Here is a 266,247-nt window from a genome sequence, read left to right on the forward strand (position 1 = left end):
CTTCCCTCATGTCACGTCTCTGAATCTGATCTGCTCTTCGCATGCGCAGACGTGATTAGATTCGGGACACACCCTACAGTGGTATGGCCTTACAAACCCTATTCCCCCACACCCCCACTATCATGACCCCAATTCTACTTTACAAATCTGGCCAGACCAGAGCATGTACACGGGTACAGATAAGAGCTAGAAACATGGGGAATCCAGGACAGATAAACCCCTCAGGACCAATATTGAGAGTAGCGATACCGGGAGGGTAAGGGTAAGGTGGGGGGAGGAAAGGGGAACCGATCACAATGATCTACATATAACCCCCTTCCTGGGGGATGGGCAACAGAAAAGTGGGTGTAGGGAGACATTGGTCAGTGTAGGACATAAAAAAAATTATAAATTATCAAGAGTTTGTGAGGGAGGGAGGGTGGGGGAGAGAAGGGAAAATGAGGAGCTTATATCAAGGGCTCAATAGAAAGAAAACGTTTTGAAAATGAGGAAGGTAACATATGAACACACGTGCTTGACACAATGAATGGATGTGATAAGTGGATGGATTGTGATAAGAGCTGTAAGAACCCCCAATAAGATGATTGTAAAAAAGAGAAAGAAAGAAACCCCCTGGCATGCAGTTCCATCGGCACTTCTGGGGTCATCACGGGTAGACACTGACTAAGCAGGCAGGACTTCTGCTTTGAGGTGGCAAAGAGCAGGGCTTGCATGTGGGTGTGTGCAGATCACTAGGGCATCTTCAAGGGCAGACTCAGGCTCAGTAGGTCTGTGGTGGGACCAGGAGGGTCTCCTTGTGACAACAGTGGAGAGGGAGCCAAGGGTCCTGGGTTCTCGACCTGCCTCTGCGAGGATACCTCAACAACCCTCTTCCCATCTGTGGGTTTAACCCCCCCCCCCATTCACCTCCCAAATGAAGGGTTTGGACTCTTATATTTTGAGAAGTGAACGTGGGATTTGCCAGAGCAGGAGGGAAGAATATGTCCCATGACAAGGAGGCTGCGTGAAGAAATAGTTGCAAAGAACAGGGTGGCAGCACAGCTCAGCCCCTCGGGCGCACTGCGCAGTGAGTGCAATCTGAGTCGGTGCTTGTGCGATGCCAATGGCCTGTGCTCTCCTGCCAGTCTGGTGGTTGTGGTTCACACTCACCGAGAGGCAGCACAGAAGAAAAGGTGACCTGCTTCCGTTCAGAGGCAGCTGGGACAATGCGATGGAGCGGTCTGTGCCCTAAGGCACGAGCCAGGGTCAACTGGATGACATCTAACAATGTCACAGCATGAGTGAGGCCCCCTGGATTTGCAACGTGGAGCTTCTGGGGCTTACGGAGCAAGCCCTGGGATATCTAGGTTTATTTCATCTCACAAAAGCTCCTCTCCATGTAGACCAAATAGGCCATTCTTACTAGGTTTGCTGCATACCTGAAGCACTCCATACCCCAGCAACAACCACACAGTGACAGGTCTCCTGACTGCCGGAACGGTGCTCTCTCTGCGTCCTCAGAAAGGATTAGGGACCAAGGAGGCCTGGTGCCTGGAAGCGGCGGCTTGGGAGAGACTGTGCAGTACATTGACGGTGTGCCAAGCTGTTCCGGTAACATGAGCTTACACACGCAGTGTGCCTAACAGAACACTGGAATGTCAGCACCGAAGGGGCCCAGCAGGCCTCCAAGGTTCAGAGAGGCTGAGGGGGTGGCCTTGGCAAGTTGGCATCTGGATACTGGGTCTACAGCCCTCAGCAATATGTGTGTGGTCGCCTGAGAGACAGCTGCCCAGTCTGTGGAACGGACCCTCCGCATGTCCACCTTCCAGGGCTGTGTCTCAAAAAAGACCTGTCAGAGAAAACAGGCCTTGGTCCCAGAGATCCTCCATCAAAAACCCACAGTCAGGCTCCAGAAGAGGTGGAAGGGCCCTGAGAATCCATCTTCATGGATCTGTCTGATCCCAAAGGCGTGCATGCCAGGGATGCAGGGCATGTGAGGAGTGTGGAGCTGAGGCTCGAGGGACATCCTTCTTCCATGCTGTTGCAAGCAGGGACCCAGGGGTGGGAACTTAGTGACTGAGTGGAGAGTCGGCTACATTCACACTGATGGTGGTGCCTGCTGGCACACTGGCTGTATCTGGCAACATGTGGGGCTATGGAGACAACGAGGCGGAAGGGTCGTTATTGCTCAAGAGCAGTTTTCCTGGCTCAGCCCCTGGCTCCAGCTGAGATCTGGCTGTCTGCCTGTAGTCTGGGTCCTCAGCAGCTCGCCTCCACCCATTCAAGAGGGCCTGGCAGAGTTTCCAGAGAAAAGATTGGGATTCACTAGCCTGTTCCATACACGTGGTGAAGTCCTGGGGGGTGCAGACCAGTCTGTGAGGGGCACGGTCCCATGTAGTGACAGAAAGACAAAGCATTCTAGGGACAGAGACAAATATACCTATTCCAGAGACCAGGGACTATGGCCCAGTGCAGTGACCCAGAGTTTTGTTGTTATTAAGTGCCATCAAGTCAGTTCTGACCCATAGTGACCCTACGCGCAATAACGAGACACTGCCCGGTCCTGCGCCATCCTCACACTGGTCCCTACGCTGGAGCCCGTTGGTGGAGCCGCTGTGTCAGTCCATCGCCTTGAGAGCCTTCTGCTTTTCACGGCCCCTCCGCCTTACTGAGCATCAGGCCCTTCTCCTTTGAATATTCCTCGCCAGCATTAGAAAGAAAACACATGGATTCTTCTTTGGTCTTCCCAATTCAATGTACTACTTTCCCATGAATATGAGGTTAGTGAAAATGCCATAGCTTGGGTCAGGCATATCTTAGGCCCCAAAGTAACCTCACTGCTTTTCAACATTCTAAAGAGGCCTTGTCTTGTGCATCAGTTACCCAACGCCATGCAGCTTTTGTCCTCTTCATTGTTACTGCCGTGAGCATTGGTTGTGGATCCAAGCAAGATGAAATCTTTGACAACGTCATTCTTTGCTCCATTTATTGGTTCAGTTCTGAAGCTTTTGTAGCTTTTCAACACTGAGTTGTAGTCCATAGTGAAGGCTGCGATCCTTGATCTTCATCAGCAAAAGTGCTTCAAGTCCTCCTCACCTTCAGCAAGCAAGGTTGTGTCATCTGCATATCACAGGTTGTTAATAACCCTTCCCCCAAACCTACTGCTGCATTCGTCTCCATATAATCTAGCTTCTCTGCTGATTTGCTCAGAACACAGATGAAACAAGTATGGTGAACGTATACGATTCTGACACACACCTTCCTTGATTTTAAACCATGCAGTATCCCCTTGTGCTGTTCCCATAACTGCCTCCTCATCCGTGGACTGGTTCCACACGACCCAGGAATTCCCATTCTTCTCAAGGTTACTGATAGCTTGTTATGATCCACATAGTCAAATTGAATATCCATGTAGCCATATTAATTATGACACAGTCAATAAGACACAAGTAAACATCTTTCTGTCTTCTCTGCTTTGAGCCAAGATCCATCTGACATCCGCAATGCTACCCCTTGTTTCATGTCCTCTTCTGAGTCCAGCCGGAACCTCTGACAGCTCCATATTAATGTACTGCTGCAGCCGTTGAATGATTGTCAGCAAAATTTTATTGGCATGTGATATCAGTGATCTTGTTCTATCATTTGAACATTCTGTTGGGTCACCTTTCTTTGGAATGGGTACAAATATGGATTTCTTCCAGTCAGTTGGTCAAGGTGCTGTCTTCCAAATTTCCTGACCTCGCTTTAAGTCCATCGGCTTGTTGAAACATTTCCATTTTACACCAATTCCTCAGCTTTGTTTTTGAATTTTCAGTATATCTTCAATGACTTTGATATAGTAGATGGCAAATTCTAAGATTTGTAAAGTACACCACCCCCAAGATTAGCTAATATTAGGGGAGACTGAATCAAAATTCAAAAGATCCCGATTGGCTGGAACTAGGAACCAAAACTGTTGCTGCGTGTCACCGTGTTGGTTCTGACGTAAAGGGACCCTAGGTTCAAGAGAACAAAACCTTGCCCAGTATTCGATTGTCCTTAAAATTGTTGCTATGTGCTATCCCCTTGTTGCAGCCAATGTGTCAATCCCTCTGACTGAGACTTTTCCCTCCTTTTCACTGACCCCTACTTTACCAAGACCTGCTCCCTTCTGATAACACTGTGGTTGTACTTCTTCCAAAAGAAATTTGTTTTTTTCTGGCAGTCCATGATACAGCAAAACCCCGCCGCCAGCACTCATTCGAAGGATCCCTCTTTCTTCAGTCTTCCTTATTCATGGTCCTGCTTTCTCACATCCAACAGGCAACTGGAAACACCATGGCTTGTCTCAAACACGCTCTAGTCCTCAAGGCAAAGACATCGTTGCACTTTTACATGTTAGACGTTTTTCACAACAGCCTAATGCAATTCATCATTTGATTTTTTGACTGATGCTTCTAGAGGTGTTGATTGTAGATTCAAGTAATATGAAATCCTCAATGACTTCTATAGTTTCTCTGGTTTTGTTTTTATGATGTTGTCTATTGGTCTAGTTGTGGGGATTTTTGTTTTCTTCATGTTAAGATATCATTTTTATTGAAGGCTGTGGTCTTGGCTCTTCATCAATAAGTACTTATGTCCTCTTGGCTTTCAGAAAGCAAGGTTGGGCCATCTGCAAATTGCAGGTTGCTAATAAGTCTTCTTCATATAGTCTGCCTTCTCGGTGCATCTGTTCAGCACACAAATTCTAGTCAGTTGGTCAAGGTGAAATGGAGAGTGAAAGGCCATCACCCTGACCCATATCTTTCCAGATTTTAAATGTGCAGCGCTCCGTTGCTCCCCTTGGTCTATGCATATGTTTCACTGGAGCCCAATGACGTGCTCTGGAGTTCCTCTTCTTCATATTGGTGCCCATAACTTGTCCTGGTCCACACAGCTGAATGACTGTGCATAATCAATTAAACAGCTAACCCCTCGCTCGTATTCTTTGCTTCCATCCAGGATTCGCCTGGCATAAGCAATGATATTTCTTCTTTTTATGTCCTCTTTTATATGCAGCTTTCCAGTAGAATGGAAGAAGGAATGTGTGTGTGGCAGGAAATAGGTAAAAGAGAGCTCTTATCATCAGAGTGGGGATAAATAATCTATAAAACAGCAGAAAAATTAAGAAATGGCAATATAACTCAGAAATGTGCCAATAAATATAAATAGTAACAGACACAATAGATTGGAGGCAGGACATAGGTTTGAGAGATTAGAGAGTTAGCACTTTCCTATTAAGCCCTCTAGAATTATTTGATTATAAAAAGTATACACATGCAAGGGAGAGGGGATTCCTCAATTTGATAAAGATCATCTACAAAATCCTACAGCTTACACCAGACTTAATGGGAAAAACAAAAAACCAAATGTCTTTCACTCTGCGATCAGGAACAAGCAAGGGATGTTCTCTATCATCACCCCTTTCCAAGATCATACTAGAAGTACTAGCTAATGCAATAAGATAAGAAAACAAATGAAAGACGGATTGTGAAGGAAGAAATAAAACTGTCTTTGTTCACAGATTTTTTTTTAAGGTCAAAAATCCCAACGAATCGACAATGAAACACCTGGAACTAATAAGCAACTGCAGCAGTGCTACAGGATACAAGGTTGATATGCAAAATTCAATTGCTTTCCTATATATAATCAATAAATAAGTATGCTTTATCATAAGACCCAAGTTTACTTTAGTTCACATACAAAAGAAATACTTATGTACTCAAATAAACGTACTCCAACATACATACTTCACACTTATGGACATGGTTAGATTCCAAAAACAAGGATGTTAAGTGAACATCAGCATTATGCAAAAATGGAAGATGACAACACCTGATCACAAAACAGGGGCTGACCAGAGGATCACATAACTGCCAAATGACATCATTATTTAACTACGAAGCCACTAAGAGGCATGGGACAGTCTGGTTGACACAAAGCCTTAACTATCACGGTCGACATTTCTCTCCCCCAGTATCTGTGTTCGATTCTGCCTGATATAGGTCGTTAATGTCCAGATAGTAGGTAATTGATTGTTATGAGTGCAAAACGTTAGTTAATGAGATCGTCGATACATGAGGGTCAGGTAGGCATATGCATCCCATCTGTGTGAGGAAAACGAAAATGCCCTAGAGGGAAGGCACGATGGTTCAGCCACTTTGAAAGATAGTCCAGAAGACAATTTCTTATAAGCACAGGCTTCCTAGGAACCACACCATTAGTTATTTGTCCAAGTGAACTGGAACGTTTATCCACACAAATGTTTATAGAAGCCTTACTCATGATTGGCAAAAATTGGAAGCAATTAGTTCAATAGGTGAATGGGCTGACTGTGGTACAGCAAGATCATTCCCAACGTGTGTGATACTGCCCCCTGCAGGGCACTGGAATGATCTAGGGGGCTGCAAAGACAGACGCCTACACTTTTATTCTGGATTAGTGTTACAGTACAAATGCTTTTAATTTCCGGGGGGCACTGAGTAATTAATTTTTTCTGGAAAGGGAGCAGTGGGTCAAATAAACTTGGGAACCGATGAACTAAACACTGGAGTAGTGTTCACTGATAAAAAGAAATTAGTCATCATGTACAACAATAGCTCCATTTTAAACAACAGAACACATCCAATGTTGAAGAGGGTGTGGGGAGTCTGGAGCTCGAACACACTTCTGGTAGCATGGTAAACACGTGCAGCCATTGTGGACAGTGATGTGAAACTACTTGAAGCAACTGGAATAGAAATCACATGCGACCCAGCAATGCCTCTGCTGGGTATATGTCCCGAAGAAGTAAGAGACATGAGAACAGACATATGCTCTCCCATGGCCATCATAGCACAGTTCTCAATGGGAAGAAACTGAAAACAGTCCAGATGCCCATCAGTAGAAGAATGGATAAAGAAACCCTGATGCACACACAATGGAATACTATGCACCCCTTAAAAAACCAGCGGTGAAACCACGAAGCAGCTCATGACATTGGTGGCTCTGGCAACCATTATGCCAAGTGGAGCTAGTCAATCACGAAAGGAAGTATATTGCATGAGAAGGATGAACACCAAGACACAGGCAGGCATCTGTACTCAGGTCACGTAGTCTTCGAATCTGGTCTCCCGAGCAACGAGGTGACAATGCCTGCATAATGTTCATGATCCACATATCACCACCTTATTGGTATATTTTAAAAACCACTTCATTAGAAGGGAACTCACCTCAGCTGTGATCTGTTTCATATGTTGTGGGGACAGGGAGAAGACCAATCAGTTCCTGCATTATAACGTTGTTCCACAGTCACTTCAAACCAATAGACACCCTACAAGGGAGCTCAGTTAACCTTAATGGAAACTCAAATCCTAAAGGTTGCCAAAGGCTCAAGGGGAGAGCAGGAGTGGGGAGGAGGGATTAAATGAAGCAAAGTACAGGATATTTTAAAGACCATGGGTTTATTCTGTACTCTCTCTCTCTCTCTCTCTCTCTCTCTCTCTCTCTCTCTCTCTCTATATATATATATATATATATATATATATATATATATATATATATATATATATATAAAATCATTTTATTGGGGGTTCATACAACTCTTATCGCAATCCATCCATCCATCCATCCATCCATCCATCCATCCATCCATCCATCCATCCATCCATTGTGTCAAGCACATTTGTACATTTGTTGCCATCATCATTCTCAAAACATTTTGTTTCTACTTGAGTCATTGGAATCCACTCCTCATTTTTTCCCTTCCCTCCCCGCTCCCCTCTCCCTGGTGAACCCTTAATAATTTATAAATTATTATTTTTTCATATCTTACACTGTCCGATGTCTCCCTTCACCCACTTTTCTGTTGTCTGTCCCCCAGGGAGGGGGTTATATGTAGATCCTTATAATCGATTCCCCCTTTCTACTCCACCTTCCCTCCACCCTCCCGATATCGCCACTCTCACCACTGGTCCTGAAGGGTTGATTGGTTCTGGATTCCCTGTGTTTCTAGTTCTTATGTGTACCAGTGTAAATGCTCTGGTCTAGCCAGATTTGTAAGGTAGAATTGGGATCATGATAGTGGGGTGGAGGGAGGAAGCATTTAAGAACTAGAGCAAAGTTGTATGTTTCAACATTGCTACCCTGCATCCTAACTGGCTCATCTCCTCTTTGAGACCCTTCTGTAAGGGGGTATCCAGTTGCCTACAGATGAACTTTGGGTCTCCACTCTGTACTCCCCCTCATATAAAATGATGTGATTTTTTTCTTTTATGCCTAATACCTCGTGGTCACAGGCTGGTGTGCTTCTTCCATGTGGGCTTTGTTGCTTCTGAGCTAAATGGTTGTTTGTTTACCTGCAAGCCTTTAAGACCCCAGATGCTATATCTTTTGATAGCCGGGCACCATCAGCTTTCTTCACCACATTTCCTTATGAACCTATTTTGTCTACAGTGATCATCTGCATGATATTTTAATAGTGAATGCATAACATTATGCATTTAAAAAACCCTTAGAACAGTATAGCACAACCAGTGAACCTTAATGCAAAGGAGGGATTTATGTTAATGATCGCATATCAATACTGGCTTATCAATTATAATACATGTACTACACTAATGCAAGATGTTAATTAATAGGAGAAGCCGTGTGCAAGGGGAGGAGGCCCACTGGTGCAGTGGGGTAAGTAGTGGGCTGCTAAATGCAAGGTTGATGGGCTCCAACCCACCAGCGACGCTGCAGGAGACAGATGAGGACCAGGAGTTACAGCCTCAGAAACTCCATGGCTAGTTCTACTGCACCCCACAGGGTCGCTGCGAGTCAGAATTGCATCAACAGCCATGGGCTTGGTCTTTTGGGTGGCTGCACAGGTGAAAGAGGGGCATATGGGAACACTGCATTTTTCTATGCCGCTTTTCTGTGAAACCAAAAGTGTTCTGAAAAATAAGATGTATGAACAAAAAAGACAGGAAGATACACAACGTATACCTTTAACAAATGTGAAGACTAAATTAAAACAGCAACAACAAACATCTCCCTTTTGTCCTAGTTAGGATAGGTACCTCAGAAAGGGGAAGAGAAAGAAAAACTAAATGATATTTCACTCCGCGTTGACTTTGATTCATTTATTCCTCCTCCGCTTTTCTCTCTTTCTCTACATTCGGTCTCCCCCCACCCTCCATGATCTATCTCAACTTCTCTTTATATCCCCCCCACCCCCTTCCTGGCGTAATATTCAGATGAAGCATCCTTATAATGATTACTTATGATGTTTATGGAATACAATACTTCCTGTTCTTAGTTCTTAATATTAAAGTATGTGTGGAATGTTCCTTCTCCTTTCCAACTAAAGCAAGCAGCTGTATATTGTTTTCTATCAAGGTGAAGAAATTTTTCCAAAAGGCTCTCTTATTCTTGATCATCAGGCCTAACCAGGTTCCAGATCTGGATGATCTCTCTCTAGGACTCTGTTCAGACTGATTAAACCATGGCAGCGGTGGGGGATTTTGAGCCACAAGACAGGGGCAGCGGTGTGAATCCACCAGGAGAAAGATGTGGCTGTCTGCTCCCCGAAGGTTATTGTCTTGGAAGCCCTACATAGGGCCATTGTGAGTTGGAATCAACTTGATGGCAGTGGGTTTACTCAGGGTGCCCAGGCCCAGATAGCTCAGTGGTGAACAAAGGATCTCTGTGTTGAGTGGAAGTCTGTCTTTTTTGTTTGGATACTTCAGAAAAAACTGTAACACATTTCCCCAGGATAGCTTGTGATACTGAAAACGAAAATGGATTGAAGTCTTCTTTGGGCTGAGCACTGCCCTTTGATACTGGTTTTTCTACCCTTCCACCAACCTGCTTACCGCTTTGGGGACCTTCTGTTCACTCACTGCTGGGGAGTCCACCCCAACTCCAGTGATCATGCAGGATGGGGAGAACGTCTAGGTGGTTTCGAAGGCTATACATCTTTCTAGGAGCCTGCCACATCTTTCTCCTGTGGAGTGGCTGCTGAGTGTGAATGACTAAAACTTTGTCTTAGGAGCTATGTTAGTCTGGGTAGACTAGAGAAACACTCATGCATATAAGAAAGAGCTTTATAGACAAGAACAATTGAATATTGAGAAAACATATCAGCCCAGTCCAGATCTAGTCCGTAAGTCCGAGATTAGTCCATATGTCCAATATCAATCTATAGAGTCCTCTTCAGACTCAGGAAACACATGCAATGACGCTGAATGCAGGAAGATCACGGGCCAGTAGGTGGAAAGTCTTGCAGATCCAGTGGTGGTAGAAGCATCTCAGTGCACGCAGGGGTCTCCACTTGGCATCTCCAGCTCCAGGGCTCTGACTGCATCAGCGTAGCTCCATCAAGCTCGTCATCAGTAATGTCTTGCAGGGAGTGAGTGTGTATCCCATGTCCAGTGAGCTACATATCTCTATAGCACCTCCAAATAAGGTCATCAAGCTGCAACCTGATTGACAGGCTAGACTCCACCCCTTCACAAGTTGACACCAGATTATGTAACAACCACAGGAGTCTAGTGATTAATCACTGCAAAATTAGGTCTCTTGTGGGAACCCTCTAATTTGGATAAAACCTTTCAGTCAGAGGCACGTAGAACTGAACGTAGTTCATCAGATGTGATCTCATCAAGACAAAGGTCTGAAGCTCTGTAACCTCCACTTTTCTGCTGACTATGCTTCTATTAATGGAACCTAAGTTTTGAAATAACTTCCCCCTAACTTTTTTGTTTTTGTTATGATTTGGGAAGAGCAGATTCGTTTTCCATGTAACAATCTATACTTTTTTTTCTCTCGTGACGTTAGTTACATAGATCTAACAGAACTTTCTCCCACTGGGCTCATTTCCATCCTTCGTTCTTTCCTGCCCCCTTTTGTCTTCAGAGCTTTGATTTTGGGAAAAACCTACTTTTTTTTGCCTCATATGGATGATTATACCAAGGACTGTGTTCTTTATGGGTGTTACTGTTGACTCTATAGGTCTGTTTGTTGCTTGATTGGCCGGTGCACTCCTGGGGTGGGTTCAGTTCCAGCTCAGAAGGATGTCTAAGGACCACAGTTTCTAGGGTCCTACCAGTCTCTATCAGACCAATAAGAATGGTCTTTTTTATGATTTTGAACTTTGACCTACATATTCTTTCACTCTGCCCAAGACCTTGGATTATAATTCCAAATCAAGGCAGTCATTGGTGGTAGCTGGGCACCAGCTAGTTCTTTTGATCTCAGGGCTGTGACTCCTGTGATCCATTAGTCTGTTGGACTAATTGTTTCCTTGAGTCTTTGATTTTCCTCACCCTTCTTTGCTCCAGATGCGGGGAGACCAAGAGTAGCACCTTAGATGGTCACTCAAAAGCTTTAAAAAAAATTTTATTGGGGGCTCTTACAGCTCTTGTAACAATCCATATATCAATTGTATCAAGCACATTTGTACATATGTTGCCATCATTATTTTCTAGACATTTATTTTCTATTGAGCCCTTGTCAGCTCCTCTTTCCTATACCCCACCTCCCCATCCTTGTAACACCATTAGTAAATTATAAATTGCTATTATTTGCATATCTTACACCAACTGATGTCTCCCTTCCCTGCAGTTTCTGTTGTTTTCCCCCGGGTGTGTGTGTGTGTGTGTGTGTGTGTGTGTGTGTGTGTGTGTGAATCATCACGATCGGTTCCCCCTTCCTCTCTCCACCTTCCCCCTGACCTCCTGGTATCGCTGCTCCCATTCCTGTTCCTGGATTCTGTGTGTCATGGGCTTTTAGCTCTTACCTATACCTGTCCCCATGCTCTGGTCTAGCCCACAGTGGAAGGCAGGACTAGGGTCATGATAGTGTGGGTGAGGAAGCCTCAAGGCACCGGAGGAATATTGTGTGTTTCATCGGTGATTTGTGCACCCCGATTGACTCCTCCCTTCCCTGTGACCCCTCTGTGAGGGGATGTCCCATTGTCTACAGATAGGCTTTGCGTCTCGGCTCTGACCTCCCTCATTCTCAAAGATATGGTTTTTTTGGTTTGACCAAACCTTCTTGGGTTTGGCATTCTGATACCTGTTACCCTGTCCTGGTGACACATGGTAGCACAGGCTGATCTGCTTCTTACAGGTGGGCTTGTTGCTTTTATGCTAGATGGCTGCTTGTTTAACTTCAAGCTTTTAAGACCCCAGACTATAGCTTTTGATAGCTGGACACCATCTTCTTTCTTCACCACATTTGTTTATGCACCCATTTTGTCTTCAGTGAAGGTGCCAGGAGGGTGAGCATCACAGAATGCCAGGTTGTTAGAACAAAGTGTTCTTGCTTTGAGGGAGGCAGGAGCAGAGGCTGAAAGTCCATCCACAACTTACATGTATTGCCATATAAATATATGTACATGGGCCAATACCTCTATTTTTATGGATTAATGTATCACCATATGTGCACACCTATGCTTATACCTCTATCCATATCTTTGCTTCCTAGATCTTTCCTGTTTCCTTTCACCTTCCTCCTGCCCCACCATCACGCTCGCCCTACTTCTGCCTCAGTGATTCCTCTCAGCTAGATTGCTGTTGCTCCAACACCCCCAGGAGCTCTACGTCCTTGTTGTTGATTTTAATTCCCTAGTTTTTCCCTGTTCTCCCCCGAGTCCCTCCAGACCTTTGGTCCCGTTGCTTTCTCCTCAAGCTTGCTTCCCATGCCTATCAATAACAGAGACCATACAAAAAGAAAACAAAAGATTGAAAAAAGAGAAAAACAAACAAAGAAACAGAAAAACGATACATCATTTCAGGTCTGTCCGCTGACCTTTATGCTGTCTCCCCACTGGTCCTGGGGGAGTGCCAGGAGCTGCCCCTCCTGGTCTGAAGTCCATTTGGGGGACTCTTCAGGGGCTTTGGGTCTGTTCTTTTCACCTGTTGCTGCTCTGCTCTGTTCCCTTCTTGGTTTGCCCCACTGTGGGGGAGGGAGGTGTTCAGACCAGACTAACTCCCTGCCGTGTGTCCCTAGTATTGTCCTCTGTCGCAGTATGCTCCAGTGAGGGGACAACATGTCTTGAGCTGTTGTCAGCCCTACAATCTCTCTGTGGCTTAGCAGCTCCGTGCAGGGACATCGTCCTCCAGGCTTGGTGTACTGATATGGGATCTAGACTGTCCATTTCTCCTTTTCCTTCGTGGTTTGCTTCCATGTGAGTGTTGCAGGCTGGCCCATCTCCCCAACCTGTGTGTGTAGTGTTGTCCTCTGTGTCACATACACCTAGGGAGGGGTCAGTTTTCTTTGATTGGGGCTGGCCCTGTAGCCCTCATGCATTTCTCCATGTGGTAACATTGCCCTCAGGGTTTGGTGCGCCATGGTGGGGTCTGTATGCACACTCCCAATTCTGTGGAGACATAGTCAATACTCTCCCCCTGGGTGGGTTATAGCTTGTAAGACCCCAGTTGTGCCCACCTCCAACTCTTGCAGACTCACTCAAACCTCAAAGGCATCTAAAATGCTAGTTCTATTTTATTTTTCATATATGCCTTGAGAAGACTGTATCCTATAGCCTACACTTAAAACCAAACTCACTGCCATCAAGCCAATTCTGGCTCAAAACAACTCTGTAAGACAGAGTAGAACTGCTCCCTAGCGTTTCTGAGGCTTTAAGTCTGTATGGGAGCAGTCAGCCTCATCTTTCCCTCACAGAGCAGCTAGGGGCTTTGAACCATCAAGCTTACAGTTAACAGTTCAGTATGTAGCCCACGACTCCTCCAGGCACCTTCAGCCTATACTTAAGCAGGTCAGTTTTTCTAATATTGGTTCCTGTTTTACATTTCACCCACAACCATGTCTTCTGAGTTTGGTCCAAAGTCTCCCTATTAAATTAAATTATTTTTTCTCACTATGTTTTGAGAGGTTTCTTATAATTTACTGTGTGAATGTGTTTGACTCAGATTAGAATGAGTCCATCCTCCAAATCCCCAACACAGTTTCAATCATCCCAGCTCTATGACAGACCTTTTGAGAGCTCTTGACTTTGTATCCCATTCTCAGAACCCTGGTCATTGGAGTTGACAATTTGAGGAGCTCCAGGCAAGCCCTGCTCCTGGGTCACTGCCTGTGCACATGACAGGAGGGACTCTCCTCTGCAGAGAACCTGGACTAGTCCACGCAGCCTGTCATCCCCACACTTTATAGGAAATGCATGGAAACGAGCCAAGCACGTCTAGATGAAGCAGATGTTGGGTGGATTCCACAATGGCTGAGGAGCAGGGAACTTGTGTGAGGCAGAAGACCTTGTTCCCTCTGTCTTAGACTCAGAGCCAGCTGTCAGCAGCTGGACACTTGAGAGAGAGGGAGCCATATCCCGATTAGTGCTCCTTTTGTCATGGGTTGTCAGCTCTGAAAATGGTAACAGTTCCTAACATTTGTAAAGAGCTCTAGAGTTTCAAAGTGCCTCCCCTCACAATAACCCGTGTGCAGAGAAGTCCAGGAAGGAGGAGCCCAGTTTTATACACGAGGGGACTCATTCCAAGAGGCTCCAAGGGCTTGCTGTGTTCACACAGCCTCTGAGGGGTGGGGGCTGTCCTCCGGGCCTCTCTCCGTGGTACCATATGACACCTCTAAGACTTACCATCAGCAGGTGCATTTGCCACCTACTCTGTGCCTATCACTGAGTTAGATATCTGTGGTAGTTACATATTCTGGTGTTAACTTGTAAAGGGGTGGAGTTTAGCCTGTCAATCAGGTTGCAGCTTGATGGCCTCATTTGGAGACTCAAAGGAGATAAATAGCTCACTGGAGGCCAGATACACACAGACTTTCTGCTTCTGCTGACAAGACACATGGAGCTACGCTAGAGCCCTGGACCTGGAGGAGCCATGTGGAAACCCCTGCCAGCGTTGAGACGCTTCCACTGCCACTGGATACACAAGACTTTCCACCCACTGGCCTGTGATCTTCCTGCATTCGGCATCAGTGTATGCGTTGCATGAGTCTGAAGAGGAATTTATAGATGGGTATCAGACACACGGGCTAATTACGGACTTATGGACTTGATTTGGACTTGACTGGGATGTTTTCTCAATATGCAATTACTCTTTGATATAAAGCTCTCTCTCATACACATGTGAGTATCATGGGTTTGTTTCTCTAGTCTCCCCAGACAAACACAGTGCTGAAGGAAGGGCGCACGTGGTCCCCTGGCCTCAATAAACTCATTTGCCAGTTGTATCAAGTTGGGTCTGATCCATGGAAGACAGAGCAGTGACAGCGTGAAACTGTCCTTCATGGAGTCTTTAGCAGGCACCCCCCCCCAGGGCACCCCGGGAAGGGCGCCATCCTCCAACTCTGCTGTTAGCAGCCAAGCACCCTGGCCATTGGCACCTCCCAGGACACCCTCAGTGAGCTCTGGGCAATAGAAGGCACTGTGTTTAGGCCTGTGAGCTGGTGGAGCAGCCCCGGCCTGCATTAACGAGCCAGAGGAGAGAAAGACTGGTCAGCGGAGCAGCTTCAGGGCAGGGTTGTGAAGGGTAAGTTGCCTTAGAGCAGTGGCTCTCAACCTGCCTGATGCCGCGACCCTTTCACACAGGTCCTCATGTTGTGGTGACCCACCAACCCTACCATTATTTCCGGTGCTACTTCATCACTGTCATTTGGCTACTGTTATGAATCGTCATGCAAATATCTGATCTGCAGAATGTATTTTCATTGTTACAAATTGAACATCATTAAAGCATAGAGATTCATCACAAAACAATATATCATTATATATTGTGAAATACTTATTTCTAATGACAAAGAAATGAAGTTTTGTCTTGCAGCATGGTGTAGCATGTGTAACAGTCTTCACACTGGGTACTTGCAGGTGGGCGTATCTGCATGTGGGCGGACTCACCTGGAGACGGAGTGGTGTCTTGGTTCCTAAGACTATCAGGAATATGTGTTTTCTGATGATCTTAGGTGACCTCTGTGAAAGGGTCATTCAGCATCCCCCAAGGGGTCGCGACCCACAGGTTGAGAACCGCTGCCTTGGAGCATCTGGGGAAGTAGGGAGGGGGAGGGAGGAGGTAAATTTTCAATAGGTGGAAGTGGCTGGGAGGGCAGAAAGGGGTGTGGCCTAAATGCAGAGGGAGGAGTGTAGGGACAGATGCAAGAAGACAGCTGGGCCAGGAGGTAGTGGCAACGTGGGCATGGGCCGTAAGCAGGGAATTGATTTGGGAAGCCTTGTGCTAGACCCTCCACTCCCCCATGTTCACAGCGCTGCACAGCGGGCTGGGGTGCAGGGACAAGCCGGACACCGTCCTCCATTAGGAAGGACAGGCAGCAGTGTGCTCAGGTCCTTTCATTTTGTCTAGAATTACCACTTTTAATGGTAAATTAGGTGAAGGTATACATTTCAGATCATTATGTGTGTATTCAACAATTTGAACAACGTGCCAAATCTCCCAATAGCTTCCCTTGACCCCTGCCCCGTTCTGCCCTTCTCCCAGTTGTAGGAGATGATACTTCCCTGCCCGGAAGTTAACACTTGTCTGCTCTTCAGAGCAGTGTTTCCCCAAATGGGCAGCACCACCCACTGAGGATGCTGGAATGACCTGGGGGTGGGGGTGGGGCTGCCAAACCAGATACCTACACTTTATTTGGATTATGGACCATTGCACCAAAGTTTTTAATTACCAGGGGGTGTTGAGTATTTTGTTGTCATTTTTCGAAGAAGGGGCGGTAGGCTAAATAAGTTTGGAAATCTGTGTTCTAGTTCATTGTTTCCCCTTCCCGCTCTCCTCACACTCCTGGTAACTACCGCAGTCTGTTTCTTTGGTATGAAAACCTTTCTCTCTATTTAAAAAATAAAAGTAGTGATTTCACAGTGATTTCATGCTACATTTGTTTGTTCTTCTGTGGTTGACTTACTTAACCCAGTATCTTTCTCACCACTAGCAGCTCAATTTCAGCTCTCGGTGAATCTGTGGGACAGGGTACAACTGCCCACTGTGAGTTTCTGAGACGACAGCTCTTTAAGGAGCAGAAAGCCCGTTTTCCTCCTGTGGAGCAGCTAGTGGTTTGTAGCCACATTTGTAACCACTAAGCCTCCAGGGCTCCTCACTCCACACACTGACCTGGAAATCCAACTATGTCATGATGTGAGTCATCATTACGCTTTACCTATGCATGTGACTGTTAGGTGCCATCGAATCGGTTCTCACCCACAGCCACCCTACGCACAACAGAGTGGAACACTGCGCCATCCTCACAACTGTTCCTGTGCTGAGCTCGTGGTTCGGGCCCCGTGTCAATCCAAGCGTGATGTCCTTCTTCAAGGACTGGTCTCTCCTGACAACATGTCCAAAGTATGTAAGAGAAAGCCTCGACTCTAAGTGCACCTTGGCCTTACTTTTTTCAAGACAGATCAGTTTGTCCTTTTACCAGTTCACGGTATTCTCAATATTCTTCTCCAGCGCACAATTCAAATTTGTCAATTCTTCTTCTGTCTTACGATTCACTAACTTTCACATACATATGAGGCACTTAGGTCAGGTGCATCTTAGTCTGCAAAGTCGCATCCTTGCTCTTCAATACGCTAAAGGGATCTTGTGTACCAGAGTTGCCTAATGCAACGTGCCTTGTGATCTCTTGACTGCTGCTCCCATGAGTGTTGGTTGTGGATCCAAGCAAGACAAAAATCCTTGAGAATTTCTAACTTTTCTCCATCTATCATGATGTTACCTATTGACCCAGTTGTGAGGATTTTGGTATTCTTACATCGAATCATAATCCATACTGAAGGCTGCAATCCTTGATCTCTATCGGCAAGTGCTTCAATTCTTCCTCACTTTCAGCAAGCAAAGTTGTGTCATCTACTTATAAATCAAAGATTGTTAATAAGCCTTCCTCTTATCCTGATGTCGAGTTCTTCTTCATTTAAGCCAGCTTCTTGGACTATTTGCTCAGAATATAGATTGAAGAAATATGGTGAGAGGATACAACCGTGAAACACACCTTTTCTGATTTTAAATCATGCAGTGTTTCCTTGTTGTTTGCACAACTGCCTCTTGATCCATGTACGTGTTCCTTTAGAGCACAATTAAGTGTCCTGGAATTCCCATTCTTCTCAAGGTTATCCATAGTTTGTTGTGATCCACACAGTCAAATGCCTTTATATAGTCAACAAAACAAAAGCAAGCATCTTTCTGGTATTCCCTGCTTTGAACCAAGATCCATTTGACATCAGCAATGATATCTCTTATTTCATGTCTGTGTTAGACTGGATAGACTAGAGAAACAAATTCACTGACACTCATATATGTATAAGAAAGAGCTTTATATCAAGAGCAATTGTATATTGAAAAAACATCCCAGCCCAGTCCAGACCAAGTCAGTAAGTCTGATATTAGCTCATATGTCCATTACTAGTCCATAAATTCCTCTTCAGACTCATGTAACCACTTGCAATGATGCTGAATACATGAAGAGCACAGGCTGGTAGGTGAAAAGTCTTGCAGATCCAGTGGCAGTGGAAGCATCTCAGAACTGGTGCCGGTCTCTATGTGGCTCCTCCAGCTCTGAGTGTCTCAACAGCAAGAAAGTGAAGCAGAGAGAGACTGTGGCCCGCCTCCAGGAGAAAGAGAGGAAGTTCCCAGAATCCTCATAGAAGGCCACACCCACAAGGAAGCATCTGTGACCTGATTGACAGGCTAGATTCCACTCCTACACTTATTTATCAAGTTGACATGAAATTATGTAATGACCACAATGTCCTTTTCTGAATCTGGTCTGAACCTCTGGCAGCTCCCTGTTAATGTACAGCTGCAACTGTTGGTGAATGACCTTCAGCAACATTTTACTGGCATGTCACCATAACAGTGAGATTATTCTGTAGCGTGAGGGTTCTGTTGGGACACTTTTTTATGAATGGGTACAGATATGGATCTCTTCTAGCCAGTAGGTGTGATAGTCACCTAATCTGGTGTCAATTTAAGGATTAAGAGTGTAGGGGTGGAGTCTAGGCTGTCAATCTGGAGATAGCCAATGAGACTTCTGTGTGGGCATGGCCTTCTCCTGAGAATTCTGGGAAATCTGGTACTTCCTCCTTGGAGGCGGAAGACACTTCTCTCTCTCTGCTACTCCCTGGAAGATATTGCAGAAGACAAGCCACATGGACACAACCAGACCTCTGAAGTCGGAAAAGCCACAGAGAGACCCCTGCCAGCGCTGAGATATTTCCAATGACATTGGACCCAAAGACTTCCTATCCACTGGCCTGTGATCTTCTGCATTCGGCAGCATTGCATGTGTTTCATGAGTTTGAAGAGGACTTTATAAATTGATATCGGAAATATGGGCTAATATGGGACTTAGGGACTTCATCTGGACTGGGCTGGGAGGTTGTCTCAATGTTTAATTGCTCTTGTATATAAATCTCTTTCTTATGCACATATGTGTGTCCATGGATTTGTTTCTCTAGTCTACCCCGACTAACACAGTAGGCCAAGTAGCTGTCTTCCCAATTTCCGGCCTTCATGAGTAAGAGCGTCCACTGCTTGCTTCTTCAGCTTGTTGAAATATTTCCATTGGTGTTCCAGCCATTCCTGGAGCCTTATTTTCAGCTAATGCTTTCAGTGCAGTTTGAACTTCAGCACTATTGGTTCTTGCTCATCTGCTACCTCCTGAAATGATGGAATGTTGACTATTTTTAATACAGTGACTTTGTATTCTTTCCATTTTCTTTTAATGCTTCCTGTATCATTCATAATTTTGCCATAGAATCTTTCAATATTGCAATTTTGAAGCTTAATTTATTTCTTCAATCCTTCCAGTTTAAGATAAGTTATGGGTAGCATCCCATTCTGTGCATTTTCCAAAGTTAATTTGCCCGTTCTTTGACTGACGAGGACTAAGGTGCTGCCATAGAATTGTTTTTCAAAGTAATTAATTATTTTTACCACCTTAGCTCACTATTTCCTTAAGCCGTTTTCTGTGGAACAAGCCCGCTATTCTCTGTGTTCAACTAAGGAACACTGGCGGAGGCTGAACACCATCTGGGCGAATCATTGCGCTCACGATTTTAAGGCTCTGATGCGTCCTGAGGTGACTGGACACCCATTGCTTTGACAGAGAGCCCCCTTCAAGGACTGTCTCGGAAGATCTCGTGGAACGAGTGCACTCGCCGTCACTGATTTCATCCCATCTCACAAGGGCCCTGAACTGTGGGGCTGTTATCTTATGTCCGATGAGCACTCTGAAGACCAAGATTTAATGATGTGCTCAAGGTCACGTCAATAAGGAGAGTCCGATCAAAGTCCAGGGCTTGATACCATAAATACGAGGCTTGACCCGTAGTTCAGCCTTTCAAAGGGGGAGCTGTTCGATGCCATCAAGTCAGTCCTAATTCACGGCGTGGAACACTGCCTGGTCCCATGCCAGCCTCAGGATTGTCAGTCCATCTTTTCAAGGGTCTTTCCTCTGTGTCACTGCTGGTTATATGCCTACTTCCTGCACTCAGTTGTTGGTGCTTTCAGAGTAAACACCACCCTGGAACCATCTTTTAAAGAGGCAAGTGTGTTTCTGTTCTACCTACAAAGCATGCATAATTCTTTGGGAGGAAATACAGACACGACAGCAGAGGGTATACAAATGACAAGGGATGATCTGATGAGGCACAGACCCTCCCAGAGGAACTGGCTCGGCTACTCCCCGATCTGGGGCCCCTGTCCTCAGTTCAAGAGCCCTGGTGACTCAGGGCTTAAAGTGCTCAGCTTCCAATCAAAAGGTTCAAACCCACTGGCTGCTCTGTAGGACAAGGATTTGGCCATCTGGTTCTGTCAAGTTCACAGCCTTACAAACCCGATGGGACAGTTCTACTCTGGCTTTAGGGTCACGATGGATTGGAATCAACTCAATGGCACTGAGTTTGGTGTGCAACCCCATGAGCCAATAGAGGTATCCAGCCTGCAGCCGCTTGACCCCCTGATTTGTGATTCACTAGCTCCATTCTCTCTCTTCACTAGTCTTGCTCCTCTATAGAACACAGACTAAGACACTAGGCTTAAAATGTAGTGGAGTATTAGTAGTGTAGTGGAGCATTAGTGGTGTAGTAGAGTATTAGTGGTGTTGTGGAGTGTTAAAGGTATAGTGGAATATTAATGGTGTAGTGGAGTATTAGTGGTGTAATGAAGTATTCATTGACTTGTTAACTACATCAATGGTTCGGGCCCACCAGCTACGCTGTGCAAAGATCTGAAGTCTTGGAAACCCAAAGGGGAAGTTCTACTCTTTCCTAAAAGGTCACCATGAATTGGAATTGATTTCACTGTGTTTGAGTGTTTTGTTTTGTTTTTTCAGTACTAGAGAAGATATAGAACAAGTGGAACCCTAATAGGGAGTGTCGATGGATACAACCATTTGGAGAAATTGGGCGCCCTTTCTACTAAAACTGATGTAAGGCCATCATCTGACTCAGTAGGTCCACTCCGGGTACACACACCCATATGTTCCCTGGAAGACACGAAAAGCCTGGGAACACCCCAAGGCCATCAGCAGTAGGAAGGACAAACAGATGGCGGTATAGTCACACAGCAGGATTCTCTCAGCAATAAGAATGAACTGCCCTATCAACACGGAGCCAGCTCACAAACACCGCGTTGAGGGAAGGAAGACGCATATGGTGGGTCCCATTGATGTGACATTCAAAACCAAACCAAACTCAATGCCATCGAGTTGATGCTGACTCATAGCGACCCTATAGGACAGTGTAGAACTGCCCCTGTGGATCTGCATCACGGCAACTCTCTGCTGGAGTATAAAGCCTCATCTCTCTCACACCGAGCTGCAGCCGGTGACAGGGAAGGGGCTCAGAGGTATGTTTGGATGTGCTTGGGATATTCTGTTCTCCATCCAGGTGCTGCAGATGCACATCTATAAGTTTGTGTTTGTTAAAGCTTGTATAATTTATCTCCTTAAAAAATAAAACTCTTAGAAAAATTCCTAAAAAAACCAATTCCCTACACCTGGTTCCTTTGAGCTGATTGCGACTCTTGGCAATCGGTGAGTGTGGGGGTAGACTCAGGACTGGGGTCTCAAACGGGTGGTTCTGTGGCTGGGTTTTCCAATGCAGATCACCAGGCCTTTCTCCCAAAGTCCCTCTGGGTGGGTTCAAAGTGCCAACCTCTCAGTTAGTACACTCACTTACCAGCAGCTACTGGGTTTAAAGGGATATCCGTCCTGCAGTTTTCCAGTCCACTTGTTCTATATCTGTATCGTCAATCATAGATGGCACCACAGGGGCTCCTGCCCACTCTTCTCTGTCCCAACCTTTCCCTTCCCTTACGATAACATGACCGACTTCCACCAAGTCAGTTTGTACCCAAGTGACCGTTATTGAGGATTTCTGGGATTGTAAGTCTTTATGGGAGCAGACAGCCTCATCATTCTTCCAAGCAAAGGCTGGTTTGAACCATCAAACTAAAAAAAAAAAAAAGTTTTATTGGCATACACTTCACGAATCATACAATGTAATCATTCCATCAGAGTAAGAAGATTAGTGCAATCATCTCCATAATTAATGTCAGAAATTTTCCTTTGTTCTCATCGTTGGTGGTTGCCTGCCCCTCCCCCCGCCATTCTCCCTTGCCATGTCCCTAGTCAGTTACCCATCCAGTTACTATAGCTGTCTCTATAGCTCTACCTATCCCGGATTTCATGTACAGAAAATCATACAAAGCACAGACAGGAAACAAACAAACAAGCAAAACCCACCAATAATGACTGAACATAGCAAAATGTCAATTGAAAAGAAATCAGAAAATATTGAAAGTGAAACCACTTTAAAATGGGTCAAAAGGGAGGTCAGATATTACGGGATTGCATGTTAACCTGACACACGTGCCGGGCTTGGCCTTACAGTGCCCCCTGCCTGATAGCACGGCTATTCCCATTCCTGGGCTCTTGAACCACCTCCCTTGCTGTTAGCAGTCCGATGCCTAATCCACTGCGCCTCCCAAACCCAAACCCACTGCCACCGAGTTGGTTTGACTCAGAGCAACGCTGCCTAGGGTTTCTGAGAGTAAGTCGGTGCTGGAGCAGACAGCCTCCTCTTTCCCTCATGGTGTCTGGTGTGTTTGAATTCCTCTTTAGACTCACACAGCCTCACAATGATGCCAAATGCAGGACGATCTGGGGCCAGTGGGTGGAAAGTCTTGTGGATCCAGTGGTGGCGGAAGCATCGCAGTGCTGGCATGGGTCCCCAGGTAGCTCCTCCGGTTCCGGGGCTCTGGCTGCATCAGTGTAGCTCCATGTGGCTTGTCAGCTCCAGGTGTCTGCTCTCCAGTGAGCTATTTATCTCCTTCGAGCCTACGAATGAGGTCATCAAGCTGTGACCTGATTGACAGGCTAGACTCCACCCCTTCGCAAATTGACCCCAGATTATGGAACTGCCACAGTCAGATTGCCTAAGGAGCCCTGCTGTCAGTGAATGGTATGTGTTGGTATTTTTTCCCTCTTCATTTTAAAAAATTAGATATAATTCACATATCATGCACTTGCATAGTTCAGTCATATCTGAAGAGTTGCATTGACATTCAGAAGTTCTAGTGTATCCTCTCCATTCTGTATTCTTTATTTGCTTCTCACTTCCCTTCAACCTTCCTCTGCCTGTATCACTGATAAGTCATCCCATCAATTATGGCTCTATACATCTACCTCAGTTGTGCTTCACCAACTGGGACACAAAAAAAGAGATGCTGAAAACAGTAAATAAATATATTTATATAAAGACCATCAGCAACATTCAAATAAACCAGAGTGGGGTGGGGTTTGGTCTGTGTTGAGAAAGAAAAGCACAAAATATTTAAAACTAGAACAAATCCAGAATGGATAGCTCCGTCCCCCATAATCAAGTTTGCAATAGTCTCTGTGTGAGAGCATGCTTATGCTCACCCCTTGTCTGCGGTCAGAGGGTATTTACCAAAGGCTGAATCCATGTAGGTAGCCTGCAGATGGACATTGGGCTCCAACTGTCATCCATAGCCTTCTGAAAGTTGAGTGTTCATGATTTGAGCTCTGATACCTTTCCCTCTGTGGTGTTTGGGTTTTGCTATTTGCCATCTTTGGATCATACAGGCTGGTTCTTTGGATTTGTCACCTTGGGATCACATGTTAGTTTAGTTGATGCCTCATTTAGATGGCTGCTTGTTTGAAGACAAGTCTTTAAGACCCGGACACTATTCTAGTCCATAGCCAGGCACCCTCTGCTTTCTTCACCACACTTTGCTGGAGCACCCTTATCTTTAGTGATCTCTTTATGAGGGTGAGGATTGAGCAGGACCATGTCCAAAGAACTAACTGTTCTTGGATTGGGGCTAGGATTAAGTGGGAGCCCAGAATCATGCATTCACTTGTCCAGGGGTTATATAGGACTCTCATTCACGTTAGAAGTCTTGTTTGTAGGGTTAGGGTTGAACTGCTAACTCAAGATCAGTGAGCTGGGGAAAGACAAGGCTCTTTGTTCCCACCTTAGGAACCACGTACAGTTTGGGTATCTCTCAGAGTTGTTGGAGAGGTTGTTAGAGCTAAGTGCCATAGGGTCGATTTGAACTACAGTTCAACTGCCCATAGGAATTTCTAGGTTGTAAGCTTTCTGGGAGAAGGTTTGGGGTCTCCCTCCCATGACGCCATTGGGTTCCCAAATGCCACCCTCTAGACCAGCAGCCGCATGCTTCATTGTCGCACCACTAGGAGGCCTTTCGTGAAGACTGAATGAGTTAGTATAGGAAAGCACAGGGGACTGCCAAGATGGCATGGACTCCGTCAGCCTCTGCTGCCCTGTGTTGTGATTACCCAGGAGTCTCCGCGTGGTGTAAGAAGGAGCCCTGGCAGCCTAGGGAGTCGTGCGCTAGGCCGCTCACCTTCCAAGCTATCAGCTGCTCTATGGAAGAAAGAGGAGCATGCTTTCAGTTCCTGTAACAATCACAGCCATTCCACACTGTCTCATGGAGTCGCTCTGAGTCAGAATCAGACCCATCGTCGGTTTCTCTTGGGTGGTCCAAACAGTCAGCGTGCTTGGCTCAAGGTGGGAGGCTCTAGCCCATGCAGAGGCACGTTGGAGGAAAGGCCACAGGGTCACGATGGCGAAAGCAACTACTTAAAGCCCCAGGGAGCACAGTTCCCCTCTGTCACCCAGCTGGGGTCACCACGGGGTCGTCACAGACTTGGCGGCCACTGGTTTTCTTGTGACATAACTGCCTCCTGTCCTGCCTCTGTCAGATGGCGCTTCATGCTGGTGCCGCTTCCTAGGGCCTGTCTGGAGCCCCCTTACTGAAGTGCCTCAGCCTCTTCTGACTTGGTTTTGGGTTGGCAGTTGCACCACGGGGAGAGATGAACCTTGGCAAATGACTCCCGTGTCCAAGGCGTGACCTTGAAGTATTGGAGCTGACAAGTACTGAGGCCTTTAATCAACAGCCGGGAGCCTACTTAGGAACACAGCCCTCCTTCGGAGCTCTGACCTTGGGGAGCCACCCACCTACACACACACACACACACACACACACACACACACACACACACACAATGCACCTTACCCACCACCATCAGCACTGCTCCCACCTGAAGCCCACTGCCCCCTTACCAGTTTGGAAAGCTCTTATTTTCGCCTCTCTTTCAGGAGGGGAATCCTGTCCAGGGCAGTGGGCTGGTCTCCCACTCCCACGTCCCCAGCTCTGGCACCGCACAAGAGACTTGTTGATTCTGCTGCTCAGTCTTGCTGCTGCGTTGGGCTGTGCTTGACTTTGGAGAATTCATGTTGAGCCCATAGGACATTCTTTGGGAGAGGCCCTGTGTGGACAGCCCGTGTCCTGGGGGAATTCTCAAGCCAAGTTCGGTGAATGAATTCAGCAATGCCAATTCTGTCCTATGAATAAGTTTACAAGCCTGGTTGCCTTGGACGGCTCGCAAGATAGGTCGAGGCCATTCTGCCAGAAAAAGAGTTTGGGGCAAGACCAGTCAGTGCCTTTAGAATAGGCCCGTGGAGCCCCAAGAACAGGGCTCGCTTCTAGGATCTGAGCCAGAGGAGCATTCCTGAGCTGAGCTGTAATGCAAGAGCCTGACCACGAGAGGGGGTATGTGTCCCAGGCGCCACTGCAAGGGCTTTGGCCGTGGCAGTTCCTCCTAGAACTTTTTATAAAGACTCTAAGCCAGAGCAGCTGCAGTTCCCATCTCAGTCAGTACCTAGCAGAGCGGCCGGTGCCTCTACAGATCGTCTCCTGAGCGCTTCTGCTGCCTGCAGCTCACCACGCAGCCAACACAGGGCTCAGGGCCCGCAGCTGCACCAACCCCAGCTGCTGCCCCTAGGCCGAAAGGTTGAGTCTTACCAGCTGACCTGGAGAAGTGACCCTGTGTGGTCCCTCCCTGAGACAAGTTCCAGAGAGCCCCCCCCCACCTACTTTCTATGACTCCTTCTGGATCTGGCTGGCTGTGGAGACCAGCTCTGAGGGGTGGCCTTTGCCCCAGTGTGGCACCAGCAGCAGCAAGCGCTCCGTCCACCATGGGCCAGGCCACGAACTAAGGAGACCAGCCCCACGCCTCACTCAGCAGTGCGCTGCGCAGGTGAGTCGGAGCAGACTGGGTGACAGCCTGTTGCAGGCGGGCGGGAATCTCAGCGTGTCAGAGTCCCCGCTGTCTGACCCTCCTGCTGCCTGGGTCGCATGGTGACACCCTATATTTGGGATGTTAGAGGGGACCTACTTCAGGGCGAGCTCTCTGCCTGGCTGTCACCACCAGTCAAGAGCTTATGCAGGCAGCGGTGGCACAGGTGACAGAGTGAGGTTGGATCAGTACCAGCTACCTGTGCAGTGTGTGTGTGTGTGTGTGTGTGTGTGGGAGTGCACGCGCACGCACGTGTGTCCACGGGTGGAAAGCGCCAGAGATGGTGCTAGAACATGTGCACCTCATAAGCTTTGGATTATGCACCGGAAGGTTAACTAAGTGTAGTTTGAGGGTACAAGGGGCCGACAGCCTATTCAGGTGATTCCCCCACTCGGTTTTGGCGAGCTTCACACGAGGCATGCCAAAGAGCAGCAGCGTTCCCTACAGCATGCGACCCTAGCACCCAGATGAACCAGTTTAGGAGCAGAGGGGCCTGGCGGGGCTCCTGGCGCCTGGAGAGGGGCTCTGAGAGTCAGGGTCCAGATGTCCAGTCTGGGTTGGAGAGAACCCTGCGCAGCCTTGGCGCCTGCTACTGGCTAGGCATGAAGGGGACCTCTAGGGCCCGGAGCCCCAATTGCAGCTGCTTGGCAGGACTGGAAGACACCAGGACCTTGACTCTTGGTCTCACCTAGTTCCATCACCAATCCCTGGTGACGTCATTCACAAAGCTCTCCGGCGGGGATTATTATCTCAGCAGAGGCTCTCAGTGCCCCTGAGAGGTTGGCAGACAATGATGCCCTGTAAGTGATGAGCCTGCGGTAAGGAGCCCAGCTGATGGGGCCAAATTTTCCTAACTAACGACTCGTGGAGCCAGCCACAAACCACTTCCCTCAGTTTGCTCATGGTTCACGCAGGAGGCTCCCAGAGATTCACTGGGTTGTTCAGCTCAGAGATGCTCAACCCACGACAAGCCTGCCGGCCTCTTACCCTCCCACCTAGGCCCCCAGCACCTTGTGTAAAGTCACCTGGGAACAGTGAAGACATTCCTAAGGGATCAGTAAAGTGACCCCTATCCTGTTCACAGGAACACCCGCCCCCCCCACCAGACCTCTTTGACTGGAAACACCACAGTGCAGGCCCTTGGTTTTGCCCACAGGACACATTGGCTTCCTTTCCTCTGCTAAGGTTTCCTGGGCCTCTCCTTTGGAGGTGGGGGGGTTGGGGAGGTGATGGGGGAGTGGGGGTCTCTCCCACCTCCTGCTGGGAAGGTGGGCTGGCTCTGAGATGCTATTTTTCACTGGTTTTGGAGCCTTTGGGTGGTCCCTGGATGGGGCAGACCCGTGCTCCTGGGCTGAGCACTCACAGCTGAGCCAGTGTCCCGCGTGGGAAGCCCTTGCCCGGTGTCTGGGCCTTTTCTGGCCTCCCGTGCCTGAGGCCTCTCCAGGTCTTGGTTGGTGGATCTTGCGAGTGGAAGTAGACCAAGTCGCCTCTGAGGGCCTGGGCGGGGAGCACGAGTGCCACCACACTCAGCAGTCACTGTGCCTGAGTACAAGAGCTTGCCCAGCGGCTTCTAAGACCAGCGATCTAAGGGTCCTGCCCCCACCTCCCCAAGCGGGTGTGTGTGTGTGGCTGGGTTAAAAAACCAAACAGCCCCAAATCAAACCTGGGGCAGACAGAGCAGTTCTTACGTTTCCTTTCCAAGCACCAAACAGCAGAATTGGCCACACGTTTTCTAAACTCATCTTACCGCACAGCTGCTGCTAAGCCCCAAGCCCTCTCCCCAGGGCTCCCAGGGACCAGTGGGGAGGAGGCCCGCCCCCAGGCACACTCCCGATAACAGGCCTTCCATTCCAGCCCCCATCCAGGAGGATGGACAGACAAGGAAGGTGGAAGCCAAGATGAGACCACACCTCACCCCCCGCCCCCCACATGCATCCCTGAGCATGCTCCCCCCTGGCAGCTGCAGCAGTTCTTTGGCAGAGGGAGTGGTCAGGGCATCAGCAAGCTGGCCTCCTGCTTCTAGCTCAGGAGGAGAGAGGCCTGAGGGAGGGTGCCACACACAGTGAGGGGAGCGAGGGCGGGCCCTGCTGTACGCATTGGGGGATGCTCTCAGGGCCCCACCAAGGTCCTGGCTGGGTGGAGCGCTTGGACGGGTGAGTGGTGATTAATAAACGTCCACACGTGGCTGGGACACCACCAGGGCAGGACAGAGAAGCTGGGTGGGGAGGTATCTCAGAACTTCCAGGACAGGGAGGAGAGATCCTGGCAGAGCTGTGGACTCCCTGCTTCAGCCTCCTCCCTCCTTCAGCTACGGGCAAAGCCTACAGACCAGAGGGGCACCAGGACTGCGCGTGCACACGTGTGTGTGTGTTCGCTTGCACACACGTGGGAGCGCGCACATGTGCATGGCATGTGGCATCTCATGGCTGGAAGAAACAAGCCCCTAAGTCCCGTCCCTCATGGGCATTGTTATTGCACAGGTCAGTTCTGGCCTCTCCTCAGCCCTGATGTCAGAGGGCTGGCCGGGGGCCCAGGAAGATGTGCATTTTGCTGTGAGACGCAGAGTGCTGGGGCCAGCCCCCTTCTTCCTCCCCACCCCAACCCCCAATAGGGAACCAGACCATGCCTTGCTCCCCCGCCTCTGAAGAGGAGCTGATTGATCCATTCAATCAGTGAGCATTATTCCTCATGCCGCCACCTGCCAGGTGCCAGCCCCTGGCTCTGAACCGGCCAACCCCAGGCCAGTGGCCCCCTCCTCCTAAACGCTTTTCTCCTCCAAAGAATTCCTTGCTTTAAAAGAATGCATTATTTTGGTAAATATCATCCAAATAGCGAAAAGGCCTAAGAGGTGGACCCAGATACATTCACAGCTGGAACGGAGACGGAGTAGGGACGAATTCCCAAAATCATTGAGCGTGGCTGTAAGGAAAAAATAAGTGTTTCGCATTTCATGTAAATAAATAGCTTACAACTTGGCTTGAAAAATGGATTTTTTTCCCTCATTAAAAAAAGACTGGGCTTATTGGTCTGATAGAGACTGGTAGAATAGAACCCCCAGGGCTGATCCTCAGCCACCTTTCAGGCTGAAATGGAAACACTCCCCACCCCCACCCTACCCTTCACCCCCTTGACTCCATGTCCAGACCCACCCCAGCACAGGGAGGCACATCGCTCCACCACGGGAGCTCCACAGGCAGCCTGGCCCGGGAGTTGGAGAGTATGTTCCCTTGGGAGATGCAAGCACCGGCCGGGGACAATCGTTCCCCCAAAAGGTGTTTACCAGGAGGTTTTGTTTGACACTAATTCCACAAAGTCTCCATGGGGAAAACCAAACCCAAACCCAGCAGACTGGAGGAAGTCTGAAGTCCCATAATGCCTTCCCATCAGAGGATGGCCTTCCCAGCCCTTTGGGATGCTCACCGAGGCCCCCTGGTGCTCGGGTCCGGAAGGCAGTGCTCACACTGGTGTGTGGACGGCTGGCTCTTTTGGTCTTAGACCAGCTTGGCCCTTTCTGAGGCCACAGAGCTATTTCTGGAACTGATTTTAATGGCACCCTGTGGTAGATCACAAAACATAATGAGCTGCCCTCCTCAGGGCATCACCTGGGCACCACGACCCTCCCCACTTGGAGAGCCGGAGGGGCCACGTCCAGAGACTGCCTGTGCCTCAGTTCCAGGGAGAGGAGTCCTGTGAACCAAGCCCCTCTGACAAGGCCAGCCCAAACAGTTCTGGTCTCAGCGTGCTGGCTGGTGGACACCCCTGGAGGAGTCACCTCAGCTCCCCTCAGTGTCTAGCTGCCCTCCTTTCTGACAAGGCGAAACCCCATCTTCCACATGCCCAGAGCTTCTGCGGGCTCAGAAATCGCTCTCTGCTTGGGCCGGCAGAAGCTATTCCTACCATCCCTACCCAGCATGCCTTCGCCTGTCCAGGGCTCTAGTCTTACCCAAGAGCTGCTGAAAGGAAGGGGTGCATTTCAAGATCAGAAAGACCCAAAGTGCCCTGGCTTTCCCAGGCCCCGAGGAAGCTGAGGAATGGTGGTGGTAGGAGATGGGTGGCAGTAGGGGATGGGTGGCGGTAGGGGATGGGCACCTTAGTACCCCCAGGATGGTCCCTCGGTCCTGTTGACGAGATGAGGACCCAGGTTCAGGATCAGGTCGTGGGAGTGGGTGCTTTGTTTCAACCATTGCTCTGGGTTTTTGCCTACTGTTCATTCTCTTTTGATCTCCCCTGCCTGTTGCTTGACCCTCCTCCCCTGTGCTCCTCTTGGCAGCTGCAGGACAGGATGGAGAACAAAGCCGTGTACTTGCACACGGTGAGTGACCGAGACACCAGCTCCATCTTTGAGGAGCCCTTTGACGGCAGAAGCCTCTCCAAGCTGAACCTGTGTGAGGATGGTGAGTTCCTTGGGCCCGACCTTTGGCTGGGCTGGAAGATCTTCCCTGAGGGCAGCAAAGAGCCCTGTCTGTCCACCCAAACTGGACGGTGCTGCCTCCTAAGAGTCTGCATATTTTGAATCTCATGCTTTGTAAGGGTCTTTACCATGTTTTCTCATTCATCCAAGAAACTTGGGGGATCAGCGAGATGGGCACCCATCTTACGGGGGAGCTGGTTGAGGTTGGGAAAAGCATCCAGGGTCACTCAGGGAGTCGTTGAAATAGTCAGGTTCCAGCACTGAGTCTCCCGGGCAATACTCTTACTTCTCTACCATCTTCTCGGAGGTTCTGGTCAGACAAGGCCATCCAAACCAGCCATCCCAGTCCTCTCAAATGAGCGTCATGAGCAGGGAACATATCCCTCTAATGTGCTCAGCTTCTTCCCCTTGGGCCTAAGGAGCCACACCAAGGGGAGGGATTGCCCATTGCGGTGACCTAGAAAACGCAGGTCTTTGGGGACTGGTTATTTGCTAAAACTCTGGAGCTTTCCCTGATGCCGCTTCCCCAAAGGCACTCGTGTTAGGCTGGGTTGACCAGAGAAACAAATCCCATGACATGCATATATGTGTAAGAAAAAGCTTCTATCAAGAAGTAGTTACCTTTCACGAAAACATCTTGGCCCAGCCCAACTCAAGTCTGTCAGTCAGATTCTAGTCCATCAGTTCCTCTTCAGACTCAAGCAGCCACATGCACCGAGGCAGAGCCAGGAAGATCGCAGGTTGGTGGGTGCAGTCTTGTGGATCCAATGGTGATGGATGCGTCGCAGGGCTCTGGCAGGTCTCTGGCAGGTCTCAGAGTGGCTCGCTGGCACGATGGTGAAGGCCGAGAGAGAGAAGCCGACCTTCAGAGAGCCATTTATCTTGGTCCCACCTCCAAAGGAGGTCATCGAGCTGTAACCTGATTGACAGGCTAAACTCCACCCATATCTTCTTATAGGTGCCATGCTGGTCCCCCCAATTTAACTATCACAGCACTCAACCTGACTCTCCTGTGCCCATCGCAGTTTGACACTTAGGGGGTGCTTAGTAGATGCCTGCTGATTAATGACCTCCTCTTGACAATGAATATGGGAGGAGAGAGCATTGCCCCATTTGAAAGAGGAACACAGGAAGAGGCTTAGGGCAGGGTCTTGTATAGCCCTATGGTCATCAGAGAGATCCAGGTTTTACTTGATTCTACTTCCTATCCAGCACTGGAGTTGGAGCTGGGTGGTGTAGTGGTTACATGTCGGGCTGTTTTCTGCAAGGTCGGCAGGTTGAAACCACCAGTGGGTCTGAGGGAGAGACGGGGCTTTCTACTCCTGTCAAGAGTTACAGTCGGAGAGGGGAAACAATGAGGAGCTGAAAGCAAAAGTTTTGAGAATGATGCTGGCAACAAATGTACAAATGTGCTTGACACAATGGATGTGGATGGATGGATTGTGATAAGAGTTGTACGAGCCCCCAATAAAATGATTTTTTAAAAAAGAGTTACAGTCTTGGAAACTCCCAGGGCAGTCTACCCTGTCCTATGAGTTAGTACTGACTTGATGGCAATGAGGTTTGGTTTTAATCAAACACTGGGCTTGCTTTACGCCACTCTGCCTCCGTCTTTAATTTACTCAAAAAGCGAAATGACTCTCTGCATGCCCCAACATTGACTCTCCTCCCAAAAGGGGCTGCGTGTAGGAGGGAAGCTGGACTCTGGCAGAGGGGGGATGGCAGTCTTGGCAGGTAGATCTAGAGACCAGTGAACTGGATTTCTAACCAATCTGCCGCCTCTTCCCATCTGGGACCCGGTCAGTTGCAGGTCTCGAGTGGCTGCACCGTGCCAGGGATGCTACAGGGGTTCCAGTGGCTCTGGGCTGCACGGGGTTTACACTCCAGGGTAAGGGACTGGCGTGCGAACCAACCATCTATAGTATAAAGCGGCTTCAAACAGCAGGTGGACAGATGAAATGAAAATCTTCTTTTCCCTTTGATCCATTTGTAACTTGTTCAAGTGTTTATGATGTTCTGCTCTCTGTTGCGTTGAAGTTTATCTGTGTCTTATTTTGTTGCCACTGCTGGGCTTTCTTGTCTTTGGCATGATTTTCTTTCTGTGAAACCCAGGGTCGGTAAACCTATAGAGACAGTAGACAGAAGAATAGATCCTTAGTGTGTTGACAGGAGGCTTGGGAGTCAATGACAATGGATGCAAGAATGAAGAAAATGATCTAAAATTGATGTGGTGATGATGGTGAGACTCTTTTTAAAAAAACATTTTATTAGGGACTCATACAACTCTTATCACAATCCATACATATATATACATCAATTGTATAAAGCACATCTGTGTATTCTTTGCCCTAATCGTTTTCAAAGCATTTGCTCTCCACTTAAGCCCTTTGCATCAGGTCCTCTTTATTTTCCCCTCCCTCCCCATCCCCCCCTCCCTCATGAGCCCTTGATAATTTATAGATGATTATTTTGTCATATCTTGCCCTATCCGGAGTCTCCCTTCACCCCCTTCTCTGTTGTCTGTCCCCCAGGGACGAGGTCACATGTAGATCCTTGTAATCGATTCCCCCTTTCCAACCCACGGTGAGACTCTTTTTAATATAGCTAAACCATTCCATTGTATCATCCATGGAGTAGATGTCCATGAAGTGGTTGTAAAAAGCCACGATGGCATTCTTGCATGAACTTGGTGGAGCATGCTCATCTGTTGTGGTTGTGGGGTGCCACAGCATTGGTCCGGACCTTTCGCAACCCCGTGCATAACAGAAAGGTCCCACACCGTCCTCACAACTGTTCTTATGTTTGAGCCCCTTGTCGCAGCCACTGTGTCCATCCATATGAGAGGGTCTTCCTCTTTCTTGTTGCCCCTCTTCCAAGCATGATGTCCTTCTTGAGGGGTGGGTCTCTCTTGACATGTCCACTGTACGTTCGACAAAGTCTCGCTCTACTTGCCTCTCCTGCCTGCACTTCTTCCACGGTAGATTTGTTTTTTGTTTTTTTTCTGGCAGTCCATGGTACTTTCAATATTCTTTGCCAGCATCATAGTTCAATTTCCCTCTCATATAAAGGAGATAGAAATATGTGTGATCATTGGAGTCGAGCCAGGAGAAGGCATTCTTGAAAAGGCTTTGAAGACCGAATGAGGTTTGATGGGAGAGGTGGGGAAAGGTATTTCTCACTGGATCACTCCAAGCCAGAGCGATGCATCTCTCCTGGGAAGAGAGGAAAGACCTGAGGGATTGGCTCCCTGGTCCCTGGCTTATGAGGGAAGAGATCCAGCCCCCTACCCACTGACACATTAGCCAAGAGGACTGGCTTCACACAGTAGAAGGGGGACACCCAGAGAGGAGTGTCTGGGTTAGATGCCCTGGGACCCGGCAAGGCTGGGAGAATACAGAGGTGGGAGAGCTGGGGATGGGTCTACTGGGCCCCTGGGCCCTCTTCCCCTCCCCTCATATTACTCTGTTTGTCTGAACCCCAGGAAGGAAAAGCTGAATGTAATGGAAGGACTGACAGTGGTGTCCTCAGCCACTGCTTCCTGAGCTCTCCAGCGGTGGGGACCCCACTTTGAGGGCAATGGGGGACATGGGGCCTGGTGCAATGGTTAACACCCTGCTGTTAACTGAAAACATGGAGGCTCACGTCCACTCACAAGGCCCTTGAGAGAAAGGCCTGGCAATTTACTTTAAACCAAATTGGCCTTTGAAACCCCAGTGCTCCCCTGAGACCCACGGAGCCACTTTGAGTTGGAATCAGCTGGAGAGTATACCAGAGGCATGCTGGACACGGGGGAAACCAAGTGTCGAGATGAAGCCAATGGCTGAAAAGCGTGTGAATCAGTGGTTTGACTTTCATCTGTTTTCATCTCGAAAAGGAAAACCGGCTCCCATTTCCTGTTTCCATTCATCCTTCTTTCCTAGCTTCCCCTGCCCTTTGGAGCTTTGTCCCTAAGCAGATGCAGCCCTTTGGGTGTCCCATGGCTGGTTCTCCTAAGGCAGTGGCTCTCAACCTTCCTAATGCCGCCACCCTTTCATGCAGTTCCTCATGTGGTGGTGACCCCCCAACCATAAAATTATTTCCATTGCTACTTCATAATTGTCATTTTGCTACTGTATGAATCGGGCGACCCCTGTGAAAGGGTCGTTCAACCCCCAAAGGGGTCGCGACCCACAGGTTGAGAACTGCCGTTGCAAGGTGTGCTACCTCCCTGATGTAACTATTTGCCTTATGGACTGAACGCTGAGCCAAGAGGGGAGAGTTTAGTTCTACAGCTGAAGTTTGTCTGAGCACCATCATCTCTGGTGTTCCACCAAATATGCATTCTTTCAGAGGCCGCATGGACAGCAACCTTTTTTGACCAGCCTCACTCTCCTCGTCCCCATCGCCTTCAACATGAGTCCAACAGGAGCTTTCTGCTCATGTGCCTTTGTGTCTTTCTCCTGGAACATGCTCCAGCCTCCCCAGCACACCCCATATTCTCCACCTCCCAGCACCCTAATCATTCTTTGAAGTCCCATCGAATGCTAGAGTTGCCCTGTGGGTCGCTCCCATCACGGTAGGCCATCCCTTACTCTAGGCCTCAACAATCTCATCTCTAAAGTGATCCTCTGTGTTCCTGCTGGATATGGGCGTCAGGTGGGAGGTGAGGCATTTTACAGTGAGGCATCATGTACTGCTAGGTAGCATGGTTACTGATTCTTACCTGACTTGTACCTTCGTTGAGGTTGGGGAATTTGTTTTACTCTTCTTTGACTTCTCGTGGTGTCTGGTGCATGGTAGGTGTTAGCTGGTCAGTAACTTTATGTTACCTGGTCAGTAAGTTGTCCAAGGCCACTCAGCTCTAATCCCGTTCTCTATTCTTGTGATTCAGGGCTCTTCCTTAGGAAACAACATGGACACTCCTAGGGTGGCTGGTGCCAAGGGCTAACTCCTCTTACTTTGGGATTCTGAACTAACTGAGACAAAGACCAGGGGCCAAGTGGGAATTAAGATATAGAATCTACCTCATCCCTGTGGTTGTTAAGTGCTGCTTGGTTCTGATTCATAGTGACCCAAGTACAACAGAACAAAATAGTGCGCAGTTTGAACCATCCTCGAGCCTGTTGCTGTAACCCCTGAGCCACTCCATCTCCTTGAGAGTCTTCCTCTTTTCCGGGGCTCTCCACCGAGCATGAGGTCCTTTTCCAGGGACTGGTCTCACCTACATGTCCAAAGCAGGTGAGGCAATGTCGCACCATCCTCATTTCTAGGGAGCATTGTGGATGACTTCTTCCAAGACCGACTTGTTTGTTCCTCTGACACTGCACGGTCCTTTCTATATGTTGCACCAACACCATGATTCAAGTGCATGGACTCTTCACTGGCACATGCAGATGAGTGCTTTGAAAATGCCATGGCTCGAATCAGGGAGCTCTGGTAGTGTAATGGTTATGCGTTGGGCTGTGGTCCGTATGCTTGGCAGTTCGAAACTACCAGCATCTCCGAGGAAGAAAGATTGGACTTTCTATTCCCGTAAGCAATTAGTCTCGGAAACCTATAGGTGGTTGCTGTGAGTCAGCGCTGACTCGTTAGCAGCGAGTTTGGCTTGGTTTTGAGTCAGGCACCTCAGTCCCCAAAGTGACGTCCATGGTCTTCAACACTCCAAAGAGGTCTCATGCAGGAGATTTGCCCCAGGCAATATACTGTTTGATTTCTTGACAGGTCTTTGTGCATTTCATTGTACGGCTCTACTTTGTCTTCTCAAAGTCCTTTGAGATGTTCTCCTCAGCTCGTTTGCTTTCTCTTTCTTCCATGTGCTTTAGCTGCTCGTCATTCAAAAGTAAGTTTCAGAATCTCTTCTGACACATGCTTGGGACTTCCCTTCTGTCTTGTCTCTTTAACGTATAATGATTTTGATGTCTGGTCTTTGGTCACTAGTGTTCAAGGCAGCCATCTGTTCTTGAGATGGTATCTAAGTGTAGGTGGGATAGACACAAGGTTCCATTTTAGTTCACGTGGACTTTTTGAATGCTCTTCAGCTTCAACCGGATAATACATCTGAGCCCTTAACGATTTGTTCCCAGTTGGCCACGAGTCTTATTTTGGACAATGATGCGAGCATCTCCGTGTCTCCTCCCACAGACACGATCCATTGGATTCCGTGTCTTCTACCAGGCATGATTCACAGGTATCATCACTTGCTGTTGCTGGAAAAAGGAATTTGTAGTGAAGATGTCATTGGTCTTGCAAAAGTCTATCGTGCGACCTCCATTTATTTCTGACTACTGTCCTCCCGCTTTTGCTGCCAGATTTGTCCCATCCCCAGTAATTATTAATGCATTTGATGGCATGTTGATCAATTTGGGCCTGACAAAGTAGGTAGAATTCTTCACTTTCTTCATGGTAAGCTCAATGGTTGGAGTGTAAAGTTGAATAATAGTATTAATTGGACATATAGCTCTAAGGCCCATGGCTATTAGTCTGTCAATGACCACATTGTGCTTCAAGTTAGAACTTGAGAGGAAGACGCCGAGGCCATTCCTCTTGGGTTGGTGGTTTCTGCAGAGTAAGCCATTGGACTGTCTAAATCATTCCCGGGAAGGCTAATTCCAAGGATATCACTTGGACCTGTAGCTTATTATGACCCATCCCAACTCCAGCCCCAGAGAGATGTTCACGGGGAGGCTCGCTTATGCTCACTCTCTTGTTGAATGCAGACCAGCTCCTAGGAGAACCTGAACCCGGGCACCCAGCAGAGAATCAGGGACAGCTGATGCCAGCTTATGGCCGCCTCCTCAATCAGATGGAACCACCCTTCTTTGCAAATGTTGAAGAGCTGAGGATTTCCTAGATGTTGGATTTAGGGAGAAACTCCTGAGAATGACAGAATTTCCCTGGGGTAACTAGAAGCAGGGGCAGGAAAAGCAAGAGAGGTGGTGTCTGGGAGGGGGCAGGGAGAGGGGAAGAGGGATCAGCCTCTCCATGGTGCTCTGCAGGGACTTGTGAACCAGAAAGTTTCCAAAGCCGAAAGGAAGCCCCCATCCCAGCAGTCTAGTTACAGCCATGCCACCTCTTCCCAGGACTTGATGTTTTTTCCTTATTTCTTCTCCTCTTTTGCATCGCCCTCGCTTCCCATTCTCCCACCATTTCTTCTCCACCCACTGTTTTATCCCATCCCACCTCTCACCAGGGCTGTCACGTGTCTTGGTGCCACGGTCCCCTCCCCAGGGGACGTCATGCTGTAGGTCAGATCCCCATCCTCCCAGGACGTCTGTGGGACCTGTCCCTCTGCCATCTCTCTGGAAGCTGACTCTTGCTGGTCTTAGACCCCCACGCTGGAGGTTAAAAAGGCCTGATGGGCAGCGAGTGGGCCTCCTCACCTCCCTGGACCACAGCAGAGTAAGCTCCACCGAGGCTGGTGGAAGGGCGAATCCCAGGAGCAACTTTCCCCTAGCCTTCACCCAGACACTCAAACAAGGGGCTGGCTGTAAGGACTTGCGTTTCCTTCCTCCCCCACCTCCCCGCCCCCTCCCACCTCCTGGCTCTGTGCAGCTGTGGCCTCTGCAGCCAGATGGATGCCCTCGGGAGTGGGTGGTGCTCTGGCCAGGCCTGGCCCCTCCACTGGGCGTCCCCAGGCCGGAGCGAGGTGTAGGTGTCAGAAAAATATTGCAGTCATGCCCAGTCCACGGCCTAAGCCCCTCTGCTGCTCCTGGCGTCACCCACTCGGCCGCCCGTGGGAAGTGCGGGGAGCTAACAAGTTCCACATGCTCCTTGCAGCTGGGGGACACCCGCTTGCTGAGCTGAGGAACCCGGTTGGCCATCCCTGTGTTTCTTCCCCCATAAAATTAAATTATTCTCTAAGGGGAATCCCCACATCCACCTTCTCATCAATCAAAGCCGCGGGGCTGGCTCAAGAGCCCGAGTGAAATTTCCTGGCTTTGCCAAGCATCACCACCCCTCAAGGTTTGAGAATCCCACCTGGGAGCAAGAGAGCAGGGGGGATGCTAAGCGTTTCAGGCCCCGGTACAGTCCGGGATTTGCTCTTGCTGAACCTGAGCCCCCAGAAGCCCTGGTGAGGCAAAGAGTACGCATGGGGCCGAATGGTAGTTAGCACCCACCCCGCACCTCTGTAGGACAAAGGCACAGCGGTTGGCCCCTGTCAAGGCTGTGGTGGCTGGGTGCCATCAAATCGGTTCCAACTCATAACAACCCTGAGTGCACAGAGCCAAACAGCCCCCGTCCTGCACCAGCCTCACAATTGTGCCCACGTGTGAGCCCAGCCCAGCACTGCAACCACAGTGTCAATCCACCGCCTCCTCTCGTTATACCAAGCACGATGTCCTTCTCCAGGGATCTGTCACTCTCGATAACATGTCCAGATTTTGTCAGATAAAGTCTCACCATCCTTGCCTTCAAGGAGCATTCTGGCTGCACTTCTTCCAAGACAGATGTTTGTCCTTTTGGCAGTCCATGGTACTTTCACAATTCCTCGCCAGCACCGTTGTTCAAATGTCCCTCATGGGCCTGTTAAGATTGCAGCCTAGAAAACTCTGTGGCACAGTTCCACTCTGTCACATTAGGGTCACAAGTAGCCAAAAGCCATGCAACCCCAGAACAACAGATTGGCGAAGGAAACACAGGTAGAATTCTTGCTTTCCATGTGGGAGAGCAGGTTTAGTCTCCCCGCCAATGCATCTCATTTGTCGTTACCACCTGTCTGTGAGTGGGGGCTTGTGAGTTGCCATGAGGCTGAATATGTTTCGGGGGAAATTCAGTCCAGGCAAAAGTGGACGAGGAAGAAAGACCTCCTTCTGAAAACCAGCCAGGGAACCCGGATGGGTAACAGCAGTCAAATTTGCGGCTGTTCACGGGGCTGGCACAGGACCGGGCAGCATTTGGCCTGTTGTGCCGGGGTCACCACGAATCAGCTCGAAGACAACTAGCGACGGTTCTTATAGAGCCTCACAGGTTGCCTCATGGAATGGCAAAAGCTGGAGTTCCAGTGCTTTGGAAGAAACTCCAAAGGCCCAGAGGTGGGAAGGATGGACTGGGTTAGCGGGGGAGATAGGAGCAGCGAGGAGATGGGAGGCAAAGAGATGGGAGGCAAGGAGATGGGCGGCAGGGCCTTTGAGACCTTGCAGATCATGGCGGATGGAGGCTTGGGCTTGTCTCTCAGTACATGCTTTACAAGAACTCTCAATTCTAAGAATAGGGAGACTCAGCATCGAGGGAAGAAAGGAGTTGGGGGGCGGGGGCGGGGGAGCAAACCGTTGTAATCATCCGGGAGAGACATTGCTGTGTCTCAGAACAGGGTGATTGCGGCGATAAGGAGGGAGTAGGTTCTGGGTGTTCGTTTGTCGATGAGAACTGGCTGAATTGTCTGAGGGATTGGATGTGAGGAGTGAGCAAACAAGATGGGGGTCCAGGAAAGGCGCTTGGGTGCATGCCAACGAGGAGAGGTCTAAGTCAGGGGATGGAGGGGCAGCGGGCAGTGGAGACGAAGAAGGGCCATGCACTGAAGGGAAAACAAGAGCCTCGGGTCCTGAGTGAGGTAATAGAAGAGAGGAGAGTGGTCACTGGTGGCCAGCGCTGCCCAAAGGCCTCTGAGTTGAGCCACGGGAGGCCAGTGGTGCGTTTACGGGGAGGGAGGGTCAGTGAAGTTGAGTCGGGGGAGCCCTGTTGGCGTGACTTCCGAGAGGGAACAGAACAGCCAGATCAGAGCTAATGAGGACGCCGACACACTGTGTAGCCAAGGACACTGAGCATTCTGTACAAACGATTGTTAAGTGTTACCAATTATGAGATAGAACTACTCATGTACAATTTTACCCCAAAACACACTATTTAAAAGCCAAAAGATTAAAAAAGAGAGAGAGCGAGAGATTGAGAATGGGAGGGAAAGAGTTGGAGCCCACGAAATCCTCTTTTGAAGTCTTGCGGTAAAGAGCCGAGAAATGCAGGGGAACCAGCAAGATGGCGAGAGAAGTTTTTGTTTTATTTTTTAAGGTAGAAGAAATAGCAGTATGTCTTATGCTAATAAAGTGAGTAGAGTTACATGGAGCAAGAGAGGACGGGGTCTTGTAGTATCAGGGTGTTGGCTTTAGCTAGGAGCAGAGGCAGCTCACCTTTAGTGACTAAGGCATTATGAGTAGACATACTCTGTTTACTTAGGATCTACTCTGTCACATGAGGGTCCTGATTACTATAGCCCAGACCCAGGTCAGCAGTGACATGGTGGTGGGCGTGTCCGGAAACTCTCCCCTTGTGGCTTCTGTGTTCTCTGTGAAATGGAGGCGGAGGTGAGAATCACGTGAGCATATGACCAGAGTAAGGAAATGCAGCATACTCACTGGTCAGCCTTAAATACACACTTGGGCTTAGCGGTCAGGAGCATAAAGTGAGGCCGGTCAGCAAGGCGCTGTGTTCTTCTCTTCCAGCTACACTCATGCAGGGTGAGCGTTGAGCTGCAGTGTTAGATTTAACCCGGGTTACTTTGCTTTAAGGAGCATGAGGAGGCAGGAGCCGGGCACAGGAGCCGAGGGCATATTGATGCTGTTCTTGTCAGCTGCTGTTGAGGGGGCGATGGCTCATGCCAACCCTGCGTGCCACAGAATAAAATATTGCCGGACACGGTGCCATCTCTGCACAATATCGACAGTGTTCTGTTGTGCTTCACAAGAACGTAAGGGGCCAGTTTTCAGAAGCAGATTGCCAGGACTTTCTTCCTAGTCTCCCTCACTCTGAATGCTCCACGGAAACTTGTCCAAAATGAGTGGCCCTGATGGTATTTGAAATACCTGTGGGCTAGTGTTCAGCAGCACCCAAGCCACCAGAGCCCACCAAGCTGTCAGGCAGGTGGTGGTTAGGGCGTATGGAAGGGAGCTTGTAATGGAAATCATTCATAAGAAGGTAAGTGTGTTAGTCTGGGTTGACTAGAGGAACAAATTCATAGACACTCATATCTGTATAAGAAAGAGCTGTATATCAAAGAGCAATTGAATATTGAGAAAACATCCCGGCCCAGTTCAGATCAAGTCCATAAGTCTGATATTAGTCCATATGTCTTACAGAAGTCCATAAATTCCTCCTTAGACTCATGCAGCCCCTGCAGGAAGATCACAGGCTGGTGGGTAGAAGGTCTGGTGGATCCAGTGGCAGTGGAAGCATCTCAATGCAGGCGCGGGTCTCCACGTGTCTCCTCTAGCTCTCTGAGTGTCTCCACCGCAGAAAAGGGAAAGCAGAGAGAGGGGGTCTGGCCTCCAGTGAGCTATTTATCCCTGCCACGCCTCCAAATGAGGTATCAAGCTGATTGACAGACCAGATACCACCCCTTTGCTCAAGTTGACAAGAGATCATGTAACTGCCACAGGAAGTAAGGACCTGAGGGGTGGGAGAGGAGAACAGAAGTAGAACCAGTGGCTTGCAGGTCCTAGTGAGTTGGTTACACGATGTATTATCAGGGAGCACTAAGATTAGGAATCTAGATGGTATGATAGAAAGATAACTATGATTAAGAAAAGGCTATAATTATTAAAGACACTTTAGAACACAGAAGTTCCGTAGAAATGAAACTTGAGGCACATATTGCTATGAGGTGCTGTGATTCGCAGTGACCCTGGGAACAAGAGAACAAAACACTGCTCAAGGAGAAAGAAACCGTTTTGGAAATGTTGATGGCAACATATGTACAAGTGTGCTTAATTCAATTGAATGATGGATTGTCATAAGACTTGTAAGAGCCCCCCCCAAAAAAATGTAAAAAAAGAACAAAGCACCGCTGCTCCTGCACTATTGGCACGATCGTCACCTTATGTTTGTGCTCGTGCAGCCGCCACGGGGTCAATCCATTTGCTTGAGAAGCTTCCTCTCTTTCGCTGGCCTTCTATCCTCCCAAGCCTGATGGCCTTTTCCAGGGACTGATCCCTCCGGATACAATAGGTGAGATGAAGTCTAGCTCTTCTCATGTCTAAGGAGCATCCTGGTGGTTCCTGCTTCAGATGTGGGTTCGCGCCGGCAGCCGGGTGCGTTCACTCATCTTCACCAACACAGTCTTTCAAATGCCTCAGTGCTTCTGTTCTCCTTTTTAGTTGTGCAACTTTTACCTGCATGTGAGGCCACTGGAAATGCCAGGACTTGGGCCACATAGGCAATTAAATATTTTCTAGTAGCCACATTACGAAAGTAAAGAAGTGAAATTAATTTAAATACAATAAAGTATTTAACTTAACATATCCAACATTATTTCCACCTTAGTATAAAAATCATAAAATTAATATAAACAACATATATTTGATACATCATATATATATTTCCTTATATTGGGTATTTAAAATCCAGTGAGTATATTGCATTTATATTACTACCCATACCAGGTTGAAACAGATACATTTCAAATGCTTGAAATGAAAGGCTTAGATTCACACAGGCCATTGGGTCGATTCCGACCCATAGTGACCTTGTAGGATAGAGTAGACTATTCCTTAGGGTCTCTGAGACTGTAACTCTTTACAGGAGGACACAGCCTCATCTTTCTCTCAAAGAGTGGATGGTGAGTTTGAACTTTGGATCTTGTGGTTATTGGCCGAATGCTTAACCTAGAGCACCATCAGGGTTCAGGTAGGGTAGAGGTGAAAATCAGAGAGGAGACGAGGTCAAGGAAGAGATAAGACAAGAGATTTAGGGAGAGACAATAAGTCAGATGAGAAGGCTTGACTGATGAATCCAACAAGGAAAAACTGTGCCATCTACCAGGGCTTTTGAGGGAAGAAGGGGAGAGAAAGGTCTGGACCTGTGTGTGAGGGGAGTGGGAAAGCAAAATGTATAGTTGGAAGGGAAGGGCAAGGGAAGCAGAGAGGAGAATCGGGCTGTGTTAGACTGTGTTAACCAGAGAAACAAATCCAGGGACACTCACATATGTGTAAGAGAAAGTTGTATATCAAGAAGTAATAATAGATCAAGCAAACATTCCAGTCCAGATCAAGTCCCTAAGTCCAATTCAACCCGTAAGTTCTGACACTGGTCTATAAAACCCTCTTCAGAGTCATGCAGCCACATGCAATGAGGCAAAATGCAGGAAGAACACAGGTCGGTGGGTGCAAAGTCTTGTGGATCCAATGGAGGTGGAGCGTCTCCACGGCTTCCACAGGTCTTAACATAGCTCCAGCAGCTCTCAGAGCATGGCTCTTCAACAGGAAGGTGAAGCAGAGTGTGGGCCACCTCAAGGGGAAAGAGGAAGAAGCTAGTTTCAGAGAGCCTTTTATCTTAGTTGCCCTCCAATCCAACTGTGACCTGACTGACAGGCTAAACTCCACCCACATGTTCCTGCAGGAGCCACGTTGACACAAAAAAACTAACTACCACTTACATTTTAATTAGAATTAGGAAATAAATGGTTTAGAACAAGGATTGGGAAATAAAAGGTTTTGCTGATGACTGACTAGGGATTTCAGGGGCTGAAACCTTTTAGAATGCTGTTTCCCTTCTGCTTCCTCTTTACCACCTGTGTGGGAGCCCTGAGGCTCCACGCTTGGAGGGGCTGGACTCGCTGACCCTGTGCCCATTCTTTTGGGGTTTGTCTGGAGGGAAGCAATCCTAGGCTGGAGAAGAAAGCTTGTTTCAGCTGCTCCTTGAACCTGTGAGCTCCTGGAAGCTTTCCATGTACTTGCTAAGGTTACTATCAGTGAGTTAGGTCATCTGCCTTTCAGACTCAAAGTATTCATTTTCCCCAGATACAAGAAACCCTGATGGAGGCCTCTCAATGGCAGCAGTGAGTTTGAGCTTGAGTGTTTGAATACACTAGTAGAAGTTGGTTGGGGGAGATGGAGTTAAAAAAAAAACACCAAACTACTGCCATTGAGTCAATTCCAACTCATTGTGACCCTATGGGACAGGGTAGAACTGCCCTTGTGGGTTTCCAAGACTGTGACCCTTTACAGGAGTAGAAAGCCCCATCTTTCTCCCAGAGACTGATCAGTGGTTTCGAACTGCTGACCTTAGCAGCTCAATGTGTAACCCACTAGGACATCAGGCCTCCTTATGTCCAAAGAGTAGATATGACCACTTAGAGATTGCCCTGTGAGTGATGAGGGAGTCCTGGGCCTCCTGTGGCTTTCCGTGGGACTGATGCACCCCAGAACGTGATGCGGTTGGACTGTGAGTGCATACTTGATTATGAAAAGTTTCAGGCCTAGGTCTCCAGGCCACCTTTTGCCACGTGGGCCAGAGGGGAGGTAGCCTCATGGGGGAGCAGCAGGAGCTCCGAGGTCACTTTGCTCACAGAGGTCAGGCGTGCAATGAGAAGTGATGCTAGCACAATGTCTTCCGTTGGTTGAGCACAATGGTCTAGGCAGGCCCTGCGCTTAGTCTCAGAATCATCATGGAAGAAGCCCTGATGGTGTCGTGGTTAGGCGCTGGGCCGTAATACACCAGGCCTGCAGTCGGAAAGCACTAGGGAGAAAGACGGGCCTTTTCTACTCCCGTAGCAGTGACAGCATTGGAAACCCACAGGGGCAGTTCTACCCTGTCTTCTAGTGTCGCTCTGAGTCGTCATCGACTCCATGGCAGCGAGTTTGATTTTATGCATTTGCTCTTTATAGCTCCCTCGGGCTGCTAACCATACAGTCAGCATCCAAAGCCAGCAGCAGCCACTCCACGGGAGAGAGGCGAGGCAGTCTGCTCCCACAAAGATTTACAGCCTTGGGGACCCTGTTTAGGGATGCGAAGCAACTCGATGGCAGTGGGTTTGGTTTTGGTAGCTGTGTCATTAATTTTGGTTTGCAGATGAAAGAATGAAGTTGTAGGTTTGGTGCAGTGTCCACGGTCACCCAGCGAGTCAGAGGGAGATCCTGGATTTGAGTTGAGGTCGGCTCGGTCCTTACACGCTATCCCTTGGTCCCAGCTCAGCTCTCTCCTCCTGCCTCAGGCCTGGAGTCCCTGTACAACTGGAGGGCTGGTCTAGTGGCAGCAAGGGACTGGAGAGCTGGGGGATACAAGGTTGTGGCCAGCATGTGGATTCTTAGGGTTTATGGTTTCAGAGGTGGAGCACTTCTGGGCATTGATGAGGTTAGGGTGGGGCCCTGGGAATAAACGGCGTAAAGGCAGGAAACAGATGGAATGAGTTATGCTAAGCAGTGCTGCTGGCAGGAAAGAGATATAAATTCAAATGGGTATGGACAAGAGTCTAATGACAGGGTCTTAAATGACTTCTGAGGGAACCCTGGGGTACTAACCCTAAAGGCTGATATCGGATCAGAGAAATGCTCCACCCCCACCCTCTCCCCCCACTACCTCCTGGGGCTTCTGGTCTGTCGTCTAACCAGGCCATCTTGGTCATAATCAAACCACGAACCAAAACAAAGCTAAACAACACACCAGTTGCTGTGGAACTAGTTGCCTCTGACTCACAGTGGCCCCGTGTGTCAGAGAACTTTGCTCCATCGGGTTTTCAATTGTGGGTTTTTCCACAAGTAGACGTTGTTGTGGTTGTTGGTAGGTGCCATTGAGTCAGTTCCGACCCATAGCGACCCTGTGCACTACAGAACATAACACTACACGATTCCGCACGATGCTTAAAATTGTTCTTACCTTCTTGCAGCCCCTGTAGCAAGCCATCTTGTTGAGGGCCTTCCTCTTTCTCACTGTCCCTCCACTTGACCAAGCATGGTGTCCTTTTCAGGGACTGGTCTTGTCTGACCACATATCCAAAGTATGTAAGACAGAGTCTGCCATCTTCGCCTCTAAGGAGCACGCTGACCCTACTTCTTCCAAGTCAGATCACTATGTTCTTTTAGCAACACATGGTATTGTTTATATTTGTTTTCCAGCACTACAATTCAAATATATGGATTCTTCTTCTTCTTCTTTATTTCATGTTCAGTGTTCACGTGCCTATGAGGCAATGGAAAATACCATGGCTTGGGTCAAGCACATCTTAGTCTCAAAGTAACATCCTTTCTTGTCAATACTCTAAAGAAGTCTTGTGCAGCAGATTTACCTAATGCAACTTATCTTTTGATCTCTTGACTGCTGCTTCCATGAGCATTGATTGTGGACACAAGCAAGACAAAATTCTTAACAACTTCAACCTTTTCTCATGACACCTATTGATCCAGTGTAAAGATTTTGATCGTCTTTCCATTGAGTTGTAATTCATACTGAAGGCAAGTGCTTCAAGTCCTCCTCACTTTCAACAAGCAAGACTATGTCATAGCCAGGCTATTCTTCCAAGGTACCTCCAGGTGGACTCAAACTGCCAACCTGTCAGTTAGCAGCTAGAAGTTTTAACTGTCCCAGCCAGAGACTCCAGTTTTAGAAGACCCAGCAGTGCTGACAGTGTAGAGCTAGCCTTTGGTGCCCCCTACAGACATGCTGATTGGTTGCTTTAAGATCCCACCGAGAGCTAACAGGGAGCTTCTGATGGCCTCGCCTGCTGCGCAGGGTCCTAGAGCCTGCCCATTGCCTGGGACCTTCCCACTTTTCCCTCTCTGGCATGAGCTTCAAGTTCAAGTTCGTCTATCTCAAGAAGTCCACCCTGGGCGGAAGCTGGGCGGGAGCTTCATTGTCAGAAAGACTTCACTAAAAGGGGAAGAGTGAGGTGGTAGGAAGACTGCCTCGGGTCTTCCACTAAACCCTCGGAGCAGGTTACTTTCAAATTCAGAAAGTACAGGCATGCTAGCCGACAGTGAAGGGATTATGAAGATGAGACCTCCTAGAGGCAGGAAGGGGAACGTGGCCATAAGGAGATCTGGAAGGAGGATTGAGGGCATGGGGAAGTGGGCAAGCTGTGCTGTCGGGGAGCCACTAACGGAGCCTGCTGTTCATCAGTGAGTCCTGGTTTGCAGAGACAGCCTTGGTCCATGCCTGCATCTCCTGCATGCTGACGAATAGCATCCTCTTCACTGGGGATGCTTCTCTCCAGGTGAAAGTGATCTCATCCTTTGTCCACAGTAAAAGCGAACTGGACCTTATCACTCAATTGTCCTTGGCGGTCATCAAGCTAGCTCTGACTCACAGCAACCTATTTTTTAAAAGAACAGAACTTGGCCCGGGTCTACGCCATCGTGGTGAGTCCACTGTCTGAGTCCCCTGCTGTGCCTGTGTGGCATTCTGTGTGTCTCCCCTAGGATCTCCCTCATGCCCTCTACTTTCTTAAGCATGGTGCCTGAGATAGTTTAGTGTGCCAAACTGGCCAATAAACACATGTGAGGTTAATTGAAGGGTGGAGGGATAAATGGCTCAGTGAGCCTCACCTTTTTAGTTCTTGGGTCTCTTGCTTTATGGAGCTGCCTTAGCCAGTTCCCTGCTTCAACTGGCAAAGCTTACTTCCTGCAAGACATCCCTGAGGAGAAGCCACATGGACCTACCCCAATGCAGCCCTGGGCGCTGGAGCAGCCATGTGGAGACCCCTGCCAGTGCTGAGATGCTTACACATTCAATGACTCGGCTTTCCTCCTGTAGTCGGCATCCTTGCATCTGTTTTGTGAGATGGATGAGGACTTTGTGGATTGGTGTCAGACATATGGGTGAATAGTGGACTTGTGGGTTTGGGCAGCACTGGGTTGGGATGTTTTCTTTGATGTGCACATAACCTTTCTATAAAACTCTCTCTTATACATGAGTTTTTGTGGATTTGTTTCTCTAAAGGACCCAGAATAATACAGGGACCTTTCTAGAAATTGGTCTTTCCTCCTGAGGTGCCCAAAGTAAGTGGGCTAAAGTGTCCATCCTCGCTTTTAAAGAGCATTCTGGGTATGTTTTGTCTAAGACAGGTTTGGTCATCCTCTGGCATAGTCAGTGATCTTTACTGACACCCCAGTTAGAATGTTCTTCTGCCTTCTTTTTTCATGGTGGGGTTTCTGCACGCAGATGGGGCACTGAAAAGATGTTGGCGTGACTTGGGTACTCCTTTGCCATCCACGAGACAGCTTTGATTTTTCAAACTGGAAAGAGGTTCCTTTGCAGCAGATTTGCCCAAGAAATTATTTGATTTCTTAGGTGCTCTTAGCCTGGAGGCTGATTTGGGGCTCTGAGTGGAATGAAGTCCTTGAAAACCGCCCGCACCCAACAAGTGTTGTCCTGGCACCTTAGTTCCCTGGTCTAGCAGACCTCAGTTCACTCTGCCGAACTGGGGCTACTCCATCTTCCCTCCCAAACTACGGTGATTCTCCAGTCCTGACCCACGGTGTCTATTGAAATGTAACTGTTAAATCTTCAGGATTGTCAGCCTTGGTCTAGTGTCTAGGGAGAGGGGTTCTTGAACATAGAGCTTCACACCACGGATCCCGGAAGTGGCTCATCGACATAATTTAGAATAGCATGTGTTTCTACTGAGTGGGACTGAGAGGAATCTGTCTACTTAGTCCATGATCAGGGCAGCCTGGGGGATCCCTGGCCTGTTGGATGTGCCTTTTCTCTCCCTTCTGGAATGAATCCACGAGTTACATTTTACGGTGATAAAATAAAAATGGGAAAATAAGAAAATGTTATTCTTGCTACTCTATTTCTAGTCAAGTTTCCAGAACTACCAAGAAATAAAAATATTTGCAGTCCACATCTTAGACTGGAGGAGATGATGAAACATTTTGGGGGGGTGGTGGAAACTCCATCACCAGAGGAACTCTGGACACAGAACAGTCAGAGGGCACAAAGGGAGCTTAAGTGGTGGACACAGGCGGTTCCTGTCTTGGACTCCCTGGCCTGCCCTCTCTGCCTCAGGACCCCCAGCAGAGGGAAAGCAAACAGGCAGGGAGTTCTCCGGACTGCAGGCGGGACATAGCAGCACTCGCCTGTTGTGTTCCTCACTGGGACCGGTTGCCTGTAGGAACGGGAGCTTCCTTTCCCATGGCTGACGGAGATGGACAGCAGAGCTGGGGTTGGAAGTCAGCCTTCTGAACCACATTCTGAACTAGAACTCAAGAAACAGCCGTGGAGTGGACAAACAGTCCTGGTGCTGGTTCTTCCCCTGGCACCTGACTGCCAGTCAGCAGTCATTACTCATACCATCCATCATCCCTTCTGCAGTGATAAAATGTCCAGCGCTGCGGCCCGCCTTGGCAAAAGTCACCTACCCTCTTGAGCCTCAGCTTTATCAAGTGAAAACTGGGACTCATCGTAGCTAGCGTCCCGATTGTGGTAGTGCTTGAAGAGGGCTCAGCTCCGAGCCGGTGCTGCAGAAAAGGTAGCCAGCCTTCTGCCGTCATGTCTCATTGTTGGGGTTCCCTGTGCCTTAAGCAGGGGGCACATAGACAAACCACTGGCTTGGAGTGCAGTAGATTGGCGCTTAGTTTATTAGTGTCACTTGCCTACAAACAGTCAGGGGATGTTAAATGAGCCCTTGCTGATCTCTAGCTACACCGCCTTGTGGGATCCAGAGGTGAATGAAACACAGACCTTGTCCTTGAGTTGTTCACCCTTGGAAAATCTGCCTTTCTGCTTGTTGGCTGACGGGTGCAATCCTGTTCAAAGCATTAGGCTTGCTGGTTTCCAGCTCAGTCCCGTGCAAGTGTCATGGGCTGGAGGTCTTAGCCTTCCAGTCTCCAAACGCGATCCCCAGATGGCTCCTCTCGCTGCGTGGGTGCTGGGAGCTGAGGCCGTGAGATGGGAGGTGCACAGCCGGTGCCCTTCACTGGAGCAACCTCTTCGTCCAATCAGAGCAGATGACGGTTGGAAGAGGTTGCACCGGCACTCTAGAGAAAAGAGCATCTGAAAAAGAGGGTAACAGAATCCTGCAATTCCACATTGGAATCGTCATCCGGGGACATATTGCCTGTACAAGAGGCCCGGAGGTGAACTGGGAATCTTTTTGAGAGCTATCCAGGACCACTTGTAAGCAGAGCATCTTTTGACCGGAAGTTAAGAGCTTGGGTCTGCTGCTGTTTGCCTCTCCATATTGCGAAAACTCTTCTTCCCAGCAGTGGACCGTCCGTCCACACACAAACACAGGCAGCCTCCTCTCCCCTCCTCGCCGGGCCTGTCTCTCCATCACTGATTCCCAGCTGCAAGATCAGAGGCACCCAAGCCAGCTTCCCTACCCTGACTCCCAACTCCTGCTCAGAAGAAGCCCTTCCTTGTTTGCAAGAATTTTCTGCTGAATAATGGGGAGATAGTGGTTGAGAAAAATAGCAAACATTGCAGAGAAGTTACAAAATTGCCAGATCTCTCTGGAAGTACAAGGAAAAACTGTCCTAGGTTATCATGAAATCTTAACCGCAGTCACTCAGACTATCCCTTCCACTGAGCCCTGGTACTGTGGTAGGTTAGTTGTTGGGCTGCTAGCTGCAAGGTCAGCAGTTCAAAACCACCAATTGCCCCTTGGTAGGAAGATGAGGCTTTCCATTCCCATAGGGAGTTACCATCTCAGAAACCCAGAGGGGAAGTTCCGCCCCGTCTTACAGAGTCACTATAAGTCATAATTGACTCAATGGCATGCAGTGAGTGAGTCCCTTCCGCCATCCGTGCTTCCTTAGAAATGTACAGGAAAGTCTATGTGAAGACCAGCCTCCTGCCTCTGGTGCCTAGAGGACGTGGGGCTGTGGAGCTGGAGTCCGGCAGGACCAGGGATGATTGGTGTTCACTCCCCTGCCTCCACCACTGCTATCCGTTTGTATGTGGCTATGATGATGACATTTCAAATACCGGCAGGTTCGCCTGTGGTGGACGGGCTTCAGTGGAGCTTTCAGATGAGATTGGGAAGAAAGGTCTGGAGGTCCACTTCTGAACATGGGCTCTTGAAGAGTCTTTGGCTCACAATAGAATACTGTCCACTACCAAGTCACTCACTGCCATCAAGTTGATGCAACTCCTAGCGCCCCATAGGATAGGGTAGAACTGTCCCCCTGTGAGTTTCTGAGATCAATTAAGAAACACAGATTGTTCAAGCCTACTGCTTGCTCCATAGGAGGAAGATGAGGTTTTCCTGTTCCTGTAAAGATTGACAACCTTGGAAACGCTATGGAGGAGTTCTACTCTTTGCTGTCAAAGGTCGCTCTGAGTCAGGATCGACCTGATGGCAGTGGGTTTTTATAGTACGGGGAGATGAACCCACTAGGATGGAGGGAACTCAGACTACACAGTGGTGGACATGAGGGACAGAAACATAGGAGAAGTCATGAAGAAGGCACTGGACTGGCCAGTGCTTTGCTCTGCGGTACATGGCATTGCCATTGTGGTTGCCAATGGCAACTAACAACCGCGTACTTCATTGGTTATTCAGGATCCTCCTGGATTCAAGGTCAAGCTTGATGGGTGGGCCCTATGGACCGTTTCCAGGCCTCATGCCCTCCTTCTTCCCTGTACTGATGGAGGGTAAACAGAGATGGCCTTGAAAGCTAGAAAGAAGAGGCCACCTCAAAGACAAAGAGTATTTGGGGGCTACCTATTACAATGGACAACTCGAGTGATGAGTATTCACAGTGGGAAGGAGGAGGCTCATAAGGAAGGTACCCTCAGGCAATTTTTATGAAGATCCTTGGATTAGATACTCCCCAAGTTTCTTCCCAACCACAAACCCCTATCTTCACCTGCTGTTTATGAGCTCCGGGACCAAAGAGAACAAAAAGAAAGTGACTGAGTATGTGTTGTTATTAAAACTCAAGTTGATGACCATTGAATAATTGCATCTGATTTTTTTATACTGTTCAGACACAGTATCTTTGGAAATAAATAAATACCATTCTTATCAGATCTGATGCATTGAGTAGATTTTTGATGGGACAAAAAGAAATGAAAACAGATAACTCCCCAAATATTCTAACATTCTTATTAAGAGATTTAAATATTATATATATATATATATATATTTCCTCCAAGACATTGGAAACTCTTTTCTCAAGGAAGGGAGGGCTACATCAATGCAGGGGACAGCTTCAGAATGCTTTCTGGTGGCCTCACAGTCAATATATGGCAGAGGTAGGTTTGCAGCCTACCCCGATTGAGTCCAAAATGGGTGCTTTTCAACCTGAGAGAAGGCGAAGGATGCCGACTCACCTTGTTGTCACCCAACCCGGAGTTGATGCGACTCATCGGAAGGGACTCATACACAACAGACCACAAGCTCTGCTGAAATCTCTTCAGCATTACAGCCACAAACGAGCCTCCGCTGGCAGATGGCGGTGGCTGTGCTTAAGGTGCATTCACCTGGGAGTGAACCCGGGTCTCCCACGTGGAAGGGGCAAACTCTGCCCCGGAACCACCGTTGTCCCCCTGACTGGCCTAGAAGAGAAAGAAATCAGGGGCCAGAGATTCTAAGGTTCCCATCACAGTGTGACAGTGGTGGTGGTCGTGGTAGGGGGCTCTCTTTCTGGTCACTCTCAACTAAACTCCCTGGGGCTGCTTAGTTTTGATATACACTTTCCTCTCTGTTCTTTAACTTCCGCCGTCAAACATCTCCCCATCTCCAGCATATAGTGTTTTGGTAAAAAGCCCCTTGGCCATTATTGAAAGGAACCCCTGCACAAAGCCTAACCTCTAGGAATAATAAAATCATCTGAGACAAACTTTTTTGAGTGTACTATTCAAAAACTTCCTTTAAAAATTATTTATTTTATTTTTTTATTTTAAATGGCGTTGTTGGGTATAATTAACTCATCGTGTAGTTCAACAGTTCAATCATATTAGGAACGTTTGCATTCATAACCACAATGAACTTTGGAACATTTATTCCTTCTTGTACCCATTACTTTTGACTTCTCCCTCACTGCCACATCCCCTTCTGTGACCCCAGGTAAATATTAATCCTGATGCAGTTTCCTAGATTCACCCATGTTGACTTCCCTATGCAGAAAAACATACAAAATAAAGGCAAAAAGCAAAAAGGACCTGGTCACGATGACCAAATAAAACATAAACATCTCCATAGAAGAAGCAGAGAGTATAAAGCAAATTCAAAATGGGAGACCTAATGGCAAGGTGTTATATTCCAGCTGAACTATGGCTGCTAAAATCCACTTTACAAAGGTCTTTTTAAAAACTTTGGAGTCAATACCTGTATCCTTCCATACTTGAATCACATCGAGCAGTGTTGTACAGTTGCTGCCACAGTCCGTTTCCAAACATTCTCTTTCTTTCTCGACTGCTTGACACCAGCTCCCTTTACCCCCTCCCCCCACCCCACTGTACCCCACCAGAAGCCCTTATTCTACTCGCTGTCCCTATAAGTTTATTAATCTTGGGATTCATATATTGAGACGCAGAAAAACATATAACACCAATGCAAGAGGATAACACCCCAATGATAACATATCTGGGATAAACCCCAATATGAACAAAGAGAAACCAAAAATATACAGGAAATGTTGAAAAACAGATCCGGCCCAACGTGAATCAGAGGGGGAATAACTGACAAGGTTTTCATGGTTCAGGTCAGGTCTGTCCCTTTGATCTTCTGCAGTCAGCTCTCCAGTGCGCTCTGTTTTGTAACCACTTTCCTCCCGTCCCTCTACTATGGGCAGAGGGAGATCACCAGAGGCCTAGTTCCTACGTAGTTCCCACAAATGAGTCCTGGACTCTCACTGTCATTGATAGCCTTCTACAAACTGGATTGTCATAATTTAGGCTCTGGTGCTGTTCCCTCCTTTGACTTTGGATTATGTCATTTACAATCCTTTGGTGACTGATGTTGGTGTGCTTCTTCCATGTGGACTTACTTGACATCTCTCTTCGATGTCTGCTTGCTTGGAGACAAGACATTAAGACCACAGGTGCTATTTTATCGAATAGCTGGGCAGTGCCTAATTTTTTCACCACATTTTGCTATCGCACGCATATCTTCTGGGTCCCCTTCCTGAGGGTGCGTATCGAGCAGGACCGTGCTATAAGAACTAATTGTTCTTAAGTTGGAAGTAGGATTTAGCATCTGTCCCAAATCCATTCCTGGGTCTGTTTTTTGTGTTTTTTCTTTAATTTGTCTGCCTTTGGCTCCCTTTCATAAATTTATTTTTTAAGTAAGGCAAGTTATTTTAATGGTAAGACTCCTCATTTATTTTCCAAGAATGTGTCTTCACATTCTTGAATATGACAAATGCTTTACTCCGGGGCCAGGCACCTCTGTGCATAGTTTTGTGTTTCCTCACTGAAGAAGGTTCCTCCCAGGTCTTCTGATTCAGAACATCCAGAACTGGGGCTCAAAACCCAGACCAAACTAACTGCTATCAAGGCGATGCTGACTCATAGTGACCCTATGGGACAGGGTAGAACTATTACGGGTTTAGAAAGTCTTGTCTTTCTCCCATAGAGCATCTGGTGGTTTTGAACTACCAACTTTAGGGCTCCCAGCTGAATGAGTAACCACTATGCCACCAATGCTCTAAGGTGGGCTCAGGCCTCAGTATGTCTAAGAAAGCTCCATGTGGGATCTCAAGACTCAACCAAGAGTGATTTAAGGTATCAATCGTGTTCCATTGAATGGTCCCCTACAGCTTACCTACATGGGTGGCAAGTGGCAATTGGAAGTCAGGGATGTATAAGGAAAGGCAAATTTTTGTTGCATCTTACAGGGAAAAATTTTTCCAGAAATATGTTTATGCAGTCGACCAGAGTTTGTTCATTGCTTGCATAAGATGTTTTTTGGGGAGTGCAAATTTAAGAGACAATTTTACACCAAAAGTAAATAACTTATGCATGTTTTTGCTCTTGTATTTGTTCAACAAACTTTCTTTTTTGATATTTTCATGGTACTGGACATGGTGGGAGGGTTAATGGGTAGAGATTGTTTAAGAAAGCACACCCTGCCCCAGAGGATCTGACAGACTGGCAGACAGAGATGTAAATAGACCATTTAAGAAAGGAGGTTAGTCCTTGAGAAGTGTGTGAGTTTTCAGCATGGGTCTTTCTATGGGCTAAACAATCCTCCACATACTATCTGTCAGAGCATTCTTCACCTTGACCATCTAGAATGTTTGGATGTGCTTTTCTATAAATGGAGGATCCTTGACTTGCTTCAAATTGCCTCTTTCAACTCGCCATTTAGTTGTGATCTTCATTCCGTTGAGTAAAACCAGTTTAAACAGTGGCCCTATGTAATAGAGTGGTGCTCCAGAAGACTTTAACTGATGCACAAGTATAAACGTGCTCTTTCTACATGTATTATTTTTAATGTATAGTTGGGAAAAACAAGGTTTTCACTAAATGATGGTGATATAGAAGGGCCCTCTAAAATTAAATTTAGGGTTGAAAAAATGACAAAGGAGGATATGAAGTCAAGAGCCCATAGATTGACTAAGAATGGGGAACCACCCACCCGACAGCTTCCGGCCAATCATCAACATACGATTGTACCAGGCTGAGATAGATGCTCTCCGCTTGGCATTCTGGGCTCTTTCTCCAAGTCTCCTTGGATTCATTTTTTCAGTTTTGATTTTCTCTCTTGGAACCACTGGCCTTGCCTTCCTCTCTGAGGCTTCTCTGAGGCTTACCTTCGATTCCCCTGGATCTTTGAAGAGGGTGTGTGTGTGTGTTTGCTATGTTCCCCTCAATCTTGCCTGGTATGTGACGGTGTCTGCAAACAGCATCCACGGTTAGTAGTTCTGTCTGGCACTTCCTTTTGAACAGTTCCCACACGGAAGAAGAAAATCTTCTGGAAGTGAGAGTCCTCTCATTGATGTTGTGATCAGGTGCCATCGAGTTGATTTTGATTCACAGTGAGCCCATGGGCTAGAGCAGAACTGCCTCACGGGCTTTCCTAGGCTGTAATGACCCCACGAGCAGATTCCCTAAGGCTTTCTCCTCGGAAGCTGCTGGCTGGGTTTGAACTGCCGACCTTTTTGTTAGCAGCGGAGCACCTAACTGTCAGGTCACTGGAGCTCCTCTTCCAATTTATGTCATTAGGTGCCGTCAAGTCAGTTCTGACTCATTGAGACCCATGTACAACAGAATGGAACACTGCCTGGCCCTGTGCCGTCTTCACAGATATTTACATATTTGAGCCCATTGTTGTAGCCACTGTGTCACCCCATCTCATGGAGGGCCCTTCTTTTTCTTGCTGACCCTCTGCTTTACCAAGCATGGCGTCCTTTTCTGGGGACTGGTCTTTCCTGATAGCGCAACCACAGTACATGAGGTGAAGTGTCACCATCCTTTCATCTAAGGAGCGTTCTGGTTGTACTTCTGAAACTTAAACCCAAACCCAACTCACTGCTATGCAGTCAATTCCGCCTCATAGCAACCCTCGAAGGCAGGGTGGAACTATGCCTGCAGCTTTCTGAGATGGTCCCTCCATGGGAGTAAGGAGCCTCATCTTCTGGAATAGCTTTGTGTGTTCTCTTGGCGGCCTGTGGTACTTTCAGTATTCTTTGCCAGCGCCATAATGCAAGTTCTGAAGGCAACGGGAAGTACTAGGGTTTAGGGGAGGCACACCTTGGTTCTCAGCATGACATCCTTGCTCGTCAGCATCTCAACACAGGGTTTCGTACAGCAGATTTGCCTAAAGCAATACGTCATTTGATTTCTTGAACACTAGTTCCACGAGTGTTGCAATGGACAGTAGCTGGAAATGGAGTGCTAAAAGAGAAAGGCAGCATATTCGGAAAGGTCTACCCTTCAAAGTTCTGAGACCACCTCAATGGAGAACGAATCCCAGATCTATATCACTTACTTGAGCCGTACGTCTCTTACCCACCTACTTCACTCATCCTGGTATGATAGTTCCTTGTTCATGTGCTTTATCCCCCCTTTGACTGGGGCATCTAACAGAACAATGACCCTGCCCAGTCTGTCATGTAACGGGCAGTCTCCGAGAGCCCGCTATGTGTCAGGAGCTGGTCTAGTAAATGAGAAGTCGGCAGTAGTAACACTGAGGCCTCTCTCTCAGATGTTGCATCAGCTTTGCATTTTCCAGTGTTTGTCTTAAGTGTGTTGTTGTTGTGAACTGTGGTAACATCGGCCTCTGATGCCCAGGGTGACATCATGCACGAAGGGAAAAATACTGCTTAGTTCTGTACCATTCCCTTAATCATTTGCAGATGGGACCACTGTTCCCCACAAGATTAACATTGCCTTATTTTTGGAAGTAGATCTCCAGGCCTTTCTTCCTCGTCTATCTCACTCTGGAAATGCCACTGAATCCTGTTCAGCATCATAGCAACGTCCAAGCTTCCCTTGATGGATGGGTAGTGGTTGTGCATGAGGTGCATGAGCTGTGAACCCAAACCAGGTCTTCTGGGTGGAGATCAAGGATTCTACCAGTGAGCTCACAATGTCCTCATATCATAAATGTATGTGCTGTCTATGAGTACGTAACACATTAACCCCAAACTTATTGGCTTAAAAACAACCATTTATGATCTTGCACACTTTCTGAGGATGCTATGAGTGTGCAAGTAAAGTCAAGATTTGGTTTTTTTATAGCTAAAACTTTTTCTCAGAATATACTTATATGTAATTTAACCTGGGAAGGACCCAAGAGCATTTCTCTGGGTAACTCAACTCAAGATTTCCCATGAGACTGCAATCAAGAGATTGGCCAGGGCTGTAGAATAGGAAGGCTTGATTGGGTTGAAGGATCTTCTTCCATCCTCACTCACGTGGCTATTGGCTGAAGACCACACTACTCTACTATGTGGGACCTTTCCATAGGGGTGTCCATGACACGGCAGCCGATGTCCCCCCAAAGTGAAGGATCCCAAGAAAGACAAAGGAAGCAAGAAGGAATCTACGATTCCTTTAGTCCAATCTGTGAAGTGAAATGGCCTCACGTCCACCCTCTTCTACTGGTCAGACTAACTAATCTTGATAGAAAGTGGAAGGAGGCTGTCTGAGAGGACAGCGATCACAAAGGCCATCTTCATGGCTGGCTGTAAGGAGCCCTGGTGGCGCGATGCTTAACGTGCTCAGCTACTAATCAGAAGGCTGGCAATTCAAACCCATCACCTGCTCTGTGAGAAAGCAATCGATGAAGTCAGAATCGACTGCCTTCATGAGTTTCTTGTCTTTTGTTCAGAGGTTGTATACAATGAGCAGTGGGGATTACATGAATGTATGTGAGGATTTATTCCCTAAAATTAATGAGCCAAAGCCCTCTCTCTCCTTCTGTGTTTCCTTGAACAAAAATGAGCACCTGCTCTGCCCTCTGTTGATTGATTCTATTATGTTGGAAAAGTTTTTAATCTTCTACCAGGCTGGTAAGTAAGTAGACTGATCACCCAACCCACATGCTGCTAGTGACTGAAAAAGTAAGAAAGTTCTTAAATATGTTTTTGGCATCCTTCGGAACTTGTCTTTTCCCTGAAGTGTCTTCCTCCCCTTGCAATCATCTCCCCGAAGCATCTTGCCAGAACCATTCATGGTATGATTTTTCAGGCTATTTGTGGAAATTCTCTCTTTGAGACTATTATTGTGCTCTATTTAAAATAGATTTTGTTTAAGGTACAGAGTAATGGAGCCTTGCTCAGTGAATGACGCTCTATCAGAGGGAGATCTGTATCATGTGTGTTGGCTGACAAGGGGTTCTTGTCCTGGGGAGGGACTCACGATTCAATAGATGCCTCAGGTGGAGCGGGAAGGAACTACTTGTTTAATAATTGGAAAAGAAATAGAACTGCGTCCCAACCATTAGACCTATTCTTACCGAGCACCTTATTAAGAACCACTAATGACCTAGCAAGAGCCACTCAGTATCAAGCTCTCAGCATTGACAGCCACGCCATGCTGCTTCTCCTTTCTGCTGTGCAGTCCCTGGATGGTGCCAATGCTGAATGGACTAGGCTGCTAACTGAAAGGCTGAAGGTTCAAGGCCACCCGAGGCACCTTAGGAAAAAGGCTCATGAAAAAAATCAATCCTTAAGAACCCTGTGGAGGCCAGCTCTGCTCTGATACACAGGAGTCAGGATCACCTACTGGTTTGGTTATTCTGTCGTGAGGTTAAAGAGGAAGCCAGGCTCCAAGCAGGAGGGAAGACAGCAATCATGACAATATCTAGTATTTGTGTGGTCTTTATAGGCTGTGCCTACTCGTCTGAGCCTTGAGGGAAACAGACTTTCCCTTGGTAAGTGGTAACCAGATAGTCAGCACCTCTTACTAAGAGGGAGTGGGGTGGGAGAGAAAGGAAATACTAAAAACCACTTATGTATTTAAGGAAAAAATTATAGATCCAAAAGTGTGGCCAGGAGCAGAAAATTCTAGAAAAGGAGATTTAGGTTGAGTTAGAAAGATGTGCTGCCTTCAAGTGTTACTGGGGAAGCAGGTCATTCTCATCTACATTTGCTAACAGTTAAGCATCCATGAGAATGGCGATGGAGTGAGCATTTCTTGATAACTTGTTCTGAATTGATGCTGTTGTTGTGAGGAACCATTGAGCCAGTTCCGGTCCATGGCGCCCCTGGGCACGACAGAAGGAAACAGTGCTCAGTCCTGCGCCATCCTCCCCAGGCTTCCTAGTCTTTATTTTACTTAACATTGTATTAGGGGCTCATACAACTCTTATCACAATCCATACATATACATACATAAATTGTATGAAGCACATCCGTACATTCTTTGCCCTAATAATTTTCAAAGCATTTGCTCTCCACTTAAGCCCTTTGCATCAGGTCCTCTTTTTTTTTCTTTTTCCCCTCCCTGCTCCCCCTCCCTCATGAGCCCTTGATAACTTATAGATTGCTATTTTGTCATATCTTGCCCTATCCAAAGTCTCCCTTCCCCCTACTTCTCTGCCGTCCATCTCGCAGGGAGGAGGTTACATGTGGATCCTTGTAATCGGTTCCCCCTTTCCAACCCACTCACCCTCCACTCTCCCAGCATCGCCCCTCACACCCCTGGTCCTGAAGGTATCATCCACCCTGGATTCTCTGTGCCTCCAGCTCCTACATGCACCAGTGGACAACCTCTCCTCTATCCATTCCCGCAAGGTAGAATTTGGATCATGGTAGTTGGGGGGAGGAAGCATCCAGGATCTGGGGGAAAGCTGTGTTCTTCATCGGTACTACCTTGCACCCTGACTGACCCATCTCCTCTCCTAAACCCCTCTGTGAGGGGATCTCCAGTGGCCAACAAATGGGCTTTGGGTCTCTACTCTGCACTTCCCCCTTCATTCACTATGGTATATATATATATATATATATTTGCATGATGCCTTATACCTGGTCCCTTTAGCACCTCTTGATCGCACAGGCTGGTGTGCTTCTTCCATGTGGGCTTTGTTGCTTCTGAGCTAGATGGCCACTTGTTCACCTTCAAGCCTTTAAGACCCCAGACACTATCTCTTTCAATAGCTGGGCACTTAAGCCCATTGTTGCAGCCACGGTGTCAATCCATCTCCCCGAGGACCTTCTTCACTGCCCCTGTACTTTACCAAACATGATGTCCTTCTCCACGGACTGGTCTCTCCTGACCACATGTCCAAATATAGGTGATGAAGTCTCACCACCTCTGCCTCTAACGAGGACCGTGCCAGTCCTGCTTCCAAGGCCGATGGGTCTGTCCTCTGGGCAGTCCTCTGGGACTCTCTGCTCCCCTCTGGCACCACAAGTTGAATGCTGCGATTCTTCTTCGGTTTTCTTTATTCAGCATTACATCGGGCTTGAAAACATTGTAGAAGATCCATTGTTTCTATATCTGCTGCCAGCCCATTTCTACTTCTGTGCCTCTCTCATGGGGAGTGTGAAACTGCTCAGAGTCAGGGGATTCCTTCCAAACCAGGAGGGGGGTGGGGGGAATGGGCGTATACATTTTGAAAAAAGTTACTCCATTGGAAAAAAAAAAAGAGCAGCCCGCATTTTGGAGCCGTTTTAGGCATGCATGAAAATCATGCAAAAAGTGCAGTGTTCCACGTACTCCTTCTCTTCCACCTCTACCGCTTCCTGTACTATTAACATCTTGCAGTAGGCGGGCACATTTGGTACATTGGATGAACAAATATTGATACAATCTTAATAACTGAAGTCCTTAATTTACGTTACATAGTTTGTATGGCCAACCTCGATGGTTTCACCGAGTGCATAAGCATCAGTATCACGCACAATCCTTTTGTCCAAATGCCTCGTGTCCCAGCTCATCAACCCTCCCATTTCCCCCATTGCCTGAGGTTCTCCCATGCCCTGCAGCCTCAGTCCACAAAGGGGCGCTGGGAAATAGACTCCCCAGTTGGTCACAGGCTGAAGGCTGTCTTGAAGCAGTCCACTGGAAAGAGCTCTGGGTGTCAGGCTACTAGGGCCTTGACCCAGGCATTGCCCTTAACTAACATTGGACCTACAGTGCATCCATTGGCCTCTGAGGGGCGGATTCCTGATCCATACAAAGCTTGGGCTGAATGGTCCCTGAGGCCCAACACACTGCTGATCCTCGCTGTTTGCTGGGAGCTGGGGAGTCTCCTTTTATTCCCTAGCATGAAGTGATTTTGGTTTCCTAAAATCCCTAATTGCAAATTGGTGCCTAGTGCCAGATCCATTGTGCAGATATGTCTTGTTTACAGTCTTAATGTTGCTTTTGTTTTTGTTCTTTTTCTGAATCAGTTGCCAACATTTAAAACTAGGAAGGGTTCTCATAACTGCTCCTGGCTGGTCTTGAAGATCTTAGATCTGGCAACCTCCAGCCCTCCTTCCCACAGAGCCACCTGCCGTGGGCGAGCCCGGCTGGGACTGTGGTTCACCATGGGCCTGTCCAGCCCCCTGCTCTTGTGGCCGGCCCCTTCCCGGCCCCTATCGACGTTTGAGTTGGCGAGTCCTGTTCTAAATTCCCTCCAGAGTTCTCGACCACCTGGGACAGTGAGTGACATTGTGTAAAGGACACAGTCAAACCTATTTCCACTGGCCCAGGAGGCTGGATCTGTATGAGCTCATGAGCCTGGGCATGTGCCTGTTGGGCTTGTTCATGTGCTTGGGGCGAGCTGGGCACCCTGTAATGGGCCACGTGGTGGATCTGCAAGGTGCCCCAGCGGGCTGGCAGCATCATAGGTGTGCTGATGGTGCAGGGCTTGGTTCCGGGTGTGCAGGGACATGCCCCAAGGAGAGGGGAAGCCCAGTGAGAAATAAATTAATTCAACGTGTGGGGCTTTCAAGTGCGCTTTCTCTTCCTCTTTTGAACCTCTCTGTAGGTCCATGCCACCGCCGCAGAGCAGGAGGCTGCTGCAGCCAGTTGGGCTCCCTGTCGGCGCTCAAGCACGCAGTTCTCGGGCTCTACCTGCTGGTCTTCCTGATCCTCGTGGGCATCTTCATCCTGGCAGGTAAGAATAGCCCTTTCTCTGCCCTGGGCTTGAGGGGCGAGGGAGGAGGACATTGGAAGCGAGAGCGGGTGGGCCTGGGAGAGCCAGGGCCTCAGTTCTTCATGCGCACTGGCACAGAGACCCAAAGGCTGTGCTTCTACTAGCGCCCATTCATCCTCCGCCGGGCACTGGCTACTTCCTGCAGGCTGGGCACTTGCAGAGCCTGTGTGGATTGGGTGAGGCACTGGGCCTCCCTGGCCCTCTGGGCTGTGGGTTCCCCAAAGCTGCCGGCAGTCATCTGAGACCGTTGTCCTCAGATGTGACGGGTATGCGGTGCTCTGCTGCGGAGGTTGTTTGGGGAGAAGGGTGACGTTGCTCCAGTCCAGCCAGGCTCCTTCCTCCAGTGTCTGTCTGCACGACAGACAGGTGATAGACTGGGGGTTAGAACATGTGCTCTAGCCAGGGATAAGCAGAGCCCGCTGACTCAGGAAGCGGTCACACTGGGGGCTTGTGACTGTGCTTTGGGCAGCCCAGCTCATCATCCACAGAGAATCAACCCTATGGCAACAGAGACAGGGAAGCTGTTGGAGACCGAGGTGGTGGTCTCCTGCCTCCCACCTTTCTGATGGAGGTCTGAGGGCCTGATAGAGTAAAGCCAACAGCCCGGTTCCCATCCACCGATTGCGTTGAATATAAGTGGAAAGAAAATGTTTTGAAAATGATGATGGCAACATATGTACAAATGTGCTTGACACAATGGATGGATGGATGGATGGATGGATGGATGGATGGATGGATTGTGGCAAGAACTGTAAGAGCCCCCAATAAAAATGTAAGAGCCTCCCTGATTTAAAAAAAGAAGAAGAATCAACCATGTAAGATCAAAAGGACAGGGAGAAAGTGGGAACAGATGGCCAGGATCAACATGCTTCCCCACCCCCCACCCCTGAGAGGGACAAACAACAGAAATGTGGGTGAAGGGAGACAGCAGCAGGTGTAAAATATGAAAATAAGAATACAAATTACCTAGGGTTCACGAGGGTAAGAGGATAGGGGAGGGAGGGGGCAAAAGAGGCGCTGATACCAAGGGCTCAAGTAGAAAGAAAATGTTTTGGAAATGATGATGGCAACATATGTACAAATGTGCTTGATACAATTGATGTATGGATTATTATAAGAGCTGTAAGAGCCCCAAATAAGATTTATTACAATTATTTAAAAGAAAAAAATAATATAAGTAAGTCTTAGTGTTCGGCTCAGAGCTAGGGCTGGGCACAGAGTTAGACGCCATGCATTGGCTTCCTCGGGGAGCGCCTGAGGGCAAGGCAGGGTCATGCCAGGAGAACCTGTCTCGAGGCAGAGTGGGATGGGGACTGTGATCGTTGTAGACCCATGCTTTGGTGACACAGAGGAGAACCGTAGACTGAAGGGTGGGTGGTGTACGGAGAACAGTGAGGTTAATTGAGTGAGGCTACCGGCCAGGCCAGGCTGATGTCCTGCTCAGGGTGGGGTCCTGAAGTTGACACTAGGACAGAAATCTGACCCATTAATGAAAACCCAAGGCAGATGCCCAGAGCCTCCCTGTTCTTGACTCACTTTCAGTCAAGTGGGACTAGTGACTTGGGTTAAGTGACCAACATCCCACTTTTGATGGGACAGTCCTGATTTTTAACAATTTCCCCCCTGTTACACAGCGTTTTTTAAAAGTCCCGATTTTTGGAAAGAATGCATGCCAAGCTAGGGTACACAGTTTTCGGCTGCCATGTGGCAATTTCACCAGGATATGGGTTTTATCAATGGTGCCCCGCTGGTGTCCTGCTTTACCAATGTTAAAATCTGGTCACCTGACAAGTACTTGGGCCTTCTGATGGGTCGTTCCGTGCTGCCTTCACCCTGAGATTTCCACACACAGGGCTCAGAACATAGACAGGGGTGGTGCCTCTACCACCAACCATTAACGTGGGGACTGGCCAACAATAGCAAGGAAAGAAACTCATGATTCATCTCAGAGACCAAGGGATGGTGTCCAGCAAGTGCCATCAGCGGCCAAGCCAGCCAGAGGATGATTTGAACATATTCTTGGGCTGCTCAGTAAGAGATTGGGATCTGGGTTTTGTGGGCTTGGCTGCTATAACCATAACACATTTCCAGAATGTTTGGAAAGTGTTTCAGGCCAGCATGATTGATGGCTATGGTGTTACAACCGCTCCTCCAAACAGGAACATGCAGGTGGCGCAAGGCCTGAGAGCAGAGATGCCAGGCTGGTGGGGGCCAAGGGCAGGTCTCTGGAGCTCTGAAGGGCCAAGGGCAGGGCTGGCCACCAGGGCAGAGCCAGTCTTGTCCCATGCCTGAAGGACTGCCTTGTGGAGAAGGGTTAGAACTTGGAGGGATGGTGATGTACAAAGACAGCTCTCCTTTCAAGTTACAGGCGAGTTTTGTTTTTCGCACAGCTGTGCTATCCAGCATGGCGCAGAACAGTTCTTTCCCTAGCTTGGAAGTTGACTGGGATTGACAAGGACATCCGGGGCATTCTAGAAAGGAGAGTGCAACATGGTTTCCCATCATCGTACTTCCTTCATTGTGAAATATGGAAGCTTGGAGAGGATTTGATTCATTGTAATCATCTTCAGCCCTCAAGTTTCCAGATACCAAACTGCCTTTGTGCCATTCAGCGACACAGGTACGATGAAACAGAGCATCCTATTTGGGGGCTCAGCTCTGGCCACTGTCACCTACCAGGTTTCTTTATCTGGAAAACCAGGTTGGCCTCAGAGATTTGGCGAGGGAGGCAATGAGAGGGTATAACCAAAAGTATCCAAGGAGCGGACTTGGGAATGTAGTGGAAAAGACAGGCTCTCTAAGCAGCCCCTGCTTATCACGTGGTTGTTGTTGCTGTAATGTTGACACGGACCCTATGTACAACAGTACAGGAGCATCGCCCATTCCTGCCCCATCCTCACAATTGTTATGTTCGAGCCCGTTGTTGAAGCCACTGTGCCAGTCCATTGAGGGTTTCCAATTTTATTTCATCGACCTTCTACTTTTCCAAGTATGAGGTCTTCCTCCAGGGCTCGGTCCCTCCTGATAAACAAGTCCAAAGTATGTCGGATGAAGTCTCCCTACCACACTTCTAAGGAGGGTTCTGGCTGTACTTCTTCCAAAACAGAATTGTTCATGTTTCTGGCAGTTCATGGTATATTCAAAAAAAATTTTTTAACCAATACCCTGATCCAAACACATCAGTCCTCTAGTCCTCCTTCAAAACTGTCCACTTCACATGCATGTGAGGCATAGAAGAGAGCCTGGTTTCAGTGAGGCACACCCTAGTCCTCGACCACTTTTTAATAATCAGTTTTACTTGGACACATCCAAATATCATACAAGCCAAGAGTTCAATCATATCAGGAAAGCTGTACAATCGTTACCACACTCGTACAGCTTGCTATTGGCTCCCAGTTTCTCCCCAACCTCCCTGCCATCCCCTCGGCAAATCATTAATCCAGTCTCTGTAGTCACCCATCCCGGATTTCATATAGGGGGAAAAATCATACAGGAACAGAAAACAAAGAGTCAAAACAGCTAACTGCATAACCAAATAGAACAGAGAAAAAAAAAACAATTGAAAAGAAAACAGAGGGGAGAGTGGAGGGTGAGTGGGTTGGAAAGGGGGAACTGATTACAAGGATCCACATGTGACCTCCTCCCTGGGAGAGGGACGGCAGAGAAGGGGGGGAAGGGAGACTCCGGATAGGGCAAGATATGACAAAATAACGAGGTATAAATTACCAAGGGCACATGAGGGAGGGGGGAAAGGGGAGGGAGGGGAAAAAAAAGAGGACCTGATGCAAGGGGCTTAAGTGGAGAGCAAATGCCTTGAGAATGATTGGGGCAGGGAATGTATGGATGTGCTTTATACAATTGATGTGTGTATATGTATGGATGGTGATAAGAGTTGTATGAGTCCCTAATAAAATGTAAAAAAAGAAAAGAGGAGAAAAAAATGATTAGGGCAAAGACTGTACAGATGTGCTTTATACAATTGATGTATGTATATGTATGAACTGTGATAAGAATTGTATGAGCCCCTAATAAATTGTTAAAATTAAAAAAAAACAGAGAACATTAAGAACTAGAACTTTAAAATGAGTCAAAGGAAGACCAAATGATAAGGTGTTCGATTTTAAGCTGACTACATCAGCCATAATCCACTTTCCAATCCACTCTGCATGATAACAAGGCTACTCACATGCCTGCTCGCTAAGGGGATTCACCTAGGGCTTAATACACGTTCAGGTCCCCTTGACTTTTGTTTTAACTCGTAGAACTTTTAAACTGGTCAGAAGGGGATCACATCAGATGTTTCATTTTAACCTGGCGATACCTGCGTTAGTCCTCTCTATACCACTCTCTGTCTGCTAACATGGCTATTCACACCCCTCATCAATGATCACAGGGACGTCTCCAGAGGCTTAATCTATGCTCATTACACTTTACAGAGATCTTTTGCCCAATCCAATACATTGTTCGACTGCTGCTTCCGTGCACATTGCTAGTGGGTCCGAGTAAATTAGACTCTTTGACAATTTTTTTCCTGCTTGATTGTAGGTAAGGAATTTCTTCTGCTTTGCTCTGATTGAGCCATCCACTACCAATGAGTCAATCCCAACCAATAATGACATTGTAGGACAGAATAGAACTTCCTTGTGGGGTTCCCAAAGCTGTAGATTTTTAAAAAATCATTTTCTTGGGGCTCATACAACTCTTTTTTTTTCATACAACTCTTATCACAATCCATACATGCATTCATTGTGCCAAGCACATTTGTACATCTGTTGCCCATCATCATTCTTAAAACATTTGCTTTCTACTTGAACCCTTGGTATCACAAAGCTGTAGATTTTTTATAGAAACAGATGACCTCAACCTTCTCCTATATAGCAGCTGGTGGGTTTGAACCACCAACCTTTTGGTTAGCAGCTCAACACTTAATTCACAGTCCCACCAGGGTTCTTAGCCCTGTTTGAAGACCTGCAGCAGTAGTGGAGACACCCACAGGTGGAGACACCCACGAGTCAGTACAACCTGAGGGTCTGTTAGGAGTGCTTTCTAACTTAGGCAGCACCTGCTCTTCAGTGCACCTGCAAGGTCACCTTGTATAGGAAGAGTTCAGTCTGAACACCTCTAAAACTCCACCACCTCTCTCTTAACAAGTACCTGTCTATCTTACAATAGGACGACAAGATTATTCACTACAACCAATGATCATATCTGAACCCTGAATGGGACAACTCATGTTACAGCCACTTCCTTATATATCTCAACATCTGATAGGTGTATAAATAATCACCCTTAGAATGCTCTGCTTCTATAAAATGGTATTATAGTAATATTTAAAAAGCCTTATGTACCCTGCCTGAGACTTTCCTGAATTTATCTCTAGACCCCAAAATTTAGAGTAAAAGACAAATGCTTTCTATGAATGTACCACCCCAGGGCCATTTGTCAGAAGAATAACCCAGCCATCACTCAAATAAGTCCCCCAACTGGACTTTCTTACTTCCATCTAACCCTAATTCCTGGCCAGTATTCTCCTCGGACCTTTCCTCTGCTGTTCTTGCACCATCATGGAGTTCAAGTCCGTCATCTCATGGCCATCCATCATGTCCTAAGAAGGCTGAAACAAACCCTTCTCTGCTTTTCTGTCTTCGACCACACTTTATGGACTGATGGCTTCCTGTGACATTGCATCTTGTTCTTGGGTCATCGTTGGGCAGCACAAATCATTGGGAGCCAGATAATGAACAAGAAGACTGAGATTGGATGGTCATTTGTATAGGATGCCCTGAATCTCTATGGTGAGGTTAAAGAGTCGGTGAAGTTTGGTCTTAACCAGCACTACTGGACACTCACTGTGGTGACAAAGTGTGGTCATCAGGAGCCATGTCTCCTACAAGATGCCCACCTCTTCCCTCCTCTTCCCTGTCATGGGTCTATTGATGAGTTTGAAACAGTAGAAAGGGGGAAATGTGGCCCTAATTTGGGAGGAAGCAATGTAGCTGGTGGTAGCTGGACCAGGGAGTTTCTGGTGAAAAATGGGGTTCTCTCAAATCTTAATTCTTTCTTGACAGCAGCAGGCAGACAAGGCTTTCATCGTCATCAAGTGCTTTGAGCATGTACAATCACTTAGTGGGTACAGACAGGGTCACAGTCAGGCCTGGGAAGAAGAGTCACGAGCACTGGGAGCCTTCAAAGTCATAAATGTATACACACATTTGGACAGTATTGAGTAGCTTCTGCTGTGTTCCAAGTTATGCTTGATCTCTGAGGGTGGGAGTGGCTGGGGATGGCCTCATCTATAAGAGAGCTGCAGACCACGTATTCCATGTGCCATTTAATATATCTTTTCTCTGCTCATCTCGTTTCAAGCAGGCCTGTTCCTAGACCACCATCAGAGATGGCCTGGTGCTCAGAGCCCACATCCATTGATAATGCAGACACCTGATGCTGTTGGTCCATCTTGGAATTAAGAGCGATAGCATCAGCCTTTCTTAGGAGACTGTCTCACACTGCCAGGATCATGCTTGGGCGTTATGGACCGATGCTGTTGAGGACATTATTCATTCATTACATCACACAATGTCAACTTTGTGAGGCATGCTGGAGAGATTATTTTCTGTGCTAGAATTTGTCTTTACCTTGCGGAGACTGCAAATTCGAAGGCAAATAAAATTGCTTTCAAGGAGGTAATGGACAATGAGTCCATTGTCATCCCCTTGTAAGATGCGTGAACTTGAAGGGAGTTAAAGTAAACCCTGTAGACAGATTTGTAGTCCAGCTAGAGCAAGTGTGTCGATGTTACAGAGAGCGTTTTTACGTTTGTCTCTTTCTTGGCTTCATTTAGTGTCTGTACGTGTTCTTCCTAAGTGTCTTTTATGTATCTGTGTAACTATCTTAACCCCTTCTGGAACAAAACGCACTCACTGTCATCGAGTCAATGCCGACTCATAGCGACCCACTAGGACAGAGTAGAACTGCCCTGGGAGTTCCCAACACTGTAACTCTGTATAGGAGTAGAAAGCCATGTCCTCCTCCCACAGAGCAGCTGGTGATTTTGACCTGCTGAATTTGGGGATCACAGTCCAACTCATAACAATGATGGGTTTATGGACAGTTTTGTCCCCCTTCCCCCCACTTAATATTGCCTATTCTGTTTAGGTCTTCCAATGCATAGTTTCCAAAAATATGTAAATGGATGACTGTATAAATGGCAGGCACCAGATTAGAACAGAGCTTATTTGGAGTTGGGGAGGGAGTGGGTGATAAATGTTTCATCCAGTATCTAATAACATGGCAGACATGGACTCTTCTTCACCCAAGGACATTTACCTAGGAGGAGTAACTACGAAGTTAATATAGTAATACACACCCCTTATACAGGGACTGACATGACAGGACAAAATTAAGGCAGGCAACATCATGTAGCACTTTATTACTGGTAAAGAGCGTGGCCTGTGGGGGACATGGGCCAAGTGACTTAAGCTTTCCGTGCCCACGTTTCCTTACCTGAATACGGGGGAAATAAGTAACCCCTGCGGAGTCCCTCCTTGGCGCGAGTGGTTAAGGGGCTTAGGTGCTAACCGGAAAGATGGCAGGTTGAGTCCCTCTAGAGGTGTCTCCAAAGTCTGGCCTGGCGATCTTTTCCTAAAAACTCAGCCCCCAGGAAAGCTTGGAGCATTCTACTCGGACACATATGGAGTTGCCATGTATCAGCAACTGGTACCAATGTCCCTGTCTCATTGGTTGTCGTGAGTGTTACACAGATCCACTAACCAACATACTTACAACAGAGCCTGAGCACACGGTTAGCTCTAGGGAAGTCTCAGCTGCAATTGCTATTGATGTTGCTAGTACTTCATTGGTTTTCTCTGCAACCATGTAAGCCTGAAACACGAACTGGGAGTGGGAAAAACTTGGATTTACTTCCCACTCCTCCGTTAACACTGGAATCCTGGACAGACATCACCTTAGCTCTCGGAGCCTTCCTGTGCTCAATGGTAAAGTGAGTGGAACTAGATCAGTGTTCTTCACCCTTTCTCGACCATGACCTGGTGGTGTGGTGGGTTAAGCGTTGAGCTGTTTACCACAGAAGTTGAAGCACTTCTGCTTCTGGAAACATGACAGCTTAGAAACTGCCCGACTGAGTCACAGTCGACTCAATGGCAGTGAGTAATGGGAAACCATCGTAGTTTGAAACAAACAGGGCTAAATAATAGCTTCATTATTTTGTGTGTCACTCAAGAACTATCTCAAAGATAGCCATATCTGCCTAAGGGCATGGGCATTAAGGCCCAACTTCTGGGCTGAAATCCAAGGTGTGGTATTAAATGGCTCTATCACCTGGGGGAGAAGAATTTAACCTCTCAGATCCCCAGTTACCTTTAAAATAGGATATTAATGGAACTTACCCTGCAAGGCTGTTGTGAGGGTTAAATCAAGTTCTTCATGAAAAATCACTGCCTAGCTGAAGGTGCCTACCTATTGAAACACATAGTGTCCGGGGACTTAAAGGCTTGAAAGTAAACAAGTGGCCATCTATCCCAGAAGCAACAAAGCCCACATGGAAGCAGCACGCCAACATGTGTGATCGTGAAGGGCAGAGGGGACCAGGTCTCAAACAACAAAGGCAGGGGGGAAAAATCACATCACCGTGAATGAGGGGGAGTGCGTGATGGGGACCCAATGCCCATCTGTAGACAGCTGGACATCCCTTGCAGAGGGGTAATGGGGAGGAGATAAGTCACTCAGGGTTCAGTGTAGCAACAATGAAACTCAAAACCTTCCTCTAGTTCTTGAACGCTTCCTCCCCTCCCAATTATCATGATCCCAATTCTACCATGCAAACCTGGTTAGACCAGAGGATGCACAGCGGTGCAGTAGGGATCTGGAAACACAGGGAATCTAGGACGGATGAACCCCTCAGGACCAGCGGTGGGAGTGGCGACACCGGGAGGGAAGGGGGTGTAGAAAGGGAGAACCGATCTTGGGGATCTATGTGTAACCTCCTCTCTGGGAGATGGGCAATGGGAAGGTGGGTGAGGGGAGATGCCGGGCAGTGTAAGGTAAGATAAAATAATTATTTATAAACTATTAAGGGTGCCGGGGAAAGGGGGAAGCAGGGAGGGAGGGGTAAGGAAAAAAAAGGAAAACAAGCTGATTCCAGGAGTCCAATGGAAGGCGAATTTTGGGAATGATGAGGGCAACGAATGTATAAGAGTGCTTTGCTCAACTGATGTATGTATGGATTGTGAAAAGAGTTGTATGAGCCCCAAATAAAAGATTTATTAAATTTTTAAAAAAAGAAAGAAAACTCAGTGCCTAGCACAGAGTAAATGGTTAATAAAGCAGAGCTGTCCCTGTTCCTGCTGACCCCTCAGTGTGACTTACCTGCAGAACAGCAAAGGCCTGGGGGCCTGCTTGTGTGGCCTGAGTGCCAGTGGCCAGGTCTGCAAACAGAGCCGTGCCTGGCGTGGTGAGAGGGTATGTGACTACGTACCACATGTTTTCAGTCAGTGCACAGGGAACCTTGAAACTCCCTTTGCAAGAACATGGACTTAACGCGACAGCATAGCCCTCAATGAACCAAGAAACAAGACGGTGTTCCCGGTGTTTCCAGGGCCTGGGGGACCAGTTACTGGAGAGAGAGGAAGCGTGTGCTCCAGCTCCTCGTGCCAGCTGCACCCAGGGTGCGGAGACTCTTAAGGCATCTCAGAGGATGTCTCGTGCGACCTTCCTCCCAACCAAGAACCCCTCGCACCACCTCTCAGGCAGATATGGCCCCTTCATGTCTCTGTGGCTTTGATGGCGCCTTCAGCCCTTCGTGGGGTATTCTGTTTCTACGAAGGACAGCTGCAAGTGACAGAAACTTCATCTTGTCTTCTCTGAGGACCCCAACACACTCTTTCTTTCTCATTTGTCTCGCAGAACTAACTCATAATACGGCTTTCTCCTCTTCCCGTGATTGTTGCTCAGGGGGCAGGAAATGCCAGGCTAAGCAAGCACCTTCCGAAATAGGCTCTTACTTGACCTGGTTCTGAAATCTTAGCATACTTGTGTGTGTATTGTAACACTTGCAGCGTTCTATTGAATGCATCTGTTGATGTCTCTGCTCTCCTGCTAGGCTGAAGGAAAACTTTCCGGATAAGGCCGTGTACTCCCAGTAGTGTACTTGAACAACCAATGCTTGAACTAAACTGAATCCCTCAACACAAGAGCCATTCTCCTCCCTCGTCTCCACCCGATATCCCTAGTGAGCAGCACTAGGGTGGGCTGCCGAGAGCACAGTGTGTGGGGCCGTGGCCCCGCCATCCCTATTGTTGCAGCCTGAATTTGCATCAGCCTTTCTAGTGGTGACTTCTAGTGACACACGACACCATATCCAAACACAGAAACACCTCACTGCCATTCTGACTCACAGCGACCCTAGGCACAGGGTAGAACCACCCTGTGGGTTTCCAAGACTGTAACTTTTCACAGGAGTAGAAAGTCCCATTTTTGCCCACACAGGAATACCACGCACCCATTAATAAGCACGAGACTTCCACCCCAGTCCAACCCCAGATCTCTGTCCAAGGAAACATTTCCTAGTGAGAACTCCTCCAGTCCAGCATGAGTTCAGTTGGCTCTCGGTTTTGTTGTTGCCTTAACTCAAATGCAAATCGTTTCATTATCCCCAGTCAAATGTCATCACATCAGTTCCAGCCAAGCATTGCAGCCCGCTGGATCGGTTTGAATCTGGATTCAGCTATCTGTCATGTTAGCTTTCCCTTTCTGCCCTGTGTCATCAGTCATGTCCGAGCCACATCCCACCCAATCCCTCTTCCATAGCCTGCTGCCACGTGTGTGGGTCCCAGGAAGATAGGGCCAAGGCCACATGAACCAATGCATGCACGTCACTCCCTGTGTCCTATGATGCTGGTTAGGTGGGGTCACCTTCAAGACTCTCCAACAGTTTTCTTCCTTCAACTTACACTGTATACACACACCCTAGGTCCCACCCTGGCTCTGTTGAAGCTTCCTAGCACAAAGTTTTCCTCTGCCCCATCTCAGCTGAGAGGGGTATAGAAGAAAAAGGACCAAGGAAACACTGACACCTAACTTCTCCACCCAACATCTCAGTGCCCATTACAATGGTCCTCTCACATCTCTCTGCCTTGGATGGCGCCTCCAGCCATTCCTGAGATGAGAAAAGTGGGGACAGTCAACCATTAATTATAGTGAATAGAGCAGAGGAGAGGAGTCCTGGTGGTATAATAGTTACAAGTTGGTCTGTGATCCCCCAAGGTCAGCGGTTCAAAACCACTAGCTGCTCCTTGGGAGAAGGATAGGGCTTTCTACTTCCATGAACAGTTACAGTCTCAGAAACTCCAGGGGCTGTTCTGTCCTATCTACAGGGTCATTATGGGTCGACTTCAACTCAATGGAAGTGAGTTTGGTTTTTGAGTGAGGGTAGGAAAGAGGGCTGAGCTCAGCTGGGTCCTGCTGGAACCCATGGCTTACTTTTGTAAATAAAGTTTTATTGGAATGCAACCACATTCATTTGTTTATCTATTGCCTGGCTGCTTTTGCTCTGCAATGCTAGTAATTGCAACAGAGACTTTATTGCCTGCAGAGTCTAAAATATTTACTATTTAGATTTTCAGAGAGCTTGCTGTCCTCGCCCCCAAGTTACACTGACCACTAATTAGTCCTTTAATCCTTCACCCCCAGATTATGCTTTATAGTTTCCTGAGAGCTTCCACATACAGTATGTCATTTAATTCTCAGGACAAGCTAAGGAATCCAGAAAGAGTTCACAGGTGAGGGGACTGAGTCAGAGGTGTTGTCCGGCCTGCTCTATGGTCACACAACTAGTGAGTTATGAGTCTGGTTACTAATGTCAATTCAGGACGTCTCTTATCCAGCACAGGAACCATTGTGAGGAAGGCAAAGGACTAGGCAGCACTTCATTCCATAATGCAAAGGGTCGCTATGGGTCGGAACTGGTAACAACAAGTTCCCTAGAGCCTCTGGACCCAGTAGGGAAGTAATTGGCTGCTGGAGTCTGATGGCCGCGGTACGAATCTGGATTTTGCCACTTCTCGGTGGTTCAGAGGTAGGATTCTTGCCTGCCACATGGAAGGCCCGGGTTTGAGTCCTGGCCAGTGTACATCATGCACAATTCTGCCCCACTCATCTGTAGGTGGGGGCTGACCTTTGCCAGGATGCTGTGCAGGTTTCAAGTGAGCTTCTAGATTAAGGCAGATTCGGAAGAGAGACATGAAGATCTGCATCAGAAGGGGAAACGCTGTGGATCCCAACATTCTGATGTGCATGTGGTTGCCTTGAGTCGGAAGCCACCCCAACGGCAGCCAAACAAACAGAAAACTCAAGCTCACTGCCGTTGAGTTGATGCCGACTCATAGTGACCCAATAGAACAGTGGAGGAGTGCTCCAGCGAGTTTCCAGGGCAGTGATCCTTTACGGGAAGTGGGAAGCCCCCTCTACCTCCTGTGGAGTGGCTGGTGGTATCGAACTGCTGATTGCAGCTGAACCCATAACCGCTGTGCCGCCATAGTTCCTTAGATGTCAGCCAACAGCCACTATAATACGCGACTTTGGCCATTGAGTCTCAGTGTCCTCGTCTGTGAAAGGGGAGGGACAACACTGTCTATTTGAAAGCATTGTGGTGGGAATCAATGAATCCGTGTCAGCTGCCTAGAATAGGCACGGATCGAGTATTATCAATGTTTGTGATGTAATTAGAACCCGGTATAACTCCTGAAGATTATGATCAGCCCGTCTTCCTTTCACTGTTGTGCAGGAAATATCAAGAAGGACTTTCAAGTGCTTTGATGTCTATCTCAGGAGTCAGGACTGGAGGAAACCATAGAAAGGCACCCTGTAGGACTCATGCTACGAAAAAAGAGCTTTCTTACCTAAAAACGGGCAATGGGCTCAAATGAAGGCTTTTGCTCCCTTCCACGACTTTCTCCTCTCCCTCTCAACTGAGCCTTTGCACCTGCTCAGTCTACCTTTCCTCCCGCTTCCAGGTACGCTCCCCCACTCTGTGTGCTCAGAGCTCTCCAACAGATCTGCCCATTAACCGACGGCTTTGTGTTTGGACTGAGATTGAAGGCGAGCAACTAACAAGTCCTTCTTCTCCGCCCTTTTTAGAGAGAAGTTCTTGGGCTTTTTTGCAATGATCCTGTAGACTCTGTGCCTGGGCTGCTGCCATGCCTGGAGCTCTGTTGCATCAAATTCAAAGCAAAACTTGCTGAATGCCAACCACGTGCGTGCCTGGCACTGTGTTAGACACAGGCAGGTGCCACGAGGAATACAGATACATGTGTGCCTTGAAGATTTTATAAGCCGGTAGGACAGAGATAAGTACAAAGAACTAGGAAACAGTGCAGAGGCAAGGACAGACGTTCCGAAACCAGGCAAACCTACACTCCAAATTTCAGCTTGTGATCTGGGGGAAATTATTTGAGGCCTCCCTTCAGGCTTATAAAACTTTCCCTCCCCCCAATTAAACAAACCAAACAACATTAAGATGGGGAATTACAAAAGATTAGATCTCAGTATTGTGAAAATGGAGTGAGAGAGTCCAAAGTGGGTTGCACGATCCATGGCAGGACCCAGATCGTGTCTGGCCAGCCAAGGGGGAGCCTCCCCATTGGGCTTGAATAAACATCTCAAGCTCAACATGTAAAAACAGTCTCGATTGTCCTTCCCAAACCCGACCCTCACCCCCCGCCCTAGTCTTCTTAATCTCTGTGAATAATACCATTCTCTGTGTCGACCAAAACCCAAGAGATCTTCTTAGATTTCTTTCTTTCCACCACCAACACCCAAAATCCAAACTCACTGTCACTGAGTCATTTCTAACTCATGGCGACCCTTTAGGCCCGGACAGAACTGCCTTTGTGGGTTTCTGAGACCGTAACTCTTTTTGGCATCAGAAAGTTTCATCAATCTCCCGAGGAGAGGTTGATGGGTTTGAACCACTGACCTTGTGGTTAGCAGCCAACTCCGTAACGCACACAATCAGAGCTCCTGGCCAGGGTTAATAAATAAAAATGCAGAACGCTCAGTTAATGGACTTCAGATAAACAATGAATAATATTTAGTAGATCTCAAGTACTTGGTGAGCAGTCCCAGGAAGAAGGTTGGAGACAGAACTCACAGAACCAGTCATTCTCATGCCCCACCCAGTCCTCTTTGGTGGTGATGGTGAGAGGTGGCACTCTTGGGGCTCTGGTACCAACTAGAACTGATGGCCCCGTTGCTGTGACCTCCAGGCAGGCAGTGGGATTGCTTTTGTTAGGACGATGTCCAGCTTCCCCTCCACTCCCCTCAACATGGAGGAGCTCTGATTTTTCCCAGACTCCCTTTACATGTGGGCAACCCTCTGCTTCAGGTGAAAACCGGTGGGCGCTCTCCTGGGCCGTTGTCCTGCTCCCATGCCCAGCCCACCCATTCACGGAGACCCCTCTGAGCAACCCAGGAGTTCAAGGAACTGGCAAGGGGTGGCCTCTTTCCGTGTTCCCTTCTCACCCTGCTCCTATGGTCAGCTCCCCCAGTCTCCCTCCTCAGGAAGCCCCGGGAGAGAAGCAGGCCCGGGACCTCCCACCAGCCCTCTAAGTGGCATATTCCACAGTTTCTGCAGATAATTTCTGTACAAGGGGAATCTTTGAAAATGTGCAGGGTCCTTCCTCCCTGCCCCCCTGCACTGGAATCTGGATGACCAAAGGAGAGGCCAGAAAGGAAGGGAGGTGTGATGTAGAGGATTGTGGCTTAGGAGGAGGTGCCTGGTGGCACAGTGGTTAAGCACTCAGATGTTAACTGACAAGTTCGTGTTCAAACCCAGCAGCCGCTCTGCAGAGGAAGCTGTGCGCAACGTCTTCCTCCTAACGAGCACAGACATGGCAACCTTGTGCGGCAGTTCGACTTGGTCCTAAAGGCCCAGAAATCATGTCACAACAGCGGGCTTGGTCTGCGGCTAGCGGAGAACAGAAGTGGGGACTGTCTGGCCCGTGAGCTGTGTAAGGCCTGTGAAATACTCAATGCCTGCTAACATCACACGCCTCTCCAGAGAGGCAGTTCCAGCCGTCGCATTCTCATTGGGATTGAATCGATTCTGGCCCATAGTGACCCCGTTGGACAGGGTGGAGCTGCCCCTGTGGGTTTCTGAGACTGGAACTCTTTCCAGGAGTAGAAAGCCTCATCTTTCTCCCACAAAGCAGCCAGTGGTTTCGAACTGCTGACCTTGCAGCCAGCAGCCCAACTTGTAACCCCTGCATCTCCAGGGCTCCTGGGCATCACATGAGAGGAGAGCTAATGAAATGTTTGACCCAAGATAGCAGACTCATTCTGAAGGTGGTCATTTGAACCGGCCCGTGAACGATGTTATAGATACCAAAATGGTCCTTGGCAGAAAATAAGGCTCCCCACGCCTGGTCTAGAAGGAGGATCCCCTGGGTGACACAAATGAGTAAATGCTCAACTGCTAATGGGAAAGTTTTCTGTCCAAGCCCACCCAGAGGAGCCTCCGCAGCTAGGCCTGGTGCTGGTGACCAGCGCCGGGAAGGCCACAGCCGTGGGAACACCCCGATGGTGGTTCTCTGCCGTGTGTGGCATTGTCACTAGTCAGAGTCCACGGCCCGGTGGAACTTGGGGACGCATGGACAGCTGGAGCCAGGCGGAGGGAGCCGAGGAAGCGGCCTTTCCACAAAGTCGCTTTGTTTCTCCTCCTCGCTGTTGTCAGTAACAAGGGTCCTTGGTGAAATGTTGACAACGCATACTTTTCCAGAGTTTTGGAAAAACGGCATCTTTCCGGGAAGAGTCCGGGGCAAGCATCCTTCTTTATCCATTCACACGGATCCCCTGCCCATTAGACTGAGCCAGTTCACACGAATAAACAAACACGTTTCTGCGAGGATGTCAATGTCCCTTCAGGACCCATAAAAGCAGTTTATCCCCTTTGGCTCCAAAACCCCACTCCTGGGAATTTGTCTCAAGGAAATGATTAAAAAGAAGGAAAAATGGCATACATACAAAACCCTTAGCAATATTACCGCTAACTCTAAACTGGAGGAAAAGCCTGAAATGTCCAGCCTTAGGGGTTGTTTAGTTAAATGACAGTAAATCAACACAAAGGAATATTACACAGCCATTTAAAGGAGGATGATGGACTTGGAAAATGTCCGTGAAATACTGTTCAAGGGAAAGAGCACCCAGTTACTGTGGGGGCACAGTGATGCAGTCACGTCTGTATATAAAAGGAGCATGGGGCAGGAACGCGGAGAAAGGAAAACAATGGTGGAGGGAGGCAGGCTTATTGGGACACATTTTTCTCTCTCAATTTCCTCTCGTGTTTTAATAAGCCCTCCTTAACTAAAAAAATCAAAACAAAACAAAAATCCATGGGAATCCTTCTCTAACTGTGAGAATTCAGCCCCCAGGGTCGTTCTGACTGGCCTGGTACTAAGGACACCGTCCACCATCAGGGAGGGAAACTCGATTCTTCTCGTTCATTTTCTCCAGGCCCGCCTGGTGCCGCCTCCAACTGGCTGGAGATGGCTGCCCACCAATGCTCCCCTCCCCACACCCCACCCCCTGCCCTGCCCGACACTCCTGGCACAGATGGCGAGGCTGGGCGCGTTCCCCAAGGCACACAGCAAGGGAGAGGCAGGGCTGCAACAGAAACCAGATCTGGGAAGCATTATCTTGACCTTCCCTTTGTAAATGATGTGGAGGCCAAGGGTGGAGTGTCTGCCAGGCTTCCTCACGCCGTCGTGGTGGTATGAGGACGTGCACACAGAGCTTCTGGTACATCACAAACGCGCCCCTATTTCCCTGGACGATCTCCCTGGGCTGCCAGTGTCACATAGACCCCGCATGGTTTCTGTGTGCTTCCTGGGCCTTAAAAGCCATTGCTTTACAGGTAGTTTCTTTTTCATAACTTCCACCTTGTTTGGGGGGCCTTGCTTCAGACAAGAAAACCTCTTGGGGTCTTTGGCTCTGTAACACACAGGGTCATTCTGAGTTGGATGGCCATATGGGGCCTCCTGGGAGATGAAAGTCATCGTGCACCTGACTCTGAGTTCCCCGCTTCAGTTTTGTCTGGGCTAACGCTCCCGAGCAAGCCGCTCTGTGACGGGATCCACTCCTGACGTGTCCGTTTTCATGGCCTCAGTCATGTTCTGACAACTCCAAGGCCAAGTCTCAACCCCTTTCTACATTCACAGCTGCCTTCCAAAGAGCTCCATGCACCAGGGCTCCCGGCACTGCCACCGCCACCGCCACGGATCCTAACGTACCCAACCTCCCTTACTCCTCACCGCGGTTAATTACAACGGTTGTGGATTCGAATAAATGACAGCCACTATCATGTCTTGCTAATTTAGAAGAGTCTTTCTTCGGTTATAACCAGACTGCTAGAATCTATAAGCGATTCTCTGATTGCAGTCCCAAGTCCACATCTCAGTCCATCTTTAAGGTCGAAAAACTCTTATCCCCTGTCTAGGGTTCAAACAAGCATGACAACAGAATCAGAAGGTAAAATTCATGGATTAATTGTAACTTCAAGAAGTGTAAGCAAGCAATACAAGGTACATTCCTTATCATGCAAGAAACAATACCAAAATTGATTATAGCATCCAGGTTACCATAGCAAAATTATATTGTAACATCCCAGTTATCATGACAAGATTAATTACCCCATTCAGATGACAACATCCAAGGGACCAATATTGAATCAGAACAGATGATATATCGAAGACTAATCGAAACTAATTGTAGTGTCCAGAACCTGGGCACATGGGAATACATTCTAAAATCAATCACCAGCAGAGACTTTCCCATAAGGGGAGGGAGAAGGGGCAGGTCGGTTAGCAATCAACTTTCTGAGATGGGAGGGAGGAAGGGCAAGTTATTTAGCAGCTTACAAAAACGGAGTTTCTTTTGCTAGTATTGCCTCCACAGCCACCTACGACGTAGAGTCCATTGGCAGAGGTACGGGCTTGTCTTTCTTTTCCAAGATGGACTGACAGTGTGGCTGCAGCACTGGCCTCTAACACAAGGACAATTGTGAGGTGGGCAGTGTTTGCTCTGTGGTACATAGGGTCCCTACCTGTGACCCTCTGGCACCTAACGACCATGCATCTTTTCTTTAACCACATCTTTATTGTTGAACACTGATGTTTCCAACGCACTGTCTGAAAACAAGACTGAACAGGACAGTCTGTTCATGGAAAGACTGTTCTCTGGCTGGTCAAGTAGAAGCCCAGAATCCAGGAGTGAGCGAAAGGTTGGCTCAGGCACCCATTGAGGGCTCCGAGATGGGCAACAGACAAGATTTCCGGCAGCCTGGTCGCTTTGCCTCTTAGCTCTGCATTCCAGGGACGTCTCAAGATGAAGTCCTTTCCTGACCCTTCAGGGCGTCTCCCAGGTGCTTCAACTCCCTGGCTCCACAGGTCCCCTCTCCTTAGACCTCTCTGTTCGACAGTACCGTGCCGCCCCATCCCACCCGGTATCTTCTCTCAGCCTCCTCTGTCCCACTTGGTCAGTCCTCGGGCCATCTGGGTTACTCTGAATCAGAGTGCAGGAAGAGAGAAAAAGTCGAAGAAAAACAGCCCTCCCAAGTCCTGCTTCAGGGTCAGACATCTGTGTGCACCATGCCTTCTGCCCTATGAACGTGACCTCCACTGACCGGTGCATTGTGTGTGAAAGAGTTCCGGTCGCTTTTCTCCTCGTGGCTTATTACAAAAGGCCCTTCTTCTGTTCATGTGACCTGTGTATGGTCCCCAAGGGACCTGGGTATGTGTCATGGTGAAGGAGGGGGGGCGAAGGGAGAGGGAAGCAATCTCTTCTGCCACTCAGTGTTTCTCTCTCATAAATGCTTGCACAGAAGCCATGCTCATGACCGCCAATGCTTTCCTTTGGAGAGATTGCTGAGGTCGTCAGGAGTAGCGATGGGTTAGCGTGTATGCGTGTTCTTGAAGCTTTACGGAAAGCTACCGATGTGCAGGCAAAGACCCGTGCTTTCCTTATTTGGACACTGTAGATACCAGGGGCGCTTAAAAATGTTCATGAAAAGATGGGATTAAATGGCTTGGAATGTTTCTATGAACTTTTTGGAGCCCCCTCTCCTGTGCAAAGGGCTTGTTATTAGTGGGTCCCTAAAACAGGTCAGGTTGCCTGTGAGGAACAGAATAGGTAGCTTGGCTGCACCTTGGGCTACTAGCCTGCAGGCTCAGGAGCTGGGGAAACAGTGCTTTTCTGGGTCTTCATTCCATGCCCATGGACGGTGGCAACAAAACATCCAATGCCCGGCCACCTTTCCAGGGACTAAGTCCCTACAAGCTGCTACCTCCACCCAAACCATCATCTTCCGAGTCTGCTGCTCAGGATATAGCTCCCCAAGAAGTGAATGTGCACTTGACGTCACGCCTATTGAAAAGTTTCCAAAGAAAGTCCTCTGGCTTCCGGTTCCCTTACCGAATCTTGGACTGCCTCCTTCCATGGGGAAAGAGGACAGAACTGGCTTCCTTGGTTGGACTCATGCGACCCACTCCTTGGCTCCCCTAGATCAGTGTGGCCCTCTGGAAGGCTCGAGGGACATGCTTTGAGGCCGTGGTTTGCTCTACCGTTTACCTTACCCTGGGGCAGTGGTAAGCAGCTGCATTGTGGAGGAACGTCCCTGGACTGGTGGTTCTGCCTTCGGACTCTAGTCCCCATCACTGTCGTTGCCTGTGTGACCTTAGATGAGACGGTATTTTCCTATGAGCCTGGAGGACGCAACCTTTCACACAGCGATGGGTCAGTGCTATCAGAAACGGAGGAAACTCCTGTCTACTGTGGGGCTCCTCAGAGGTCGCATCAGAGGACTGTAGGTGGAGATTTCTGGATTATACTTTCAAGGTCCCATTAAGTCGGAAAAATTTCATCATGTGAAGAAACCACGGGGCCTGCTTTTTTTCATCTCTTTGTTATTGTTGGAACTCACACCCACTGCCTTTGAATTGATGCTGATTCTTAGCAACCCGGTATAGAGGGCAGGGTAGAACTACCGTGTGGGTTTCCGAGATGGCGACTCTTTATGGGAGTAGAAAGCCTCATCTTTCTCTTGTGGGGTGGCTGGTGGTTTCGAACCACCGACCTTGCAGTTAACCACCCAATGCAACACCACTAGGCCACCAGGACTCCAACTATGACAATCCTGGGTGTGCAGACTAGATAGAACTGCTCCCCAGACTTTTCAAGGCTGTGACCAATGAGAAAGCAAATCACCAGGCCTGCTTTCCAGGTGCCTCTAAGTGGGCTCAAACCACCAACCGTTACAACTCGTAGTGGAGCACTTCACCATTTGTGCCATCTGGGGACATGTTTAATCTGACGCTTGCATGAGAGCTAGTCGTTTAGATGCATGACTGCCCTCAGATCTGTCATCTCCTTCGGGGCAGGGACCCTATTTTAACACCTGTAGTTCATCGATGTCCCCTGGAGTTCAGCATTACGCAGGCTTGGGCGCATATCCCATTCTGTAACTCTTTTAAGTCTATGATTCAGGACAAATGGACAGCCTCTGTGCCCTCCCTTTCGCAGGCCTGTTAACCTGAGATTCCTCAAGCTGGCCGCTGAGTATCGTGGTGACCTTTGCGATGATGTTTGACGTGTCCACTGTTCCCCTTGGAAAGCAGCGAGTCGCATGCTGGGTATAATAATGGTAGCTAATATTAGCGTTGGGCATTACAGTCCACAATTGCTTCCCCCTCCCCCAGCCCATAGAGCTAAGCACTCCAAGGGGCATTTCATAACCGAGCTCCGACGGATTGAGTTCATGAATGGTCACTGGTAGCACACATTCCAACGAAAGCCTTAGCGTTGGGTTTCTGGGCGTCCTGAGGAGGGGCGATGTTGGCACTACCTTAGGCCCATGCAACTGGACCGCCCGGCCTGGTCCCAACACCTCCCCTCTGCCGCTCAGGTGGCCATGCCCCTTCCTACAAGAGGAGAAACGCTCAGGACTAAGAAAATCCACCCAGCTGGAGACAACACCCCAGGGACCTGGGGCCTGCGACCTGGGACGGTGGGCTCCCTGCCCTCACATCCCCAGACTTTCTCCAAGGTCCCCGGGCCCTCCTCCTGAGGGCAAACCACATCACCTGCCACAGGTGACCAACGGGGAGCTGTGTGCCAGTGTGGAGGTAGGCGTGGAACTTGAGTGCACAGGCGGGGCGTCCACGAGCAGACGTGTCAGGCCCGCTCTTGTACACGGCAGAACGAAGGGCGCGGAGGGGTGAAGTTCTCCTCAGAAGACTGGATGGGCCTGGCCCTGGCCCTGGGTAGGCTTACGTGTTCCTGGCACCTCCGAAGGTCTGTCTCTCGTCAAGGCCCAGACAAGTGTGATTTTATAGCAATGAATCTGCTGGTATCACTGCCTCAGCCCGGGGGCTGGCCTCCAGTTGGCAGTGGAGATGGGCTAAGTCCTTCCACGTCCCCGGGGGTTCTGGACCTCCCCTGTGGCAGGCACTCGGCAACGAGGCAGCCACTAGTTGGTGTTGCCTGGGCTTTTTCTTGGCCATGAGGCATGGTGTTGTGCTGAACACATTTACCGTTCCTCCCTGGGGTGCCTGCTCGGGACCTGGGGGAGCTCTCTGAACTTGCCCAAAGACAGTCCGCTCTTTCATATGTGACGACTCTGAGCATTGAGGAGCCCGGCCAGCTCACCCCGTCTGCAGGGCTTTCAGCAGCAGCGTGTCTTTCCTATGGCTGAAGCAGCGGGCTCCTTTGAGCTACAGTCAGACCCGTGACCGTGGGCCCTCCTCTCTGACTCCCCTTGAAACCCAGCCCCAGTTGTTGCAAGCAGGCCCGTTTGTTTCCATAGGGAGAATGTTCTGGGGGTGGAAATGGCACTTCCCAGCAGGGGGTAGCTTCACAATGAACCAGTTTGAGGCCCCGCTTTCAACCGACTGTGGTGAAGCTGAATGGAGGTTAGTGGTACTGATAGTCTGCACGGAACTCTGGTGGCGCAGTGACCAACCTCATGGCCAGTCGTTCGAATTCACCAGCCACTCCACGGGAGAAAGATGAGGCTTTCTACTCCTCCCGTAAAGAATTGCCATCTCAGAACACCCCACCCCCACCTCGCCCCGGGGCAGTACTACCCTGCCCTTCAGGGTCGTGCTGCGTCAGAGTGGACTGGAGGGCTGTGAGTTCCATTTCGGTTGGTCTGTGCCCTCGTGCTCTCCTGCCTGGGTCAGTGGCGTGGGGAGATCCCCACTCCGTGCCAGCTGCGTGCCCACCGTTGTGCAGCCACGGTGGCACAGTGATTATGCGTTGGGTTGTGATCGGCGTGATCAGCATGTTGAAACCACCAGCAGCTCCCCGGGAGAAAGACTGGGCTTTCTACTCCCGTAAACTCTTACAGCTTCGGAGACCCCCAGCGGGTGCTGTGGGTCAGCATTGACTCGATGGCAGTGAGACGAGGCAGAGGCCAGATATGCCTCCACGCTCCATCCTTCGTTTCCTCATTCTGACACCAGTCACCCCTGCCACGGCCCCCTAGTCTCTGCTGGGTTCAGAAATGATGTGCAATGGCCACAGCCAACGCACAGACAAGATTCACCATTGGGGTTTACTAGAGAAGCTAACAGGTGATAACACGTTAAAGATATAGTTCTTTTTTGTCCAATGCCTCTTTTCAGCTATGCTGGCAGGCCTGTCTCTCTCTCGCTCTCTGGTCCTTGGCCTCTCAGCCCTGTGGTCGCTTGGCCAGGAAGCCAACCAGTGTGCCTCCCCTCTCGGTGCAGCCGCAGCTCTGTGCTGCCTCATGATCTCAGTGCTGTGGCGCTGGCACCTCTGGTGCCTCCGCCAAGGCACTCACACATGCCCACTGGTGCCTTCTTCCTTCGCTGCCAAGGGCTTCTCTCTCCTTGCTTCTGAGACGGTTCCATCTCTGATACCCAGTGTAAGGGCACCCCTGAACCAATCTTCCCTATTAGGGCGTCACACACCTGTTGGGCATGGCCCCACCCAGTCATTGATGGCCGTTACAGAGACTTGGGAAGGAGAGCCGCTGCAAGTATCTTCACATCACCACACTGTCCCTTGGAGTGACCTGGCCACTCCGGTGACCTGATTCCGGAGCTCCCCAGCTCGTGATGCCCCAGAGGCCTCACCTCCTACCATGGCAACTACCATCTCTGCCTCTGGCATCCTTATATGCTGTCAATTTGATTCCTCCTGGAGAACGGCGGCTCTGTCGGGGGTCCCAGGCTGGCACCTACACGGGAGCTGAGCTCCAGGTTGTCTGTCCCACAGAGTGCCTGGTGCCCTCAAACCTTAACCTTTCGGTTGACAGTGCCTGGTGCCCTCAACCCTTAACCTTTCGGCTGACAGCTCGGTGCTTAAGCGCTCACTGCACCACAGTACTTCTCCATTATCCCCCAGCGGTCAGTGTGTTTTCTGTCACCCATCTCACAGGGGGGTGGGTGACGGGTTGCCCTGATGCAGGATGTTGCTTTGAAGCTATGCCACCTGAAGAAAGAGTCACCAATTTCTGGAAACCAGCCACTGAAAGCCCACAACACAACGTGGTCTGATACAGTGCTGGGAGCTGAGCCCCAGGTGCGAAGACCCTCAAACAACACGGTGGCCACAGCAGTGGAACCGTGGGCTGACTGAGGCCCTAAGCGGTTGATGATTCTCAATAGGGGCAATAAATAAGTCGTCATTAACTTTAAATGGTACTGGTGGCTCGAGTCAGAGCTGGAACTTAGAGTCTGGTTTCCTACTGTTCTTGGGGGGCCAAGAACCGCCCCCCCAAATTCACATATATTAAATAGAGGTATTTTTATTAGGCTTTAAATAAAACTAAGACTTGATCTCAGAATAAGGGACACCATCAGCATGTGGACCTTCTCAAGGCTGCAATGGAGTCCGTGGATTCACAGCCACAGGGTTCCTTACGTGGGATCAGAGGCCAAGGACCATCAGCAGCAGATCGTGCAGGGCAGCTGACCACTGTGAAAGGCGGTAAAGCAGAGCGGGGGAAGGACTGTGACTGGGGCACATGCACAACTGCAGACCTAGAACCCTTTCCGGATTGATTCTGGGGCTCACTCCCGGCCACGTGGCCCGCAGTCCTAGTCACCAGGACCCCAGCGTTTAGATCACTTGGGGTTATTTGTATAAATCGTTAAGAGCACACTCTCCCAGCAGCATGAGGGCAAAGTGAAGACCTCCCAAGGCTTGCCTCACACCCTCTGCTGAGCGCAGGGCTGACCCCGGCTAGGCCTGCCCCGGGCTTGCCTATGTGGACACGTGGTGTTGGTTTACTGGTCAGAAAGAACTTGTGTCAAAATTGAAAATGGAGTTAGTGCTCCCATCACAACCTAGTCTCCTACAAACAAAGTACTTTAGGGCAGGGGTTCTCAACCTTCCTCATGCCGCGACCCTTTCATACAGTTCCTCCTGTTGTGGTGACCCCCCCCCAACCATAATATTAGTTTTATTGATACTTCATAACTGTAAATTTGCTACTGTTATGAATCAGGTGACCCCTGTGAAAGGGTCATTCAACCCCCAAAAGGGTCGTGACCCACTGGTTGAGAACCACTGCTTTGGAGTTTTAGCTCTAATACACTAGTCAAGCACCCGCCCCACTAGCCCCATTGTCCTATACAGTCTCTGCCTGCTCCCACTAAGGGCATGCGGCTTATCTTGATACCAGAGCTCTGGGACTGGGCAGGAAGGGGCCCACTAGCATGTGATCCCCAGGCCTAGAATCTAATCTTCTGAAGTCTGTCCACCACAAGAAATAGCTAGGGACATGGAGGTGTCCTGGAATGAGGGACAAGGAGGGTGATTTCCCACAAGGAAGGCTCATATGAAGCCAGGTCTTCGTTCCACCCTTCTGTGCTCGTTGTACATAGCACAGTCACGGGATTTTCATGAGATCTGCTTTATAGTACATGGTATACACACGCAAACACAAAATGGGGCTCTCATACCTCACTGCAAATTGCTCGGACTCTCCAGTAGAGACTTTTCCATTTCTTTGATAAAACTGAGGGTGATGGGAGCATCGCCCCACCCCCACCCCCACCCCACCCTGCCCCGTTCCTTCTGCGGCCTATTATTGCTTTCAATTGAGCTAGGCGTTTAGGGCTGGGCTATTTTTTTCCTTTCAGTCTTGGAAAGTACCCCACAGCTGGAGCAGCCTGCTTCCAGCTGTTTGCTTTTCCTCCTTGGAGAAGGGCTGGGACGCTTCCCCACCAAGTCCCCCGGGAAGGGAATTGAAGGCCTCGCAAGTCCCCAGGCACACAATCCCAAACGTGGAAGGCCCCAAGCTGAGTTCTTCCTCCCCAGTGGCATGGCCGACCTGCCTACCCAAATAGCAGTTCAGTCCCAGGCTCCCCATCTTTTTTTTTTTGTTGAGAACATGGAGGAGGGGTGAGAAGAGTCCAGCCCATGGGCTCCAGGCCAGGTCCCTAAAACTTCAATTGTGAACATTGATTCTGCCCCAGGCAGCCTACAGATCATTTGGTCTTGGGTGGGACTGAGCGTGAGTAATTGCTTGCATCCAGAATGACTCCCTCCCCCAAGTCGCCACCCTCTCTCTGAGTCCAGAGACCCAGCCCAGAGACTTAGTCCATCTTCCTGTCCCTCATCCCACCCCAGCCCCTCTCTCTCCCCCCCCCCTTCCCCAGCTATGGATTGAAAAATTGGTTTGCACTTGAACTTCCGACAGGAGGCTCTGACCACCTGGGACCTCTGTCTGAGGGGCGGAAGGAGAGGTAGAAAGGAGACTAGAAAAGAAAGTCAAAAATGAAGGGGAGGAGGCCTTATAATTGGCCAACCACAGCACAACTGTGATGTGGAAACAGAAATGGGCCCAAGGTAGGGTGTCCCTAGGGATGTAGGTGCCCAACCCTCCCTGTCCCCACACCGCCCCCCTCCCAGCAACCTTCCTGAACCTGAATCTCAAGGCTCAGGTGGTTCGGATGGGCAACAAGTTTCAGAGCCACTGCACATTCCATTCACTGGACAGAAGGTGGGAGAACAGGGCCCTCATCAGATCCTCTCTGGCCCTGGCACACTTGTCGGTACCTGTCATCACCAGCCCCCCACAACTGGTTATCAAACCCGACAATCAAACCGGACCCCATTCTAGTGGGTAGTGCACTCCAACTCACAGTGAAACCACGCGTTTCAGAGAAGAGCTGCCATGCGGTGGGTTGTCAGTGGCTGTTGTCATGCGGTGGGTTGTCAATGACTGTCACCTTACACAGCACATCTCCAGGCCTTTCTTGCCAGGTGCTACTGTGTGGATTCAAACCTCTCCCGTTTCTGTCAAACTCACTGTCATTGAGTCGATTCAAACTCATAGAGATCGTGTAAGACAGACTAGAACTGCCTCTGTGGGTTTTCCACACTATAACTCCTTATAGGTGTAGAAAACCTCGTATTTCTCTCACAGAGTGACTGGTGGTTTCAAACTGCTAACCTTCCTGGTAGTGGTTGAACATGTAACCCAGTATACCACTAGCGGAAAACAATCATTTTTCACCATTAAAAACACAAAACACTACCATCAAATCAACACTGACTCATAGCGACCCCCTGTGGGTTTTGAGACTATAACTTGACAGGAGTAGAAAGCCCAGTCTTTCCCCCAGGGAGCTGCTGGTGGTTTTGAACTGCCGACCATGTGGATCTCAGTCCAACTCCGACCTTACATAGGTCCTGGCTGCTTTGTCTATTACAGCCCTTTACTCCTTTAGTCAATAATTACTTTCAACTCTTTATATTGCTCAAGCATAACAGCATCAACAAGCAGGATAGGAATTACTCATAGTCTGTTTTTCTTGTTAGTCGGTGCCACTGAGTCCGTTCCAACTCAGGACCCTGGGTGCAGTGTAACCCTAGCCCGTCCTGTGCCGGCCACACCATCCTGCCTTGTTTGCGCCACTGTGCCCCTCCATCTCACGGAGGGGATTCCTCTTGTCCCGGACCCTCTACTTTCCTAGGCAGGAGGTGCCTCTTCAGGGGCCGGAACCCCTCATAACGTGTCCGGAGTACGTGCAGCCAAGTCTCACCGCCCTCACCTCTCAGAAGCTTTCTGTTTGTGCTCATTGCAAGACAGATTGGTTCACTTTTCTGGTGGTTCTTTGTGTATTCAATATTCTTTGCCAGCATCATAATTAAAAGGAATAAATTCTTCTTCAGTCATCTTTATTCATGGTCCAACTTTCACATATGTAAGAGGTTATCGAAAATATCGTGGCTTGGACCGGGCACACCTTATAATCCTACCATCAAACATCGGTCATTTTCAATAATTTCATTTTTTCTTTTAATCCCTATGTTTTTGTGTTGACTTTATATTTTTTAATGTAATAAATTTTATTGGGGGCTTGTACAACTCTTATCAAAATTCATATATACATCCATTGTGTCAAGCACATTTGTATATTTGTTGCCATCATCATTCTCAAAACATTTGCTTTCTACTTGAGCCCTTGGTATCAGCTCATTTTCCTTCCCTCCCTCCCGCTCCCCCCTCCCTCACGAACTCTCGATAATTTATAAATTATTAATATTTTGTCATATCTTACACTGTCTGATGTCTCCCTTCACTCACTTTTCTGTTGTCTGTCCCCCAGGGAGGAGGTTATGTGTAGATCCTTGTAATCGGTTCCCCCTTTGCACCCCACCCTCCTTCTGCCCTCCCGGTATCACCACTCTCATCCTGAAGGGTTCGTCTGTCCTGGATTCCCTGTGTTTCCAGTTGCTATCTGTACCAGTGTACATCCTCTGGTCTAGCCAGATTTGTAAGGTAGAATTAGGATAATGATAGTGGGAGTGGGGGGCGGGGCAGAGATGGGGGAGGAAGCATTTAGGAACTCTAGGAAAGTTGTATGTTTCATCATTGCTTCATTGCACCCTGACTGGCTCATCTCCTCCCCTGACCCTTCCTTCAGTAAGGGAATATCTAATTGCCTACACATGGGTCTTGGGTACTCAATTTGCACTCCTTCTCATTCATAATGATTTGATTTTTTGTTCTTCAATGCCTAATACCTGATCCCTTTGACACCTCATGATCACACAGGCTGGTGTGCTTCTTCCTTGTGGGCTTTGTTGCTTCTTGGCCAGATGGCTGCTTGTTTACCTTCAAGTCTTTAAGACCCTAGATGCTATATCTTTTGATAGACAGGCTCCATCAGCTTTCTTCACATTTGCTTATGTACCTGTTTTGTCTTCAGCAATGTGTCAGGAAGGTGAGTATCAGGGAATGCCAGTTTAATAGAACAAAGTGTTCTTGTATTGAGGGAGTACTTAAGTAGAGGCCCAAATGTCCATCTGCTACCTTAATACTAAACCTATAAATATATGCACATAGATCTTTTTCCCCATCCTCATATGTAAATATTTTTACATATGTACATGCCTGTATTTAGACCTCTATAAATGCCCTTTGCCTCCTAGCTCTTTCCTCTATTTCCTTTTACTTTCCTCTTGTACCACTATCATACTCAGCCTTCATTTGGGTTTCAGTAATTCCTCTGTTACATTACCCTTGATCACCCCCTACCAGGCCCCCTACACCTTCCTCACCACCAATTTTGGATCACTTGTTTTTCCCTTGTCTCTGGGTTTGCTAACACCCTCTTCCTTTCCCCCTACCTCCCCCTCTCCCATGTTCCCTCGGAAATGTCGGTCCCATTGTTTTCTCCTCTAGGTGTTCATCCAGCCTATCTTATTTAATCAGACCTGCGGAGATAATAACATGCACAAAAACAAGACAGAGCAAAACAAAGCAACAAAAGAAAACAACAAAAACGATAACAACGACAACAAAAAAAGAAAAGTCTGTAGTTAGTTCAAGGACTGTTTATTGGCCTTTAGGAGTGTTTTCCAGTTGAGTCTGATGGGGCACCAAGCCTTGGCCCCAAAGTCTATTTTTGGTGTTCCCTGGTGACTTCATTGCTCTGTTTCCCTTGCTGTTCTGTTGCATGCCCTTAGTGTTTTGCCTTGCTGTGGTGGTATCAGATCGGGCACAATTCCCACACTGTGTCTCCAGTGTTGTCCCCTGTAGGGCTATGAGTCAGTGAGGATATCGTGTCTCATAGTGGGGCTGGCCATATGGTCTTATCTGTGGATTGACTGCTCTAAGTAGGAATATCATCCTCAAGGCTTGGTGGGCCAGGATGTGCTCCACTCTCTCTTCTTCCCCCTCCTTTGGCTCCTGTGTGCTCTGATCAGGCATGTCCCTCTCCCGGAGCTGCAGCTTCAGTGCTGTCCTCTGAAGTGAATTCTTCTGGGGGAGGGGGAGCTGTCCACTTCTAGGTTAGGCTCAAATATTCATTGCAAATGCCAAATGAAACTCACAGACAACACTGACCATAAAGCGGTTTATTAGGGGAGTTAATAGGTGAGCATCAGTCAGGATCAGCAAGCAGTGAGGATAGATACCGTCCTCAGTCCACAACAACAGCACCCCTCAGCCAACAGTCAAATCTCTTTTGGGTCCTCAGTCTCCGCCATGTGGTCCCTTGGCGTTTGCCTCCATGGGCCAGGAAGCCAGCCTGCTTGTCACTCTGCCCTACAGTCCCTTAGCCTTGGGTCCCTTGAGGAGCAGGCACCCCCTAGTTTCAGAGCAGCTTCTCTGAGTCTCTGTGCCACCATTTCTGGGGCATCTGGTCTCCATGGACTTCACTATTTCAGACAGATATCTTGGACGTACTCTTCCAAACAGTCCTTCGATCTTTCTCTGTGTCCCAGATGGCTCTTCTCTACTGAGGAATGGCTTTGATGGAGGTGTGGTTTGCCTTTTAAGTGACCATACTCCCAAGAAGAACAAGGATGATGTCTTGTGTCACACCCTCTAGTTAAATAAAGATATGCCCATAAGGGAACCAAGGTGAGTATTGGTTCATATCCTCTATTAAGGTGGGGATCCTAAAGATGCCTTTAAAGAAACAAAGGATATAGCTTGGTTCATACCCACCACGAAGATCAGGTCTTAATCCCATCCTGATCCCATCCTTTAGTCTGGTGTAGAATGCCTTCCAAAGTGGAATTACAGCCACAGATGTAATCATAATATATCGCGTAGGGAATTATGACTCGAAGGGCAATATTAATGGATTGTAACTCAAGAGCAAAGCATTTGTGATAGAGCTTTTCCTTTATTTTGGATTATTCCCTCAGGGTAAATTCCTGGGAATGATGTTACTGAACATGATTATGACTTTTGATATAGTTGGCCAATTGCTTTCAAAAAATATTTCACATTGTTATCAACAATAAGTAAATACACCACTTGTTTTTTACCACAACCTAGCCAGCACGCCGAGACAGGGTCCCATCCAATTTATAGACATTTAATTTTGTTTTACTTTCCATTTCTTTGGTAATGATGATGATTGGCTGTATCATCTCTTAAGGAAACTGGCTCCTTAAGCTGTTGGCCTGCTTACCTATTTAATGTCAAAACAGATCTTGCTGAAGCATCTATTACATCCCTTAGGCATCTACTATCATGCTTAGTGTTCTGGGGTGACCAAGCCAAATCCCCAAACCTCCAGGAAGAATCTCATTTTATTCATCGTCTATTCCTTGGTGTCCAATCCATTGTTTTTGCATATTTCGTGTGCCCAATGACCAGGTCGTCCAGAGAGACCAGTGCCTGGAGAAGGACCTCGTGTGTGGCAGAGGGGTGGCTAAAGGGAGGAAGGCCTGAGATGAGATGCACTAACACAGTGGCTGCCACCACGGGCTCCGGCAGAGGAACGATTGTGATGATGCTGGTGCAGGAGCACACAGTGTTCCTTTGGTTGTGCTCGAGGTCCCTGTGGGTTAGAACGGACTTGGCACCTAACAACAACAACATGTGCCTCATGAAATTTTGGTGGAGTGTCGTGGAATCCCGGATAAGATGTTTTCTTTTTGGCAGTTCACAGAGAGTTGCAAAGATGACAGAATTCAAAGGAATGCCCGAATCCACAATGAGCCTAGAACCTGGAGAGCAGGAGGCCCTGTACTGCCAAAGGCGACAGCTAAGCTTTGACAACCATTTCCAGGCAATGCTTAGGATTGACGGCAGTGTGTGCAGTATGAGTAAATATGTGCAATGGTTGTCCCCCTAAAGCAATTGTAGTCACATTGTCGTTGCTAGGTGCCTGAGTGTCGGTTTCAACCCATAGTGACGCTATGCATAACCTGAAATATGTAGACAATACAACCCAACTTGCTGACAACCAAGAGGACTTGAAGGATTGACTGATGAAGTTCAAAGACTTCAGCCTTCAGTATAGATTACCCTCAGCATAAGGAAAACAAAAATCCTCACAAGTGGGCCAATAAACCACATCATGATAGACTGAACACATCATGATATTAAAGTTGTCAAAGATTTCATTTTACTCAGATCCACAATCAACACTCGTAGAAGCATCAGTCAAGAATCAACCAACCAATTGCATTTGGGTAAATTTGCTGCAAAGCATCTCTTCACAGTGTCCAAGAGCAAAGACATCACTTTGAGGACTAAGGTGCACCTGACCCGAGCCGGGGTGTTTCCAGTCACCTCATATGCATTCAAAGCCTGGCCAGTGAGTAAGGAAGACCTGGGAGGAATCGATGCATTTGAATGATGGTGCTGGAGAAGAAGATTGGAAGTACCATGGGCTGCCAGAAAGAACGAACACATAAGTCTTGGAAAACTTACTACCAGAATGTTCCTTAGAAGTGATGGCAGTCAGACTTTATCGCACATCCTTTGGGCATGTTATCAGGAGATACCAGTCCCCGGGAAAGAAAATCATTCTTGGTACAGTAAAAGGTCAGTGAAAAGAGGAAGGCCCTCAAGGAGATGTATGGACACAGTGGTTGCAACAATGGGCTCAAGCACCACAATTGTAAGGGTAGCATTTTGGGGGCAGTGCTTTGTTCTATGGTACTCTGGGCCACTATGAGGTGGAGGGGGCTTGCCAACACCTCATAACAACATAATGCAATTATAAGTATGTATATAGGTCCTATTCAACTTTCTCGATGATCCAGTAATGCGTTTTATATCAATTTATTATCCTGATGCAGGATCCTGTCCAGAATCACACACTTAGTTATTAAGTATCTTTCTTCTTCTTTTATCTAGAATAACTCCCAATCTTTCATTGGTTTTTATGGCCTTTATATTTCTGAAGCCTACAGTCCAGTTACTTGATATATTGCCCCTTCATTTGTGTTTGCTTGATTGCGTCCTTATGATTTCATATAGGATAAATATTCCTGGCAGAAATACTTCATTAGACCTGCTCAGTGGGCATGTGTCAGTCTGTCCCTTGATTGGCCAAATGAAACTTGGTTATGGTCTATAAAAATAATCTTAATTTCCTTAGTAATTTAGAAGTGATCTTCAGGGGGATACTTTGATACAATATAAATGCATTGTTCCTAAGCAAACATTCATCTACTGATTTTGTTGTCATGTACTGTCAAACCAACTCTGGCGCATGGCAACCTTATGTAGAACAGAAGGAAGTATGGTTGTGCGGTGCTATCTTTGTGACTGTCGGTACAGTTGAACCCACTGTTGTGGCCACCGTGTCAATCCATCTCCTGGAGGGTTTCCCTCATTTTCACTAACCCTCCACTTTTTCTAAACTCAATGTCCTTTTCTGGCAACTGGTCTTTTCAAGTGACATGTCCAAAGTAAGCAAGCAGAATTCTCCCCATTCTCATTCCTAAATAGCATTCTGATTATATTTCTTCTAAGAATTACTTATTTGTTCTACTGTTCCATCTATTACTCCCCACTGACACCACAATTTGAACACATCAGTCTTACTATCTTCTTTTTATATTGTCCAGCTTTCACATGCACATGACACTGAAAAGACCATATCTTGGGTCAGGCACGCTCTAGCCAGGAAAGTGACACCCTTCCCTTTGAACACTCTAAGGAGGTTTTTGCCGAAGAGTTGCCCAATGCGATACAGCATTTGATGTCTTCACTGCTGATTCTCTGAATGTTGATTGTTGATCCAAGTAGGATGAGATTGCTGACAACTTCACTTTCCCCTCCACTATTGATTTTAGCCTCTATGAATCATTCTTGTCTGATTCAGCTATTGCTAAGCTGATCCTAAAATGGTAGTTTTTCTCATCAGTGTTATTTTTCTCTCTGGGCTCAACAATTAAAGGTGGATGCAGGCTCCATCCATTTGTGATCATCTTTTCCTGGCTTCACATTGAATGATGTCACATTGGTCTCTTAAGATCAGGTATAGTGGGAATATTTGCACGTTAGAAATATTCACTAATGATGCAGACAAACCAAAACACATTCAAAGGCGAATGATTCGGATAGTAAAGAGATTGGAAGGCTAAAGGAAATTGGCATGGAAGTCTGAAAAAGATCTCTCAGAAGAAACATGAAAGCTGTCTTAAAAGGACTGTCCTGTTGGGGAATCTCCCGGGACATGACTCATTAATGAGCCCTCCAGCCCTCCCACCTGGTGCTCCAGCCCTGCATGACGCTCTGAAGGAATCACAGTGACTGTGCCTTTGTCTCCCACCTCAGACCATCATGCCAAGGGGCTGTATTGGCGGGAGATGGAGTAGATCACAGAGGTGGAAGATCACCTTGAGAAGGGGAAAGGGATGTTCTTCCTCTGACCCGAGAGGAAACAGTGTGAGTGCAGAGATACTCCAAGGTCCCGAGAATGAGTCCATGCTAAAGGGTTGAAGTGGGCACGGATTTGCTTCTAAGAACAAGAGGGCAAAGCAAGCTGGGGAGTGCAGGAGCGTAGAAAGGGTCTTTAATGGAAGCTAAGATATCGCCAAGCTACTAGCCCACTCAAGGCAATGAAACTCCAGATGTATTCCAACAACATGATAACGCATCAAGACCAAGCAATTCTCTAATAGTAAGTACTACATGCACGGTTGTGTTAGTCTGGGTTGACTAGAAAAACAAATTCATAGACACTCATGTGTATAAGAAAGAGCTTTATATACAAGAGCAATTGAATATTGAGAAAACATCCCAGCCCAGTCCAGATCAAGTCCATAAGTCCAATATTCACCCATATGTCCGATACCAATCTATAAAATTCCTCTCCAACACATGCAATGACACCAAATGCAGAAGGATCACAGGCCAGTGGGTAGAAAGTCTTGTGGATCCAGCAGTGGTATACGCATCTCAGTGCTGGCAGGGGTCTCTATGTGGCTTCTCCAGCTCCGGACACTTGCACAGCTCCAAGTGTCTGTCAGCTGCAATGTCTCCCAGGGAGCCTGTGCCCTGCCTCCAGCAAGCTATTTATCTCCTTAGTACCTCCAAATGAGGTCATCAGGCTGCAACCTAATTGACAGGATAAATTCCACCCCTTCACTCTTAATCCTCTCAAATTGACAACAGACTATATAACTATCACAATGGTCCAAAGGTGATGGAAAAGGAAACAGGTGGATGTAGGTGTCCAGAGTTTGTCATCGATGAGTGTAGAAGTAGGTAAGCTTCCACAGAGAGAGCTAATGTGATACTCAAGATATCCAAACAACTTAATGGAAAGAGTCAAGTTTTCCAATTCAACCTGTCCACTGAAGGCAATGGGCAGACTCCCTCATGGTGAGAGAGCCCACAGTCTTAGCAGTGCTATTGAAAGGAGGGAGGGGAGTATTGGGGATCTCTTTGGAAAGGTACCAAGTGACTACTAGGTCCCAGGGGAAGCAGTCCTGGGAGCTCTTGAGGGTGTTCTGGTTGCCATGGGGAGGAGTAAAAGCACGTGGAACACCCTGACTTAGAGTTGGATAATTAAGCCAAAAGGCTTGACTGTCATTCCATCTGGGGTGGGAAAACCATTTATTCTAACTACCAGTAGCTTAGTTCATCACCTACTACAAATGAAGCTTAAGGACTGGGGTGAAGTATAATACTACATAAGGTACATAAGCGTGCTTTGTAAAAAGGCCCTATAGACATCTGCTAGTTCCCTGGGTGGCACATGCAGTTCTATCTTGTCTCCCAACCAAAATGTTAGTGGTTCAAACCCACCCAGCATGGCTGCCAAAGCAAGCGCTGGTTCCATTAAGATTGTAGCCAGGTAAACCCTATGGAGTTCAGTTCTCCTCCGTAACACACACGGGTCACCGTGTGTCGGCATGGACTAGATGGCAGCAGGTTTGTGATATTGTTGTCACTTTAACATCTGTTTTATCTCCCATGATGAATTAAGTATCAAGTCTGATTGAAGATGATGAAGTGGAAGTCAATGAAGAAAGGGAAGGCTAACCTGGAATGGCAGGTGGGCTTAGAATGGATGCTAATTATGGTGCCAGTTGTCTGAATTTGAATGGGACGTCACAGTATTTGTGGCATTTTCCCCACATATTTGATTTCCTCAAGTGAGATCACATCTGCACAAAACATATCATCCAATGCCTGCCTCAGTTAGAATTCATTTTTTTTAATTCTCACAAGAAGCCCTCGTGGTGGATCGTGTCCAGTCCATTTTTAGATGAAAGGGAGAAGGGCTCCGAAGGACGGGACCCCTTTCCCAAGAGTACGTAACTAGGTAAGTGTTGGTCAGAATTTGAACCCAAGACTTTAGATTCCGAGTCCAACATGGCTTCATTTCTAATCACTAAATCAGAGGACCCATCCAACACTCCAAGTCGATGAAATTCTAAAATTCCATGTTCTGAAAAATGCAATATTTGGCATTTCACACAAAACTGTCAGCTTTTGAAAAATTGTAAACATGACGTGCATACAGTGCTTTTATTATTACAAGATGTTAAAAGTTATCATTAAACAGTTTGCCTTTTTTAGAGAAGGCTCTGAGTCCTCATAAAACCATATTGTGATTGATGGCTGTAACTGACACAGTTTCACATGATCCTTGTGCAATCCTGAAGATAGCCAAACAGCTTAATGATGAAAAGTACTCTGGAAACCAATCAATCCTTCCAAGTACCTTTGACTCTTAGCCTCAGTTTTTTTCACCGGAGAAAGTCTACCTTTTATGCTTTCTTGTCGATGATGGTTTATGTGGACAGGCAAATGGACAGATGAGTGGATGCACAGCTTGATGGACAGATAGGTGTGTGGCTATCTAATGCTGATGTCCTGGGCAGGATAGGAGAGTAGAAAGAGGCATGATCTGGGTTTATAGCAGTAGGAGGGCTCACCCTGGTTTTGTCATTGATGGTCCAGGTGCCTCTGGGCATTTCATATGCCCTTTCACCACTGTCAAGCCCTTATTTAGAGGGAGAAGTACATTATGGCTAAGGTTGCTTTCCGCTCAAAGCCTCTGTGGTCTTTCTGCACTCTGTGTCCCGGCTTGGAAGAACCGCCACGTGAGACGTTTGACATGTGGCCTCCAAGCCTCCTGTTCTGAGAGAGGAAAGTCATAAATGCTTGATTCCTGGCAAGGCTGGTCTGGATTCCTTACATGCTTAGTAGTGACAATAATTTCCAGCCTCCTTAAAATACGTTATGATAGGCTGAACAAGTGAAGAAAGATGGATCTGAGAAAAATCAGCCATTGGGGAGGGCTCACACCACTTCAACCCCAAGATGTGGGGAAACCCTGGGGAAGCATGTGGAACTGTTTGAAAACAAGAACTTACGCAACAAATTGCCCAGAAAGACAGACACATTGCTGACCTCCCTCACCGATTTCAATCTGCAGCCTCATGTGACTCTGGTCAAAAGGCAGGCTGGAGAGACATAGGAGGATCCTCCAAGCCAGCCTCAGAGGGGCGGTGTGTGAGGCTGGGTTGCCTAGAAAAGCTCACCAGGGACACTCGTGTGTGCACAAGAAAGAACTTTATATTAAGAAGCAGCTTTTCTTTCTTTTTTAAAAACAGCTTTGTTGGCATTTCCTCATCCACGCATCATACAATCCAATAGTATCCAGAAGGTACTGTCCATATCAAGAAGAGGTGTGCAATCTTTACCGCAATCAATTTTAGAACATTTCCTTCCCCCACCCCCACCCCGCTCATCGTTACTCACATAATTTCTTCCATTATGGCAACAAAACAGTCACCAGTTCAACACCGTCTACATGGACAATTCAGTGCCCACAGCTACGTGAGTCTGAAGAGGGCCAATGACCCCGACGGTGAAGGGGCAAGCGGGAAGACCACAGGCTGGTGAGTGCCGCGTCACCTGGGCCCCAGGTAGATCGAAGCTTGGCAGAGCACCGACGCAGAGTCTCCGTGAAGTCCCCGCAAAGAGGACGGCAAAGCGGCAGAAAGGACGAGTGGTACTTAGATGATTTCCTGGCAACTTACATTTTCATGAACCTGTCTGAGTGGAGTCCAACCTGTCAATCAGGTCACCGCCTGATGATGCCTCCTTGGGGGTGTGGCCTTCCTATAAGAAGAAGCTGGGGACGTCCTTCCCTCTCTGCCATTTCCCCTTCCTGCCTGCTGGGACTCTGCTTACCTCCAGGGGCAGTCCCATGTAGGCCACCTGACCCGGACCTTGGGTCAAGGCAACTCTGCACCCACCAGCCTGGGATCTTCCTGCTTTTCACTTCACCTGTCTGTGTCAGCGGCCTGACGTGACACGCCTCTGAAGAGGGACTTAAGAACTAGCACTGGACTTAAGAACTTGAGTTGGACTGACCTGGGACGCCTTCTCGAAATGCCGTTACTTCTTGATATAAATTAAAGTTCCTTCGTATCCTATAGGAGTGTCACTGGATTTGTTTCTCTCGGCAACCTGGTTGAATGCAGGAATTGTCTCTGTTTGAGTTGCTCTTTTACAAAAGGCTCCATCCCCAAGGAGGTGTCCTCAAGCTGCCCCTTGATTGACAGGTTGAACTCCACCCCTAGTGGACATCACATCTAACTACGATAAGCAGGGCGTGAGTGTGCATTGTGCCAGAGCAGGAAGAGAGTCAGGTGGTCGGGGACTTAAATGCTAGGCTTGTTATTCCCTATATCGTTGTCCTGTACAAGCCCCTCAATCTCTCTAAGGTTCCTTTATTTTTCCTGTGACACTGGGTAGATGAATCATTCCCTCACAGGAGATACAAGACTGGCAGTACCCAGGACACATTCTGAAAAAAAGTCATCCTCCAGGTACCCCCAGCTCCTGGCAGTCCCATGGACATCAGGGAAGAGCTGTGGGCCACAGGGCTTCCAGAGGCTGCTGCTTCTTCACACGTAGATAGCCAGATCTTCCTTTGGCAGCACCTCTGGGGTGATCTGTTAAGTGTTTGCACCATACGGGGTCGCCTGACCCTGAATAACCCAAAGTACACCCATTGTTGTCAACTCTGTGTCAATCCAACCCTATAGGACAGAGCAGAACTGCCCTATCAGTTTACCGAGGCTGTAAGTCTTTATGGGAACCGACTGTCACATCTTTCTCTCATGGAGCAGCTGGTGGGTTAGAACCACCAACCTTTCTGTTAGCAGCTGAGCATGTAACCACTGTACCAGCAGTTCCTTTCTTCTTCCATTGAGTTGATTAACTGGTTCCATCTATAGCTCTATCTACTGTGTCATCTGAAGCAAGAAGCGTCTTCCGTCTAGGACTCCATTTCCTTACCTGTAAAACGGGGAGAGTCATCCAAATGGTCCTCAAGGTCCTTCCCAGTGCTGATATGGCTACTTCCTTGTCTGATTCCCGCAGGGAGCAACAGTGCACATGCGGGGCTGAAAGACCGGGAGCAGAGGCCCGGTCGGGGTCTCGGGAAAGGGCAGAGCACATGCACTGGCTTGGAAGTTGAAACTATGATGCTGCCCTGAGATAGACCCAGGTGGCCAGTTCTTGTGAGCAAGACCTCAGCTCTGAAAGCAGGAGCCTGAGCCGCGCCCTCCACAGAGCACTCCTGGTTCACGGCCCAGTGTCTAATCATGCGCACAGTTTGGTGAGACAGAGACAAGGGACATGAAATCTGAGGTGTGGAGAACAAGGGTGTGCCTGAGCCGTGGAATCAATTTAGAACTCTCACTGATGTGATTCTCTCCCCTGCTTATCAAACCTTCTGGGTTTCTTTAGACAGGTTAACCTGAGGAGAAGGGCTACAAAGATGAGCCAATCCGGGTTTGTAGCAAATGTTCCCCATAAGGAGTTCTCAGGACAGTGCCCGAAACAGGAAACGCTAAGTAAACAAAGGGTTTTCCTCTCTGCTAATTATTTAGGACTTAATTTTTATGTAAGCAGAGGATATTTCTGTATTGTGTCCACATTCTCTGGTGTCTTATCTAAATAAAGTAAAACCACCTATTTAAGATTCTCAAAGTATGTACACAGTCAAATTACCATCTTACTGATAAAAAGACATTCCAGAAGCGAGCTTAGCATTGGGGGTTGCTTTTTGGCCTCCTCTCTATCTAGAGCAGTGGTTCTCAACCTTCCTCAGGCCGCAACCCTTTCATACAGTTCCTCATGTTGTGGTGACCCCCAACCATAAAATTATTTTCATTGCTACTTCATAACTGTGATTTTGCTACTGTTATGAATCGGGCAACCCCTGCGAAAGGGTTGTTGGACTCCAAAGGGGTTGCGACCCACAGGTTGAGAACCGCCGATCTAGAGTTTATTGTGTTGTTGAGAATATCCACAGCAAACTAGGCACCCATTAAACAGCTCCTACATGGTCCATTTAATGACATTGATGACATGCTTGAAGTTGTGCCTCCTTTACTGGGGTGTTCCTCCCCTTTCACAGAAAGTCACTGGCCCTTAAGATTCCTATCGGATCCTTCTGGTTGGGGTTGTTCACTTGCAGGAGATGCTTGCTTTACACTAGAGTTGGGCCTTACGTGAAACCCAACAGGTCAGCGACCCAGAGTACCACAGAAGGAAACTGCCTGGTGCCTCAGCATCACTGAATCGTCGCTTGTCTGAGCTCATGACTGTAGCTGCCATGTTAAGCCCTGTCCTTGAGGGCTGTCTCTTCTCCCATGACTCTCTACCAAGCGTGATGTCCTTCTTCAAGGACTCGTCCCTCCTGATAACATGTCCAAAGCATGTGAGGCAAAGTCTTGCCATTCTCGACTCGAAGGAGCATTGGGTTGTACTGCTTCCAAGACAGACTTGTTATTCTTCTGCCAGTCCATGATCGAATTCCAAGGCATCAATTACTTGCACCCTTCCTTATTCATTGTCCAGCTTTCACATGCATGTGAGGCGACGGAGCATACCCTGGCTCGGGTCAGGTGCTCCTCAGTGGTATTCTTACGTGTTAATACCGTGGAGAGGCCTTTGGCTACAGATTCTCCCAGGGCAATACATTACTTGGCATGTTGCCGCTGCTTCCGTGAGTCTTGCCTGGGGACCCAAGTGAAGTGAGATCCTTGATAATGTCAATTTCTTCTCCATTTATCCCAATGCTGTTGATCGGTCCCGTGGTGCAGACTTGGCTGTTTTCTCTACATTGCGGTGTAAGTCAGACTGACGGTGGTCTTTGACCTCCTGGCTTTCAGCAAGTAAGGTTAGGCCATTTGTGAGTCTACTTCCAAACCTGACGCTGTGCTCTTCACATCATCTAGTTTCTCAGATGAGTCACGCAGTGCGGATGGACTAAATGTGGTGGAAGGATGAAACCTGATGCACTCTGCTCAACCCCTGATGTTTCCCGATTTTAAACCATACACTGTGCTCACACAACTGCCTCTTGGTGACGTGCAGGTCCTGCCTGAGCACAAATAAGTGTTGTGAAATTCTCATAATTTCTGTGATCCACACAGACAGGCGCCTTTTGCATAGTCGACTAGACACAAGGGCACATCTGTGTGGCAATTTCCGCTTTCAGCCAATATCAGCAGTGATCTCACTCATTCCACCTCCTCTTCTGAATCTAGCTTGGATTTCTCGCAGTTCCTTGTTGATGTACTGCTGCAATTGTTTATAAGTTGTCTTCAGCAGAACTTTACTGGAGTAGAAGTACAAAAGAAGTACGCAAACCCGTATTTCTGGATCGATTACTTCCTTACAGGCTGGGGCCTTATTATTTTCTCAATCAATGGCGACCTCCGCTTAAATGCCGAGGGATGCCTGAGAAAGATGCCGAGTGCTGTCGGAAGCCAGCCCCTTTCTCCAAGTAGGAGTCCATGTGTGGGTTGGCTTCAGGGTCCATGTTTGTAAGGAGAGGTTTTATTTCTTTATAGCTATCCTCAGTTAGTAGGCCCTTAAGGCCCACTTGCTAGATAAAACGGCAAGAAAACACCAACCCTCCCCATCGACGCATGCAGAGGATTCCTCACAAGGAATTCTTTAATTTCCAGATTGAAAAGTCAGATCCCAGAGTGCAGTAGCCGTGGACGACAACGATTCTAAGAAGTGATCGGTCCTCAGAGGGCGGGTCAAACTGGCCCCGTGAGACTCAGACCGGCCAAAGATATAGGCTCTTCTGATTCTGCTGGCCCAGCCTTGTACCCATCTCTGCCCTTCTGTTCATTTTCACCTCTAGAAGCGGTCCTCCCAACCACTGTGTGTGTGTGTGTGTGTGTGTGTGTGTGTGTGTGTGTGCGCGCGCACGCATGTGTGTGTGTTAAGTATAACAGAACAATGCCTCAAAAGAGTTTGTGGGAAAGATGGAATTAAAAATACTGGGCTTAGTTGAAGGGCGTGACTACCTCTGTCATCAGACAGAAAGCATTATAAAGTCGATTATGGCCAACGTAGTTAGGTCAAAAATGTAATATTTCATCATTTGATCTCCCTTTAGGCCATTTTAAAGGTATTTGAATTAAAAAAAGAAAGAAAGAAATGAAAAGTGAAGAGGAAACATATGTAGATTGAGCCCCTGGTGAATCCCTTCTGACCATGACGGGGCTGTGAATGGCCTTGCTGATATGCAAAGTGCGCTGCAATGTGGATTGTTGCAGATGCAGTTGGGTTAAAATGTAACACTCTGTCATTTTATCTTCGTTGCGATCCATGTACATTTGTTCTAGTTTGTAACGTTTTCTGTTTTCTCTTGAGGTTTTTATGTTTTCTGGGTTAGTTTTTAATGTGTTCCTGTATATGAACTTCTGGTTGAGTAACTGCAGAGACAGTAACTGGGGCTACAGCAGGGGAAGCAGGGGCTGGGGGGGGCGGGGCGGCATCCAATAATGATAATACAAGAACGAAGAAAATGATCCAAAACTGACTGTGGTGATGCTTGTACAGCTCTTCCTGATGTCATTGAACTATTCAACTACATGATATGTGAGTTATATGCCAATAAATGTGTTGAAGGGATAAAAGATCATGGGCTTTTTTCATGAACTTTCTGAAGTCTCCTTGTATCAAGATGTAGAATGTTTTTGAGGTCTGGTAAATCCTGGCTGGCAAGATGATTTCACATGCACCCTCTAGTAAGGTGACCAGACATCCCGCTTTGGGTGGGACAGTCCCGATTTTTAACAATTTTTCCCACTTCCCACAGCATTTAAAAAAAGTCCCAATTTTTGGAAAGAATGCGCGACAAGCTAGGATATATGGTTTTCAGCTGCCATGTGGCTATTTCGCCAGGATACGAGTTTTATCAATGGTGTCCCGCTAGTGTCCTGCTTTACCAATGTTACAATCTGGTCACCTTAAACTAGGGAAAGCATAAGAGGTGATATTATTTAAAACACTTGCTCTTAGCTCTATCTATCTATTTATTTTGGTGTGTCTGATTACTTTTCACCATGATGGGGAAGCCAAGGGACAGCGTGGTGGAGAGACTCTGCAGTTGGAATCAGGACACCTGGCGCCCCACTCTGGCCTTGCCCCATCTCAGCAATAAGAGCTGAGAAAACATTGCATTTCTCTGAGCTTTACTTCTCTTCTCTTGAAGATGACAACTTCCCAGAGTTGTTTTGAGGATCGTAGGGCACAGTATATGTGGAGTGTCTGAGCTAGAGATAAGAATTTGATAGCGGCTGCATCTCTTTCACAGTGTGATGGTAATGCAAGACACCATCTTTGCTTTTCATTTTTCCAGACGCCAGGCCATTCCACCATGCTGATGCCTTCCTGTGCTCCAGCCTCGGGTTCCACGAGGCCACCAAAAGCCATCCGTCTTACTTCCTCATCATGTCTAGCTCTGCCCCTTTCCTAGTGACTGTGGTCATGGTTCAGGGCCCTCCGTCCTCACCAACTTCACTGGCTTCTTCTCAAGTTTCTGTGTCTTTCTGATTCACTCTCTTCAGAGGCATCTTGTGAGAAATTCAGCAAAAAACAAAAACCATACAGACTTCTGAAGATGCTTTAATTACACGAATAATAATCAGCTTCTTTAAACGAGCTTAATGTTGAGATTTACTTTGTCTTCCCTTCTCAATGAACACTTTAAAACACATTTGAACAGAAAGCTTTTAAGACTAAGTTTTCAATATGATCCGATTTTGCATCCCCCCCCCCACTAAGTAGATTGTAAATCCTTTGGCAGAAGAACTTGTATTTTATGCTCTTGGTATGGAACTCAGTCCAGTGCCATAAAATGAGTTGTTATCATATGTAATTGCATGGAATGATTTAAGTGCATGCATGAGTGAAAGATCACCCTAAATTCAAACTTATTTGTGGTCTCTTGGGACAGTGGGGAATCAGGATGCGGGGAAGCACGGAACAGAACGACAAGAAGAAAGTTGTACTATTGGTAGTGAAGGAAAAGGGGGTGTGTTCTGTCTTAGTCGGGAGTTTCCATAGAAACCAGAGTTGAGACTTTTTTTGTGACCAGTGATCCCAAGACACAAGAGTGAGCATTGGAGAAGAAAAAGCAAATACAAGGATATGTCCTCGCGTAGATCTCTGCTTGGGCCTCTGGGGCTCAATCCTGCTAGGACCTTCTAAGGAGCTGTGCAGAAAAAGGAACCTTAGAACTGTCTGCCTGGAGAGAATTTGCCCAGCAGCTCCTGGCCCCAATGGTCAAGGTTATCCCAAGAGTTAAGGTCACCCATATATGAGTCCAAAGCAGTTCCCAAGGGGTGTCCTGATTCTGAGACGTTACAGATGCCATGGAGGCACAAAGCAAGAAGCTGCAGGAACAGGTAAAGTGAGGTGTTGGCAGCCTCCGCCTGCTAGAAGCTAGTTCTTGCTGCCATGGTCGGAGGGAAAGGTGAGTTGGGAACATGGGAGGCTGGGGCCAAGAGCAGTCCCACACATCTCCTCTAGTCCCAGGAGATCTGTCTTTAATCAAAGATGAGACACTCCTTTGCCTCGACAACATTCTCCGTTTTCAATCATTCATTTAGTCATGGGACAACTACTCAGGGGCGGGGCAGTGGTCCCTTGTGTGGTACATCGGGTCATTATGGGTCACAGTCAACTCGATGGCACCGAACCAGCACCACCACCACCAGGGTCAAGGTTCTTTGTTAGATACTGCTGTGATTAGCTACCATGGAGTCGGCCCCTGGCTCACAGCGACCCCATGGACAATGGAACAAAAGTCGGCCTGGCCCCATGCCAACCCCGAGATCAATTTCTAGTGGGGCAGGGTTAGGATCCGCATGGCTTTCATTGGCTGATTTTCAGAAGCCAATCTCTGTTCATCTAAATGGCAAGTCTCTCATTTCACTTGCAAATCCACAAAGCGTGAGTCTCTTCCTTATTAGATTCATGTGCTACATGGAAACCCCAGGCTCCCCAACATCACTGGGAATGATTTCAGATACTTTCACCTCAGAAACAGGAATCCTGGGAATAATCTCCTCAATGGGAGCCTTTTGATTTTATCATTCATCTTGTATCCCATTTTCACATTAATCAGCAGTCAGCTATCAGAGACGCTATCTGCTTGGGTCACCAATGGGGAACCCTTGTGCTGGGAGCCCAAAGACTCCCATCACACCTCTGGGGAAAGAAAGAAGCATATTGATGGGTTTTTTCTTCCTTTGAGGTCATGCCAGGCCAGCCCCATATGTATCATTTGTCGCCATCAGCTGGCCACTAGACAGTATGTGTTCCATGCATCCCCCAATTCACAGTTTCTGCTCGCCATCTGTGCCAGAGGCAGCTCCTATTTGTAGAAGAGGGGTGTCTGGGTTGCAGCCAACCCACCATTCCAGCGGGCAGGCCGTCCTCATCCTCAGCGCAACGTGCTGTATCCTGCCCAGAAGACCTGCAACTGGCTTTCTGCCAATGTTCCTCGCTCACTTTGAGTCCTGCCAGTCTCTGAACTGACAAACGGCAGAGCGCAGGCTGTATGGGATGCCAGACGCACGCAGGCAAAGCCTCGTGGCCCTGGGAGCCATTGCGAGAAGAATCTCTGCATTGCCATTAACCAAAACGCACAGCTCACCTGCACAAAGACACTCGGCCTGGTCTGTTCTCCAAGGGCGCTTCTTGCTGCTCTGAGCTACAGCTGAGAGTTCCTCCCGCTCCTCCTGTTTATGTGCAGGGGCCGGTGGGGCCACAGACATACAAGGAAATTCAGTCTCCAGTCTATAAATATTTATCCTGGGCATCTGTTGAGCTAGAAAGGAAAATGTGTAGCACTTTGCAAAGTAACCCCCAGATCCACTGCCATCAAGTCATTTCTGACCCACAGTGCCCTTATTGGACTGGGGTAGAACTGCACCATCGGGTTGCTGAGGCTGTAAACCAGTGGTTCTCAGCCTGTGGGTCGAGACCCCTTTGGGGGTGGAATGACCCTTTCACAGGGGTTGCCCAATTCATGACAGTAGCAAAATGATAGTGATGGAGTATCAACGAAAATAATTTTATGGTTGGGGGATCACCACAACATGAAGAACTGTATTAAAGGGTCTCGGCATTAGGAAGGTTGAGAACCATGGCTGTAAACTTTTCAGAAAGGAGAGCGCCTCATTTCTCTCCCTGGGGAGTGGCCAGGGAGCTCAGATGCTTATCATCCAGAAAGCTCACCCCACTGTGCCACCAAGGCGCCTTGACAAAGGCTCGTCGGACATTTACTGGGCTGCTGCCCTCCTCTCCGAGTCTTCAATGAATATCCTCAAATACGCCCCTCCCCTCGATGCTCCATTTCTCCCGCCTCAGCCCTCACCCCGGGCCCAAGGCTGCTCAGACCCTCCCCACCTAGTAAAAAGAGGCATGTGTTGGCACTGACTCAGGACACCTGGGTCTCTAGCTGACTCTCCTGTACTGCCAGCTGGGGTGGGGGGTAGGGAGGGTACCTCGCACTCTTCAATCTCTGCTTTCTCCTTCCCTTGAGCCCCCAGCCCCATGCTGGGCTTCCACTTTGGTGATTGTTACCTGTGTTACTCTTGCCCGATAGTCTCCAAAATCTGCATCTCCAGCCCCCACTTCTCTCCGGGGTTCCAAGTCCATATTGCAGCAGCCTGGTGGGAATCCTCACCGAGAAGCCCCACAGGCACCACCCATCTGTCACTGAAGCCTTCTATGTTGATATTACACTGAACAGGCCTCAGCAGAGTTTCCAGGCTAAGGTGGACTAGGAAGGAAGATCTGGCAATCTGCTACTGAGAGATCCAGCAATGAACCTATTGTCACCTATTGGTCCATGTGACCTATTGGACACAATGGTCCATTCCACAACTGGTCATGGGGATGGCACAGGACTGGGCAGCATTTCATTCCATTGCACACAGGTTGTCCCCAGTCAGGGACTAACCTGATGGCGGCTATCAACAGCAACAATTCTAGAAGCAGGTTTAGAAGACAGAATAATGGACGACAAGACCAAAACCCAAACTCAAGCTCACCAAGCCATCGAGTCAATTCTTATTCTTAGTGACGCTATAGGACAGTGGAGAAGGGCCCCTGCAGGTTTCTGAAACTGTAAACCTTTGTGGGAACAGGAAGTCACATTTTGCTCCCGCGGAGTGGCCGGGGGAATTGAAATATTGACCTTGGGGTCAAGTTAGCGGTCCAATTTATAACCTACTATGTCCAGCAGCAGGGCTCCTAGGACTGAAGGCCTGAGTTTATTATGGATCTATCTATGCCTCAGGCAGTCATTTGGCCTCTCTGAGCCTCTCCTTTCCCATCTTTAAATGAGATTATGAATACCTGCACTGCCTCCCTCCTAAGATTACATTAAAAATGAAACAGTGGACACGGAAAGACTGTACAAAGAGAAAGGGTTCCCAAGATTTGGGTTGCTAAGTATCAGTCCAACAGAGAGCGGAGCTTCCTTTCCTGTGTTGACCGTGCGACACACACACACACACACACACACGCACACACACTTCTGCCGTGGTTGGCACAGGGAATGCACTGGCTATGTTTTGGGAGAGAGCCCCTCTGCAGTGACACCCGTACCTCACCAACCCATGATTAACTCTTCATGACAGAAAGGACAGAGGGACTAGGGAGCAAGTTGGCTCTGACGTTCAGTGGGAACGTAACGGGGGACAGATGAGATGGTGGCACGAGGCAGGCAAGGGCGGCCTCCTGGGCCGGTGCGGAGCCAGTCAGCCGTGCAATTCATCCTGAATCAGAAGATTCCAGCATGCGAAATCCGACTATCAGTCTGAATCCAGCTGGTGGTTGATGACTTTAAACATCTCTCCTCGGTGTCTGGGGTCTCCTTTACGAAGTTTCTTCTATCCCTTCCAGCCCCTTCTGCTCAAGCATTCTATGAGAGAGCACACAGCCAAGTGATTAAGAGCGGGAGAGTGCTCTCCTCGCCGTGTGACTTGTAAGTTACTTAACCTCCAAGTGCCTCAATTTCCTCATTGGAAACATGAGGAGAAGACTTCCTTCCCTCTGAGGGCTGTGACGGATTAAACGCCATCATTACAGACAGCGCTTACAACAGTGCCTGGCACAGAGGAAGCTCTCAGTAGATGCCAGATACCCTGATAGCTCTGACCTAATAATTACTCTCCGCTGTTATTACTACCCTAAGATTTGTATTCCTGTTTGTGAAAGGATAAAAACTGAAGAAGAACTAAAGCACGTTTAAAGTAGATACGTCAGGCAGAGAGATAAATGAACTGTTTGCATAAACATGAATTAAGAGAGTCACACTCCAGGAAGATGTGTTCCCTGTTGAAGACAGCAAACATCTGGAAGGAATTAAATGGGGAGGAGGGCGAGTGGGGGTGGTGTGTACGTAGAGAACACATTGTGACTGTCGGACAGAGAGAACGCATTTCGGGGTGGGTAAGTGATCCCCCAAAGGGAGGGCTGCACCAGGCTTCTCCAGCATGATCGATGCGCCAAGAGCATTTATCCTTCATATCACTGCTGTTGGGATTAGTGGGGTGCCTGAAATGTCTCTGGGTCCTAGGAGAGAAGGCATGCGTGCTTTGAAAAGGCCACTTTTAAATTGTAAATATACTGAAAAAAGGGTACGCTCTGACATCTGTGATGTTAACGATGTGAAAATTGTCATAGTAGGTGCAGTGAGCCTTTGAGAATCCAGAATGTGAATAAGAATCAGTGGAACTTTGGGGGCAGTAAGTGGACTGGGGATTTGAAGTCTTTTTTTTTCTTCTCCTCCCCGGCAGCTGCCGCCACCCAATTTGAAGTCTTTTGACGTACTAGTCCAACTTCTGGGACTTGATGGTTGGGAAGTATTTCAAAAGAAGGAGTGCCCTTTTTCAACTTATTTCTGCTGATTGAGCAAAATAGGCAGCTGTAAGAGACCGGGTATATAATAGCGCAGTCCTGGATGTGCTCTTTGCAGCCGTCTAAACTGCCCTGGGAAAAGACAGAGAGAAGAAGGACGAGACAGTGCACAAAGTCGTCATCATGACAACATTAACGGAACAAAACCAAACTGTAAAGATTGAGTGTGTGCCCAGGCAGAGCAAAGAAAAGAAACCCAGTGGGCTTTGTCGGATTTGGGAAGAATGCTTTCTTTTACTTGAATTTTTGTGGATATTGGTCGTGCAGTAAACAACAATCAAAGATCCCAGTGGACTTCCTGGGAAGTGGGAGCTGACAGTCAGCCATCACTTTGTGGACTCAGTCTCAGTCACCAGTTCCCCAGTCTGGGCCCCACCCAGGGACCTCAGGCAGAGTCAAGGGCCTTGAAGGGTCCCCGGGACCACCAGAAGAGGAAAGGAGGGACCAGTGGGAGGTGGGATGAGTGGGAAGATGTCTATTTTACACGTTTGCCTCTGGCAGACTCTGGGCATATCTGGTTTTACGGCAGACCTGTGATTGAAACCAAGTAGGCTGCACGAAGGAGCTAAAAAAGTTAATGGACAAATGGACTTGACTGGCCGTGTGATTTTCCCACGAACATTTTGAAGGCCTCCTCCTAGTGTTTCCTCTTACCCACACACAACGCTTATTTTCAAACCAGAATGTATGAATCTCAGAGTGAGGAGCTTCGGTGTCCCTTTGACTTCCAAAGACTGTCGTGGGAAGAGCGTGCCAACGGAATATCAGGCTTTCTGTTTTCTCTTGGTCCCTTCGGTAAGACACGAGACAAACATGCCGGCTTTATAGTCAAACCCTGGTCTATGTTGGTTTCGTAACCAGACAGCCCCTGTGGCTCTCTAGGCTGTGACTGGCTCATGAATCAGTCCCTCTAGCCCCTGAGCCTATACTTTTATTGACACCCAACTTTCCAGGGCGGTATGTGGTGCCCGGAGCCATTGGAGCCGAAATGAGGAGATCATGTACTTCTCCTCACCAATAGACCACTGACACTGTCTTCATTTGTCAAATTGAGAAAATGTCCACTTCTCCGAAGACTGCTCAGCCTCAGCTCTAGAGCTAAGATCTGCAAAGCCCCAAGAGGTTAGCCACGGCTCTGTTTGGGGCATAGTAGTTAGAGTTTCCTGCCTAGAATGGAGGTGGACATAGCCTAATCTGCCCGCACTTTGGAAAAATCACATCGACATTTGCCATATAGGACTTTGTACAAAAGGTGGGAAGCCAGGCTGGATACAATTTTAAAATTAGTTGTAAGAGAAATAAATGAGGGGGGAAAAATAGAAAGAAATGAAGGAACTATATATTTTAAAAGAGTGAGGATGGGGTAACTATCTTTAAAAGAAACTACTTTAGAGACAGTAAGAATTCTCCCAACCACCACCCTACCAAAGAAATTATAGGGGACACGTTAAAATTTTGAAGAGAACAATTGTTCTAACTGTGGAATATTTTCAAGAGTTGGACTAACTAGCGGTAGGAAGAGGGATCTAAATAAAGGTGGGTTATCACTCGGCAGGGTGATTTTCTTAAAGATTGAAGTGCTGAGTTGAAATTCTTGTCTCCAGTGCAAGAGACACAGATTTGATTCCTGGCCCGTACACCTCAAGCACAAAGACCACCGACTGTCCGTGGAGACTTGCGTGTTGCAGTGCTGCTGAACAAGCAGCACACCTTCTAGGTGAAAATGGACCAGGATTGCCTTCTCAAAAACACCCGATAAAAGACTTTATGGATCAGCTTCTCTCCAAAATATACCTTGAAGCCCTGACTCCTGTACCTGTGGAAGTGATCCTGTATGGAAATAGGGTGTTTCTGGTAGTTCACTAATGGGGTCATAACCAAATAGGGTGGGTCCTAAACCTAATCACTTCTGGATTATGAAAAGAGCAGAATTGACCCGGAGATGCACACACAAAGGGAAGACAAAGAGTGGGATTAAGCACTCTGTTTTGCACCCTAATCATTATTAGTGCCTAACCATGGGTACCTAGTGCTTCTATAATAGGAATACCACAAGTGGGTGGGTTTAATAAATGGATTTGTTTTTCCCTCACAATTTAGGAGGCTTGAAGTTCAAATTCAAAGTGCCCACACTAAGGGAAGGCTTCCTCCATCAGCTCTGTCTTATCTCTTTCAGCTTCTGTGCCTAGGTCATCTTCCTGTGGCTTAGTAACTCACCCACCACCCTCTATCCTCCAACCCCACCCCCAGTTTCTGCTGCTAGTTTACTCATTTAATCTCTTTTATATTTCAAAGGAGAAGCACTCAAAGTCAAGGTTGGCCCTATACTGGCTTACCTCATCAACAGAACCAAGACAATTAATTCTCAAGTGGGATAATAATCAAAGGCATAGAGATTAGTATTTCCAGCATCTGTTTTGAGGGGACACAATTCAATCCATAGCAGTGTCAACTAACAAAAGTCAGATTCATGTAACCTAGAAACCCAGGAACGCCAAGGACTGCTGACCGACACCAGAAATGAGGAGTGAGGTTCACCGAAACACTCTGCAGAGCCAAGGGCCTGATTCGGACTTTTAACCTCCAGAACGGTGAGAAAGGACATGTTAAAATGTCCTTCTTTGAAAACAAAAACCCGATGGAACACCAGGGTCCGAACAACGGTGCAAGAAATCTCTAGGCGTCAAGGGCAGCCACCAAGAACCAAGTGCTGGCCAGGGGAGAGTTTACGGTGGGGCTCCAAGGCCCTTTGAGCTTCTGAATAGAATCTAAAATGACGTAGCTCCTTCAGGGTAGCCACCACAAATGGGCTGAGCTTCCAGAAAGGTCCCTCCCTGAAGGATGGCCGTCCGATGGCCAAAGCACCTACACAACCTATCTTCCTCCTTCCCCACTTGGAATTCTAGAAGAAAGCTTTCTGGTCCAAAGTTTCTCCTTCTTTGAACGAGCTGTGTAGCAAGTTTCCCAATTCTCTCTGTTCCAGGTTTCCATGGCCAACTTCCCCCCCTCCCCTCGCTGTCTGATCAGTCTCATGTCCTACTCTGCCTCATCCCCACAGCTCGTTTCCATTCCTCCAGTGTGCAAAGCCAACACTGTGTACACCATAAAACTAACAAATAATAAGCAGGCCCGGGGAAATCCCAGCCCCGGGGTTTGTAATGTACCTGTATGGTGCACGACCTGAATTCTCAGGAGACACTGGGTGAACAGATGCACACAGGCAGGCCTGCTAGGCTATAATTCTTACTATAAGACCTCTCCCCGAGGAAAGGGTTGGAAGCCCGTGGAAGGGGATGTTCACTGAGGAGGGAATTTAGGAGGGTCTGAGGATACAGAGAAGGGAGGACATCAGCATGAGCTCCGTCTGCACAGGCTCAGAGGGGCCTTGGGTGTGAAACGAGAGCAGGCAGGAAATGAATGGGATCCTGATCTGAGGAGGAAGCTGTAAAACACACACTTGTTGCTTAGACCAGGGCTCTTGTCTGCTGCTGGCATTCCTTTAGGCAGATTTGAGGGGAAGTGCTTGGGCTCCCAACAAGGTATCTGGCTTTGAATCCTAGCCCCAGGACTTACTTGGGCAAGTTATACATTTCTAGCTCTAATAGTTGAGAGGATAAGTAGACACTGCCTATTAGGTTGAGCCACATGAAATTGGACCCAGATCAGCATGTGAAAGTGGCCACTTGTGGTTTAATCAAATACACAAGGCTTAGATTCGTACAGTGGTCCCCACGTTTGTCTGCATCATGGAATTACCTCCAAATTAAAAAGAAAAATATCTAAAGCCCAGGTCATCACACAGATCAACTAAATCACAGTTTCTACAAGGGGATCACCACCCTAGGTGATTCTAATGTAGACACCTTTGGGGACCACTGACTTAGCCCAGACCTGGGATACTCAGAAGCATTCCAGTCATGTTAGCCACCTCTACTTTGTATTCCCCTAACGAAGGAGTGCTGGTGGCATAGTGCATTACACACTGATCTTAGGGCCACAAGGTAGAAGAGAAACAAAAATCGAAGCTGTCTGCGCCATTAAAAAAATAATTTTGAGAATGACGATGGCAACAAATGTGCTTGACACCATGGATGGATAGATTGTGATCAGAGTTGTATGAGCCCCCAATAAAATTATTTTTTTAATTAAGTCTTGGAAACCCACAGGGACAGTTATAGCCAGTCCTGCAGAATCACCATGAATCAGACTTGCCTGCCTGGCAGTGGGTTGGGGTTTGGCTTTTGCAGTTCTGTTATTGATACCGCTCTATTGCATATGGGACTATGGACCAGGCCTGCCTCTCGGGCCCGGGGAGGCCACCCACAATGCTCACCACTTCTTCTCCTCTGCAGTGTCGCGACCCCGGAGCTCCCCGGACGACCTGAAGGCCCTGACTCGTAACGTGAACCGGCTGAACGAGAGCTTCCGGGACTTGCAGCTGCGGCTGCTGCAGGCCCCGCTGCAGGCGGACCTGGCGGAGCAGGTGTGGAAGGCGCAGGACGCGCTGCAGAACCACTCGGACTCGCTGCTGGCGCTGGCGGCCGTGGTACAGCGGCTCGAGGGCGTGCTCTGGGGGCTGCACGCGCAGGCGGCGCAGACGGAGCAGGCGGTGGCCCTGCTGCGTGACCGCACGGGCCAGCAGGGCGACGCGGCCCAGCTGGAGCTCTACCAGCTGCAGGTGGAGAGCAACGCCAGCCAGCTGCTGCTGCGCCACCACGGGGGCCTGCTCGACGGGCTGGCTCGCAGGCTGGGCCTCCTAGGCGAGGAGCTGGCCGACGTGGGCGGCACGCTGCGGGGACTCAACCAGAGTCTGTCCTACGACGTGGCCCTCCATCACACACGGCTGCAGGACCTGCAGGTGCTGGTGAGCAACGCCAGCGAGGACACGCGCCGCATGCGACTGGTGCACTTGGACATGGAGCTGCAGCTCAAGCAGGAGCTGGCCATGCTCAACGCCGTCACCGAGGACCTGCGCCTCAAGGACTGGGAGCACTCCATTGCCCTGAGGAACATCTCCCTCGTCAAAGGTAGCGCCTGGCCCACCACACCCTAGACTTAAACCTCTGCAAGAGGCAGCCCTGCTCCTGTCCCCTCCTCATCCGGACTTCCTGGGGTCGCCCCTCGCCAGAGACCCCTGGGGGGTCACAAGGGCAATTGGAGCTGCCATTTGGAGCCCATCCTTTAAGGCTTGCTTTACGTTGTCTGCTCAGATGGTCCTGTGCCCATGTCCAGGGTCTGTTTCCTGGTCAAGCATCCCTAGGGGAAGAGCCACGCTCAGTGTTCCCATTCCTGAGCCTAAGAGGTCAAGGGAGGTTAGCCAGAGCTTGGATTGTTGTTGTCGTTGTTGTTAGGTGCCACGGAGTTGGTTCTGACCCATAGCAACCTTATGCACAACAGAGTGCACCACTGACGGCCTGCGCTGTCCTCACAGGTGTCCCTCCACTGGAGCCCATCGTTGCAGCCGTGTGTCTGTCCGTCTCCTGAGGGCCTTCCTCCTCTTCTCCGGCCCTCGACTTTACCAACATGCTGTCCTTCTGCACGATCGGGCCTCCGGACACCGTGTCCAGAGCATGGAAGATGAAGTCTCCCCATCCTTGCCTCTAAGGAGCACTCTGGCCATACTTCTCCAAGTCTGACTTCTCCAAGTCAGGGTTCTTTCAACATTCAAAAACACTGATGTTTCTTCGGTCTTCCTTATTCAATGTCCAACTTTCATGTGCTTGTGAGGATTAGCGCTCTCTAAATGTTAGAGACAGCTAATCCTCAAATCCTGCTAAAAAGATACTACTATCCCCATTTTAAGAGTAGCTCTCATGGTAGAGTGGTTACTGTGTGGGCTGCTAACTATAAGATCAGCAGTTCAAAACCAGCAGCCACTCCAGGGGAGAAAGACGGGGCTTTGTATCCAGTAAACAGCTACAGTCTCAGAAACTCACTTCTCCTCTGGCCTATCAGGTCGCGATGAGTCATCATTGACTCAATGGCAGTGAGTTTAGGTTTGCTTCCCATTTTATAGATGAGAAACCTGAAGCAGAAGAGGTTAACTAACATTCCCCTGATTTGCTGATAAGTAGCAAAGTCAAGATCCCAAAGCTGCTCTGCCTGCCTGAGAAATCCAGGGTCTTGTCTCTGTGCTATTCTGTTTCCCAAGGTGGGATGCAATTGATGTCGATGGAAGAGAGCATAGTTTGGGGGATTCCATTCTTAGATTGGGAGCCCATTATTCCCTTTCTGTCTTCCTCCAATCTACAGAGGTCTCTAGACCAGACTTTTTCTTTTTAATGGTGGTTTGGGTGAACATTTCCAGAGCAACTGAGTTTTCCATTCTACAGTGGGAAAGTATGTTACATGGCATTGATTACAAGCCCCACAATGCAATAGCCCTCACCGCGCTCCGCCCGGTGCTTTCCATTTCCCTTTCTCCGGCTTTCCTGCTCCGGAGCCTTAGCTCCGGGCACGTGCTGCCCCGTTCAGCTTATTGATTGATTGAAGGAGTATGGCCTCCGCGGTGTTACTGTTCACCTTATAGACCTGTTGGGTGTTCAGCCGAAAGTTGAGTCATGGAGGTGAGTTTAGTTTTTAGGCTCAAGAGGGTGATTAAGGGTCATAACTTAGGGGATCTCCACTTTCTGTCAAGCCAGTACGTCTAGTGTCTTATGATTTTGAGTTTGGGTCCACATTTTGCCCCAACTCCACCCTTCTGTTGTGATTCCTTTCAGAGTTGCCAGTAGTGGTAGCTGGGCACCAACTAGTGTCTCGGCCTCATGGTAGTGGAGACTGGGGTTTATGGGCTCCATTCGTCCTGTGGACTAATCTTTCCATGTGCTTTTGATTTTATTCACTGTTTTTTATTTCAATGAGGAGAAATGAATAGTTGGATTTTAGATGGCTACTCACAAGCTTTTAAAACCCAGTTGCTGCTTACCAAAGTAAGATAGCGGACATCGTTTTGGTGGACTGGGTTCTGTCAATTGGCCCTGATGTCCCTGGGGACGATGGTCTAGACCTGACTTTTGAGCTTTTTAAAATTTTTTAAAACATTTTATTAGGGGCTCATACAACTCTTATCACAATCCATACATATACATACATCAATTGTATAAAGCACATCTGTGCATTCTTTGCCCTTATCATTTTCAAAGCATTTGCTCTCCATTTAAGCCCTTTGCATCAGGTCCTCTTTTTTCCCCTCCCTCCCCACTCCCCCTTCCCTCATGATCCCTTGATAATTTATAGATTATTATTTTGTCATATCTTGCCCTATCTGGCATCTCCCTTCATCCCCTTCTCTGTTGTCCGTCCCCCAGGGAGGAGGTCACATGTAGATCCTTGTAATCAGTTCCCCCTTTCCAAACCACTCACCCTCTACTCTCCCAGTACTGCCCCTCACCCCCTGGTTCTGAAGGTATCATCCACCCTGGATTCCCTGTGCCTCCAGCTCCTACATGCACCAGTGTACAACCTCTGCTCTATTCAGACTTGTGAGGTAGAATTCGGATCATGGTAGTTGGGGGGAGGAAGCATCCAGGATCTTGGGGAAAGCTCTGTTCTTCATCGGTGCTATATCGTACCCTGTCTCATCTTCTCCCCTAGACCCCTCTGTGAGGGGGTCTCCAGTGGCCGACAAATGGGCTTTGGGTCTCCACTCTGCACTTCCCCCTTCATTCACTATGGTAAGATTTTTTTTTTTGATGATGCCTTATCCCTGATCCCTTTGGCACCTCGTGATCGCACAGGCTCGTGTGCTTCTTCCATGTGGGCTTTGTTGCTTCTGAGAAAGATGGCCGCTTGTTCACCTTCAAGCTTTTAAGACCCCAGACACTATCTTTTTTGATAGCCGGGCACCATCAGCTTTCTTTGCCACATTTGCTTATGTACCCGTTTGAGCTTGTGAGCATTACCATGCTACAGTATCTTCCTGGCCCCCAGTCAACTTTTTACACGAACCCTTAACAAATTTCTAAATCCACTTCTTATGGCTCAAAAGGACACTGCTCTGAGCCACTCACTTGCCAGGGTTCTTCGGGTGGAATCATCCAAGTACTTGTTATTTGGTTCTTAGTTTCACGTACTTAAGTTTCATCCCTGTTCTGCCTATATCTGTCTTTCCAGTTTTTAAGTTTGGATTTCATGATGGGCTTGTGGCTTTTTACAGTTGAGTACCACTCAGCCCTGGTAGTTCTCTGGGGCACCACTACTACTTATATCATTTTATCCTACCTTCCTCTTTCATGATTGGTGTCATCGCGACCTCATGTACAACACCCTCACAGTCAGGGCTGTATTTTGGCCCATTGTTGCCATCACTGTGTTAGTCCATCTTGTTGAAGGTATTTTTGTTTCTCCTGGACCTTCTACTTTAGTGAGAATGACGCCCTTCCCCAGGGACCGGATCTTGTTGATCCAGAGTAGATGAGGCAAAGTCTTGCTATCTATGCTTCAAGCTATACTTCTTCCAACACACATTTGCTCATTCTTCTAGTCGTCCATGGTCTAGTTCATATTGACCAATGCTTCAGTTCAAAGGGATCAGTGCTTTTCACTTTTCCTGACTCACTGCCCAGCTCTCACATGAATATGAGGCAATTAAAAAACGGCTTGGGTTGGGCACAAGGACCCCGGTAGTTTAGTGGTGTTAGGCTGCTAACTGCAAGGTCCACAGTTCAAAACCACCAGCTACTCCTCCAGAAAAAGACAGGATTTTCTACTCCTGTGAAGAATTACAGTCTCAGAAACTCATAGGGGCAGTTCTGCCCTGTCTTACAGGGTAGCTATGAATTGACATTGACTCAATGGCAATGAATTTGGTTTATTTGGATGGGGAGGGTCTGGCACACGGTAGTGACATCTATGCTTTAACATAACTGATTGGAATTACCTTTCAAATTTTGGAGAAGGGCAGGGTGCTGTACCAGACAAGTGTCTGAAGCAGCCTTTCTGCCTCAGCTTTGTCCATTTCTTTTCATACCGTCCTTACACACAACACACACACACACACACACACACACTTTTTGACATTTCCTGGCTCAGCATCTGCAAATATCCAACTGAGTATGTTTTTCAACTGTGAGCTTGTGTATATTATTCTTGAATGTGATCCTAGCATGACGCTCTCGCTCTCATTTTGTGACACACTTATTTTCTGTGGGTTTTGACTCCAGTTTGCCCTCTGTACAGTTCAATGGGGTTTTCTGCTTTGGGTTTTCTATTTCGTCAGAGCTGTTGAAATCTCTGTGGATTCATTATTGTTGTTTATATTCTTTATGGTGTTTGAGGGGTATCTTTGCAGAGCAAAGTGTACATAAAGTGTCCTGTGATATTGGTTGCATGTCCCCCAATTGTCAGCACTCCTCCCGTTTCTACCCTGGTACCCTGTTTCCTTTCATCGGAATTTCTACCCCTTCCTGCCTTCTCAATTTTTGATTTGGTGAAAGTGCTGTCCTTTTGATCTTGTATAATTGATTATTCTAAGGAACGTGTTCCACTAAGGTTTTATTGATTGTTTTATGAGCTGCCTGTTGTTTGGCTGAAAGGGAATGGCTTCATTCCAAGTGAGAAAGGTATGCTATTAGGCCCAGAGCCGTAGGGATGCCTCCATGCTCTGTCAGATCAGACTAAGTATGTAAGTAAGTCTGGTATTTTTGAGGATTTAAATTTGTGTTCCATGGGTTTTTTGTCTTTGTTTTCTGAGACCCTCTGTTGTGATCCCAGTTCCAGTGGTAAGTAGAGGAGCTGGGCACCAGCAAGTTCTTCAGGTCTCAAGGTCATGTTCATAGGTTCATAGGCTCACATGGTTCATAGGTTTATTTGTCTTTTGGAGTCGTTGCTCCCCCAAGTCTTTGCTTTTCTTCACTTTCCTTTGCTCTTGACAGGAAGAAACCAAGAATCGTGTCTTAAATGGCTCCCCATAAGCTTTTAAGATCCCTGAGCATATCTTCTCAAGCTTAGTTAGCCTATCCAACCCCATTAGCAGAAAAAAAAACTACTCAGCATCAGCCATACACGTCCACCTCTACAGTCAGAGTGTTTGTACTCTAGGCCATAGGAACCCTGTGGCATGGTGGTAACAAGCTGGGCTGCTAACTGCAAGGTCAGCAGTGTGAAACCAGCTGCTCCACGGGAGAAAGATGAGGCTTACTACTCCTGTAAAGAAGTCTCAGAAACCCACGGGACCTGGTCTACCCTGCCCTACAGGGTGGCTATGAGTTAAAATGGATGCAGGGCTATGGGTTGTTGGTTTTATATAAATATGCTTCATTGTGTTGAGGAATTTCCCTTCCACTGCTACTTTGCTGAGAGTTTTTAATCAGGAATGAATGTTGAACTTTATCAAATGATTTTTGTGTACCAATTGAGATGATCATGTGACCCTTTTGTTTTATTTATGTGTTGGATTGTAATGGTTGCTTTTCCAATGTTGAGCTTTTCTTGTACCCGGTATGAGTTGCATTTGGTCATGATTCTTCTTTTTTTTTTATGTTGTCAAATTCTATTGGCTAGAATTTTGGTGAATATTTTTTGGCATCGATTGCCTATGAGTGATAGTGTTCTGTAATCTTTCTGTTTATGGTGTCTTTGCCTGTGTGTTGAGGAGCCCTGGTGGCATAGTGGGTTACACGTTGGGCTGTTAACTGCAAGGTCAGCAGTTCAAACCACCAGTCACTCTGAGGGAGAACGATGAGGCTTTCTACTCCTATAAAGATGTGCCGTCTCGGAAACCTATGGGGGGCAGTTCTACTCTGCCCTTTACGGTTGCTGTGCACCTGAATGGACTCAGTGACACTGAGTTTGTCTGTCTGTCTGTTTGTTCCTGGGTTAGTATCAGAGTGAAGCTGACGCCGTGTGCGCTGACATTGTTTTAGAAGTACTGGTGTCACCGCCCCTCTGAATGTTGGGCAGAGTTCTCCAGTGACGCTGTCTGGACCAGGGCTTTTTTGTGGCTTTGTGAGTTTTTTATTACCGCTTCAGTTTCTTCTTTGAGTACAGGTTTGTTTGGTCACTCTGCCTCCGTTTGTGTCAGTTTCGGTAAATAGTGTGTTTCTAGAAATATTTCCATTTCCTTTAAGTTTTCAAATTTGTTGAAGTTGAACTTTTCTGGCATTTTATTGTGATTCTTTTTATTTCCCTTGATTCCATAGTAATGTCATCCTCTTGTTGCTAATTGGGGTATTTGTTCTTCTTTTGTCAATTTGGCAAGTGGCTTGTCAATTTTATTGATCTGTCAAAGAGCCACCTTCTGATCTTGATTTTTTTTAATGCTGTTTTTCTGTTCCCTGTTTCATGTACTTCTGCTCTAGTCTTTAGTATTCCTTTTACCTGGTGACTCACTGACTACTTTTGTTTCTTTTATTCAAGTTGTAGGGTTATTTTTGACCCTTCTTTGTGTGTGTGTGCATTTATTTACTGTTTTAAATTGGCCCCTGAGCATGCTTTTGCTGTGACCCAAAATTTTGTGTATGTTTTATCTTCATTCTCATTTGAGTATAGGAATTAAAAATTTTTTTCCTTTGACTTATTTATTTTATTATCAAGTGTTTTTTTAGACAAGGTGTTATTCAGTTTCCAAACTTTTATTTATGTTTTTTTGTCTTCCTGTTATTGAGTTCCACTTTATAAACCTGTGATCCGAGAAAATGCTTTGCATTATTTTGATGTTTTAGATTTTGTCGAGCCTTTCTTTGTCACCTAAAATGTGGTGTGTTCTGAGAATGAGCCATGAGCTTTCAAAAAAAAGTACACTGTACCCCGTTAGCTGGAATGTTCTGTCTCGGTCTGTGAGATCAAGTTGGTTAATTGTGGTATTAAGGTCTTCTATATCTTTGTTGGGTTTCTTTCTAGCTGTTCTGTCTTTGAATGTGGCATGTCTCAGTCTCCTACTATTACTAAGGGACCTTTTTTTTTTTTGTCAATGCCGTTAGAGTTTGTTTCATGTGCTTTGGCATGCTGTCATTGGGTATATAGATATTTATTATGGTTATGTCCTCATGGTGGGATGACTCTTTTATCATCACATAATATCCTCCTTTGAGTTTTCCATAAACTTTATGTTGTGTCTAAGTTGTGTTTCCTGACCTCTTGAAAATCCCTGTGCATGAATCTCAGGAATTCCTGTCAGATAGCACCACTACCATATCTTCCTCTGGTTGCTTTTGTTTGGTCATTTGCTGGATTCCTCTGGCCCTGCTTATTTATTGATAACATCTGTTGTCTCTGAGGCATGAATATGTTGTTATAGATACTTCTTTATTGTATGTTTGTTGCTGCATTCTGATTTTGGAGGCTTTCTCATATATCTGGCCACAACAGACCATCCCAGTTACCTCCAGCACCAGTGGTTGGCTGGAGAGAGGCTGACACCGCATCCAAGGGTCCCCAGCACAAGTGACTGGGTGAAGGGGCAGGTACTATTGATCTGTGGGCCAGTGGGCCATTCTCTGTTTCCACTGTTTTGTATAGCCGTTCATCCCAGTTAGCCTCAGTCTAATTCTTCAAGCTGTGTTTGATGCTCAGACTTTCAACGTTGCATCTAGAGCCAGTTCACCTGCTTTCTCGGGTCTCTCCTGTTCGAGGGGCCCAGTGAGGACGTCTGACTCTGCTGCTGTCTTGGACCACCTCTGTATTTGACTTTTAAAGAAGCAGATAAATTAGGAAATCAAAAAGGGGAGGCACACCGATAAAGAATAAAAGGTAAGCAGAGAGGGGAGAGATACCAAGCAGTGTGAGCAAACGTCTGACGGCATGACCTCCTTAGGTAATACAGATGATACTGCTGTGATGGACATTTTATCGAGTCACAGAATCTGAGTGGTAATTGATCTGGAAAGTTTTCTAGTCCCATTTTCTTGTTTCACAATCGAGGACCCTGAAATCCAGAGAAGGGAAGTGACTTACTTGCCCAAGTCCAAGACTGAGTTGGTGGCACGGTTGGAGCCATGGGAAACATCTCTTGATCCATGAGGATGGGTTCTCAAACCAAATGTTTATGTGGACTGCTTTTCTGAAGAAAAGAAAAGAAAACAAAACAACCAGTAGAAAAGTAAAGAACACGATAGTTCATCAAAGATTTATAAAGGGATGAAATGATAGAGTTGGGCATTAGCGTCCAGGCTCCAAAGTTGGACAGCGGTCTCCAGTGAAGAGGATTCTGGTAGCGTTCGTGAGCAGCCCTGTGAATGGAGTGCGTGCGAAGGTCTTTCTCCTGCATTTACGGTCGGGAAGGAGCCCTAGTGGCGCAGCGGTTAAGAGCCTGGCTGCTAATCTGACCATTGGTGGTTCAAGCCCACCAGCAGCTCCACGGTGAGAGGAAAGGAGCCACCTGCTCGAGAGCCTGTATAGCCTTGCGAATCGGGGTTGGGGTGGGCAGATCTACTCTGCCCTCCAGGATTTCTATGAATCAGAATCGACCTAGTGGCAGCAAGCCTTTAAGGACTGAGAAGCATCGATTAGGCTGAGGATGCCTGGTGGTTTGTGTCTTGCTCTGTGACTTCATTGTTCACACGTGACTGTCACCTGGGGGGTGGGGGGAGCAGAGTTTGTGCCATGAAGGGTAGCGGTAGCACCACACCTCTGCCCACCACCTGCCTGGTCCCTCGAGACTCGCAGAAGAGCATGCTGGCCCTGGAGGAAGGAGACTATGGCAAGTGTGGTCACTTTGGGGGTCTCAGTCTTCTCAGCTGTGAAATGGGACCGGTGACACTTACCCTATCCTTATTTTCAGGCCTGTGGAGGGCTTGCATTGAATGGTGAATGAGAGGGAGCTCTCAACGCTGCAGAAATCATCCATACGGGAAGCTCAAGGACATTAAGAGTCTGCTTGGAGCAAACACTTGAGAGCCTCAATTTCTGGGATTAACATGGCGCTGAGGGTGGTGTTTATGTTAAGATTTGGGTCACTGATGGGCTGGCTTCAGGCCTGGCTCATCAGCTATCCTGATCATTTGTCCTTGGCGGGTGCCTCCCCCGATCCCAGTGCTGCACGCAGATTCCTCCACCCTATCACTTGTTCCAGGATCCTGGGAATAGACCAGAGCACCACTCTCCCCTCCCTGTTGGCTGGACTCCAGAAATCTCTGGTGTTTCTCCCAAAAGCTCAGTCACATCTCTTTAGTGCTGTGCAGAAGATGCTCCCAGCCAGAGCGTCTTCCTGGCCCTCTGGGTAAGGGCTGACCTGCTCTGGGGAAGGCTTTGGTGGGGCTGTGAGGGGGATCTGGGCGCAGGACCAGAATGCTTCTCTCCGAACTCCGACTGGCCCCTAGGACCTTTTAGAGAGCAGAACAGGAAGGAGAATCTGGCACCATGGACAGGAGTTAGGTGAGGGGTGGGGGGTGGGGGTTGTCTTTCTAGCTGTTTCTCCTGTTGACGAGAAATAGCCCACCTTCAGGAAGTAGGTCTCATTTCTCCTGTTCCAGCCCTCTCTGGCCTGCTCATGATGGGAAAGAGGAGAGATGTGACAATGTAAGGAGTTGAGACGTTACAGAGCTCAACTGGGTCTGAGTGGGAGGAAGTGATACCGTACCCACTTCTATGATGGCCCCAAAGTCCTTCTTTGAGTCCTTACTGGGTGCCAAAGCTCGGGGGCAGCACAGCATCACAGAGGCAGGCTCTGGCCCTGCACACAGGCCTGTCCTCCTTGAGAGTCACAGTTGGAGGAGGGGTAAGCACCTGGTGAGTGGCGTGGGGCACAATGATCTCCTTCCAGAGCTAGCTGAGATTTGGGGGCCACGCTGGTGGTGCCCAAAGAGATAAAAGGGATACATGAAGACGAACATCAAGGTTGAAGGGGCGGGGGCTTAGAATGGACTTACAAAGATCTTTCAAAATTCTATCACTGTGTAAGCTTTTTTTTTTTTTTTTTTTTTTTTTAAAGTTCTGCCTTTCCCTAGAAAACAGGAGCCTTGGTCGTGTAGTGGTGACATAGGCTGTGACCCACATGGTCGGCAGTTCAAAACCACCAGCAGCTCCTCAGGAGAAAGGCTGGGCTTTCTCCTCCCATAAACAGTCACAGTTTCAGAAACCCACAGGGGGTCGCTCTGAGTCAGCACTGACTAGATGGCAATGAGTGTGGTGTTTTCCCCCCAGATACATTGGACTTGACTCATGAATGGTAGTGCTGGGTTCGTCAGATAACCAATACAGATCACTACTTTAGAATAATCACCAATAGTAATCTTATGGTATTTCTGACGAAACATTATAAAAAGTGAGGTAGACATGGGTCAAGGATGGCCTTACCACTCAAAGGTTTACAAAACCTTTTTCCCCCCTAGATTTAATGTGTCATTTAATCCACTTACTCGTCAGTACCACTACATGAAAGGAGCCCCAGCGACATTGTTGCGTAAGCATTAGACTGCTAACCACAAGATCGGAGGTTCAAATCCACCAGCAGTTCATGGGAGAAAAATTAGGTTCTTCTCTGCTCCTGTAAAGGCTTACAGGCTTGGAATCCCTGTGGATAGGGTAGCTGTAAATAGGAATTAACTCAGGGGCAGTGGGCTTTTTACCACCGGATGAGAGAGGGATTTTTACCTCTCTTTTATAGAAACAGACATGGATTCAAGATGCCCCATATCCACATTCAAGCCCAAGCCCCCCAAGTTGTCTGCTCTAGCACTGGTAGCAGTTCCCCTGGATAATTATTTCCCGAAAGATCTATACACAGCATCACACCCACATCAGCGCCACTCGAAGATCCACTGCACCCATGACCAGTTACATCCCTGGGTGGCCTGTGGAGAGGGCTAGCGAGGGTGAGGGAAGAGTGAGAAGCAGGCAGGGTGTGCCAGCGGGGAATTGCACCTGGCCACAGAGCTCTACCGAGGGCGCAGATGCAGACCCTTCTCTTGGCCCCCTTTTCTATAGGCTTGACCTTGTGAGGCAACCCTGGTGGTCTTTCCAGTAAGCGTGGGACTGCGAACCGCAAGGTGGGCAGTTCAGGCTCACCAGCCCCTCAGCTCAGCAGGAGGAAGAGGGGGCAACCCACTGCAGGGAAGATTTCATCCCAGTAACCTTACATAGGGTGGCCATGAGTCGTCGGCATCTACTCTGAAGCACCGGGTTGATGTTGCTGCATCACACCTGCGACACACATTTGATATCAATGCCCCTCCTTTGCTGTGCCATCGTGGACATGCTCCAAACTGGTCCTGAGCCTCACTGCTATCATTGAGGACCTGGGATAAGCATGGTCTGTCGGCCTTGGCTTTTCTTTACAGAGGCGAGGGTGAGGGCCGCCACGTGAGTCCTCCTTAAGTGATTTATGTAACTTATGGAGTTTTAAATGGTTCATTACGTCCCCTGTGCATGTGCCATGGAAGTATTAAACAGCTGTCAACTTCAGTTAGGGTCCAAGGACAGTGCCAACTTTTGGAATGTATCGGTACATCTCGGTCTTGGCTGCCTGGTTGTTTTGTATGTATTAACACCCTCTGATCTCATAGTTGTTCAGTCATCAAATAGTTGTTGTGAAAGATACTACTGCTATGCTGTGACTGTACAGTTTTGACATTTTGCTGGATACTCCCCCATCCCCTCCCCCCCGTATCCCCCGCCCCGCTCACAAAGCAGCTTGACCAGCAGAATGGGGAATTGAGAGCTTGGAGCCTGATGAAGAGGAAAACAGGCTGCTGCTGTTGAGTGAACTCTGGTGGTGACCCCATCTATGTGCCAGGTCTATGGAGGGTCTGCAGTGTCTGATTTTTTGAGAAGTAGATCACCAGGCCTTTCTTCGTAGACCTCCAACACTTCTCTTAACAGTCGGGGGCTTGAAGCCCTTGCTGGAGGGAACTGGTGGTTTGGTGACGAGAGCTCACAGCCCCCTAGGAGAGGGAGGCCAGGTGAGACGGGCGTCCAATGGCACGCAGCGTGGCGTGCGCTCAGGTGGTGCTCACTTTCAGCAGGAATCCTGGGTCAGAGAAGGTTTTACCGTGAAGAAGGTGGCCGTGAGCAGGTGCCTGGGGGGGAGTGGGGGAGGGCAGGCTCCCGGGTGCACCAGCTTAGGCACAGCAGGCACAGTGGAATGGTGACAGGAAGGTACAGTGTGTTCTGGGAAGTGTGAGCTGTCTAGTTCAGTGGGTGTGGCCGAGTGGAACTGGGACCAGACAGGTCTGGGACCAAACTTCAAAGGAGTGTCGTCATTGTAGGGCTTACATCAAACCGTGTCTGTTAAAACGCCTTTCAGACTCTCAGAGCCCAGCTCACGAGCAATTAGAAACGCAGCCCTCCATCCAGGTACTCAAGCCAGAAATCTGGCCTCTGCTGCAGCCTCCACCAAGAGCTAGCCTGGTTCTGGCTCTCGGCTCCTTCCTGGGCAGCTTTGGAAGGTGCCGCGTGCTTGCCTCCTGCCCAACTGCTTCCCGGATTCTGAGTTCCAAGGTCTCTCTCCTCATTGGTCTTTCTGCATCTCTGGCCCCGCCCACACCCCACCCAGAGTGGTCTTTCTGCCGCTCTGACCAAGCTCTTCTCTCAGGCCCTCAAGGTCAAATCCAGCACTTCACCTGGCCTTTAAGACCTCGACTTTCTAACCCCAGTGCACGCCCAGCCAGCTCCATCGCTTACACGGCATTTCTCACCTGTCAGCCCTCGCAGGGAAGGGCTCCCTCTGCCTGTTGCTGGGGCCTTAATTCTGATTCATAGCAGCTGCACGTGATGGAGCAGAGCAGTCCTGGAGGGCTTGTTGCTGTTACTGCTGTTTTTGTTTTGCTGTCATCTCGGCCTTCCTCCCATAGAGCAGCTTGGTGGGTTCGAACAGCCAGCCTTGAAGCTAGCAGTCAACCCCTTCTGTATTGTGCCATCAGGGCGTCTTTGCCCTTTGGCTACCTTCTGGTTATCCTTGACCTCCCGTTTGAATCTCACTTCTTCCAGGAAGTCCTCCCTGATCTCCCAAGACTGGCGTCTCATATGCTTCCGAAGTGCAATGCAGACCCTTCCTCTCTCAAAAGGAGGATTTTATTTCCTTTGCAGGTGTCAGGAGTTAATAAAACAGCCTTTTGACTTTGTTGCCCTTTGTAACCTTTCCAGGACCACCGGGACCCAAAGGTGATCAGGGGGATGAAGGGAAGGAAGGCAAGCCTGGAATCTCTGGATTACCTGGACTTCGAGGTATGTGAGATGCCAGGAATGGGAGCCGTTGGGGGCTGCGGGGATCTCCTGCACTGGATTCAGAAGGCTGTGGAGGCAGATCCTTTGGACTCCGGAACAGATAGATCTATGCTGGGAGGAAGGTTCTATCAGGGCTTCTCTGACGTCCCTCTGCCCCCCTTGAATCCATTTTGTCCTCCCCCAGCCATTTGAGTTTAGCTGTGGAGGATGACTACAGAGAAACAGGTTTTCTCCATGTCTCAGAAAAAGGCCAAAGAAAACCAACTAGCATTCAAAGCTGGAAACAACAATTAGTCCATCAGTTAAGGGTGTTCTGCTTTACAGAGATAAATGTGGACTTAGGTCAGACCCCTTGGGAGCTCAGGGCTCACACTCACTGAAAACTTTTGTTGATTCTGGCTTTCCAGAGTGAACTGTGGGCCTGTGGCCACCGGACTCATGGCCTGGAGCCCTGGGGCTGGTCAGGCAGCAGGCCACCCATCCATCTACTGACCTTACTCACTCCCTCTGTCCTCCTCTCCCCTCTGCTTGTGTTTACCAGATAATGAATTTGATGGGCTTTATTGGGTATTTTTCTTAAGGTGGATTGAGGCCATTTATATCTTCCTCCTAGCAATTACCAGCCTCCCACCTCCCTCCACCTGCAAGCACCAGTCAGCCCATCCCATCCAGCATGATGAAGGCAATTGACCATGGGCTTTTGCTTCAGGAAGACCTGGCCTCAGGTCCTGTTTCTAATACCCATTACTGTGTGGCTTTGGGTAACTTTTTGAATCTTTCTTGGGCCTTGGTTTCCTCATCTGTAACCCACATGAAATAGTATTGCCCTCAAAGTCTGTTGTGAAGATGAGATGTGATCATTTCTTGGACGGCATCCCCCAAAAAATGTTTGGCACATAGAAGGTGCTCAAAAAAATTGCCAAATCCAAATCTCCAGCATACCTGGGGGTGAGGGGACAGCTCCCAAGGAGAATGGGCACCACAGCTGTCACTCACGACAACGTTCGCTCTTTCAGGGAGAAGGGGCTTGCCCCTCCCTGGGTGATGGGTGCTGAGGAGGAAGATTTGAGCTGCCTGCCCTTGACACTGCTTCGACAGTGTCTTTCACTTAGCTGGCAGAAGACCCAGGAAGCCGAGATGATCGGAGATGCTGTGTAGATCCTTGAACCTGACAGTGGCTCTAAGGCTGAGCCCACCTTTCCACCGTTGCTCTCTTGTCTCCTCAGGTCTGCCAGGGGAGAGAGGGACTCCAGGACTGCCTGGTGCAAAGGGCGATGATGGGAAGCTGGGGGCCACAGGACCCATGGGCATGCGTGGGTTCAAAGGTAACAATAACGAGTCTGCACACGTCCCAGCCTCACTCCCTGGTAGCCCCTGGGAAACTGCCTGGACATTGGCACACACCGTTGAGCTTCTCAGGCCGGCCCTGCCACTGACCAAGCTGAGTAACCTTGGGCAAGTCCCTGCATCTCTTTAAGCAGCCATGTCTTCATCTCAGAACTAAAAATCTTCATACTCCCTAACACATCTGTGTCAAACATAGCAGGGCCCTGATGAGGACTGTTGTTGCTGGGTGCTGTCCATCAGGTCCATTCTAACTTGGAGTGAACTCGTGTGACCTCATGGCCCTGCCCCATCGGGCTGCCTTGCTGTCATCATCTCTGGAGCCACTTGCCAGGTCTCATCCGCAGAAGGTGCTGGGTGGAGCTCGTCTGCACCGGCAGTGGAGTACTTAGCCGTTCATACCACCAGGGTTCCGCGCGATCTGGATGAAATGAGGCATATAGTAGAGAAAGCCTCAAAACACTGCTGAGAAAATGGAATGAGAAGATAATGGGATTTCTCCCTGAGCTTTCTGAAGCCCTCGTGTATGAGACTGTTTTATAAAGCCTTGTGGTTTCTACTGAACTTCAAGGGAGCATCTCTATTGGTTGCTGGGAGTATGGGGAAGCCAGGAGAACCGCCTTCGCTGCAATACCTGCTACCCCCTTAGACGAGTCTTCTGTGGTTTTCATTCCTGTCCCAGATACTTTGAGCGTCAGTGCTCAGGTTTACATGGCCAACAATGTTTCTTCTCATTTCTACCTTCTTCTTCCTACCTTTTCTCTTTCTCTCTCTCTCTCTCTCTCTCTCTCTCTCTCTCTCTCTCTCTCTCTTTCTTTCTTTTTTACTTATCAGAGAACCTAACTTACAGATCTTTTCTTTTCATGGCCCTTCCACAAATGCCCAGGCCTCCAGGCCTCATGTCAGAGAAGCTCCCCTACATTTACCTGCTGCTATCCAGTGGCCTGCATCTAGGATGGTCTCTTGATCTTGGATCCCCAGAACATGATATTCTATTTTCTGGTTGGTGACTTAACAGGCTGAGCTTTCTCCTTCATAAAGCACTTTAAAAATATATAGATTTTAAAACAGATTTTAAAAAATCATTTTATTGGGAGCTCATACAACTCTTATCACAATCCATACATACATCAATTGTATAAAGCACATTTGTACATTCATTACTCTCATCATTCTCAAAACATTTGCTCTCCATGTAAGCCCCTGGCATCAGCTCATTTCCCTCCCCTCTAAAACGGATTTTAAAACCAATACATAGTTGTTAAGTGAAAATTAAATACTAAAGAAGTATATCAAGAAAAGAAAAGAAAAAAGGAGAGTTCCCTCCCCTTACTACCTTTGTGCTTCCTGCCTGGAACAACTACTATAAACACTTTGCAGTGTATCCTGCCAGACCTTTTTCTAAGCACATACATATATGCATATATTATGTCTATATAGCTGCCTTTGGCTTTTTTGGAAAAGCAACCTCAGATTATACTCAGCCTCCTGCAGGGTAGCATGCCACCTTTCTCTTTTCCCTGGACAGTATGAAATTTGCAGCTGTCCTTCTGGAAGTCCTTAGAGGAGAGCTCTGTTTTAATGCCCATCGAGTGGTAGTGTCAGAGTCCCCCAAAAGAGCTCTGTTCTTTCAACTCTCTCCTGAGAAGGAAATGCCACCATTCCCCGGGAAAGCCCCCTCATGTTTTACAGGCTCTTCTATAGGAAGATCTGCTGACGTGTATATAAACTGTTTTCCTCCCTATAAACCTGCAGCCCCTTCCCCCCGGCTGCTCTATCTGTACTTAGATGTAGATGTCTCAAACTGTGGCCACATAGTCTTTTCATCTCTGCCGGTACGTGCTACCCTTCGCTGCTTAAACGGAGTTATTCACTGGGCGGAATTAAACTTTCTCACCGGTACCCCCTCCTCTTCCCTAGGTGACCAGAACCTGCAATGTCATTGGCATGCCTTTTATCCGTCCTGCCAGACGCTGTCCTCAAGGAGCTTCTGGCTTGGCATTAGTGTGTCCCTTAGCCTGGGCCAACAAGTCTGCAGATAACAGTTGATTCACAAATGGGCTTTGTTTCCATCTTTTTTTAAAAAATGGGTTTCTTTTTTAAGCTATAAATAACCTATCGTACAATTCCGTAGTTCAATCACTTTAAGAAGGGTTGTGCATTCACCACCACAGTTAACTTGGGTGTATTTTCTTCCTGCCTGACCCATCGGGTTGACTTGCCCTCCCTCCCCTCCATGGGCAGGGCCCTCCACGGACTGAGCCTCCGGTGAATCCCCACTGACCGTGGTCTAGGAATGAGAGCAACCTAACCTCAGACAGACAGCATCATGGAGTGGATGCCAGCGTTCCCTTGGCTGGAATGTAACACCTGATCAGTCGATCTCTTGCCCTTTTGACCCATGTTGAATTTATTGATTTTTTTTTTGTTTTGTGTTGTTTTTCCTATTTTCTGCTTTCTTTTCCATTGAGGTTTTCCTCTATTTTGGTCATCGTTGCCCAATCCTTTGTTGGTTCTTGTCTTTGTACATTTTTCTGTCTAGGGAAGTTGGGATGGGTGGGTGTATGAAGGCAGCTACAGCATTAATACTGATCTGTTTCCATCTTCTTGCTTCTCTTTTTTAATCATTTTATTGGGGGCTCTTACAGCTCTTGTAACAATGCATCCACCCATTGTGTCAAGCACACTTGTACATATGTTGCTATCATCCTTTTCAAAACAGTTTCTTTCTACTTGAGCCCTTGGTATTGATCAGCTCTTTTTAAAAAAATTTTTGTTTATGTTTCCATCTTTAGCACCAGTTCTCCTCTATTCCAGGTGACCGAGGTCCGAAAGGAGAGAAAGGAGACAGAGGAGACAGAGCAGGAGATACCAGTAAGGAAATTCAGTTGGCGTCTCTGAATACCGTGTCAGCCCTGGTGACCCAAGCAGCCCCACAAGATTAGGCTCCAGAGGACTCGGGTGTCATAGGAGCCTCCTGATCTACCTCAGGGTCCCTCTGCTCTGGGGGCAGTTTGCACAGGTGGTGGAAGCCTAGCGGTTATGGGGATGAGTCTGGGGGCCGAGAGTTGCCTCACTAGCTAGGCCTGTGCTCTCAGTGCCTCTGTACTGGTAACCTGGGAGGTGGGGATAGCAAGAGTCCCAACTGCAAAGTGTCGTCGTGATCCATGGATGCTTCGCCCTCCTGGCCCACACATTGCAGCACTGGGGCTTGGAGTGAGAGCTCAGTGGGTGTCACAATTCCTCCGTGTCATGCCTAGGTCGGATGCATTCTTTCCATGGGTGCTTTCGTGGGGACAAGGGCAGAGACAAAGGGGAATCGAGAGACCCGGGGTAAGCGGCTGTATTACTCAGTTTTTCTCCTCCACCACGAATCAAGAAGCGAGGCTGGCAAGCTCACTGTTTGGCAGATGACCAAGTATAAGAAGGGGGCATCTTTCTGACAAGAGGCCTTTCTAAGAATATTGTACAAGGGAAGCCTGTGTGTCTAGTTAACACTAGGGGGTGGGGGGTGACTTGTAGAGTTTCTCATCTTCAGGGTTTACTTTTCGCTAAAACAGCCACGTGTAGACTCTTGGGGAGATTTCCAGAGAAGGACAAGTTGATCACTTCCCAGTGTGCAGTACTTGGTTGGAGCCAAGACATGCCAGTGTGTGGGCACAAGCAGCTTGTCTTTGTCTGGGGCATCTGGGCTCCACTCTTGGTGCTGCAGAACCAGCCTGGAGAAATAGGACCCGAATTCTAGGTTGTGTGTAGAAAGCCAGGGACAAAACAGCACTGAAAATTCACACGTGAGACCTGGATTTGTGGTTTCCCCAAGGGGCGGGGTGATGGTGCTTCCCCAGTTTCAGCAGTCCCTTTAAATGAGGCTTGCCTCCCAGTTGCTGCAGGTCCAGGGAGGGGAAGCCTGAGCAGCACAGTGGGTCAGGGTGGTGGAGGCAGGAGACCTGCTTGGTTCTTGCCCACAGTCCAGGGCAACTAGAGCCCTTTTCCATTGTCTCAGATTCCAGCCACGACTGTTCAGCTCATCTATGGCTTCAGCTCTTCCCTTCCCTAGGGATCTAATGAGGACATGGACATGACCGCTCTGGGTGAACTCTAAAGCGATGGAATCGCGTGAGGGGAAGCAGGAGAGGTGCCTTGGCTGGGCCTCAGCTCCTCATGCCCACCTCATCTTCCGCAGTACAATCCACAAGGCACTTTCTGTTCCTCACAGTTGTTCTAGCATTATCTAGAGTCCCTTTCAAGAGCAGCCAAGGGCTGAACTGGGAATTTCCCAGCCAGAGGAGGAGATCTGGTGGACTGTGATGGGATCCAGAAATAAAGACTCTTGAGGGCAAAGGCAGGGGGTCTGCCTCATGGTTGGGACCACTGTGGCGGGCCTGAGGGCTAAAGGTTGCCTTGGCAACGCTGCTGGCTTTCTTCTCCGCTGTTTGTTGACTGGTTTCTGACCGAAAGCTGCCAAAGTAGCTAAGAAGGATCGTGACATTTAGCGAGCACTGTGAAATAAATAAATCCTGATGGGGGTGAGGAGGAAGGGAGGAACTGTGGAAAGCTGACCTTTGCAAGGAGATCAGAAACACTGCCCACATGCTAGAGGGGTTCTTGTCAGGAATTCTTTGGCCCTGGGTCTTGGAGGAGAAGCGTGAGAGGGGCAGAATCTGGAGGAAGGTGGTGGATTCTGCTGAGTGGGAAGGATGCTTGTATGGCTGTTAATTTGCCGCGTTGGGCTGAGCTGGGGACTTCAGCAGTCTAGGGCAGAGTCGTGGGGGGCTGCTCCAGGGATGGGGTGGGGAGCAGTGAGGAGAGGGTGCCTAATCCGCTTGGCCCTTAGAGCCTCTTGACTGCACACCAAGAGACTGACATCAACTCTAGAGAGCCAGTCCTTGGGGACTGACGGCTTTCTCTTCTGCCACGAAGAGGTTCCACCCTTCCTGGAGCCCAGAGCTCAGACAACAGCTCTTGCACAAAGTGCTCAGTTTTTCCTTCCTTTCCCCAAACAAGACACCAAAAAAGTGATCTCCATGTGTGAAGGAACTGGAGGAGTAGCTAGCCTAGCAAAGACAGCTCCATTGACAGGGGGCTTTCGGCAACGTGAGGAGGAGCTGGCGATGGACACAGCAATGAGAGACTAACATACCGTGGACGCCCCACCCCCAGTCTATCTCCTCGCCTTCAGAGACCCAGCAAGGCACACAGACTTTCCCAAGTTATTAGGCAATGACAGAGCCTCAGTCAGACCTCTGACTTCTCAAATTCTGGAATGAGAGTTTCAGCCCCTGGTCTTAGAGAAGAGGGCTGGGCTGCTTCTCCTGGGTGTCTGAAAACTCTTGGATGATTTTCCCACCAGTGCTCCAGGCTGAAGAGGCACCATCGAAGGAGTCGGTGCTAACGTCTTGGCAGATCCCTTCCCATGGCCTCCACACCTTCACCTGCTTCCGACCCAGTCAGCACCAAGCTGTATTCAGCCTCTTGGTTATTTCCAAGGATCTCCAGTCCAGAAGCGTTAACTATATCCCTGAGAACCAGACTCTGAGGAGGGAGCTAAGGATCAACTTTCAGAGACGGGTGGAAATTCTGACCAGTACTGTGTGCCCACTTCTGGGGGGTCCTTAGTCATTCCCCGGGGCAGGGGCAGATCCAGAATGAAATGGGTGGGAAGAAAGAGTCCCCAACACCAGAGGTTTAGCCTCTTCCCACAGTGTATCCTGCGAAGGAGGAGCTGTGACCCGGGCTGGTTGCTGGAAACCCTGCTTTGGCCTGTGGCCACGGAGGCGTTAGAAGCCCAGAGGGCTGTTTAAGAAGATCTTCAGGTTTAAGTGCTCCAACCTCTGTGCAGAGGAAAGCTCTGGCCGTCGGTCTCTGTCAAGATGGCCAGCCTTGGAAACCCTTTGCAGCAGTTCTACCAGCCCTCCAGGGTCAGTCTGCGTCAGAATCGCATGATGGCAATGGTGTTGCTTTGTGGTGTTTGTTGTTTGGTTTGCTTTTGGTTTGTGGAGTCCTTCAGAGTCCCCAGGTGGCACAAACACGTAAGCAGTTGACTGTTTGCTGGGAGGTTGGCAGTTTGAACTCACCTTGGGGAGCTCCGAAGACAAGCCTGGTGGTCTGCACTAGCCTCGAGAAGTCCACGGAGGAGTTCCCCTTTGCACACAGGCTTCCGAGCCAACTGGAGGGCCACTGACAGCGACACCAGGGAGCCTTTACCAGCACCTTGGACGTGCATACCTTTAGGAGCAAAAACCTAGCATTCCAGCAGGTGGAGATGTTACTATGCTTAAGAGAACCCATATGGACACCCTCATTCCAGGACTGGAAGTTGAAGAGGGGAGGGAGAGGGTGAAGAGCAAGTTGCTCAGAAGATGTCTCTTGAGCCATGTTTTGGGTCAATACTAAACTTTTTTTTTTTAAGAACAAAGTCTTGCTATTGTTTACTTATGTTTTGATAGTTGTAGAATTTTAGAGTTGGGTGGGGATTTTAGATCAACTCCTCTTACATGCCAACCCCCTGCCACCAGTTCACTGAAGAGGAACCAGAACTGGAAAATGGAGAGCAGTCCTCTGGGACATAGGGCTTAGGTCAGTGTCCAGATTGGGCCTTACCCCAGATCTCCTCACTTCTGCTTGGTGGGAAGGAGAGCTTTTTCTGGTAAAGGCAGTATCAGACATTTAGTCCCATGTTGCGCTTTTGGGAGTTCTTCCAAGGGGAAAAGAAAAAAGTTACATATACACAGAGAGGCATTTGTTTTACCCTAAAATGTGGTTCATTTGCAGAAAAAATAAATAGTCTTTTTACAGTGAGGAGGGTGGGTAAAGGATTTCATTTTGTTTAAGTCCTATCGCATGAATTCAAAGCAGGATATAAGTTCAGATTGTTTAAAACAAAACAAAACAAAAAAAAACCTTTACTCAATTTGGCTTCACATGGAAAATAAATAAATCTGCCTGGTGACTGTGGAGTAAACTCTAAGCTAATGCTTGCTGAGAGTGATCATGAATCTTAGAAATACACTCTCAAAAGAAGTTGTAATGCCTCATACCAGCTTTTGATAATTTGGGACGCCAGTTTGGGGACGGTGCCCGAGTGGGGCACGCCAGCGTGCAATGTGATGTCAGACCAGAGCTGTCGGAGTGGTAGATGGTGAGGCGGGTTTTGTTATAACGGCTGAGATGTTGTTCTCTATGAATGAGTGATGTGCAAAGCTAGTCCTTTGGAGTCTGTGAGGGCCCTTATTTTCCTTGCTCAGCCTCCAGCTGGCTGTACCAGGTACAACAAGGAATCTGTTTAGGATAATACTCTTTAAAGCAAAGGGAGGGGGGTCCGGATATCACCTATGACATCTGGGACAGACCTAAGTCACTTCATAGGGTAGATGCTACAGGCTGTCTGGGCAGGGCTGCTTACTCTCTCTTCTCCTCTGTCGACTGGTTTCTGACAGAATGCTGCCAAGGTAAAAAGCCCATGACCTTGGGGCGTTTGTGTGTTGGTTCTGCCTGATGTATGTCAGAGGAGAACTCTGCTCCCCAGAGTTTTCAAGGGCTGTGATCTTAGAGAAGCAGATCAGCAGAACTTTCTTCCTGAGCACAAACTGTGTGTGCCACTGAGATAGTGAAGGTTTATCATGCCAACCTGGACAATAAACACATGTGGGATCAATTGAAGGGTGGAGACCTCACTTTTCTAGTTCTCAGGTCTCTTGCTCTCTAATGGTTGCATCAGGGTGCAGCTGCCTTAGCCAGTTCTCTGCTGCAGCTGGCAAGGCTCACTTCCTGCAAGACATCCCTGAGGAGAAACCACATGAACCTATCCTGATGCAGCCTTGGGTGCTGGAGCAGCCGCGTGAAGACCCCTGTCAGTGCTGAGATGCTTACACACTCACTGGTTCAGCTTTCCTCCTGCAGTCGGCATCATTGCGTGTGTTTTATATTGAGGAGGACCTCGTAGATTGGGGTCGGCCATATGGGCTAATTTTGGACTGACGGGCTAGGCCAGCACTGGGTTGGGATGCCTTCTTAATGTACATTTACCCTTTATATAAAACTCTCTCTTATGTATATGAGTTTATGTGGATTTGTTTCCCTCGTTTACCCAGACGAACACAACCACTCAGGAGCCTTAGTTGTATCAGAAGTTAGGCTTATTTCAGGCAAGAAGCTACTGAACCTTTTCTATACAAATATATATCTTTGTTAATTTATCCATACATGCATCCTTAACTTTTTTCTTTCTTTTTACTTAACTGTAAACTACATAAAAGTCTAATGAGATATCAGTTTTTCACTCAATTGTTCATACACATATTACTTCATGTCATTGGTTGCAAGCCCCACAAAGTAACTACTTCTTCCCTGTATGTCCCGTTTCCCTTCCTCTTTCTTTCCTTACCCTCTGAACTTCATCTTGGGGTCAGTGCTGCCCTTTTTATCTCAAATGGTTGATTAATCTAAGCTATGCATACTGTTATGTGGTGCGCTGCTAACCACAAGGTCAGCAGTTCAAAGCCACAGCCAGCCACTCCAAAGGTGAAAGAGGAGACATTCTACTCCCAGAAAGAATTACAGCCTCAGAAACCCACAGGGTCAGTTCTCTCCTGTTCTAGGGGGTCTCTGTAAATCAGAATCACCTCAATGGCAGTAAGTTTGGTTTTTGAAAATTGAGTCACAGGGGTGAGTTCACTCAAGATCTGAAGGGTAATGAAGAGCCATAGTCTTAAGGGTTCCACCAGTCTCTAACCAGTCAGCCTAGTCTTCCTGATGAACTGAAGCTTTGTTCCACAGCTTTTCCCACTCTCTCCGGGATCTTCTAATATGATCCCTTCCAGAGTAGCTGATAGCGGCCACCAGGCACCATCATCTTCAAATTCTGATACACTTTTAATGCCCTGGCAACATGATTTAGATGTGACCCATGCTTCTAAGAAGAAACAACACGCATATCATACTAATGCATATCATACTCACTGGTCCTGTCAGAAGGTATTTTTGGACGTACTGTATTGTTAGCTGTTACCACAGTATTTAGGAGGCATGATTATGCCCTACTAGAGATGAGGAAGCTAAGGTTTGAAAGGATAAGGACTTGCCCAGGGTCAGCTGAGTTCCTAAGGGGCAGAGCCAGACAAGGGTCCGATCAGTTTGATCTACGGTGCACACCATGCACACCATCAACCACTCTGCTACCATCACTAGTTGATTTTCATTCTCTCTCACCTGACAGCCGAGAGCAAGGGTCGGCAAACTGCGACTCTTTTGATACGTCCATGTGGCTCTGAAGTATAACTGAGAAAGTGTAAGGCTGTTATTCAGATAGTGGGGAGTCCATCTGTTTGTAAAAATATATTGATGCCTCTCGAATACATTTTTTTAATTGTTGAAAGGGAAAAGGTGGGCTCTTTTGACGCCAACATTCACCGATCCCACACCTAGGACCTTCGTGGCTACCCTGCTCGTTCTGTGCGCTGTTCATTGTGTTAACATCTTCCGCAGCGATTCTCAGTCTCCTTCCTGTCGCAATGCTTGTTCTAAGGTTTGCCAAATCTCAGTTGCCTTACCCCGGGGGCTGTTGCACCTGCCGGAGTCCTCCCCACCACACTTGATTGTCATTTCCTTCATGATTATATAAACCCAGCGATAGTTTGCTTTCCTGGAAAATAATGTACGCAAGAACCCCCATCACATATCTGGCAGCGTTCACTCATTCATAACGCATTTGCTCTATCCTTATAAAGTAGCTGTCCTCTAGATGCAAATGCAAACAGAAATGTGAAATAGAAAAATGTTTTCAAATGATTCCGCCCCTCTGTTTCTAGCTAGTGACGGAACCCCATGAAACAAAAGTCACTGTGAAAAGTCAAGTTGGGCCAAGAAAAACGTCTTCTGGTCCCGACTGAAGCCCAGTGAGGGACACCCTCCCAGCTCGAGAAGTGGTAGATGAGATAATGTTGGGAACAAGATGAAAATGGGCCCCAGAAATCTCTGAGCAGAGCAGAGACCACACAGACTTGAGCCATGTGGGTCAGAAAATGGGCTAGTGAAGAGCTGGCCTGGGGACAGAAGAGGCAGAGAGAGATTCAGGTCGCATTCTCCGCAAGGCTTCCCTTGATTTCTATGGTAAGATGAAATGGGAAGGAGCAGAAATATAGATGAAAGGAAAGCATGCAGGGAAAAAAGTATTCATCTATCCATTTATTTAGCAACCATTCATTGAGCTTCCACCGTGTGTTTGGCATGAGCTCGTCCTTGAGAACCTCACCGTCTAGTTGGTAAGACACACACACACAGAGTGGTATAATAGAGGGGACTAAAGGTTCCAACTGAGCCATATACAAAGGTTGGCTTATTTTTATGAGGGTTTCAATGAGTTGTCTTTGACCCAAGTCTTGATGAGTAAGAAGGAATGAACAGGTCAATGTGAAGGCGAAGGCGTTCTCAGGAAAGACAGCCATGCATGAAATGGTGTAGCATTGCTGAATAATCTCAAGCAGTCTAGTATGGTAAGGGTTTGGGATAGAAACCAAAAAGAAGAAGAAGAAGGAGGTAAATAAATAAGGCTGGAGCGACACGGCGGGATCCAGAGGGGCCGGTCATGGCCAGGGATTCAGGTTTGATCCCCTAGGCCTGAGAAGCTGTGGGTGGGCTACCAGCATGAAACAGCATGGTAGCAGGATGGAAGATGGATGGAGAACCAGACCACAGACAGGACAAAGGAGTAAGTGATGCCAGGGCTCACACACTGGCACCTTGTTCAGCCATGCAGCCCCTCAACACGGCCACCAATGCCTGGTACATGGTAGGCAGGCCCCTCTTCCCCATGGAAAACGTTCCTGTTTCAGAGCTGTGCGTCTGCCGCTCCATCTCCTGTCTGAGCTGTTCCCTTTGCCAAAACCAAACCCACTGCCATTGAGTCAGCGCCAACTCAGAGCAATCCTTTAGGGCAGAGTAGAACTGCTGCCTAGGGTTTCTGAGGCTGTAAATCCTTATGAGAGCAGACAGCTGCATCTTCCTCCTGGGAAGCAGCTGGTGGGTTTGAACCGTCAACCTTGCACTCAGCAGCCAGCACCCAGCCCTCAATCCCCCTTTAGAAAGTATTGTCTACGTCCCCTGAGCAGAAGATGAACTTCTACAGGAGCAGTAGAGAATCCAAGATCCAACTCCCCCTTCTGTCCCAGCCAGCTGTGTGGCCCTGCCACCACTGGGCCTGTGATTTCCCTGATCTGTAGCGAGGGTGTGGCCAGCCTTCCATAGTGCTGCTGCGGTGTGCCAAGATCCTGTCCTCCTCCTCCTCCCCAAATCCAGTCACTTTCCCAGAAAGCTGCCTAGTGACACCTTCCAGGACAGCTTTTATGTTGCTACATGCAACAACAAAAAAGTTTAATTCCACTTAATCCATGTCTTATTTTACTTGATGGCTTGGAATAGATTTTAAAAGAGTCTGCAGGGAGGTCTGCCGCCATGCCCCCAAAGCCCGGCAGTGTAAATTGAGGGTCCATAATGGGGGTGTCATCTGCCAGAGTGATGGGAACAGCTGAGCCCGCTATAGTGCATTCATCTCTTATAAACACTATTTTCCATCTCGCTGGTGCCAAGGCCAGGGCAAGAGGACAGGGCTGTATGGTTTGGCCCGTGCCAGGGTGGGGAAACTGCTTAGGTAAGAAGAAACTAAGCGACCCGAGGAAGCAGGTCCTCGGAGCAGTGAGAAAAGGCCATTAGCAAGACCCTTTAGATTTGTATTCCAATTACATGCTAAGTGAAAGCAGGCACCGAGGGCCAAAGCCTGAGAGTGGTCCTGAGATGGAAAGAAAAGAAGCCAGTGTTTGGAGTTTGTGCTCAGCGTTAGCAGCCAGGTATGTAATTGGGTCTCTGGAAGGCTGGCTTCTGCACTAGTCTAGTGGGTCATTTCATGCTTGTGAATAGAGGGAACTGGTTTAACTGTCTGAGAGCTGGAGAGGCTGGGTGGCAGTGAATTTGGGTTTATTTTTATTTTGGGGGAAGCGCCTATTCTTTTATCTGGGGACAGGGGGCAGGGCTGCATGTCGGTCTATCAAATGAGCCTGTCACTCCTTTAACTGAAGCTGCTGGGCCCACCCTTCCCCGCCCCAGAGGCCAGAAGGCAGCTCCCACACCTACTGCCAGGCCTGATTCCTTGGCAAAAATGCAGGGGATTCTGGGATTTGCCCTGGAAGAAAGCTCTCTGAGTAATGCAAGCCTCAGACTGAAGGTGAGCGAGGAATTTTTACCAGAACAACGCCTGGAAACCACCAAAGCATTGAAACGTGGGTATCTGGCGTGGGTTTTATACAGAGAAAGTTTAAGTAGAGGCATATGCACGAATGGTTGCCTCCTTAGAAGCGTTTTCAGAATTGTCCCTAATCCCCACGGCCTTTCTGTTGGGAGGGGAAGCGTGCCAGGGATGCTGCAGGTTACACTGGGCGGGCGGGAGGCCGGGCTGATCTGAATGGGTGTTTTGAAGGAGCCGTGCAGCGTCTTGGCGTTTCGGTTACGCATTGGGCTGCAACCCACGAGATGACAGGGAGCTGGGTGTTTTGTTTCGTTTGGTTTGCTGTTTGAGTGGGTGGTGCAAACGGTTAGGTGCTTGGCTGCTAACTGAAAGATTGGAGCTTCCAGTCCACCCAGAGGTACCTTGGAAGAAATGTCTGGCAACCTACTTGTGAAAACCCGATGGAGCACACACATCTGACACACATGGGGTCGCCCTGAGTCAGGGTCAACTGCATATGGCGACTCTCCTGGATCTGCTTCAGCCCCTGCTGCCTTAGAGTCCCGGCTGCAGTTCCCATATCCTCTGACAGTGGCCACCAAGGCAGAGGGCAGAAAACAGCCTTGGAGCCAGTTTATCCATGTGGGTGTACTTCCCCGGTGGGTGGCTTTCGGCCTCTGTTCTCAGGGAGCTGTTTGTTGCATGCTGGTGGAAAGCGAGAAGATGAAAGACGAGGCTGCGCTGTGGCCATCGGTAGGGAGGTCTCGTGGGCGCTGTGGTAGGCACACTATCACAGCTGCCTCACAGACTTAAAGGCCCGCCTGTGCCCCAACTGTGGTCTATGGGAACCCACCACCCCAAGTATTTTAAAAACTTAGTTTATTTTAAACAAGTTCACCAACTTACAGTTCACGTAGCATACGTTGCACTAGTTCAATCACATCCATAGAGTTGTGTAACCCTGACCACCATCAATTCCAGGGCATTTCTCCTTGCTTGTCCTCCTTGTTGCCAGCTCTCCGTTGCCCATCCACCTGCCCTACCGAGTCCCCGTGGAACTACTAATCCAGGTGTTGTCTCTACGTGTACCTCGCCCGCATTTCACATACAGAAAAACACACAAGATCAAAACAACACAAATGACCCAACAACACTCACAGGATAATACAGACAAAGACCTCAGTCGAGGAAAAAAAGTAGAAAATATTAAAAACTAGAACAATTATACATTGCATCAAGAGAGAGATCAAATGACAAGGTCATACATTTTGTCCTAACGACAACGGCAGTCACCCACCGTACAATGTGCTCTGCGTGAGAACAAAGCCTTGCCCATCCCTGGACCACAGTCAGAGGGGATTCTTCTGGGCTTAATCAACATGGGGGGGTCTGTAAATGGGTTTTGGGTCTTCACTATTATCCTTGCCCTTCTGGAAACCAGGTGTTCACAATTGAGGCTCTCATACCATTCTTTCCTCCAGGTGGGTTTGTTTGTTTTTTAGCTCACAAGTCTTGGATCACACAGGCGGGTGTGCTTCTTCGAGCGGACTTAGCTGACACCTCGCTTAGATGGCTGCTTGTTTTAAGACAAGCCTTTAAGACTCCAGAGGCTATTCTTTCGGATAGCCAGGCACCATCTGCTTTCTTCACCACACTTTGCTATGGCACCACATCTTCAGTGGTCACTTCATGGGGTTAAATATTGAGCAGGGCCATGTCATAAGCACAGACTGTTCTTAGATTAGGACTGTAATTAAGTTCAAGCTCCAAATACATTCATATATCTATGGTTTATATGTGTCCCGGGTGCGTTTTAAAGACACCATTGTTATTTTGTTGAAGGACATTATAAATTATCCCCATGGGAAAAGTGGTAGTTCTATTGATATTATCATTAATTTAACCAATGGTATAGAACTTAAAACACCATAAAATATAAATATTCATGTATTGGACTGTTTTTTAGGCCAAAAACACATGGATCGTTCCTTTGTACAGATGAACAACTTACGTGACTGGATACCATTTATACAAGCAATGAGGCTTGGACTTTCAATTCATATGGGTAGAACGGAACTAAACATGTCCCCCAAAGACAAAAAGAATATGGAAATAGCATATATATGGCAGTTGGCGTGGAGTTCCTCTCAACGCCAGACTTTTGCATCCAAGCCCAGTGGCTTCCTCATCTTGAGACGGTCGTTTTATGCTTCTCTCACACTGCGGGTTTCAGCCTTAGGCCTCTGGGAGGATTTCAGTTCCTTCAGTCTACTCCCAGTGTGTTGAGTCAAGTCCAGGTCACTTAGCGGGAGTTCCCAATCAGGTCCTGCAGGTGTGGTGCAACGCGGATGTGCTACCCCCAAAGGATAGAGCCTAAAGTCCCCGTTGTCGATAGTACCGGCCTGGGTCACCAGGCCTGAATACAAACGAGGTCGTAAGTGCCTGGTTCGGCTCAGGCTAGCGAGCTGCTTCTCCACTGGTGTGGGTGCACTTAGTGCAGAGCGGGCTCCCATGGCAGGCTGCCCCACCTTTCGTGCGCGCATCACCCTCAGAGAACTGTGAAGCGCGTGTGTCCTTGTCTCATCGGGCACATGGAAAACCTACTCCAGGATGGTGCATTACTTGCCCACGGAGCTTGAGCTAGAAAGTAGTACCCTGGTTCTGGATCCAACTCCTGCTTGAGGGTTTATAACAACGGTGACCGGTGTCCCGGGGGTGCCAACAACTAGGTGCGGAGCTCCTAGCAGAAAGGTTGGCGTTTAGAAACTACCCAGAGATGCCTCCGAAGACAGGTCTGGGAACCTGTAAAATCACAGCCCTGAATGTTTACAGAGCAGCTCGCCGGCACCGCCGGGGTCTCCAGGAGCTGGAACAGATGACACCCGAGCAAACGCTGCAGCCAAGAGGGAGACAGATGCAGAACCCAGGGATGGGGCACATCTCCAGCAGGAGAGCTAGGAGGAGCCGAAGTTCCATAGGAAGCATGCTGTGGGTGGCAGGGAGGGGCTGGACAGAGTGCGTGAAGGCACAGGGTGCGAAAGATCCCAGCCACTTCCAGAAAGATCTCAGCCACTTCTGGAAAAGCCACCAGTCCGGGCACGGGACCGGGAGTTAAAACCAACCCCTCCAGAAAGCCTTATAAACACGAGCCTCTTTTCACGGGGTGTTTAGCTACGCCGACTCAGGAGCTCACGCCCACGGAGTCCATTCTGGCTCCCAGAGGGCCTGCAGGGTTTAACCACAGCCCTGATAAAATGGGTGTTTGTGTCACTAAGCATTTCTTCACAGGCCTAAAGATGAACTGACTGCCAGTGACCTCTCACTGCCATTTATTTGTCTGGAAACAAAAGCTACAGGAAAAGGGCTCATCTGCTCACCAGGGCTGCCCAGTAGCTTCTTACACATCCAACGCCGAGCAGAACGGGGCACTGGCAATGTCTGATACCTGCAGTGGGAAGGGCTCCCAGCTCAGGGCTGGCAGGGAGAATTCTCCTTTTACTCTTTCATTGGACACGTTTTTATTGAACACCTACTATGAGCCAGAAATTATTTATGTCCACTTTTTAGTGTTTCTCATAAAAGTAAGGCATGCTCATAAAATAAAATGTAAGCAGGGCAGACCATCCAAATAACCTGATAAGAGAAAGTTCTCCCTGGAAATGAGTGGTTTCCCATATTCTAAAGCGGCAGATGGCAGACGAAGTATGTACATCATGTTAACTTGTCACTGGTTTTGCGCTAAGACAGACAGTACACTTGTTCTCTGGCCTCAAAACGAAGTCCCAGTCATACATTTGAGACATCTTCCTAACACACAATTTGAAAATAACACTTCCTTCTGAGATAAAGAAAACACGGCAAGTGATAGGGTCTAAACACGGGCAAATATATGCATGGTAAAAATGCGGGAGGACACGAGACTGAAATATGAAGTGGCTGCATGAGTAACTAGGAGCCGTGGTGATGCAGGGGCTTAAGTATTGGCCTGCTCCCTGCAAGGCCGGCGTTCTGTGGGAGCAAGGGGCGACTGTCTGCTCCAGCAAGGGGTGCGGCCTCAGGAGCCCACGGGGTGGGACCCCTTTGTTCTCCAGGCTCGCTATGAGTGGGACCAACTCAACGGCACTGGGTGTTGGGGTTGGCTGTGGTTTGAGGGGTACATAGCTCTATCATTGAATTCAGGTGATTTTCATATCTGTGTGCTTTTCTGTATGTACTCAGCAAACATGCATGGCTCTTTCTTTTTCTCTTTGGGGGATGGGGAGGGGCAGAGAAACATGTATGAGTCTGACCGCCCACACGTTCAATGGCATATGCGGTTTGTTGTTTCAGAGCCAGACATCTTGGTAGGCAATTGAACAAAAACACTTAGCTTGAAAAAACAAAACCACTTTCCCCAGCCCCTCGCATTTCTGAAAGTATGCAGAGGACTGGGGAGACTGAGGGGCGAGTCGATCATGCGAACAATTGCAGAAATGTGGTTGATGCACCAAAGGAAAGACTTTGCTATCAGACACTGAGGAGGCCAGGGATGGCGTGGGAAAGGGGAAAGGAGGCAGAGAAAGAGGGGTTCCACCTGGAGACAAACACGTAACGTGAACTAAACAGCTCTCTATTGTGGGCCCTCCAGAGTCCTCTCCCTCAGATGGACACACTGGTCTGAGTGGCCAAAGGCAGATGCAAAGAATGACCCAGTGAACCCAGAGTCTCCAGTGACAGACAGGTTCATTTCAAATAAATAAAACCTCTTCTTTTTTCTCCAGTCCAGCCCAACGTGCGCAGGGATCGCTCAGGAGCGTCTCTTGTGCTCCCCAATCAAGACCTTCCCCATTCTGGGGGACACTGTCCACCAGCCCCCAGGCTGTGAGTCTGCAGACCCAGGTCCAGGCTTAGACATGCAGCCTTGGTACTCCACCCGTGGGTCTCAGCGTCTTCACCTTGGAATGGAGATCCACACACACCACCACTACCACCCCCCCCCCTTCAAGGACCCCATCATTACTAGACATGCAGCCCTGGTATTCCATCTGTGGGTCTCAGCGTCTTCACCTTGCAATGGAGATCACACACACACACACACCTTCAAGGACCCCCACAAAGATCACAGGAGACTGTCTAGTAAAAGCACTTTGAAGCATCCCAGAGCCCAGTGTGAGGTCAAGGGCACATTACGGTGAGGAAATAGCATTTGAGAACACGCACCCACCAGCCAGCACCTCATTTCGAAAGAGATGCCCTCCAGGAGAGAGCCTGATCAGGAATTCTTCTCTCCTTCGCTTGTGGGATGGCTCCTGTCCTTCCCATATGGATCACATTTCCCGTGGATGTCAGGAAAAAGAGAAGTGTCATGTTCAGAGAGGGAAGAGGGCCAACTTCCCCAGCCTCCCAGGAGGTGGGCCCAGCCCCACAGCCCTGGGCTGCCGGCTGGCCGGCTGGGGGCATGGGGAGTTCTTTCTTTACCAAAGAATGAAAGTTCAACTTCCTTCGTGGGCAGATGGTCCACATTATCCCTCCCCCTAGCCCCCCGCCCCCGGGCTCTACGCTGCAGCTGCAGAAAATCAGAGCCTATTTTCCCAGCCCTGCGTGTTTATTTCTATTCTCCACAACCTCCTTTCTTTCTACTTGTTTTGGTCTGGCAGGGGCTTGGAAGGCAGGAAGGACAAACGCCAAGGAGCTGCAATGTGTTCGGTCTAGGCTCGGCCTTCCCTCCTCTTCTCTTTACGAGAGCACTCACCTGGGCTTCGGGCCCTTCTGGTGCACAGACAGCAGGTTCTGGGGCCCTCACTCGGTGACCCTCCCTGCTCCCAGAGCCCCATTCGTCCACATGAGGCCGGCCCTAGTGAGCATTGCCGCGCGCCAGACGCTCTGCTGAAAAACGGTGCTGTTGCGAGCCACATCGGTGTGCACTGGCGCCTGCCCTCATAGCGCCCAAGTGAGTGGGTTGTGCTTTTGGGTGCCAGCAAGGGGATTCGGGCTCCCATGGGACTGTGAAGCTGTCCCCTAAGCTTTCCTTCCCAAGTCGTGTTCTCGCCCACAGAGCCACAGGTGGATTTGAACCCCCTGCCGTTCAGTCAGCAGCCGCGAGAGCCTAACTGGTACGCTATCGGAGCTCCCCAAGGGAGTGAGGAGAGAGATGTGAAAAGTAGTTCGGAGTATAATATCCATCTGGTGTGGGGAGCACATGCGGGGGCCAGTGGTCAGGGAACCTTCCCGGACCCCGGGGACAATATCTGTGTGCCTTCCTCCCCAAACCCAAACCGAACTCACTGCCATCTAGTCGAGGTCAACTCCACCTAGTGAGGGTCTGGGTTTCTGAGACGGGACCTCTTTATGGGAGCGGAAAGCCCCATCTTTCTCCTGAGGAGCTGCTGGTGGGGTTTGAACTGCTGGCCTTTTGGATCACCGCCCAACATGTAAACCACTATGCCACCAGGGTTCTGCGCCTCCGTTATGAGCAGTGGGTAAGTAGCAGAGTGGGGGCCTGCTCTCAGATCGTCCTGCCAGGCCCAGCTTTTCAACCCTGCTGGACCGGAAGATGACCGGCTAACGAGCCAAAAGTGGCCCCAGCACTGGCACTCCCCCGAGGCTTTCCAGGTGAGGGAAAGCTCTCCTGGGGCTGAGGACCACTGCTTTACATTGTAGTCTGCTTCCTTTACACCTGAGATCAATCCTTCCTGCGGATCCCCTAGTGCTCTGTGCACGGGAAGGATTGTCTTTAGGGATTTGACTAGTGCTTTGCTTGAGGAGAGTTGGCGCTGAGGTGTGAAGACAGAAGGCCATCGCTCTTCTCTGGGAACCTACTTTGCAGCTCTGTGACGTGGGGCAAATGACCAGACTCTTCGAGGCGCATCTCTCCGCGGTGATGGGCGCGGTGAGAAGGGAAGGTGGAGGTGGCGTGCAGTACTCATGAGGCACGCACACGCTTAGCCACTTGGGCAGGGCCTGACATCTGGTGGGCCTCACTGTCTGTGGGTCCCCTGGCCGTTGCTCTTCTCTCTGCAGTTGCTCCCGGGGAGAGTCCAGAGCATGGCTTTGCTGTGGTCCACTTTCAGAGCATCTCTAAGCCAGGTTTAGAGGAACCCTGCTGGCAGTAGGGAGATCTCAGGCGCCCCTGATCCTGGAAACCAAGCTGAGAGGTGGCAGCTACCAGCCCCTAAGCAGCCCTCTCAGGCCCACTGGTGTTTAGCAGCGATGTAGTGAAGCCACTCTTGGTGCTTACGCTGGATGCTGGAGAACAAGTCAGACATTCGTATGGCGCCCTCGGGGACACACGGAGTAGAACAAGGGTGGCCGTGTTAGTGCCATCCAGGAGATGCCAATGCCTGGTGAACACAGCCAGGTGCTGGCGTTGAAGCCCTGGAAGGGGGATCCTGGGAGGTGCTGTCCGGTTCCCCTCCTTTCCCTTCCCACAAGCTGAGTGAGCAGTTGCCCAGGGAGGTAGGAAGAGGAGAGGATTCCTGTGTTGGAAGGAAGGAAGGGAGGAAAGGGTTTCAAGGTCAACTTCCTGGACCCCTATTAGTCTTTTGGGGGGGCTAAGGGGGGCCCGGAGTAGGACCCAGGCTGCTCCGTCTGGGTCCTTGCTTTTCCACTACTTTCCTGGACTCTCTTCATGAGGCAGAGAGAACAAAGAAACATTTGCGAGGAACACCTCTTCGTATTACAAGATTTGTAAGGCCTGTCCTAAGAGTCCGAGAGTGGCCTGGGCCCCGGTGCAGCATTCTTGGATCATTCCAGAGCTGCCTTGCTTAACAAATGACATCCAGCTTGCATTCGTTCGCAGAAAGTTGCTGACAGCAGGAGCCGGTCTTCTGCCCTATACCCTTGTCCCTCCTCCCCTAATATGCTAAGGAGCCAGGAGCTGAGCCCAGGGGAGAGCAGAGGAAGTCAGAGGAGATTAATTCAATGCGAAGAATGAGCCCTCCCCTCACTCTGGCTCCTCCTGCATCAGGATTCCTCAGAAAAGAGGTTTTTGAAGGCAAGCTCCCCAGCTTGGACCACTGGCATTCCGGCCATCCTCTGCAAAGCAGAGACGGCTCCTCTGAGGCTCTGGCACATTCCTGGGCAAAGTGTTGGCCAGCCAGAAGTGGGAGCGTACAGTGACGGCGCATCTCTGTGCTTGCATGTGTTGTTGCTCTCCGCCACCACCATTATACCCATTTGGAGAAGGGTCTGCAGGGAGAGAGATCTGTGGGGAAACAGACTGCAGGTGGCACTGGCAACGGACGGAGCTGGAACTTGAAACCTTTGAGTGAGTCCAGGCCCAGCCTCTTTCTAGTTGCCTGGGGTGTCTTCCCGCAGGTATGACTATGACTGTGTTTTTCTCCATTGAAATTTCCAAATCCACCCAGGTCGCAAGGAGCCACGAGCTAACCAGCCCTTCCCTGAGTGTGGTTCTGAGGCGCTTCCTTTGAGCTGTTTTGGTAGCCAGGACCAAAGCCAGTCATTTTCAGTAATGGGGGCTGGTAGTTGGGGCACCTGGTTTCCCTTTGGAAAACAGCAGCCATCATCCAAGAGGGCCTGGAGCCAATGGTCCTTCAGAACCCAAGCAGATCTCGGGCCACCGTAGAAGAAGCATACCTCTTGGCCCTGGGGCCTCTTCAGTAACCCAAACTCACCGCCATCGTGCCCTTTCTGATTCACGGACAGCTTAATTCGACCGTCCCTGCCTCTCAGTCTCTGCGTCTAGTCAGCTTTCTCACAGTCTTCCAGCTCCGATTTCTGGGAGGATATGCTTGTACCGACCCTTTGAGCCAGGCCATGCAGTGCTGAATTCATCCCCAGGAAGGACATGCCCACATGCCGTGAGCAGGGTCCGCCCTCTGACAGCGTCTCTGACACCACTCTTGATGACGCCCTTCCTTCAAAGATGCTGCGCAGTGAGAGTAACAGGTGAAGAACAGGGAGCAGAGGGTGTCTTCTTGCCTCCAAGAGATTTCTTTAAAATCTTACCAGCGTGCCTTGACTGGCCCCGACAGCCTCTTTGCTCTTGACTCACCACCCTCTTCACTGTCCTGAACGCTGCCTCTCATCCACTCCTCTGGTTCTTAGCAGCGGGGACTTAGAATGACCGCAGAGGAGACAGGCTTATATACCTCTCTGTTTCCATGGCTAGTTTTTAAATTGTTTAAAAATCAAACAACAAGGGGAAGCAACAACAAAAACTTCCTGCCATTGAGTTGATTCCAACTCCCAGAGGCCCTAGAGGACAGAGCAGAGCTGCCCCTGTGGGTTTCTGAGACTGTAACTCCTTCCAGGTGTGGAAGGCCTCATACTTCACCCAGGGAGCGGCTGGTGGTTTTGAAATGCTGACCGTGTGGTTAGCAGCCTGATGACGTAACCACTATGTAACCAGGGCTCCTGTAATGGGCAATAAGGTCCCACAAATTGGGTGGCTTAAATGACAAATATGTACCATCTCACAGCTCTGGAAACCAAAAGTTCAAAGCAGGATATCAGCCGTGTTGATTTCTTCTAGGAGTGCTGAGAGAGAAACCCGTCCAGGCTTCTCTCCTAGCTTCTGGGAGCTCCATGTCTGCCACCTTCCCACGACTGCCTTCCCTCAGTCTCCGTGTCTGACATCCCTGTTTCGGAAGGACACTAGTGGTCCACCCCTGGTGGCAGTTACAAGTTCAATGAGTTAATAGTTCCAAACCACTTGGGAGAAAGATGAGGCTTTCTACTCCTGTAGAGATTTATAGTGTTACAAGCCCACAGGGTTGGTTCTACTCTGTCCTACAGGGTTCCTGTGAGTTGGAATCAACTCAATGGCAGTGCATTTGGTTTGAGTGGGAGTCCTACAGGATTACAACCCACCCAACGCTCGTTGACTTCATGTCAACCTACCTGATAGCATCTTCAAAGACCCTCTTTCCAAACAGTGTCACCTTCACAGGTACTGGCTAGGACGTCAGCACACTATTTTGGGAGGACACAGTTCACTCCACAATAGGAGTGCCGAGGGATCCATAGAATCACGCCACAGCTGGCTACACCCCAGGGTCAGGGCTCCAGTCACGTGTGCACAGTGAGGACCACGCCATCCCTTTCCTCCCACCCTGAACTGGCGAGATAAATGGGTGAACGCAGTGCTGCTTCTGAGCAGCCCGGCACCAAGGGCTAAGAGCAGAACCAAAGAGGTTCGGGAATGGTGAGGAACTGGAATGAGGATTCCAACAGAACCCATGCACAAAGCTGAGCATCCATCTACCCCCCTACTCTCCATTCCATCGATTTATCCAACACTTAGCACATTCAGTCTGCCAGCCATGATAGTAGGTACTAAAGGACTGTACACAAATAAGATAGGATCTCTCTGCCCAAGGAGCAGGGAGTTTTGTAGGGAAAATAGAATCTGTACTTCTATCCCTCGCCGACTGAGAATACTGCTTGCATTCTCCTGGCAAACTCTCTGATTTGGACAGTGCCAGCCTACTGACATCCTCAAACCTTAAAATTAGTTTAACCTCGAACCAACTGGTCTCTGTGTGATGGCTTAGATTGTCCTGTCTGTGGACATGCTGGTAGCAAGAGTGGTCTCAAGAAGCAGGATCTGGCATCCCAGTAACCGCTGGGTACTTCCTCACTCTGAAGCACAGTTTCCTCTTCGACAAATGAGAGGTTTGGACTAGGCCCACATTTCTTTTGTCCTTGTATACTATGCATGCTAGAACACAGTGGGACTCAATAAGTACATCCAGAGGGGTAAATACGTGAATAATTATCTAAAGAAGTCCACACATTTAGATAGACAGACAGACAAACAAAAGGTAATGCATCTTCAGTGCCCCAAATATAGAAACCAAACTCCCTGTCGTCAAATAGATTTTGACTCATAGCAACCCTATAGGAAAGGGTAGAACTGCCCCTGTGACTTTCCTAGACTGTAACTCTTTACAGGAATAGGAAGCTTCATCTTTCTCCTGAGAAGCACCTGGTGGCTTCAAACTGCTGACCTTGCCATTAGCAGCCCAGTGTGTAACCACCGCCCCAGATGCACAGAATGTAGGATCACCCCGGGTGTCAATGAATACTAAGTCTCTTCAGCAGATGAAGCTGGCTTACTCCTCCCTTGCCTGCTAACACCAGCACGTTGCTTTTCTAAGCATAAAATCACCATGGACATACCCCACAAGAGCATCCTCTGCCATCTCACCCCTCCCATGTGACTCAGGAGAAGCACAACACCTTCTCTGATTTGCGGTAGACGTATTCCAGGGTTCAAGTAATTGGTTTGGATGTAATTGCTCCATCCCTGGGCATCTTGCCTCAATGTTGTAAAGTAGCATTTGTGGACACTGCTCAGAGATCTCAAGAAGAATGGACTCAGGGAGGGAAAGTACATTATAGAGCGAGAGTCAGTCCTAGGGATAAGTCTCAAGTTCAGGTCCCCACTCTTTTGCTACCGACTGTGGGAAGACCTTGGGCAAGACATGCCAGTTCTCTGGGCCGCTGTTTCGTCAAGTGTCCCACGAAAAGTTTGGACTGTGTGTTCAAGTTGCTGTCAGCTGGCAAATTCTGAGCTTTTTCATCTCTTGTGATGGTTGGAAAAGCCCAACACTCGGTGACTATTGTCTCAAAGTAGCTCCAGGCACTAAATAGTGGGGTAGCTGGAGCCTGCAAGGAAGCTAAAGACAGCCTCAGAAAATGCAACACATCATTCCTCTGCTCCATAACCTGACCCCATCTGTGCCTCAGCCCCATCGTCTTCATTGAGGGCCAGGCCAATCTGTCAGGATCTGGCCTCTCCTGGAAGCCCTGGTGGCATGGTGGTTACCTAGCTGGGCTGCTAACCACAAGGTCAGCAGTTTGAAACCACCAGCCTCTCCTCAGGAGAAAAACAAGGCTTTCTACTCGAATAAAAAATTACAGCCTCAGAAACCCACAGGGGTAGTTCCGCCTTGCCCTATAGATTTGCTATAAGTTGATGGCCGTGAGTTGGGTGTGGGTTTTTTGTTTAATCCTGATGCAGATAGATGAGGGCCCTATGGTTTGTCCCCAGAGTGCCTGGTCACCTCAGTCAGTCTCTGTGTCTGTGGTCTCTGACTGGAACAGGGCAGCCAGCTGCAAGCAGACATTAGAACCACTGATGCTCCAGGAAAATGAGACCAGAAGGTTGCTCAGCCAGGAATGGCCAATATGGGCTTGAACTGTGTCCCCCAAATATGTATTTGGCTCCTAAACCTGTGGGTGTGATCCTGTTTGGAATAGGGTTCTCTTTGTTAAGTTAATGCTTCCATATCAGTGTAGGGCGTGTCCTAAATGTAATCCCGCTGGGTTTTACAAAGAGCAGCATAAGCATACACAAGCAGAGAAGATTACAGCAATGTTCAGCTATGATGTCAAACAAGCTGCAACCGAGCTTCCAGGCTACACGAGACTGGGAAGAGAGGCCTGATGAGTGTGCCCAAACCAGTCAGTACCAGCCCTGTAGGTCACGAGAGCCCAATCCCATGGTCAATGGGACGCCCGTGAGTTACGGACCAATGTGATGCACTTAACAACAGCAGAGGAAGATAGAGCCTGCCTCAAGGCAGGAGAAGCACATGGGTCTACAAACCCGAGGACTTCAAGGATTGGTGGTTACTAAAAGCGGAAACAGACCGAAAGGGACCTCACCCTAAAGTCACGACTTCATTCAGACTTCTAGCCCCCTGAACTGTGAGAGAACACCTTTCTGTTTTTTAATGTCAACCATGTGTCCAAACATCTGTCCAAACATCTGACACCCATCCTTTAGGTGACTTTACATAATATCATCTCACGACACATGAATCTTTGACCCAACACATTGTGGACTGCAGGGATAGTCCGGCTGCATTTTCCCGGCTTCCATGGTGCACAATGGGCTAGGCTGTGCTGTCTTGGGTTCTTGTTTTGTTTGGTTTTCCGTTTCTGCTCTTTTACAATCGCAGGGCAAGATCACACAACACTTTGACCCATGAAGGTTCTCAAATATGAAAGTATTAGTTTTGACTTGCTGACTGACCTCACAGCTGGGGATGGAAACTGAATGGTTAACAGAAACTGCTCCGTGGTACCCCTGCCAAGTGGTACCCAGACACAGGCTGCTCCTGCCACCCCTTGGTTCACCCTTGGACATCGTTAGTTGTCCGAGCAGTGAGGCTTCTGGGCTGGGCTTTGCTTGTGATGACTTCTCTTTCTGGTTTAGCATATAGAAAGGGGAGAGCTTTCCTTGTGGCCCTGCTACCTCTGGGTATCGCAGCCAGAGGAGAGCGAGAAAAAGTTCTGCGGAGGCAAAGTACACTGCGGGGAGACAAGACACCCAGCCAGACTTTCTCATTGCAGTGTTGTTGTTTCTGATTGCCAAGTCAAAACAACAAAGAAATAACTTCCACATTCCCTGCATACTTCGGTGAGGGAGCTACTTAGCGTCTCACGTTTGTGGCTCCCAGCCAAGGCAAGAGGAATCCTGGGGCTGAAGTGGTTGCGTCTTGGACTGGGTAACTGTAAGTTCAATTGTTTGACCAGCCTCCCCATAGTAGAAAAATGAGGCGCTCTACTCTCATAAAGAGATACAGTCTCAGAAACCCACAGGGGCAGTTCTGCCCTGTCTATAGGGCCACAATGGGTCAGAATTGACTCGATGGCAGTGAGCCAAGGGATGGAATGCTGACAGTTCTGGTCCTGGACCGCACTGGGTGGACTCAGATCTTGGGGTCTAGACTGTTTTCTCCACTTGTTACCTATAAGCAAATGGACAGGTCAAGTCCTTTCTGTGGGTAGGGACCTCAGGATACCAAGCAGCGTGATATTTTCTTCACACCACTGGCTTCTTGTATGAAACAACATCAGCAATGCACATGGGCAACCATCTGGTGCAGAGTTGGGTTAAGGTTTCTGATTCTCCCTTTGCTCTGGAAGGCCTCTGCAGGGCTCACTGGGTTGGGCCGCACAGAAGAGACTGGGGGCCTGTCCACTGAAGCAGGGGCCATTATCGAGGGGAGTTGGTACGACTGTGAAAGCCGGAGGTTCTGCTGCCCATCATGTGCCCATCTTCCCTTTGTTCTCCTCTCGATACTGACCTAGCACTGCTGGGTAATAACCTGCCTTCCATTTAGGCGTTGGTCTGCGAACTACAAGATTGGTGGTTCAAACATACTACCAGCTTAGCAAAAGAAAGATGAGGCCGACTACTCCCATACAAAATGTCGTCTCGGAAGCCCTGATTGGGGTTCGTGTGAGTCAGAATGGATTCAATGGCAGTGGGCTTGGTTGGTTTTCTAGGATCACGTTTAAAGAGGGGTGCATGGCACTGCCTGGTCCCCCAGTCCAGTCCAGGCACCCAGCTCTCGTCCTGGCGGGTCAGAGACCAGGCTGCCTCTCAGGCACCATGTCTGATGATGTGGGGGCTGACACAGCTGTGTGGTGATGGTGTTTCCCAGTGGTGGTTGGTTAGTTGATGGGAAAGCTTTGCCCTGGGGCAGGAACTTATGGGAAAAAACCATGTGACCACTTTGCCCACAGAAACCCAAGTTTCATAACAAGTAATGACATCCGCCTCAGACGAGTACAAGTGTCAGTGTAGGAGTGTGCTTGGTGATGAGCCAAGTTCATTGCAGGAGGTGGTGCCGTCACACAAGCCTGGGAAAGGGGCCTGCCTACCTCCCCAGTAACTCAAGGTGGAGGGGCAAAGAAGGCCAGGGAAATCCCCTGGGCTCTCAGAGCCCTAGACTGGCCACATCATAAAAGGCTCCCCAGTCTGTGGTTCCCCAACAGCGGTGTCAAAGCAGATCTCAGACCTTGACCAAGGGGGGAAAGATGCAAAACCCACAGCGTGGTGCCCCAGTAGGACACGGAGACAGGCTGAACCATGCCATGGAGTCTGGGTGCATCCTTGGAAGGGATGCTGCTTCCAGAATCCTCTGATAGTTTGGAGAGAGCTGGCCCTGTTCAACCTCTCCCGTGGCTTCTCCTGATTAGGGGGCGGGGTACCTGGGTTCTGGGTAGGGTGATGCCTTCTCTAAACCCCACCAAAGTGTTCTCTGATTGTTTTGTTATTTTCTCTCTATTATGGGCACGTTGCCTTATTTCAGCCCCTCAAACCAATATGGCCCCAGTAAGGAGAAGGAGGAGCCCCGGTGGTGTAGTAGTTACACATTGGTCTGCAAGCCACGTGGTCGGCAGTTTGAAACCAGCAGCTGCTCTGCAGGAGAAAGACGGGGCTTTCTACTCTGTAAACAGTGACAGTCTCAGGAACCCACAAGGGTCACTATGGGTCAGCATTGACTCAATGGCAGTGAGTTTGTTTTTTTTTAAAGAGAGGGTACTGGGTCCCATGACCAGAGACATTTGCTCTTGCTGCAGGGAGCATGGGGCATGGACCACAAAACGTTCTCTAAATTGGTGCTGTCCATTCTGTCATGACAACTGACACATGTTTCTTTCTTTTCCTGCCTTCCTTTATTTTTTTTTTGTCCTCTTTCCAAATACTCTTTTTGTTACTTCTTTTCACATTGAAGTGTCTTGGCAATTCCATTATGTTAGCATCTAAATGGCATTTTCCAGACTTCCTCGGATACCCGCCATACTCATAGGACAGACCACATTCCTGTTTTCTGCTTTGGAACGTAGGATCATTGTACCAGTGCCCTCCGTGTCCAGAATGCAGGACCATCCCACCCAAGGTGCCTTACCGTGAGGGGGTGACCGGACCAGAGGGCTGTAATCGAAGAAAGAGGATGTTGAAGCAGTAGGGTGCCTTCATGCCTGATCCTCCACCCGGGCTTCCCCAAAAGCCCTGGGCTCCAGCAGCCTATTTCTGCCAGGTCGGACCTGCTCATTTAATGGTCCTGCCTATTTAATCAGTTAGCTGGTTCATTCACACCTGCATGATTTTTGCATGGATTTACTGGGCATCTCAGTGGGCCAGGCACAGTGGTAGACCCCATTCAGAAGGCTGAAAACCACTGCTCTAGATCATCTGATCTCGTCATTCCAAATGTCACTCTGCAGATAGATTGAGGCACTGGCTCAAAGTCCAGATGCCTCGAGGACAGAGTCTCAAGCGACACCAAGGTCTGTTTGTCAACAAGAAGTTCACAAAGTGTTCTACATCGGCTTGAATGAGGGTCTTAACAGCTCGTGGGCAGCCATCCAAGCCCCCATCTCCCCCTGTCTGGAGGAAAGAAGCGTGAGGAAGGTCAAAAGACTCCATTAGTCTAATAGTCAAACGAACCACACAAAACTCAGTCTCCAAAGCCCTGAGACCAGAAAGACTAGGTGGTGCCTGGCTCCCACCGCCAACTGCTCGGGGTAGGATCACATTTAGAAGGCACTGGAGAGTGTGTGGGAAAGAAATGTAGACCCAAACTCAAAGTTATAAATGAGATGGGTAACACCCCTGATGAGACCATGGCTCTCAGTCACCCTGGAGATCTGGAACAGAAGCCTCCTGTGATAGACTAGTCGACCATTTCAGATCAAAAGGGCAGCATTTACCCCAGGACAAAGTTCATCAGATTAGGAAAGGAGGAGGGATGGAGACAGGAAACAAGGGAGGAAGCGGGATGTATGATGGTGCAGTGAGGGAGTTGTAATGGATGAACTGAAACAAATTGTGTCCGAATTGTTGAACGTAAAACCGATGATCTGCTCGGCAGAGCCTTCACCTAATTCACCATACAAAGGTTTTAAAAGGAGAAGTGGAGATCCCTAGCTCTTGCCCCAAGGTTCTAATTCAGTAGGCCTGAGTTGGCCTGGGTATCTGCCTTTTCACAAGCCTCCCCAACGAGTTTGATGTATGTCCTGATTAAGACGCACTAACGCCTATAAAGGAGTTCAAGGGACCCGGTAGGATAAGCACTGGACTGCTCGTTGAAGAGTAGGCAGTTCTTACCCACCAATCGCTCTGTTGGGGAAGGAAAAGGCAGTCTGCTTCTGTAAAGATTTCCTGTCTCGGGCACAGGATGGAGCAATTCTCCTCTGTCCTACAGGGTTGCCATGCACTGGGATTGACTCCTTGACCATGGGTTGATTTGGGTTTGGACCACACTACTATGTTACCAAGTGAAGAAACTCAGGGATCTGAGGCAGGAAAAGTGCCCCAGGAGTGGGATGCAGGCAAAGGGATAAAAGGACGTTAGAAGACACATCTGGAGACCCTGCTCTGGTCCCCGCTCCGGCAATAACCGGACGACTAACCCTGAGACTGTGACTCAGCCAAAGGCTGGCTTTAAGGTGATGTCAAGCTTGCTTTGGCTGCTCCAGGGTCCTCCTAGTCTGCAAAGCAATCCCCCTTGGAGAAGCTACACAATGCAATTTAATCCCAAACTGAATCTTCATCTGGATGATGAGTGTTGGCTCGGGTGAGGTAGAAGATGGTGTTCTACAGGAAGGGAAAGGGAAATTAAGGAGCAAGGGAGGAATAAGTCGATGGGTTTGACTGGTAGTTTAGACTATGGAAGAGTGCTAGTGGCGTAGTGCTATGGTGCCAACTGCAAGGTCAGCAGTTCAAAACCACCAGCCACTCCTCAGAAGAAAGACAGGGTTTGCTACTCCTGTAAAGAGTTAAAGTTTGGGAAAATCACACTGTTCTATGGGGTTCCTATGAGTTGACATCAACTAGATGGCAGCGAACATTTTTTTGTTGTTGTTAGACTAAGGACTACAAAGTTAGCGATCTAAAACGTAAACACCAACTAAGGTTTTACATATGTGTGTGTGTGAAATAATGAAGAGGGAAAAAACCCTTAAAATCTAAATATGCTATTACTCAATAAATGACTGTTTAATCCTTTGGAGTGGGGTGGGACGGGATGAATCTTCATTCTTTCGTCAACTCAGAAAACATTTGTCATTTATTTCCTACACCAGACTCTGTGTTAAACACTCATTTTGCAGATGAACTCCCCGGGGTTTCAGCCATTAAAGAGCAGGGGGAAAGCGGTGTGTGCCGTGTGTCAGGAACCACGCTAGGAGCCTCCTGTAAATAATTTCATTTAGCCCGCACTATAGACCTGTAAGGTAGGCCTGGCCCCCACCCATGTGACAGAGGAAGAAGGGAGGAAGAGAGACTAAGGCACTTCCTTAAGGTCATAGAAGAGCAACTCTTAGACCTGCCTGCTGTGCAGACGCCGGCCCACGCCCTTGTCACATATGACCCCATGGCCTCCGTTCTGGAACCGGCACGGCAATGTCTCTGAGAGCAGGGGGGCATCAAAACTCACGGTGGGGGGGGGACCCAGCATAGTCACGTGGCTTACAGTCGGTGGCCTCCTGTCCCAGTAAGTGGCAGAGCTGGAGCGCATGTCGCGTCAGCCTGGCACCAGGCACTTCGGCGCCCACAGCCCTGGGGGGAAGTAGACAAGGAGGCCTGGGACCTAAAGGGGGCCTGAGGATTCTTACCACCTACTGAGCTGCTAAGCCAGGCCATCCCGCCCCCAAAGCCTTGGCCATCCCTAGGGTCCCTCTCCTCTTCCAACCTGGAAGTCATGGTAACTAGTAACCAGGTCTCAAAGGGTGGCCAAAGCCAGGCTAACAAAGAACCCGATGACAAGCCACAGCCCTGTTGGCCAGGCCCCAGCCCTCGCTTGCCACTCACTGCCCCAGGGAGGGAAGGTGGCTGGAGACTCTGTCCAGGAGGGGCGCCGGGGTTTCTGGAGCTCTGTAATGATGTGGGCTGCCCCCAGCAGGAGGCGTAGAGGCTGTGGCCATCCGGCTGGTGAACGGCTCAGGCCCACACGAGGGCCGCGTGGAGGTGTACCATGACCGGCGCTGGGGCACCGTGTGCGACGACGGCTGGGACAAGAAGGACGGGGACGTGGTGTGCCGCATGCTGGGCTTCCGAGACTCGGAGGAGGTGTACAGGACTGCTCGCTTCGGGCAAGGTAAGGCACTCGTTAGGAAAAGGCCCTTCTCCGCTGCGAATCTCAGGGCTGGAGGGGGACCGCCGTGGCCAGCGAGCCTGCTCTCCTTCTCCAGAGCCGGACTGGCCTGGGCAGCAAGCCAACAACTCTGCCAAGTGGCCCCTGGCCTTTGCCTGAAAACTTCTTGCCACCCGGGCGAGCCCCCCGGCTTTCAGAAAGTTCTGTTGACTCATATGCATCCCTTCCCTGAGTTGTCATCTTGTCTCCTTCCTTTGTCCCACATCGACAGTCCTAGTTCTGCTTCTTGTGTCTCCCAGAATGTGCCTAAGCCCTCCCCGGCCTGACGACTCTGCAGATCCATCTGTCTTTAGCATCCGCTACCCTCTGTCACTCTTTGTCATGACTTAGCGTTTGTCACTTTGCGCCAGGCTGCCCTCCAAACACAGGGCAGGGGTAGCTCACTTAACCCCTACAGAGCCGTGAAGTAGATCCAGATATTATCTCCCTTTTCCAAACGAGGAAGCAGAGGCTCAGAAATCTTGCCTCACCGTTCCCGGTTCACATGACTAGCAAAACAGTAGCCAGCTTTCAGAGTCCCTGCTCAGGGTGCCCGCTCCTGGCCACTCCGCTGGGCTGTGCCCGCCTCGCTCTGAGTCTTTCCTGCTTCAGAGAAACACTACCCCACCCCCTTCTTGCCTCTTGCTCTCCCATGTGGGTTCACCATGTGGGCAGCTTTCCTTTCAATGTGCTTGGACACACCCGCCTTCCTGGGGCACAAACTCTGCCTGGGCTGGCTGCTGCTCCGACCCGTCCGCTCCCTTCCTGTTGATGGGACGATGGCTCCTTTCACCGCATCAGTCTACCCTCTGCCTGCTGGCGTGCCTCCCACCACCGCCACCAAACTGCGCAAGCACCTGTACCTGCCAGCCAAACACATTGCTGTGGGGTCTGGCTCCTCCCCACGCCCATGTGGAACACTGTGCCCATGGGGTTTCTCATCACGCCTGGTTCCGCCAAGGTGCTTCTGGTGGGTTCAGACTTCTCATCTGTCCGTTAGCAGCTCAGCATGACACAGCCGCAGGGAGCACTCCTTGGACATCCAGCGGCAGGGGGTGAACACCACCATGCCACCCGCCTCCTCAACCAGGCGCACTCTGAGGAGAAGCCCAAGCTGGCGCGCACACCTAGAGCAGGCTCAGTGAACTTTAGAGACGGAAGAGCCAAATCTTGTCCCTCACCAGAATTTACAAATTATCCGAGAGCCAGAAGTATAGTTTTACAAACACATGCAATCCCCAGGATCTGAATCATAGCCTTTAACATTTTAGAAATGAAACTGGGATTGTTTTATTTTTCATTTCAATTTTCACTTCAGAGCCACATGGACCTACTGAAGGAGCCGCCTAGGGCCCTTGAACCAGACTTTAGTGACCCCTAGGCTAGAGTCAGGGCCTGTGGACACCCCCTGAGTACTCCCCCCGCCCCCCAGGCAGCTCTGTGCTGCCTATGGCCCTGTGGTTTTGGGCATGCTCCTTCTCCACACTGGGCCTTCTCCACGTTTCCTCATCTGTAACTTGAAGGGGTTGGCTGGCTCTCTGTGTGTGCTGTCCAGCCTGCTTCCTCCCAGACTGAAGCTGCAGCTGTGGCTCACCTGTCTAGAGGACCAAGGCCTGTGGGAAGGGGTGTGGACTGACCTCCATTGCCAAGTTCTCCCTCTGTGACCTCTGGAGCAGCAGCTGGCCCATTTGGTGGTGCAAAATGGAGCTAGGCTAGTCTGCCTGGTGTCTGCCTGAGGTTGTGGACTGCCTGGCACAGCCACCCAGCTTGCTGTGCCAGCGGCTTTGTGCAACTGTGTAACGGATGCTGAGGCTCCCAGACAGGTATGGAGCTGGGTGTGGTAGAGAGCTGCCTGAGGGTCCTTCCACCTCTCTCCCTGTCTCCACAATGCACTGTTGGGCTTGGATCTCCCCCCTCTGGTGCATGGATTGAGGGAATACTTGTGAAATCTACTGAGATAGCTGGCAGACAGCACCTGGCGATTCAGCACATCCTGGCCTCTCAACAGAAAAGCCAGTGCATTGCCAGTGGGGAGTTCAAAGGGGTCCCCAGCCCTTCCGGGGCAGCCCACCGGGAGAACTCTGTTCTCCCATACAAAGTTTGGGGCTCAATGGTAGCCCATTTTTCTCGCGGAAAACAGACGCTGCTGTTTCTGACAGGAAGGGCACACGTGCAACATGCCCCTTTTCTCTTCTTTTGTGTTTGGGGCTCCGACGAGGACTTCTTTCCAGCGAGTGAAAGCAAAACCCTTTGGGGGAAGAGGGGAAAAAGTACTATTCACCCCAAGTGCTGGTTCGTTACAAAGACAGCCCATGCCCACAGACTGTGCTGGGCCAGGGGTCCCCTTGCAAGGGACTCCTAAAATTGCCACTTCGTTCGGTAAACTTGACCAACGGGGCACTTAGCATGCTTCCACGCATCTGTCGGATTTGCGCTGTCACTTCCCCATCATCCAATAGCTGTTTCCACTTCATATGCATAACCCTGACGCCGGCAGCACGGATGCCGTTCACAAAGTCCACAGAAAGAAATGCAGGCTCTCAGAAGACAAGGGGCGGGTAAGGCACAGGCTTGTCTGGTGCCCTCGCTAGCAGCCCAAGCCACATGCCCCGCTTCTTGTACTGCACACAGCTCTGGGCACCGGCTCTGACAGTGTCTCTTCATGCCACGCACGGTAGAGGTCTCACCAGCGTTCGTTTGGCTCATGGCCGGCGTCCTTCCTGCATCTAGCCAGCATCCATCCGTCAGTGGGGCTTACATGTTGCTGTGAAATGGAAGGGGTCTCAGTGGGACCTCCGAGTCTGGGAAGAAAGGTGTGGAAATCTACTTTTCACATCAGACAGTGGAAACCCCATGCGTCTCAATGGTCTATCTGCAACCCGCCACGGGTGTGGCTCAGAAACAGGCAGTGTTTCATCCACCATGCATGGGGGTCACAGGGAGTTGGGGCCCCACTCCACGGCAGCTAACATAACCATCTGTGCCAGCATGTGGGCTGGGAATACAGGATGTTTGCTTAGTCCTCAACTGCCCCATGTTCATTTTAGAGGAGGCATGAGACAGGTGCATGGTTTCCAAACAGGGAGGGGTGAGGGTGAGGATGCAGTATTGGCGATGTCTACTTCGCCTGGCAGCAAGAGCTCTGGAGAGAAACGCCATCTTCCCACCTGGAGACCACATCCTCCAACCCACCTGAGCCCTGCCTCACGCCATACATTACTCCTCCAGCCCTGGGCCTCTCGGCCTCCTCTGTTTCAATCCATGTCCTTCTGGACATGCCTCCTGGCCTGCCAGCGAGCCACTCAGATCCATCACTCCTCACATGACCCTCAGTGCTCTGGTTCCTGGCCGCGGTCTCATACCCCACCTTCCTGAAAGATATTTCTCCTTCAGCACCCTCTCCCGCCCAGACTCCTCCCCTCGTTCCTACTTAGCTTCCCACTGGGCTCCAGCCTCAGCTTCTCTTGAGCTCTCCCTGCTTTGAGAGACTCCCCTCCACAGACCTAAATGTCCGATGACCTTCTAAGAGAGGGCCACTCAGAGGACCACGCCAACGCTGCACACGTTTCTTCTCCCCAAACCCTCATGTCAAGGAACAGCACTATCTAGAGTACGGATTAAACTGTATACCCCGAAAATAAGTGCCAGAATCCTCACCCCTCGTGGTTCAATGGTCAAGTGCTTGGCCGCCGCCCTCAAAGTTGGCAGCTCCAGGGGGAGGGAAAAACAAAGCCGTGCTGACCAGCTCCTGAAAAGCCTAGGGGATAGTTCTACTCCGTCATGCTGAGTTGCCATGAGTCAAAAACCGACTCGATAGCTAGCACCTAAGACTTCTAACATCCCTGTGGTCATAACCCTGTAAGAAATTGGGTCCCCTTTGCTGGTGCAGCTGTAGCAGCCCAGCATGTGTTCTGAACCCAATGGCTTCTGAGCCACAGAAAAGATCCCGATTCAACAAAAGAACAGGTGAGGGCAAACGGAGAGACAGCTTGAAGATCACGGAGAAGGAAGGGGGGGGGTGGAAGAAAGCCAGGGCCGCAGGTGCTGAAGCCTTGGTCCTCCCCCAGAGACGATGGAGAGATAGCCCCCCACACCCACTTCCACACCCACTCCTTACCCCAGAGCCAGTGCCCACATCCAGACGTCTAGCCTCCTGAACCATAAGAAAAGGAAACCCTGCCCTTTAAGCCACTTGTGATTTGGATAACGTCACAAACCTGGGGACTTGTGACATTTCTTTTCCGCCCCACCAGCAAACCAAGCCCGGCACCGCCACACACAGAGCCCTCCAAGCCAGAAGCCTGGGCATCTACATGCGCTCACCTACTCCCCTGTTCCCTAAGAGGTCAGTCCCCAAGGCCTGCAGATTGTGCCCACTTGGTGTCTCTTGAATCTGTCCCCTTCTTTCCATTCTCCCCACCATGCCTTAGGTGCCCAAGCAGGCTAGAGCGATGGTTAGGGGCTGAGGCTCTGGCGGAAGCCATCCAACTGTAGATGGCCCTTTGCGATGTGAAGTGAGGTGGTGAGTGCAAAGCAATGAGCTGGATCACAGGGCACCGTTGTACCCATTTCCTGCACGTCGCACGCAGGTGGAGCATCAGGCAGAGTGAATGTGGCGCAACTATTCTACCGCCTGCTAAGCTCCCTCCTGCTACCTCTCCACCTCTCCAGGCCTCCTGCTGCCTTTCCTCCACGTGGCTGTAAGGGATCTTTCCAAAATGACCACCTCATCCTTCTTGAGTTTGCATTGCTTCCAAGACCAAGTTCAGGGCCCTTAGTTTAGTGCCCAAGGCTCCAAGTTTTCCACCCTCCCCTCTCCCCCTTCGCCTCACTGTCTGACAGGCTTACTTCCGGTTCTCTAACACACGTGTTTCCAAATCTTCTCACGTCTGCTCCTCTGTCTGCAATGCCATTCCACCTCCTTCACCTAGCTCATTCCTGGGCAGGTGTGAAAGCTCACTTCAGGGGTTCCCTCCTGAAGAAGCCTCTCTGGCTCCTGCCATCCTTCACTGGTGCCCCGTGACAGCATAGCTGCTCTCTGCCCCATCGCATGTTTGTGCATAACTTTCTGAAAGCAGCACCCCCACGTTCCTAATCTTTGATGGGTGGGTGCTCATCCTGAGGACTTGCCCTGTACAACTCCAAACCCCAGAACCATGCCTAGGATGTATAGACAATGGATAAGTGCGGGGGGGGGGGGGGGAGGGGGATGGAATTGAGCTGCCGACCTAACCTGAACACAGAGGAAAAGGGGTGGGGCCACATCTGACTTCCTCCAGCTCCACAGCTGTTGCCCCAACGCTGAGGTCAGACTTGTGTCCGCCCTCCATTGCTTTCCTGCTATTTTGCCATCCTGCTGTCCTTCCTGTAGCACTGTCTGCCCTGGGATTGTATCTGATCACACATTGCAGGGCCACACAGAACTCCCAGACAGTGCTCATCACTCTGGGGTCTTTGGGGAAGTTAACAGTTGCAATTCAGGTGAGAATGCTCAGGGGTCAGTTCAATGGGGAGAGTTTCCTTTCTGCCGTGCCCACAGGCAGGCCTCTCTCCGGCCCTCTACATCAGCTATGCCTCTGCCCTGCTTGGACAGTGTTCAAAGCTCTTTTAGGGCTGCCAGTGAGTGCCCAAAGGGCATGCCACTCCGCTGTAAACCTCAACGCAAAGGCACTCAGCTTCAGCTCTATGAGTCAGCAAATCTAGCTCCCTAATCAAGTGCCCAGAGGGACCCTACTCTCCAAGCTGCCTCCTACCCTAAAGCACTCGGATTTACTTGCTCTGTCTCATACTCCTGTTCTACTGATGCTGTTCCTCTGCCTCCCTCCCGTGTCACAGCTGTTGGGGAGATTCAACGCACAGGGACACACTCCCTGCTAACGCTTTTCTCTCATTGGCACTGAAAGCCTCCCTCCCTCCCTCTTTGCTTCTGAGGTGGCTTGTTTTATATCCAGCATCATTACCAACCATTCACAGATAACTTATTTCATCTAATCCATATCTTCCCCCTTTCTTTTTGCCCAGCCCATCAGGAAAGCAAGGTCATTTGGGTGGGAGTAACAAGGCGATGGCTAAGAGCCATATCAAGTAATTTACTGCATTGCCTCAGATGTTGCCGTCCTGGTGGTCTGGCAACATAGCAGTTTTCCTGGACAGGGCTGGGTAACCATCTTACCTGTTTTCCTGGCAAAGTAAGATGAGACCCAAGTAGGAAGGACTTGAGGTTACTTTTTATTTTCAAGTTGGTCCATAGACCATTGGAGAAGGAGTGATGCAAATAGGGAAGACAGAGCGAGTGCAGGCTGGAAAAGGGTCACGGGCACCTTTGTGGAGAGTGGGACTTGGCGCAGCTGAGCATGAGCGCTGGGCCAGCAGAGAAACTTCTCTGTGATTCGGAGAGATCAGGTAAGGACGGGCATAGATGCAGACCGGCTTCCAGGTGGAAAAGGGTGGAAGGAACCGGAGGGTTCACATTTAATTATATTTTTATCCATATTCTTTGCCCGTTTTTCTGAGAGAAGATTCAACTGCTTGGCAATGTTTAAGTGCAAGGATCAGCAGGTGGACCGGAGAGCAAGTATTGTAGACTCTGTGTGCCAATTTTGGTTGCCGGTCGGCAACTCTGCCACGGCGACATCAAGCAGTCCTCTGCTCTGTCACCCAGTGTGTGTGGCGATGGTCAGGAAAACTTTATTTCCCGAACAGGCGCCGGGCTGGACTGGGTCTGTGGTGTGCCGCCTTCAGGGCTCCATCCGTACAGTGGCCAAATAGGGAACAAGTATGGAACTGACTGGGCGTGAGGTGACATTGGTCTTGTCACTCTCTCTGCCTCTCGCCTCCAAGCCTGTGGGATTCACCGTGACTCCGTCCTACGGCCCGTGTGATTCGATAGCCATGGAAGCTCACGTGCTAGCTCCATGGGGCAGAGCTTTTTGTTGTTTTACAATTTTTCATTCACGGATGCCTTCCAAAGAGTGCTGAGCACAGAGTGCCCTGTCAAATAAGAGTGAACGCTTGAATGCCTTCAGGGAGAAGGTGAAATATCCAAACAAGGATGGCTCTCGTGCAGTCCGAGTCTTCTGAGCGCCACAAGCCCTGGGCTCTGGTCCCGACTCTGCTTTCTCAAGCCAGAAGCCTGTGGCTTCATGCTTTCCCCTCAATAAAATGAGCAGCTGGGGTCCCCCACCGTCTAAGCTGATACGGAGCTCCCTCAGGGAACAGCGGCAGTGCCACCCAGAGCAGGCTTCAAAGACTTCGTCCCACCTGGGCGCCGATGCTACCGCAGCCTCGGAGTCAGGGCTTGGGGTGGGTGGGTGCTAAGTCTCTGACGTTCTGCAAGCTGATGCTCCTGGTCCTCAGAGCACACTTGGAATAACCCTCTGTCAGTTCCGGAGTGAAAGTGGGGGATCGGTACCCAGAATAGGGGAAGGCCCTGCCCCCTGGACCTAGTGTGAGCAGCAAAGATAGTGTGCTGTCTTTCAGCGACCCCCTGGATTGTCCCGAAACTGCGCCCCCCCACACACACTGCTGCCTCCGTGCGACCTTAAAGGGCAGGGGAGACCTGCCCCTGTGAATTTCTAACGCTGTAACTGCAGCAGTAGAGCGCCCCGTCTTTCTCCCACGAGCAGCTGGTGTCTTCCAGCTGCTAACCTAGCAACCGCAGTCCAGTGAGTCACCTCTGTGCCACCACGGCGCCTCTACTGCCACCGCAGACACTGCCGTCAAGTCCACTGGGCCTCACAGCGGCCCGCGAAGGGTGCCCTGGTGGGTTTCTGAGACTGAATCTTAATGGGAGTAGAGAGCCTGGTCTTTCTCCCGACGAGCAGCCGGCGGGTGTGAAGCACGGAGCGTCCATCAGTCCGAGAGTCTGTGCTGCTGATATAAGAAGCCTGGGCTGTAGGAACCCTGGGGTCGCAGTGAGCGCTGCCCTGAGCTGCGAACCTCAAGGTCAGCAGTGTAAGCTCACCCAAAAAGATGAGTCTGCCTGCTCCCGTACAGCTTTCTTCTGTGAGGAAGGCTGTGAAAGGGGAAGTTCTCCTGTCTTATAGAGTCGCTGTGAGCCAGAATCCACTCGGGGGCAGTGAGTTTGGGGATGTTTTATGTTGTTGTGCTATGAGCTTTAGTCTCGCGGTGGCTACAACAATGGATCAAACATAGCAATGACGACGAGGAGGATGCAGACTGGACAGGACTGAGTTCTCTTGTACACGGGGGTCACTCTTATCGGAACCGACTCGCCGGCAAGTAGCCACAGCAAGAACTGGCCTGTTCCATTCGTTCTTCCACGTCTGCCGCTGGGCGTTCAGACTTGCTGTCTGCGTATTGGGCCCGAGTAACGCCAGGTCTGCTCTTCATTTGTCAGTCTCCGCCAAGTTTCTCTATTTGCTTTGGGTGTGACTAATCCCACAGACCTCTCGGGCCTGCAGCCTTTTCCTGGGTAATTTGTAAACTGATGTGTTTCCCAGGAGACATTTAATCTGTGAATTATTGCTCTGCCTCAAAGAACTTATTGTGTAAGAGTCAGCGGGTATCCCGGCCAGTGACGGAGCCAGGGAAGAGGCTCTGCTGAGCAAACATCAGCCACAGAGATGACCATGAGACGGCCTCCTAGCTCTCTGCTCCCAAATTCACTGCAAGGCACCCCCGTGGACAGCGTATGTTGAAATCTCCGAAGAGTAAAAGATGTCTGAACCGATGAGCTCACGCAGTTGTAGAGGTGGCCAGTGAAAGGGTTCAGATGTTTCCCTGCCATGAACTCCGCTGTGCAGGGACATGACCAGTGCAGTTCAGGAGTGCGTGGCAGTTTCACAGTTTTAGAACTTAGTTCTCGACATCCCTCACAAATGGGAGCATGTGTGACTGCTGGCAGATGGCGCCGTGTGACTGGGAGGACTTGTCAGCTGGCTCTTTGGGAAAGGAGATCGTCTTCTTGCTGGAGTAGGGTAAGGTGCTACACCCATAGCCAAAGGTCGATTCTGATGCTTAGCAACCCTACAGAGGGTTTCCAAGGCTAGAAATCCTAGGGTACAGATAACCTCATCTTTCTCCTGCATAGCAGCTGGTGATTTTGAACTGCCGACCTAGAGGTTAGCAGTCCTGAAAGCACCACCAGGGCTCCTTGGATAAAGTCCTACTAAACCCATACCAACTTTTTGTAGGACTTTTTTCATTTTCAAACCCTTCTCTACTCCGGGCATCATTCATCCAGTCATACTGCTACCCAGCTTCTGACATGGGTCCTGATGCTTTGGTTGCCAGGTAACAGAACTAATAATAGATGATAGAGAGACCCACTCACCCTGTGCGTTTAGAACGCAACCCGGTTTGCTCCTCCCAGTTTGAAAGCTGTAGCAGTCACACTGGCTGATGCTGGGATGTGAATCCAGGTCTGGCCTGCTGCAAGGCCCCGCTTCTTCCTGGACACCAGGACCTGGCAGACCTCGGTGCATCAGTGCATAGTCACGTTGGGACAACCCTCCCCCTCCCCTGCTAATACTCAGGCTGCTGGTACTGTGAGTAGCCTGGCACTTTATGCACATCACGTGCACCTTCTGTTTGTTTACCACCCCCTCCTCTTCCTGAGAAGTGTTTTTATAAAATGCTACCTATGGCAACAGCAGCAGCTCTGTCTGTCTGTTTGTCAGAGAAAGCAGTGGCCAAACAAATGTAGAAGGCACACATCATTTGTGTCATGTGGTGCTTCCCTTTGGAGCCTTGGAGTCTCCTATCTGGGTTCCACCATCAGTACCCGGGCACAGCCATCATCCCAGATCACCAACAGATCCAGGAATCTGTGGGGCTCCTCGCAACTTCCGGAGCATCCTATGACCCCCTCTGCGTGACCCTCTGACCCTGAACAAGCCCTCTCCGTGCCTCAGCTAGTTGATCTATACTTTTTTTTTGGTGGGGGGCTGTGGGGGGAACCTCAGTGCTAAATGCCTGCCTCTCAGGGCCAGATCCGATTCCGGGAGAGCCAAATAAGTACCAGTACCACTCTGCCAGGGCACCCTCATGCCAGCAGGTTGGCTCCCCTCGGAGCTGGATGAGCAGGGCTTGTTGTAGGCAAAGCTGTCAAGTAGATTGTCCTGTTATTGTTATTGCTAGGCGCCTTGAGTCGGTTCGGTTCTGACTCACAGTTGACCCTGTGTCCAAAAGAACAAACCACTGCCTGGCCCTGCACCATCACATCTGTTCTTACGTCCGGAGCCCACTGTTGCCGCCCGCCACTGTGCTGATCCATCTCATCTTTTCCCTGACTCTACTTTACCAAGCACGATGTCCTGGTCCAGGGATGGGGCCCGCCTCGTAATCACTTACCCAAAGTAAGTGAGAGGAAGTCTCACCGCGCTCACTTCTAAGGAGCTTTTTCTGGCTCTACTTCTAGACAGATTTGCCTATTCATTTGATCTTCCTGTGGTCCCTGGTGACTTGGCAAAGCTTCCAGGAATACAGCAGCACCCCAGCCACCCCAGTCCGACAAGCTGACAGACAAGTGGTGGTAGAATGTCTTAGAGAGCTTGCATTTTGGGAACTGACCTAATTACCTAGAGTGTAGGGATGTTCGTACATATCATTCAATAAATGTCTGATCTTAATGGGAAATTCGAGACCTCTTGGCACTCAAGCGCCACTGGTTGGGGCTCTTGGAATGGGACGGTCCACTTAGAAGTTTCGTGGGAGCATGAATACTGACATACTTGGCTGGGGGACCTGGGGCACGGACTGGCATTCTCTGATTGGACAGTGCCTGGCTGTTCATCCCCTGTGTCTCAAGGGCTCGGGGGTAGCTCGTGGAGCATGGCCTAGAGGCAGGAGCACTCTGGGCGACTTCACACACCTCCAGGCTGTGCGTAGCACCCTTCCTTTCTCCACCTTTCTCCTTATAACATGGCTTGGGTTGTTCTTTCAGTGAATACTTCCCCCAGGAGGAAGCTAACCATGCGTAACATGCCGCACACATGCTTGAACGTGACTGTCACCACTACCACCGGCTCACGGGTTACTGTGTTTCTTCCCTCAAGAAGCCGAGGGGAGGACATGAGTTCTCAGTTTGGGAAGCTGCAGATGAGAGGGGGCCCGCCCCGCAGAGCCTGCACAGGAGCAGCAGCTCGGCCTGGTCCCCTCCTTCACCTAAGACACCTGTTGACTTGTCTCCACAGGCACAGGGAGAATCTGGATGGACGATGTCGCCTGCAAGGGCACGGAGGACAGCATCTTCCGCTGCATCTTCTCCAAATGGGGGGTGACCAACTGCGGACATGCCGAGGACGCCGGCGTGACATGCAGCAGGCCCTGAAAGGGCGCTCCGCCCAACGTCCTGGCACTGCGGATAGCACCTTCCGGCGCTCCTGGGCTGGAGGGATCGCTCGGGGGCCACGCCTCTGCCCACGCCTCTGCCTGCCCAGTGCAGCCACCCGCTCGGCATACTGCTTGTCCCAGGACCACGGTGGCCTGTCGTCATTCTCCGCTTGGGCATGCGCACTCAAGTGCACTCAGACCTACTCCACTGTCTCCCTCCCACCTGGGCCCACTGGGTGCCCGGCTCCCGGGGGTGGCTGGTTTCTCTGTCCTTCTCCGTACCACGGCGCAGTCCTTGGAATCCAGGCATTTGCGTGCTGAGAATGTGCTAGGCTCGTCAAGCAATGGACCGACCGTTCTTCAGGTAATTCCCAGACCTCAACTAGCCCAAAGTTTCCACATCTCTCCTTCAGGAAGAGGCAGCACTGGATCATCTGCAGGGCTTGAGGGAAGTGACAGAAGGAGGCGGGAATGCCAGTCACCTGGAGGATTCAAACAGCATCTGGAGAGGGGGAGAGAAACAAACATGCAGTCGATACCCACCTTGGCGTACTCACTAGTGTCTTGGGCGCTAAGCCCACTTATCTGTCCACGTGGACTGCATGTTAGCCTGGCAAGACCTGACTCCAGGTCGCACGCCACTGACCCATTCACCGGATCTCCACGTCTTAGGACTCAGGATCACCAAGACCGTTTGCCTCGCCTACGCCTTAGTCTATCTTTGCTCCGCTGGAAAACAAGGCGGGTGACAGAGCATGTGCAACAGAACCCTTCCTCCCCAAACCCTGCGGGGTGGGAGTGGAGGAGCTCCAGGCGGGAGGATGGTGGGTTTGGAAGGAACTCGAAGTTGGTGCTCAGTCATTGGGCAACCAGGGTTAGAGACTCAGACGACTCGGCTGGGGTGAGGTGACGATATCACCCTTTCTGGACTGCTTTGCATGTGACCCGGCGCACAGGAGAGGACATCTCTCAATTGGATCCTGTCGGGCTGGCAGGAAGTGAGGAGTCCCTCTCACCTCCAGGTGTAAGAAGAAGCCAGGAGGCCTCTCTGCAAGTCCCTGCTCCACACCCCTCTGCAGTGTATCTTCTGCTTTTCCCACCAGGAGGAGCCCCTGTGAGGGGCTCAGGCACCCAGTCAGGCCTGGGACACATGAGCTCCTGTGCCAGCAGGGTGGGTATCAGACCCACCAGGCTCCAAAGGGAGATCCAGGACCCTCCGGGTGCAAGACGAGCAATGTTCCCGGCTGACCCCCAAACTGATATGTTCTATTGGGCATTGTCTGCTTATGGTATGCTTGCTTTTCATTAACGTCATTAACGATCGGAGACTCTTCTTCCGAGCGACCACTGTTTACAGAGCGCGCAGGTACCCAGGCGTCATTTCCCAGAGCCAATATCTGTATGTATCTATCAACATAGCACTCTATGGCAGAGCTCAGCATGTTGTCGCCAGGTTTGCTTTTTTTTTTTTTTTAACGATAAAGGCGAAAGATGTCACATTTAACAAAATTAATTCCCATGTCAATTCTGGGAAATAATCCAGTTACCCTGACATACTTTTCCACTTGGTCTTTTTATTTGAGAAAATGCAAGTCCTGTTTGTGTCATACTCAATAAAAACAAAAATTGAAAAGGGTTTACGCCTGAAAAATGAAAGTCTAACTAGTTTATACACCGCAGGAGAAGACTTCGAGATGCCGAAGCTCTTCTTCGGGGACAAAAGGAAATTAGGCCTGACCTAAAATAAATGAGACCTTTTGTAAGCAAGAATCAATAAAGCTGAAAACATGCCACTTACCCAGCTTGCCAGCTTATTTGTTCTTTTCCGAGCACAGCGCGTATGGGGAGCACTGCTGGGACTTGGATGATCTGATGATTCGGGTGGGGATTGGTAGAATGGGGAGCATGTGAGAAGCTGCCCTCATTCTTTTTGGAGGACAATGACCGTAGCCTGAGCCAAGAACAGCATGAGACTTGATGTCTGAGGCCTTCATGCCCAAAGGAAATGAGTCCCAAGCAGCCATCGGTGACCAAGTCCATCTAATGAGAAGCCTAGTTTTGGAGCCTGTGAAGACACAACACAGCGCTTCCTCAATGCCAGAGTTCTTGCTTTGGGATCTGCTTCCTTCTGGAGTTGAATTATAGCTGTCAGTCAATGCAACTCACACAGCAGAGTCCTGAGCTAGGTACGAGGTCTGAGAAGTCACTGAGCCTCGTTATCTAAGAACTCCCAGGCACAGGATTCTAGTAGCTGGATGGGAGCAGTCCCGGCTGTGGCACCATGCTGGCCATGTTCCCAGCATTGTGGCAATGCTCCGTCATGGGGCCGTCAGGCTGAAAGCTTGAGTCAAGAGGCTCAGATGACTCAGCGGTTTGGCGGTGATGACATGGCACTGCCCAGACTTTGGAGGTGACCCTGTGGTCAGGAGAATGGCCCCAGGCTCGTGGGGAGTTATGACAATTTGTTAGAAGGAGTCACCCGAGGAAAATCCACAGAGGAAGCAAACACCCTGTTTGCTTCCCTCTAAAAGGCCTCGTGGTGCCCTCTAAGTCATTGTGGTTTCCATTCTGTAAACAGCCACCCACGGAGACAGACAGGCGCCCCTCTTTCTACCTACCCTTGTGCATAAAATTCCATTGTCTCCAGGCCTGTGATTACAGAGCTGGAGAGTCATAGCCACTGGAATGGACTAGCTGCATATCAAAGACTTACAGCTTCCTCACCCAGCGGTGGCCCTCGGTTAATTGAATCATCTACCACCAGTTACCCTCACATTTCTGTAACATGGTGTGTTAGTCCAGGTAGACTAGAGAAACAAATCCAGAGATACTCATATGTGTATAAGAAAGAGCTTTATATACAAGATCAATTGAACATTGAGAAAACATCCCAGCCCAGTCCAGATCAAGTCCATAAGTCTGATATTAGCCCATATGTCTGATACCAATCTATAAAGTCCTCTTCAGACTCATGAAACACGTGCAATGACACTGAATGCAGAAAGATCACGGGACAGTGGGTGGTAAGTCTTGTGGATCCAGTGGTGGCATAAGTGTCTCAGTGCTGGCGTGGGTCTTCATGTGGCTCCTCTAGCTCAAGGGCTCTAGCATAGCACCATGTGTCTTGTCATCAGGAATACGAAGCAGAGAGTGTGTGTGTCCTGCCTCCCAGCGACCTATTTATCTCCCTAGCACCTCCAAGTGAGGTCATCAAGCAGCGACCTGATCGACAGGCTAAACCCCTTCACTCTTAGTAGTCTCAAGTTGGCACCAGATTATGTAACTACCACACATGGCAAATAAAACGTGTTCTATAGAATTTCAAATAGGTTGTCATCTTCGGTTAAACAAACTCTCCTTTCAACCCTTCATAGGACATCTCTTTCTTCTCCCTTTCCCTTTGACCCTTAGCTTATTAGAGCTGACATGGGTTCTAACTGAATGGAACCTTTTTAGTTCTTTCTCCTCACCTGACTACCTACCAGCCCCACCAGCCCCAGCTGCAACTGGTGTAGGAAAAGAAGCTTTCAGGCCCTGGGTAGTGTGAACCGTGAATGCACTTAGCTGCCGGCTGAAAGGTTGAAGGTTGAATTCTACTCACAGGTTCCTCAGAAGAAAGGCTTGGCCGTCTAGTTCCACAACATCCAGCAATGACCCCCTCGCACCCCCAACACTGTTGTCACCTAACACACGCAGGCCCAATCAGCTCCATGACAACTGACTTGGTTTTTTGGAGGCCCTTTCAAGAAGAACGTCCCATCTCTTAATTTTTCCACTCTGGCTGGAGGCAACTAGAGCAATTCCCAGCTCTGTGTGAGCAAGGATAATTGATTGTCCTTCCCTCAGAGACTGTCCTGTCCGGCCCCCTGAGGGACACTCAACACGTGCACAGATTGGTATTCAGCCAAAGAACCAAGAGAACTCTTGTGTGCATTTCTGGAATGCTTCCTCTCGTGTCACTGGGCCCTGTGAACTGTAGCCATCATGGCCTCTACTCTCCCCAGTCATTGTCTTCACACTGCAGGGACATTGACTGACCATTAGACTCCCCCTCCCTGTTCTGTAGCATGGCCAAAAGTCAAGACAAAGATCGGCTCCCCTCCCCTCACCACTTTTCCTTCCTCAACGGCAACAGTCCTGTGCGCCCCGTTTTCCAATGGCTGGAAATGTGCGCTCCGAGCGTTTTGTGCAATGTACTGCCTGTTCCAAAGGGAGGAGGAGTCTGGTAATTACTCTCTCATGGCCGGAAACAGGAGTCCTCCCTTCGGGTATTTTTCTAGTCAGAGAGAATTATAAGGGAGCAGCCTCATTGTTAAAACACAGTGTGAGGGGGCTTGGCAAAGACGAGCTCTGGAAAGAGAATGTTCAGGTGGGAGAAGTGTCTGAACAAGGGAAGCCTTCCACTGCAGGTTGGCTCACACCCCCTTCACTGCCCCACAGAGACACACACAGACTCCTTTCCAAGGACACCACCCCCACCCCCAAGTCTTGCTTGGCTCTTCTTAGTACTGACAGAGTTAAGCTATGGATGAGCAACAAGGAAATACTTTCAGGAAAATACAAACATCTTCAAAACAGACAACAAAAGTCTTGGGCCCTTCAGCAATTACTTAAGCTAGGGGCCCTACTGGCTCACTCTCAGTTCTGGTCTATGTCCCCAGCATGGGGTTGTTTTTTATTTCCTGTCCGTCTTGTCTTCTCAACAAACAGACACTAGAAACAGAGGGAGGAGGTGGGAATCCTGGCATTACGTCATGGGGCGTCACATCAGTGGCATGAGGCTCAGTGCACATGACTCACTGACTGAAGAACTGCTTTGTAAATCTTCGAGCAATTCACCAGAAAAAAAAGTGGAGAAGGAAAATGAGACAAAAGAATATGCTGAGACGGGCACCCCCCTGGCTGTCCTCACGGAGGCTTCATCCTTCAACAACGGATAGATCCAGATCAGTTTTAATGGACACCGTGAATGGGTTTTCTCTCCCTGGGAAAACTTCTGCCCCACCCAGAAGGGAATGGGTTGCCAAAGTTCTTCCCCTTCAAGAATTTGTTTGTTCATGGAGAAAGTAGTTATTGAGTGCCCCCCACGTGCAGGGAAGGAGAAAGTAGTTATTGAGTGTCCCCCACGTGCAGGGAAAGCCCTGTCTGAACCACCGGAAATGTGGTGAGGAACCAGAACAATGTGGTCCCTGCCCTCAGGCAGCCTCCATTCTGGCTCTTAACCACCCTTTACCAGGTTTCTGTACGATTTTAACTACATAAGAACAATGGCATCTACTACAGGAAATGATAAAGCACTTCGACCCTGCCCCATACGGTCAATGAGTCAGAATCGATTACACTGTAGTGGGGTTGTTTCTTTGGCTTTGGTGATTTGTGGACTACATAAGAGCATTCAACTGTGGGGGTAATAATTAGCTGGATAAAAGTACAGAGACTGGGCAGCTCCTCAGCAGCTGCACACAGAGCAGGAGGCAGTAAGTTTCTGCTGCACAACGTGAAAGCAGGAGAGCGTGTGTTAGCGTCGTGTTCTTTCACCACACTCGCTCCCTCTGCGTGCAGAGGAAAAGCAGCCGAGGTGCTGGACTAGACGAAGAAGAACATAGCATCAGGATGGAAGGGAGGCTCATGACTACATGCAGACCTTGGCAGCTGAAAGCTAAGAGAACTTTAATTCTTTACTGGTGAGAAGCCAGGCCTTCAGTAAGGTTTATAATGCCACATAAGAAAAACCAGAATCCTCGCATCTAAACCGATAAGCAAAATCTTCATCAACAGCGTATTAAGCTTGTCCAAGATTTCATTTGAGTTGGATCTACAATCAGTGCCCGTGGCGGCAGCAGTCAAAAAGTCCTATGATGTGTTGTACTGGGCAAATCTCCTCCCAAAGACCTCTTTAAAATATCAATGAGCAAAGGTGCCACTTGAGGACTAAGATATGCCTGACGCAAGCCATGGTATTTTCAATTGCCTTATACGTATGCAAATGCTAGACCGTGAATTAGGAATATTACAGAGGAATGGATGCAGTTGGATTATGGTGTTGCAAAGAATGTTGACTATAAAACAAACAAATCTGTCTCGGAAGTACAACTGGGATGCTGTCCTTACCGTTGAAAGTGGCAAAGCTTTGTTCGCCATATTTCGATGTCGTATCGGGAGGAGCCAGTACCTGGAGAAGGACATCAAGCTTGGTGAAGGGGAGGGTCCATGAAAAAGAAGACCCTCAGTGAAATGGACTGGAGTCGTGGCTACAGCAAAGGGCTCAAACAGAAGAGACTGTGAGGATGATGCCAGGCCAGGTAGGGTTTCATCCTGAGGTATATAGGATTGCAGGGAGTTGCAGCCAACTCAGTGGCCCCCGAGATAGTTAAGGTTTATTGAGCCAACCTGGCCGACAAACGCATGTGGGGTTAATTGAAGGACGGAGAGATAAATGGCTCGGTGAGCCTCACCTCCCTTGCTTTCTGATGGTCAGACCAGGGTGCAGCTGCCTTAGCCAGTTCCCTGCTGCAGCTGGCAAGGCTCACTTCCTACAAGACATCCCTGAGGAGAAGCCACATGAGTCTACCCTGATGCAGCCCTGGGTGCTGGAGCAGCCATATGGAGACCCCTGCCAGTGCTGAGATGGTTACATGTTCACTGATTCAGCTTTCCTCCTGTAGCCTGCGTCATTGTGTGTGCCTTGTGAGATTGAGGAGGACTTTGTAGATCAGTGTGGGCCATATGGGTGAATGTTGGATTTGTGGGTTTGGACAGCACTGGGTTGGAATGCTTTCTTAATTTACACTTACCCTTTATATAAAACTCATATATGTGTGTGTGTATGTATATATATATACATGTGTATGTATATATATATGTAGTTTCTGTGGATTTGTTTCCCGAGTTTACCCAGACTAACACAGCATCTAACAATAACAGTACGTCATGAATGCACACACGACCTGGGAGTGTAACCAGAGGTGCAAATGAGCCCGCATCAAGACCTTTCATCAGGACCAACGCAGATGCTCTGAGATCCCCAAGCAGCTCCCTGAGAAGGATGAAGACTGGCTTAGTCTAGAAGAGCTCGGCTCTTTGCGGCACTTAAAAAGAGTGAGGTAAAAGGGATGGTGTGCAATCCCCATGATCTTGTGACCTTGTTGCATCACAAAAATGGCCTCCTGGATCATCTAAACCACAGATACATCTAAAAGCACTGCCAGAAACATCACGGAAACTTTTATTAAACAAAAATACCATTAGAAGCTGTTGTTTCTCAACACATCCTCCATCTAGGTCAATACATTTCTGAAGGTGGGGTTTGCGTCTTTCTAGCTCTTCCCCCTAAGAATTCTGCCTTCTTCAATTTACACCTTATCAACATGGTGGCATTCCAGAGGGTTCACACCATGTACATTTCCAATGTGTTCTGAATTTGGGGGCAAGATCAGGGCTGAGGGTGAATGGGCTACAATTTCCCAATGAGATTTTCCTAGGACAGGATGGCATGATGGGAAACAATTCCTCACCAATACAACTTAACATTTTCTTAAGTCTTCCTCATAATAAGCCCCCGTACAGGCTGTACCACCACCCTCTGAATTCTGAATCCAACTTTCCACTTCCACAGATTATGAGGTTGGCCACTCCCAGGCTCCCAGCCTGTCGAGACCCTGTTCACTTGGTGGAATATTGCTGATGCCAAGTGCTTGCCTTGCACACTGTGCTGGGAACATTTTACTCTAGTTGGCTGTTGACTTAGTGACACTAACTGGAACTCTGTATGGCAGATGCAATACAAAAATGTGTTGAATTTTACAAAGGATTGTGAGTGACTTTTAAATGTTTGTTTTTGGCATGATATTTGTACACTTGTTCGTGGTCTACACTTATTTGCTCTGAAGTCACATGACTGTATTGAAGTCTGTCTCTGCTCTTATGAGGAGACTCTAAAATGCATTTAATCTTTTATGACTCAGTTTACTCATAGTAGAAATAATAACTGTTTTACCGCCTTGGTTGTAAACAATGTGCTCCCATGCAATGCTCCTGACCCAAGCCATGGCATTTTTATTTTCTCTATTAGTTTTATTGAGATATAATTCACATATCACACACTCCCATAGTTTAGTCGTAATATATATGTCACCACAATCAGTTCTAGAACATTCTCCCCTCTCCTATATTCCTTATTTGCTCCCCATTTCTCTCTAATGCCCTCCCTCACCCTGCATCCCCAATAAACCATTGCACTTCTTATTGCCTTTATACATCTCCGCCTCCTGTGCTTCATATACTGGAAAACAAACCCAAATGAAGACAGCAAATGTATGTTTTGAGAACAAAAGAAAAGACCAAAAGTGGTTTAAATATAAACCAGAGAAAAATGCCACTGTTGAGAAAAAAGCAGGAAATATTGAAAATGAGAACAAACCCAAAATGAGTCAAAAGGGAGATCAAATGACCACGTACCACATTTTAACTAATTGTGTCTGCTATAGTCAAGTTTCCAAGAGTCTCTGTCTAACAGCAAGGTTACTCACGCCCCTCAGCTGTAGTCAGAGAGGACTCACCAGCAGCCTAATGGATGGATTTTGGGTTCCCACTGTCTTTCAGAGCCTTCTGGCAATTGGGTATTCATGATTTAAACACTGATTCCTTTTCTCTGCGTACAAGGCTTTCATGGAAGCAGCAGTCAAGATTAAAAGATGCATTGTATTAGATAAATCTGCTGCACAGGCCCTCTTTAGAGAATTGAAGAGCAACACGTGCCTGAGCCAACCCATGATATTCTCCATTGCATCAGATACATGTGGAAGTTGAACATGAAAGGAAGACTGTGCGTTTGAATGGTTGTACCCGAGAAGAATATTGGCAGTACATGGTCTGCTAAAAGGACAGACTGGTTTGTCTCAGAAGAAGTAAGGCCAGAGTGCTCCTTCAAGACAAGGGTGGCAAGATTTTTATCTTACAAACTTTGGACATGTTGTCAGGAGAGACCAGTGTCTTACATACTTTGGACATGTTGTTAGGAGAGACCAGTCCCTGGAGAATGACATCATGCTTGGTAAAGTGGAAGCATGGTGAAAGAGAGGAAGGCCCTCAAAGAGATGACTGCTACAGTGTCTTCATCAATGGGCTCGGGCACAGGAACAATGGTGAGGATGGCACAGGACCATGCAGTGTTTTGTTCTGGTGTGCATAGGGTCATTCATTACAGGTAGGCACCGACTCGACAGCACTTAACATCAACAACAACATCAACAATGACGACAACCTTTCCCACTTTTTGATTTGGATTTTGTTATTTATGATCTTTGGATCATACAGGCTGCTGTGCTTCCCTGGGGACTGAACTTGATTGCTCATTTAAATGGCTGCTTGTTTGAATACAAGCCTTTAAGACTCTCAAACCAAAAAACCAAAGTCAAAGCCATTGAGTCACTGGCAACTCATAGCAACACCCTGTGGGTTTCTGAGACTGTCACTGTTTACAGGAATAGAAAGCCCAGTCTTTCTCCCTTGGAGTTGCTGGTAGTTTCAACTGTTGACCCTGTGGGTCGCAGTCCAACACATAACTACAACACCAGGACTCCTGTAAGACCCTAAGAGAACACTTTTTCTTTTTGATAGCCAGGCACCAACTGCTTTTTTCACCACATTTTGTTAGAGCACCCATATCTTCAGTGATCGCTTCACAATGGTGAGCATTGAGCACAGCCAATTTTGACATGCATATGAGGCAATTGAAAATGCCATGGCTTGGGTTAGGAGCATGGGTTAGGAGCATGTGAAAGCTGGGCATTGGATAAGAAAGACCAAAGACTTATTGATGCATTTGAATTATGATGCTAGTAAAAAAATATTGAAAATACCATGACTGCCCAAAGTACCAACAAATCTGTCTTGAAAGAAGTACAGACTGAATGTTCTTACAGGCAAGGATGGGGAGACTTTGACTCACGTACTTTGGATGTGTTGTCAGGAGAGACCAGTCCCTAGAGAAGGACATCAGGCTTGGTAAAGCAGAGGAGCAGTGAGAAAGAGGAAGATATTTGCCATGGTGGGTTGACACGTGGCTGCATCGATGGGCTCAGACAGAGGAACAATTGTGAGTATGGTTCAAGACTGACAGTGTTTCCTTTTGTTGCACCCAGGGTTGCAACGACTCGGAACCGACTCAGTGACACCAAACAACCACAATGACCACCCTATGTCCACTGAGAACTTCCATCTGGAGAACCCCTTTGGAATTCTCTAAAACAGTCATCTTAACCTTCTGAGATCACCTCTCTGTCTGAAATGTTATTGTCCCCACAGACCTTCTAAGAAAGTACTGTTTTGATTGGCCCTTTTGGGGGGGAAGTCACCCCACTGAGAGTAAGGCAAGTGAATTATTCTGAGACCTTGTCTGCAGCCAGCCACTGATTGCAGTTACATGTTTAAAGACAGTTCATTTGGAACAAATCTGTGCTAGATGAAACGGGACCCTGTTAGGAATACGGTTCCACTTGCCCTTGTTCTGGGCGTATCTTTTTTCTTCACATATTACTCAGCAGCTTTTGTCTTACTCAAATCACTGCTATGATCTTCTCTCTTGGCGAAGGATTTCAAGCCAAACCATTTCTCAATATACTGTCTTCCCTCTCTAAAATCATTTGATGTGTTTATTTATTCTTGAACCACGAATTAGGCTTAGGAGGAAGTTGTTTGATATTTGGATCTGTATAAACTTATGCCAAGAAGAATGGCAGGCCAATCCCCCACAACACAAGCCAATCATGACTGATGGAGCAACATTTCCTGAATGAAGATTAAGAGCCACGAACTATTTAGGGTGAATTTATTTCCTATGCTATCAAGCTATAATCGGACAATTATCCTATTTCTTCCCTGTGTTTCTGAGACATAGTTACAGATGAAAAGGGAAACTAGAAAGTTGAGTCATGTCTTACATGTCACCCTACTGAAATACTTCTTGAGTCGCTTAATGGAAGGCAAAGGACAAGCTGGGTGTCCCTGCATTTACACAGGGATGGGGGGCAGGAAGACTGGTGAGGGGCAGAGAGTTACAGGTGGAAATCAGGTACTATGTTGGAATGTGTGAAATCTGGAGATTTCTTAGAGGATTTGGAGTTTTGAGATGGAGAACCAGAAATTTTATATAAACACATTCAGAGAAAGGTGATTGGAACCAGCTTATGAGACTGTCGGCTTTTATGCTTATTACTAACTTCTTAACTACAATTCTAGGCAAGATTCCACTGTGTAAGAGCATCTTTGAAGGTGTAACTCTGGTGTTGGTTCTGCATGCACTGGCCCAGGTCACTCGTCCTGGGACAATATGCCTTCAGTCAGGGCAAACTATCCAATAGCACTAGTCGAAAAGTTGAAGGTTCAAGTTCCTCTGGGGCACCTGGGAAGAAAGGAGCCACTGGAAGTTCATAGAGCATAGTTCTGCTCAGACACATTGGGTTGCCACAAACCAAAGTCAAGAGCAACTAGTTTTTCTTCACCAGAGAGAAAAGAAAGAGAATTGGTACATGTGATGGTGGCAAGGGCAGGGGAAGGCTATTTGAAGATACTGTTTCTAAAATCTATTTTGCCCAGTAGCATTTTCCCAATCACATATACAAGTGAACCTTAAATCCGCCTCCCCCAAATTTGAATATCTCATCCGTTAAGGATCCCTGGTGGTGGTGTGGGTTAGGTGTTCAGCCGTCTGAACTCATGAGCCTCTCAAAGGGAGAAAGTTGAGGCTGTCTGCTTCTACAAAGATTTAGAATCTCGGAAACCCTACATGGGGTCGCAAGGAGCCAGCCACCACTTGTCTGTCCGTGGTACCATGGTGGCTTGTGTGTTGTTGCGATGCTTGAAACGATGTCACTGGTGTTTCAAATACCAGCACCCACAGTGAACAGACTGGAGTAGAGCTTCCAGACTCAGAACAGATTATGAAGAAGGAATAGGTTGTCCACTTCAGAGGAAATAGCTGCTGACAACCTATGTATGGCATGGAAGCATTGGCAGACACTGAAGACCTAATGGACAGAGCAGGATGGTGTTACAGATCAGGTCAGAAGGCACTCAAAACATGACCGAGGAAGAGCTGCCTTCATGTCAACCACAATGAAGTCGAGTCAAGCCTGGGGGGGATGCCTCTGAGACCTTTACTTGCTGGTGAGGAGCCACCCAACATGAGAAGGGACACCTGCACCTGTCTACTACTAACTGGAATTTAGGATTGCAAAGCAGGAATCTAGGAATTGGAAGCCATCAAAAATGAAACGAAGTGCATGAAGGTATATACCCTAGGCATTGGTGAGCTAAAATGGCCTGGTATTTGGCCATACTTATTTAATCTGCATGCTGAGCAAATAATCAGAGAAGCTGTATTATATGAAGGAGAATGTGCCATTGGGAGTAGAGGAAGGCTTAGTCACAACGTATTACAAGCAGATGACCCCACCTAGTTTGCTGCAAGTGAGGAGGACTTAAAGCACTTGCTGATGAAGATCAGGGATTGCAACCTTCACAAAGGAGACCAAATGCTCACAACTGAACCAACAGATAACATCATGATAAGCGGAGAAAAGATCATCAAGGATTTCATCTCGCTTGGATCCACAATCAGTGGTCATGGAAGCAGCACCGAAGGGAGCAAAAGATGCATTGCATCGGGCAAATCTGCTGCAGAAGAACTCTAAACTATTGAAGAGCAAGGATGCTTGAGGACTAGGCTGAGCCCGACCTAAGCCATGGTATTTTCCTATGGAAGAATCAATGCATTCGAATTATACTGCTGACAAAGAATATTGAAAGTACCACGGGCTTTCAGAAGAACCAATGAACCTGTCTTGGAAGAACAGCCAGAATGCTCCTTAGAAGCAAGGATAATGAGATTTCATCTCACACAGCTTCGGACGTGTTGTCAGGAAAGACCAGTCCCTGGAGAATGACATCGTGCTTGGTAAAGTAGTGGGGCATCAAAAAGAATACGCTCGACAAGATAGAATGACACGGTGGCTGCATCAGTGGGCTCAGGCATAAGGACACGGGTGAGGATGCCACAGGACCGGGCAGTGTTTTGTTCTGTGAGTCAGAACCAACTTGATGGCCCCTCACAGCAACCACACGAGTCAGAATCAACTCCGTGGCTGGGGGTGGTTAAACCAGTTAGTGCTGGTGAATCCTACTGCCTGAACAAATATTATTAGATAAAAGCTTTAACTCCCCAAATAAAGCCACAGATTCACATCATGAATTGAACAGAAATCTTATTATAACCAAGAGAATTCCCTGGCAAAATAGAACTCTTATGGCAGATGGAATTAGAAGACCTGGATTCAAGTCGTAGCCTCACAGTGTGCTGGATCCCACTCTGGGTTCCGGGATCGCCATTTATATGCAGGCGTGTTCTACACACCTAGCTTTTTGAAGATTTTTTTCTAAGTTAAATACAAACTCCAAAGGGATAAACAAATAAATACCATGGGTATAACTGCCTGGAAGGCTTCATTCCGTCTTTGGTTTAATTGAGAGGGTGCCACTATCGTTTAAAATGATAGAGAATTTGTTGACAATAAAATACAGCGCAAAGACAAAAAGGCATAAGCTATACTACGTTAAATTACATTGTTAGAGTGGTAACACAGCTCACAAATACCATAATTTGCAAATACATGCAGTGTATTGTTTTTAATTTGATGCTTTAAATCTAACTCCATGAGAGTCTGCTCCTGAGACAAGTGGGTCCCTTGTGTCCAGCTCTGCTCTGGGACAGACACCGAGCTCTCTGCAGTGTGGACAGTTTCAAAATCTACTTAGTAGCCTGTTTCCCTGTCGCTTTACTGGGTAGCAGGCCAAAGAACTTGGAGTGTTGAGCAAGTAAATAGGAGCGGCGAAAAGAAAAGCTTAAATTGAGTTCTCCTTGCCTGCCTCCCAAGACCAATATTGGTTCTCTGGTGACACCTACAGGCGAATGAGAAAATGAGGCCATCAAGTTGAATTCAGCTCAGGGATCCTGTGAGGTTCTGGGGCTGTAAATTTGTAGAGAAGCAGAAAGCCTCAGCTCTCTTCTGTGGATCAGCTGGCCAACTCATAAGCCCCTGTGCCACCAGGTCCTGGGCAAGCGAACACCAGAAGTCTGGAGCCAAAGACTGCATCATGCGAGGCTTGGGTTCAAATGCAGATTCTCATGCAATAGGACTGAGGTTGGCCCTGAGATTCTGGGGGTTCAACTTCTGGGGTCCTCCTAGGTGAGGCTGCAAGGCTGCGGACCTCGACCACGTGCTGAGGTCTGAGGTCTCAGACACTGAATGTCTTCAGGTGCAAAGGACATTAGACGTGGTCTTGTCCAGTCCCCTGACCTGACAAGATTTTATAAAATTCAAAATGTTTCATTGCTCTAGCTTGGGTTTTCTTGTCCCAAAATTCAGACAAATGTGAACTCAAATAGGCATTCCAGTTGGTTCTAAATAATTCTACAGTTGCCCCAGGGCCACACTGCTAGATAGAGTGATCCCAGGCTCTGTCTTTGCTTCCTCTAATGAGTTCAAGAGATGAGGTTAGCCCCATAAGCCACTGAAGACTGGGCTGCTCACCAGAAGTCTTGTGTGTGAAAATGGAAGTTTGGGGTAATGGGTCATTTTTTCTTTTCTGTTTCTCCTTGATATGCTAATAGCTGAGGAAATTCGAGATTAGCTATAAGATGTCCCTAGTTTCCAAATGAAAGTGGTATTTCTCAGCCAGTGGGGGGAAAATCACAACGTGTTCTTCATATTCTATCTATTGATACTAACAAGGAAAAGCCAGACTGCAAAACCGACCACCGCAGCTTGTCATCCATCAAATCACAGAAGGTTGCTTCAAGTGGCCCTTATCATTCAGCAGGGTATCCATTCCCTGGGTCCTGTGGAGACACCACTCTTTCGTGCCACAATTGCTCCCACTAGCCAGGTTTTGGAGAAATGACCGTAACTATTGATTTTTCAGCACAACGATGTTAGGGGATTCATTCAGCTAACAGCTCTCAGCTGTATTGGGAGCAATAAATAACTCCACATTTTGGAATGAATTACCTTCAGAAAACAGTTGACCACTCCACTTGAAAATCTATTCTAGAGCCTTGGGATGGATTACCCCCCAAACCACAATTAATTGGCAGAATATGGAAAATAAACACTGACTCATGGAATTCATTAACATTACCATCTAAAGTAATAGTTAAGCTATATGAATTTAGAAATGCAGAAACTGACACCGGTGCGTATTCTTTGGCATGGGGTAGTGGAAAAATCCCTGAGCTGAGAAGCAGAAGATAAGGACTTTATCCTTGAAACTACAGTAACTGGTTCTATGTCCTTGGGCAAGCCACTAGCCTCTCTGGGACTCAAATTCCTAATATGAGTTGGATGAAGGGCAGAGGCTCCTCTATGTAAAACAGCGCCTCTGGCAAGCAGTGGGAGCAGAATTAGAAAGCAAAACACAAAACTGGCAATTCCCAATACGGAGGAAGATGTGGAAGAACTGAAACTCTCTTACTTTGCTGGTGGGAATACAGGAGTGCAGTCACTTTGGAAAGCATGTGGACGGCTCTGAGAGCAAAGCTTACATGTGAACCAGCCAGCAAGTGCGCTTCTTGCTATTTGCCCGACAGAAATGAAAACCTAGACTACAAAGGAGACTCTCGTGAGTCTGTACGGCCGCCTGACTTTGTAAATGTGGCATTTGGAAACAACCCAAGTGTCCTTCAATGGGTAAAGGTATAAGCAAACAATAAAACACCCATACAATACCACGCTCCTTAGCAATAAAAAGTTATCAACTACTGGCACTTTTTTGCACACCGATGAATCTCAGATGCATTAGTCTAGTCAAAGAAATTAGACTCGAAATGCTATATACTGCTGCCACCAAGCAAAAGCAGGAACAGCGTAGGATAAGATAAACAAAACCTCACAGAAATGAAATACTTCTGTCCATAAAAGGACTTTCTCAGAAACGTGGAAAATAATCTGGAGATGGGAGAATGTTCTCAGGAACAATGTACCCCCTGTGGTCTAATGTCATCCACGACTTAATTAAAAAAACAACTGAACCAATCAAAATGTGAACAAGAACTTAAATAAACATTTCACCAAAGAGGACATTCAGATGGCCGATCAATACATGAAACAAAATGAAATACCACTTTACTCCCAGTAGGATGACTATGATTTTTAAAAGAAAGGGAATTTTTTAAATATCGGGAAGGATGTGGGGAAATTGGAACACGGATCCATTGCTGATTGGAATGCAGAAAGGCACAGCCATTGAGAAAACCAGTGTGGGAATCCCTTCAATAAGTATTCAGAGTCTGTGGGCAGTGGGGATCCACAGGGGACTCAATCCACGCAGGGACCATGTCAATGGATACTGGGTTTCCACTATCATCTGGAACATTCTGAAAACTTGCTGTGTAGAATTTAGACCCTGGAACCGTTCCCATCTCTGATTTTGGATCTTATTGTTTACAATCCTTGGATCACACATGCTAATGATCTTCTTCTATGTGGATTTGGCTGACTCCTCAATGAGATAACTGTTTTGCTTTGAGGCAAACCTTTAAGACCCCAGATGTTATTTTTTCACGACAGCCATACTTTGCTATGGCGCTCATATCTTCAGTGGTCTCATGAGGGCAAGTACTGTAATGAGAACTCAACATTTATTCATATAGCAATTATTTCTATATGTCCCTGGTTCACTTTTTGAAGCCTCTTTATTATTTTGTTATAGAACATCATAAATCAACCACATGGGGCTTAAGGTAATCTTTTAAAAAAATCATTTTATTAGGGGCTCATACAACTCTTACCATAATCCATACATAAATCAATTGTGTAAAGCACATTTGTACATTCATTGCCCTCATCATTCACAAAACATTTGCTCTCCACTTGATCCCCTGGCATCAGATCCTCATTTGTCCCCTCCCTCCCCGCTGCCCCCTTCCTCATGAACCTTTGATAATTTATGAATTATTATTTTGTCATACCTTTTCCTGTCTGATGTCTACCTTCACCCATTTTCTATTGTCCATCCTTCGGGAAGGAGGTCACATGTAGATCCTTGTAATCAGTTCCCCCTTTCCAGCCCACCCTCCCTCAACCCTCCCAGTATCATCACTCACACCACTGGTCCTGAAGGGATCATCCGCCCTGGATTCCCTGTGTTTTCCGTTCCTATCTGTACCAGTGTACATCCTCTGGTCTAGCCAAACTTGAAAGGTAGAATTGGGATCATGATAGTGGGGTAGGCGGGGAGGAAGCATTTGGGAATGAGAGGAAAGTTGTATTTTTCATTGTTGCTACACCACACCTTGATTGGCTTATCTCCTCCTCAATACCCGTCTGTAAGGGGATGTCCAGTGGCCTACAAATAGGCTTTGGGTCTCCACCCCACATTACCCCCCTAATTCACTATGATAAGATTTTTGTTCTGATGATGCCTTATACCTGATCCCTTCAACACCTCGTAATCTCGCAGGCTGGTGTGCTTCTTCCATGTGGGCTTTGTTGCTTCTGAGCTAGATGGCCGCTGGTTCACCTGCAAGCCTTTAAGACTCCTGACGCTATATCTTTTGACAGCCGGATACCATCCGCTTTCTTTGCCACATTTGCTTATGCACCCGCTTTGTCTTCAGTGATTGTATAATGGAGGTGAGCACACAATGATATGATTTTTTTGTTCTTTGATGCCTGATAACTGATCCCTTTGGCACCGCATGATCACACAGGCTTCTTCCAGGTGGACTTCGTTGCTTCTGAGCTAGATGGCCACTTGTTTATCTTTAAGCCTTTAAGAGCCCAGATGCTATATCTTTTGATAGCCATACACCATCAGCTTTTTTCACCACATTTGCTTATTCACCTGCTTTGTCTTCAGCGGCTGTGTCGGGAAGGTGAGCATCATAGAATGCCAATTTAATAGAAGAACGTATTCTTGCATTGAGGGAGTACTTGAGTGGAGGCCCAATGTCCTTCTGCTACCTTAATACTAAACCTATAAATATATGCACAAAAATCTATTTCCACATCCTCATACATAAATATATTTATGTACATATTTTCATATGTACATGCCTTTACCTAGACCTCTATAAATGCCCTTTGCCTCCCAGCTTTTTCCTCTATTTCTTTTGACTTTCCTCCTGTCCCACCATCATGCTCAGTCCCCACCTGAGTTTCAGCAATTCCTCTTGGTTACATTACCCTTGATCGTGCCCTACCAGGCCTCCCACACCCTCCTCACCACCGATTTGAATCACTTGTTGTTCCCTTGTCCCTGGGTGTGTTAACACCACTACCTTCCCCCCACCTCCCACTCTCCCATGTTCCCCCAGAACTGTCGGTCCCATTGTTTTCTCCTCCAGATTGTTCATCCAGCCTATCTTTTTGAGACAGACCAGTGGAGATAATAACATGCACAAAAACAAGACAGAGCAAAAACAAGCAACAATATACAACAAAACAACAACAACCCAATGACAACAAAATACAACAAGAAAGAAAGGCTTATAGTTAGTTCAAGGATCATTTGTTGGCCTTTAGAAGTGTTTTTCCAGTCCAGTCTGTTGGGGCAGCAAGCCCTGGGGCCAAAATCCACCTTCGGCATTACCTGGGGACCTCGCCGCTCTGTTCCCTGGCTGTTCTGTTGCACCCCCTTAGTGTTTTGCCTCGGTGTGGCAAGATCAGATCGGGTGCAATTCCTACACTGTGTCTCCAATGTTGTCCCCTGTAGGGCTATGGGTCAGTGAGGGGTGTCATGTCTCATAGTGGGGCCGGCCATGTGGTCCTTTCTGTGGACTGGCTGCTCTAATTGGGAACATTGTCCTCACGGCCTGGTGTGCCAGGAAGTGCTCCACTCTCCTCCTCCCCCTTCATCTGCTCCTGTGTGCTCCGATCAGATAAGTCCCTCTCCCAGAGGTGCAGATTCAATGGCATCCTTTGAAATAAATTCTTCTGAGGGGAGAGGTAGGTAACCATGCAATAGTTTGGATTGGGGCTGGCACCCCAGACCTCTCCACTGGTTCCCTACTCCACGCCAGCATGTTGCATTTACATCTTTGAGCACTGGGTTGAAGTCTGGTCCCTCTTTCCCTGTGGAGATATAAACAATACCCTCCCCTTTGTGGCTTAGTGCCCCGTGCCCCCGCTACCCATGTCTTTTTTATTATTATTTCATTCCTTTACCCCACCTCCTTTTTAGTTGTCTACCATGTGTATCCCTGTATTTAGTCTGGTCCCTGCCATATTATCTGGTCCTCAGCCCAGGAATGTTTGTATACAGTAGCTTTTTCCCTGTGTCCCTTGTGCATTTTCTTTTAAACTTACCTCAGCGGACTCATGTTGTACTGTCCTTATGTGCTTGACTAACTTCGCTTAGCATGATTTCCTCCAGTTCTTCCCATGCAGCGATGTGCTCCATATGTTCATCACTGCTTTTTAGCGATGCATAGTACTCCATTGTATGTATATACCACAGCTTTTTAATCCAATCATCAGTTGATGGAAATTTGGATTGTTTCCAACTCCTTGAAATTGTGAACTGTGCTGCAATGAACATTGGAGCACAGATGTCTGACCATGGTTTATTTCTTGCCTCTTCTGGGTATATGTCCAGTAGGGGGATTGCTGGGTCGTATGGTAACTCGATTTCCATGTTTTAGATATCATCAGATCGATTTCCATAGCGGCTGTACATACCTACAGGTCCACCAGTAGTGGATGAGAGTTGCTGTCTCCCCACAGCCCCTCCAACACATGTTGATTTCTGATTTTTTGAAGTAGGCTATCTTTGTGGGTGTTAGGTGGTACCTCATTGTTGTTTTAATTTTAATTTCTCTTATGGCTAAAGATTGGGAGCATTTTCTCATATGTTTGTTGGCCATTCGGATTTCTGCCCCTATGAAACTTCTGTTCAGGTCCTTTGCCCACTGAGGAGGTAGACAATTCATTTTTTTGCTTATTGGAAGCTAGCAGAGTATTGTAGATTTTAGTAATGAGGCCTTTGTCTGATGTGTCATTGATAAAGATGTTTTCCCCGTCCGTGGACTCTCTTGTTACTCTTGGTGAATTCTTTAGATGTACACAGGTATTTTATTTCCAGTATATCCCATTTGTCAATTTGTGCCCCCTCTGTGTTTGTGTCCTTCCCTATTTTTGATAGCCTATGTATATACCCTGTGCTAAAGTTCTCAAGTTGGTCCCAATTCCCGCATTGATGGCCCTAATAGTTTGGGGTTTAACTTCAAGGTCTGTGATCCACCTTGACTTTATTCTTGTGCATGGAGTGAGATAAGGGTCTTGCTTTATTTTTCTGCAGGTAAATATCCATTTTTCCCCAGCACCACTTGTTAAAGAGGGCATCTGTTTCCCATTGGATATTTTTTGGGGCCATTATCAAATATCTGTTGTCTGTATGCTGATGATTTTATTTCTGGGTTTTCACTTCTTTTCCATTGATCTGAGTATCTGTCATTGTACTAATACCATGCAATTTTGACAACTGTGGCTGTATAGTATGTGCTAAAGTCAGGTAAAGCAAGCCCTCCCACTGTGTCCTTCTTCTTGAGGAGTTCTCTGCTAATTCTGGGCTTCTTCCCTCTCCATATGAAGTTGGTAATCAGTTTTTCCATCTCTTTGAAGAAAGATGAGGGCAATTGCATTTGGATTGCATTAAATTTATAGAGTGCCTTTGGCAGAACTGACATCTTGACTATATTGTCTTCCAATCCATGAGCATGGGATATTCTTCCACTTATTGATGTTGCTCTTGGTTTCTTGTAATAGTGTTCTGTAGTTTTCCCCATATAAATCTTTTGTTCTTGTAGTCATGTATATCCCTAGATATTTCCATTTGTGTTTGGCTATAGTGAAGGGTACCACCTTTTTTTATCTCCTCTTCTGTGGTCTTATCCAATGTGTATAACAGTCCAATGGACTTCTGTTTGTTGATCTTGTATCCTGCCACTCTACCAACCTCCTCTATTGCTTCCAGTGCTCCCCTTGTGGAACTTTTGGGATTTTCCATATACAAAATCATATCATCTGCAAATAACGATAGTTTCACCTCTTCCTTCCCCAGGCAAATACCTTTGATATCTTTCCTTTGCCTTATGCTGTTAGCTAAAACCTCCAGCACAATGTTAAATAAGAATGGGGACAAAGGCATCCTTGTCTAGTCCCCTTTTTCAGTGGGATTGTGTTAGTCTTTTCTCCATTGACTACCACGTTGCCTGTTGGTTTTTCATATATAGCTTGTATTGTCTTGAGGAATTTTCCTTCCATTCCTATCTGCTTGTGTGTCTTTAAAGGAATTAGTGTTGGATGTTGTCGAATGCTTTTTCTGTATCTATCGATATTATCATGTGGTTCTTATACTTTTTCATGTCAATGTGATGAGTAATGCTAATGATCTTTCGTATAATAAACCATCCCTGCATCCCTGGAATGAATCCTACTTGGTCATGGTGAATTATTTTATATACTTTTGTATTCTTTTAGCTAGTATTTTGTTAAGGATTTTTGCATTGATGTTCATTAGGGATATTGGTCTGTAGTTCTTGATTCTTGTGGAATCCTTACCCGGTTTTGGTATCAGAGTTATACTAGCTTCATAGAAGTAGTTCGGAAGTGTGCCATCTTTTTCTATGTTCTGGAATAGTTTGTGTAGGATTGGTGTTCGTTGTTCCCTAAATGCTTGGTAGAATTCTTGAGTGAAGCCACCTGGTTCAGGGGATTTTTTTTTTTTTTTGGTAATTCCCTGATAACCTTGTCTATTTCTTCTATTGCTATGGGTCTGTTGAGATTCTTGACGTCCTGCAAAGAGAGTCTAGGGAGGGATTGTTTTCCCAAGAATTTGTCCATGTCTTCCAAATTGTTGAATTCATTGGAGTACAATCCTTTGTAGTACTTTTTAATTATCCTTTTAATTTCATTAGGGTTTGTTGTAATGGCCCCTCTTTCAGCCCTTATTCTTGCTATTGAAATTTGTTCCCTCCTTTCATTGGCTAGGTTTGCCAGCAGTCTGTCGATTCTGTTTATCCTTTCAAAGAACCAATTCTTAGCAGCATTGATTTTTTTCCAGTTTTCTTATTTTCCCTCTCCTGAATCTCAGTCCTGATTTTTATAATTTCTTTTCCTTTGCTATTAGTAGGGTTGTCCTGCTGACTGTGCTCCAGTTGTTGTAAATTTTGTGCCAGCATGTCAATCATGATTCTTTCTTCCGTTCTCAGGTGTGCATGTAATTTCATCTCTGATCTGTGCCAGTATGCACTCCTTTTGCAGTAGAGAGTTATTCATCCTCCAATTGTTTGCCCTTGATTTCTTCATCTTCCTTTTGTTGATTTCCAGCCTTATTACACAGTGGTCAGAGAGAGAAGTCTGTATGATATCAATGTGCTTAAATTTATGTAGATTCACCTAATGTCCCAGAATGTGGTTTATCTTCAAATATGTGCCATGTGGGCTTGAGAAGAATGTGATTTTTTTTTTGTATTTCGATGAAAAGCTCTGAAAATATCTATCAGTTCAAATTGTCTAATTGTAGTGTTTAGATCTCCAGCCTCCTTGTTGAGTTTCTTTCTCAGAGAGTGGTGTATTGAAGTCACCCACTATAATTGTTTAGGCTGTGATTTCTTTTCTCATCTTTTGGAGTTTTTGGTTGACGTATTCAGCAGCTCTCTCATGCAGGGAATTTATGTTTACAATGCTTAGTCTACCATTCCCTTGAGCATTATATAGTGTCCCTACTTATCTCTTTTTATGGTTTGCACTTTGAGGTCACTTTTATCCGAGATTAGGATTGCAACCCCTGCTTTTTTTGAATGGCTGTTTCCTTGGTATGGCTTTCTCCAGCCTTTAATTCTCAGCCCATTTTTGTCTGTAACCTTGAGATGTGTCTCCTGTAGGCAGCAGATTGATGGGTTGTGTTTTCTAAGCCAGTCTGCTAGTCTCAGTCTTTTAATGCCTGAGTTCAGGCGACTGATATTCAGGGTTATTATCTCTGTCTGCAGATTCTGTAATATCTTATACCTTTTATGTTGGGTGTTTTCCTACTTTCCTTTCTCATTAGTGTGTTCGGCGTGTGTGTGTGTGTGTGTGTGTGTGTGTGTGTATCATTCTTGACTTCTTTCCATCCATAAGCCATTGCTATCTTGGGGTCTGTTTTCTCTTTGTTGCCCTCTGGGTGAGGGTATTCTATGTGATGGTCTCTTATTTATGCTTGGTGAATGTTGTTCTTCTGTCCATAGTGGGTTGGCAAGGATCTTTTGTGGGGCTGGGCTTCTTCTAACGTATTCTTTGAGTTTTTCCTTGTCTGGGAAGACTCTGACTTCCCCATCTATCTTGAACGATAATTTGGCTTGGTAGAGTATTTTTGGGTTTGCATTGTTTTCCTTCCATTTTTGCAATATGTTACTCCACTCTCTCCTCTTCTTCATAGTTTCTGCTAATATGTCTGAGCGTATTCTAATTTGGGAACCTTTATATGTGATTGCTTGTTTTTCCCTAGGTGCTCTCATGATTTTCTCCTTTTCCTCATAGTTGGATAGTTTAACTATTATGTGCCTTGTTGACTTCTTCTTGGGATTCAGTCTAGTGGATGTTCTTTCAGCCTCCTGAATGGTTGCCTGGTTTTCATTCATTAAGCTGGGGAAGTTTTCCTCCAAGAATTGTCTCACTATTGTTGCAGGTGACATCTTTGTTGTGTCTTCCTCCATAAGCCAATAATTCTAATTATTCTAATGTTGTTCTGCTTCATAGCATCAGACATAGCTCTGAGGTTTTATTCAGCTTCTCTGATGATCTTATTGGATTTTTTGTTCGCATTTGTTAAAGTCTGCTTGGCTGTCCTCCAAGTCACTGATGCGGTTCTTTGCTTCCTACAGTCAATTATCGAAGTCGGTGAGTGTGCTACTGGTTTTTTGTTATCTCCTCCCTAAGCTCCTGTATTTCCCTTTGGTGTATGGCCTATATCTCCTCCATCATTTCATCATTTTCTGTATTGTTTCCCTCATATCCTGTATAACTCCAAGAAGCATTCTGAAAATTTCTTTCTGTGGCAGCTCAATGTCTGCTTCTTCTATGCATGTCATTATTTTAGGGACATCTTCTGTCATTGCGTTTCATTTCTCCTGTTTTTTCGTGAGGTCATTGGGGCTGATGGCTGCTCGAGTTGCGTTGTTTTAGAGGGAGTCGAAGAGCACTCGTTCTCTCTGGGAGACTTGTAGGAATGCTTCTTCGAACTTCCTACAGCTAATTTCACTATGGAATTAACCTACCATTTTATCCTCCTGTGGCTTCCCTCTCAGGGGAGTGCCCCAAAACACTGGTGGATTGCCTGCTTTGGTGTTGTGGAGGTTGGGCAGAGGTTCCTGCAGCAGCTTGGAACATTGACAAGTGTTGACCAAGCTGCCTTAGGCCCCTAGGCACACAGGAATTCCCCAGTAAGAAGTTGGGCAGAGTATCCCCTGGTGGAGGTTGGCAGGGTTTTCCCAGCCTAGGGCTAGCTGCACAGGGTGGAACTCACCTAGCTGGGTGTGGCACAGGCATAAATGCCCTAGGCTAAGGGGAGTGGTCTGGAGGTCAGCAGTGGAGTGTGAGAGAACAGGAAAGAGACAAAGAGGAGAAAAAATTAAAAAGTAAGCCTCCTAAGACTTTGGGGGATGTAGAGAAGAGAGGGAAACACAAGTAACAATGTAATGTAGCTGAGTCCAGATCCCTGCCCATGGACCGGCAAGCTGTGGCTGTGTTGAGAAAAAAAAAATTGAGCAGCCCTCCAAGACTGTGTGTGGGTGGGGGTGGGTGGGGGGGGAGTGATGGGAGGGGGATATAGAGAAGAGAGTAAAACAAAAGCAACAATGTAGCTGAGTCCTGATCCTGCCCGTGGAGCTGTAAGTAACCAGTTAAATCCCTGCCTGAGGAGGCGGCAGTGGCAAGCTGTGGCTGTGTTGAGAAAAGGCCCCTGAGCAGCCCTCCATGACTGTGGGTGGATAGAGAGAAGTGATGGAAACAAAAGTAACAATGTAGCTGAACCCGGATCCCTGCCAATGGAGCTGCAAGGGTCCAGTCCCTGCCCTGAGGCAGACAGTGGCAAACTGTGGCTGTGTTGAGACCAAGCCCTGCTACAGGCTCCAAATGGTCCCTGCTCCGGCAGATACCGTGGCTGGGCCAAGGCCAAGCCCCAGCAGGCTTCCACAGTGGTAAGCCAAAAGCCCCCAGCCCCTCAAAACCTCATGGGTCTGTGCCTACTTATCTTTATAATGCTCCTCCTGCGTTCCAGCAGTGTTGAATTTCCCTCTAAGCATTCTCCTGGGCTTGATTCTGCGGAGTCCCTTTGGTATGTGTCACTCCGTCACCATCTTCCCAGAAGCTGAGCCCTTAAGGTAATCTTATTGCTTGTAACTTTATCATATCACTGGTAAAACACTGATGTGCAAAGAATTTTATACATGTGTAGGGCATTTTATTAGTCTCTAATACATGAATTGTTAACTTGTACATCTTCATAATATGGGTGATTAGACATTAATTACACAAGTCATGAGAGTTGAATATATGACACAATACTTGGAGTTATATTCATTTTGAAGGCAGGACCACACCTACTATGTGTCACCAAAGTGCGGAGAGAGCTTGAAAATAGCAACTACATGTTGGGCAGGGGTCATCATTCATGCAGCACTCTCAAAGCAATAGATTCAAGCCCACTCAAAGTACAAAGACCACCATTTCCCCAACATTGGGGTATTGATCATCTACTTCTTTTTCCAACAAGCTATTCCAGCCTAGAGTTCAAGGGAAGATTTCAGTTCCTCAATTCTGCTACAAGTGGGTTCAAGGCAGAGTCTGGTTGACCCCAAGGGATTGGCAATTTGGGTCTTTCTAGTGTGATCTAAAGTAGTCCTGATGGCTGCTAATTGCAAGATCAGCAGTTCAAAACCACTAGGAATCCCACAGGAAAAAGATGAGGCTTTCTACTCCTGTAAACAGTCTTAGAAACCCACGGCAGCAGTTCTACCCTGTCCTGCAGGGTCACTATGAGTCTGAATCAACTGTGAGTTCAGAGTTTGGCTTTTGGAGCACGAAGGGGAATCCCCACTACCCACAGACTAGAAATGTGAGTGGCCCTAATAGCAGACAGAGCATTGTAAAGAGATTTTTAGCAATGATACTTAGACTAGGATGTAACACCTTGCCCTTAGATCTCGCTGTGGACCCACTTTCAATTTATCCTAAATTTTAATATCGTTTGCTTTTTCTCAGATTGAGATCTTCCGGTTTTGTATGTTCATTGTTGCTGGGTCCTTTTTACTTCTGTTCTTTGTCCTTGCTCTATATGTTTCTCTGTTTTGGGACACTAGGATTTATGAAGATAGTAACTGGAATAATAATTACCCTGGTGCATGAAGTGGGAGAGTGGGAGAAATGAGGAGTCAACACCAATGGCTACAAGAAGAAATAACTTGTTCCAGAGTTGTTTGTGGTGATGACTGCACAACCCTTCTTAATATGACTAAGCTTTTTAATTGTATGATCTGTTAATTAGAGCCTGATGAAACTAATTTTCAAAAAACCACTAATCATATTCTAAAGTTTATGCCCAAGAGATTTAAGATCAGTAAAGAGAACAGATGTATGCACACCAGTGTTCATTACAGCACTGTTCACAATTACCAAAAGGTAGAAACAACCTAAATAGCCATGAACAGATGGATGAATAAAATAGGTCCGTGCATATGATGGGATATTACCCTGCCATAAAGAGAAATGAAGTTTTGATACATGTTACGACATGTTTTGATACCTTCAAAACATTATGCTGAGTGAAATAAATCAATCACAAAGAGCAAATATTGTGACAAAAATAGGCAAATTCAAGGTGACTGTGGATTGTTTGGAGTTACCAGAGGCAGAGAGAGGCAGCGGTGATGGTGGACTCCATTGTTTGGGAAACAATGAGATTTTGTTCGTTTTACTCTTAATGAGATGAGCCAGTAAGAGTAAAGGCTGCACGACATGAGGCTGTCATTGATATCACTAAGTCATATAACTAAAGAATGGTTTCATCGGTAAGTGCATTTTCACAAAATGAGCAGGAGCGTGAGCAGCTGCTGGGGCTGTTTATACAAAACTAAACACCTCATGGGATGTGTGTTCTTTCGAGATGTAGGAGAGGAGTACGGCATTTGGTCAATTGGTCTAATTCATATTAGTATTTCTGTTCTACTCCTAATTCACTGCGTAGAGTTCAAGTCTTAAGAGCTTGTAAATGGCCATCCAAAGTCCATTGGTCTTTATGCACCTGGAACAGCGTGGGAAGAAGGACAGGCAGGGATTGGATGATTAACTGGTATGTGTGTGTCAAATTGTCTCCATAAACACTTACCTCCTTTGTCTTGAGGCCATGAACTGGATGGTGCCAGCTACTGTTACAGAGTTTCTGATAAAAGAATTTATGGAAGAATCCTAATCCAAGGGGATAAGTATATAGAATTGAATTTCAAGTTCCATGAAAGCTAAACTTCCAAGAGCCAGTAAGCCTCCACTTCAAAAACAGAAAGAAAAGATTCCCCACAAATAATCTCCAGATTGGAATTCAAAATTGTCGCTTGAAGATTTTAGATCAAGCACTGGTTTGCTGTTGTGATCATTTCAGGAATAATCTGTATGGGATCTAATTGACAACTGCAACTCAGAAGATTAGAGGCAAAACTCAGAGGATAGTGACTTATCTTCAGGATGGTCCAGGTTAGAGACAATGATTGCCAAATTTGAAGAATGTAATCGATGTAACTGAATTGTTTAATGTTTTACTGTGTGTTTTCCTCCTAAAAATAAAATAAATACTATATATAATATGATTTCATATATATAGCATTTTTGAAAAAGCATTATTGGAACCAAGAATTTTCAGTGATTGCCACGGTTGGGGGAGAAGGAGAAGGTGTGATTACAAAGAGCAGCATGAGGAAATTTGGGGGGGAGATGAAATTGTTCCCGATTGTAGTGGTGTTTACATGAATCTGTGTATTTTTTCAATTCATAAATATGTATATGTCCAAGAAATCCTCTAAATTTTACTGTACATAAATTTTAAAACTTAAAATGCACTATGCCCTTATGACATCAAATTCGGGGAGTATGTGGAGCAATGGGAAAGCTCATTCATTGCTGATAGGATGCAAAATGGTGCGGCCACTTTGGAAGACCGCTGGCTAGTGTCTTACAGAATTTAACATAAGCTTACCATCTCATTAACCCACTGCAGTCAAGTCCGTTCTGTTTCATCATGAATCTAAAAAACAGAGTGGAACTGGTTTGCAGGGCCGTCATCTTTACAGGAGCAGATTCCCACACATTTCTCCTATGGAGCTGCTAGTGGGCTCAAACTGCTGGCCTTTGGGTTGGCAGCCAAGCATTCAACCTTGGTGCCAGCAGGTTTCCTTAGGCTCACCATGTGATGGAGCAACTGGACTCTCAGGTGTTCGCCCAAATGAACTGAAAACTTCTAGCTGCACAAAAACCTACATATAATATTTATAACAACTTTATTCCTAACCACCCCAAATTGGAAGCAATCAAGATGTCCTTCAATTGGTTCATGGATAAATAAATTGTTGTGCCATCCAATGGAACATTATTCAGTAATAAAATGAGTTATCGAGCTAAAAAAAAAAGGCACAAAATCAAACTCACTGCTATCAGTTTGACTGGTTTCTAAGGCTTTGTAAATCTTCACAGGATCAGAGAGCCTTGTCTTTCCTCTGCAGAGCAGTTGGTGGGTTTGAACCAAGGACCTTGAAGTTAATAGTTCAATGCTCACCCAACTGCACCACCAGAGGTCTTTATAAAAAATAATGGAGGCGGCTTAAATGCACAGTTAGGTGGAGGAGGGGGGGTCAGTCTGAATGATTCCAGCTATATCACACTGCAGAAAAGATAAACCTATAGAGACACTATAAAGATCAATGGTTGTCAGGGATCAGGAGGAGAGAGGGAGAAATAGAGTTTAGGGCATTTTCAAGGCAGTAACTCTATTCTGTATGATGGACACATCCCATTACGAATTTGTCAAAATTCATACAACTCTACAACATGGAGAACGACTGTTATAACAAAGAATGTAATCTATGCTGCTGTTTTTGTTGTTGAGTGCAATTGAGTCAGTCCCAACTCTTAGCAACCCTGTGTGCAATAGAATGAAGCAGTGCCCAGTCTTGCATGTTTGAGCCCGTGGTTTCAACCACTGTGTCAATCCATTGTATTAGACAGTCCTCCACTTTTTGCTGATTGTCTACTTTACTAAGCACGATGTCCCTCCCCAGGTCAACTCCCTCTTGATAACTTGTCCAAAAATGTGAAGCGATGTTTTGACGTGCATCAGAGAATCTTCCTGCATGTACTTCCGCCAAAGTAGATGTGTTTGTTCTTCTGGAAGTCCATGATATTTTCAATATTCTTCACCAACACCCTAATTCAAGTGCATCGGTACTTCTCTGGTCATCCTTATTCATCGTCCAGCCTTCACATGCAGATGAGGTCGTTGAAAGTACTGTGCTTGGGTCAGGGCCGCCTATGACATTTTTGTTCTTTCACACTTTAAAGAGGTCTTGCAGCAGATTTGCCCAATGAAACATAGCATTTGACCTCTTGAGTGTTGCTTCCATGGGCTTTGATTGTGGATCCAAGTAAAATCGAACTCTGAACATTGAGTTATAATACATACTAAATTGTTATAATACAAACTATAACATTTTTAACATGAATTGTTATCATGCAAACTATAATCCCTGATCTTCATCAAAAGCACTTCAAGTCCTCCTCACTTTCAGCAAGCAAAGCTGTGTCACCTTCATAGGGAAAGTTGTTAGTGATTCTTCCTCCAATTCCGATACCTCAGTCTTTTCAACACAGCCCAGATTCTCCAAGCATTTGCTCTGTATACAGATTAAATTAATTTGGTAAAAGGACACAACCCCGAATCACATCTTTCCTGAATGTATAATCTGTACATTTTAATTAATAATAACTCCCAATACTTGTTCATCAGTTATTAATGCAAGATGTTACTTTTAAAAGAGGTAGCAATGTTTAAGTGCATGAGACCTAGCCCAAAGGTTGTCTGTTTAAGTCTACCCAAAGGTGCCTCAGAAGAAAGGCGATCTACTTTGAAGGGTCACTGCCATTGAAGACCGTAGGGAGTCAAGTTTTACTCTGACATACATGGGTTCCTTATGAGTCAGAATCACCTCAGTCATAACTGGTATGGAGTTTGGGGTGCTTTTATTTTATTTATTTATTTGTTTGTTTGTTTGCCTTTTTGTATGTGACAAGTGGGGAAGAGCCCTGATGGCACAGTGCTTAAGCAATTAGCTGCAATTCAAAAGGTCAGCTGTTCAAGCCCACCAGCTGCTCTGTGGGAGAAAAATGTGGCAGTCTGCTCCTGTAAAAATTCCCACTTAGAAACCCTCTGGAGCAGTTCTCCTCTGTCCTATGGAGTCACTGCGAGTCAGAGTGGACTCCTTTGTTTGATAGACATGGGGGAGGGGAATATGGGGACTTTCTGCATATTTCTTTCTATCAACCTCAAGCTCTTCTAAGCAAGAAAGACTATAAAATGCAATATATTCAAAAACAAAGCCTTTGAGCTCCCTCCGTCCATTCCCATCCCCACATTTTGGTGGTCTCCCCGCTCCCGAGTACCTGTCTCTCATAGCGAACCTGGAGCTATCATCCCTTCTCCTTCGTCAGAAGCCTGACTCCCCCGCTGACTGCTTCCCACCAGTCTACCACTGACTCGGCCCAGCACTCCCCACCCGGGTTAGGCCTTCTCAGACCAAGCGACCAACTCTGCCGGGCAACTTTAGTACCTTCCTAACTGGTCTCACTACTTCCGCTTCCTAGAAAGACCTTTCGAAAGCACACATTTAGGCATTTCATTCCCTCATTGACAATGTTTCCAATAAATCCCCATCGTGATTTGTGTGTGTGGGTGGGGGGAGGGGAGAGAAGCTTTCCTCTTTCCTTGTTTCTCATATTTTTTTAACTGAAAATTGGATAATCCTCTCTCCCCCCGCTTTCCAGGGTTTTCACGATTAGTGATTTTCTTGAACTAATGCTCTAAAATCTTAATTGAGTGTGTGACTACTAAAATATCAGTTTGGCTAGTGTAGTGGTCAGCTCACCAAATGAAATGTTAGTAGATTGCTTAAAATGCTATGAACCAGCCTTTGCGGGGAGGCTCTGTGTGTGAGTTGGAAATCTCTTCCGTGCCGTGGCAGGCAGTTGGCAACTCTGCCTTAGCCTTCACCTCCGACTGGTGCAGAGCTTGAAAGTCAGCCAGAAGTATGAGCCGTTGGGCCTTTTCCGCACCGTGAGCATGGCCTTCTAGAGTCTCGCACCAACACCTGTCAGTTTGTTGTCCTGTGATGGCTTTTGTGCTGCTGTGCAGCTGGAAGCTATGGCATCATGTCTGGCAAAGTGGAGGGGCAGCCCCAAAGAGGACTGCCCTTGACAAGATGGATGCACACGGTGGCTGTCACAATTGGCTAACGCATAGGAACAATAGGGAGGGTGGCTCAGGACTGGGCAGTGTTTCATTCGTTCTGTTGTGCATAAGGTCACTACGGGTCAAAAGCGAGTCGATGGCACCTAACAAGAGTCTCAGGCAGATGGTAGCGCTTTTTAAAGATCTGTGTGAACATCCAAGCCCCAACTTTCCTGTTTAAGTTCTTTGATCAGGTTCTTGTTTGCCCCAAATATTTTTGTCATTGGCACACACAACGGTGAACAGTTGTCACTGATTCTGTTCAACAGTGGGCCTTGGGAAAAGACTCCTTAATCTTAGCTAACTCTGAATGAGGTCAAGTAAGTGGTATGTTTCCAGGACCTGACAATCTGGTCAAATAACAACAATTCTCTAGGATTGGGACTTGGTGGGGAGCACCAAACTCGCGTCCCTCTTCAGGGAATCGGGGTGCTGGTTTTCATGGCCACTGTGATTGCCAATCTGTTTGTTTCCATGGCTACATGGAGCTAGGGTGAGGGGGATGGGAACAGGGCATGTTAAAATGCTACCCATTCCTCTTCTTAATGTGATTCAGGCATATTTCTGGATGGTGGAAGGTTCTTCTTTTAAATATATATACATACATATATGCATACACTATTTTGCCAGTGTTCTCACCGATTTTCTGGAAGAGTAGATTTGTGGAGGTCCTTGCTTTATCATTCTGGAAGTCAGACCTCTCCAAACAGGTTTTTAAGCCATAAAGCTCTCTGGTTAGCAGCATCCATGAATAGCATGTGCCTATTGGCAGAGAGCTCGCTATCATCATTGACTGGCTATGAGGAGCCCTGCCTTGACTCACTGATCTTTACAATAGCCGTAACCATAGATGTTGCTACTCTTGTTGTTACTACTTTAAAATGAAGGCAATGACATATATTTGTTCAAAATCATAAAAGCTAGTCAATCACAGAGAGAGAATAAGATCTTATTCTAATGTCACCACCTAAGCTATTAAACCTTAGGCAACAACCATTATTCTTTGATGGTAAGTAACAGGAGCCAGCTTAAGCTACCTTGAACAGAGAAAGAAATCATGTCAACATTGTGATGCTCAAAAAAATATCCAGGAGCAGAGAATGGAGGTGCTCTCAGGCAGATACTGAAACCAGAGCTTGGAAAGAGATGAGTGAGCTCTTTCTCCTCTGCTCCTCTTCATACATTTGCCTGCTTCCTCTACTTCTCCAACGCACAGCATGGAAAACGAGTCCTCATAGCTCCCATCCTGGTTGTTTCAGGTCAGGTCAGGCCAAGCAAAGAGAGACTGACCCAGTGCTAAGTCTCAAGGAAAAGATGAACAAAGTTAGGGTGGTGCCCACGTCAGGTGCATGCAGTGAGCGGCGGTAGTGTCGAGGTGATATGTATAAAACACTTATCACCTGAAGACTGTTTCCTTCCTTGATGACTCCCAGCTGCTAGGCACCACTAATTGCCAGTTGCCTGCTATATGAGCGCTGCTTTAAACACACTCTGGGGTATAAATTGTATAACAGCCTGATCCAATTACATTTGAGCCCCTTTACAAGGCTGTGCTTGGTGCCAGTGTTTGAGGCTTGTTCTCACCACAAAATCAAACCCACTGCCTTCAAGTCCATTCCAGCTGATAACTTCCAAAGCTATAGATCTTTATGGGAGGAAAGAAGATCTTATCTTTCTCCTGAGGAGCAGCTGGTGGGTTTGAATTGCTGCTCTTTCAGTTAGCAACGCAGCACATAATCCACTCTACCACCAGGACTCCTTGTTCTTAACACACACACACACACACACACACACACACACACACACACAATCCCAATTCATTGCCATCAAGTCAATTCTGTCCCTCGTGGGTTTCCAAGACAATAACCCTTTACAGGAGTAGAAAGTCTCGTCTTTCTCCTTCGGAGTGACTGGTGGTCTCAGAACGCTGACCTCTCAGTTAGCAGCCCGATGCATAACCACAAAGGGGCTCTTATTAGCTGTGTCCTTCCCTGCCTCTCTCTGATTAACTAGCTGACCCACAGTTTAGCTTATCACTCTCATGAACTACCAACTCACTGCCATCAAGTGCATACCAACTCATTGCAACCCTATAGGACAGGGCAGCTCCAAGACTAACTCTTGACTGGGGTAGAAAGTCCCTTTCTCCAGAATGGCTAGTGGTTTTGAACTTCAGACCTTGTGGTTAACAACCCAATGCTTAATCACTGTGCTACCAGGGCTCCTCATGAAATACCAGCCTCCTTATAATTGTTTACCATGACAACCTCCATTGTTTTGAAGGGCATCCTTGGGCTTTAACATCTCCACTTTTATTTTGAATAAAGTCATTTCCTTTGAGAAAGCTTTAGGAAGTCTCTTTTCTTAATCCACTTCTCCCCGTGGACAAAATTTCTGACCCACGGCCCTATAGCGCTGAGTGTAGCTCTAGGTGGAGATGGTAGCTTTTGGTCTTCTCAGCTTGCCTCGCTCAGCATGGAACCTCTTCCCTATGAATGAGCAGAAGCCTCCATCCCATTAGTAGGGGTTGGCTGGATGAAGGGAGCTCCCAACTATTTGACTGCGCTCTCTGGGAATTTAGTCTCTAAAATACATAACTGTGGAGTTGAAAATTCTGGCTGTTAGCTTCTACCAGGCAAATACCACAGTCCCCAAGTGGGAGCCGGAGACAGAGAGACGATTCGTGTATTATTGGCTCTGCCTTCCAGGAGTGGATTTCTGGCGCACCGACCTGGAAGGAGGAAGGAAGGCAACAGGCTGGGTTCAAATGCCACAGACTTTTACCATTCTGAACAAGTTTTCCCAGAGATTCTTGAATAAATGTTGTTCTTTTAATTTTTTTGTTCTTTTTAACGTTTTAGTGTAGTTTAGGTGAAAGTTTATAGGCAAATTAATGTCGTGTTCAATAATTTATACATATTTTGGTTTTTGACTGTGGTCACAACCCCCTCGATGTAACAGAACTCTTCCTATCTCCTCGCTGGGTTCCCCATTCCCCACCCTTCATCCCTGCCCCTTTCTGCCTTCTGAGCTTTGGTTTGGGGCAAGTACTGTCCTTTTGGTCTCAGATGGTAGATTGTACTAAAGAGCACATTCTTCCCTGGTATTATTACTCACTTTAGAGTCTGTCTGTTGTATGGCTGAAAGTTGAGCCCTGGGAATGGATTCAGTTCCAGACTGAATGGTGTCTACGGGCCACCATCTGGATGGCTCCACAGCCTCTATTAGACTGGTGAATCTGCTCTTTTTATGATTTTGTTCTTCTATGTTTTCTTTGTTCTCCCTTTCTATCCAGCACCTTCTACTTGTGGTCCTGATCATAGCTGTCGGTAGTGGTAGCTGAGCGCCATTTAGTTCTTCTAGTTCCAGGGTAAGGAAGGCAGTTCCATGGACCAATCTTTTCTTGCCTTTGCCCCAGATGAGGCGTGACTAAGAATCGTATTTTAGATAGCCACTCAAAAACCAGTGACAACTCCCTCATGACTCAACAAAGTTGGATGTAGAACATTTTCTTTGTGGATGCTGTTGAGCCAGTTAGCCTGGATGTCCCCCGAGGTTGTGGTCCTAACATTCCCAAGTCCAGTGACGCGTTCTCTCAAGGTGTTTAGTTATGACAGAGAAGTTTTCTTTCTTTCTTTTAATCGTTTTATTAGGGGCTCATACAACTCTAATCACAATCCATACATACATCCATTGTGTAAAGCACAGTTGTACATTCATTGCCCTCATCATTCTCAAAACATTTGCTCTCTACCTAAGACCCTGGCATCAGAGCCTCAATTTTACCCTTCCCTACCCCCCTCCCTCATGAACCCTTGATAATTTATAAATTATTATTTTGTCATATCTTGCCCTGTCCAACGTCTCCCTTCACTCACTTTTCTGTTGTCCATCCCTCAGGGATGAGGCCACATGTAGATCCTTGTAATTGGTTCCCCCTTTCCAACCCACTCTCCCGGTATCCCCACTCCACCTCCAACCTCCCAGTATCCCCACTTTTAGCACTGGTCCTGAAAGGATCATCCTCCCTGGGTTCCCTGTGTTTCCAGGTCTTTTCTGTACCAGTGTACATCCTCTGATCTAGCCAGATTTGTAAGGTAGAATTGGGATCATGATAGTGGGGGAGGAGGAAGCATTTAAGAACTAGAGGAAAGTTGCATGTTTCATCATTGCTACATCACACCGTGACTTGCTTGTCTCCTCCCCAAGACCCTTCTGTAAGGGGATGTCCAGTGACCTAGAAATGGGCTGTGGGTCTCCACTCCACACTCCCAGGTTGGTGTGCTTCTTCCATGTGGGCTTTGTTGCTTTTGAGCTAGATGGCCGCTTGTTTACCTTCAAGCCTTTAAGATCCCAGACACTATATCTTTTGATAGCCGGGCACCATCAGCTTTCTTCGCCAGACTGAGAAGTTTTCATAATCCCCCCCACCCATATGCTCTAGTATACACTTGGATATATTTATAGCACATTCAAATACATGTGTAGAAATATCCACTGCTAATCTACATGTATTCCCATGTGACTTTTCGCATCTATCTGTTCAGCTTGCATGTCTATGTACTTACTCATAGATGTGGTTTATTGCTGTTATTGTACAATTGTATGTGTAGTAGTACTTACCTTTGTTGTTTTTTACCACTGCCAGCCTCCCAGTGGCTTCCTTTGTCATTGGCTAGGTTGTGCTGTCTCCTTTCTTATTGTATATTGCCTTTCCTTTAACCCAAGTTAATAGGTGTCTCCTCTCTAATTGGTGATTTGCCTTTCCCCCCTCTTCCATCCTGTTACCTTCAAACATTGTTTCTTTCTTTCTGTAAACCTTTTCTTGACTTTTTATAAAGTGAGCTCATACAATATATGCCTTTTTGTAGCTGATTTATTTCACTCAGCGTAATGTCAAATTGACTACATCTGTGGAAAGAGATGATAAAAAAGCTCAATATCATCCGTCAAAAAAGACCAATCCCCTGTTATGGAACAGAGCATTGATTGCTCACACAAAAGTTCAAATTTAAGTTGAAGAAAATGAAGAAAAGTCCACAAAAGCCAAAGTACAATTCTGAATACACATCTCACTTGTATTCAGAGATCATCTCAATAATAGATTTCTCTTAACACCAATGATCAGATGAGTTGTGGGATGATATTATAAATGAAAAAAGCAAAAGGTCATTAAAAACACAAAAAGGTGCCAAAGGGATCAGGCATCATCAGAACAAAAAATCATATCATGTGAATGAGGGGGAGAGCCAAAGCCCGTTGTAGGCCACTGGACATCCCCTTACAGAAGGGTTCTCAGGGAGGAGACAAGCCAGTAAGGGTGTAGTGTAGCAATGATGAAACAAACAACTTTCCTCTACTTCCAAATGCTTCCTACCCGCCCCTCTCGACTATCATGATCTCAATTCTACCTTATAAATCCGGCTAGACCAGAGGATGTACACTGGTACAAATAGGAACTGGAAACACAGGGAATCCAGGGAGGATGATCCCTTCAGGACAAGTGGTGAGAGTGGCGATACTGGGAGGGTGGAGGAAGGGTGGGGTGGAAAGGGGAAACCGATTACAAGGACCTACATATAACCTCCTCCCTGGGGGATGGACAACAGAAAAGTGGGTGAAGGGAGATGTCGGACAGAGCAATATATGACAAAATAATAATTTATAAATGATCAAGGGTTAATGAGGGAGGAGGGAGGGGAAAAATGAGGATCTGATGCCAGGGGCTTAGGTGGAGAGCAAATGTTTTGAGAATGATGAGGGCAATGAATGTACAAATGTGCTTTACACAATTGATGTATGTATGGATTGTGATAAGAGTTGTATGAGCCCTTAATAAAATGATTAAAAAAAAATTTTTTTAAAGAGTTGTAAGAGCCCCAATAAAATGAATAAAACAAAACACAAAAAGAAAGCCCAAAATGGATATCAGAAGAGATTCTGAAAATTACTAGAGTGTAGAGTAGCAAGAACAAATGTAAGAAAATAATAAGTAAAATATATAACGAGATGATTTCAAAGAGTGATTCTAGAAAATAAAGTATTATAATGAAATGTGCAAAGACCTGGTGGTAAAAAACAAAATGGAAGGACACACCCAGCATTTCTGAAGCGGAAATAAAAATTCACCCTCCACAAGACATTACTGACAATGAGCCCGATAGAGCTATGCTGTTGCAGTCAGAGCCCTGGAGCTGGAGGAGTCATATGGAGACCCATGCCAACACTGAGATGTTTTTACTGCCGCTGGATCCACAAAACTTTCTACCCACTGACCTGTGATCTTCCCGAATTCGGCATCATTGCATGTGTTTTGTGAGTCTGAAGAGGAATTTATAGATTGGTATCAGACATATGGGCTAATATCAGACTTATGAACTTGATCTGCACTGGGCTGGCATATTTTCTCAATATCAAGTTGTTCTTGTATATAAACCTCTTTCATATACACATAAGTGTCTATAAATTTGTTTCTTTAGTCAACATGAACTAAAACATTATGGTACCAGGAGTGGGGTACTAGAGAAACAAATCATAAGGATGGAGAATGTATGCTTGTTTGAACTCTGCTTCATGGTAGTTGCTTTTCTTTGACTAGCCAGAGGTTAGATTATGTCCTTGAAATTTACTGGGTTGTTTTCTGGAAAGAATATGGGAAATTAATGTTTTGATTATTTTGTTTGGTTGTAGTCTTTTGTTATTCCTGTGTGAAATGGCAAAAATGAATGTGATTAATGTATATTTTGAGCTCAGGGGACAAAATCGCCCCTTGAATTTCTCAGAGTTGTTTAGTGAAAATGGCTGACAGAAGGTCAAAATGGCAGACAGAAAGCCTGGCTCTGGCTTGATGCTATCAGAGGCCTAATCCCATATTTTGTATCAGTAGAACAGTTTAGATAAGGATTAAGATAAGATAGATAAGGATTGAACCTGACTGTTGAATTGAGTTTAGGATCTGATTCTACTTTGCTTATACTGATTTCTTCTGCTTATTGTTAATATTGTTCTACAATATTGATAGAATGATTATTGGGAAGTATGAAAATAGAGAACTTGTAAGCCCACTTGTATTCAGCCATTAAAATCGGATCATTAAATGGGATTAGGACACACCTTCAAAGAAGACTCTGAAAAGATAAGCCCCACCCAGTGCCTTGAGTGCTCAGGACATTTGAAGGTGAAGAGACTTGCCTAGGGGGCTGTTAACTGATTTTTAAGAAAGGAACTCTTTGGATTTTAAAATTTTGAACTAGTGGTTTATGTCAGAAGGTAGAAAAAATCTGGGACCATGAAAAAAACTTCTCTAGGACTGAAGGTTAAAGAGAACCTGTGGGCCGGGGAGTGTAAGATAAGATATAATAATTATTTATAAAATATCAAGGGACCAGGGGTGGGATTGGGGAGGGAGGGGGACGGGGGAAAAAAAGGGAAACCAAGCTGATTCCAGGAACCCAAGTGGAAGGTGAATTATGAGAATAACGAGTGCAACGAATGTATAAGGGTGCTTTGCTCAATTGATGTATGTACAGACTGTGATAAGAGCCTTATGAGCCCCAATAAAAATATTTTTTAAAAAAAGAGAGAGAGAGAACCTGTGGGCAGGCTGAAACGCTTGCTAGGTAACCACCTGGATCCACTTGTTGAGTGGAAGTGGGACAAATGCAGCAATAAAGAGATGGGTTGAGTCTGGGTACTGACCTGGCTTACAGGAACTAGAGAAGATGAGCGTGCGTTAGCTGGTCTGAAGTTTATAGAGATGTATGGAACCTGAGCCTATGGCATGACCTAGCCCAAGGGGGCTGGGGTTGTTGAGAATTTGTGATGGGGCCATGGTCTCATGGTAAAGCAACCAATGGGCACCCTGATAAAGAGCAGCCCATAATGAGTTTACCAGAACCCGATGAAGCAAAGATTTTTTGATCCTGTGAACTGATTGTTGCTGATTTTATGGATATCCTGTCCTGATTTGACTTTGCTTATGGATGCAGACTCCACAAGGTTCCAACTTGAATGAAGATTCGTCACACCAAAGAATATGATTATCTCCTCAGAGCACAGGGTTGATGTAAGTAGGCAGCATAGAAATTAGATATCCAAAATGGGGCACATAAAGGCATGAAGTGGGGGAATATATTCATAGGATTATGGTGTAGGTGTTCACTTAACTGCAATTGTTAGGCATAGAATATTGCTGTTTTGTCACTTATAGAATATTATGTTTAAATGAGGATGGCACATATTGAACTATATGCATTTCAGTTTTATCCTGTTAGGTACAGATATGGTTTTAATATTGTTTTGTTAAAAATTATGTATGGCTGAGTTGTGAAAAAGTGTCAAATTGAAAAGGGGTGGTTTGTGGTAGTTACATAAGCTGGTGTCAACTTGTGGAGAGGTGGAGTCTAGCCTGTCAATCAGGTCACAGCTTGAAGACCTCATTTGGAAGCGCTAAGGAGATAAATAGCTCACTGGAGGCAGGACACACATTCACTCCCTGAAAGACCTAACTGACAATGAGCCTGATGCATCCAGAGCTCTGGAGCTGGAGGAGCCACATGGAGACCCACACCAGTGCTGCGATGCTTCTACCACCACTGGATCCACAAGACTTTCCACCCATTGGTCTGTGATCTTCCTGCATTTGGCATCATAGCATGCATTTTGTGAGTCTGAAGAGGAATTTATAGATTGTTATCAGACATATGGCCTAATATCAGACTTATGGACCTTTTTTTTTAAAGACATATGGGCTTGATCTGGACTGGGCTGGGCTGTTTTCCATTATTCAATTGTTCTTGTATATAAAGCTCTTTCTTATACACATATGAGTGTCTATGAATTTGTTTCTCTACTCAACCCAGACTAAAACACATATTAATGCCAATTTTAAAGAAAGATGACTCAACAGAGTGGGGAAATTATTAATAATTATTAATGTTGCATGCAAGTAAATTTTTGCTGAAGTTCATTCAACAATGATGCAGTGGGACTTGACAGGGAGCTACCAGAAATTAAACCTGAATTCAACAGAGAATGTAGCACCAGGAATATCATTGTTGATGCCACAAAGATCCTGGCTGAAAATAGAGAATACCAGAAATATATTTACTTGTGTTTTATTGACTACTCAAGTTCGCTCACCTGTGTGGATCATAACAAACTATGAATAACATTGAGAAGAATGAGAATTCCAGAACCCTTCATTGTGCTCATGGGAAACCTGAACCAAGAGGCAGTCCTTTGAATGAAAAAACAAGGGCGTACTGAGTAGCTTAACATCAGGAAAGGTGGGTATCAAAGTTGTTTCTTTTCAGCAAACATTCAAATTGTATGCTGAGAAAATAATCCCAGAAGCTGAATTTTATGAAGAAGAATGCAGTTTCAGGATTGGAAGACGGCTTATTAACAACATGTGATAGGTTGATGACACGCTTGCTTGCTGAAAGTGAGGACGTGGAGCATGTGCTGAAGAAGACCAAGGACTGCAGCCTGCAGTATGGAGACAACTCAATGTAAAGAGTTGTAATCCTCAGAGTCCTCACATCTGGACCCATAGACAACATTATGATAAATGGAGAGAAGATCAGATTTGCCAAGGATTTCATTTTGCTTGGCTCTACAGTCAATGTTCAAGGAGGCAGCATTCAAGAGCTAAACTGATGCATTGGTTTGTGCCAATCTGCTGCACAGAGCTCCTTAAAGTATTGAACAGCATATCTTCACATAAAAAGTACAACTTATATCACCATAAGTGGTCATATAATACACTATTTATTTATTAGTTGCAGGCAGAAAGTAATTATTATTATTTTTAAATGAATCATTTTATTGGGGGGCTCTTACAAATCTTAGAACTATCCATAAATTAATCGTATTAAGCACACTTGTACATATGTTGCCATCAACATTTGCAAAACATTTTTTTTCTACTTGAGTCCTTGGTATCAGCTCCTCTTATTTCTCCTCCTTCCATCACCCTCCTACTTTCATGAATCCTTGATCAGTTATATATTATTGCTGTTATTTTGTGTCTTATATTAAGGTCAACTCATATTTGTTCAAGTGCTCATGAAGTGTAACTAGTGAGTGATCATATGGGATTCAAGGGACAATAGCAACTGAAAACATTAGATAGGAAATTGAGAGGCAGGGAGTTTGTATCAATGGGGATGAACAACTTAGAGCTGGGGGATGAGAGAGTTTGCACTGCTCAGAGAATGTGCTAAGTATCACTAAATTGTACATGTGGACTTGTTGAATTTATATATTTCTGTTGTGTCAACTACATTTTCAACAACAAAAATAAACTAAACTATTACACACACATGTTGTGAGGTGCCATTGAATGCCTGCAACTCTATGCACATACACACAGAAGGAAACACTGCCTGGTCCTGCAGGGCCATCCTCACAACTGTTGTTATGCTTGAGCCATTGTTGCTGCTACTGTGTCAGCCCATCTCGTCAAGGGTCTTCCTCTTTTTTGCTGCCCCTCTACTTTACCAGGCTTGATGTTCTTCTCCAGAGACTGGCCTCTAAAGAAATGGCAAGGTCATAATTTCAAGATTATAATAGACAGTCTTTAAAATGGAACATATTTAATCTTTTAAAACTCATTTATTCCCCCACATTTTATTCATTTATGGTAGGTTCGTGGAACTTTGTTCTAGAGTGATATGAATATTGATATATTTGAACCAGTAAAATGTGCAAACTCACGAAATAAAAATGGGCTCCCTTGTTTTGGCAAGGCACCCTTCCTCCATCTGTGCTTTTTGGATGAAACCGAGACTAAACTTCCATTAATATTTAAAAATAAAAATGTTGAGTGCATTTTCACTTTACCAAAATATTTAGTAAATGCTCCTTTAAAAATAGGTATTCCATTGAAATCACCCTTGAAAGTATAGACAAACTGAAAAATAAGGATATATACATAAGACATCAGCCAGAAGTGGAGATTTTGCATTTAAAACAGTAAATGGTATTATGTGCTAAAGTGAAATGGGATATACGTAAGTCCGATACACACAGCAACTTCCAGGACTGTAACTACTTGTAAAATATGGAGCACCTTTGTTCCTTACATGGAGCCCTGGTGCCACAGTGGTTATGTTTTGAGCCGAGATACTCAAGGTCAGCAGTTCAAAACCCCCAGCTGCTGTGCAGTAGAAAAATGAAGCTTTCTACTCCTGTAAAGAGTTAACAGTGTCTGGGAGGAGATGAGTCACTCAGGGTTCAGTGTAGCAATAATGAAACTCACAACCTTCCTCTAGTTCTTAAACGTTTCCTCCCCCCAACTATCATGATCCCAATTCTACCTTGCAAACCTGGTTAGACCAGAGGATGCACAGCGGTACAGTTGGGAACTGGAAACACAGGGAATCTAGGACAGATGAACTCCTCAGGACCAGCGGTGAGTGGCAATCCTGGGAGGGAACGGGTGGGGGTAGAAAGAGGGAACAGATCACAAGGATCTACATATAACCTCCTCTCTGGGGGATGGGCAACAGAAAAGTGGGTGAAGGGAGACGCCGGGCAGTGTAAGATAAGATAAAATAATAATTTATAAATTATGAAGGATTCATGAGGGAGGGGGGGAGCGGGGAGGGAAAGAATAAAGAAAAAAATAGAGTTAACAGTCTCAGAAACCCACAGGAACAATTCTACCCTGCCCTATAGTGCTAACATGAGTCAGAATCAACTTGAGGATAGTGAAATTTTTATTTTTTATGTTCCTTACCGAAGCCCCTGGTTAACACATTTGGTTAAACTCTTGATTACTTACCAAAAGGTTGGCAGTTCCAGTCCGCACGGTGGCACCTCAGAACAGCGGTGTGATTCTGCTTCCAAAGGGCTTCAGCTGGAAAAGCTCATGGTACCCAATTCTACTCTGCACACATGGGTCAACAAGAGTTGGAATCAACTCCATAGCAACTGGCTTTGGGTGGGCTTTGTTTGCTTATTAGCCTCACGCAGGCATAAATCCCTGGATAGGGATTTTGTTAGCATACGCTCTCTGAGAAGTCCTCCTACACGAGAGCAGTACAACTCTCTGGTCTGCAACCAACGAAGGCTAACGTCGCTATAATTCTTTATGCAGAGAGCACAGTCTCTGGAGCCTTCTTTCTGTGATGACATGCTGGCAAAGGCCTTGCCAGAGCCACTTAGCAAGGAACTGGCATGGTAGATTTCCAGTAACTGACTGGCCACAGGCAGTCCCACCAAACACCGAAACCAACCAATGTGGAAAGTATTTCACACTTGAAAAAGAGTCCGCCCTCCTTTCTGACATTTCGAACTCTGGGGCCAGGGGTCCCCTACCTAGTGTTTGCTGGAGGCAAATGGAATGCACCACTAGCACCTCCGTTTCCATCTTTAAGTTCATGTTGGTCCTTCAGGAAATTGTAGGCGATTTTATTTTTCTCTTCCCTTTTTGCCCCTTTGTGAGAAAATTCAAATAATTCACTCATCCCACAAATTATTTGGAATCTGAGAACTAACTGAGGCTAAGTGAAAGATTTTCCAAAACAAACAATGTAATTGTCTTTTTCCCCCTCAGAAGATAAAATGTTTTGAATTAAATCCTAATTATGGCCAAGTCTCTTCATCTGGCCTCTAGGGTGGAGAGTAAATCTCATATTCCGTCAAGCCAGCGTTTGATGACATTTCCATGTTTCATAGACAGATTACAATGGGTCTTTCCTAAAGTTGCTGGGTTTTTCCCCTCCCTGCTTGAGAAGGCTCACCTGCCTTAAAAGCCAAAACAATTCAAGGCTTCCTCAGAGGTGAAATTCTGTTCCGCTTACAATTGAGCAGTCCATTTCCTGGGAGTTAGCTCCGGGGTCCAGCTTTGGTCAGCAGTAAGGTTAAGCGTTAAGAAAGGAATTTAACCCAGGAAGAAAGTGCAGCTAAACCAGCGCTGTGCTGGTACCAGCGGTCCTCAGGGAAACACAGGCTCAGGACTTTAAAAACCTGCACGATGACACGACTGCCAGGGAAAATGGAAGGCAAAGTCACAATGGAAGTGAAAGGGAGAGAGCTGGGAACACATCTTTGGGTCTGACCCATCCTGTCACAAGCAAGGCCAGGAGAAGGTCGTTTTCTTTTACAAATATTTATCTTAGGGTAAGGAATCCTATACTTTGCACCATGGGTAAGAAGTTAGAGAAAGAACTTTCAGAGGTAAAAATGGACTATCACCCACACACATATATCTTCTTCTTTTTCTGCCCAGGACAGCCTTATTTCAGACTAGGCCATGAACTCCTAGGGGATGGGCTCCAGCACCTCTTGGCGGTGGGGGGTGGGGGCAGGCTGGCACTTCAGCTGCACCCAAGTGCCCTTCTCCTTGTCCTCCTTCTTCTGGTCCTTCACCTTCCTGTGCGTCAGGAAGCTGTGCCGGCTCTCCCAGTGCCCTGTGCTCCATGCGCATGTTGATTCTCTGGGCGAGGATCTGGCCCTTAACCTGCTTGTTCTCAACAACGCCCATGGCGAGCTGGGCCACGCTGTAGATGTGTCCAGTTTTGCCGTGGTAGCATTTGTGCAGTCCCCTTCTGAACAGTGCCTGTGCCTTCGATGTCCACAATGTCACCTTTCTTGTAGATTCGCGTGTATGTGGCCATCCTTCCTGAAGGGCCTGGAGAACAGGTAGCATGTGCCCCTCCTCTTTCCCTTGGTGTTTGTCATTCTGGCGGGTCACTGCAAGATGGCCCTTCTAGCCGAAAAGACATCTATCTCTTAATCCCTCTCCAAAGTACTGTCAAATAAGAATAAAATGATTCTCTTTGGAAAGCAAAAACCTGTTAGTCCTATAAGAATGGATGAACAGAACACACATCATTCCTTTAGTTCAGGGATATAAAACTGGTGGCCCGTGGGCAGCCAGTTTGACACCCCTGCTCCAGTTTCTCAATGCTCCCCCCCCCCCCACTACCATGATCCAGTTCTACCTTACAAATTCGGCTAAAGTACTCACACTGCTACAGATAAGAGCTGTCAACACATGGAATTCAGGACCAATAAAACCTTCAGGAACAGTAGTGGGAGTAGCAATATCATGAGAGTAGGAGAATGATGGGGGGGGCAGAAAGGGGAAACCCATCACAAGGTTGTCCCACCCCCAGGGGGTCAAATAACAGAAATGTGGGTGAAGGGAGACAACGGATGATGTAAAACACAAAATAACAATAATATATAATTGATCAAGGATTCATGGGGGTGGGGGGAGTTGGGAGGGGGAAAAATGAGCTGATACCAAGGGCTCAAGTAGAAAGAAAATATTTTGGAAATGTTGATGACAATATATGTACAAGTGTGTTTAATGCAATTGAATGATGGATTGTCATAAGATTGATAGACTGTTTAATTAAGGTATATATAAAAGGATGGATGAACAGAGCAGGAAACAGAAGCAACAGGTATTTGAAACTGGAAAGCTGATGGACAATGGTAAATGCCTGAGCACTCATGGAAACATGGCGTGTGGGACGTTACAGATTCCCAAAGGACTCGGGACTCGATGGCAGCAGTGACATTTTCAGTCAGGGAAGAGGTATGGCCCAAAGCAATTTTTTGTACAATTTCTATTTGAATTATCTATAATTCAACCGCAGCCCTGATATCATGGTCTAAATCATCATTCAAACATTCACATACATCAAGTATCTAGTATATCTCCATTTACCTACTAAGCTTTAAGTTTTAAGAATTATCTATGACAAATTTCCTCTAAAGGAAAAGGGTTCGGCCCAGGGTACCCCACCTACATGTTGCAGATGTTTTTAGTTAGGGAAAGAACAGTGCCCTAAAGTAACAGTGAGGTCCGAGAACCAAGATCAGAACCAAACTAGACCTGCACGAGCAGAGCACACTAACAAACCTAGCTGGACCAAAACAATCCACTACTAATAAAATTGCCTCTGAAAAGCCAGACTCTTGGTCGTCAGTTTGATTCTGCCTCCCAGGGGCGCTGTCACTGTTTCCCAAGCTGTGAACCTTCACAGGAGCAGCGGATGGTTTCAAACTGCTGAGCTTGCGGTGACCAGCCTACCTCATAACCCCTACACCAGCAAACCCAAACCCAAACCCACTGCCACCCAATCGATGTGGCTTCAGAGTAACCTGAGAGGACTGCCCCTGTATGTTTCTCAGACTGTAACTCTTTAGCATGTAGAAAGCCCCGTCATTTTCTCCCAAGGAGCGGCTGGTGGTTTTGAACTGCAGACCTCATACATCGCAGCCCAACTTGTAACCACTATACCACCAGGGCTCCTACACCACCAATTAAACAGCCCACAAGAAAAAAAATGTTAAAGAAGAAAACATAATACAAACTCCCTAAATTGTACTATTAACAGTGTCTACCACAAAAAGCACAAGACAATTTAACACCTTCCTTAACAATTTTAAGGTAAGTATATCTCCTACCTTAGGAAGAAGGATATGTTAGGGTTCTCTAGAGAAAGAAAACCAGGACACTAATGACTTGATAGCTAGATAGGTAGGTGGCTAGATACAACATAAGAAAGAAATAGCTAATTAGTCCACAGCAGTACAAATGGCTCATTTCAATTCACTTTCGTGAGACAGTTAATACACTGGCAGTCCTTCAACTCACGAGGGCTGCTGGGTGCAAGGCAAGGAATCAGACAGCTGAGTCTTCTGTAGGCAATACAGGCAGTCCGGCCACAGGCAGCAAACAGCAGGACAGGTCACCAACAGTCAGCGAGATGTCAGGGTCCCACAGTCCCAAGCTCTAGTGATGTATGCACCAGCAGTGTGGCGAAGGAGGTCTTGAAGGAACCTCAAACTATAGCAATGCAGTCCATGGGTTTGGTGTTCCACAGGTAGTGTAGCTCGCAAGTTGAGGCAGCGAACTAGCTAAGGTAGCCTCACACTGGTCTGATCATCAGAGAGCAAGAGACAGACAGGTAAGGTTCGCCAAGCCATTTATCTCTTTGCCCTTCAATTAAACTGCAACCTTATTAACTCCACATGTGTTTATTGGCCAGGTTGGCACAATAATCCTACAAAGGGTGTTTGTGTGACCTATAGTCCAGAGAAAAAAATTAATCAATAGAAAGAAGATTCAAGACAAGCCTGATGTTGTAGCTTATAGACAAACTTTTAAACAGTTATTATGCCTCGGAGAGATTTGCAGAATGACAGTTGAGAGTTCATATATTTTAGGTGGTCGCACAATACTAATTTTAAGTAGGAACTGGCAGGATAAGGATATGATAATAACTTCTACAGTAACCACTAAAAATGAAGTTAAAAAACAGCACAGAATTAAGAAGAAATATATATATTTTTTACTAATCAAAAAAAGTCAAGAACAAAAGAACAGAACGTAGAAGGAGCATACTGGAAACACATAGCTAGATGACAAACTTAAACCATGACTGTAAGTGGGTTACATGCTCCGGTTAGAAGGCAGACTATAAAATGAAACTAAAAATCAAGACCCAACTACTCTAAAGTTCACTGCTATTTACTTGCCCTCATGAAGAGATCACTGAAGATATGAGTGCTATCACAAATGTGGTGAAGAAATCAGATGGTTCCAAACCATGAGAAAGAATAGTGTCTGGGGTCTTAAATGCTTGTCTTAAAACAAGCAGCCATCTGAGTGAGACGTCAGCTAAATCAAGATGGAAGAAGCACACCAGCCTTTTTGATCCAAGGATTGTAAATAATAAAATTCAAATATGGAGGAAGGAAAGTTATCTGAGTTTAAATTCTGAACACCCAGTTTGCAGAAGGCTATGAAGGAAGGACAGTGGAAGTTGAAAGTCTTGTGCAGCATTCCCACATGGATGAAGCCTCTAGGGAACTCCCTCTGACCACAGTCCAGGGATAGGAATACTCTTGCTACCAGACTGAAAGCATTGGAAAGTGGATTTTGGCAGGTGTAGGTCGGTTACAATGCAAAAACCTTATCATTTGATCTTCCTTTTGATGCATTGAAAAATGTCTCCAGTTTGACACCAGACTGGGCAAGATATGACAAAATAATAATAATTTCTAAATTATCAATGGGGAAGGGTGAGGGGAGCAGGGAGGGAGAGGAATAAATGAGGAGCTGATGTCAGGGGCTTAGGTGGAGAGCAAATGTTTTGAGAATGATGATGGCAATGAATGTACAAATGTGCTTTACACAATTGATATATGTATAGATTGTGATAAGAGTTGTATGAGCCCCTAATAAAATGATTAAAAAGAAACATGTCTCCAGGTTTTAATATTCTCTGTTTTCTTTTCCATTGGTGTTTTTCCTTGGCTTTATTTTGTCCTTGTTCTTGAGAGTAGTGGTGGTGGTGGTATTTCTTGTTTTTCGTATATTTTTCTCCATATGATATTCAGGATAGGTAAATTAATAGAAACAGTAACTGGATTAATAATGACCTGGGCGGGGGGGAGCGGGAAGGGAGGAGAAAAAAGAGGACTTGATGCAAAGGGCTTAAGTGAAGAGCAAATGCTTTGAAAATGATGAGGGCAAAGAATGTACAGATGTGCTTTATACAATTGATGTATGTATATGTATGGATTGTGATAAGAGTTGTATGAGTCCCTAATAAAATGTCAAAAAATTTAAAAAATAATGACCTAGGGACAGGGAAGAGGAGGTTAGGGGAAAGTGGGGAACTAACAACAATGACTACGAGGGAGTACCCCCCCCAAAAAAGGAAATTTTTTTCAAAACTATATATTTAAATTTTTTTAACAAAACAACTTTATCACCTTCAAAGTACTTTCCATACACTTAATACATTCGTCAAATCTGTAATTCCATTCTTGGCAAAGGAGATGTCAAAAAAGATGTTACAAATAATAAAATCATAGTAGGGGAATCTAATTGTGCTAGGCTGCGTTGTGCAGAGAAAACCAGTGACTTATGTATAAGGAAGAACTTTATATTAAGAAGTAATCTTAGATCAAGAAGGCATCCCAACCCAGTCCAACTTAAGCCCATGGATCCAATGCTAGCCAGAACCTCTTCAGACTCATCCAGCTACAGGCCAGTGGCACAGACAAATGAAGGGAGTTCAGGAAGATCAAAGCTGGTGGGTGCAAAGTTTCGTGGATCCAAGGTTGGTGGAAACATGACAGGGTGCCAACAACTTTCAGGGCACCCCACATGGTGCTGCCCCTGTAGGCAGACATGGAATCTCAGCTAAGATGAAGGTGAAGGACAAGAAAGAGAGGAAGGAAGTTTCCAGTTTCTCTCTTATAAACAGGCCACACATCCCAGGAGGCATCATCAGGCTGTGACCTGATTGAGAGGTTGAACCTCAATCCACCTCAAGTGCAAGTAGTATAAAACCTACCACACTAATGAAGACATTTTAGTCAATAAATGTGAGAACTTAGATGAAATAGACAAATTCCTTGAAAGACATAATTTATGGAAATTGACCCAGGAAGAAACAGAAAATCTTAGTAGCTCTGTATCTATTAAAGAAGTTAAATGTATAATTTCAATTTATTGATGGATTCTATTAAATATTTAAGGGAGAAATAATACCAATTGTACATATTCCCTTTCAGAAATTAGAGATGGAGGAATTATTTGCCAAATTATTTTACAAAGTAGCATAATCCTGATGTCAAACCTGACAGAGTTGTGTCCTTCCAATGTGCAGTAATATATATATATCTAACAGTTTATGTTAAAGAATGGCTCTATTTACTTTAGTGACTATTTATAGCTTTTAAATAAAATACTGAACATTGAAGAAAGGAAACCTGACAGAGCTCATATAAGAAAATAAAGTTACAGGCCAATATTCCATAATTTTCATGAATATAGGTACAAAATTCTTTAACAAGATATTGGAAAGTTGACCAATATATTAAAATGGCTAATACAAAATGAGTAAGTAGGACTTGTCCAAGAAATGCAAGGTTAATTAAACCTTAAAGAAAATCAGTACAAATTACCCCTCATCAGCATAAATGATAATAAGGATGTACTCCTACCACTAACCCCCATGGTCAATGTAAACAGAGCTCAATCATTTAAGAATTCAGACTGTACAACGCAACAACTCATGGGTTGCAGTTCACACTCATGGGTTGCAGTTCACACTCATGGGTTGCAGTTCACACTCATGGGTTGCAGTTCACACTCATGGGTTGCAGTTCACACTCATGGGTTGCAGTTCACACTCATGGGTTGCAGTTCACACTTGGACTATATTCCCATACAGTCTTTTCCTTTTCTCAACAGTCTCTTAAATTCTATACCATTTTATAAATCATTAATGTTATCAATGGAATCACCTTCTGATCTTCTTATTCTCCTACTTTAAATCCTTCTATGGCTCATTATGACAAAATATTGAATGATGCAGGAAGTAAAAGAAGATAGAAGAAATCTACAGAATCTCTGTGACAAAAAGAATTAGTCAACATGCAATCATTTCAGGTGGTAGCATGTGATCACAAACCAATAGCACTGAAGGAAGAAGTCGAAGCTGCAGGCATGAGTGAAAAACGAGACTTAGGGAATTGCTGGAATACCAACTGAAATGTTTCTACAATCTGATGAAGCACTGGAAGCACTCACTCATCTATACCAAGAAATCTAGAAGGTCAAATAACCAAAAGAAATCCATAGCAATACCCATTCCAAAGAAAGGTGACCCAACAGAAAATAAGTGAATGATATTAATATCACGTGCAAGTCAAGTTCGCCAAAGATCATTCAACAATAGTTGCAGTGGTAGACCAACAAAGAGTTGCCAGAAATCCAACCTGGATTCGGAGGAGGACATGGACGGTGGGATATCACTGCTGAAACCAGATAGATCTTGGCTGAAAACAGTGAAGGCCAGAATGATGTTTGCTTGTGTTTTATTGACTGTGCAGAGGAATTTGACCATGGGGATCATTTCAAAATATCAATGACATTGAGAAGAATGGGAATTTCAAACCACTTCTTTGTGGCGCCTGGACCTGGACCAAGAGGCAGTACTTGAATGAAACAAGGGACTGCTGAGTGGTTTAAAATCAGGAAAGGTTTGTGTCAAGGTTGTGTCCTTTTACCATGCGTATTCAATCTGTGTATTGAGGAGATAATATGAGAAGCTGGGCTATACAAAGTAGAATGCGTATGAGGTTTTGAGAAATGCTTATTAGCACCCTTTAATATGCAGATAACACAATCTTTCTTGCTGAAAGTGAAAAGAACTTGAAGTCCTTGCTGATGAAAATCAAAGATGATAGCCTTCTGTATAGATTGCAATGCAAAGAAATAAAAATGCTCACATCTGTACCATTAGCAAAACAAACAAACAAACAAACAAACCCCAAACACGATAAACTCTGTTAACTCTCCACTTGGACAATCACAATAATCTCCAGGTGTATGAATAGCCTTACTATCAGACAAAGAGCATTAGAAAGTGGATTGGAAATGAGAAAAGATGGAAATTGTTAAGGATTTCATCTTGATTAACTCCATAGTCACGGCTCCTGGAAGAAATCAAGCGATGTGGTGCATTTGGGCAAATCTACTGCCAAAGACCTCTTTTAAGTGATGACAAGCAAGAACGTCATTTTGAGGACTAACGTGTGCCAGATCCAAGCCAGGATGTTTTCAATCTCCATATTTGCATGTGAAAATTAGACATTAAATAAGGAAAACCAAAGAAGAATCAATGCATTTGGATTATGGCACTAGAGAAGAATACTAAAAGAACCACCGACTTCCAGAAGAACAAACAGATCATCTTGGAAGGACAGCTAGCATGCTCCTTGGAAACAAGGATGGTGAGACTTCATCTCCTGTACTCTGGGGCTTGTTAATTGGGAAATACCAGCCCTTGGAAAAAGACATCCTTGGTCAAATGAAGGGGCAGCAAAAAAAGAAGACTCTTAACAAGATCGATTGATGTGATGGCTGCAACAATGAGATCAAACATAGCAACAATGGTAAGGGTGGTGCAGGATTGAGCAGTGTTTCATTCTGTTGTGTATAGGGTCACTGTGAGTCAGAACTGACTTGGCAACACCTAACAATAGCAACAACAAGGCTCCAGAATCCTACAAGATAAAATCCAAATTCCTAGCTTCAGAAAATGTGAGAAACAGAAAGGTTATCCCCCAGCTTGTCTCCCCATATTATATGTCAAACCTAAGGTGCTGCTTGCTAACACGTGGTCAATGACTGTACACTTGGAGGTCAACTGCTTAACGTCTATCTCCCTGAGGGTTATCAGCCATCTAGAGCAACCAGACCCTATAGTCTGTCCACCTTAAGTAGGGCCCACTCCCTTCTGATAAGCATAATGGATTGTTCCCCTGAAGGAGAGCTCAAAGACTAAGGTCAAGCCAACTCAGGGAGGACCAAGGTTAGGCTGTCGTATTGAATCCAGGGTCTGTCCATCAGTCACAGGTATACTCCTAGTGCCTCTCCTTCCTATTGCAGGTATAGCCCTAGCTCGTCCCCTTCCTCTCTCGTGTATGCCTATTGGATAACCCCTTGCTGTAACGCATGTGGTTCCCTATAATGAGGGGTCCTTGTATGCCCCTGAGTGTATATAAGCCTTGGCTGGAAATGTATTCTCACTCTGCAAAATACAGTCTTGCTCTATAAGCGGATCTGGCTTTTGAAGTCATCATGGCTGTCCTGGAGGTGAGCGTTCATATACTTTATCTTGTCTGATGTCGCTTAAACTTTACCACTCAATTACACAACTGCCTCTTGGACCCATTCGATTGTGGAGACTGTACCCCACAAGAAACGTCCATGCTCTGGACTCTACCTAAATTTCTGCTCTTTTTATATGCTGTATCGAGTTACTTGCACTCTTGTTCATACCTCCATACACTCTTTCCCCGACCTTGTGAGCATGGCTTACCCGTTTGACTGCTAATCAGCATCTCTGTGCAAGCTTCTGATCTTTCAAAGTCAAATGTCTGGTCTATGAAATCCTTCCCAATGCCTCAAGCACAGTCAGACTCTCTATCTCCCCTTACATGCTTAACACATTGTGTTGAAACTACTTAACTAGTCGATCTGTTTCATGAAAGCAGGGGTGTTTGATAATTCCATTTTCTGTCTACAGTGCCAGGCTCAAAATCATTTGTTCAATGAACATATAAATAAATGATTAAGAAGTCATGGACAATTCTTTTTTTAAAAAATAGTTTTATTGAGATATGATTAACATATCATGCAATTCCCTAATTCAATCATATTAAGGTTTGTGCATTCATCACCCTCACCTCCCCTTCCACCTCACCAGGTAATTTAATCCTTTACTGTCCTTATAGATCCACTTATCCTGAATTCCCTACACAGACAGAAAACACGAAAAGGACCAGTAACCCATGAGGGGTAAGGGAAGCGGGGGGAGCGGAAAGGGGGAACCGATCACAATGATCTATAACCCCCTCGCTGGGAGAAGGACAACAGAAACATGGGTGAAGGGAGACATCAGTCAGTGTAAGACATGAAAATATAATAATAACTTATAAAATATCAAGGGTTTGTGAGGGAGGGAGGGAGGGCAGGGAAGGGAAGACAGGGAGTGGGGAAAAGTGGAGCTGATACCAAGGGCTCAAGTATAAAGAAAATATTTTGAAAATGATGATGGCAACAGATGTATAAATTTGCTTGACATGGATGTATGGATTGTGATACGAGCTGTATGAGCCCCCAATAAAATGACTTAAAAATAAAAAGTCACAATGAAAAAAAAAAAACTTAATCGAAAAGAAGGCAGAAAAATATTTAAAACCCAGAATAAACAAAAAATAGGTCCAAAAGGAGATCTAATGACCAGGTGTTACATTCCATCCTAACTACAGCTGCTGAAGGCCACTTTGCGGCTCGTTGTCTGTTATTAAGCTGTTCACATAACTAGACTACGGTCAGTGGAGATTCCCCAGAGTCAAGCCAGGTCGGGATCCTGCCAAGGGATTTTGGGTTTCCACTATCATCTGTAATGTTCCATAAACTTGGTGTTTAGAATTTAGGCTCTGATACTGTTCCCTCATCCAGGCTTGGATTTTATTCTTTACAGTCTTTGGATCGCACAGGCTGATGAGCTTCTTCCATGTGGACTTAGCTGACTTCTCACTTAGATAGCTGTTTTGTTTTGAGACAAGCCTTTCATGAATAGTTCTTAATGTGAAACCCTTCCTCTCATGTACAAGAAAGGGCCTTACCAAGTTGATCTAGTTCAGGCTGATGGCATAAAAATAGAGTTTCTCCCTGACACGATACTGCTCGCTAGGTAGTCAATTTTGACTCTTGGCAACCCGTGTGTGTCAGAGTGGAGCTGTGTTACAAAGTATTTTCACTGGCGGATTTTTTAGAACTAGATTGTCAAGCCTTTCTTCCCAGTTATCTCTGGGAGAGCAGCCAAGCACCTTAAATTGTACGCCCCACCCCGGGACTCCCCAGTCACTAGAACAGCCATTTACCTAGCTACGTACCTAGCTTAGGGCAGCTCTCTGACACAGGTACTGAATCTATGCTGAGCATATTAACAGGGACGCGAAGGAGCATGAGTATTGAGACCTTGCTGTTCACAGTGTGTGAGGAGCTGTTACAGAAACATACAAACAAGCCAACAAAAGCAGACTCATGTTGCTTAGAAAAGGTCTGGTTAAGAAACTGATGGTATCAAGCTCTGGGCTTGAGTGGAGGGCTCTGCTTCCTGACTTCTGCTGTGGGCTGCACGTGTGTAGCATGACCAGTTTCTCTACTTAGCGATCTTCCCTGAGGGAAGGGCTAGAATCTATGATTTTCATATGTCTTGAGAACATCCAGTATCTTTCTCTGTACACAATATGTTTAGTAGATGTTACTGCCTTGGTGACAGGATAATTTCAAGCAGGCTGCAGTAAAGAGAAGGGCTTCCGTTACTTCCAAGCTCCTTGGCCACTCGGTACATTCCAGGTAGGTATTGTGCACTGAAATTGTAAACCAACAAAATCTCTTTCCTATTAATCACTGCACCGATTCGACCGAAGATATTTAGAATTGAGAAAATATTTCTGGCTGAGAAAGCAAAAAGCTTTGTGGAACCAAAATGTCAGGGTGCCAAGATTGTGGCCAGATGTCAGGGCCAGCCCAGGAATCTTACACAATCACAAGGGATGAACCACTCATCTTTGTTAGACATTAAGTAGGCGTCTTCCCCTAGGGCTTGAATTCTCTGTCAAATAGTCTCAGTTTGCTGGACCGCAGCTTCGGAAGGAACTCATCAATTACAGGCCACTCAAGTCCCACCACATTTTCCAAAGCACTTCTTGCTTTTTAAGCCCCATGTTCCCAGAACCAGCAAATTTCACTTCTAAATGGGATGAAAAGTGAGAACACAGCAAGTGGAAACCTTTAGCCATCAAGGATAAGCAAAGTCTGGTGGATTGAGACCTTCCCCAAAGGCCACTCTGTGGAGGGCTTCCCAGGCACTGGCTCGCTCACTCCAAGGCCACAGTTGCAGCTGCACCTCTCTCCCAAATCCCCAATGAGGAGAAACGCTCGTTCACTGATATTTCCATTCCTTGTTTTCCCCTTTCTGTCTTTAATTTTTTTCATCTCATGAGCATCACTCCATCTGAACCATAGATCCCCAAACTTAGTTGGCCTCCTGCCTCCTTTTCAGAAAACAAATGACCCCTTGCCCCCCTCCCCCCGGCAATTAAAGCCTCTTGTACTGTGTATACATGATCTCGTTATGCGAGAGCCTTTTCTGCATTTGGTCGACGTGATTTTTTATCTAATGGATGCCAATAGGTAAGTAATGACATCTCATTGAGGTTTTAGTCTGCATTCCCCTCATGACGACGGATGCAAACCATCTTTTCACATGGTTATTGCTCATCTCTATATCCCCTGTCCTTGACCGTTTTATAACTGGATTGCTTACATTGTTTACTGTTCAGTTTTGAGAATTTTTATATGTTCTAAATACAAGCCCTTTGTCAAGCTATGTAGTTTGCCAATATTGTCGCTCAGTTTTATAGCTTGTCTTTTCATTCCCTTTTGAGATGAGTGTTTTGCGTCAACTTGGCTAGGTCCCGATTCTCGTGTTTTGGTAGATATCGCGTGATCATCATGCATTTTGTGATCTGATCAATTAAAAAGCAAGTTTCTGGGTGGTGTGGCCTGAATGCAAGATACAATAAGTTCTGGTAAAGTTCACTCTCTCCTGAGCCTGCATTTCCTCTGACCTCCGATTCCTGCGATGAGAGCCGGCAGCCTTTCTCCTGACTTGCTGTTTTGGAGTTGATCAGTCCCTACAACCAGGGAAGCATGGCAAAGCCGCTAGCCTCACGCCAGCTCACAACTTGGTGACTTGCCAGCCTCCACAACTGTGTCCTTCCCTGGAAGTAAGTCTCTTCATATTTGCATCTACGTCCCTAGTTTTGCCTCTCTTGAGAACCAAGACTAAGACATCCCCCCAGGACCTTTCACAGAACAAAAGTATTACATTTAGATGAGGTACAGTATATTTCTTTTTCTTAGATCATGCTTTTAGTGCCAAGTCTACGAATTCTTCACCTAGTCCTGGATCCTGAATATGTTATCCTTTTTTTTTTGTAAAAGCTTTATCATTTTATGTTTTACATTAGTATCCATGATCCATTTTTCTTATGTTTGAAATAGTGGATTTTATCATTTATATCTGAGGGATTTCTAGGATGCTTTGGTAGACTGTGTTATTGCTCACTTACTCACTTTCTCCTTTCTTCTTAGGGGATCAGACAGCTCTGCTCATTTCCTAAGCAGGAGAATGAAAGTGGAACTCTCAGATTGAAGGACATTTGTGTTTGTCCAGGTGGGTTAGAGAAACAGATCCAGAGACACTCAGATGTGTATAAGACAGAGTTTTATATCAAAGAGCAATTGTATGTTGAGAAAACATCCCAGCCCAGTCCAGATCAAGTCCCTAAGTCTGATAGGAGCCCATATGCTATAGTTTATTGTGCCAGCCTGGCCGATAAACACAAGTAGGATTAACTGAAGGGCAGAGGGATAAATGGCTTGCTTGTTCTGTGCCTCAGTTTAAAGGGGTACACTACCTGTGGGATGCCTAGCCGTGGACTGTGTCACTGTAAGGTGAGGTCCCTTCAAGCCCACACGATTGGAATATTCATCTCTGGAGCTGGGGATCAACAGTTGATGACAGCTGGGGACCTGCCTTGCTGTTTGCTGCCTGGATATATATATAGCCCAGCTCTCTCTACAGAAGGGGACTGGCAACTGGCAGCTCTCAAGCTTTAAAGGACTGCTATTGTCTCACTGCTTTAAAATTTAACTGTTAATTTCTTGTATTATCTATCTGTATATAATTTAACGGTTCATTTCTTGAATTATATATCTATCTTTATAAGTATATTTATATATAATTACTAGCAATCTGGTTTGTCTCTCTAGAGAACCCTGTCCAACACACCATATGTCTGATACTAGTCCATAAATTCCTCTTCAGATGTCTGATACTAGTCTATAAGTTCCTCTTCAGACTCACACAGTGGGTGCAGTGATGCCGAATGCAGGAAGATCACAGGCAGGTGGGTGGAAAGGTGAGTGGAAAGTCTCGTGGATTCAATGCCAGTGGAAGCATCTCAGCACTCGCTCCTCCAGCGCTATGAGTGTGGCTCCTCAACAGGAAGCCTGAGCAGAGTGTATGGTTTGCCTCCAGGTGGAAAGAGAGGTACTTCCCAGAATCCTCAAGAGGAGGCCACACCCACAAGGAGACATCATCAGGTTGTGATCTGGTTGGCAGGCTAACCTCCACCCCTTCACTCTGTTTATCCAGTTGACATGAAATTATGGAACTGCCGCAACATTTCACCCACTGTGACCCAGTGACCAGGCATCCACCATTGCGACTCCTGGTATCTTTCAACACCCGTGAAGCTGGCAAGGAGACACTGGAATGCTGCTGCTGAAGCCTACCATACACTCTGCCCTTCAATTAATCCTACTTGTGTTTATCGACCAGGCTGGCACAATAAGCTATCGCACCATCTATCAGAAAGAATAGCATCTGGGGTCTTAAAAGTTTGTCTTCATGAGGCATCAACTAAGTCCACATGGAAGCATACCCCTACCTGCCACAACGTCTCCTTCTTTTACTCTTTAATAATCTCTTCGAGCATGAGCATAAAGTACCAGAGTAGTGCCAATGGTTACGCACTCCATCCAGAAGGAAGCCCTGCCATCTACTGCCGAAAAGGCACAGCTTTGAAACTACCAGGAAGTGCAGTTTGACTCTGGAACTCCTGGGGTCATCCTGCGTTGGAATTGACTCGATGGCTATTGGTTTGAGTGTTTTAAATATAACAAAAGGATAGAAAAGTTACATAAACATACATGTCCACGCAACCATTTGTCAAAGCAAACCTTCAGGTAGCATCACCCAGAACAAGAACTAGAATGTCTGCACTCCAGAAGTCTCTTTCATCCATCTCCTTACCTACCAATCTCTTTCCTCTCCATTCCACCAATGTGACCTTGAACCTAATTTCAATGGTAACTGCATAGGTGGGTTTAAAAACATACAAATAAGGTTTTAGCAGTTAAGCTTGCATTTTTAAATACTATGATTTTGTTTTGCCTATTTTGTAGCTTTATATACATGGAATTATGCAGTATTACATTATTTTTTATCTAGTTTCTTTGTTCAGCATTGTTAGGTTAATCCAAGTTGTTGAAAGTAATATTGTATCCATGGGTAACTATACCATCTTTCATTTAGCTAGTCTACTGTTGGTGGATGAGAGAGTGGTGCTTCAGTTGTAAATTCTTGCCATCATATGGGAGATCCAGATTTAATTCATGGTTAATGCAGCTCATGCACAAACAACACCTGCGTGTCAGTAGAGGGATGCACGCCACTATGATCCAGAGCAGGTTTAAGACTAGGATGGGCTTCCAGAGTAAGATGGACTAGAAAGAAAGGAGTCTACTTACTTCCAAGGATCAGTCAATGAAAATTCTGTAGATCACAACTGATCATCTGCAACTGAGTCATGGAGACCACAACTGATCATCTGCAACTGAGTCACGGAGACAGCACAAGACTCATTTAGTGTGCGTGGGTCGCTATGAATCCGGGACTAACTCAATGCCGGCGAACAATAGTAATACCTGTTGATGAGCCTGTAGGTGGCTTCCCATGTGGCCTATTATGGATAACGCTGTGGTGAAAATTATGTAGATGTCTTTCAGTGCATGCATGTGCATTTCTATAGAGTGTAGATTTAGTTATGGATCAGGATCCATTTTGAGTTAATTTGAGTAGAAGGTATGAGATTTTAAGTCAAGATTAATAATTTTTCTCTATGAATATCCAAATGTTTCAGCACTATTTCTGAAAAGGCGTGCCAACATATTTTATAAATACCAGCCTGAGTGATCCTTCTAAAAATCACTAAAGCTTCATACAACTCCATATCAAACTGTTTAACTCCCCTGCTTCAATTCTGCAATGGCTTCTGATTCCTTTTCAGGACACTCTGGATTGCTTTTCACAGCCTAGAAGGGCATCTCCCTCTCCAGCCCCATCTTGGACCCCTCTTGTCCAAACCCAGCCACGGCACTCCAGCCTCACCTGCTACTTCTCAGCCCTCCAAAACCTTTGCATGTGTTTTTTATCATCTGCTTGAAGGCTAGTCACTTAACTAGCTCCTTCTCATTATTATTTTAAAGATAATTTCATTGGGGGCTCTTACGATGCTTATTACAATTCATACATCAATTGTGTCAGGCATATTTGTACACATGTTGCCATCATTCTTTTCTGGACATTTACTTTCTGTTGAGCCTTTGGTATCAGCTCCTTTTTTTCCCCTCCCTCCCCGACCCCTCCTCATTCTTGATGTCCTGATGTCACCCCCTGAGGCATTTACATATCTGTTGTCAATCTGAGACTTAAGAGAGAAGGGGTGGAGTTTAGCCTGTCAAACAGGTTGCAGCTTGATGACTTCATTTGGAGGTGCTAAGGAGATAAAGAGCTCACTGGAGGTGGGACACAGGCACACTCCCTGTGAGACATTACTGATGAGGAGCCTGATGGAGCTATGTTGATGTAGCCAGAGCCCTGGAGCTAAGAGAGCCACATGGGGATCCACGCCAGCACTGAGATGCTTCTACCGACACTGGATCCACAAGACTTCTCACCCATTGGCCTGTGATCTTCCTCCATTTGGCATCATTGCATGTGTTTCGTGAGTCTGAAGAAGACTTTATAGATTGGTTCGGACATATGGGCTAATATCGCACTTATGGACTTGATCTGGACTGGGCTGGGAGATTTTCTCAATAATCAGTTGCTCTTGTATATAAAACTCATTCTTATACACACAGGAGTGTCTATAAATTCGCTTCTCTAGTCTACCTGGACTATCCCCCGCCTCGGATAGACTTTCTCTGAGCACCCTGTGAAAGTAGTGCCAGCTACACGGACACCTGATATTCTTTAGTTCATCAGCTTACTATGTCTTTTACAGGCTTTATTACTAATTGTGGTTATTTTAAATATTTACTTATTAGTTAACTCTGAGTAAATATCAACTCATTAGCAGTAGATTTTTTACTAGTAGATAGGTTTATGCAAATAGGTTTGTTTGGTCTCATTCAGGAGTCCCTAGGTGTTGCAAATGGTTAAACACATGACTACCAACTAAAAGGTTATGGGTTTGAATCCACCCAGCTGTGTCACAGGAGAAAGGTCTGATCACTGGTTAATACACATGTTGGTGCTTCACATGTTAGACTTGTTTCTGGGTATATGTGACCTGCTGATTCCAAAAATGGTACCAGTTTTCCCCTAATCAGCTCTCATTTTTGAGATCTAGGACATATGCTAAATATCACCCATAAAAAATCTGGATATTTTAATGTAGTGTAGGCTAGTCTGAAAGTGAGGAAGTGCACACTGGTTTTAGTGAATGTAGTTTGCATTGCATTATATAGTTAGGTCATACTTCGCATGATGTCCTTTGTACAAAGATAATACGTGAACAGTGAACATTATATGAACTTAGAATATTCTCCAAGTATCACTTCACCTTTCTGGGGAACTGGATAGAAGGCAGTTCTACTCTGTTATCTTAAAAGGGGCCAGAACTGTACAATAAATAAGGAGTCCCGATGGCAGAGTGGGTTCTGCGCTAGCTTACTAATCACAGGTACGGTAGTCGACTCATCGGCCTCTCTGAAAGAGAGGGAAAGATTGACAGCCTCAGAAACCCACAGAAGCTCCACTCTGGCCGATAGGCTGGTCGCTCGCTATGAGTGGTAATCAACTGACTGGTAGTGAGTTTGGTACCATAAATAGGGATTCAAATGTTCTGAAACTCAAAATGGGTTGATCAGAGTTCAAACTCCTTTATTAAAATTAAAATGTTAAAAAAAAGAGGACCTGATGCAAAGGGCTTAAGTGGAGAACAAATGCTTTGAGAATGATTGGGGCAGGGAATGTATGGATGTGCTTTATACAATTGATGTATGTATATGTATGGATTGTGATAAGAGTTGTATGAGTCCCTAATAAAATGTAAAGAAAGAAAAGAGGAGAAAAAAAAATGATTAGGGCAAAGAATGTACAGATGTGCTTTATACAATTGATGTATGTATATGTATGAACTGCGATAAGAGTTGTATGAGCCTCTAATAAAATGTTTTAAAAAAAACCGGAAAAAAATAATAAAATTAAAATGTTCCAGTCTTGTTATAAGATGGCACAGCTTCTCCACCTGTGCACAGAGCTCTTAAAAGAAAAGTTAAAATTTTTCTTATAAAGAAACTGAGTTAGCCTCACCTCTGAAATATTTTACATAAATTGGACAATTGGCTTCTATATATTAAAATATGTTCTGAAAAGTTTACTGCATAATCTGAAGAAGAAAAATTTATATCTTCAAAATATCTATGAAGTCTTCCATATTCAACACTCTAAATTGCCCTCACACCTTCCACATATGTGTTTTATCAACTTGTTGATTTTCCCTTCTTCTCAAGCTGTGTCCTGACTTTGCAGGATCCAACTTGTAGTCTGGGTATATTGTACAGCCCCCATACCTAAAAAGAAAAACCTACTACCATGTAATCAATTCTAACTCATAATGACCCTATAGGACAGTGAAGAACTGGTCCTTTGTGTTTCTAAACCTTTAAAACTTTTAAAGGCTGCAGAGTGACTAGTGGGCTTGAACCACTGACTTTATGAGAGGCAACAAATTGTGCAACAACTCACCATCCCGATCCATCAATAGCTTCCCCTGGAAGTCCCTTAAGACCTCATTCTTTTCCAAATAGTTCTTACTGTGTCAGCAACCTGCCGGCCTTGGTTATTTCATCTCTACCACTACCAAACCTGTAGCCTTCCTGCATCTCTTAGGCTCAGCAGCCCCAGGAGCTATGTGAATCGCTAGAAGTCTGAAGCCTAACATCTGGACTTGGACTTACCTGGACTTGGACTTGGACTTGATCGCTTCTACAACTGTGTGAAGTTTTCTTGATATTCATTTCTTTCTACATGAACATATATGTCATCGGTCTTGCTTCCCTAGAAAACCCAGCCAAACAGAGATGTCACGTGGAGAGCTCTAAGGAATGCCAAGAAGAAGCTAAAATAATGATTTTCCTCCACACAGGTAGCAAGCACCATACCTGAGAGTCGGTGCCCCGAATTCAGACTTCTAGTCTCCTGAACAGTCACAAGCTGGGGAACCCACAAGGTCAGTTCTATCTTCCCATACAGGATGCTGTCAACTCGAGGGCAGTGAGTTTGGTGTTTTGGACCCTCCCAAACTATGAGAAAATAAACATTTTTTGGCATTTCTATTATAGTAGCTCTATGTAACAAAGAAAATATGTTAATTTGTGTCAATATTAGGAAGAATTTTTGAAAACACTTGTTAGTTGCCCTTGTGTAGACTTCAACTTGCAGTTATCTCATGTGACAGAGTTCTTAACTATAATCTTTATGAAATAAGTACACCCAAAGTGCTCCTTAGAAGCAAGGATGGACTTTGGCTATGTTATCAGGAAGGAGCACTCCCTAGAGCGGGACGTCATGCTTGGGAAGGTAAAGGGTCCTTTGGCTAAAAGACCCTCAGTGAGATGTCTTAACACAGGGACTGCAACAGCGGGCTCAGACAGCAAAGACCTGAGCAAAGCGAAGGGGACCGGGCCGTGCGTCATTCTGTTATAGATGGAGCTGCCATTCTCCGGGGGAATGCCTCTTACATCACATCAGGCCTGTGAGCAAGGCACTGCATCCCACCCTAATCCTTAATACAGCTCACTGATTGGCTTGCCACCGCTCACATGTGGGGAGGTCATTACCGAACTGCCACACTACCTTATTATATAACTGCCAAACGAGAGACTCCAGTCAAGTGAATACACAATCTTCACAATCACAAAGGGTAAAACTCTTCCATTTCTTCCTTCTTCTTTGCCTCCCTCTGTACTATGCTGAGGAGACTTAGCAGCATTGTGCTAAGTCATACAAGTTGGGCGGCTAACCATAAGTTCAGCAGCTTAAAACCACTAGCCACTCCATGGGAAAAGACAAGAATTATAGTCTCAGAAATCCACAGGGGACCCTGTCCTATAGGGTCTCTATGAGTCAGAAGTGAGGTGATGGCAGTGGCTTGGTGTTTGGCTTGGGTAATAAGTTCTACGACAGGGGGAGCTCAAAGATTCTCCGGGAGCTTTGAGAAGGGGAAGCACATGGACCGGTGCACGAGAGAAAGTGTCCTGAAGCAGGCAGCACCCACGCTGAGTCTGACGAATGAGGCGATACGGAGTCTGACAAGAAAGGGCTGAAGAAAGCATGTGCAAGAGTTAGAGATGCGATGAAGCATGGCATGGTCTGGGAATCATCGTGCACTCTGTATAAATGGGAGCCAGAGCAGAATTCAGAGCACCTCACTCAGAGCTAGGTCACTGGAGAACTTCCATACCAGGGTATTAAAAAACAAAGAAACCTCGATGAATCTGGAAGACATTATGTTGCGTGAATTACGTCCATCACATAAAACCACAAACTGTGTGCTCACCCTTTTGACACGAACAAGTAATCTATGGAAACTAATGCTCATTAGTGGTCACCAGGGATGGAGGGAGAGGGGACTTATTTACTTTCTAGGTAGTTAATACAACAATGAAATAACAACAACAACAACAACAACAAACACCTCATCAAGTCAATTCTGACTCATAGTGACCCTATAGGGCAGGATAGAACTTCCCCTGTGGGTCTCTGAGACTCACTCTTTACAGGTGAAGAAAGCCTCGTCTTCCTCCCTCCAGGTGGCTGGTGATTTTGAACTGCTGACCTTCTGGTTGGCAGCCCAATGCATCACCCACTATGCTACCAGGAGGACTTGCATGTAACCCTGAAGTGTGCGGGGTATCCAGAAGCATTTCACACTCTCCCCTGATTAGCTTTCCATTTCTGAAAGATTAGCCAGGGTGTAATATGAAAAATGATTGAAGAAGAGACATGACTCACGGCAAAAAGGAAGGTAGGAAACTGCTGGGGTCTAATGTTACAGTATAGCCTAAGGCAGAGGAAGTTGCAATGCAGAGAAGGGAAGGGGTTTTAGAGACAAGCAGAAAGAGAGTCAGAATTTGGAGACAGGAAGGAAAGGGGTGTTCCAGACTCAGATTGTGGGGATGGATGGAGAAGCAAGTATCTTAGATGGGGACCCAAAAGAAGAGCATGGGAGTGGGGTGGGGGGAGGCTCAGGCAACCCCTGCTTTAGACCTAAGGGTCTTGAAATGTCTTAGCAACACTGGAGGCGCATGTTGAGTTAACTAAGTAGATATACAGCTCTCACAAGATAGAAAACAATCTCTTCTGGTCAACCAGTAGCAGCCCCATAGCCCCCAACAGAATCAGAATGTAATAGTAATGAAAGAAAAAAATTAATATTATTCTTTCTCTTTCTCTCTCTTTTAATGACTGAGTGACTAAAGGAGAAGGACTTAATACAGCCAACATTAGAACTGAAACCACAAAAAGGCGATGATGCCGATATTCCATAGGGCTCAGTCACCCACGAGTCCCATACGGAGCTCTGGACTCTTGCTGAACCAGGGAACTGAAGGTATTTATACACTTAGAGACCTAACCCAGCCAGGCTGGAAGTTATTTCTCATGACAACCCGCCAATGTGTAACATTTTGAGATTTTTAACTACATTTCACAGGTGATAACATTAAACTGTGGACAATCTCTGGAGGGACCTTTTACTTTTTCAGTTTTTCATGATGACAAGATGGGGGACAGGAGGGTGACAAGTAAGTTTTTCCCCTCCGTGTCTTTATGCTGGTGAATACTTTGGGCCATGTCTTACACCTGTGTCAATAACCTCATCTCCCTAGGGTCTCTTCAAAAGCAAGAGTTAATTAAGAAGCTTTCAGGGTCTGGCTAAAGGTTGGGTTTCATAAGCCATTAAGAATTTTTTTTTAAAAAAGAGGGCTTATAAAAATGTAGGACTGCATAAGAAAACATAGAAAGTTTTGGATATTTTAAGAGTAGATGGTGAGGTCTGTAATGCAAGGAAAAATGAAAAAGTATTTCTACAAAATCATAGAAATCTTTATTATGGAAATAAAAGCAACAAAACGTGAAGCTACCACTTCTCAAACCTGTCCCAGAAATAATTCTGCACTCTTCCGCTTACACCATGCTAAAAGGGCAGTTTGGTATCCTCAAGGGATTCATGTGAGGTGAAGGCAACTGATATGGCGCATCCAGTCATATTTCCTACAGTGATGTATTAGAATTCTGGACTCCATGGCGGTGGCCCCAGCACTTGTCTGTCAGTGTGTCGTACTGTGGGGCGTGTGTGTAGCTGTGATGCTGGAAACTCTGTCTCTCATATTTCAAATACCAGCAGGGTCATCCAAAGTGGACAGTTTTCAATGGGGCTTCGAGACCACAGACAGACTATGAAGAAGGAGTAGTCTGTCCATTTCAGAGGAATTAACCACAGAAAACCTTATGAGTAGCAGCAGAACATGGTCAGAGACAGTGCCAGAAGATGAGCCCCTCAAATTGAGAGGCACTCAAAATCTAAGTGAGGAAGAGCAGTCTTCTCAAAGTAGAGTCAACCATATGATGTGAATGGGCAATACCGTAAGGACTGTCATTTGCTGATGGAGCGCAACTCAAAATGATAAGAGACAGCTGCAAACACCTGTTGATTATAGGGCCTTGGAATATAGGTAGTATGGATCTAGGAAAATTGCAAGTTGTCAAAAATGAAGTGGAATGCATGGAGATCAATATCCTAGGTATTACTCAGATGAAGTGGATGGATAGTGGCCATTATAAATCAGACAATCATATGGTCTACTATGTCAGGAATGACAAATTCAAGAGTAATGTATAATATTCATCCCCTAAAAGGGCATTTTAAGAATGATCTTGAGAGGCAGGGAGGAAAAAATGAGGAGCTGATATCAAGGGCTCAAGTAGAAAGAAAATGCTTTGAAAAGGATGATGGTGACATATGTACCAATGTGCTTGACACAATGGATGGATGGATGGATGAATTGTGGTAAGAGCTGTAGGAGCCCAATAAAACTATTTAATAATTTTTTTTTAAAAAAGAATGATCTTGAAGTATAATGCTGTCTGTGATAGGATAATATCTATCTAAATAAAAATAAATCCATTCAATACAACTAATCTTCAAATTTATGCACCAACCACTAAAGGCAGTCAGGGAGAAACTAAAGAATTTTACCAGGGTTTTCAGTCTGAAAATGATCAAACGTGCAACAAGATACATTGATAATTATTGATGATTGGAATGCAAAAGTTGGAAACAAAGAGGAAGGAACAGTTGGAAAATACAGCCTTTTGATAGAAATAAAGCTGGAGATCACATGAGCTCCACCTGATGCCACCCTTCAGGCGAGCCCAGCCTCCTCCATGGTTGCAAAGAAACCAGCAGACTCTACATCATAGTTGGCACCAGCTTCATCCCACTTGATGTTGGCAGGATCTTGATCCTGGACGATAGAGGTGGACTTCTGATTGATGGTCAGCTTCCCATTGTCAGCCTTGACGGTGCCATTGAATTTTCTACAGGTGGAATCATACTGGAACATATAGACCATGTAGTTCAAGTCAATGAAGGGGTCATCGGTGGTAACAATGTCTTCTTTACCAGGGTTGAAAGCAGCACTGGTGACCAGGTGCCCAATGTGGCCAAATCTATTTACTGTGACCCTCACCATCATGTTTCTGCGATGTGGCTCAGACTACACAGGAAGATGCAGCTGCCTGACACACGAGGAGGAGCAGGGAGCCAAAATATGCAAAATACTGAATGGCAAGAAAAGCATGACAATTAGATGGAAAGAATACACAGAGTAACTCTACCCAAAAAGGCTAGTCAACATTCCACCATTTCAAGAGGTAGCATAAAAACAAGAACCGAGCATACCGAAGAAAGAAGTCAAGCTGCACTGAAAGCATTAGGCAAAAACAAGGCTCCGGGAATTGATACAATACCAATACAAATATTTCAACAAGCCGATGAAGCATGGGACACATTCACTCATCTATGCCAAGAAATTTGGACGATAGCTGCTTAGCCAATTGACTGCAAGAGATCTATGTGTGTACCCATTCTAAAGAAAGGTGACCCAACAGAATACTCAAATTATAGAACAATATCATTAATCTCATAGGAGCTGGAGGCACAGTGGTTACTCAGTGACCTGGGATCTGCAAGATCAGCAGTTTGAAACCACCAGCCTCTTCTCAGGAGAAATACAGGACTTTGGACTTCAGTGAAGAGTTAAAGTCTTGGAAACCTACGGGGGGTAGCTTTTCTCTGCCCTCTAGCGTCGCTCTGAGTTGGTATCAACTCGATAGCAGTAAGCTTGGTTTATCATTAATATCATTAGTATTTCATACAAGTAAAATCTTGATGAAGATCATTCAGCAATAGTTGCAGCAGTACACTGGAATAAACCCCACAGGGGCAGTTCTATCCTATTCTATGGAGTCACTATTCTAGGGACCACCTACAATCGAACAGGTCCAAGAGGCTGTTGTATAACTGAGGGGTAAAATTAAAGAGATATCAGACAAGATAAGGCATGCACATGCTCACCTCCGGGACCGCCATGACTTCAGGAGCCAGGTCTGCACAGAGAGAGAGAATATATCGCCAACCAAGGCTTATTTACACTCCAGGGGCTTGAAAGCCCCCCTAATTACAGGTAACCACATACAAACCAAAGTGGGTTGTACCCTAACCCTAAAGGTCCCTGAATATGTAGGAGGAATAACCTAACGCCAGTGTCTGGAGCAGGTAAGGGGAGTGGCTGTCTTCAAAGGCTGGACAGCAAAAGCACAGGTCTGTTCCTACAGTTAAAACTGCAGGCTAGATAGCAACCAGCCATGTGCTTGTAAGAGGTGACTTTAAGGAAGCACTATTAGGGGATGATATAGTGGGAAACAATATTAATTATGAGAATGTGATTGGTACTCACCTCCAACTCACAAGGTACGAAGACCTCCCTCTACTTCAGAAACCCAGCCGGCCAGGCTTCTTAATATATGAGAATAAAGGATTCATGTGTAAACACTCTTCCCATTCTTTGCTTCCCACACACTATGAGTTGGAATGAAGCATTGCATTGCTTAAATCTTGTGCACGAGACCTCTTTAGAATACTGAAAAGCAAGAATGTTCATTTGAGGGTTAAGGTGAGCCTGACCTAGCCATGATATTTTTAATTGCCTCACATTCATGTAAAAGTTGGAAACTGAATAAGGAAGAACCAAAGCGTTTGACTGTGGTGCGGGAGAAGAATATTGAAAGTTTTCCTGGCTGCTAAAAGGAGAAACAAATCTGTCCTGGAAGAATACCGCCAGAGTGATCCTTAGAGCAAGGACGGCGAGATCCCCACCTCATGGACTTTGGCCACGTGGTCAGGAGGGTCTAGGCCCTGGAGAAGTGCGTCTTGCTTGGTAAAGTAGAGGGGAGTGAAAAAGAGAAATTCCCTCCATGAGATGGACTGATCCTGTGACTGCAGCAATGCACTCAGCTTTAGGGGCGATTGTGTGTGTGCAGGTGTGCAACTCAAGTTGTATGGCTTCTTCGGGCTGTCATTGCACACCTTTTGAAGTGAACAGACTTTGAGAAGATAGAGTGGGAGTGGGAAACGAGATGATGGTGACATTGATGAGAACGTTCAAGTGTTTTATGTAAGGTAACAACAGGCGCCACTGCCACCACCTCCCCACCAAGAAATTTGTGCCCTTCGTATAAAAGGAGTAAAAATAGTTCATTAACATTTCACTAGCATTCTCTGTAACCAATGGGCCACAATAAACTGGAGCAATCCTAGAAAATTTACTAGTTGATCTAGCAGTTTTGATATCTTTAAAATAATAAACTAAGAACACAAACAAATTCACACAGGAATCTACAAACATACAACCTCAAAACAGAAGTCAGCAGGTTCCAGTGGCTGGTATTTGAAGGTTTCTGTCATGTTAATTCAAGAAAAAAAGTGATACAGCTTTTGCAAATGAGATCAAACTCCTTCATTGGAATCACACTCATATTTTATAATTCAAAAGATTTAGGCTAGGCTATATTAACTCAGGTAAATACCATGCATACAAATAAAAACCAATGGTATGCTAAGGTAACATCTCTAAGTTAATTATACTTTTAAAATGCCAGATCCAAACTTCATAGGTATAATTGAAGGACCTGACATTTTTCTTTTACATTTTTACTTTTTGATACACAGCAGTTAATTGCAAGTATTTTTAAAGCTGGGAGGTATATACAGAATCCCTGTAGATTGCACATAAACATCAATAACTTTTCCTGATATGTCAAAATCATACCAATGGTTTCTTTAATGTAGTTTTTTAAAAATCAAGTATTTATTATAGTTCAGCAGTTTCAAGCCTTTATGTCTAGCTTGACAAAGACCCCCAGGCTCAGAAACAGTCTGTTTACATGAAAAGAAACAAAACAAATGTGTTTTATGTTAAATCACCTAGAAGACCCCACTTAGGAAACAAAGAAAAACATAATAGTAGATAGATAGGACTTTATTAAAGGTATTTCCAGCAATAAGCAATTAATATTAAGGCATCTTTTACTCCATCATGGCATATGCAGCAAAGAGAAATGTTTCAACCAAGCGTCAGCACTTCTATTGAACAAGCTTTCCAATGCATTTGGCAGATTTTTGTTTTAAATATTCCACATACTATTAAAAGCTTCTATGATTAAACATCGGGACAGAAATCATGAGAAAAGTATAGACATACACTCATTTGTCAAAGAGAAGTAATTCACCCTTGAAAACAAAAAGGAACTACCCATGTGTGCTCTGTGCTAAGTCCAAATACTGGGATTAAATCTCTTCGAAGCAACTCATGCTTCAGTAATTAAGATTAAAAAAAGAGATGAGGACTTGATTTCAGGTGAGAAGCCCCTTAAGGTGGATCCTGCTGACAAACAGCAGCGCACTCGATATTTTGATGTGGGTCTGAAAAGACCTTCACACATCCACTGGAATAAGGTCATGTAAATCAACACTGATCGTTTACTATTTCCCACAATGGCCCATTGCCAGGCTTTGGGAAGTGTACTAAACAATAACACTTCCACCTTTTAGTAAGGCAAGTTTGTGAAGATAACGTAATAGCAACCAGATGTCTTCTTGAACGGTTAGTTTACATTTTCAATGTAAGAAACATACCGAAAAATTGTGCTTAATGAAAAGTCACCACTACAGCAGAAGGGTGATGGAAGCTTCTGGACTCCGGTTCCTTTTCTAATAGGATGCTTTCTCCTGCTTCCAGATTCCCAGGTGATGCGCCATCTTTAGAACCAGCTTGCCTGAGCCGCTGGGCCACATCTACCCGGCTCCATCCTGGAGGGCGGTCTCCTTTGGGATCCGTTTTATCTGACAGTTTCCGTTTCCGGGCTTTTGAAAGTTGTTCTCTTTTTTTGTCCTTTCTCTTACCTGATGGGGCCGGATTAGGAGTTTCAACTGAGGTGCCAATTGCTTATGGATGTCCTGGAGCGAGTAGGAGTGAGTGGTTCTCCACGAACGAACAGTTCCTGGTTGTCCTTGGCACATCCAAGTAAGTGTAGGTCAGAGCAGTTCCAAGATTAATGTCAACGACTTCTTGTAACTTGGCTAATCTGCTCTGCTTTTCAGCTGATGACACGGTGGTAAGAAAGGCGCCCACGGATATAACTGATGCTCTTTGGGGATGTTTCTGTCCCGGAACCCTCTGTTAAGATGGCTTCGGGATCATCATTTTCTCCTATCCTATATGGAAATGAAACTGCACTTAATTCCTGGAAACTTTCATCTCCTTCGAAAATAGAGCGCAACGCTTCTAGTTCCACCTCCCGGTCCTCGTTGGCACCCATCGTGTTGGCCCCGGGCGTCTCCCTGGTGGACGGGCAGCGTTTGTGGACACAGCAGAAAAGCGAGGGCAACCAGCAGGCAGGGGCGTGTGTGCAGGGAGCCAGGGCCGGTATGGGGGCAATGTGGGGGCTAATACTGGACCGGGCAGTGCAGCGTTCCGTGTTGGAACCCACGTCACAGGAGCAAGTCCGAATGAACACATTGGCAGTGAGAGTTGTATCCATTGCACCATGTGGATCATCACAAACGAGGCCCAGCCCCGAGAGGAATGGGAATTCCAGAACATTTCATTGTGCTCACGTGGACCCTGTACATGGATCAGGAGGCAGTTGTGCACACAGAACAGGGGGATACTGCATGGTTTAGAATCGGAAAATGTATACGTCAGGGTTTTATCTTCCCACGATATTTATTCTATCTGTATGTTGGGCAGACAATCAAAGAAGCTAGACTACGTAAAGAAGAATGAGCCTGGCTGGCCCCACTATGAGACATGATGCCCCTCAGTGACTAAGGGCGATACAGGGGACGGCACCGGAGACACATGGGCTAAACATACTAAGCCCAACATACCCAGTTGGTATGCTGGGCTAAAAGAGAAACAGAATGCACATGGATAAAATCTATATCTGTGAAAGAGATGATGCAGAAGCTCCATATGCTCAGCTAAAATGAGGCCAGGAACTGACTGGAAAAGACTCCGATTGCTCTGTGCAAGCTCCACCTGAAGCTAAAGAAAATGAAACCGAGTCCGCAAAAGCCAAGCTGTGGGATGACATCAAGGACACATACATGGAGACAGCAGAAGGTCGTTAAAAAGACAGGAAAGAAAGGAAAGCTCAAAGCGGATGTCAGAAGAGACTCTGAAACGTGCTCTTGAATGTAAAGACCCTAAAATACCTGAAAGAAATGATGAACTAAAACAGCTGAAAGGAAAACTCAAAGGGCAGCTTGAGAAGGCAAAGTAAAGCATTGGAATGAAATGTGCAAGTTCTAGACTTAGAAGCACACCCTTGGCATTTCTTAAGCCCAAAGAACTGAAGAAAGAATTTCAGCCTCGGGCTACAATATCGAAGGATTCTATGGACAAAATTTTGAACGACGACGAAGGAAGGATTCAAAGAACATGACAAGACTACCCGGAATCACTGGAACAAAAGATGAGGTCAAAGTTCAACCATTTCAGCAGCTAGGTAGCATATGATACAGAACCTATGGAACTGATGCGAGAAGTTCAAGTTGTACAGGAGCCATTGGTGAACACAGCAACAATCTGAGGATGGTGCAAGACTGGGCAATGCTGCGTGCTAGGGTACACAGGCCAGAGCCAGCTCCAGGGCACCTACCGACCACAGAAACAGGAAAGCATTCCAGTCTAGTTCGTATTATGCTGTGCCTGCTTTTCTTAGGGCCTCCTCCTTATGCCTCACCTCTTATGGAGGGAGAGCTCTGTATCGGAATGATTATTGCGTATGTTGCAGTGACTGTACAGGATATTATCTTGAGTGAGCATTCAAGACAGGCAGGATAGGTAGTAAGCACTTTGAGTATTTATTGGGTAAAGAAGGAAAGTTGAAGTGATTGTAGTAGATTACAAGAGCTAGAAAAAAATTTAATATCCCATTTTCTTCTCAACCAAAAAGGATAGGCTAATGCATTTGTAGTTAGAGTGTTTCAAGGCCAAATAAATATGTAAAAAAATATATCATAATAATTATACTTTCTGAACACAGACTTAGGTGTTTCTAATGGTGGAGGGCTTTCACTGTTAAATGCAGGAATATATGATGTATTGGAGGGGAGCTTTAAAAAGTTAAAATATGAAATTAAAAAATACTGGGATTTTCTCAAAATTTTTTTGTCTATTCATATTCATTTTTTAAGGATTTATACTTTGAAGGGGCTGGAAACGGTTCTAAAATTCAGTTTGTCCTTTGCGTTTTCATTTGAAAGGCAGCAATGAGTCAGAAGTGAATCCAAGACACTGAGTAATTAATACAAAACTTATTACCATCATCTATATAACCACACACACTAACACTCTCCGCCGCCCCCCGGCCCCCAGCAAACCTGTGTAGGGTTCCCGAGTCTGGCAGCCTCCTCTTTCTCTGAGCGGCGCGTGGATTTGATTAGCCACCGTGCAGCCAGCGACCTAGAACCTGGCCGCCCCGCACACTCGGGAAGGACCCAACGCCGCCAGTGGCCCGCGAGCCCGGCGAGTTTTGACCTTCTCGCCATCCCGTAGCTCGGGGCGCGCGCGAAGCGGTGGCGCGCGCGTTTGAAATCCATGACGGTTCGTCTCACGGCAACTGCTCCGCTCCTGATGTCAGTTGCTGGCGGGCGCTGAGGTCGCCGTGGGGGTCGGTCGGTCGGTCGGTCGGTCGGTCGGTCGGAGAGGGACACCTGCGCGGCCTCTGTCACCGGCCGTCTCTGCCCGGGGCTGCCGACGCCTGCGCGCGGCTGGTAAGCGGGTTTTTACTGTCTCCTGAGATTGCTGCCGCCCGAGCCGCGGCCTGCGCGCTCGCTGCGCCCCAGCCCCGATCCTGGAGGGACGGTCCGGACACGGGGTACGAGGTTAGACCTGGAAACGACCCTAGGAATCGCCTCTGATCCTGGTCTCCGAGCTGCGGGCACCGCTTGCCGACGGGACGGAGCGGGGTTCCAGAGAAGGCTCCCTCTTCCTGGAGCGCAGCCGGGAACATGTGCTCGGTGTAGAGTAACTCTCTCGGGTCTTTGGACAGGTCTGGGGACCTCGCACCCCGCCCGTGCTCTGCTGGCCCCAGACCCGTTCTTAGGCCGCGGCGCTCTGGGTTAGGCGGTGGCCTCCTAATCTCGAGGTGGGCTGTTCAAATCTCCGCCTTCGCTGCGGGAGAAAAAACGAGGCTGTAGTTCCCAGAACGATGTATAGCCTGGGAACCCCGATACAGGGCGCTACTTATGGACGTGAGCGCCATGTACTATATGCTCAACACTGTTTTGTGGAAAGTGTTCCTCACCTCAGTTATCCGGTGCTGTGGAGTCGGTTCCCTCATAGCGACCTCTGTACCCCACCGTGCCCTGCGCTGCGCCACCCTCACTATTTGTATGTTCGAGCCCGTTGTAGCCACCGTGCCAAGCCTTCTTGTCGAGGGCCTTCCTCGTTTTCACTGACCCCCGGCTTCCCCAAGCGGGATGTCCTTCTCCAGGGACTGGTCTTTCCTGACCACACGTCCAGAGTACGTAGACGAAGTCTAAGGCACTCGTTTGTCCGTTTGGCAGTCCATGGCACTTAATATTTTCCTGCACCACAATTCAAACGCACCGATTCTCCTTTATTCAGTGTACACCGTTCACATGCATGTGACGCGGTTGGAAATACCATGGCCGGGGTCAGATGCACTTTAGTCCCCGAGGTCTTGGGAACAAATTTACCGGACTGGGAGGGTCTCAGTCCCAGTCCTCGGACTGGACTTGCGAAAAAGGAGTAGGAAACGCCTTTCACCTGGTGCAGTCGCCTCCTGAGTCCGTCCGTCTTGCCAGGAGAGAGAGAGAGGACTGGACAATAGCTGGGGCAGTTGGGAGGGGGTAGCAACCAGCTCTGTACTCTGGCTGACTGACAGGATACACACCTGTAGCTCTTCCCCCCGGGAATACTAAGGCTACTCGGAGGTACGGTATAAAAGGTTTAAAAAATAATCGGATTTCCTATTTCCTGTTCTGATTCTTACCTTACCCATTATAGTTTCTCTTCTTTTTATTTTCCCATTTTCTTAGGTTACCCGTTTATTCCTTAGGTTTGCCAGTGGTGTCCAGTTACTTGTGTCAGGTTAGAGTGATTGTAGCGATGTATAAACCAATCTCTGTATATCTATGAACAGGCTTACCATTAATAGACACACTGGGCTATTTAGGATTCTTCTATTTATAAGAAGTTTAAGCAAATGACACCCAGCCAGTTTTGTGTTTACAGAATGAGCTTCTAGACTTGTCGGAACAGCTGTGTCTTAGATAAATCCAAGGTGTAACTTCACTTTTTAAAAATAGAAATTCATTTGAAAACTTTGTTTGCTTCATCTAATTATTATTTATTTATGAAATACCCTGTTTGCAGTATATATATTTATATAAGCAATCGTTTAGCAGCTTTATAGAAAGTATTTGCTTATAAAATTCACCCTTTGAGCATGTACAACTCATTGGCTTTTAGTGCATTCATAGTTAAATGTATTAAACTCTATCGTCACTGAGTCAGTGCTGGCTCATAGGGACCCCTCTGGGTTTCCGAGGCTGTAACTGTGTACACGTGTAGAAAGCCCTGGTGTTTTCGAGGTGCTGACCATGAAGATCCTAGTCCAGCGCATAACCACTGCACCGCTGTGGCTTATATCTTTAAGCGGTATCTAATTTTAGAACATTCACAGCACTCCAAAGAGAAATGCAGGCAACAGCAGTCACTTCACACCTCACTTCTGCCAACCATGAGCCTGTTTTCTGTCCCGGTGGGAAAACCAACCTAGTTGCCCTTGAATGGATTCTAACTCATGGAGACTCTATTTCTGTCAGGGAGGCTGGGCTCCACAGGGTTTTGAGTGGCTAGTTCTTCTGAGGTGCCATTAAATGAATATGTTAAGTGTCTATATTTGCTACCCAGGGACTCCTCTCTAGCTCTGGATTCGCCTATTCTGGACATTTCCACTTTTGAGATCATACAATATCCTATGGCCTTTTCACTCAGTGTAATGGTTTCAAAGTCCATCTAGATTGTAGCTTTTATTAACACTTTATTACTTGTTAGAGCTGAATGTCATTCCGTTATATGATGATAGCGTAGTTTGTGCATGTGTGCATTGGTTGATCCACATTTGTAGTTCCACCTGTAGGCTCTGTAAAAGAATACTGCTTGCAGAGATGAGGTTTTAAAGGCTTCTGGCAACTACCATTGGGAAGTGGGAGGGAGGGGCAATGCAGTGTGAGGGAAACCTTTTTTAACTTTTTGCTGTAGGTAATTGTTTTTTTACCAAGTAGATAAATTATTTTCTAATTAAAAGCCCAGTTACTAATAAGTAATTTTGCCCGTCTGTACGCACAACGGGACGGACTGTATGCACTGGCACCCTAGTGACAATATGTTTGGCTTGCCCATGTAGATGAGAAACTGAGCAAGGCTACCAGAGGAATTGGTTCTTAATAAACGTAGGGTAACCTTCCATTTATTGTCATCATAGGCCATTACAATGGAAGAAACCAATAATTTCAAGACGCCAAGCAAATTGTCTGAAAAAAAGAAATCTGGTAAGATTGTTATTGGAAACATGAGTATTATTATCCTTTGGTCTTTTAGTTATTGTCTGTCACACATAATCAGTTTTAGCATAAGTCTCATATAATGTTGGTCTTAACAATTAAAGCTTTATAGGCTAGGTTTTGGTCATCTGCAGACTAATTTTGTTAACATTTTAACAGATGTGGAAGTTCTTTGTAGTGAAGACTCAACCTAGCCTGAATCATTATTTAAAATATGTTGTCTAATTTTTAAATATTTAGGTAAGTTTCCAGATTTTTTTAAAGCGATTGTTTCCTATGTTAAGGGGCCCAGGTAGTGTAGTGGTTACAGATGGATTGTTGTGCTAGTTCAGGTAGACTAGAAAGACAAATTCATAGAGATACTCATGTGTGTATAAGAAAGAGCTTTATATACAAGCATAATTGAATATTGAGAAAACATCCCAGCCCAGTCTAGATCAAGTTCATAAGTCTGATATGTCCGATACCAATCTATAAAGTCCTCTTCCCAATACGATTGCTGAAGACAAATGGGTGCATAAGTAAAAGTGGTGAAGAAAGCAGATGGTGCCTGGCTATCAGAAGATATAGCAGCTTGAAGGTAAACAAGTGGCCACCAAAAAAAAAACAACAAAAAAAAACAAGTGGCTATCTAGCTCAGAAGCAACAAAGCCCACATGGAAGATCCACAACAGCCTGTGTGATCATGAAGTGTCGAAGGGATCAGGTATCAGGCATCAAAGAACAAAAAGTCAAGTCATTGTGAATGAGGGGGAGTGCAGATTGGGGACTCAAGACCCATCTGTAGGTAACTGGACAGGAGGAGACAGGGAGGAGACAAGCTAGTCAGGGTGCAGTGTAGCAACGATAAAACATACTTTTCTTCAGTTCCTAAATGCTTCCTCCCTGTCACCCCCAATTATGATCCCAGTTCTACCTTACAAATCTGGCTAGACCAGAGGATGTACACTGGTACAGATAGGAACAGGACACACAGGGAATCCAGGATGGATAATCCCTTCAGGACCAGTGCTGAGAGTGGCGATACCAGGAGGGTGGAGGGAGGGTGGGGTGGAAAGGGGGAACCGATTATAAGGATCTACATATAACCTCCTCCCTGGGGGATGGACAACAGAAAAGTGGGACAGAGACGTCGGACAGTGCAAGATATGACAAAATAAATAATTTATAAATTATCAAGGGTTCATGAGGGAGGGGGGAGCAGGGAGGGAAGGGGGGAAATGAGCTGATACCAAGGGCGTAAGTGGAGAGCAAATGTTTTGAGAATGATGAGGGCAGTGAATGTACAAATGTGCTTTACACTCACGAAACACATGAAATGATGCAGAATGAAGGACGATAGGGTCACAGGCCAGTGGGTGGAAAATCTTGTGGATCCAGTGGCATTGTAAGCATCTCTACGCTGGCAGGATTCTGCACCTGGCTCCTCCAGCTCCAGGGCTCTAGCATAGCTCCATGTGTCTTGTCTGCAGGAACATCTTGCAGGGAGTCAGCTTGTGTCCTGCCTCCAGTGAGCTATTTATCTCCTTAGCACCTCCAAATGAGGTCATTAAGCTGTGACTTGATTGACAGGCAAAACCCCACCCCTTCACTCTCTTAGGTCTCAAATTGCCAACAGATTATGTAGTTAGCAGTTGTTAACCACAAAGGCAGTTGTTCATAGCCACCAACCATTCTGCAGGACAAGATGAGACTTTCTGTTCCTAAAAAGTTAGTCTCGGGAACCCACAGAGGCAGGTGTACTCAGCCTGTGAGTAGGAATTGACTCCATGGCAGGGAGCTTGGAGTTCTCTACTTTAATTCTAGTTTGTTGAGAGAACATTTTTTTAAAATCATTTTATTGGGGGCTCTTACAGCTCTTATCACAATCCATACATACATCCTTTGTATCAAGCACATTTGTACATATGTTCCCAACATCATTTTCAAAACATTTTCTTTCTACTTGAGCCCATGGTATCAGCTCACCCACCCCCATGAACTCTTGAGAATAAATTATTATGTTTTTTATGTCTTACACCGACCGCTGTCTCCCTTCATCCACTTGTCTGTTGTTCGTCCCCCTGGCAGGGGGCTATATATGGATCCCACACTTCCTCCTTTCTCCCCACTTCCCCTTCCCCTCCTGGTATTACTGCTCTCATTATTGGCCCTGAGGGGCTTGAGAGAACATTTTTGATATGATTTGAATTCTTTAAAATTCATTAAGACTTGCTTCCATTTTCTCCTTAATATATTTTATATTATTGTCAAACATTTTACCTCTGTAAATGTTATAGACCCCATAGTACATTGTTATATTAGAAAGTTAATTATCTCTTAAGATTATTAAAAAGTAAGAGAAAATGGCTTATATTTTACAATGCGTATACTGGGGTCAACTGTCTGGAAACTGTATTTTGCCAAGTTTTCTAGTGTACGTTGAATGATACTTCCAGGATCAGTTAATTCTTCATGGGCAGAAGCAGGAGTCCTCTTTTTAAATGACTGAATAATGCTTTATGATACAGATGCACTCCAATTTAAAATGATAACACTTTGGGTGTGACAAAAGCAAATCCCAATATTTAAATGTGTGTGCGTGCATGTGTATATAATTTGTGGGTGTGCTTTAGCGCCAAGTGTTGGCAAGCGATTCATGAGACCCAAAGATAGCAAAATTGTAGGCTTTGCTGGCTATGTAAGCTCTCTGTTGCATATTATTTTAGGTGTGTTTTGTTCTTTTTACAACCTTTAAAAATGTCAAAATTCTTAGTTCAAAGGCCATAAAAAGGCAGACCATTTACTGGCTGCCCCCTGCTGACTTAATATAAATCAAAATAAAAATCAGATCCAGAGCAGCTGGTGAGTTTGGATCGCTGACCTTGTGGCTAACAGGTCAAAGTGTAACCCACCACTTTACCAGCATCCCTTGAACTTGGTGGAGGACTCCAAAAATAGAATTGGTCAGATTATCTGTTTAATATTAAGATACAAAAACAAGCAAACTCACTCCCTTGGAATTGATTCCAGCCCCTAGCAATCCGTTAGGACAGAGTGGAACTGTATCTGTGGATTTCCAAGCCTATACACCTCTTTAAAAAGAGCAGCGAACCTCGCCTTTCTCCCCCAGAGCAGGTGGTGGAGTTACACCATCACCTGTGATTCTCAGTGGAACACCTCACTCACTGTGCCACCAGGGCTCTCCCGTCAGATGTCATCCAGCAATCGGGTTTGAGCCATGGCTAGTTTTGAATGCTAATTTCATTTTTATTTCTCTTTCTGACATTTAGTGCTGTGTTCAACTCCAAGTGTAAATATTCCTGCGTCTCCATTTATGCAGAAGCTTGGCTTTGGTACTGGTGTAAATGTTTACCTAATGAAAAGGTAAGTATAAGATTGCAGGTTAGTCTTTTTACATGGAGCCGTACTTGTACTGTACTTGGAGACAACAGGAATACGAAGGCTCATGTGTAGTTGTGAATCTTACCTGCCACACCCAGAGCCTTGCAATCACTTTGCCAGGGCATTGGCTGGCATCCCTTTCTCCAGCTGGTCTACTAAAGTGGAGGGATTTACCTTATCGTGTTTCCTTGGCTTGAATGAGAAGAGGAAATGTGTGTGAGGGGTGGGTGGTGTTGTGAATGGGATAACACAGACTTCTCCGTAGAAAAACCTCAAAGTGGTAGGATTGTTGGGAATGTCAGTGACTGCTATCACTTTCATCCAGAGAGTTTTCATTGTGAGGTAATTCTCATTTAAAAGGTTTTTGTTTCTTGTGGCATTGATGTTCAAAAAAAAAAGGTAAAATGCAAATAGTGCTAAGAGATAAATAATTGAACAGTTATAGTACTAGTGGCTCATAAAGTAGCTGTCAGCAAACCCTCTGTTTTTAAATTTTCACTCTGTACCTAGTCTTGTGCTTATTAAGTGGCAGATACTTAAATCAGTATAAGTTCACAATGGACTCTTGGACTCCATCCAGAAAGTCCAACTCTGCATGTCATTAGCTTGATTTCTGTTTATACTGTTTCCAAATAGAAATGCTTTCTTTAATAAGAGGTTACTAAATTAAGCAGTTTTGAAATTATATAATAAGTGGGAATTCCTCAAGCATTTATGTAGTTTAAATCCCTACTTTATGTGTTGGTTTCTTATCAATTTTGTTTGTAAACACTTTTTTGTGCTTTTAGTTTGGAAAGAAAAAGTTCTCATTTTCATGGTTATCCTGGTTTTTCTTTTAATTAAAAACGTATATATATATAAATTGTATTGTTAACAGAGTTATACCACATATAAGTTAGAAAGTTTCATCTGACATATTGAAAAATAGCCGTCCCTGTCTGACTCTGCTATCCCGTGCCATTTAGTCCTATTGAGCTGTAATATCGTTTGCTAATAAAATCCCTTTGCTTCTCTGCTAAAGTTGGTCCCATTTTTCTGTATCTTTTTTTGGTTTACATCTTGCTTTGGTTTGAGGGCATCCAGTTGGCTTCCATGAAAAGATATGCAGGGAGATGCATCTTTTTTGGTATTTCAATTTCTGAAGATGTTTTCATTTGGTCACTTTTTAAATTTGGGGATTAGTTTTCTTTGGAAAGTAATTGTCCTTCAGAATCTTAACGTTTTTCTACTTAGCTTCTGCCTTGAAGTGTTGCTAATGAGAAATGTGGGGCCTTTCTGTTTGCGGACTGTTCCATGTAACCTGGTTGTACCTCCGCCTCTCCCACCATCCCAGAACCTTTTTGATATTTTCTTGGTCTCCGTTGAGCTGAGCTTTCAGTGACGTGTTGATGTGAGCCTCTTTGAATGTAAAAATTCCTGTTCTTTCTTTTTTCTGAGAAATTATCTTTTAAATGCCTTTGCCGATCGTTTCCACGGCTCTAGTTTTCAGTCCTTCATTTGCCATTCCTCTTACTTAGATGCTGAGCTCCGGGCCGATTCTCAGATTTACCTCTTGTTGGTGGGTCCTCTTTCCCTATTTCCTTCTTCGGTACCATTTTCTGGGACAAGTCCCCAACTTTGTCTTCTAACCTGTATAGTGAGTTATTCAGCTTTGACTTATAATTTTGTTCAGTCTTCCTTTTTAAAAATGGCGTCACCAGTATTTTCGGGTGCTAGAAATGAATCTTGATCTGGCTGTTGTAACTGACACACACATACGCGATTGTTTAAAAATTGTACCCTTTCCAGTATCCTAGTCTCCCCTCCCCCTTCCTTCTTTTCTTTGCTTTTGAGTCATCGTCCTGCTGGTCTCAAACTGGGTAGCACACTGGTCTTAGGAGTCGGGTACTTTATTGTGTGGGCCACTGTGCTGTTTTGCTAAAAGGTGATCCTGGGATAGGCTCGTGTCTAGGTTTAAGAGTCTCTCAGGGTGTTCGTCTTAGGAAGCCCACCGCTCCCTGTTCCAGTTTGCCTGGCTTTTGTTGTTTCTGTTGTTTTAAACCAGAACTCGAGTTGTCCGTATTTCCCTCCTCTCTGAGCTGGCCTGGTGGTCACACTGTCAGTGGTTTTAGCCAGGCGTCTCAGTTACATGCGTTTGTGGCTCTTGTGGACATGTCGGTGCTTCTGGTCATCATCTTACTATTTTCCTCTGAGTGTAGAGACTCATCCACAATTGGGTCTTAGATGCCTGCTCACAGACTTCTAAGATCCCAGATGCTACTTGCTGCACAGTGATGTAGATCATGATTTTTGTGAACCGTTACGGCAATTGATTGAGCTGCCCCTTGAGACAATGAGTCTGAGCCTTTAAACAAAGCAAGCCAACGTTGGAAGGTATTTGGTTATGTCTAAGTAGTATTTGTGTCTTCAATGAATACATGTGCCTGCAAGCATATACTTATTTTATACATATTTAAATATATATAATATATATATATACTTTTACAAATAAATAAATGTATTCTCACTCAGGTACATACATATCTACACCCCTGCCCTGTGCCATTTGCTTATACCCATCCACGTGCACTCAGTGCTTGTTTTCACTTTGGTTGCATTATGCTCACATTCAGTGCCCCTTTTTGTCGCCAAAAATAACTAGTCTTTTCTCTATAAAGCATCTACTCCTTGCTCCTCCCCTCCCTGCCATAACCAATTAATGTTGGCCCTTAAATGTTTTTAAGAATTTCATTGTTTTAGATTTAATTTATGAGTGTGGTGTCTGAGTCCTGTTTCATTGTTCTGCAGGTGAATGTCCAGTCTTGTCAGCATCATTTATTTAAAGAGACTTCCCCATTGCACTGATTTTGGCCTCTTGTTGAAAATCAGTTGTCCACAGATGACTAGGTTTACTTTTGAATTCTCAGTTCTGTTCTACGGGCTTTGTGCCCATCATGGAACTAATGATGCCAGCATGTCTTGATTAGTGTCTGTACAGAATGTCTTGAGGTAGAGGAGTGTGTACCCTCCTGCTTTAGTCATTTTCTGCAGTATTTCTTTGGCTATTTGGGATTTCTTTTGTTTCCATATAAAGTTGGTCATTAGTTTTTCCATTTCAGTAAAGAATGTTCCTGGGATTTGTATCAGGATTGCATTGAATCTGTAGATCTCTTTAGGTAGAAATGACATGTGGCCCTCGAAAACACGCAGTTTGTGTCACCTTAACAAAAATCAGGGTATAGCTTCCTAAACTTGGCTCCTGGGTTCCCTGCACGGATTTGCCGTTGGCACAGCCCTGTACCTCGCTTCTGCGTACACTCCAACTTTCCCACACCTCAGCTGCCATCCTGACTTCTGAGAGCTCTGTCTGTGCCCGTTTCTATTTCTTGTTCGGCGTGTTAGTTGCTGGAGTACATACAGGGCAGCTTCCTTCACTCACTGTGTCATCTTGTTCCTCCTCCTCTTTGTATGCACCTTTTGATTCATTTTTTGATTCAGGTCTCCAAGAGGTTTGTCTCATTCTCCATGGGCTGTGAAAAAGATTAATTCTAAATGTACTGATCAGTATCAGAGTATGTATCAAAAGAGACTAACCGATGAAGCTAAGGTTTTGAAAAATCTTCATCATCCAAACATTGTAGGTAAGTCTACATTTTATATGGTGGTGGTGGTGTCTGGCATATTCCGACTGTTTATCCACAAAAAGTTTTTATAATTCAGTTGGTTTTACCAATGAAAATGAAAAAGATGGAAGTGTGAGGCAGAAGTTGGCATGTCAGAATTAAAGTAGAGAGCATTTAAAAACAGTAGTATACAACTTTTTAGATGTATATACTGAAACGGTGGGAATAGACATGGTTGTAATTGTGCTGGTGCTGTGGAGAATTCTGGAATATAAAATGATCTTCATTTAGCTAATTTGTGGTTTTCATTGTGCATTTTTCATATAGTAGAGCTGGTGAAACTTACTTTTAGGGAGGCAGAGTATTAAAAAGATTTTAATTTGTGGTACTATTTGTAAACATAGAAGGCATTTTAAAATTGATTTGAATCAATTTAGTTTTGTTTTTTTAACAGTTTCATTGGCAAATAATTCACATATATATTTCAATAGGGAAGTTATATTAAGGAAGATTTGTACCACATCACCATAATACATTTTTGAATTTTAAGTAAAAACTATTTCATTGTCAGTGTTGGATCCATTATGAGGGAGTTCACAGTTCATTAAAAATGGAATTAAAAGGATAATATAATTTTTGAACACATTTTTTAAATTACTTGTATATTCTTCAAGGAGCCCTGGCGGTACAATGAGTCAAGCATGGGTCTGCTATTTCTAAAGTTGGTGGTTCAAACCCACCAGCTCCCAGATGAGGCTTCTGCTCCAGTAAAGATTTGAGGATAGAAATTCTTAAAGGAGTAGTTACACTCTGTCCTAAAGAATTGCTATGAATTGAAATCCATTTGACAGTGGGTATTTAGCAAAGGATTCTTATACCTCTTCAATCACTTTACTGTAAAGAACCTCAAGCCTATTGTTCTTCTGATTCTAGTAAGATAGTGTCCCGTTTTCTTTAAGGTTATCGTGCGTTCACTCGAGCCAGTGATGGTAGTCTATGTCTTGCTATGGAATATGGAGGTGAAAAGTCTCTAAATGACTTAATAGAAGAACGGAATGAAAACAGCCAAGCTCCTTTTCCAGCTGACACAATTTTACAAGTTGCTCTGAACATGGCCAGGGGGCTAAAGGTAACTGACTCTGCCACTGTGTTTCAAATGACATCGTGAAATGTGAAGAAACTCAATACAGGCAGTCTCCAGGCTACAGATGAGAGCTATGCCTGTGTCTTTGAGATTTTGTAGGCTAAGTTTAGGGTCACTGTGAGTTACTTTAGTGCAAGAAAAAGGTCTGAAGCCTTTTGCACTAAACCTTTTTTTAATGAATTAAAAGCTGCAGGTTCAGTAAGTGGAGGTGGCTGTATGAATAATTTATTGTGAGTATAAACCTGGTGCTCCTGTAAGTTAGGCATTGTACTAACTGCAAGGTTATGCATTTAAACCCATCAGCCATTTCATGGGAGAAAGAGGAGACTTGATGTATTTCTGCTCATGTGTTAAATTTTTTACTGTTTTAGTATCTGCACCAAGAAAAGAAACTGCTTCATGGGGACATAAAATCTTCAAATGTTGTCATTAAAGGTGATTTTGAAACTATTAAAATTTGTGATGTTGGAGTGTCTCTACCATTAGATGAAAATATGACTGGTAAGTAGTAGTCCAAAAATATTTTTTACTGAAATTTAACATTTTCTAATTCTTACAGCTTTCTTTTAATTTTGTGGGGAAGGGCTGAACAAGTAATGAATTCACATGATTCCAAAGCAGCATATACAAATATAGCTCTTTCCAGTGTTACTTAACATTGTCTTAGAGTTCTAGCCATTAACAAAAAATAAACAAACATGCATACATATATGGCGTTGAGATTGGAAAGGAAATAAAACTGCCCTGAGTGACAGTTGCTGTGATGCTTAGGTAGGAAATTCCAGGCAATCTAGGAAACAACCACTTGGATAATGATGTGAAATTAGTTACTGTTTTTCTATATACCAGCAGCCAATAATTAGAAATTCCATTTACAGAAGCCAAGAAAACATTAAATACTTAAGGATAGCTCCTCTACACTGCAAAGTAACACATCACTGAGAGAATTACAATAAGATCTCAGTAAATGGGAAGATATATCTTGATTGTGGACTGGATATTCTTAGCATGCTAACTCTTCCCAAATTCATCTAGTGATTCAGTGCATTGGCAGTGTAAATTCTAGCACAGTGGTTCCCAACCTCCCTAATGCCGAGACCCTTTAACATAGTTCCACCCCCCCAACCATAAAATTATTTTCCTTGCTACTTCATAACTGTAATTCTGCTACTGTTATGAATTGGGTGACTCCTGTGAAAGTGTTGACTCCGCCAACGGGGTCACGACCCACAAGTTGAGAACCGCTATTCTAGCAGGAGCCTTCATGAATTGACTCTCAAATGGACCTATGCCATTCCTAGGCATGTCATTTTCCCCTTTCCATTGACTCAGCAATTAAGGAAGCATAGAGATGGCGCTTCCCTTAGCTGATGACACGGCACTTAAAGGAATGCAGGTCACGCAGCTTGCAAATATCTTCAAATCTAGGCAGTCTGGTTCCAGAGGCTGTGTTCATAACCTTCATATTCTATTTCTGTTCTTACCACTTTTCTAAGAATTCCTGTTTCTCTACATCCATGCTAATTAACTATTTGAATATTTACCAGTGTGATAAGGGAAAACAATTCCTATTGGTGAGGTTGTGTACACTTCACGTTTATTGCCTTCATTTAGTCTGTTCAAATTATTTGCCTGTTCTCCTTTTCATTGCCCTTCTTAATTCGTACTTCCTGTTCTTATGACCATTTTATTTATATTTAACTGTTTCAGTGACTGACCCTGAGGCCTGTTACATTGGCACTGAGCCGTGGAAACCCAAGGAAACTTTGGAGGAGAATGGGATTATTACGGATAAAGCAGACATATTTGCCTTTGGGCTTACTCTCTGGGAAATGATGACCTTATCTATTCCACATGTTAATCTTTCAGATATTGATGATGACGAAGGTATGACTATATTTAAAAGCCAATGTCTTAAAAGAGACTAGGCTTTCTGGTTAGCTAGTGACTGGTAGAATCTCTGAGACTGACCCTTAGTCACTGTGTTAGTCTAGGGTTACTACTTTATAGAAACAAATCGACAGAAACTCATGTATAAGAGAGAATTTTATATAAAGGTTAAGTGCACATCAAGAAAATATTCCAACCCAGTGCTGCCCAAGCCCACAAGTCCAATAATAATCCATATGTCTGACACCAATCCACAAAGTCCTCCTCCACCTCACAAAACATACACTATGATGCCGACTCTAGAAGGAAAGCCGAGTCAGTGAATGTGTAAGCATCTCAGCGCTGGCAGGGGTCTCCACACGGCTGCTCCAGCACCCAGGGCTGCATTGGGGTAGGTCCATGTGGCCTCTCCTCAGGGATGTCTCACAGGAAGTGAGCCTTGCCAGCTGAAGCAGGGAACTGGCGAAGGCAGCTGCACTGTGGTACGACCATCACAAAGCAAGAGACCTGAGAACTAGACAGGAAAGGCTCACCAAGCTATTTATCGCTCCACTCTTCAATTAATCCTACATGTGTTTGTCAGCCAGGTTAGCACAATTAACTAACTTTTTCACCCTTCAGGTCTGGAAGTGAATACACCCTGTGATAGAATAATCACCCATTTATGATGAAAGCATTACCAAATAGCTAAGTTCAGAGTGTTCGGCAAGAAGGGGAAATGGAAACAAAGTGTAATAAGCAATAGTACATTGAGAGGATTGTAATGGATGAAAAGAAGTAAACATTGTTGACTGTAAATTTTCACCTAAATCACAATAAAAACTTAAAATTGAACTGAAGATTCACTTATAAAATTACCGTATATACTCGAGTATAAGCCAACCCAAATATCAGCTGAGGAACTTAGTTTTACCACAAAACTGCATTAAAAATGTGCTGAAAAACTCGGCTTATATCTGAGTATATTCGGTATGTTATCTTCCCATTAAGTTAAAATTTAAAGAGCTAACTGCTTGACTTAGTGACAAAGTTTCTAGGTATAGATATTAATATTGATGAACATCCAGGCTTAATTTCATACAAATGAGATAGCTATTGATAGAAAACTCAGAGGAGCAAAAACTTTTGTCAAAAAAACCTTTTGCCTGGGAACAAAGAAGGGAAAGCTATGAGGAAGTGGGTAGGAGAACCTAGCCATCAAAGGCAATAGGCAATCTGTGCTGATGACAGGGCAGTGCTGAAGGTAATGGAAAGCTTACTAACCAGTGTAGTTCTAGGAGGTTGAGTCTGAGTAGGCACCATGACTTAAAGTGATTTTGTTTATTGTTTCCATCTCCAACTCCTCATGAACAGATGAAACATTTGACGAAAGTGACTTTGATGATGAAGCGTACTATGCAGCCTTGGGAACTAGGCCACCTATTAATATGGAAGAGCTGGATGAATCGTACCACAAGGTGATCGAACTCTTCTCTGTGTGCACCAATGAAGATCCCAAAGATCGTCCTTCGGCAGCACACATAGTTGAAGCTTTGGAAACGAATGTTTAGTGATTGCTTTGTTTTCATGATAACCTCAGCATAAAGCGGGGCTGTGTATATTACTGTTTTGTTTACTGTAACACATTTGTGTAGTTGCTCTGATAACCTGTAATTATTAGACTCTTTGAAAGTGGCCTATTTTTAAGTCTATAGCACTTTGCTAACATTTGATTAACCATATCTAATATTAGGGTATTTTAAAAATACCTATGGTAGTATTTGAGATTGTAGATTGATTGTGAATTTAAGAAACTAGATAATCAAACACTGTTATGTCTAACAATTCCGATGTGACCATTTTACTAATCAGCTTTCTCAAATACCGTATATATTCGACTATAAGCTGGCCAGAATGTCAGCTGAGGCACCTAATTTTACCACAAAAACTACTAAAAATGTGCTAAAAAACTCAGCTTATACACGAGTATATACATAGTACTATGCATTTAAATGGATTTGTGAAAATGGTACACTACAGTGCAAAATAAGTATGTTTACTAATTTGAAAACACTTAGCCTTTTGTTGGCCTTTCTTAATGTACTTACTACACATGGTCCTTAGAATCTTAGCGCCTAGAGAATATGGCTCAATGCAGTAGCTCCCTGGGTATCGCTAGATCGTTTGTTGTTGCCCAAGAACAAATTTAGCTTATTCTTCCCTCTTGGATTATCCTTGATCTTTGGCTTTTACTTTAGCATATTAAATCTATTTTCCATTCTGAAGTTTTTTGTTTACTAATTTGTATGCTAAGCATTTCATGCCTTAAGTATAAAAAGTACACTCAAATGGGACAATATTATAAAGGACACTTAAGTACCAGAAAGTATCTCTGCTTTATTTTAAAAACTGAAGAAATGGGTATTAGCATTAAACTTATTCAATGAGGCCTTTTCCTCTGTAGCTTCAGTTTGTAGAATGGGGCTGATTGGATCATTAATTTTGGTTACTGAATTATGCCTATGAAATGTAGGGGGTCTGCCCAAACTTGATGTAGACAATCTCTTAAAAATTTTTGCCATATAGGTATTCCAGAGTTCACCAGAGGGTTCCTTTTAGTGTAGATGATTTTTATTATAGGATGTATGTCATTCATAGTTTGCTAAGCTAAAGGAAATTTCTCCAGGCCCATTCTCTTCCTAGCAGAAAGAGCACGTCTTGCTTGTCAAAAAGCATGGTGTGGGACCTTCTTGTCATACTTAAAACTAGTTATTTATTAAATTTGTATTTATTTCCTATAATTAGAATACCAAATGAAAACAAACTAATACCCTAAAATATGGCTAGCAAATTCACAACACTGGTGCCTGACAGTCATTACAAAATAATCCAGCATGCTTTTCCCCTTCGGTGTGGATTGTTGTTGGGTGCCACCAAGTCGGTTCCAACCCATGGCCACTATGTCCTACAAAGGAAACTGCTCACAACCCTCAGAATTGCTCGAGTGCACTGTTGCAGTCACGGCGTCAATCACCTCGTCAAGGGTCTTCCTTTTTGCTGCTCCTCTATTTCACCAAGCATGATGTCTTTTTCCTGGGACAGGTCTCTCCTGATAATATGTCCAAAACGCATAAAGCAAAGTCTCGCTATTCTCTTTCTAGGGCATTTGGCTGTACTTCTTCCAAGACCTATTTATTCTTTTGGAAGTTCCTGGTACTTTCAATACCCTTCACCAGCACCAGATGTATCAAATTTGCCTTCTACCTTCCTTATTAATGTCCAACTTTCACATGTATTGGCGGCAACTGAAAACCCCACGGCTAGTCTGGTGCACCACAGTTCTCACACTGCTCTTCCACACTAAGAAGTCTTGTGTAGATTTGCCAAATGCAACACACCACTTGATTTTCCTGACTGTTGCTGCCATGAACATTAATTGTGGATTCAAGCCAGATAAGATTCTTGATCATTTTGATCTTTTCTATTGGTCTAATTGTGAGGATTTGGGTTTTCTTTACATGAGTTGCAATCCATGCAGAAGGCTACAGTTTTTGATCTTCAGCAAGTGCTTCAAGTCCTGGCTTTCACGAAGCCAGGCATGTCATGTGAACAGCACAAGTGCTAATAAGCTTCTTGCAGGGCAGTGCATTATTTAATGTGGCATTTCTAGCTAAAGTCTCTACTCCCTCCAAAGGACCTTTTCCTGCATGGGTCTGGTAAGGTGAGGAGGGTAGACACATACGACTCACCTGTGGGTAATTGTGAACACTGGAATGCCACCCTAATCCATATACAATGAGCCCTCTGAGATGGGAAGGAATGTCATTACCAGCCATAGCCAGAAGCACAGGATGTCCTTTGTGCGATGAACCTCCTGGTCCAGAAGATGGGTATAACCACACCATGAGCAGCAGAACCAGGAAGCAAAGCATGAACCAAAGCAAACTTGCCCAGCTCACAGAACTGATAAAGCTGAGTGTTTCTGGGTAGGAGGCTGGCTTGTGGCCCAAGGAACTTAAGCTAAATTCCTGCAGGTTAAGCATTACAGTGGTTTGCCCTCTGAGTATCTTTTAACAGCCCTGAGCTTTGTAACAGGCTGGATGAATAATTCTATTCTGAAAATTGCTCACTTATAACCTGTTAACTTCCTTAACAAACCCTTTAATCATGAATTTTGTCTGTGAATTCTGTTGAAACATTTTAGAGCCCAGAGATAAAGAATATGTGTTAGCACAGCCTCCAATCCCGATGCCAAGTTCTTTAGTCCAGTTTCTCCGACTTGCTCAACATACAGATTGAATAAGTGTGGTGAAAGGATGTGACCCTGGTGCACACCTTTCTTGATTTTAAATTCAGCAACCTGTAAAATGTAGAACTGCTCGATAGGGTTTCCAAGGCTTCACATTTATATGGAAGCAGATTGCCTCAGCTTCCTCCTGCCAACCTTTGAACTACTGTGACATTATGACTACGGGGACACTCTGGTTTAAAAGCAGGAAAGTTGTGTCGGGGTATGTCCTTTCACCATGCTTAATCTGTAAGTTGAGCAAATAATCCATTAAGCTTCACCGCATTAGCATTAATGGGTAATGAGAATTGGAGAAAGCTCATTAACAACCTGCAGCAGTGACGACAAACCCTTGTTGAAGACTTGAAGCACTTACTGATAAAACAATCTTCAGTATGGACTTCACATCAACATAAAACAAAAATCCTCAACTGCACTAGTAAAATAACGATGAAAAACAGGGGAAACCAAACTTCTCAAAACTTTACTTGGATCCACAATTAACATCCATATAAGCAGCAGTCAAGAGACCAAATAACTTACTGCTTTGGACAAACCTAAGATTTCCTTAAAGCTTTCAAGAGTAACGATAGCACTTTGATGACTATAGGGCACCTGACCCAAGCCATGGTATTTTCAATGGTCTCATATGTTTGGGTAAGCTGAACAAGGAGTAAGAAAAACTGAAGAACTGATGTCTTTGGATTATGGTTTAACAAATACAGAAAGTCCCATGCACTGCCAGAAATCTGCCTTGAAGTACAGCCTTGCTCCATTGAAGCAAGAATGGCCAGACTTCTCACATACTTGGACATGCTATTAGGAGGGACCAGTCCAGAGGATGCCAGGTGTGGTACAGGTCAACAGAAAGCAGGACGCCCCTCAACAAGATTAAAGCATAATGGGTACACATGGGGGGGGGGGCTATTCTAAAAGTCAAAACCAAAAGCTGCTCCTTGGGAGAATGATGGGGATTTCTACCACCGTAAAGTTAACTTAAGAAACTCAGGCCAATTCTAACCTGTGTCTTAGAGAGTACCTATGAATTGGCATCGCCTTGATGGAATGAGTCACCAAGATAAATAGTTGTTGCAACAATGGGGTCAAACATGGCAACCACCGTGAAGATGGTGCAGGGTATGTTCTATTGTACAGAGGACTGCATGAGCTGGAATTAA

General features: G+C 46.7%; 2 protein-coding genes and 1 pseudogene across 3 annotated transcripts; 2 read left to right on the plus strand and 1 right to left on the minus strand.

Moving 5' to 3' along the window:
* Positions 1-26,125: 26,125 nt before the first annotated feature.
* On the plus strand, positions 26,126-175,296 carry SCARA5 (scavenger receptor class A member 5). 2 transcript variants are annotated; one of them, XM_075556469.1, is made up of 9 exons: positions 26,126-26,538; positions 30,848-30,971; positions 62,985-63,113; positions 116,022-116,696; positions 129,688-129,768; positions 130,995-131,093; positions 133,930-133,986; positions 161,971-162,168; positions 173,361-175,296. In XM_075556469.1, exons 2-9 carry the CDS (start codon positions 30,860-30,862, stop codon positions 173,495-173,497), a joined length of 1,488 nt encoding a protein of 495 aa, XP_075412584.1. In that variant the 5' UTR covers positions 26,126-26,538; positions 30,848-30,859; the 3' UTR covers positions 173,498-175,296. The 2 variants fall into 2 exon arrangements, with proteins under 2 accessions (XP_075412584.1, XP_075412585.1); XM_075556470.1 differs by having other exon boundaries at positions 161,974-162,168.
* Positions 175,297-244,173: 68,877 nt separating this feature from the next.
* LOC142454383 (RWD domain-containing protein 4 pseudogene) lies at positions 244,174-245,501 on the minus strand (annotated as a pseudogene).
* Positions 245,502-247,762: 2,261 nt separating this feature from the next.
* PBK (PDZ binding kinase) lies at positions 247,763-263,230 on the plus strand. Its single transcript, XM_075556473.1, has 8 exons — positions 247,763-247,962; positions 250,704-250,770; positions 254,055-254,148; positions 257,644-257,786; positions 258,728-258,897; positions 259,284-259,413; positions 260,623-260,799; positions 262,156-263,230. Exons 2-8 carry the CDS (start codon positions 250,713-250,715, stop codon positions 262,350-262,352), a joined length of 969 nt encoding a protein of 322 aa, XP_075412588.1. The 5' UTR covers positions 247,763-247,962; positions 250,704-250,712; the 3' UTR covers positions 262,353-263,230.
* Positions 263,231-266,247: the final 3,017 nt, after the last annotated feature.

Source organism: Tenrec ecaudatus, chromosome 8, assembly GCF_050624435.1.
Source record: "Tenrec ecaudatus isolate mTenEca1 chromosome 8, mTenEca1.hap1, whole genome shotgun sequence".
Lineage (NCBI taxonomy): Eukaryota > Metazoa > Chordata > Mammalia > Afrosoricida > Tenrecidae > Tenrec > Tenrec ecaudatus.

Bases quoted from the DNA above. Each gene is read 5' to 3' on its own strand.
- SCARA5 (XM_075556469.1), top strand. From the start codon at position 30,860: ATGGAGAACAAAGCCGTGTACTTGCACACGGTGAGTGACCGAGACACC. The intron at 131,094-133,929 runs GTAACAATAACG...CCTCTATTCCAG, and splicing joins GGGCATGCGTGGGTTCAAAG to GTGACCGAGGTCCGAAAGGA. The intron at 162,169-173,360 runs GTAAGGCACTCG...TTGTCTCCACAG, and splicing joins GACTGCTCGCTTCGGGCAAG to GCACAGGGAGAATCTGGATG.
- PBK (XM_075556473.1), top strand. From the start codon at position 250,713: ATGGAAGAAACCAATAATTTCAAGACGCCAAGCAAATTGTCTGAAAAA. The intron at 250,771-254,054 runs GTAAGATTGTTA...TCTGACATTTAG, and splicing joins GTCTGAAAAAAAGAAATCTG to TGCTGTGTTCAACTCCAAGT. The intron at 258,898-259,283 runs GTAACTGACTCT...TTACTGTTTTAG, and splicing joins ACATGGCCAGGGGGCTAAAG to TATCTGCACCAAGAAAAGAA.